A 288358-nucleotide genomic window follows, 5' to 3' on the forward strand; every position below is an offset into this window, starting at 1 on the left:
CTGCAAATGGCAGCCGTCGTAGCGGCCGCCATTTGCGTCCTAGCAGTAAGCCGTGATAGGCTACGTAAATACTTACGTAGCTTATTACGGCAAAGACCAGGGGTGCAAATGGCGGCCGCTACACCATTTGTGTCCTTGCAGTAAGCCGTGCTAGGCTATGTAAGTATTTATGTAACCAATCACGGCAAAAGGCAGCCACGCAAATGGCGTAGCAGCTGCCATTTGCGTGGCTGCCTTTTGCCGTGATAGGCTATGTAAATACTTATGTAGCCTAGCATGGCTTACTGCAAGGATGCAAATGGCGGCCGCTACAGCGGCCACCATTTGCAGCTGCAGCAGCCCGGCAGTGGCCGGAACTCTGGCTGCGGACGGCCCTGGCCAGCGGCTCAGTGGAGCCGGCTGGGGAGGATTCCAGGGGGAGGGATGGAACACCTCCCCCCCCCCCCCGCGGATTGACCAGCATGGAGCCAGATAGGGATTTTGTACATCCCTACTCCCATTACAACTTCTGGGATTGTTTAGCTTACATATAAAGTGAGTGAAGGGTGATATGACAGAGGTCTACAAAATTATGCATGGTGATATAATTATATAATTATAATTATAATACAAAATTATACATTTTTCTCCCTCTCTCAAAATACTAGAATCTGGGATCATCCCATGAAGCTGATTGGTGGGAGATTCAGGACAAATAAAAGGAAGTACTTCTTCACACAGCACATAGTTAAATTATGGACTTCGCTACCACAACATGTAGTGATGGCCACCAATTTAGATGGCTTTAAAGGGGGGCTAGTTAAATTCTTGGAGAAGGCTATAAATGGCTACTAGTCCTGACAGCTGTATGCTCCAGTATCAGAGGCAGTATGCCTATCTACAACAGTTGCTGGGGAACATGGGTCAGTGGGTGCTGTTGAATTCATGTCCTGCTTGTGGCTTTCCTGTGGGCAGCTGGTTGTCCACGGTGTGAAGAGAATGCTTTACTAGATGGACCTTTGTCTGATGAGTGAACTCTTATGAGTAAACACGGGAGTAACTTACTTATTATTGTTTTTAATATTTTGAAAGACTGCCTTTCATCATAAAAGATAAGAAGGCAATTTACAAAATAAAACTGATACACTACAACTAAGATAAAACAGATATCTACAGATAACTACAATTCAATTATTCAATAGGCCAGTACTAAAAATCAGTTTCTGGGAATGCTCATATGAATAGATACGTTTTTTATTAGCTGGTAGAACACCTGCATTGTAGGTGCCCATTGGGCTTCAGAGGTCATGGGGACGACCCACGGAGAAGGCCGTCCTTCAGGTCGCCACAAGATACATCACCGCTAAGTGAGGCCTGAGAAGGATAGCCTCCAATGACGACTTCGTTGAACTGGCTCAGCTATATGGGAGGAGGCATTTGTAAATGGCTTTGAAAAAAAGAATTTCCCGTGTGGAATAATAGCGATACTAGCAAACACCAAGTAAAATCAAAACACAGCAAGCTTAACTGCAAACTAATATTTTTCTGTGGTGGCACATAACATCTGTTTGGGATTCATAGGTAAGAGTGAAGTGGAACTAAAAATCATGAGACAAATTCTTGAAAGAATAAATGGCTTTTACCTAGGGTAGCTAGGGCATATATCTCCTAGCCAATCATGTTTCTAAGCAGATGGAAGTGATCAGTTAGAAACAGAATGCTCTCTAAGGCTTCTGTGCCTTTACAAATGGCCTTTAAAGCATCTGGTGCTGGCTGCCCTTTATCAATGACATGGGAGGAAATCGGATGAGATACTGTTCTTCAAGTAGTACTGTTCTCACTTCTCTATTCTTCACTTTTGGGTCTCAGGCATCCAATAAAATATGCGGTCGCCATTAGGTGAATGTGATGTCGCAGGTATCACACACCTGTCAGTAATTACTGGTCATCCTGGAAAAGATCTCCTGGTCCTTCCGATGCCTTCTTCCATCTTGTGGAAGCCTTAACTGACACCCGCTCTTCAGATGGTTATCTTTATCACAGTCGCAACTGAAGAGAGTAGTACCACAAAATGCAGCACAGCCAAAAATAGATGAATGGATACAGGAAGTAGATTTTATTTTATTCTATTTGTATATTGCATAATATCCTAAAATCTGTAATAAAATGTTGTAGTATCATAATCTGTCAAGAGGCATTTAAAGCTCTTCCCAGTTTCTGTATCTCAAACAATGCATGGGAAGGTACTCTAGATGGTGGGTGCTACTACTGAGAAGGCCCCATGAAGGTTTGAGGCCTATGGAGACAAGTATAAGAAAAAAGTCAAGCTTAGAGGCCTGGGATTTTTTGTTGGGAGGGGTATCCCTGAGAAGAGTAATTTCATTTCCCTGTTTAGGTTTCAGTTTCATTTCCCCAGTTAAGTTTCATTTCTTCAGGTTTGAAACAGTACTTTCAGTTTTGAGGGAGGAGGGTATATAAAGAGAGCGAGAGAGCCAGTTTGTCAGAGTTGGGGAGACCACAGCCTGAAAAGGGAGCAGGAAGAAGCAGCCTGGTGAAGTCTAAGTACAGCTAGGGTAAAGGAACTTGTGCTTTGCAACTTTTATTTTCTCTTAATGCCTTTTGTGTCACTCAGCTCTATTGTGTAAATATCTTTAATTGTGATTTGCTTGCTTTAATTTACCAGTAAACTTGTGGTTAAACCCTGTGACTAGAGTGCCAGTCACTCCACGCCTACAGCCTAAATCTCACATTAGGAAAGGGGAAGGTAAAAGAAGGAAGGTGGGACTCTTAAGGAGGCAAGAGATCCTTAAGGACTTGTTTAGGGGGTCTAGGTCAATGGTGGAACCCTGACAGGCCCACTTATGTGCTGTTACCTGGCAAGACACTATTGGCCGCATAATGACCAATAAGGCAAATAAATGTAAATCTTAGTTCAAATCTTAGTAGCCCTTTATTAAATGGGCAATCATTTGAATAATCTGCTTTCTTTGCTGCCTACACTTCTTTAAAAGTATATGGCATCACATTAACAGAGCAGCAACCTACTACCATGTTGCAAAAAGTAATCATGATGTCTGTGAACTCTTCCTTTGTCTCGACAATGAAAATAATATACATCCTTTTCAAACAGCTAGGGACTGGCTACTTGAAAGGCCATTTCCTCCCCTGTTAGCCTGCATGTCCTTTAAGGTCAGCTGTAGTGTCCCTTTTGTCTGTTCCATTGCCTTCAGAGGCAGAATGGATGGCAATGCACTAGAGGGCTTTCTTGGTGGCAATATCCTGGATGTGGAACTTCCAGCAGCCAAAGTTTAAGTCATCTTACTCTGGTGTTCCACCAGCAAGTGAAGCCATTTGATGCTGCCGTTCCTTAATTGTATTGATTGTTAGGTGTGTGTGTGTGTGTGTGTGTTGCTGCTGCTTTCAGCTTATTAATGTTTTAATTATTAGCAGTTCTTTTTATTTTTTTATATTTTCTAAACCACTTTGAGTGACTCCTTTGGATGGGAAAAGTATGATAATTTAATAAATAATAATGTGGCTTGTCCTATTTCTTGCTCACTCTTTGTTTCATCAGACTGTGTGAGATTCTGTTTCTGTTGATAGAAATAGGGATTTGTCACTGGCATTGGTACTTCATGTTTATATTTGTCATTGATATTTGCCCAAGTTTGATTTAATATTTTTCTACACTTACACAGTGTTTATAACCCAACTTCCTCTTTTAATACTGTATTTACATGAGCTGCAGAGGAAACCACAATGCCAGCCCAATCTCTGGCCACTCTTTGTATAGTATCTTTTCCTCCATAATGTCAAAGAAATGGCATCACCTGGGGTGCTAAGGGACATGCGCATGAGTGCACACGCACACACACAAATTTGAGGGCATTTAACCCTGGTAACTTCTATGACAGTGCATGCATTACTGTCAAAGAGCCACCAGATGGGCACAGAAGGATGTGCACAAAGCAAATATAATTAATAGTGGCAGAGGATAATTTAGTATTGCTTTTACTCATCTATGAAAATATGGCATAGGACAATTAATACTCATAATGCCCTTCTTTTGCCAGAGGTGTTAGCTGACACAGTTCTGTCTCATAAAACATCTGCACAATATATTGGTCAATTACTTAAAATCTTCCTATAGTGATAAAGTAATTATAATCATAACATATAGCTATTTGGGATATAATTAAATATCCTTTTTTATACCGTGCCAAATCAAGGTGACTTAAGCAGTGCCTTGATCACAGCGACAAGTCTTGACACAAATGTTATGCGCACTCTATTGATGCTCCATTTATATCTGTGGATGGAACTGGCTTGACCAGACATACAAATGGCTGTCCATACCTTGGAATCAATGAGAAAGCCATTCTCTATCCCCTGCTCAGAAGAAGTCACTGGGTAGGGGAAACAGGTGGTAGTTGTCAGGGCTTTGTAGGTTATAGCCAGGATTTGATTAGAAGTAGCCTGGAAGGGCTTGGGCCTATTCAGCCTCTGGAATGTCAGAATCTGTGTGAACTTATCTCTGTCGGTGTTCTCAGAGCAGAGCCAGGGGGAGTCACCCAACTCCCTGCCCACCTGCTGGTCTGGCCTTCGCAGGCAGGAAGGCTGAAAGCTGTCCGTGAGAACCTGACAGAGGTGGGGAGGGGTTTGCAGAAGGGTCGCCCAGGTTGAAGCGTCACTGCTGGAGGGCTGAGCAGTGACGCCCTGTTCAGACAGGGGTTTGTTCAAAGGCTAAAGGCCCTTGTCTGTCAAGGGATCTGGAGGGGGTGTCCTACAGTCCCGCCTTCCCTTTTAAGCTGATGCAAAGGCGAAGAGCCTTTGCTAGGAACATCTTGTCTTCATTGCCTGAAGCCTTCTCTGTTTGGATCCATCATCATCTGGGGGTTTGGAGGCACTCTGCACATGGACTGGAACCTTGGATTGCTAAGGACTTGCCATGAAAAGTACCGTGAGGCTTTTCATAGACTTGAACTCTCATTTGCTGTGGATTGTGTGTTTGTGTTTGTAGTCAGCTCAGTGTACTGCATGCTGGGTTTGATCTATGACCTTTGGACTTCCCTCTGCCAGAACTCCTGCAGTGTGGAGTTGCCAGTGCGAAAGTGGTGGCTCGGAACTCCTTGTTTGTGTGGGTGTGCCCTTCCCTTGATCTTGATAGGCCTCGACCATGCAGCCTGGAGTTATCAACAAAAGATATCAAGTTGGTCTAACTCTCTATGTATGTGGTTTTGTTTTGGCCTTTTCAAGAAGTTTTCCTTTGATTACCTGATGGGTTCATTCCAGGAATCATTCCCTTTCCATGTTCGGGGTTGGAACCCCGTGTAAGGTTTGCCTGGGTTAGGTATACAAGGAATCCAGAGTCCCTTCCCTTGTGTTCAGAACCATGGAGAATGACAATGGGGAAACCACGTTGATGAGGATCTCAGTCACAGTAGTAGTGTTTAGCTTTGGACTGTTCTGGAATTACATAGAGCCTATAGGTACTGGCCATCAGCTATATGATTTCTGAAGAGTGTAACCATTAAGCTTTTACTGTACGATTTCCTGCAATAAAGAAATCTCACTGATTTGGGTGTCCAGTGTCAGATTGCCTGAGCGTGTGCACTGGGGGGATCGGGAAGCCTGACAGTAGTTGAGGGTGTTGTGCAGCTTTGCAACTCAGTCATCAAAAGTGACAAAACCACCTGTGATGATGATGTTCCAGTTTATAATATCTTCCACACCTGGTCACCTAGCAGTAGGTGCTCTTGGTTTTTGAGGGCCCTTGGGCAAGACCCCCTCAATGGCCCCCTTCCTTCAGAGAGTCCAGTAGGCAGTGGCATCTACCGCTCTGCCTTCTCACCACCAGCATTCTCTGGGCCAGAGCAAGAGGCACATGAACAAGCAGGGTGCAATGGGGAAGAGAAGGGGTGACACCAAGGGGTCTTGTCAGTGGGCCCCTGCTGGGGTGTGGTCACTCAACAGGTGCCCAACCATGCCTACCCTTGACATTGGCTCTGACTTAGAGGCTATTCTTGCTCCCTAAAGATATCTTTGTTCATGGTTGAACCATGAATCACTTTTATCAGCCCTGAAAACAATCATGAACCAAGACATCTATAGGGAGCAAGAATGGACTCTCTAGGTGACATGGTTGTGCACCTGTGTCTCACCCTATCTTCTCGCACTCATTCTCTGATCCAAATCACTTCTCTTCTGCCCAGAGTCAGCATAAGGCATTTTCTGCCAGAGGCAAAACAGTAAATGGTACATCAATTCACCCATCAAGGTGCATTGTACTTAAGGCTGGCCAAGTTATTGTGGCACCTGAGCCAAAAAATCCCACAAGCGCCTCTCCCTGGGAGTAAATATATAATAGTAATAAATTAAATAACAATTTGTTGCCCTTCTGTGACATCCCTAACCAGCTGCCTGAGGGAGCTGCCTCATTCTGCTTAATGGTAGGGCTGGCCATGCCTCTGCCCCTGAAGCTGCTAGAAACTCCCAAGGGGTGAGTGTGGGGAAAACCGACAGAACACAGAAAAAGAGTGGAAATTCTCTTGACCAGCTATTTAGAGGTCACATGTCTACAAACAGAGCAGAAAACTATCCAAAGCTTGTAATATATTACCTAAACATAATAATGTATTAAATCATGATACAATCACAAGTAATTTAAAAAGCAACATACAGATACATTACTGGGGACTTGTTTGCAAACACATGTATTGCTTATGGTAGGTCAACCGACATGCACAGTAGTACAATAAACATCGAAAGTGAGAGCTAAAATGTCAATTGGCGGCACTCCACAGGTCCCCTTCACCACTTAAAGACAGTAAATAGTTTTGCCCTTCCAGCTGCATAGTCTTCTCCTGTAATGAATTCAACCACATTGCTAATTCAGGAAACAAAATACAGCTCCTCAGACAACTAGCCTTCTGCTTATTTGATCTATTTATTTATATTTATTTAAAAGTTCTTATAGGTTGTCTATAGGACTATGGGGCCTGCTCAAGGCAGCTTACAAAATTCATAAAAGATCAATAATACACAATTAAAAAACAAGTAACTATTTAATAAGTAACAAAAACCAAACAATAAGACTAAGACCCAATACAAACATTAAAATCAATCCCACTGAAACAATTTCCATCAAGCAGCTTCGTAAAACCCCTAGGAGACAGCCACTGAGAATAAATTCAGCTTTAGAGCTCTTCTAAAGGCCTGCAAAGACAGGGCCTGATATAACCCAGCTGATAATAAGTTCCCCAGGTCTGGTGCTGCCACCAAAAAGGCCCTATCCCTTGTCCTTGCCAGTCTGATTTCTTTTGAAGGCAGGCATACAAGAAGGGCTTTGATCGATGACCTCTGCTTGGTAGGGGCATGGGGGTGATTCTTCAAATAACTTTGCCCCAAACCATTGAAGGTTTTAAAGGTTAACACCAGCCTTTTAAATTGGGTTCAGAAACATACCCGCCACCAATGCGGCTGGTGCATCATAGGTGTCACATGATCTGACTGCTTTGCAAACCCATTTGCACTCAGGCAGCCACATTCTGCACCAGCTGAAGTTTCTGAGGCAGTGCCACAGAGAGTGCTTTGCTGTAATCCAGCCCGTATGTCACTAGACCATAGATCACCAAAGTAAGGTCCATCCTCTCCAGATAGGACTGCAGCTGGTGTACCAGCCCCTAAGCTAGTAAAAAGGACTCCTGGCCATTGCTGCCACCTGAGGCAGCACTGCCTGCCACCAATTAGCACCCAAACTCCCGAACTGCGCACTTGATCCTTTAGGGTCTCTACTCTCCATACCTGAATAAATATGGGTTTAGGTTAATAATAAAACACAATGCAGACTTGAACGATTACCAGCTAGTGTTTACTGCCTAGACTTCTACCTTCGCTATGTTGTGATAAGACACCAGGCACTATTACTTAGTACAAAGTATTCAGTACTTTTTGGAATTTAGCTCTTGATGTTAATGTTCTTCAGTACCATGTAGTTCTAACATGAACATCATATGCATCTGCAAATGATATGGCTAATATCATATTAAAATATGTTGTGATTATTTCTGGGTTCGTTGTGTGTGTGTGTGTGTGTGTGTGTGTGTGTGTAATACAGGTACACATTTAGCTTGATTTCTACCAGTTGGAGAAGAAGTTTGGTCTCATTTTAGTGTTCAAGCTGCACACTGAATTCCTGCTGGTGTCAGCCAAGATTTTCAAGGGCAGTTTATTTGTATGTCCCATGATATTTCAGCCAAGAGCAAATGAAAAGAACGATAATGAATTATTAGTGTATCTATAGTGGTGCAATATATGTAAGACACAGCTGAACCAAATTGCCTCTAAATTATAAAGCAGCATGGACTTTTTTTTTTGGTTTGAATGATTTGAAAGCAGGGTTCCAGCTGATAACTACACTAGTCAAAACAAATAGGGCTGTCTGGTATAAATAACTGCTGTTCTCTTGATGGACATTAATAACAATTTAAACTGAGAATATGTGAAATTCTAAGCCAGCAAATCTATCAGAAGGCAGCAGTCCACACAGTTTTCAATGACAGTGGACTTCTTAAGGTAGAATGAGACATTTTAAAGAACACGGACCTGCCACCAAGATGCTCTACCCACAAGGTGATTTAAAAGTGAAACATCCCTTACAGTGCTGGTTCCAGCATTTTGGGGCCCATTGGGCATGGTATACTCAGTAGGGTGGCCATATACAAATTGCCAAAAAGAGAGGACAAAAGACATCTATTTGCATATAATCTGCATATGCCAATTTATATGTATATATCCAAATTTAGAAAGAATTATTATAATTGAAATAGAAATACAGTACATGTCACCATACGACAGAACCCAATGGGGCACTTACACCCCTGCCGATTCCTTTCCATGCTGCTGATTTCCTTCTGCATGTGGTGGTCCCCTAATTCTGTTGTGCAAGTGGACCCCACTGCTTGTGCAAGGGGGATTTAGCGCTTCCTAGGGGAAGCCCCCAAAATGAGTGGAAATGCTTGTTTCTGTAAGGGGGCAGGTTCGCGGAAGTTTCTTATGCGAGCACTGCCAACCTGCCTCCTTCCGGAAACGAGCATTTCTGCTTGTTTTGGGTTGCTCCAGAAGCACTAAATCCCTGTTGGGGGCTGCTTGGGCAACAGAATTGGTGGTGTGTGAGAGAATTGACAGGGGTGTAAGCTTCCTGTTGGTTATGCCCATAGTGTGGAAAATGGTGACCAGGTGACCTGTGTGCTTTGCCCCAGGTGCAACTTCAAGGCCCAGATGGGCAACTTCAAGGCCCAGCGCTTCCTTCTGATGGTTCTTTACCTTTAAACTGGACTCGGGCCAGGCAGCCCTTCAGCCAGAGGACACTTTCAAATTAGAGGACAGTCCTCTGGAAGCTCTTCAAATACAGGATTGTCCTCTGTAAAAGAGGATACATGGTCACCCTAGCCCTAACCTGGAAGAGGCAGGATATGTAGTCTGAGGATTGTCTTTGGCTGCACCTGACTTTCTTGGACACTCTGTGCAAACTGGAAACAACAGCATTGTTAGGGTGGTGGGCCCTCTCCTGGTCTGGGGGCCTTGGCAAATGCCCAACCGTGCCACCCTCTGGAGCCAGCCCCTGACCACTTATCTGCATTTTTCAATTAAAGTGACACCATTTATTAAGTGCCAAGTGTCTACATCCTTGCCAGTCGACTCATTCTGATGCCTTTGCACTGATTAGCCAGAACTGGAATGCTAGCAATTGGGAACAGGATGTCTTCTTGCTGAGTAATGGGGCAGAGGAGTGCCAGCACATTTCTCCCTGTGTGTAAAAGGTGTAGAGATTACTTAAAAAATGGAAACTGAACATTCAGGAAAAGAGCTGTGGTGAGTGGGCCCTTGCAGATCCCCCTCCTCATAGCAGCCACCCCTGCCCACTGCTTTCCTTCAGAGACTTTGGCTGGAAATGGAATGCTGGATGAGATGGAATTTAGGACTCCCTTAGGGGTAGCAGCTATATCCTGTTTTCCACTTTTACTCCAAATTAGGTGCAGGGCCCTGGATCTAGATCAGGAACTGTGTGTGTACAGGGTGGCCTTTAAGATCTGGATTGGGACCCCTATGCCTACTCTAGAGTAAAAAAATCAAGACTACATAGCTGCTAGACACACATTTCAAGTAATGCCTGTTTTGTCCCTCATTCTGATCCAGCAAGATGATTTGTCTGTTTTTATATGGTTCTCATTTACAGCTCCCTGCCTTTTTCTTGCTTTTGTGCTGTGGTGTGGTTTAATTCACTTGTTTGGAGGTTGAATCCTCGTGAGCGACATTGCTTTTGCAGGCAGCTTTCTGGAGCACACCTGCTCTCTTCTTGTGGTATACTGTAGTCTGGATTGCATATACTGTTCTGAGGGGTGAATGGCCTTGCTTGTGGGGAAGGGTTGTACAAGGACCTTTCGATTCCTTCGACTCATTATACAGCAGCCTCATTTTGCTATACAGTTCACAGAACCCAGTGGAGACACCTTGGATAGCTCCTATAGAGCTCTGACTGGTTCTGACTGAAACCCAGAGCAGATTCACTGCCCCGGTGACATCGGCACCACCAGCCTCCACTGATAGAATTATACATTGGTTGTCATCTTCTGTACTCTTATTCAGTATTGCTTTTATCATGTTTTTTTTTGCTGGTCGTACGGGTTTTGGTTGATTGTACATTAGCTTATGCACATTATGGGTGGAAGGTCAGTTAATAAACTTGATATTTCCCACTGAACTCTGTGGAACTTTTCTGAGCAAACCTGCTTAGTCTCATGCAGTACACAGTGTTGCTTCCCATGTGATGCTGTCCTCTCATTGTGTGGCTCTGTGTGTTTGCTTTTATTTTTAACTTTAATGTTTTAAACTGAATTTTATTGTATACTGTAACCTGAAATATCGGGCCGGTCTACATTGCGCCCGCCATCGCAATGAATTCGGTGTCCCGTCGGGTTAAACGCTCTCATATTAAAACGTGATTATTCACACTCATCCATTTTCCCCATTGCAGTGCTTCATCGAATGCGCGAGCTCGGTTCACACTCTAGCGCTGTGCTGTTTTCCTGCTGTTTTCCTGCGCGCGCTTGTCTGATCTCAGAAGCTAAGCAGGGTTGGACCCGGTCATTAGTTGGATGGGTGACTGCCTGGGAATCAGGCTTCCTGCATTGAGCACAGGGTTGTTGTATCCCTTCAAATGAGACTAAGTTTTACCCCCTCCTATCCCCCGCTCCTGTTTTTTTTTTAAAAAAAAAATCAAGGCGTTATCCTTGCAGAATTGGGGCTTCTCCGCAATGTTTTTTTTTCTAATTCAGGCATGATCTTCAAAGATTCGAAGTTGTGAAGCTTCACAACTTCGAATCTTCGAAGATCATGCCTGAATTAGAAAAAAAAAAAAATCTGCGAGGATAACACCTTGATTTTTTAAAAAACACAGGAGCGGGGGATAGGAGGGGGTAAAGCTTAATCTCATTTGAAGGGATAGAATAACCCCCTGCTCAGTGCAGGAAGCCTGATTCTCAGGCGGTCGCCCATCCAACTACTGACCAGGGCTGACCCCGCTTAGCTTCCGAGATCAGACAAGCGCACGCACATCCAGCCCTTTGCTTGTTGCTGAGGAAACGGGGGCTGCTGAGGAAGCTATGTGATCAGTAGCCGGAAGAAGATATGGGGCCGTCGAGAGCTGTGACTGGACAGGAGGGAAATACAAACATCGCCGTATATGGACAGGTGTGGGAGGGGACTACAACCGTATACGGTAGCAAAGGCGGAAAATCAGAGCACATTAAGGGGGAATACCAGGCTATTAGGGTATTGAAAGCGGGAGCATGGAAGTGGGAAATTCCGGTTCCAATTTGAGGCGGGTACTGCGTAGTGTGAAAGGTGGGTGGTGAAACCTCATTGGAAGCAAAAAAAAGTGGTAAGTGTAGATCCAGCCATTGTAAGCCACTTGGCTTTGTGAACTTGTCATAAAAAAAATGGGATATACATTTGTCAAAGCAATATGGAAAGATTGTAAACCAACTGGGAAATGTAGATGATGTGAGAGTCCCTTTAGGCTGCAATCCTAGGTACACTTGCATGGGAGTAAGTTCCATTGAAGGAAATGGCACTTATTTCCTGTAGGCTTGGGCTGCATGAGACAGTTGCTATGATTAGGGTGACGGGGGATCTAAAAACAACCAGCTGGAAAAGCTGAGTTAAACACTCTCTCATAATAGCACAGTAGTGACATGCTGTCTTTGCATTGCAGTTAATTCTACATTAAGGATGTAATCTGACACTCATTTCCCTGGGAGTAAACCCCATTGAAGTCAATGGGACTGGCCTCTGAATTGACATGTATAGGATTGCAGTATAAATGAATTCTGTATACTGCAATACTAGTTAAGCAATCACTTTCTGAGAACTCTGATGATAGCTTTTGTGTCCCTTTGGTGTTTCCAGAGTTTTCTTGGGTCTCGTGGTTCATATTTACAGAATAAAGGAGGCAGTTAATTGATTTTGAACCTTCACTTGGGAGGAAAAGCTCTCATATCTCATCTTACCGTTGAACACCTGTTTGGTTCTCTCTGAGGCAAGCAGAGAGTTACATGCATCTTTTTCAACCTTGCTGTTGCAGTTTCTGCTCTTTATTTTTAATGCACAGTGCAAAGCAAACCCCATCAGTTGGAACTCTCTCAGGAGTTAAACTACAGCCGGGTACCTCTGCTTTGTAACCAAAGAGTACAATGAACCACAAACTTCCTTTTTTCTTTCTTTCTGAGCAACATACAGCAAAAGGAATAAACCTAACATTAACTAGATACTAATATTTGAGGATGAAGACATGGAGAACACGGTAATGGCCTCACATTACTTTATTGTTTATTTATAGCAGGGGTGGGGAAACTTCAGGAGGTTTGGGGGTCATTTTTGCCTTCTTGGACCCCCCCCCCCACAGGCTGCACCCCTTTTGCCACTACAATGCCAAATTAGGCAGCGGAGGCAAAAAAATAAGTGGGTTGCCACTGAAATTCAGTGGTAAACTGCTATGGAGCAGTAAGTAGGACAAATGTAGCTTGTTCTCAGCCAAATTTGACCATTTTAAGTAAAAACAAAACAAAACAACCAAACAAATTTTATGTTGCCTGCCCCTGATTTATAGCATTTTAATCCTGTCCTTTAGCCAAAAAGGCTCCTAATACGGATTACAAAGACAGTGGTCTGAGACATACTTTGTGGTTGTTTCCCCCCTTGAAATATCATACATTTTATGGAAACATGCCATTATCCCAATCTGAGTAGATTCAAAAGAATTACTTAAACAACAATGTAGTATTTTTCTTTAATATAAAAGGCCTACCTTTTCTCATTTAAATACAACTTTCCTTCAATGTTTCATTAATTTTTGCTAATTAATTTGGATCTATCCTTATTAAGTCTAGCATCTTTTCCACTGCTGATGGTACATAATACACTAATCAGTCACTATTTGGCTTCGTTCTCATACCACTCTATTAATCTGAAGAAGAATAGTTTTAAGATGTCAGAAGGAAAACTCTATCCTGCTGTGGGATAGGCCTTGGCATGCACACAATGATGCTGACTTGTGATGCCAGACCTGGAATTTGTATTTGGTGCAGAAGCTAGCAGTCTTAGAAAACGTATGGGCAACACGTAGACAACCATCAGAAATTAGAGGGCTGGTTGATAAGAATTAGGGATGCTGGAGCAACTCAAGACAGACTAAAATGAGCTTGGATTTCTAAGAATCCAACCTGTGGAATCTGCTGTGGAGCGACCCCCTCAGGCCACGCAGTGTCTGTGGACTTTCGGATGATTTTTTTACTTTCCCGAAATGTACGCATATAAATTTGTAAGAAAATACGTACGTTTCTGCTGAGGAAACGTCGAATGGAATGGGGGACAATACGCTAGATGTTATGTACTAAGGTAAATTATGAAAATACTTAGTAAATACTTACGTAATTATTTACGTATTTTTCTGCACGACCCCCCCCCCAAAGTTCGCATCCACCAGTGAGTGGACGATGGAACAAAAGGCACCTGACAATCTGTGAAACACGGACAGAGTGGATTTTACACAGTCCATACATCCCTAATTAGAATGTCATTAGTCAGTACCTACGCTGCTTTGTTGCCTTACATCTCCTTGCTTCATTAAAATACATTAAAATGGGTTAGGCAAAGTGGTGGCATTCAGATATGTGAGCTCTAGAGCAGATTGTCCTTTTTGCAGACTCCACTGGTTCAACTGCAGTATCGTTGTGTGTACGTATTTATTTATTTTATCTATGGAATGGAATGCATGTGCTGCTTATCAGCACTGTGCTTCTAAAGCAGTGTACAGTTAAAACAATAGTATATAAAGCAATTAAAATCAACATTTAAATTTTTAAAAGCCAAGAAACCAATTTACAAATACCAGCAGAAGTATGTAAGAACAACTGAAAATCTCAACAAGAACAAAGTTCTTTGTTCCCTCCCCCCAAAGGCAGAAATGCGACAGAATGGCCTTCACTTGTTCACCAAAAATGACATTTAGGTCCAATTCTAAAGTCGCTGTTGGATGTGGTGTAAGTGCCACCCTCCTGGTGGAGAGGGTGGCCCACGGCTGGGGTGGCACTTATGCTGCAGCATTCCCAGTATGCTTGCAAAAAATTCGGTGGTGGTGGTGAGGAAATGGGGTGTGTTGGGAGTGGCCAAAGATCCACAGCATCCCATGCCTCCTTGTTCCACCAATATGCCCTCAACAGGGGCCCTCAGCTACAGTAGTCCTGGGGCTGGCATAGTTAATTCTCTCACATTTACTGCAATGGTTATGAAAAAGAAAGGAAAAATGTGGAGTGGCATCGTCATCATTATCATCATCATACTTTTTTAAAAAAGTAAGACCCCCCACCCCAAAGATAGCATGTCACAAGAAAGTTTCTAAGTTTCTTAGACAGTTGTGGTAGCTCTGCCACAGAATCTCTCCCCTGCCCCCACCTCCGTGCTCTCTTAGAGAGGGAAGTAATCTAACAATCCATGGAATGACATTTCAGAATTCTGGGGCTACATTAAAAAAGGCTCTGCTTGTTGTAGAGGCCAATCTTGCTTTTAGAGAAGTTGGCACTTGAAGCACAGGTTCCCAGGGTGACCTTAAACTTTGGGGACATTCCTATGGGAAGAGACACTCCCTGAGATAGGCTTGTCATTATATTTCTACATGCTGTTGTAATATCTCCAACCATCTCTCAACACATTTAGGATACAAGAAAAATATGGTTGCATTCCCCTGCTCCCTTACCAAGGTGTCTGTGTCTTAAATAGCAGCAGAATAGATAGAAACTTAGCAGGTCAACATTTCTCCAGCACGCAGGTAAAGTGATTAGGAAAAATGTCACTGTGTAAATTTTTACTTATTATGCAGTTGTTAGAGGCATGGGAGTCGTGCCAAAAGAACTTGGCGACCCTAAGGGATACCTTTAATTTCTAACATTAAAATGCCCAGCATGAATGCCCTAATAGTGGTTTTGTATAAGCATTATTTTGAGAATTGTTGGCCAATCTATACATTGAGATCACCAAAGAAGGCTAGATAGAGTTGAAAGCACATCCTTCAAGCAAAGGCTCCTGAATATATTTGGCAGTATTTGCTCATTGCTAGTGCTATCTCACCTCTGAGAGCCAGTGTAGTGTAGTGGTTAGAGTGTTGGACTGGGACTCAGGAGAACCAGGTTCTAGTCCTGACTTGACCATAAAACTCACTGGGTGACTTTGGCCCAGTCACTGATCCTCAGCCTAATCTACCTCACAGGGTTGTTGTGAGGATAAAATGGAGAGGACTATGTAAGCTGCTTTGGGTTCCTTGCAAAAGGAAAAAGGTGGGATATAAATGTAATAATAAATAAATAATCATTTTAAAGTAGAAGGATAACACACTGTTCCTTTAACAGCATACTGCCTGAATTAAACGTCTGTGTACACTTTATCATAATGTACACTAGAAAATGCTGGGAGACATTGTCTTCAGAAATAGATACATATGGTGTGCTTTTCAGGGAGACTATTTGCTGATGCAGCAATTCATGTCCAATACCTCTGATCAGAGCTATAAGTCATGCAAATCCTTTGTGTGTTCCTGGTGGAATCCATACCCACAGAGTCTGATGCAATGGTAATATTTTGTGGCAGCCAGGGGCTGCCAACTTAACAATGACAGCAACTACAACTAATTAACACTTTACCCAGACAGAGTTGGATTATGAACAGAAGTTTCAAGCTGTAATGAATGCAGAATCATTCCCTGGTGCTAATGAGAACAGATGCCTGAAGTGATAGTAAATTAACGCGCCCCCTCCCCGCCCGCCCTGCAAGAAAGAAAATCCAGAAAGCAACTTTAGAGTACATCTTATTTATCTGTCCTTATACCTTGGTTATATTTATTTGTTTGCATGTGAATGGCTTTGTGCTATTCAAATTAATATCCCAAAAATACTCATATATAACACATGTTCTTCTATTCTAAACCTGTTCCACTGAGATTTTATTCAAAGAAAAGAACCGGTGGCTGATGCTTCTAAACTTTGGTAGAACCAGCAACAGTGACAGATGGAATGCTCAGCAGTAAATTAAAAAAAAAACAAAACAGATCTCAAAGAAACAGCAAGTCTCATAAGAGAAACAAATAACAGAAGGGCTACACAAATGACAATGAAGATATTCTGAGAAATGAGAAAATGCAGCATTTCTTTGCATCTTGGAAGAGATAAGAGAAACGTAAAACATACTTAGAGCCATGACTTCATAGATAATTCTAGCAGATGCAGTGTTGCATAATTTGGTTGTGAGAGAAAGGAACCATAAATATATTGACACATATGGATTGAACATCCTCAGGTCCTTGTGCACCAAAGTCTATATGGGCACCCATGTTTTCCGTGGCCTTCTCAACAGCTTGTAAGTGAGTTGGCACACTTCAGATACAGCTTAAAAAACTGATACATTTCTAAAAGAAGTCCTAGAGAGGTCAATGCAAAGGATTTCTATCAGAAGAATAGTCCTGTTCAGGTGTTATGAGCAGAGAGTGTATGTAAACATCACCCCAACATCCCCAGCCCAGCCCCGCCCTCCCTCTTTCTTTTTTTTATATGACGGCTCTGGGTCAGGTTTGTTGGTCAAGAGGCAGGATACTTATTTTCAGTGTGAGTGGGCCTGGGTTCGAACCCCAGACATGTGAGTGGGGAGAAGAGGGCTGTATCTTTGGGGAAGGGCCAGAGCACATCTGTAGCTTGCAGACAGACCCAGGTGCAGTCCTGGGCTTCTCCATTTAAAAGGGACAGGTAGCAGGTGATAGGAACCATGGAGAGATAATCCAGCCTACCCGGGGTCCCAATCTGGCCCTCCAGGTTTTGCTAGATGGCCACACAACCCTTTTCCCCAACCACCAATCATTTGGTTGTTTCCCAACTTTTGCAGTCTCCCCCCCCCCAATTCTAAAAGATTGAAATGCTTTAAATTAAGAGCTTTAAGATAAAATATGCTGACATTTTTAGTCTTTTTTCCCCACCCTTTGCTTTTGGCCATGCCCACCACTGGAATGTGCCCCCCAAGCTTCTCCAAAATGGAATTTGGCACTCATGCTGAAAGTGGTTCAGCATCCCTGGTGTGCAATACTACACTAGATAGACAAGTTGACTGATGTGGTATTAGGCAGCTTCCCATGTTCCTGGAGTTCTTCACATGGAGCTTTTATCCTGCGATTGAGATTGGTTCCTCATGGAAGTTTGCGGGCTCTTTACATGATGCCGTGACCCTCCAAGGCATCTCCTGCACTAAATGCCCTTTGTTCCATTTTTAAATATATCGCGGATAATGAGCAATCAAATTACCCCATTGTGTTCCACTTCAGTTTCCTCCGTGAAAAGAGGAAAAGTGGCAAGAAAAGGAGTGAACTCAGTGAAAGATAATGGAAGACTCAGATACGGGGAGAAGGGGGGCAGGGGAGGGGGGAAAGGGAGCACGTGTAAAGGGAGTCAATTGTGATCCTGCATTTAAAATGGAAGCAGAAAGCCCTGTTTTAAATGCAGGACTTTAGGCTGATGCAGAGATGCCACCTATATCTATGTAGGGCAAATTCTCTACAGTTTACTGCATGAAAACTCAATGCGCACAATCCAGCCAAACTTATTTGTTACCAGTTATCCAAAGCTCCAGTCATTTGTGGAAGCCTTTTATCGCCATAGGGTCCTGGTATTTCTTTCTAAATGAACTTGAGTATTCTGTCGCACCTCTGTGTGGCACACATTTCTCAAGCACTTACAAAGGTCTGAAGGAAGCCCAAGTCACACACTCTACCGCAAACAGTTCTGTGGCCAATATGGTTTTATTTCACTAATCATGGGTGGCGAAGAGTACGATATTGCATATGGTACTGTGACTCAGATAACTGGAAGCTCTGTAGAAACAGCTTCGCTTTAGGCTGGCATGTTTCCAGCCACTGTTCAACTGGTTATATGCCCGTTGCAAGTGGCAGTAAAGAGAGAATGTTGTTGTTGTTGTTTTAAAATTCAAATGTAATATTGGTGTGGCCTTTCAGCATGTGAATGCATTGGGAATGTGATGGCTTCACTGTTCCCATCTTGATCTGAATATACGCGCCCAGGAGAGATAATTGTCAAGGATGTAGCACAAAGTACTTAATGACCTGGTTCGCACAATCACCACAGCTTAAACAAGCCATGGGACCTTGTTTAAGCTATGGTGCATGCTGGCCATGATTTGAATAACCATGCCTGGGCACAGCTTGATGTGTTGTCTGAATCTGGGTGGCATGGCTTGTTGGAGGGGGAAACAACCCTCAAATAACCCAACAACAGCCCATGAGTTATTTGAAGGTTGTTTCTCCCTCCAGCAATCCGTGCTGCCCAGGTTTGGATGACACAACAACCTGAACCTGGGCAGCGAAGTAGGTGAATGGCACCTGGCATGTGCTGGCATGTGCCATGGCTTAAACAAGCCCCCGTGGCTTATTAAAGCCATGCTGATTGTGCGAACTGGGCCACTGTATTGACAAATAAAGCTGTATCATATTGGGTCAAAGAAAGCATGTTCAAATAACAGGGAATGGAGGTTCTGATCATTTTTCTTTGGGATTGGTTGGAGTGTATACTAAAATAACACTGGTTGTGATTTGAGAATATTAAAAGGATACTAAACCATGAGACTGTAGATATTAGGCCATTTGTGAAGTGTGGTTGTTATCGGGTTGTGAATTGACTAGTGGTATCCAGCAAAGTGCAATGCAAAATGTGTGCAGATAGAACTAAACTTCATTGCAGCAAATGCATTTTTCCAAACCTGCATTCTCTGAGCACATGAATCTGAGAGCAGAAGGGCAATTGCAGGAATTGTAGAGAAAGCAGGAGGGAGGGGTGCTAATCAGCTTTAATCAAAGTTCTCTGAAGTTACTTAACTATGTTCTCAGGTAGTTCTCAAATAGAATTGGAAGTGACAACTGCATTACCTTTTCTGCTTTCTGACTCTAGAGAAAGTTGTAATAGTTGTTTGAATCATGAAGGGTCTGAAAAGTGACTAATGTGTTTACTCCACATTAGTCACAATCAGAAAGCTGTTTGTGACTTTGAAAGAAGAAAAGAGCAAGATGACATCACTGCATGGTGACATCAAACACAGCCTGTTGGCTGGGCAGACAGACTAGCTGCAAGCTTATATTTTCCTGAGTGAGGCTTAGGTTTAAACAAACAAGAGAAAGTGTACAGTTGGGTCATGAATAAGATCAGAACTACAGACTTGATTCCCAGGAGGAAGCGGCCGAAAGAGATTCGAGCTTCAGCTCCTCTGAGCAGCTACCAAATACAGTTCAATGACATCATCATTTTTATTGTGGAAAGGAAAATGGGAGTGACCAGGAGAATGTTCCTGATGGATCTAGCAAGAAGAAAAGGCTTCAGGGTAGAAAATGAGCTAAGGTATGAAAAAGAAACAATCGTGCTTTAGATTTTTTGTGTGCAGAATTGGAGCTTAAAAACGTACGTAGTCCTGTGCATGTCTACTCAGAAGTATGGCCAGGTAAGTATGTATAGGGTCACAGCTTTAGAGTGCTAGAATGTGTCAACAGATATTCTCTAGCTGTCCTCTAAATATTTTCTACACCTCAAAAAGTTGGAAACGTGTTAGGAAAATAACCAAGTAGTGAGATTTAATTTGAATAATAACCCTGGCCTAGAAATAAGTGGGCTGTTTGGCAACATTTGCTGGTGTGAAACTCCAGTTAGCGTTCTAGTTGCATAGTATTAACTAAGCCTATATATCTTCAAGGAGATTAATATTCAGTTTGAATATTCTGTTCAATCTTAGTTAAATGGAGATGCATTCTGCATATATGTTTACGTTACTATTCTGGTCTGCTGCAAGGAAACATAGCGCCTGCGCCTCATCTTACAGTCCTCTTTGGCAAATCAAGTGGGTTTCTAGTTTTCAGCGTAATGGCATCCCTATGAATTTTGCAGTATCCCTGGTTTCCGTGCTACAGTTCAAAGCTCTATGGGTATTCTCAAGTTAACATTGGAGGTCCTCTGTGAGTGAGCTGACCTAATTACTTCAGAGGAGAAGGCAGCCCCACAAGTGCAAAGGGATGCATGTATGGAACTGCCCATAAAGGGGCTCAATGTGATGTGACACCATTCACACAATTAACAATTTCACGAACAGTTTTTTTTAAAATTAAACAATGACTGGGTTCCCACAACATGGTAACCCACACTCAGTGGTTGAGTGTGGGTTGTTGTGGAACTGTGGGCTGTTTGTTGAACCCCTGGTTAGCATGTTGTCTGAACTCAGGACATTTTCTGCAGGGTGGCTTGTTAACCATGCCTTGTGGCTTATTTTTCTCAAAAAAGCCACCTTGAGAAACCATGGTTTGTTGCTAGGTGTTCAGGATGGTTAACAAGCCGCACTGTATGATTAATAAGCCACAGTTCAACAACAACCCACACTCAACCACTGTGTGGGTGAGCGTGTTGTGTGAACAGCCCCAATATGTTTATTTATTGAAAGTATTTTTATCCAGTTCCTCAGCCCCAAAGGGTCCCAGAGCAGATTATAGATATTCAGTAAAACAAGACAGTCCCCACCTGCAGGCTTACAATCTAAACAGACATGACACACAAGGAAAAAGGAATGGTGAGGGAAAGGAAAAAACAATCAAGTCTTTCAGCATGGCTGGTGGAATAGCTTCGCTTCTCACTCTCATCTCCCTCAGTACAGCCTAAATAATAGCTTGGCAGGGTAGGAAGAACCAATCCAGATTGGGATCCTAATGGGGGAAAGACTTCAACCGTTTTGGATTAGGCCCCCAGCACCTGAAGAATCATGGAGCTGGAAGGCTCTCAGAGGTCACCTGGTCCATCTGCCCATGCAGGAAATCTACTACTAAAGCACCCCTGATAGGTGGCCAGTACTTACAAACTTCTAATGAAGGAAAGCCCACCATTCTTTGAGGCAGTCTGTTCCACTGTTGAACAGCTTGTGCCATCAGGAAGTTTATCCTGACATTTAGTCAAAATCCCCTTTCTTATAACTTGAACCTGTTGGCTTGGGTCCTAGCATCTGGAGCAATGGCAGAAAAAATGGCTCCATCATCTATGTGATGACCCTTCAAATATTTGCAGATGGCTATCGTATCACCTCTTAGTTGTCACTTCTCCAGACTAAACATACCCAACTCTTTCAACCTCTCCTCACAGGACCTGGTCTCTAGGCCTCTCACAATCTTTGTCAACACCCCCCCCCCCCGACTTGTTCCAGTTTCTCAATATCCTTCTTAAACTGCAGTGCCCATGGAGGATAAAGCACCAATGGCTACTAGTCATGATGGCTATATATTACCTTTAGTATTGGAGGCAGTAGGCCCCTCAGTACCAGTTGCTGAGGAACACAGGTGGTGGTGGGGCGCTATTTCCCTCATGTCCTGTTTGTTGGCAATGGTCCTGCCAGGTACGTAGGGCCCTTGGGCAAGATACCTTTTCAGGGGGTTCACCATCCTGGCTGTTTGCTGCCCTGGTATTTCTGCTATTTGGGGCAGGTCTCTCACCACTCCAGTCACCACTCCTCACTGGCTGCACACCCTCAAAAGTAGCAAGCTGTATGGTTCAACTTGCTCCTACTTTCATACTTGGGAAAATACTGTGATTTAAAATGGCTGCAGCCTGGCCTGGCCGAAGCAGGGCTTTTTTTTTTTTTTACTGTGTACCAAACCTTGCCCTGCTGCTATTGCTGCCTGTCTGTGGAGTCATTTGGGGCCCCTCTTGGAGCACAGGGCCATGGCCCTATGCCCTGCAGTCCAACCCTGGTGGCGTCCCTGCTGTGGGCTTCCCATGGGTATTCTGTTCAGCCACCGTGGGAACAGAATGCTGGACTAAACAGGCCTTTGGTCTGACTCAGAATGGCTCTTCTCGTGTTCTTAACTTGCTATTTGCATTGGAAGGAAAGCTCCATCCATGCCAATGGAAGCTTTCCTTCCAATGCAAAAAGGAGGTGCGAGAGGCCTAATCTGTATCAGGAAAAGCCCTCTGCCACTGCTCTGAATCAGGCACGAAGCCCCCTGATCCATATTCAGCCCCCACACACCTGCTATCCACCTTTTTAAAAAAGCACCATTCATGCTATTGCTAATTGTGTAAATGGTGAAAAGCCTAGTTTGGTTAAAGAGCACACTGGATTAGCAATGGGGTAGTCCTTATATGCACAAAAGCCCTGGAGTGCCCACTTATTCCTCACTAAAACCTGTTAATTTCAACTCAATGGCCAATGCTGAAAAAGCAAAATGATGGAGGTTGGAGGAAAATATATAGCTGTGCATAATATATTGTTCCTGCAAATAAACCTTCTTAATTTGGGGAGTCTCAATAAAAAAAGTGTTGAAAGAGCACTCCCACATCTTAATATAGCAATGCTGCTGTGTGTTACAGAAGCATTTAAACTGCAACTCAAGGATCACTGCTTCTGCCAGCCTTATATGAGGGAGCTTTCAGAACATGCCCTATTGAACCTGTTAAAGAAAATTAAATCACCGACTAAGCTTGAGACAGAATGTTTTGAAACTAAGTTTGAAATAGAGCAAGGATATTTCAGGACTGGACCTGTCCATGTAAATAAATACCCGTGAACACCTTTCCTGGAGATGTGCATGAGATATTAGACACTTTTTTCCCTCAGGTGTCAGTGCACCTAGCAAAAAGCCTCTTGAAAAACCTTATCTGAATGACAGCCTTCACCTGTATGAGTTTCCCCCAACCCGGAGATTAGCTTCAGAGACCCTGTTCGTGTGCCCTCCTATAAGATTGATCAGAGCGGCAGGCACAAGAGACAGAGGCCCTGTTTGCACAATCGCAGCTGGGGAAATAAGCCATGGTGGCTTATTTCCCCCTTCACATGTGCTGGTTGTACATGTGCTGGTTGTACCGGGGGATTAACATAACTACCTTTGGCAGCACAGCTTGTCATGCCATGCGAATCCAGCCAGGGTGGCTTGTTGCTGTGGTTAACAAGCCACCCCACAACCCTGCAACAGCCCATGGGTTCTTGGTGGCTTCTTAATAATGGCAGCAAGGCACCCTGCCCAGGTCCACATGACATGACAAGCTGAGCTGTTGAGGGTAATTGTGCTATTCTCACTGGCACATGACTAGCACATGCAGGGTGGTTAACAAGCCACCATAGCTTATTAACCATGCTGTGATCATGCGAACCAGGTTAAATTTTTATTGTGAGAACCAGGTCAAAGTGCTGGCCCCATGGTTAAGAAATTCTCTTCCAACATCAGCATGGCCCAATCAGTACAGGCATTTAAAAGGGCTCTGAAGATGCATTTATTTCAGGCTGACTTATCTTAAAGGATTTCTACCCCTGATGATTAGACACTTTCAGTTATTTTAGTCCATTTTCTAATGTTGTGTTGCTGGCCTGTGAATTGCTTGGGACTACTTTTTTAATTGGCTGTTTTTACTGAAATATATTACATTTTATAGTTGTTTTTAATGTAAGCCACCTTGTGAGGGCTTAGCCCTAAAATGCAGCCTAGAAATATTTCAGTAAAAATTAAATTAATAATATCCACAGCCCCAATAGACTTTGGCACCAGTTGTTTTTCTTTTCTTGTTAACTAAGTGCCAATTCCCTCAGTCAAAATTAGCTTCATTTGCCCCCATTAAATGTTAAGGATGTGGGGAGGGTTGGGGAACATTTCAGCCCCCAAAGCCCACCTTTGTGCCAAAAAGGTTTCTGGTAGAGCATTAATCACTCAGCCCTGATTCTAAGATGGTGGTGGTGGTGAAGCCTCCCTATGGCACTTTTTCGTTGAGCTGGTGAGATATCTTATAATCTTCATAGGCAATCTCTGTGGGAAATAAGAACTCAATTTGGCTGGGTTTACATCCTTACACTGGCTTTGTAAGACAGCAAGAACTGTGGAAGTGAGGCTGAGATAGAAGATATCCAAAGAGGTAGGGAAACTACCGACCCATGGTTCGCATGACATGACGACCCATGGTGTGTTGTCACCCTTGTTTATTTCAGGGTGGCTTGTCGTGACATCTGAAACCAGTGCAGTTATTTCAGTGTGGTTTGCTAACCACACACAAGCCACTGTGAGAACCCTTGATTGGGGTGGCCATGCTAAGCTACAGTGGGTTGTTATTGTGGGTGACCGCAGAATGGCTTAGTGTGATGTCTGAACCCGGATTGGTTTTCCCATCATGGGTAGTTTTATGCAAACAAGCCACCCTGAGAACCCATGGCTTGTAGTGGGGTTGTCTCACAGTGGCTTAGCATGACATTTGAAATTGGCAGAGAAATTTTTGGTTGTCAGGAATGGCTAGAGAACTGGCTGGCAAGAACAGTGATAAGCCCTGCCACTCCTTGTGATCTTGCTAATAGCGCTGTCGTTCTCCCTCATCCCTTCTCAGCCTCAGGTTTTGTTTTTGGTTTCGTCTAAATATTGAAGAAAGGACACTGGAGAGTGTCCTGAATGTCTTCGCAATTTATTTTAAAAATTCACTCCTGCACAAGTGCACAGGAGCAAATCACCACGGCAAGGAATTTTGCACAAATTTCCCCTCTGTTCTACTGCTCTGCCGTGAATATTGCATAATTTCGCCTTCCGTTCTACTGTTCTGCCATGAAATTTGCACAATTTCCCCCTCCGTTTCACTGCCCTGCCATGCATAAATTTTGCATATTTTTTGCGATTCTGCTCACTTCTCTGTACCCCTCATGTACATCTGACAGCTAGCAGCGGAGACCAGTGGAAAGGAAATGACAAAAGCAGCTGGTGGCTGCAGGAAAGAAGGTGCTCTCTCTGTGTGTGTGCTTACTTCAGTGTAACATGGAGCAAATTTTAAAAATAAAAGGTGTTTGCTAGGAAAGGAAGCTAGCTCCCTTTCTGCAATTGGTCTGCTGGGGTTGCTGTCTGAGGAGAGAAACTTCCCCTGCTCCACATGGAAATAATTTTCCAATCCCTTATGAATGAGGGAAGGCGTTCCCAAGCATTCCCCCCCCCCCAAGCGTCTTCACGATAGTGATCTGATGTGGTGGAGGGGGGAGTTTCCCTCATCAGCCGGCAACCTGGGGGACCAGTTGCAGAAAAGGTGTTGACATATGGAATGAGGAAATGAGGATTTCTGCCACAAAGGACCCTGGGATGTGTTCTGGCAGCAGCCTGGAGGACTGAGGGAGAAACAAGTCATGGGAAGCCGCCGAGTGGGCAATAGTCTGTTGGGAGTCAGGGACAAGCCACTCACCCACCATGACCTCTTCTCAGGGTGGCTTAGCGTGATGTGCAAACATAACCTATGCCTTGTTTTTGGGCTGTTCAGGGTGGCGTATTTTCAAGGTAGCTTGTTGTGATGTCTGAACCTGACAGAGTGGATTATGTATGTTTTGTTGGAAAGGAGTAAAGAGCCACCTGGCAAGAGTGGCAAAACCCGGTCTGCTTCTCACAGTCCCCTCCACCCTTCCTCCTCCACCTCACTTCTTCTCTAGCGTGGTGCTTCATTTGACAGCAACTGGCTTTATTCCCTTGTGAGCTGAGTTAGCACAGCTATGCATGTGTGTGTGATTGACTTACCTCTGGGTAAGCATGTGTGCCCCCAATTTGGGACTATGGCAATTCAAGGGGAAGGGATTTCCCCCCTCTTTCCCCCCTCCTGTTTTCATGCTGAAATCCCTCACCCACACACACACATGGGGGGGGGGGATGTTAAAAAAAGGAAAAAAATGCAATTCCCTCCCCCTTTTTTAACCATTCCCTGGGGGGGGGTAGCGTTAAAACGGGAAAGCTTAAATCCCCCTCCCAAATCACCATGGTCCGAAATTGGGGTTGGGCATACTTACCCAGAGATAAGTCAATCACACATACACACATAGATGGGCTAGGAAGAGGAATGTTGCTTGTCCCTGGCTGTGAGGAGGAGCCAAGGAGGCTTTTGATAAAAAGTATTAAAGAAAGAAAATAAATAAAACCCTCAGCCACCTTGTCCTAAAAAGAAAGATAAGCCCCCTACTCCATTCCAAAGATATGGCATATATATGTCAATGCAGATGCTTCGTAAGGCAAGAAAGGAGGGGGGAGACTCTCATCACAGCAGGAGTATAGAGGAGTTGTGCCGCAAAGGCCCCTGGGATATACTCAGTGAATGGGTGGGAGGATGAAGGGGAAAACAAACCATGGCAAGCTGGCGAGCGCCTGATCGTCTGTCAGCAGCATTGCGGCATAGTGAGTGATTAACCAGCCCACTGTGCCTTGTTTTCAGTGTGGCTTATCATGATGTGTGAATCAGGCCATTGTTTATTTGTTTGTTTGTTTATTTATTTATTTATTTATTTATTGCATTTATATCCCGCTTTTTTTCCTCTTGCAAGGAACGCAAGGCAGCTTACATGATCCTCCTCCTCTCCCTTTTATCCTCGCAACAACAACCCTGTGAGGTAGGTTGGGCTGAGAGTCTGTGACTGGCCCAAAGTCACCCAGTGAGCTTCCATGGCTGAGTGGGGACTAGAACCCGGATCTCCCAGCTCCCAGTCCAACACTCTAGCCACTATGCCACACTGGCTCTATGTGTAGGTAATCAGGAGGTAGGATGGGAAAGTGAACAGATTGCAATAAGCAGAATCTTAACATAAATGGAGAATACAGAGGTCTGAGTTAAAATGTATTTATCTAATTGATTGATTGATTGATTGATATCTTGCTTTTCCACCCCAAGTGGCACTCAAGGTGGTTAACAATAACAAAATACAGATTAAAAACAAAATCTTAATTAAAACATAACATAAAAACAGATCCATTAAAACGCACCAATAAACATACAAGTAGGTGTTGGAGTCTGAGGGGGGTATGTGGAGTCGGGCGGACTCCCTCTTGCTCAGCCTCCTGGACCAGCTGGTTGAGCTGCTGTGCTTACTGGACCCACTGGTCAAGAAGCTGTGCAGTCCATAAGTGCCCAGCGGCCACCTGTTCCGTGTCAAAAAATGGCAGCTCGCTGAGGGGATGGGCGGCTGCTGGGTGCTTGACAGGCACCCACGGACTGCGCGGTGGTTTACATGGCAAGCAGGGCCAGCTGGCCAGTGGGGATGCAGCAGACAGGCGGTGGTGCGGATGGAGGTGAGTCCGTCCTTCCCTACACACAACAATTAAAAGAAAAGAAATAGCACTAAAAAAAATAAATAAAAGAAACAGACTGTACCCATATAAAATAAATGGAGACTTGAGGAAAGGAGAGGCCTAAAAGCGTGTTTGTCTTGTTAAAAAGAAGTTCAAACAGGGCCTAGGAAGTTGTTTAATATTGATGGGGACGAGGGTAGCAGACAAAACAAGAATGCTGGCCAAATGGTAGTTGCTGAAGACAGCAGGATCTGTTGGCAATGTGAAGAAGCAATGGCTGGTGGAGGTGTGGAGTTGGAAAAAGGAGGGACCAAGGAAAGGTTAGGGTAATGGGGAAAGTCTTGGGCCTGGGATCAGGAGGGGCTGTGAACTGTGCAGGAATGGAGTGGACACGCAAGGATATAGAGGACTGCAGTTCTGTTAGCTGGAAGGGCTCATGTACCTTCACAAGTTTCCTAGAAATTATCATTCTCCTGGGTGTAGCTTCTCCACCTCGGTAACTCTATTATTTCAAAAAGCAGCCCCTGAGTCAAATATCTGATCTGGATCTGTATTAACATCACAGAGTCTTGGAGCTGGAAACTGTAAAGGGCAGAGAGGCCCAAGTTGTTTCAAAGTTGGTGGATTGTGTCCCCACAGAACCAAACAGACTCTGCTTGATAAAGAAACCTCCAAGTTTTATTTAAACAAGAAGCTTTTCTGCAGAGTTCTCCCAGGCTGTGGCCTCTTTCTCCTCAAGCCAGAAGCAGAGGGTGTTGCCATCAACTACTTCCTGGCTCCTCCCAGGAAGCACAAGGGAGAGAGGAGTTGTACATGCTGATTTGAAGTTGTGGTCCAAATCCATTATGGAGAGAGAAAAGCGAGGCAAGCCTTGAGTTAAGCCAGAGCCGAGTCACTCCAGGAAGACTTCCATTGTGGGCTATGAATGAAGCACCAGGCTTCAGTTTGCCTGCCTGCCTTTGTGGCAATGACGGCTCTGATCTTTGCTAGGCGAAGGTATCATTGCTGCTGAAGAAGCTTGACAAGCCCAGACCAGTCTCACCTTGTCTCCTTCCTTCCTTCTTGGCTGTAGCCCATAGATGGGTCCCAAAGGAAGCCTTAGGCCTCTCACATACTAAGACCTAGTTCGCATGGGTCACAAGTCTGGGTTGTTCTTCCCCTAACCCATAATTTCACATTTGGACCTCACGGATAACAAGCCAGTGACAGAACCTTCCTAGGTTGTTTAGCTCAGTGGGAGCGGGTGGTGGGAACCGGAAAGCTTGCTCACTCCCACTCCTTTGTGGCTACCCAGAGTTTAAACAAACCTCGGGTAACTGTGACGTGCGAAACAGGCTGTAGTAAAATTAAGCCAAATGGCAAATTTGGGAGTTACAGGGATGGTGATGTAGATCTTTTCATTTTCTCTCCACTTTTTTTTCTGAACTTAGATATGGAAATCTTCAGGGAACAGTTATCAAAACAGTTTCAAATGAACAAGATTCCCTGATTTCACGCTACTGTTCTTGGAAGATTGTACAAAAATTTCGTTATTTTAATGATTACAGGAATGAATTGGTTTCTGAACAATTTTGAGATCTACAGCCTGAGTTTTATCTCCATTTGCTTATGTACCTACATATCCCTTGCCCTTCAAAACCCTTCACCTAAATGTATTTGTAGAGTTCACTCATACAATCTTTTAGCTTTCCGTTTGCTAGACTGAATAGGTGGCCCTTTAAAATTCACCTTTGAAGAGGCTGATGTGCTTTGGACTGATTTTCATTCAGTAATTTTTGAACTTTTGGGACCCAGGCTAAATTGAACAGAGTAATGCAAATTAGGTCTTTTCCTGTGTATTGAGTAAAACAGAAAACAAGAACCAAAAAACAAAACAGAACAGAAAAACACTTCCCTTTCTCTTGTGGTAGCACCAAGCTTAATAACTTCCTCAAAAAACTGTGCATTCTTTGCTGCCATGTGACTAGTGGCTAAACATTTTGTGTCCACCAAGACGCCCAGTTGTCTGACCTCTGAATGTTCCCATGAATTAGGTCACCATCAGGTAGCAACATTTATTATTGTGCATTCAACATCTAATACTTCCAAATAGAATCTCTCCAACAGAATCTTATGGGAGCATCCAGTTCATTCTGCAATGACTTTTGGAACTCCTTCTGAGAGAGAAAATTATGAAAAAAGTTAGTGTTTGCATTAATACATCGCTAATAAGCCTCCCGTATGTACGTATAAAGCCATCACACTCTAGCATAACCAAGAAACAGAACTCAAGGCAAGACTATTCTAATAGGACTGGGGTTTCCAATGTGTTGCCTCTCTTTGTGCCTGCCAGGCTTCTAGTCCCTCCTGATTTTTATTTCATTTATTAAGGTTAACCCCCCTTTTTTTTAAACTGGGAGGATGGCATGCTGCAAAGCAAAGAGCTGTCTTCCAACATCATCTTTATCCGAGTTCAAAACAGTGGTTTGTGTTTTGGAGCTCTGGTCGCACCTGTGGTTCTTAGGTTCTTTGTCTGACCAATTCACCTTCTCAGAAATAAATGTTTTGTGACTCGTCATGCCCGCTATGGTAACCATTTTATGAATGGGCAAACTTGCCCCATGGCAGCCATTTTGTGCAAGTGCCCACAAACTTCTGTCTCAAAATTCAAAATGTGCTCACTAGCCCAATTTTTTTTGGCATGGTGGCTCCCATTGAATTTTTTTGGGCAAAGTAAAATGGAGAGGCTGTAGCTCAGTGACAGAACCTGTGCTTTGTATGCAAAAGGTCCCAGGTTCATTCTCTGGCATCTCCAGAATTAGGATTTGAAAAGACTTCTATCTGGAACCCTGGAGAGCTGCTCCAGCCAGTGTAGATAATATTGGACTGGGTGGACCAATAGTCTAACTCAGTAGGCATGGAAACTTGGTTCCTACTACAGGCATGCTGATCGAGGTAATGGACAGTTTTAGTAGGAGTCTTCCTAAGATGCATACTATTTCTCCACTCATACCCCTTCCATAATTGTGATGGCTATTTCACTAGTATCAAATAAAACAACTCTCAAGTAAGCCCACTCCTGTCTGTCCATTCTGCAGATGTCTGTCATTCAGCCTAGTGCTTTGCTTCTGGGTGTGTATCTATGTATAACTTGTTTTTCATTTTATAAAATGTCCAGCCAACTTCATATACATGAAAATCATGAATATAAAGGGTTCCCAATATTCACAATCATTATCAATTTGGTCTTTGCTTCTGTGAATCTCTGAAAGAGAAACATCAGATTTTTAAAAACTTTATGCACAATACAATGGTTACTCACTGAAATGACATGGCCAGACTCTGAATAGAATCAGTGCTAGCTCCAGCAGAACATAGCAGACAGTGACCCTCCAAAAGATGTTAATCTATACAGTTTCAGGGTATGTGTGTGTGATAGCTTAGAACAGGGTAAATAGGGAGAAGAGATGTCCTGCCAATATGTTTCAGATTTTTAGTTTTGTTTTCCGGCATCCGTTTTGAATTCACTTCAGCCAGGACCATTTAACTGTCAATTTTTTAAGAATTGTCAACAATATCTGTGGAAATCCTGCATTTCTTACATTTGCTGCCAAGAATATGATGCAGCTGTAAAAGTATCACAGGAAACTGGGGGCATGTTGGCTAAACTGCTGTTGTGAGTGCCGACATGGCAGAGTTCCCAGATCTTCAGCATTATACAAATACATTAAATATGCGCATTTTATATAAAGGGATATAAACCACAGGAAGCAGAAGTTAAACATCTCTAACTGAATTTTTTTTAAAAAAAGACAACAAGGCAGAGCACAGCAGTTTAATTAAAGGGGAACCTAGCAGTGTGTTGATCAGATAAATTATGTGTAGTGAATCCAATAATTTAGATATTTAGGCTTTAATTCTGTACACACTTATCTGGTAGTAAGTGTAATTGACTCCATTGCTCACTTACTTTTGAGTACACACACACAGGATTGTGTTTCCACCTTTCCACTATAAATAGTGCTCAAGGCATCTAACAACATCAAAGGGAAAGAAATACAACAAAGCAATCAATAATTAAAATCTTAAAATCCCCTCTGCCAAAAAAGAGAGAGACAACATGGCAATATAACGTTCTTCTGATGCTCCCTACTGCAATATGCTTTGACTACTGGAATTTCAAAACTAGTATTTCAAACTCTATTATTTTGGTTATCCACTGGTAGGGTTGATATGTAGCCTAATAACCCCCTGTTGTTTTACCCTAAACACATGCAAGGTTAGTTGATTCAGTAAAGCAGAAGTTTTTCCAGCAAGGAATGAGACAACATAAGAGTGTGGTAAGTGTAATACCAGAAAAGTACACTTAAGAAGGAATATCTATATGTATAGATGATCCAAACATTGGCCTAATTCATATTTCCTGTACTGCTGGGTCAGTGTTCTTGGAATTTTGTCAAGATGGTTTTACCATGATCTGGTATTCTGTGCCTTCAATTTCTGAATGCATTTTGACAAGATTGAACAAGGGACTGAAGCAATAACTCTGAACAAATGACTCTGAAGGCTGCCTAGCAATTCTTAGATACTGGCTCTCCAGATCAGCTGGTCAGCTGTAATACCCCCTCTGGACATTATTTGGGTGGCACTGCAGTAAAGCAAATAGCAGGCTCACTGCTCCTTTTACATCAGAGCTGCCCCTTTGGAGCAGGGCACCAGGCACGGAATTCTTGCAACCAAAGCCTCTGGTTCAAGTTGCTTGAGCTGAACTCCATGCTATGCAGGAAATCTATGACTGGCTGGACTTCCCAACATTTTTATTTAGACTTAAAAACTGCTATGGAGCGATGCTGGGGGGAGAGATTAGATCAGAGCAGCAGAGCTGAAAGGTGAGGTGTTTAACCATTTTCCCCTGCGCCAATTTCCTGATCTAAATCCCACCCCTCCGCCATTTGCAGGTGCTATTAGCCCTGCAGCAGAAAAGCCCTCCATAGCAACTTTGAAATAAAATGGTAAAAACATCTAAAGATCTGATCACAGATTTGCATAGCTCTATTCAGGTGTTTGGAATCTAGGTACGCTAAATGCCTGACGAGTGCGAGCACACTAGCTCCACACCTGTCATTAGAACATAAGAACATAAATACATAAGAAGAGCCCTGCTGGATCAGACCAAGGGTCATGAATCATGTAATCATAGAACAGTAGGGTTGGAAGGGGCCTACAAGGCCATCGAGTCCAACCCCCTGCTCAATGCAGGAATCCAAGTCAGAGCATCCCTGACAGATGGCTGTCCAGCCTCGTCTTGAATGCCTCCAGTGTGGGAGAGCCCACCACCTCCCTAGGGAATTGGTTCCATTGTCGTATTGCTCTAACAGCCAGGAAGTTTTTCCTGATGTTCAGCCAGAATCTGGCTTCCTGTAACTTGAGCCCATTATTCCATGTCCTGCACTCTGGGATGATGGAGAAGAGATCCTGGCCTTCCTCTCTATGACAATCTTTCAAGTACTTGAAGAGCGCTATCATATCTCCCCTCAGCCTTCTCTTCTCAAGGCTAAACATGCCCAGTTCTTTCAGTCCCTCTTCATAGGGCTTTGTTTCCAGTCCCCTGATCATCTTTGTTGCCCTCCTCTGAACCCTCTCCAGTTTGTCTGCATCCTTCTTAAAGTGTAGTGCCCACAACTGGACATAGTACTCCAGATGAAGCCTAACCAGTGCTGAGTAGAGGGGAACTAGTAGTTCCCGGGATTTGGAAGCTATGCTTCTATTAATGCAGCCCAAAATAGCATTGGCCTTTTTTGCAGCCACATCACATTGTTGGTTCATATTCAGCTTGTGATCGACAACAATTTCAAGATCCTTCTTGCTTGTAGTGTTGTTGAGCCAGGTATCCCCCATCTTGCAACTGTGCATTTGGTTTCTTTTTCCTAGGTGCAGAACTTGGCATTTATCCCTATTAAATGTCATTCTGTTGTTTCCTGCCCAGCGCTCCAGTCTATCAAGATCACTTTGAATTTTGTTTCTGTCTTCCAAAGTATTAGCTATCCTGCCCAATTTTGTGTCATCTGCAAATTGATTAGCATTCCCTGCACCTCCTCCTCCAAGTCATTAATAAAAATGTTGAAGAGCACTGGGCCCAGGACTGAGCCGTGTGGTACCCCACTCGTTACCTCTCCCCAGTTTGAGAAGATCCCATTGATAAGCACTCTTTGAGTCCAATTCTGTAGCCAACTGTGGATCCACCAGATCGTTGTTTCATCTAGCCCACTTTGAGCTAGTTTGCTCATCAGGATATCATGGGGCACTGTCAAAAGCTTTGCTGAAGTCGAGGTATATTATGTCTACAGCATTCCCATGGTCCACAAAGGAGGTTACTTGATCAAAAAATTAGATCAGATTCGTCTGGCAGGACTTGTTCTTGACAAATCCATGTTGGCTTTGAGTAATCACTGCATTGTTTTCAAGGTGCTTACAGATGGATTGCTTTATCATCTGCTCCAGAATTTTCCCAGGGATTGATGTCAGACTGACTGGTCTGTAGTTCCCAGGTTCCTCCTTTTTACCCTTTTTGAAGACAGGGACAACATTAGCCCTCCTCCAGTCATCTGGCACTTCCCCCATCCTCCATGATTTCTCAAAGAGAATAGACAGTGGTTCTGAGAGTTCTTCTGCCAGTTCCTTTATTACTCTAGGATGCAGTTCATCTGGCGCTGGAGATTTGAACCTATTCAAAGTAATTAGGTGTTCCTTGACCATATGCCTATTGATCTCAAGCTGCAATCCTGCCCCTTCAGCCTGTACTTCGCCTTTGCCAGGGGGTCATAGACCCTCTTTTGGGAGAAGACTGAGCCAAAGTAGGAATTGAGCACCTCTGCCTTTTCTTTGTCATCTGTTATCATTTTGCCATCCTTATTTAATAGCTGAACAACCATTTCTTTCCTCTGTCTTTTACTATGCACGTAGCTGAAGAAAGCCTTTTTGTTGCTTTTAGCATCCCTCGTTAACCTCAGCTCGTTCTCAGCTTTAGCCTTCCTGACGCCATCCCTGCAATTCTGTGCTACCTGCCTGTACTCTTCCTTTGTTGCTTGGCCTTCTTTCCACTTCCTATATGTGTCCTTTTTTGTTTTCAGGTTATCTCTAAGCTTTTTGTGAAGCCACATTGGCTTCTGTTGTCTTCCACCTTTTCTTCTTGTTGGAATTGTTTGTAATTGTGCCTTGAGAATTTCCTTTTTTAAAAGCTCCCACCCATCTTGGACTCCTTTTCTCATTAGAGTCGCTTGCCATGGGACTTTACTGATCATTGTTCTGAGTTTATTAAAATCAGCTTTCCTAAAATCCAGGGTACGCGTTTGACTACACTCAGCTTTTGCTTCCCTTAGAACCAAGAACTCAAATACAACATGGTCGCTTTCCCACAGAGTTCTGATAACTGCTACTTTATCCACTAAGTCATCTCTGTTGGTTAGGATCAAGTCAAGAATAGCCGATCTTCTAGTTCCTTCCTCTACTTTCTGTAGGAGGAAGTTATCCGCCACACAAGTCAGGAATTTCCTGGAGGGGCCATGTTTTGCAGAATTTGTCTCCCAACAAATATCAGGGAAATTGAAGTCCCCCATTACTACTACATCATGCTTCCTTAAAACATTGGCTATTTGCTTTTCAAAAGTTTCATCCTCGTCTTCTCCTTGATTGGGTGGCCGGTCATAGACTCCGACCACCAGGTTCCTTTTATTCTTTGCTCCATTTATTTTGATCCAGATGCTCTCGATGGGGCTACTAAGCTCATCCTCCTGTATTTCTGTGCAGAGATATGTATTTTTCACATACAGTGCAACCCCACCTCCCTTTCTGTTCCTCCTGTTCTTTTTGAACAAGTTATATCCTTCATTTGCTGTATTCCAGTCATGAGAGTCATCCCACCAAGTCTCAGTTACACCTATCAAGTCATAATTTCCCTCTTTTATGAAGAGTTCAAGTTTGTTCTGTTTGTTTCCCATACGCTGGGCATTAGTATATAGACATCGAAGACCATGTGCTTCATAGGACTTTCTTCCTACATGTGTCTGAAGACTATTATTGGGCGCTATTAGAACTGTTCTCTCCGTTGCAGTGCATGTGCCTATGTCCATTGTTACCCCCAACTTTACATCTCCCTTCCCCGTAGGATTCAGTTTAAAGCCCTCCTGATGAAGTTCTTCATGCTGTGGCCAAATACATTCTTCCCATCCTTTGTGAGGTGCAACCCGTCCCTTGCCAACAGCCCATCTTCCAGGAAGTATAGCCCGTGGTCCCAGAATCCAAATCTCTCTTGTCAGCACCACCTTCGTAGCCAGTCATTCACCCGGAGTATTTTTCGTTCCCTTTCTATCCCTCTTCTAACTACTGGAAGGATGGATGAGAAAGCTATCTGGGCCCCAAAGTTCTTGAGTTTCCTTCCCAAAGCTTCAGTCTGACGTGATTTCTTCATAGCTCCGCTTGGCGGTATCATTTGTTCCCACATGGATGAGAAGAAAGGGATACCTGTCAGTGGGCTTTATGAGTGCAGGCATGAGTATTTTTCTTTCCCTTTCTAGCCCTCTTCTAACTACTGGAAGGATGGATGAATCTAGTCCAGCATTCTGTTCACACAGTGGCCAACCAGCTGACAATCAGGAACCCACAACCAGGGCATGAGCACAACAGCTCCCTCCTACCCAAGTTTCCCAGCAACTGGTGTACATAGGCTCAGTGCCTCTGATACTGGAGGTAGTACATATCCATCAGGACTAGTAGCCATTGATAGCCTTCTCCTCCAGGAATTTATCTAGCCCCCCTTTAAAGCCATCTAAATTAGTGGTGATCGCTAGCTACATGTTGTGGTAGCTAATTCCATAGTTTAAGTATGCACTTTGTGAAGAAATCCTTCCTTTGATCTGTCCTGAATCTCCAACCAATCAGCTTCATGGAATGACCCTGGGTTCTAGTATTATGAGAGAGGGAGAAAAATGTATCCCTATCCACATTCTCCACACCATACATAATTTTGTAGACTTCGATCATGCCTCCCCTTACCCTGCTTTTTTCAAAGCTAAACAATCCCAGCTGTTCTAACCTTCCCTCATAGGGTGATGCTCCAGCCCCTATGATTATTTTAGTTGCCCTTTTCTGCACTTTTTCCAGCTCTACAATATCTTTTTTTAGGTGTGTACACAGCATTCTGAGTGTGGTTGCACCATAGATTTGTATAAGGGCAGCATGATATTGACAGTTTTATTCTCAGTTCCATTTCTAATTATGCCTAACATGGAGTCTGCCTTTTTTACAGCAGCCGAACACTGGGTTGACATCTTCATTGAGCTGTCCACCACAACCCCAAGTTCTCTTTCCTCGTCAGTCACTGCTAGCTCAGATCCCATCAGGCTATACTTGAAGTTGGGATTTTTTGCCCCAGCATGCATCACTTTACACTTGCTTACATTGAACCACATTTGCCATTTAGATGCCCATTCTCCCAGTTTGGAGAGATAATTTTGGAGCTCTTCACAATTCCTTTTTGTTTTAACCACCCTACATAATTTGCTGTCATTGGCAAACCTGGCCACTTCACTGCTCACTCCTAATTCCAGATCATTTATGAACAGATTGAAAAGCATTGGTCCTAATACAGATCCCTGTGGGACCCCACTATTTACTTCCCTCCATTGGGAGAATGTACCATTTATTCCTATTGTCTGCTTTCTGTTCTTTAACCAGTTACTGATCCATAAGAGGACCTGTCCTCTTATTCCATGACTACCACATTTGCTCAGGAGTCTTTGGTGAGGGACTTTGTCAAAAGCCTTTTTGAAGTCCAAGTAAACAATGTCTACACCCTGTCTACATGTGTATTGACATTCTCAAAGAACTCTAAAAGGTTAAGGAGACAGGACTTACCTTTGCAGGAGCCATGTTGATTCTTTTTCAGCATAGCTTGTCCTTCTATATGCTTGCTAATTTTATCTTTAATAAAGGTTTCAACCAATTTACCTGGAATAAATGTTACGCTAACTGGCCTGTAATTTCCTGGATCCCCTTGGATCCCTTTTAAAAAGTTGGTGTTACATTGGCCATTTTCCAGTCCTCTGGTAAAGAGGCTGATCTTAGGGACATGTTGCATATTTTGGTTCAAAGATCAGCATTTTCATATTTGAATTCGATGAGTGTGCCATTGTTTTAATTGCCCTCTACATGCAGAGGACAACTTTCTGCAGGGAGAACTTACTGTCTCTGTGGAGGCTCTCTCTGTGATTTAGAGCCCTGGCATTTGATGAGGAGAACCTCCACAGCTGAAGGAGGACTCCCCTTTGCCCTTGCTCCTCCTCCTCTTCACATGTTTATTTTCACATTCTGAATGCCTGAATAGGGCTCATCTCAGGTATAGTTTGGCCATAACTGCTTCCTCCTTATGGGAATATGGCCACTGTTCATGGTCTTGTAATAAAAGAATTGGCACTGCTGTGAAGCGACAAGGAGTTTCAAAGAACAGCTACAGTGTTTGCATTTGAAAACTTCCCAGTTTGGCTGTGGGCCTCCTGTGTACAACATGGGGAACAAATGCCGTGTTTCTCCCCATAATGTTTCCACCTTTGCTATTAGGATTTTTGAAATAATAGAGATAAGAATGGGTTCATCTGACTGCATGGTGCTAGACAGGTTCAAGTTAGTGTACATGTAGTAGGACTGGTAGTTTTACAGACAGTGGTACTCAATTGAGATTAGAATGGTGCATCAGCTTGCTTTTATGAGGTGGGCTGTGTGCAGGTAGTTTATGGTGGAGAGGGTAGTCTGCAAAATAGTTTGTTTCTGCCAAATATGTCACTGTGAGGTTTTAAGAAAAGCTCTTTTACCCAAAAGCTGTTGTTAAGGTCATCCATCTTGCTTGTGTGGCATTGTGTCATTCTTTCTGGCCCATGGGAGCCACTGAGGGTAGCCCAAATTTGTACTAGGCTGCCCTTTGCAGTAGCAATGGCAACTATTCCACACTGCAACATATTCCAGTATTCACTAGGCATTGGATGGATATCAGCTGCAGTGGCAAGTCACCGCTTGTGCCACTCCGCTAAAGGTGATCTATGGGATCTTGCCACTATCTTGTGTTTTGTGGGTGAATAGTATACTTCATTACATACTTCCCTTATGGCAAGCAAGGATCCGTTAAAAGGGCTTCTGTGCTATCACATTTGAGTAGGAATTTAAACACAGCTCTAGTAGGTGTCTTAAGTAGCCCAGTCAGTTTCATGGGGACCTGAACCAGAATATCAATGTTGGACACAATGCATAATTTAAAGGGGTTATTTCATGTACATTTTTTTTCAACTGCTATATACAAAGAACTGATTGTTGTGTTCAGAAGGTTTATTGGAAAATATTAGCAGTGGCATTGCTTTAAAAAGTTTAATTCAACAGATTCCTGACTATTATGAAGCTCTCAGTCAATGACAGGCACACTTTTTATTCCCAAGGCTGTCAGGTAATATTAAGGAGGCTCTTCATTACAGTAGCATGTGGGCAAGCCAAATGTTTTCCGTGCTTCAGGCAGTGGCACAAAAGAACAAGTGTCTCAAAGATATTAATTGATGCTGACCCTGAGTGTTGGAGAACGGTGCAGATGCATTTTGAAAATGTCTTTGAAGGCATTGGGATATCAAATCACCTTCCCCTTTCATGGTATGTATAGTGATTTTCAAGTTTGCCACTACAAACTCCTACCCAGGAGGGAGGTAAACTCATGTCTTTGTGTTTGTTTCTCTAGTGATTCTGTAACCCACATCGTGGCTGAGAATAATTCTTGCACTGAAGTCTTGAAATGGCTGCAAATACAACAGGTGGAAGATGCTTCAAGGTTCAGGCTCCTTGATGTTGCGTGGCTGTCAGCTTGCATGGAGGTGGGAAGGCCGGTGGATTCGGATAAATATCAGCTTCTTGTAAGTCAAATGCACCCAATGTGAAACCAATAGGTTGGGCAACGTGTTGGAAAAGTCATACCATGATTAATGAATGGTTAGGCCAGAGTGCTTATGTTTATACTGATTGGGTTGGAGCCAGATTTAGTCATATTTAGAGACCCATTGTGTTCATGGCCATAAAGGTGGGAACAATTCCTGCCATCATAGCAGCTCTGTAATTGCCACCATCATTGTGGGTGGTACTTCAATCTGTTTAGCTGTGAAGGTGTATGCTCCATGAGACTGTGGGTATGAGCAAGCCTGAGGAGAATAACATGGAAAAGAACAGGAAGTGCACTGTATGTGTGAACCAGCTCTTCATAAGTGGGTGCTTCCAGATGAGGCTTTTATCGTGCAATTGTCCTGTCTTAATCACAGAATTTTACAGAGGGTTCCAGACATCATCATCTTTGGTTTGTAAGTCTCCCATGTTTTCCCACAGCTTCTTCTGTCTTTTTTCTTACCAGAAATAAATCAGTTAGTGACAGAATAGATGCGCAATGGCCCTGTTTCGATGTAATGGTGGTGTCTGGTGGCAAATAGTGGGTTAATTAACCCATGAATTGTGGGTATGCATGCTGCACCTGAAACAATTCCTGTTTCCATTAACAACCCTCCAATGCTGCATTCAGCAGTTGTTTCCATGCCATCTGAACAGGGCGACTTGGAATTGTTTGTGGGTTAAACAACCCCAAGTGAACCCATGGCTTGTTCTTGGGCATTCAAGGGTTGTTAATGGAATGCGGCAGTCGAGGGTTGTTAATGGAGACAGGAAGCAGCTCATCCCTGCAATTCATAGGTTAATTAATCCACAATTTGCTGTCAGATGCCACCGTTATATCTGAACAGGATCAATGTCTTTTGTTTGGTAGTGCTAGGAGCCTTCTGACTGGAAGCACGCATTGTTATCAGTATAGACTTTTTGTTCACATAGTATGAACGGATAAAAGGTGGAGATATTAGGAGGTGTAGTGTTCCTAATGAGTTAACTTTCATGAGTGCAGAACCAGGGAATGACAATTGGTCTAGAGTAATATCTGTTATCACTAATAATTTAAAAGCCATGCTGAGATCTCAGTTTCTATAATCTGCACTGATAAAAATATAATGTTATCTCCAAATGTCTTCAATATACTATGATCATATTGTTCAGTGCAGGTGTTGCACACACAGGATAACTTACCAACACTTATTAAAGTTTATTAAGGGGTAATTAATCCATTTTGGGTGATCCTGAACAGGTATACAAAATAATAATCTAAACCGTGGGTGGCCAGACTTCAGGCATGTCTCTACTACTTTGTTTGCTTCTACTTGAACCCCAAGATCCACCAACTAGAGCCATGTGCAAAAGGTGTACACTTAGAATTAGGTAACAGGGTGCCTCTGAACACATTTTGAGGCTAGGAAGTTGACTTCAGTAACAGAGTTGAATCACTTTACACAAAAGTCTGTTCCTGGTTACCCCAAGCTTTCTTCATTTTAAGTGCCTAGTTTAGGTGGGATAAATCATTTGTTGTTGTCATTCTGTTAAACAATTGGAAGTAAAAAGTATTTGCTGATCTACTGCAGATCACCCAGAGATATACCAATAGATCCTGATCTACTTTCTGCCTACCCCAGATCTAAACCAAAGGGATAGTGCTTTTTTTTCTTTTTCAAGGAAATATTGCCATTGCATTTGAGGAAAAGATCTAAACAATAGATTATTTGTAATAATATTTGTAACCCTGCAAAGCAATATGGTTAGGCTTGTCAATGCTTTGACTAAAGTATGTTCATTTGAATACATTTGATCATATGCATGTCTATGTTCAATACTAGTCATTACCTAACATAGGGGTTATGCTAAAAGATTATAAACTAAGGTAGCAACCTCAAAGATGGATCATGTAATGAAGGAAACAGCTAACAAACTGTGTATTATTATGGAGAATATTGTCATATTAATTAAGTAATGTTGTATGTATTAACCTACTTGTTCAGATTAAAGTTCACAGTCTCTTTCAACAGCTTAAGATACATACAAAACTATAGGCTGGAAGTCAAAGGTTTGGTTCATTATTTTGATTCAGCTCTATCTTCAGTTCTTGACCATATGTACCATTTCTTTCTGGCTGTTCTCTCTCTCTCTCCCCCCATGACATGACTCCCATCATATTCTTTTCCCCATGTCTCTTGCTTCTTTCACGATTCCTTGCCTAGGTCCCTCTGCCTCTTCTCTCTCTCTCTCCCTCTCTCAGACAGTCTCTCATGGCGCAATCCTATGGAGATAGGCAGCTGCCTCCGAACTTGGAGGTGACTGCCTATCCAATGCAGGGCAGGAGAAGCATGGAAGGGATTGTCCCCTCTGCACTTTAGCCACCCTGCATCTGCAGCTAGACAGCCGATTTTGGCTGTCTAGCCGTGGAAAGGAGGAGCAGGGGAAGCGGCTGCCTGGCGACACATAGGATGTGTCGTACTGGCATTTTCGCCTTCTGCACCCTGGAATGCCCCCCAGAATGCCCTGTTTTTGCCGCTCCACGCTCCTCTTCCGAGCACGGAGCATGGGGCTGTTCCGAGCTGCCTGTGAGGCAGCACGGGAGGCGGGGAAGGTCAGTTCTCCAGGAACCAACCTTGGAGCGTGGGCTCCAAGGTTGGTTCCCAGTAAATGACCTATTGTATGGCTGTCTAGCCGCTGCCTAGCAACCATAGGATTGCTCCCTCCATGAGTATCAAACACAAGGCCTTCTGATTACCATGCCTCTATGTGACATCATGGTACCATAGCAAATCACTGCCTGAGACCTCATCAACACTACAACAAAACCCTACCTGCAGCATTATAATATGGATTTTTAAAAAAATATTGGAATACGTTGCAGCTAACAGTCTGTGATCCCGCCCTTTTGTCTTCCTTGTAAATATATTTGCTTTAAGAAGTTTAGATTCAGGACCCATTGGGGCTAGAAAGAGGAGCCCTCAGCTTTGTGTGCAACTGCCCCCATGTGGTGGTCCACCAGAGCTGAAGTTTGGAGCATCTTCCAGGGCAGTGAAGTATTTTCAGGCTTTCATGGAGGGTCAGGATATTAGTCATGATGGCTGTATATTATCTCCAGCAGCAGAGGCAGGATGCCTCTGAATACCAGTTGCTTTGCTAGAGATCGTGAGTGGGAGGGTGCTGTTGCGCTCATGTCCTGCTTGTGGGCTTCCCACAGGCAACTGGTTGGCCACTGTGGGAAAAGAATGCTGTACTAGATTGGCCTTTGGCAGCAAAACAACTGGGTTGGGCTGACTGGTGCGCATACACACACACACACACACACACACACACACACTGCAAAATCTAATGATAAGTTTTTTGATCAGTATAGTTTTAAAAGCATACATCAAAACAATAAGAGAGAATACAATGTTGTCGTGCTGTAAAAGCCTAACCATACCAACGGTAACTAATACCAAGTAAACCAAACATGTTTCGACATAAAGTCTTCTTCAGTGGTGTAGTACAAAGGTCTAGTGTATAAAAGGTATGACAAAAAATAAACATATGTATAACATATGTATAACACATTCTGCACAATCACCAACAAAGGGCTCTGCAGTATTTAGACCACTGTATAGGTCTTGCCACACCTCATCTGATACATGTATCAGCCCAGATAACTACATGTTCTGATAGTAAATAAACTGCAAGGAGGCCAAAGGCTCCACTATAAGCAACTATTTATGAGGATGGCAAGGAACTGTAGTAGTCATACAAATGGTTGACCGATAAGATAACAGGATAGCTCTGAATGCTGGCCGAGCAGGGGCCTTCAAGCTATCTACTCAGCCTGAGACTGTCTGAGCAATAATGGTCTTCCGGGCTCTGAATCCTGACTTTTTCTTCACTCTTGTATATTTTGGTGTGTCCCTCAACTCTGACTCCTGACTGCATTCCTTGACTCTTCAATCCTCTCTGATAGCTCCCTATGGTTCAGCTATGGCCGGCAGCAATATTATTTCCTTGATTTGTGATAAACAGATATTTCCTAAGGAATGTAAGTAGTACCACAATAAACTGTCCTGTAACTTAATCCTTTTCTTTATGGCTCAAGGTGTAAATACTTCATGATATAAATGCCTAGTGTAAAAAAGCACACTAGCTAGTGCTATACAAGTAGGCTAATTAGCATCCATCTCAAACGAATTTTGTATGATCAAGACACATATCAAAGCAAAAAGAATTTTAATGAAATAAAACCACTGAGATAGTAGATAGGGCAGAAAAGACCTTACTTTTAGCATGTTTAAACCAGCCCATGATGTTTTGCTACCAGAAAGGTCTGTGCAGATTTTCTGCTGCCTCTAGGAATAAGAAAGAGTTGAAATAAAGGTTAATTGGTTTTTAAGGGTTTTCAAATTAATTTTGTTGTAATTTAATTGGAGCAACATGAAGTAGAAATTTGTTTTACCATGATCAGCTAATTTTAGACAAAGGACAGTGACAAAATAACGGACTCTGGTAGGGTGTGGACTCTCCCACAGCAGGGAATCTAGTGAGATGAAGAAAGGCCAGGCTTACCCAGGAGGTGAGAGAAAACGGCAGTGTGCTGATGGTACAATTAGGCAGGATGAGGCTGTTATCTCAGGTGGCACAATTTACACACCATCAAACAACTACAAATTACTAATTAAAAGACATATATATCATTGTATTTAGATTGTCTACATTCAGCACCAAAATATCTTGGGCCATGAGTGATAGCAGAATGGACATAAATAAATGGGGAAGGTAAAATTTCACAGAGAAAGAACTACACAATCTTAAAAGTTGATTGATACAATCATATTTTTCTTTTCTTTATAGGCCACCTTGCCGGGTAAAAACCTTCTCAAAATGGCTTACAATAATAATAATAATAATAATAATAATAATAATAATAATACCCCAACAAAACACAACACTAAAACCAGAATTGACAACTAATACCCCCAAACTGGCAAAAAACATTAAGATCAATAACAAACAGCAGCTCAGTTAAACTTTTTCGAAAAGCCACTGAGAATAAAGAATGCAATGATCCTGCAAGGATGAAACCATTGGTTAAAAATTCCATAGGCTTAAGACCACTGGGGAGAAAAGCCCACAGTCTTGTGCTCATCAATCTAATTGTTCACGAAGGCGGGCATGTAAGTAGGGCTTTGGCCAATCAATGATTTGATCAAAGTGCAGGCAGGCTGATATGGTGAAGGTGGTCTAGGTAACTTGGTCCCAAACATTTAAGGCTTTAAGGAGAGGTGAGCAAATTAAGGCCCTCCAGATGTTTTGGCCTACAACTCTGATCTATTGTAGCTGGCATAGTCAAGGGTGAGGGCTGATGGGAACTGTAGGCCAAAGCGCCTGGAGGGTCACAAGTTGCCCACCCCTGCTTTAAATGTTAAAACCAACACTTTTATTTGGGCTTGGAAACACACCGGCAACCGGTGCAGCTGGTGCAGTGTAGGAGTCACATGGTCTGACTGCCTTGCACCCTCTAATACTCTGGCAGCCACATTCTGCACCAGCGGAAGCTTCCAAGCCATCTTTAAAACAGTCCTGCATAGAGTGCATTACAGCAGTCTAATCTGGACCGCACGAATGCATGGACCACTGTAGGGCCACAGGTGGCGTCCCAGCCTAATATGGTAAAAAGCACTACTGGCCACTGCCACCATCAGTTAGTGATGAGTCCAGGAGAACTCCCAAACTGCACACCCAGTCCTTCAGGGGGAGTGCAAACCTGTCTAAAACCAACTGTAAATCCCCACCAGTATATGATGGGCATCCATGCAATTTTGACTTGATTTCAGCAAGGCTAATGCAAAGGTGACCATGTTCTGGTTAACTTCTGGGGTACAACTTAAACACAGACAATCAGTTTTATGCAAAGTAGACTAAAACCTCTAGCCCTTCAGTGGCTCAGGAAGGAATAAAGTTTAGCCCAGAAAAGAATCTGTTCTTTATATTTTCTGCTATTGGATAGCAAAACAAATAATATTTATATCCCATGCCTTCTACCATATTGGATTCTAAGGACAACTTACAGTCAAAATCAACGCATTGCAATAGAAGTGACCGGAGCTTGTGTAACTTTCCCTGTTCCACACAGTGCTCCTGATCGTATCGTATGTAATATTAAACACCTTCTGTCTCAAACGGTTGATGGCATTAGCTGAAATCTCAAGAGAGGATAAGTTTCCTTCAAAGGGAACTTGTTTAGATGATTAAATTATTTTCTAGGCCATGTTGATACTTAATCATGTTATCCCAGGGATTCAGTTATCCTAACCGAATCCATAGATGATAAATCACACTGAACAGGCACTTTCTTCAGCCTGTTCTTGCATAAAATTATTGAAACCGGAGTTCTAACGAGTCATAACTTTACCAAGTTATGGGATAACTTCTGATAATTTCCATTCCGTGCTGAGGCCTTCTGAAGCTTTTAGCTGGCCTTGTGCCTGTAGCATCACATTTAGCTGTAATATAATGTGGGCAGTTTAAAAATCACCATTAAAGTATAATTCACAGATTATATTATTATCAATTCTAAATCATTTTGTTGCAACCTACTGAATCCCTTTGGACTAGTTGTCAGGGGAGGCTCAAATGCTCACACAGTAATTTTCTTCCTTTCAAAATGCACAGTGAACATTTCCAGACAACTGTGCTTGCTACTGCTATTATAAATTATCCTGACACAAGTACCATCGAATAAGTAAATGAATTTTTAATCTCCACTGGATCATATATAACAGCCATTTTTATATGAAATAGTATTATCATAAGAGCTTGTCTCATGTAGCAAAATTCTTTTGTCCTAGATATTACAGTCATGTCTGTGTTGTAGTCAGGATAGAAAGCTTCTCACTCTTTAAATGGTTCCTCCATGATGTGTCAATACAGAACCAATCCATGATTGTTAGTGCTACACTAACAATGGACACTACGTCGGATACTCTAGACCTGGATAGTGTCCTGTATTTGGAACAGAAAATCATTACATTTTTCTTATTTGGGTATTGTCCTTTAAAAAAACATGGACATGGAGAACATTTAACACTGGTCAGAACAAGTGTTGCAGTAGAACCCAGGGCCGATCTACACTTACTGGGTTTTTTGCTTCCAATGAGGTTTCACCGCCCATCTTTCACACTACCCAGTACCCACCTCAAATTGGAACCGGAATTTCCCGCCTCCATGCTACCGCTTTCAATACCCTGATATCCTGGTATTTCCCCTTAACATGCTCTGATTTTCCACCTTTGCTACTGTATCTGGTTGTAGTCCCCTCCCCTGCCTGTCCATATACGGTGGTGTTTGTATTTCCCTCTTGTGCAATCACAGCTCTTGATAGCCCCATGTCATCTTCCGGCTACTGATCACATAGCTTCCTCAGCACTCAATATTTCCTCAGCAACAAGCAAAGGGCTGGATGTGCGTGCGCTTGTCTGATCTCGGAAGCTAAGCAGGGTCGGTCCCAGTCAGTAGTTGGATGGCGACTGCCTGGGAATCAGGCTTCCTGTCGGTCCCAGGGGGTTGTTCTATCCCTTCAAATAAGACTGTTTTACCCCCTTCTATCCCCCGCTTTGGCTTTTTTTTTTTTTTAATTAAGGCGTTATCTTCGAAGAATCGTGGCTTCTCTGTAGGGATGTACGAAAGTCACTTACCTTTCGGGGATTATGCTAATGGTTGGGGGGGAGGTGTTCCGCCCCTCCCCCCGGAATCCTCGCCGGGGGGGGAGGCGCTCCGTTCCTCCCCCCCCGGAATCCTGGCCACCGGCTCCGCTCCGCAGGGATTCTGCGGAGCCACCAGCTGGCTCCGCCAGCGGCCGGACATCCGGCTGCTGGCTAGTAGGGACGCAAATAGTGGTGGCCGTAGCCGCCGCCGTTTGCATCCCTGCAGTCAGCCGTCATAGGCTACTTGAATGTTTACGTAGCCTATCACGGCTGATTTAAAAGAAAAAAAACCCCCGCACGTACGCAAATGGCAGTGCCAATGGGCGCCACCATTTGCGTTCCCCTTATTTTCACCATCTTAGTCTACGTAAACATTTACGTAGACTAAGACGGCGAAAATAAGGGGAACGCAAATAGCGTAGCATCTACGCTATTTGTGTTCCCCTTATTTTCGCTGTCTTAGTCTATGTAAATGTTTACATAGACTAAGACGTGTTAAAATAAGGAACGCAAATGGTGGCGCCCATGGGCACTGCCATTTGCGTACGCGCGTTTTTTTTCCCTTTTAAATCAGCCATGATAGGCTATGTAAACATTTACGTAGCCTATCATGGTGTTTTTAAAAAATCTAGCCGTGATAGGCTATGTAAATCTTTACGTAGCCTATCACATTTTTTTGTTGTTGTTGTTTTGTTTTTTTTACTGGAAATGGCAGCGGCGGCAGCCTGTCAGAAGACCGGCTGCTGCTGAGTCGCCGCCGGAGCTGCCGCCGCCAGGAAGATCCGCCCCAGGTAAGTCCCATCCCGGGGTGGGGGGGCAGACTGTTCCACCACCGATTTCAGGGGGCCGAATGCGCTGGCATTCAGCCTCCCCGAGATCCGTGGCGGAATTCTCTGACATCCCTACTTCTCTGCGATGTTTTTTTTTTCTAATTCAGGCATGATCTTTGAAGATTTGAAGATGTGAAGCTTCACATCTTCGAATCTTTGAATCTTCAAAGATCATGCCTAAATTAGGGGGGAAAAAATTGCGGAGAAGCCATGATTCTTCAAAGATAACGCCTTATTTTTTTTTTAAAAGCCGAAGTGGGGGATAGAAGTGTGTAAAACCTAGTCTCATTTGAAGGGATAGAACAACCCCCTGCTCAACGCAGGAAGCCTGATTCCCAGGCGGTTGCCCATCCAACTACTGACTGGGCTGATGTGAAGCTTCGAGTCTTCGAAGATGCCAGCAGCTCCCCCCCCAATGCGAGCACTTGGTGTTGCCGCCACTGCCCCTTTTTCTCACACCAGCTGTCAAGGGCTGGCGCGGGGAAAAGAGCATGGCAGACACCCCCAAGCTGCTTGTCCTGGCCTCCAACAGGTGGGGGTGGAGAAGAGGATAGGTGCTTCCTTCTTCCCTCCACCCCCACCTGCTATAGCAGTGGCGGCAAGGGACAAGCTGCTCGTTTTCCCCAAGGCCAGGAAAACATGCAGAAAACGACAAGCCTCTCCTGCACCACTGCTGCGTGGTGGGCGTGGAATCAGCAGAAACAGGAAGAGTTTCTGATCTTCCAATGACAGCCGCCATCTTTAAGAGCAGGAAAACAGCACAGCGCTCGAATGTGAACCGAGCCCACACATTTGATGAAGCACCGCAATGGGGAAAATGGCTGAGTGTGGATAATCACGTTTTAATGCGAGAGCGTTTAACCCGACAGGACACCGAATTCATTGAGATGGCGGGCGCAATGTAGATTGGCCCCCAGTCATGTTTTTGAAGAATCTGTATTTTATGGCCATTCAGTCATCACAGGGAAGCTTTCCCAGCAACTTCCCCAGATGTAAAGCATGTTCCTTCCCCTATGTGGGAAGGGCCATAGCTTGGTGGTAAAGCATGTGCTTTGCATGTAAAAGGTCCCAAGTTCAATCCCTCACATCTCCAGTTAGGGCTGGGAAAGACCCCTGCCTGAAACTGTGGAGTGCTGCTGCCAGTCAGTGTCAACAACACTGAGCTAGATGAACCATCTGCCTGCCTTGGTATAAGGCAGCTCCCTGTGTTCCCTTGATAGTCAACACTTGAATGTGTGAACCAGTGGAGGCCTGGGGGCTCCGATTTTGATGGGGCTGCAAGTCCTTTCTGGGTTTCAGTCAGAATGAGCCAGAACTCTAAAGGAGCTATCCAAATGTTGAACCCACTTTGGGGATAGGGTTTAGCACTTTGGATAGATCTGTTAGAGTTCTGGCTGGTTCTGACTAAAACCTAGAATGGATTCTCGCCCCACTGAAATTGGAGCCGCCAACCTCTACTGGTGTACTAATTTCCTTGAAAAGCATTATGTTTAGAAATGACGTGATGTAAATTCCTTTGCTGGTGGCCTTTAAGCAGATGATGGAGAGCCATCTGTCAGGGATGTTGTAACTGCATCCTGAGCTCTGGATCCTGAATTAACCAGGGGGTTGGCTAGATAAACTCGAAGACACCTTCCCATTCTCTAATTTCATGATTCCAAAATATGAACATTCTATCCATGGTGTTTGTTCCATTACATACCCTTAGGAGACACACATTATCATGTGATGTTACAGTAACTGGTGCACTTGTGGAATTCCATCTGCCACAGCAGGCACTAAGAGTTGTATGTGGCATGTGTTGGCTCCTGACTGCAGCATTCATGTTCTGTATTGGGAGCTTCACAGCTTGCATGTCCTGTTGCTAGAAGAAACCCACATAAGAGAAGGATGGTGTGAGAATGTATCTGTTTTTGTTCAGAAACATATTGTCTTCATGAGAGTAGTGCAAGTACTTGTATGTAGATCAGGCTGTTTTCTTTAAATGTTTGCCGCATGGAGAGAAAAGGACTGAAGGTACTCTAGAGATGCAGAAATTCAGTAATCAGCTTTTGAATTCTGAAGTTTGGAGGTAACTGTTGGGTTGACAAACGGCTCATTCTCTCTCTCTGTCTGTCTGTCTGTCTGTCTAGGCAAGCGAAGAGCATTCTGCTAGTTCCTGCATGCATCCAGGGGACACTTCAGCTCTTGGAATAGATACTGTCTCCCAATATGCATGTCAAAGGAGGACAACTTTAAATAATTACAACAAAACGTTCACGGTAATGCACACAATTCTATTCTCAAGCTAGATTTTTACACTAAACTACAGATACTTTCAGATACAAGTTAGAGGCCATAGGTATATTGTTCCTATAGCTGCCAGGAAGCAGCAACATCTATTGAGGAGAATAAATAAATTATCAGCCACCCTCTGCATATTTGTTCAAAAGTAAATCCTGCTGATTTCAATATTTCTGGTTAAGTATGCACAACGTTTTGGCTTAATTCTAGTTAATTAAAGTATTAGGCTTTTAAAGGCATGTGTTATTTTAGAATGAATGGATGGCCCCCTTACCTCATGCAACCAGAGACGCTGGAACCCACATTGGAGGAGATTGCGTATGAGTTAAATAACTGCATGGGTAGGGCCCTCCCCAACTGATCAGCATCCTGCTGGGGAAGAATGTGCTGATTAGAGGGAAAGATCCATGCAATTAGCCTTTTTGATATGGATTACTTAGTTCACACATATAATCCTAGCATCATGGAGTCACACCATGTAGGAAAATGAGTCCTACACTGTGCTTTCGCTCTGTCTCTGGGCTTTTCTACATGAGGCTTTTTACCCGCAACTTTATCGAGGCTTCTGCTCCCTGATTCTTTGTGGTATTAAGATCAGCTCCTTTATACATGTTTTTTTTCTAGGGTTTTTCTTACTCTGCCTTCTATATATTCTATTATACAACCACTAGGTGGCTCTCTGGTATAGCAGAATTGCACAGATACACTAGGGTTTCATGCTGCCATTCACAGAAATACCAGACTTTCCTTAATAGGAAAAACACATACACTCAAATGGTTGCAAAGAACCGGAGAGACCCTGGAGGATGATAATGTCGTGTAAAGCACCGCAAACTACCATGAGTGAGGAATCACACGGGCACAATAAATGCCTCATATAGAAAGGCTCTCTCTGTGTGTGTGAGAGAGTGAGAGCGAGACAGAGAGCAATAGAGTGCTTAACTCAGTTTCTCTGCCAAATAAAATAGACTTTTACATTGCATCAGGAATTGCTGTAATAACATTTTATGCCTCTACATATCTGAAGGCTGATGAATGCAATCATATTGATAACCATGGGGTTGTAGAGTCCTAGAGCTCAAGGGGGCCATGTAGGTCATTTAGTCCAACCCCCTGTTTGATACAGGAAATCCAGCATTAGAGCATCCTCAACAGATGGCTGTCCATTCTCTGCTTGAAGACCTCCAGTGAGTGAGAGCGAGAGCAAGAGAAAGCGAGAGCGCTCATTTCTCCTCTAGGACTAAGTAATAACAAGTTTCTTCTACAGGGGCTAGAACTCTGATTGTTCCAATGTGTGCCCAGTTGGCATTTTAAATCTGTGTTTTCTATGCTGTCAATGCCATTAACAATTCACTTTGGCGAATTTCGCTGCTTTATAGTGAACAGAGGTTGAGCTTTGAGTTTGGCACACACTGAAGTAATCAGGTGTCTTGTTTCAGTGCACGGGCAGTTGCAATGTGGTTCTCGGACTCAGGAGCTCAGCATATGTGACCCATCCTGATTTGGAAGTCTGAAACTACGAATGTTGAGATCAGAATCTAGTCATACCGAAGTCAGTGAAACTGTTATCAATTTTAAATGGACTGTAGTTTCAGCCACATCTCTTGTGGGGATAATGTTACATTATTTTGAGAATGTGTGTGTGTGTGTGTGTGTGTGTGCATGCATTTTTATATAAAAAATCTGGCTCTTATAAAACACAGCCCAATTCAAAACTTTGTTGTTGTTCAGTCGTGTCCGACTCTTCGCGATCCCATGGACCATAGCACGCCAGGCCTTCCTGTCCTGCGCTCTCTCCCTGAGTGTGCTCAAGTTCATATTCATTGCATCAGTGATGCTATCTAGCTATCTCATCCTCTGTCGTCCCCTTCTCCTTTTGCCTTCAGTCTTTCCCAGCATCAGGGTCTTTTCCAGAGAGTTTTCTCTTCACATTAGGTGGCCAAAATATTTCAGCTTCAGCTTCAGTATCTGTCCTTCCAATGAGCACTCAGGGTTGATTTCCTTTAGGATTGACTGATTTGACCTCCTTGCAGTCCAGGGGACTCGTAAGAGTCTTCTCCAGCACCACAGTTCAAAAGCATCAATTCTTCGGCACTCAGCCTTCCTTATAGTCCAGCTCTCACAGCCATACATTACTACTGGGAAAACCATAGCTTTGATTAGACGGACCTTTGTCGGCAAGGTGATGTCTCTGCTTCTTACTATGCTGTCTAGGTTTGCCATAGCTTTCCTCCCAAGGAGCAAGCGTCTTTTAATTTCATGGCTACAGTCACCGTCTGCGGTGATCTTGGAGCCCAAGAAAGTAAAATCTGTCACTGCTTCCATTTCTTCCCCTTCTATATGCCAGGAAGTGATGGGGCCAGATGCCATGATCTTCGATTTTTTAATGTTGAGTTTCAAACCAGCTTTTGCACTCTCCTCCTTCACCCTCAACAAGAGGCTCTTTAGATCCTCTTCGCTTTCTGCCATTAGGGTGGTATCGTCTGCATATCGGAGGTTGTTGATAATTCTCCCGGCAATCTTAATTCCAACCTGTGATTCATCCAACCCGGCGTTTCTCATGATGTACTCTGCATATAAGTTAAATAAGCAGGGTGACAATATGCAGCCTTGTCGTACTCCTTTCCCAATTTTGAACCACTCGGTTGTTCCATGTCTGGTTCTTACTGTTGCTTCTTGACCCTCGTACAGGTTTCTCAGGAGACAGGTAAGGTGGTCTGGTACCCCCATCACTTTAAGAATTTGCCACAGTTTGTTGTGATCCACACAATCAAAGGCTTTCGCATAGTCAATGAAGCAGAAATAGACGTTTTTCTGGAATTCTCTTGCTTTCTCCATGATCCAGCTGGCGATTTGATCTCTAGTTCCTCTGCCTCTTCGAAACCCAGCTTATACTTCTGGTAGTTCTCGGTTCGCATACTGCTGAAGCCTAGCTTGTAGGATTTTGAGCATCACCTTGCTGTCATGTGAAATGAGCGCAATTGTGCGGTAGTCTGAACACTCTTTGGTGTTGCCCTTCTTTGGAACTGCAATGTAAACTGACCTTTTCCAGTCTTGTGGCCATTGTTGAGTGTTCCAAATTTGTTGGCATATTGAATGCAGCACTTTAACAGCATCATCTTTTAGGATTTTAAATAGCTCAGCTGGAATATGCTCTAATGTGTGCAATGAGTTCCTGGCAAATATCTGCTTCAGGTTTGCGGTGTTGGAAGCAGTTCCTTCCAATGGGATGTCAGCATGGAGCCACCCCCTGTATTGCAATAAATGAGGAAGCCCTTGGAGATCACATGCAGGAGCTCAGTGTGCATATCTCACCTTAGACATCACCTCCCTCGTTGCTAAATCAAGCCACTGTCTTTCAGCCAGAGCGCCCCCTCCCCCCGCAGCCTGTAATATTTTGTGGTGGGTTGTTAAATAGTTGGCTACCAGGTAGTTGTACAGGTTACAGGGAACTTTGTACAGTTCTTTGAGCATTTGAAAAATGCTATGTAAATATGAAGTATCTTGTTTTTAATTATTCTTCCCCCAGCAATATTAATAGCTGGGGAATGGGCTTTTAAATAGATAGACTCTTCTTTCTGTTTTCTGTCTAGTCAATCTGAGTGTCCCGTAGGCCCAAAATGAGGAACAGATGGACTATGATGGGCCACAGACTGTAACTGAGTCCTAGTGAATGTTGTTTTATGGAGCCACTCGTAATTCAGAGGCTGTTGAAACTGCAGTATTGTCCCCCTCAGTTATGACATTTCCTCCAGTCATTGGCTGATTTTTTTCATAACTATGTCAGATATGTCTAAAAATTAACATATATTCCTCTGCTTTGGCTGCTTAAAAGTTAGCTCTTTTTCATTCTCCCCCTAGTCAACTGACATCTCGAAACACAGGGATTATTATACAATTTATATGCCTGCTTCATGCCGCATCTGAACTCTTTTCCAAAATATGCTGTTCTCTCATGCGCAGCAATAGAATAGAAGCTATGATCTTTTTGTGTGTTTTTCGATTAATACTATAGCATATTAGTGAACCATGTACAAGCCTCACCATGTATAGAGGTAAGCCACAGCTTAAAGATACACAAGTATCTCCTGTCTGTTCCAGAAGTCACTTTGTTCAGTAAGTCGTTAAGTGGGAATGAAAATAAGAGCAGGTGGCAGGTGTATGAAAACACATACACTCTCCTTTTGGAGTTAGGGAGTGTGGCATCCTTTCCATCCCCAACAAAAGAGTCCTTTTGAACTTTTGAACAGCAGAGAATCTAAGGACAGATGAAGATACACAATGTGTCAACTGTCAGATTTAATGGCGGGGTACGAGGCTGTCTCTGCACTGTCTGTGGATTATGGTCCATGTGAGATGATGCTTTTTCAATATATCAAACAACAATCCATATTTGTTTGAATCCTACCAATGGCAATTAGTAATTTTTAAAAAATGAGTGGCTAACTTGGTGGTCTCAAGAATTCATACTAAGGGGGTAATGTTTACACAGATGTGCCTTCTACACAATGTAGAGCACAGATAGGCAACCTGGTGCCCTCCAGATGTTTGGGACAACAACTCCCATAACCCTTGACCATTGATCATGCTGGCTTGGACAGGAGTTGTAGTCCAAAACATCCAGAGGGCACCAAGTTGCCTGCCCTTGGTGTAGAGTAATCAAGCTTATCAATTACTCTGAAGACAAGCTATGAGTGTTGTTAGGTTTGACCTCTACTCTTATATGGATAACCACAGTTTTCAAACCTTTGGTTTTTAGTCAGGCCTGCTGTTCCTGTATTATTTCTTGATATTATTTATTATTTAGATGTATATCCTGCCCTTCAAATCCATTATCAGGGCAGCTTACAATAAAATATTAAAAACATAATAAAACTACTAATACATAAAAATAAGTTAAAAACAGCAACTGTATAAAACCAGCATCCCAGTGATATGGATCAACAAAAGTTAAAAAGCCTGGGAAAATAAAAAAAGGTTTTGCTTGGTACCAGCAGGACATCCGATTGGATGCCAGGATAGTACTTTTACAGAGGACAGTCTTTTGTTTGAAGGGCTGCCCTGTCTAATTCCAGTTTAAACCATCAGAACTGTTGCCCATCCACAGTTAGCACCTGAAAGCAGACCGAACAGGCAGGCACAAGCACAGGTCACAGGTTTACAATTTCCATACAATAGTGAGATGTACTGTATTTCTATTTAAATTATTATAATTATTTCTAGATTTGCATCTATACATATAAATTAGCACATGCAAATTTTATGCAAATCCCTGTCCTCTTTTGTCCTGTTTTTTGGTGATTCATAAGTCACCACCCTAAGTCTATCCAGAGAGAGGGCATTCCAAAGCCAGGGTACCACCATGAATAGGCCTCTCCAGTAGCCACTTGCCATACCTCAGATGGTGGGGGTACCTGGAGAGGGGCCTCTGATGTAAAGTCCGCCATTTAGAATGGGCTCAATCCTTGTGTTTCAATTTTAATGTCAAGTGACATGTTTTTATTTATTCTATGATTCCCAATAGGCCACATTCGTTCACCTAGTTCTTGCTTTCCGATGGCCTCATCTTGTTGCTTAACCTTTCCGTATCTCTTCCTGCCAGACACTAGACCCACATTCTGACAGCTGCATAGGCTTTCATGGTAAAGAGTAAGTTGCACGACAGACAGTAGGGAAGGTTCTACCAAACAGAAATGTTCATAAAGGCTGAAATGGGCCTTGAGTTTAGTGGAGCAGCCAATCAAAATAGGCAGCCTGAACATTCTAATGATATTTGTTCAGAGACTTACGTTATAAATATTAACAATAGGGACCTGCAACAGTGTCGCTGTGCAGATTGCTCGTGTTTACTATTCCAGTCAGCCAGCCATGTACTGTTCCAGGATGCTCCATTCTATTCCTCCCCCACCCCCTGTCCTGTTTTTTCCCTGCAGTCAGCCAAAGTTCTGTGGTCGCTGAGCACACCCAGTCCTCACTGGGCTGTTTTGAGGGCTTTCTCCTCATTAGGGTTTTACTTACTAAAGATTGTCTGTAATTCTGCAAACCTTGGGGTTCTTCTGAGCCTGCTGTTACCTCCCTCATGTGTATGGATGTTGCTGTTTTGGCATTCATACCTGAACATGAGAAACAGAAGGAATGATTCCCAGTAAATAACAAAATTGCAAGGCAATTCTGGGAAGGGTGTGCCCAGTTAATCCATTGTGGCTGTACATGCTTACAATTATGTTTTTCTTCTTGTTTCATAATATAGTTCGGCTGGCTCTCAAATCTATCACTCTAAAGGTCACCAAAATTAAATTCTGAAAGGCTGAAGGATGGCAGTTTTAAATAATGGATCGCTTTGCTACAGAGGGTCATTCTGTAGTGCCTGTATAAATTAGGGGTTTGAGTTTCTCAATGTGTGTGTGATTATTATTATTATATTATTATTTCTATTCATTTCAAAAGAGCTTGTTGACGCATAATATAGGCAAGTAATACAATTGCATTCTAAAGCATATTGATGTTTCTACGTGCCCCTGGAAATCACCCGAGCCTTTTCTAGTATAAGGATTCTTAAAATCTGTGAAGGGAGAAGCCCCTTTTCATGGCAGGTTGCAGCCCTTCTATTTCCAAGAAGTTCCAGTTGTGCTTAACGTTTCTAAGGAAGTTCACCTAGAGGACTTTGCCACCAGCCTTTTCTCATTTGTGAGGAAAAAGCCAGTGGTGAAGTCCTAATTAGGGATTTTGTGTCTTAGGCTGCAACAGGCTGGCTCCAGGTTTGAAGGGCTCAGGAAAAAGTGCCTTTGGAGGCAGGGTAGGGGTAGGGGGGAGCTCAGTGGCCCTGCCACTATTGGACCTAGCAGGCAATAAAGCACAACTGAAGAACAAGTCCGTTCAGAGTAGACAGATACAATGTTACTGAAACATTTTAGGGCTCCTGTGCCTTTGAATTAAAAGATGGGTAGCTGTGTTAGGCATGCATCTGATGAAGTGGACTCTAGTCTTCGAAAGCGTTAGCCATAATAAGTGTGTTAGTCATTAACTTGTTCTTTTTAATTAAAAGTTTCATTTTAAATAAAGCCTCCCCCTCCCAGTAATTAAAGCCTGCCCCTGCAGAAACAGAAACTGATCCTGGGGCAATTAAGGGAGCGATCCTATCTAGATAGGTGGCTGCCTCCAAACTCAGAGGCGACCACCTATCCAAAGCAGGGCAGGAGAAGCACGGAGGGGATCGTTCCCGCCGTGCTTCTTTTGCTCTGCTTTGTTTGGCTAGACAGCCAATTGAGGCTGTCTAGCTGCAGGAAGACGGAGCGGGGACTGAGGCTGCTGAACGACACATAGGAGGTGTCGTACAGGTAGTTACGATCCCTCTGCCCTGGAACACCCCCAGCCACGCCCCTTTCCAGCTGCTGCACGCTCCTCTCGCGAGTGTGGAGGATGGGGCTGTTCTGCGCTGCTCTGAGGCAGTGTGGGAGGTCACTTCCCGGAGAAACAACTTCGGAGCATGGGCTCCAAGGTCAGATCCTGGAAAACACCATATCCTATGGATGTTTAGCCATAGGATTGCTCCCTAAGAGAGGCTATTCAACAGGCAATTAAGAGGAGATATATATATATATATATATATATATATATATATACACACACACACACACACATACATACATACATATATATATACACACACACACACAATCTTAATTCCTCTACCCTGTAGGGGTGTACATCTCTACACATGGGGCTCGGTTCAGTTGTTCTAATGAATGAGCATAGGTCAGGGCCTGCCACCGTGCTGCTCCCGCCATTCACGCTATCAAACCTGCACAGTAGCATCTGTAAAGGGCTTGTGTCTATATTACAAATGGGTCTTCCACTTTCCAGAGCACCATGGAGGCTGTAGTTCTGTGAGGGAGGCTAGGGATCACTAATAGGTTCTTACCACTCTTGCAATAATGATTTCCACAGTTCTTTTAGAGAAACCATAACAAAAATTGGTATAGAAACAAAATCGGTTTGCAGAGTAGATATATGCCCTAAAATGACCAGTAAATTGCAGCGAGGCCACCAGAGCTCTTGCGGCAAAGAAAAATGCAAGAATTGTATTTATGAAGATGATATTCAACATACTGAATATGCTTTTAAAAGTTAGATCTTCTGTCCTGCTGTTTTTATCTGCTGCCTGTACTGCGGCTGTAATTCATATGCTCAGAAAAAAAGATGTTCCAAAAGATTATTTTCTGTGGAAATATGGAACTGCAATGAGGCATCAGTATAATTTACTTATACAAGCTGTGGGCAACCAACCATTAAATGACGCATTGTCTCTGGCTGAATGCCATGTAGCCTGCAAATTAGGTCCAAACCATCTTGAATTATGTGTTGGTGATAGCATCTTGTTAGAACCACTTTATGTTAAGATATAAATATATTGTCTTTTCTTTCCCTTTGTAACTTGATGATAGCTTTTTCTTGCTGTTACTATTTTTAGCTTTTTATGTTAGAGCTGGAGTCTGTGTTTGGTTGTGCAGTCTTTGATAAATACAGGGATTTTTCACTTAGAGGTGATCCATGGGACTCTGAAACCCCCTATTTGAGCTCCCTTATAGAAAAGGAGCTGCTTTATAAAGGCAATTAAATGTGACATTTTCCATACTGTCGATTCAAGCAAGAAAACAGGTGCTTTGTTAACATGGCAGCCGCTCTGGTGTAATGAGACTTAAGAAGTCTTCTTTTCTTACAAGTCATGGTTTTTGGTATCTACTTCCACTAGTTTACATCCTAGATTGTAACCAACATATGCTTTTCAGTTGACATTTGAATGGATCTTTAATTGCAGCAAAGCCCTTTTTAGACACATTGTTTGGGATCAGGTTACTTTACTTTGGGCCTCCGCTTGGACAGATCCATGAGAGCTGGTTGTACTCTGATATCATCCATATGTTGAATCACTCTACATTATGATATGATTGTTGTATTAAGGACTGTGCTGTGTTGGAAAGAGTATTGATGCAGGGTAGGGCTGTACTGAATTGACTAGGATAATTCCTCAGCTGCTTCACCCACCTTGAATCTGGCAGGGTTTTTTTGTCTATACTCCAGGTGTGAGGCAAAATTTTCTTTGTAAGAGAATCAGAGCAGCTGCCATTTTGTTTTCCCCAGAAAGTCCTGTTCCAAGGTGTTTCTTGAATTCTGGAAAATTTTACATTTCCTGCATTTGGGGAAATTTAAAATGACTATAGCCATAAGCTGCTGCCTTTGCCACATATCAGGGCCACCCTTATAGTGGACAGCAGTTGAATATCTATAGAAAAAACATACTTTTACAAAGTGGGCAGACCATTCCTTTAGTATCTCATTTTATTTGAGAGGTGTAGTTTTAAATTACCCTCCAAAGAAAAGGCAGTGACTGAAGCAGGGTGGTTAAGAAATCTAACGTCACAGTGTGCCATTCCATGCAGCCCTATTATTAAATGTGAACTACTAGGAGAAAACCCCATTTTTAAATGTTTGGTTTTCTCTTTCAGAGGTTTAAAAGGTTTAAAAGACATACTATGATGTTTTGAGGGGGTGTGGAGGAAGGCATTAGAGCTTCACGTTGCAAACCAATGCACGTTGAATAGAAGTAAGCCCCATGGAGTTCAGTGGGGCTTACTCCCAAACAAACCTGCTCAAGGATCAGCAAAATGATTCAGAGAAACAAAGTTGGGGGATTTTATGAAACATTTTTCTTGAATTACTGGGTCAATTTCACATTTTTTGGGGTGGTGGTGCAAATCACTATTTATCCTGTACCCTAACACAAGTTGTTGTATGTGACATCATTCTGAAGGTCAAACTACACACAATGTAAGAGATTTACGACTGGTTTTCTGGATGTTTATATTTTTACTTTGAAGCAGCCATGGAGCCTCTGAATTGGATCAAAGTAGCTGTGCTGGATGCTTTACAAACAAAAATAAAACACCTTTCCCCAATGCCATTTTCCCAGTCTAAATCACCTCCTGGAAACTGTAGTGGAAAATATACAGTTATCTGCATTTTTCCCATTTTGGGTCAAACAGCAGGCCCTTTTCCAGCACTGCTGCTCTGATGCAATACATAGTGTCCCCCCTGGCTTCTTTTAAGTAAAATGAAAATATTTTAGTTCAGCCCTGATTGGGGTGTCAATGGACCAGAAAAATTCTGGCCTGGCTGTGGGTTTGGGTTAGTCCCTCTCTCCTCCAAGAAGTTGCCTGTCTATCTAGGTCACCTTGTAGAGATATACATGTGTGTAACTGTGCCATACCATGTGCATGGTGAGTGGGTTTGGCCAGACCTGTTGGCCCATGGAGTGTATAGCATTTCCAGGTTGCCAGTCATGTGAGCCAGTTGTCTTACATATTACTCTTTTAAAAAATGAAACTGATTTTGTAACCTGTAGACAATTTGACCGCAGCCCATGTGTTTCCTTGTGTGACAATGGATAAATAAATGTCCAAGACAGTAAAATCGTATGACAATTTTATCTACAGGTAGTTTAACATTTTTCTTTACTTCTATAATGAAATATTAATATGGTCAGTGACTATTCTATAATGGCAAATGATTCTTCTTGAATTAATGCACCAAGAGCATGTTGCATTTCCGTATCCTCCCATAAGGCACAGTTCAAGCTTGCAGTGTGATTTTTATGAGGTAAAATAAACACTGTCATTCTCCCCCCTCCCCTGCCCCCAAGAGGGTTGTCTGGCTTAGAATATTAATATTGAAGCGCAATAAAACTTAGAAGGACATTTTTCTTATAGACAAATACAATTTAATTCTGAGAGGAAAAACTAGTTAAGTCAGAAGCAAAGGGTGGTGTGATCCTGAGGCTCATTACAAATGCTTTTGAATTGTACTGGCCTCAGGCTATTACTCATGATAATAAGAAAGCAAATGTTTGAATATAGGCAGAATACCTGTTGTCTTGCTATACCCAAGGAGGGTGATTGGGGGATGCGTTGTTTTGTATTTACTATTCATTTTGTTCTTTAAAAAAAGTGAGCTATATCATTGACTTTGGTAAACAAATAAATTATTGTTAATGTAGTTTAAATCAGATAACCTGACACCTTCACTTTGCTTTACTTTACAATCAAATTTGGGTTCTTGCAGGTAGCGAAATATGGAAGTGGATATATCTTCTAAACAACATATTCTTTGTACTGCTGAAAGTCTTTAGGGAAATGAAATTCACAAATTGGTGTGTCAAAACAGTGAAATAAAAATATATTCTTTGTAAACCTTATCACCATGTAGAGGTTACCTGTTCTGGACAAGGGATCTATTTATTTAGGGCACAATCCACCAAGGAAGTGACCTATGTAAGAAATAAATGAAAAGGTCCTGAGGTATATTTCTGCCCAACTCCTATTAATTTCAAGAGAATATATATATATATATATATATATATATATATATATACACACACACACAATTTCTAACCCACCTTCCACCTGCAGTGGAGATGCTCACAGTGGCTAGCAAAACATAATAAAGCAAAACACAAAATAGCACTGAAATCTCCTCTTGGAGTTGGATCACCACCATGTGCCGGAGCACCTTACACCAATTTGGAATATTTGACTTGTTAAGCCCAGTGGGCTCCAAAGGTGGATTAGATCAGGAGTCAGCAGTGTGGCACCAATGGTCACTGATGTGGCCTCAGATGCCTTTCTTGGCATCCACCAAGGTGCCCTACCCCTTTCAGTTATTTATTTTTTTAATTAGCACAGTAAACTGGTTTGCATGATTACTGTAGCCCACTGTGGCTCAAATAAGCAGCACGCATGCCAGATTGCCAATTCAAGCCTCCACTGCATCTTCTCATGTAATCTGAATGAGGTGAGGGTGGTTTGTGGGGTGGTTAACAAAACACCATTCAACACTACAACAGGGCATGGACTCTGGGTTGTTTGTTACCCAACCCAACAAACCACCCTCACTGTGTTCAGATCGATGACATAAGGAGCTGTGCCCAGCAAGAGTAATTAGGAAAATGAACAGGCACGTGACCAGCATGTCCTTGGTGGTTAACAAGCTACCGTGGCTTACTTACCACCCTTGTGTCATGAGAACCGGCCCATTTTCTTACTGGTAGCTGGGATTGCTGTGAAATATGTTTTTATTGGTGCTGAAAACTGTGGGTTCAAAGGAGTTGTTAATATGTTTTGGCTCAGACGCCACCTCTGCTTTGAACTCAGGCTACTTGTCTTTTGGCATGCCTCCCATGGCAGCCATTTTGTGGTGGTGCTCAGGAATGTTTCTCAAATTGCCAAATTTTCCCAAAAAGGTTGCCTACCCTGACTTAGATGGTTTGAACAGGGGTCTCTCCAGAAAAGATGGGAGGTGGTACAGGCAGCCAAAAGTAGGATGGAGAATCAACAAAATGTGTCCCCTTCCCCATTCCGCTGACAGAAGCCTTCAGTTGGTGGAGGGAAACTAGTTGGATTGCGCTTTGTAGCTTTAGCACATGGTTTGAAAAAATGTTTCTTAAATAGCAGATCTTATATCCAGTGTCTCTCTATTCCTATGTGCAATACTGCAAATTCACATAACAGCGTTCCGTGCACCTCAGTGTTCAGTCATGCCGGCCACATGACCACGGAAGCGTCTTCAGACAGCGCTGGCTTTTCAGCTTAGAAACGGGGATAAGCACTGCACCCTAGAGTCGGACACGACTGGTTGGGGACACCTTTACCTTTACCTTTTTTATTTCATTAGACTTCAATTGGTGGGTTGTAACTCACAATGTTGGTTGCACCGGTAGCGCCATTGCTATTTTTTTCTTTCATTAGTTAAAAGATTTAGAAAGAGAAGGAAAAGGGGGAAAGAGAGAGGGAGAGAGCAAGAGAGAGGGAGAGACAATTAAAGTGGGTGTCAGGTGTGAAAATTTGAGACTACTGGAGGGAAATACAAGAGATTATGCATGGGATTTCAGTTTATTGTGGTTGGCACGGAAAAGTGAAAGAGTACTCTGCTTCATGACACGATGTTGCTAAAAGAAAGTATGGAGAAGAAACCAGCCTTGATGAATAATAACTAGGGATGTACGAAGATGTACAGCTGCCATTTGCATCCTTGCAGCTGTGATAGGCTACGTAAGTATTTACTTAGCCTATCACGGCAAGCCAAAAAACCCCAAAACAGCATAAGCAAATGGCGGCAGCTACAGCGGCCGCCATTTGCGTTCCCTATTTTTCGCCGTTTTAGCCTACGTAAATATTTATGTAGGCTATTACGGCAAAAAAAGGGGGAACACAAATAGCGTAGTGGGTGCCATTTGCGTTCCTTTTTTCCCACCGTTTTAGCCTACGTAAATATTTACGTAAGCCATTACGGCGGGGGGAAAAAGGAACACAAATAGCGCCCACTACACTATTTGCGTTCCCCTTTTTTTCGTCGTAATAGCCTATGTAAATATTTACGTAGGATAACACGGCAAAAAATAGGGAACGCAAATGGCGGCCACCGTAGCCGCCACAATTTGCATATGCTGTTTTTTTTTTTTGGCCTACCATGATAGGCTACGTAAATACTTACGTAGCCTATCATGGTAGCCTGGCTGGATGCAAATGGCAGCCGCTATGGCCACCATTTGCATCCACAGCAGCCCGACAGCCCTGGCCGGCTGCTCCGCGGTGCTGCCGTGGAGCAGAGCCAGCCGGGCAGGATTCCGGGGAGGAGGACCGGATTGCCTCCCCCCCGTTGAGGATTCCGGGGGGAGGGATGGAGCACCTCCCCCCCACCGCGAATCACATCTGCGAAAAGGTACATCCCTAGTTACTCACTCACTGGAATCCGTGGCGGAATTCTCTGCCATCCCTAATAATAACTATTTTCAGCCCTCACTCTTGGTAAAAGTCAAAAATCAACTAGCAGAATTGTGAACGTGGGAAGATGTAACTTTGTAGATGTAATTATGCCCATTTAGTGAATTGTTTCGTTTTATACAGGATACTTTTCTAGAACTCTGGAACTAGCAGGGGTTAGGGAATATTGCAGGCTTGCAAATATCTACTTCCTTGTGACCAGAAAGAATCACCTCCGGATGACCAGGCAGAGAAGTTGTACAACAACTGGTTGTTTTTAAATTTTAGAATACAAACAACTAATATTTGTGGGCAGGCAGGCGACGTTTTTTTGCGGGCTGGTAATTTTGGAGAGTCTGCATGGCTAGTTGGTTGCTCCTAATGATTTGCAGTTTTTGTCCTTCTGGTGTTGCCATTTACAAATCATGCAGTCACGTAACGTTCATAACCCAGCAGTTACGAATCATGCAAACAATGTGTGTGCAGTTTTGCTTCTGGTGACAGAAATTGCAATCTTTCTTGTTGCACATCTCTTGGTGAATATCCTGGAGGTGACAAATGTACCAAAAGAATATCAGATCCTTAGAATGCAATCCTAATTGGTGTGTGTGGGGAGAGTAAAGTGGCAGATTGCCCACCACTTCCTAGGCCCCATGGGGAAGGGGTGGGATGTATGGCTTTACTAGGCTTTTCTGCCCAGTATATCTTATTTCACTTGAATTCTCCCCCCCCCCCAGAGGAACTTTGGATACAGTGGATCTAAAGCAGGCTCCAGCCCTCAAACACCCCATTTTGGGGCCTACCTCCAGCAGGATCACTGCCAGACACTTCTGCAGTGTAACTAGTGGCTCTAAATGGACATGCCCATCCTCTCTGTCAGGGATGGGCATCTCTACCCTATCCTAACCCCTCTTGGATTGTCATCCAAGGGAATTGTCTCTTTGTAATTTGCTTCTTCCTCTCTACTGAACTAGATAAATGTAAACAAACAGTTCTGCTATGTTCCTTTTTTAATACATTATGTGGAAGAAGTTATCTCTTTTATTAGGATGTTTACAGCGGGCTGACAGACAACTCTCAGTACCATATCCTACTAGGATGCAAACCTCATAATATTAAACATTTGTTAAATCTGTTTACAGTACTTATTCCTTTTTCCTTGAGTAGTCAATTCAGATTACACCGTAGTGAACAGTGATAGAGGTGGTGAAGTAGAAATTATTTTTTAATCTTGAGCAAATAAATCAAAACATGCCAAAATGTGCCTTATAAGAAAGGCAGCTCTATAATTTATTTCAGCATTTGCTGGCAGTGTTTCGTTGAGGGAGGAATACATATTCAGTGTTCATCTAATTGTTTATTTAAAATGTCTTAATGAGCTCTGGGTAATCTGAGAAAACACTGAGTAATGAAAACACCATTTGAAATGAAGGCTTTGATGACATCTTTCAGCTGACTGTCAACAATATTTGACTAGACATGGCATTTTAGTTTTCTTCTCAATTTAAGGCTCTAACACATTTTTCCCCAAGACCTGTCCACCCACTAGCAGAAAGCAATGGGTACCCTACCTAAAATAGCAATGGTATTACGTTTTATATCATTTATCTTGATAGCATATGCAAGCTCAATGTGACTGCTTGATGACTGTTCTCTCTTTTATAAAATAGGATTGCCTTTTCTTTAAAAACAGCAAAAAGTCTTATGACACCTTAAAGACTAACAAATCTATTCTGGCATAAGTTTTCATGGACACTGTCTACTTCATTAGATGCATGAAGTGTTAAGCCCAAATTGTCCCATCTATACACACATCTTTGTGGGTGGGTGGGATGGATAGGTAAGCTGTGTTGTGAGAGGGAAATGAAATGCAAACAAGTACAGACAGTGATAATTATCCTGCCATTCCCAAAATGCTGTTGGGTGATAACACAGACAATTTCATGTGCCTATCTGTCTTTGAAATTCCTTTGTTCAAGAATGGCCACATTGAGGTCATTCACACAGAGTGTCCTTAGGGACTGAAATGTTCCCCCAGTGGTTTCTGAACATTGCCATCCCTTATATCAGATTTGAGTCCATTTCTTTTTTTGCATAGAGACTGGCCCACTTGTCCTATGTAGAATGCAGAGTAGGGTAGTGCTGCCAAATTATGGCATATGTCACATTGGAAGATGCAGGTGTTGTCAGGGTTGGATCTGAGCCCATAGAATCCCAAAGTAGCTCAGATTCTGAGGAGGAGATAGAGTTCGTGGGAGAGGAACCCCCTCAGGTTTCAGAGACGCAGCTGGAGGGGGAGCCCCGCCGCTCACATTCCTGGGAGCGATACTGACCCTGGCATGGAAAGGGAGGGACAACTTGAGCTTATAGATGCGAGGTGCAGGTGCAGGCATAAGCGAGAGGTTGTGGGAGCCGAGCTGAGGTGCTCAGCCCATTTGGCTCAACGCTAGCAGCTATGCCCCGAGACCCCATGGGAAAGGGGGAGAATTTCCCCTCCTATAGGGATGTACGAATTATGTACCTTCCATGCCGCTTGACTTCCGCAGTTTGCGGCCGGTGCTCCGTACCGTCGTTTGCAAGCCCCCAGAATTCTCTTTTTTTTCCGCTCCAAGAATTACAAAGATAAATCCGTACCGACAGCCGTAATTCCGGTGCTCAGCCATCTCCATGAGTCTGCATAACTTCTGTAAGAAAGGCTATTTTTCGTAGATATTTACGTATTTTTTCCCCTGCCCTGAGACATGCAGTAATTACTTTCAGCCAAAACACTTCCCCCTCCTAGGGGCTTCCCAAAACAAGACTGTCCTGGGTGTGCCTGAGCGATGCACTCTTTGTTTAAAGCAACGCTGTTTGAAAGAAAGAAAAAACCTTTTAAAATGACCATGCCGGTCTGGAGCCCTGCATGAGGTATTATTCCCCCTGCTAGGCTTTCTATTTCCACATCCAGCGTTGTTCTTGATGTTGTGAGGCTAAAATGGAGAGGAGAACCAATTCTGTGCATGTCTACTCAGAAGTAAGTCTTATTGAGTTCAATGCGACTTACTCCTACACATGTCAGCACCCTACTTGCCCCCAGCTCAGCTTTGTATTTCCACATCCAGCTCATTATCAAACCTGTTAGTTATCTCACTGGGTGACTTTGGGCTGGACTCTAGCCACTACATCATACTTCTGTTATATGAAACTCATGAAGAAAAAGAGACAGTATAATGGAAAGTTCTTTCTGAAGCAGTCACATTTGTACAAATACAGCATGAAGCGAAAGATCAGCAACCTTCTCTTTGTTTGAATAAAAAGCATACTCTGCACATGCTCAGGGAATGGACAAAATGAGGAATAAGCATACCAGGGAATATGAAGAACTATATTCTTCTAGTATGTGTGTGTGTGTGTGTGTGTGTAATGATGGAATCTCCCTCAATCCAGCTGTTCCCTGGAACCCCCCCCCTTCACCCAAGGGTCTTCTGAGATAACTAACAGGAGGTTTGATAATGAGCTGGATGTGGAAATACAAAGCTGAGATGGGGGCAAGTGGGGTGCTGACATGTGTAGGAGTAAGTCGCATTGAACTCAGTAAGACTTACTTCTGAGTAGACATGCACAGAGTTGGTTCTTCTCTCCATTTTAGCCTCACAACGTAAACAACAACACTGGATGTGGAAACAGAAAGCTTAGCAGGAAGCATAATACCTCGTGCAGGGCTCCAGACTGGCATGGTCATTTTAAAAGGTTTTTTCTTTCTTTCAACCAGCATTGCTTTAAACAAAGAATGCATCACTCGGGCACACCTAGGGCAGCCTTGGTTTGGGAAGCCCCAAGGAGGAGGAAGTGTTTTGGCTGAGAGTAAACGGAGACGGAGGATTTAAATTGAAAAAGAACACCCACAAACAAGGCAGTGAGAACAATTCATTAAAAAAATGTAAGTATTTATTATCAGAATATACTACCTTGTGTTTTTATTTACAAAAATTTCACGACTCTGTGCGGATGACAAAAAAAAAAGCCGCATGACTGCTGGCTCCACAGGACCACCATTTTGTGGTGCCGTTCCGCAGAGGATTCCGTGGCACGGACTGAAGGGAATTCGATCCCATTTCAGTCCGTGGCGGAATTCTTTGACATCCCTACCCTCCTGCTCCTTAAGTTTAGAGAGTTGCCGTGCTTTTCTCCAAATGGAGACCAACTGATGTCCTAACCCTTAGAAACCCCTGGTAGGCTGTTCCTTTGTCTTTCCTCTGAGTCTCAGGCAATTAGAATCTGTAAGCCTCATTAGGTTGAATGGAAATAAAGCTTTGGAAAGCAGCTCTTTTGTCTGACTGTTGATTCTGGCTATTGGAGGGCTGAGAAGACTACAGGGACATTCCTGACAGATGTATGAACCCCTGATATTGTGGATAGCATTATTAGGTCCTGTAATTGTGGTCCCAGAATAAATGTAGGGACAGAGTTGGCACCTGGCTCCTGTGTCTATCTCCCTTGCAAGGTCTATTGCTGTTGGTGAGTATCCTTTTTAGGTTGCTGTCTGTAAACAAGTATGGGCTTACCACACATTGTCCAGGATGGGTTGTAGATCACTAATGATACATCTGGGTGGTCTTAAACTGGGAACTACAGGTGACAAGAAGTCATGTTTTGTTGTTTTCTCTTCTGGGCCTATCTTAATCTCAGGAGAGAGTAAAGTTGCATTCTCCTCTCATTGCCTTAAAAGAACTTATATGGAGGGTGGGAAGGGAAGGGATAATTTACCCATTTGCTCAAGGGAAGGAACCAGAGCTGGTGGAAGGTGAGTCAGTAGCAACAGCAGCTGGGAACCTCATGTTGCCAAGAGCATCTGGCAAGGTGAAATAAGAATGAATGTGCTTGGAGACATTTTCCAGTCACTGCTGCTTGTATTGGCACCTGGAGGGATATATCTGCTCCTTTCTTCTAGTAGCTAATACAGGCAGAATGAGGCTTTATTACATACATTTTCTTATTAAGAGGGTGCAAAAAAAAGGGGGGGGGGAGATAAAAGGGGGCATGCCAGTAGTACATTCCTCAAAGATACATGGCTGAGGTTCAAGACACCACACAGAGAGAGATTAGTTACAAATAGAGGTATTTGGGTCTACATGTAGTACATTCTAGGCTGACTGAAAGCACAATAAACGAGAGGAAAGCAAATGAAGCATCCTAAAACATAATGTAGTCTCTGAGCGAAACATCTGCCACATTTTTCTATGATGGAAGGAGGACAGGTGTTGCATGAGTAGGGGAGAGCCAATCATTTCTAATAGGGCTGTGCACTGCTTCCGCACGAATCCTGAATAACGAGGTGAAGCGGGCTGCTTTGGAGGTGCCTTGGCATGATCCAAAGCTGATCAGAACAGCACCGAGGTGCACTGAAGCGAAGTGGGTTGTTGCCGAAGCGCCTTGGTCTGCCTTGGAGATTTGTAGCTCTTCTGATGCCTTCTGAGCAACCCAGACAGGCTGGCTCCAAATTTAGGGATGGGGGGAATTTCTCCCCGAAACTTCGGGGGGCCGAGTGCCAATGCATTCGGCCCCCCGAAATCGGCAGTGAAATTCTCCGCCCCCCGCCCACCCCTGGGATGGGACTTACCTTTCACGAATGTTGCTCCCGGCGGCAGGTCCTGGCGGCGGTTTGTCAGGTCTTTGTCAGGGGCGGGGGCGGCAGCCGGTCTTCCAACCGGCTGCCGCCGCCGCCACCATTACAAGGAAAGTAAAAAAAAAAACAAAAAAACCCGTGATAGGCTACGTAACGATTAACGTAGCCTATCATGGCTAGATCTCCAAAGTCTCTTTGGAGACTTAACATTATTAAATGTTAAGAATGTTAAATGAATGTTAATCATTTGAATGTTTAACATGAATGAATGTTAATGTTAGCCTATCACGGGTGAAAATAAGGGCAACGCAAATAGCGTTCCCTTATTTTCGCCGTAGTCTACGTAAATCTTTACGTAGACTACAGGGACCAAATAAGGAACGCAAATGGCGGCTCCCTATGGGGGCCGCCATTTGCGTACGCACTTTTTTTTTTTCCAAAGTACCCGTGATAGGCTACGTGACGATTTACGTAGCCTATCACGGCTGACTTTGCAAATCTAGCCGTGATAGGCTACGTTAATCGTCACGTAGCCTATCATGGGGGTAGTTTTTTTTTTTTTTGTGGCCTGGTAGACGGGGCGCTTCTACCCGGCCTGATTTTCGCCAGCGAGGGATGGGGCGCCTCCCGCCCGGCCTGAATTTCAGCCGGGCGAGGTGGGAAGCCTCCCCCCCCTCGCCTGAACTTCGGGGGGAGAAGCGAAGTGCCTCCCCCCCACCGCGAAAAAAGCTGCAGGACAAGGTAAGTCCCTTTCGTACATCCCTAAAATGTATTAACTAGGGATGTCAGAGAATTTCGCCATGAATCCCGGGGAGGCCGAATGCCAGCACATTCGGCACCCCAAAATCGGTGGCGAAACGGTCTGCCGCCCCGCCCCCCCGGGACGGGACTTACCTTGGGCGACTCCTCCTGGCGGCTCTGGCAGTGGTTTGGCGGCGGTTCGGCGGCAGCGGCCGGTCTTCCGACCGGTTGCTGCCGCCGTCATTTCCAAGTTTTAAAAACAAACAAACAAAAAAAGTGATAGGCTACGTAAACATTTACGTAACCTCTCACGGCTAAATTTTAAAAAACACCATGATAGGCTACGTAAATCTTTACGTAGCCTATCACGGCTGAGTAAAAAAAAAACCGCGCGTACGCAAATGGCCGTGCCCATGGGCGCCACCATTTGCATTCCTTATTTTGGCACATGTAGTCTATGTAAACATTTACATAGACTACGGCAAAAATAAGGGGAACGCAAATAGCGTAGCGTCTACGCTATTAGCATTCCCCTTATTTTCGCTGTAGTCTGTGTAAATGTTTATGTAGACTACACGTGCCAAAATAAGGAACGCAAATGGTGGCGCCCATGGGCGCCGCCATTTGCATACACGCGGTTTTTTTTTTTACTCAGCCGTGATAGGCTACATAAACATTTACGTAGCCTATCATGGCTGACTGCAGGGACGCAAATGGCGGCGGCTATGGCCGCCGCCATTCGTGCACCTGGCCAGCCAGGATTCGGGGGGGAGGGACGGAGCGCCTCCCCCCCCCGGCCAGAATTTCTGGGGGGGGAGGGACGGAGCGCCTCCCCCCCGGCCAGAATTTCGGGGGGAGGGACGGACCGCCTCCCCCCCACCGCGAATCAATTTTGTGAGAAGTTAAGTCACTTTCGTACATCCCTAGTTAACTTGAGAAAGATAAGGATGTGGAGAAGAGGAGAAGGGAGGGGGGAAGAGAGGAAGAGGGAGGGACCTTTGGCAAATGGCAACTGTAGTTGTCAAATTAGGGCTGCCTGGAACCCAGCAGTCTCCAATAAGTGACAATGGTGGAGGAAGGGGGGGAATACTGGAGTGGAGAGATCAGCTTGCATATGTTCATTGCGAGAGAGAGAGAGCGCACTGGTTAGGTGGTGGCTGGTTTTGTTTCTTGTTAGAGAGAGTTCTCGTGTGTGTGTGCAGCTTTGTGTTTCTTCTTTATTAATTCAACTCTTTCTTTCTTTTGTAGATTCTTATTGAAAATCCCAAACATTTAGTACTTCATTTGAGTTTCCTCCCTGGTTCTTTTTCTCCCTCCACCTGATCCTTCTCTAATATGTTTTACCTTTCATTCTTCTTGTTTTTTCTTTTAAAAAACCAGAAATTTTTACTTTAGTTGCCTTGCCTCATTCTTTTGCTTCCCCCCTTCTCTCTCTCTCTCTCTCTCTCACGCATACACTTTCCTGTCCTTGTTCTTGGCTCCCCTCCTCCCCCTTCTCAATTCTTGTATTCCTTCCCTTCCCATTTTTGATATGTTTTCCCTAATAAATAAAGAAATACAAAAAACAAATAAAACCCTTTTCTCATCTGTTAGGATTATAGATAGTCCCCCTGCCCTTTGCTTGTAGGTAATTCAGTGTTTGCTTTCCTTTTGCCTGTGTGTGTGTGTGTGTGTGCGTGTGCGCACGCACGTGCGCTTGTGTTGTGGACAAGCAAAGTGTGTATGGCAAAACACTACACAGTCCACATTTAAAAAAACAGTGGGCGGAGCACTACACACACATTAACACCTATTATTTAAAGAATATAATACTACACTGTGTGGCAAAGCCCGCCCGCCCAATATGAGGCATCTTCGGGGTCTTGTTGGTAGGGGCAGAAGTGGGCGAGGTGCTGCTGCGACTAGCAGCACGGGTAGGCAAGCTGGCTCTCACCCAGTCTGGATAGTGTGTCCTGGTGTAGCCGGGCAGCAGAGTGCGGAGGCAAGTCGCAGTGCCTGGAGGTCACTGTTTGAGGAGGCTGGTGCAGACCAAAGGAGCACCATCTCCTTATATAGTGGAAGAGGGGAGACCGCTGATGGATGTTACGTCAAAGTGTCTGATGTCCTCAGCGTGGTGGAAGGTCAAGAGGAGGAGATCCTCCAGAGTGTGGTGGAGGATGAGCAGCAAGCAGAGGCTCCAGCACCCTACCCCTTTTCCATTGTTCCCCCTGCTCATGTGGTGACCCCCGAGACTCAAGGCAGGCAGTCTCTGTCTCCACAGAAATGTCAGGGCAGCATCATGGCTGGGCAGCTTTAGATGTCCTTGGAGGAAACTGATTATCTGGACTCATTTCAGTCTGGTTTCAGGCCAGGGTACGGCACTGAAACAGCCTTGGTTGCTCTGACTGATGACCTACTCTGGGTGAAGGACAGGGGGGGTGCTACCCTGTTGATCTTCCTGGATCTCTCAGCGGCTTTTGACACAGTTGATCATGGTGTCTTACTGGATTAGCTCTGCAGGATGGGAGTTGGGGCCACTGTGCTACAGTGGTTCCACTCCTACCTGCAGAGCCGATTCCAGAGAGTGGTATTGGGGGATTCCTGTTCTACCCCATGGCTATTAAGCTGTGGGGTGCCACAGGGTTCTATTCTATCCCTCATGCTGTTCAACATCTATATGATGCCATTGGGAGTGGTCATTAGGAGTTTGGGTGGGGTGTCACCAATATGCTGATGATACTCAGCTCTATTTCTCCTTGTCGTTGGAGTCGGCTGAGGTGGTGAAGGTGCTGGACCACTGCCTGGAAGCTATAATGGGCTGGATGAGGGCCAATAAACTGAAGCTAAATCCTGACAAGACAGAAGCTTTGTGGACTGGTGGTTCCCGAGTCTGAGAATTGGGTAAGGGACCTGTCCTGGACGGTGTTGCACTCCCCCTGAAGGAGCAGGTGCGTAGCTTGGGAGTACTCCTAGATCCATCCCTATTACTGGAGCTCCAGGTGGACTCTGTGGCCCAGAGTACTTGGGGCCAGCTTCGGCTGATCTGTCAGCTACAGCCTTTTCTGGACAGGGATAACCTAGCCACAGTAGTACATGTGCTGGTAACTTCCCGATTAGACTTCTGCAATGCACATTATGTGGGGCTGCCCTTGAAGACAACTCGGAAGTTGGAGCTAGTGTAAAATGCAGCCGCTAGACTGCTGACTGGAACACCTCATAAAAAACATATAACACCAGTTGTAAAGGAATTGCACTGGCTGCCAATATGCTTCCAGTTGGAATTCCAGGTGCTACTGATGACATTTAAAGCACTAAGTGGCTTGGGACCTCTATATTTGAGGGAGTGCCTCTCCCTATATCTGCCTGCCTGAGAACTGGGATCTGTTGGAGGGGTCCTCCTCTGCATCCCACCAGTATGAGATACACACTAGCGAGGGACGTGGGAGAGGGACTTCTCTGCTGTGGCACCCTGGTTGTGGAATGCCCTCCCCCTAGGGATGGGGGAGAATTTCTCCCCGAAACTTCGGGGGGCCGAGTGCCAACGCATTCGGTCCTCCGAAGGTTGTTCGGGGAGAAATTCTCTGCCCCCTGCCCCCCCCGGGATGGGACTTATCTTTCACGAATGTCCCTCCCGGCGGCGGGTCCCGGCAGCGGTTCGGCAGGTCTTCGTCAGGGGCGGGGGCGGCAGCCGGTCTTTTGACCGGCTGCCGCCGCCGCCATTACAAGAAAAGTAAAAAAACCAAACAAAACGCCCCTGTGATAGGCTACGTAACGATTAACGTAGCCTATCACGGCTAGATTTGCAAAGTCAGCTGTGATAGGCTACGTTAATCGTCACGTAGCCTATCACGGGTGACTTAAAAAAAAAAAAAAAGCGCGTACGGCTAATGGCGGCCCCCATAGGGTCTACGCTATTTGCGTTCCCCTTATTTTCGCCATCTTAGTCTACGTAAATGTTTACGTAGACTAAGACGTGCCAAAATAATGAATGCAAATGGTGGCGCCCATGGGTGCCGCCATTTGCGTACGCGCGTTTTGTTTTTGTTTTAAATCAGCCGTGATAGGCTACGTAAACATTTACGTAGCGTATCACAGTGTTTTTTTAAAATTTAGCCGTGATAGGCTACGTAAATCTTTACGTAGCCTATCACATTTTATTTTGTTTTGTTTTAAACCTGGAAATGGTGTAGGCGGTAGCCGGTCGGAAGACCGGCCGCCACAGCCGCCATCGCCGAGCCGCCGCCGGAGCCGCCGCCGCCAGGAAGATCTGCCCCAGGTAAGTCCTGTCCCGGGGGGGATGGCGGGGGGGTGGCAGGCCGTTCCGCCACCAATTTCAGGGGGCCGAATGCGCTGGCATTCGGCCTCCCCGAGATCCGTGGCAGAACTTTCGTACATCCCTAGCTAAAACTAGCACATCAGCACAAAAACTACTACAGCCCCAGGTAATGTATATTCCAAATTCAGCCAAAGAGAGCCTGAGGTGATCCACTGTGAAGCTGAATGGGAAAAGGAAGAGGGGTATTGCACTTCAAAGAAATCTACAGCAGAGATTATGCATAGTGACCTCCTAATCACTGCTTCAACACCTAATTTCTCTGATTATCCCTTTATGACCTTTGGTTTGAGTTTCTGAGAACAGCACATTTTACCTGTGCATAGTACAAAACCTATTGGGGCAAACCGTCTGAAATTGGGCAGGTGGGATTCCCTCCATGGGATTGGAGAGGTCTCCAAATTCCATGCACCTCTGTACAACCAGTGAAAAGTTATAACTATTTGCTTTGAGAGTTTTTGTTGAAAAAAATAAATTTTAACTCCACCTAGCACAAAAACCACTGAGCCAAATTGTCTGAAATTTGGTAGGTGGAATTCTCTCTATGGGGGCTGACAGATCCCTGAATTACATGGATTTATCTTGACAGTTGAAAAACTTATGGCCATTTCTATTTTCCAATGCAAGTCAATGGGAAAACGTCATATCAGAATGATTCAGATGTCTGAATTTTGCTTCTGATCCCAATCCAAAGTGAAGTAGATGGGGTGTGAAGTGGTCTGAAGTGAAGCAGAGCTGCTTCAGAAAGTTCAAAGTGACATCAGAATCAAAGCAGGGGGTCTGTGCACAGCCCTGATTTCCAAGTATGTGAAAAAGACAGAAACATTTTATTTTCAAAGTGTTCTATAATCCTGGTTTAGTTCTTATTTTATTTTATTATTCTTATTTATTATGTTTCTATACTGCCCCATAGCCAAAGCTCTTTGGGCGGTTTACAAGGATGATGTTGCAACTTGCATAAGTTGTATTTTATCAAAGTAACCAGAATTGTTTGGAGAAATAGAATATTAGAATCATGGGGGATTAGTCATGCTTTGCACATCACGATAACCCACCATGGGTTAGTTCCCCATGCGGGGCTCTGAGATGTGCACCGGCCACCATTTTGAATATGCAAACCACACTGGGGGTGTGCCATGGCTTGTCGTGTCATGCGAAACCCAGTGTTGTGGGTTATTTGAGGGTTAAACAACCCGAGGAAAACACTAAAACAGCCCATGGGTTCTGATGACATAACAAGCCATGGCATGCCCCTGCTGTGGCTTATGTTTTCAAAATGGCAGCTGAGCCTTGTCTTGGAGCACCATGGGTGAATTAACCCACAGTGGGTTACTGTGACATGCAAACCAGGTCACTGAAATCAGTAAGACTTAGGTTAATCATGTTTATTTTCACCTACTGAATTCAGTGGGTGTACTCTAAGCATGACTAAGTGTAAATCCAATCCGTGGAAAATAGATCATACTTAGGTAAACTTCTATAGTTATAAAGGCGTGCATACCAATTTTTAAGGACACATACAAATGTAGATAACATACTGAAATGTTAAAGTGGCCACTTTAACATTTCCATATGTTATCTAAATTTGCCAGATGTCATAGTTTGCCCTAGACATTTTTGGTTTGTGCTGTTGTTTCCCTACTGGGCCTAAGATTCTTGTCATGTTTTGTCTAATAACATCTGACAAGCCTAATGCTATATAGGTTGTTTCTTTACAGCTAAAACAAGACTCAAAATAGGTCACTGTGCAAAACAGAGAATTTTACAGCCATTGTTCTCAATGGGCAACATAATGGGCTGCCTTAGTCTAGTAAACTTTAACAGGAAAACATTTGACATTTGTGACCTTTCTTTGCATTTTGGTGACCCAAACTAGATTCCCAAATTAGTTTGATCTGACAGGAACAAGATATTATCTCAGCAGATATATTTCCCCAAACATGCATTTGCCCAAGGTAACAAGTTTACTGGACTGAGACAGCACATTGTACTGTCCATTGAGAACAATGGCTGATAAATGCTCTCTTCTATACAGAACTCTGTTTTGAGTGTTCTTACTTTAATTGTAAAACATGACCATTAGGCTTGTCAGATGTTATTAAATAAAATATCACAAAGCTCTTAGGTCCAGTGGAGGGAAAATTAACCCAAATCCTAGAGCAGAACCCTATCTAGAGCAAGGTTGCAGAATCTCAGGCTGGGGGCAAAATCTGGCCTTCTTTGGGTCCCAGTATGGCCCTCTGGGTTCCCCAGAAGGCCATGCGCCCTTCCCCTGATGCTTTGCCCTCTCACCAACCACCAATTTTTGGGTGATTTTCCAGCTTTTGTGCAGTTTTCCCCCATTGTAAAAGGCTGAAATGTCGTCTAAGGCTTAGGGAGCAATCCTATGGCTCCTAGACGGTATCGGACTGGCCATAGGGTATTTCGGATTCCCCAATCCGAGGTTTGAAACAGCACTCTGACCTCAGAGGGGGTGATCAAGGCCTCAACCCCCCTCCCCTTCCCAGCTGGCACAGAAAAAAAATGCACAGGCTGCACTCCGAGGTCAGGAACTCAACCTTGGAGAAGGGGAGAAGGGGCGTTACAGTGAGTGGGGAAGGGAGGAGACAAGAGAGGCCAGGGTAGGAGCTATCCTGAGGCTTCTTCAGCTCCCTTCCCTCCTGCTCCAAAGCACCCCAGCTAGAAGGGCAAAAAAGCCCATCTAGTGACAAATGCAGGGCGGGAGAATGGGGAGGTGAAGTTTGCCTCTGCCACTCCTCCTGCCCCGCATTGGATGACTGTGAGGCTCCAATTTTAGGGGCTTATGCTCGTCAAGGGTGCAACCCATAGGACTGCACCCTTAGTTACTGGCAGTTTTAAGCTAAAATTTGGAATTTTGGCCTTGCCCCTTTTGCCTTTGTCCCTATCCACCGCTGGAATGCAGCCCCCGAAAGCTTCTCCGAAAAGGAATTCAGCCCTCAGTTCTGCACCCCTGGTCTCGAGCAGAGCATGGCACCTGGCATATTTAGGTAGCATACTGAAATGTTCAAGCGGCAGATGCTGTACTAGTGTGGAGAAATTTTGGAGGGCACCCATCAATTCTTGCACCTACCATCTCTGCTCTGGAATTGCCCCTCGCCTCAACTGTTTTTGCCTCAGCCATGCTTACTTCAGGTTTTGGAACCTAGCCCTGCCATAAGCTGTTTGTTTGATTGTTTCAAAGAAAGAAAGAAAGATAGTGTGCCATAACATGTGTGACAAAGTGGATGTGGGCAGATTTCTCAACATTGCAGGAGCTATTTCACCATCTCAGGCTCTGGAGATTTGCCCAAACTGTAAGTCAAAAAGCCATATAGTGGTTTACTGAAAAGTTCTTTGTTAAGCATACCTATGAGCAAAATGCCACAGCAGGTTGGCAGCTGTTGTTTTATATTTATCACAGTGTAAAGAAGTCAGTGCAGCTGCTTGCAAGTTTTAAACTTTCTTGGTGGCATACTGAATGCATCAGTTTTTACTCATCTCTGTCCCTCTCCCCCACCCCCACCTAGGATGCTTTTGAAATACTGGCTGAAAACTATGAGTTCAGGGAAAACGAAGGGGCTTGCCTGACATTTAGGAGAGCTGCTTCTGTGTTGAAGTGTCTTCCGTTTACTGTCATTCGAGTAAAGGATGTTGAAGCACTGCCCTGGATGGGAGAACAGGTCAAAGGAGTCATTGAGGTAAGATGCAGAAAGTGATATGCAGGATAGTGTCTTCAAGAAACAAATAAAGGCTTTTATCTCAAGGTAGTCCTACTTAGGGTAGACCCATTGAAATGAATGGGACTTAAATTGGACTAACATTGGATGCAACCCACTCACAACACAAACATGCATAGGATCATGTGTGGGATCTGGCAGTGGCCATGAATGGGTCAAGAAGGAATTGAGGTAAAGGGTCAAGGCAGCCAGAACAGTGGCATCAAGGAGAGATCCACCCAGCTGTGGGGCGCTAAGAAAGTTGTGAAGTCTGTGTGGGAGGAAAATGCTGCTGATAATTTGACTTGAGTACGAGTGGGAATCGTTTTTCTGAGTCCTCCACTCTTTTATAGAGCAGAGGGGATTTCTGTTGAGATATGCTGGGAGGAGAGGGAGCGGAAAGGCAATCACATCAGTGGCATCCATTGCAATGAGGGAGGGAAGTGAGGAGGGAAATCAGGGTCAATCTAAATGGTAACTTTTAATCCATAGCATGAAGCTATGACTATTCTTTTTCATTGAGCTTTTCTACATGAGGATTTTTTAGCGCAGGGAAAATGGTGTATTATTTGTGAAAGCGAAAGAAAATGTAGTTTCCTACTGTAATTGCATTGTTCTGCTATAGCAGAGCACCACCTAGACGTTATGTAATGAAAAAGCAGGAAAGGAAATGCTCTTTGTGTAGCGCTAGGATCTCAATTCTGCAACAAAACTGAAAGTAGATAGAGTGGATTAACAGCCTCATGTAGAAAAACTCTTATGCAAAAGTAAGAGCAGGGGGCCAAATCCAGGTCAGGGACCTCATGTGAAGGGCAGTGGAGCTTGTCCACTGCTGTAGTTTCTGTGTGGAATGCCATGCCCCCCGCTGTGCACCTGCAATTTGCATTGGAAAAAAGCCTCCACTGAAGCAACTGGAGGCTGTTTTTTCTATACACATTGCAGTTGCCCTCCCCCAGAACTAGATTGGGACCACAGTGAGTGGCCCTATGCACCATGCTAGGGTCCTGATCTGGATCTGGTCCCCCATGCTTACTTCTGAGTAAGACAAAAGAACAGACATAGTTGCATGCTACATGCTGAAAGTGATGTGTGATTAGGCTCTCAGTCAGCGTCAGGGGAGAACCCCTGTCCCCAAGGAGGAGTATGAGGAAAACCTGCATGCATAATGCTGCTTCCTGCTTAGTGTGAGCTACAGGAGATCCCCCCGCCCCCCGTTCCACAGGTGCAAAATAATTCCATTGTACATTTCTTTTGAAGGCACTATTTCATTCATTCATTCATTCATTCATTCATTCATTCATTCCATTTCTATACTGACCAGTAGCTGAAGTTCTCTGGGTGGTTCACTGCAGTAGAACTGTGCTCCTAACAATTAAATAAAAATAAAAATAATTTGGCAAGTAATCCCTCCTTCCCTCCTGCTGCTGATTCTTTTCAGCAGCAGGCATAGGGTAAAATCCAACATAAGTCCTACTTAGAGTGAACCCACTGAAATGAGTAGGACATAAGTTAGTCACAACTAATTTAAATCTCAGTCATTTCAGTGGGTCTGCTCTAAGCAGGACTTATGTTGGGTTGTGGACACATTCTTACAGTGCAATCCTATGCCTGTCTACTCAAAGTTAAGCCCTATTGAGCTCAATGGGAATTACGCCCAGGTAAGATTACAGCCTGAATCTCAAAACAGAATTGCTAAGCATTTAAAAGCTGAGGATGGTAAGTCAATGGGCTATTGCCTTATAAACACATCCTACAAAAAGCTTATCTGCAATAGAAATCTGTTTAAATCTGTGTAAATAGGTATGTCTCTTATATATACAGGATATACTAGAAGAAGGGGAGAGTTCTAGAGTGAATGATGTGCTAAACAATGAAAACTACAGATTAACTAAAGTAAGTCTCTTTTGCTCTTTTCCTTTTTGCTGTTGCCAAAAACCTTGTATGATATGTATTGCCTTGCACCATACCCACTGTCCCTAGAAGTCTGGTTACAGTGTTGGTTGGATCAGGTGAGAAAATGGTTGCATGATGCTGCAATCCTATACATCATGGATGGAGAATTTGGTCTGCCAGGCCAGCCCATCCAGCCTGTGGGGCCTCGGGTGAGGCCCTTGGTCTCCCCAAAGCCCTACCCCCTCAGAATGGACAGCAGGTGGGAGAATGCCTGAGCTGTGTCTCAGTTGCTTTGCTCCTCCATAGCCCTCCCTCCCCATGTAGGGAACGCAATGGAGGAGCAAGAATGCAAAGGAGGAAAGAAGCCAGGACCTTGGTGGGCTTTGTTCCACCTGGGCTGCCCCTATCTGGTGAAAGCCCATGAGGAGCAAAACAGCTCCTCATCTGAGGCACCACCTTGAGGAGCTGTGGTTGGTGCTTTGGCCAGGGACCCAATGGCATCATGGGTGGGCCCCACTCCTGATGTCATCTGGCCCATGGGAGGGGCATGGGGGGCAATCCAGCTCCTGGCCCCCAAAAGGTTCCCAACCTCCGCTATACAAGCTTACCCGGAAGTGAGTACCATGGACTTAGCATCATTGCCAGGACATTGTATGGAAAATGGGCTGAACATGGGGGCAGCCATCTCCCCCCCCCCCATACAGCAACAGTACATCATGATATGGCTTCATTCTCATTGGGCATCTGTTTAGCAATGATGGATGCCACTGGAACAGCCCTACCATGGCTTGAAGCCACAAGAAAGTTGGGATTTAATATTTTTTATCCCCAAAAGGAGAAATTCACCCTCTGCTGCCTCATCAGAAAAGTAACCCCCCAAATATGGGGAATGTTTTTCCCTCATGCGCCCCACCCCCTATCCTGAGAGGTTGTTTTTATCCAGCCCCCACCTGTGCAAAATTGCGGAAAAGTAGAAGCAAGTAATCCTTATTTGCAGGTAACTTTAGTTGGCTCATTTGGGGCTGATTTCCAAGTAAATTTGTTTAGGCTTGGTATAAGTGCACATAAAGTGATTTAGGATGCATTCCTATATACATTTACCTGGGAGTAGACCCCATTGAACTTGGTGAGGCTTACTTCTGAGTAACACGTATAGGATTGCACTAAGATTGGTGAATCTAACTTTACTGACAGTTGTAAAAAAAGAAAAGTAGAGGTGGGAAAGTTTAATTTTGTTTTTTACTGCCATTGATAGTCCATACTTTTAAAAAAATACTGTTCTAATCTTTATGACAGAACTAATAAAACTTCTGTGAATCCTCCTGATCCTATTAAAAGACCACTAAGCCAACAAAGTAATAAAAATTAATAGATAAAGATCTAAATAACTTTTGAAAAATGAGATTACAAAATATAATCACTCTTCCTCACAAACAGCAAGCTTTCCACAAAGAGTAGGTAATTTCACTTGTTATATCTAAAATGTAGAGTAATATGTATTTTAATTGTCCAGGATTTTCATCCTTTTCTTTATCGTAATTGCTTCAAAAAATAACAATAATCTCATTAGAAGAAAAAGATAAAATTAGCATAGCCCACATTCAAAGACTGGAAATTCACCAGAAAGAGAAAATTATAATGGGACTCTACTGCCAGTTCTCAAATCCTATGAATGGCAGTGAAATGTTTGAGAGACAAAGCATTGACAAAATGCATATGAATAATAAGAGCATTGTTCCTCTGGGATATCAATTCACACCTGAAAAACTTTGCTTTCCTTCATTTTCCCTATTATGTTCCTTTAGCAACTGTCCCCTGGTTAAGAACAACAAAATCCTTGGGAACAATCCACCAGGATCTCCTGCAAAAGCCCCAGTGAAGCTGCTAGCTACTTGCCCTGGGAGGAAGCAGCCATTGGCACCAGTAGCTGCTTCCTTCACCATAACCATGGCACTGAGGGGAAGTTAAAAAAACAAATGCCCCCCCCCCATGCTGCATTCCTGATGAGTGGGAGGGATGTGGTGATGTGGATGGTGTCAGACAGCTGGTGCTGGGCTGCACTACGTGCCAAGTGTTCCCACTCCTGATCACCCCTCACAGCTATTTACTGATTTATTGTTATTTGTTGTTTATTGAAATGCTTGCTAGATTTTTACAATAAAAGAATTTCCCCTTCCCCTCCTAATTATTGTTGGGGTTGTATCCAATGGATGGTATTCAGTGTCAGTCTAACTTAAGTCCCATTCCTTTCAATGGGCCTACTCTAAGTAGGACTAATGTTGGATACAACTCATTGTGATATAGGACATTTATCAATAAGTCTCTATTTCCCGTTGTTCTCTCACCCACTTCATCTCTCCCACCCGTTCTTCCTTTCGGCTAACTGACATACGTTAAGTTTTGTGTATTTAAAGTTACATCCTAAACTAAATTTAAAGTAAAACCCTGACACGTTGAATTCATACATGCATTTAATGTATTGTCTAATTTGACCTCTTTTAAGAGTGGAACTCATAGGGTAAATGGTAGAATTGAGAAAATAAGCAAGTCTAGGGATACGTAATATGCACATATTTTGGACACATATTCCCTTCTATGCTATCTCCTGCTCATATCCACTATTTCTCTACACTGGAATATGTGTAAACTAGCATGTAAATAGACTATGCCAAAATAACTAGAAAATAACCATTACCACTTGCTCTGGCCATCTTGCTTTAATTATGGGCGGTGATAGTAGGGACTTTGGTCCCACAGAAGAAAAATGTGCATTTCCTTTTGTAAAGCTGCAAATAATGTGGTTTCATACATTTCATTAAAAGAAGTTGTCAGTTGGCATAAAGGTACTGTGTTATTTTCATATTTCACAGGATACAGTAAAAGCAACAGTGGGGGGTTAAGGCTCTTGCCTTTGTGATACAATCAAAAAGAGGCAAGGGAACATGAAAAGTTGTTGAACAAAGCTAGCCCTAGCGTCCACAGTTGGTTAAATTTAATATGTTCCCACTCTACATAGCTCTTTACTTCTGTTTTTGGAGTGGGACTGAAGACATCTGAAAAGTGGTACAGGATGGGTTTACGGACTCTGGAAGAAGTAAAATGTCATGCGAACCTGCAACTGACAAGGATGCAAAGAGCAGGTAACACCCCCCCCCATTAACACAAGACTTTAGGTTGAGGCTTGAAAACAGCATTAATTAGAATAGTATGCTTATTGATGAACATACAAATATCGTCTGTTCAATCAATGTGTGTCCTACACATTTACTGGCTGTTCATAGACTATGCAGTGAAGTTTTTTTGTTTTGTTTTGCCCTAAATTTTTTGAAGACCACTCTTTCCCATAACCCCTTCATGGATCACTGCCTTGTTGTGGCGAAGGGGCTTGCATAACTCAGTGAAGCCATAAGCTATGCCGTGCAGGGCCACCCAAGACGGACAGGTCATGGCAGAGAGTTCTGACAAAATGTGGTCCACTGGAGAAGGAAATGGCAACCCACTCCAGTATTCTTGCCAAGAAAACCCCATGGAACGTATCACAAGGCTAAAAGATATGACGCCGGAAGATGAGCCCCTCAGGTCGGAAGGTGTCCAATATACTACTGGGGAAGAGCAGAGGGTATTTCCAAGTAGCGCCAGAAAGAGTGAAGCGGCTGGGCCAAAGCCGAAAGGACACTCACCTGTGGATGTGTCTGGTGGTGAAAAGAAAATCCGATGCTGTAAAGAACAATATTGTTTAGGAACCTGGAATGTCAGATCAATGAATCAAGGTAAGCTGGAGGTGGTCAAACATGAGATGGCAAGATTGAACATCGACATCTTGGGAATCAGCGAACTAAAATGGACAAGCATGGGCGAATTTAATTCAGGTGACCATCATACCTACTACTGTGGGCAAGAATCCCTTAGAAGAAACGGAGTAGCACTCATAGTCAACAATAGGGTGGGAAAAGCAGTACTGGGGTACAATCTTAAAAACGATAGAATGAACTCAGTACGAATCCAAGGCAAACCATTCAACATCACAGTAATTCAAGTCTATGCCCCAACCACTGATGTCGAAGAAGCTGAGGTTGATCGGTTCTATGAAGACCTACAACACCTTCTAGAACTAACACCAAAAAAAGATGTCCTCTTCATCATAGGGGATTGGAATGCTAAAGTAAGAAGTCAAGAAATCACCGAGATAACAGGCAAGCATGACCTTGGTGTATAAAATGAAGCAGGACAAAGGCTAATCGAGTTTTGCCACGAGAACACGCTGATCATAGCAAACACTGTTTTCCAACAGCACAAGAAATGACTCTACACATGGACATCACCAGATGGTCAATATCAAAATCAGATTGATTATGTCCTTTGCAGCCAAAGATGGAGAAGCTCGATACAGTCAGTCAAAACAAGACCTGGAGCTGACTGTGGCTCAGATCATGAGCTGCTTCTTGCAAAATTTCAGCTTAAATTGAAGAATGTAGGGAAAACCACTAAACCATTCAGGTATGACCTAAATCATATCCCTTATGAATATACAGTGGAGATGACGAATAGATTTAAGGGATTAGACCTGATAGACAGAATGCCTGAGGAACTATGGACAGAGGTCTGTAACATTGTTCAGGAGGCAGCAACTAAATTCATCCCAAAGGAAAAGAAATGCAAGAAAGCAAAGTGGCTGTCTGATGAGGCTTTACAAGTAGCTGAAGAAAGAAGGGAAGTGAAAAGCAAGGGAGAAAGGGGAAGATATATCCAACTGAATGCAGAGTTCCAGAGAATAGCAAGGAGAGACAAGAAGGCCTTTTTAAATGAACAATGCAAACAAATCAAAGAAAACAACAGAATGGGAAAGACTAGAGATCTCTTCAAGAAAATTGGAGATATCAAGGGAACGTTTTGTGCAAAGACAGGCATGATAAAGGACAAAGAAGGCAGGGACCTAACAGAAGCAGATGAGATTAAGAAGAGGTGGAAAGAATACACAGAAGAACTATACAGGAAAGATCTGAATGTCCCTGGTAGCCATGATAGTGCGGTCACTGAACTTGAGCCGGACATCCTAGAGAGTGAAGTCAAGTGGGCCTTAGGAAGCATTACTAACAACAAAGCTAGCAGAGATGACAGTATTCCAGCTGAGCTGCCTATTTAAAATCCTAAAAGCTGATGCTGTTAAAGTGCTGCACTCAATATGCCAACAAATTTGGAACACTCAACAGTGGCCACAAGACTGGAAAAGGTCAGTTTACATTCCAGTTCCAAAGAAGGGCAATGCCAAAGAGTGTTCAAACTACCGTACAATTGCACTCATTTCACATGCCAGCAAGGTGATGCTCAAAATCCTACAAGCTAGGCTTCAGCAGTATGCGAACCGAGAACTACCGGAAGTACAAACTGGGTTTCAAAGAGGCAGAGGAACTAGAGATCAAATCTCCAACTTTCACTGGATCATGGAGAAAGCAAGAGAATTCCAGAAAAACGTCTATTTCTGCTTCATTGACTACGCTAAAGCCTTTGATTGTGTGGATCACAACAAACTCTGGCAAATTCTGAAAGAGATGGGGGTACCAGACCACCTTACCTGTCTTCTGAGAAACCTGTACGAGGGTCAAGAAGCAACAGTAAGAACCAGACATGGAACAACCGAGTGGTTCAAAATTGGGAAAGGAGTACGACAAGGCTGCATATTGTCACCCTGCTTATTTAACTTATATGCAAAGTACATCATGAGAAACGCCGGGCTGGATGAATCACAGGTCGGAATTAAGATTGCCGGGAGAATTATCAACAACCTCAGATATGCAGATGATACCACCCTAATGGCAGAAAGCGAAGAGGATCTAAAGAGCCTCTTGTTGAGGGTGAAGGAGGAGAGTGCAAAAGCTGGTTTGAAACTCAACATTAAAAAAACGAAGATTATGGCATCTGGCCCCATCACTTCCTGGCATATGGAAGGGGAAGAAATGGAAGCAGTGACAGATTTTATTTGCTTGGGCTCCAAGATCACCGCAGATGGTGACTGTAGCCATGAAATTAAAATACGCTTGCTCCTTGGGAGGAAAGCTATGGCAAACCTAGAGAGCATAGTGAGAAGCAGAGACATCACCTTGCCGACAAAGGTCCGTCCAATCAAAGCTATGGTTTTCCCAGTAGTAATGTATGGCTGTGAGAGCTGGACTATAAGGAAGGCTGAGCGCCGAAGAACTGATGCTTTCGAACTGTGGTGCTGGAGAAGACTCTTACAAGTCCCCTGGGCTGCAAGGAGGTCAAATCAGTCCATCCTAAAGGAAATCAACCCTGAGTGCTCATTGGAAGGACAGATACTGAAGCTGAAGCTGAAATATTTTGGCCACCTAATGCGAAGAGAAAACTCTCTGGAAAAGACCCTGATGCTGGGAAAGACTGAAGACAAAAGGAGAAAGGGACAGCAGAGGATGAGATGGCTAGATAGCATCACTGATGCAATGAATATGGACTTGAGCAGCACGCTCCGGGAGAGAGCGCAGGACAGGAAGGCCTGGCGTGCTAGCCTATGGTCCATGGGGTCACGAAGAGTCGGACATGACTGAACGACTGAACAACAACTTTCCCATAATGTATTACAAGGCCAGTTATTGTATGTAATACAAGCATAAAAAAAAACAAAACCTCTCACATTTGTTTTAAGCTGAAAATGAGATGCATTATATTTTATCTAAATAAATAATTATTTTGGATGCGAAAGATTCTCTTCTTAAAATGATATAAATTAGTGACCCTGATGTTGTTCTACATACATCACAAAACAACTTCACGAGTATGACATTTACATAAAATGGATCTTTACATTATGAATAGGTCAAATTCTGTTTCTTTGCTAGTTAGGAACATAGGAAGGTGCCTTATATATGTTAAACTGTAATTTATGCTAAAAATAAATTTTAATTTATGCTAAAAGTGTAGCCTCTGGAATTTTACAATATCTGTTAGTTTGGTTTTCAGGAAGAATTTTAAATGAAGCTGCATACTCTGGTTAGGCCATCCAAGTAGGTTACCTTTCCTTTTACATAAGATACAACAGTCCTGCTGGAAGTCTTCTGTTTCTTCTCTAGCTCCATAAAGAAACCTTCTTTGAGCAAGTGAATTTATTCTGTATCAAAACTAATACTTGAACATGCATCTATAATTCAAAATGTTTAAAAATTATTCTTGCCCAGATCATATAGGAAATAATTTTTAAGTTGAATCTGTAGATGTAGCAGTAAAGCCCTCCCATAGGCCACTTCATTGGTTCTCAGAATGGAGGAGAGGAAGGTCCACTTTTAACACTCACTATCCTCCTCATCCTTTCAACAGTCCCTTACCAGGATGTCCAGGGATAGACTAATATGGGATACAACCCTCTATCAAAACATCTAGCATTTAGTTGAAAAGTGCCATTCTTTTAACATAACCAAGGATCAAACTCGCTAAGGTCTGTGTCACTTAGGACAAATTTCTTACAAGGATATTGCTTCGTGGTAGGAAATTGCAGGTAGCCCATCTGCACACCACCACGTTTGACAAATGCCAATATTTTGGGAAGGCCCAATTTGTGATAGATTGGCCAGCTCTAGTTACATAATTGTGAATAAAACTTAATACAAGTTATTTATTAGTCTTAATACATTTCTGTAGTATCTTATGATCACTATTCCCTGTTGAGGTAGTTAAGGGCCAATACGGACATTAGTTTAAATCTGTAACTAGCAGCTGTGGCTGTGTTCCTTCATTTTTACTCTAGAGTAGGCACAGGGCCCCTGATTTGGGTCAGGACCTTAGTATGGGGGGTGTGGTGTCAGGGGGCTTTTAAGATCCAGTCTGGACTGACTATGCCTACTCTAGAGTAAACATAAAAAAGACATAGCTGCTAGATACAGATTTGAAAGTAAGGTCTTGTTTTGGCCCTAATTTTTTACTAGATGGACAAAAAAGACTGACAATGAGTTGAGCAACATCCAATTAATTCATCCTTCAGGTAGAACCTGAACTTAGGTCTCCTAGGTGTTTAAGCTTTATATATTGTCCACTAGGCTTCTTCATTATACCAAAAGTCTAATATAAAATCACTTTTCAGGGTTACTGCACTATGAAGACCTTGTTAGCTATGTATCTAAGGCAGAAGCGGATGCAACAAGCCTGATCGTTAAGGATACTGTGTGGAAATTTTTCCCCAGTGCTTTAGTAACTTTGACTGGTGGTTTCAGAAGGTAAGTACACTTTGACATACACTGTGTTGTCGATCACAAGCTGAATATGAGCCAACAATGTGATGTGGCTGCAAAAAAGGCAAATGCTATTTTGGGCTGCATTCATAGAAGCATCGCTTCCAAATCCCGGGAAGTACTAGTTCCCCTCTACTCAGCACTGGTTAGGCCTCATCTGGAGTACTGTGTCCAGTTCTGGACACCACACTTTAAGAAGGATGCAGACAAACTGGAGAGGGTTCAGAGGAGGGCAACAAAGATGATCAGGGGACTGGAAACAAAGCCCTATGAAGAGAGACTGAAAGAACTGGGCATGTTTAGCCTTGAGAAGAGAAGACTGAGGGGAGATATGATAGCACTCTTCAAGTACTTGAAAGGTTGTCACAGAGAAGAAGGCCAGGATCTCTTCTTGATCATCCCAGAGTGCAGGACATGGAATAATGGGCTCAAGTTACAGGAAGCCAGATTCTGGCTGAACATCAGGAAAAACTTCCTGACTGTAAGAGCAATACGACAATGGAACCAATTACCCGGGGAGGTGGTGGGCTCTCCCACACTGGAGGCGTTCAAGACGAGGCTGGACAGCCATTTGTCAGGGATGCTCTGACTTGGATTCCTGCACTGAGCAGGGGGTTGGACTCGATGGCCTTGTAGGCCCCTTCCAACCCTACTATTCTATGATTCTAAGTATAACAAACTATGGGCCACTTGGCAATTTTTGATCTGTGGGACATCATGTTCCAGTTTATTGGTAAAGTATGCCACATTTAGTCCTCTAAAGGAACACAATGACCTCCCCCCCCCCCTTTGGATTAGGTTTGTTAATGTTTTAAATCTGTTGGAATGCCAGAGTTTTGCTCACAGCTGGAAAAGTAATTAGCAGACAAGAACATACAGAACGGAGTTATTACATTTTCACACAGTATGGCATATCAACAGATTGGCTGGACTTGATCCTAATACTGTAGAATAATAGAATGTTTGCTGGCTTCTCTGTTCTTTAGAGAATGTATTTGTTGGAGATAGCACAGACATACACTTAGAAAAATCAGGCAGGCCTTTGGCATATAAGCTGGTCTGCTGCTAAAGAGGTTTTTAATTGGTTGGGTGCCACTTATTTCTGTTATTGTGTGTTCTTGATCTATTTTTTATCTTACATTTCTAATCTGCATTTATTGTTTTGTTTTTAATCTGTATTTCATTGTTAGCCACATTGTATGCCAGTGTTTGGTGGAAAAGCAGCGGATATAAATAAAATAAACAGGAAGTACAGAAGTCAGCACTACATAAATGTATTCAAGCCACTTCCCACTTCCAGATATAATGAACTAGATCCAAAGGTGGTGTGAGTGGAAAGTCACTCATGCAAGGACCTTTCCTGTCACCTCCTCTCCCTTCCCTGCTGCCCCTAAAAAGCCCTTTGTTCAACAGGATGTCCCTGAACAGTGTGGTCTGCAGAGTGTGTGTGTGTGTGTGAGAGAGACAGAGAGAGAGAAAGAGAATCACCCAAAAGTGTATAGCTGCAGCACATACATAAGTCTCAGAGGCAAGACACATTGAGGGCAACACTCTCGAAGCAGCTCTGAAGTCAGGAGTGACCTGTCTGAGATAGATATGTCTATTGCTTCAATGTTATACTTTCTCTAGACATTCGTGTAATTCGTAGGCAAGGCTCACATCAAGGGTAGGCATGGTTGGGCACCTGCTGAAGGCCCACACCCCAGCAGGGGTCCACTGAGAGTAGCACCCTGGAATTGCTCCTCCTATTTACCACTCCGATATCTGCTTGTTCTCCTGCCTCTCATTTTGGCCCAGATAACAGTGGTGGTGAGGAGGAGGAGCAGTAGATTGCATTGCTGACTTGCTGACTGGCTCTCTGCCTGACAAACAATCAAGTGGTAGCAATGATGAGAAAAAGGATGAGGAGAAATAGTAGCTAGTGACAATGGAGGAGAGAAGGTTGATTCACTGAGGCAGGGGCCCCATAGAAGTGTCCATTGATGTGCCTTGCCCAAGGGCTATAAAAAATCTGGTGCTGGCAGTGTTCCTAGGATTGCTTCTCTGTTGTCCCACATCGCTTTCTTCACATTAAGGGGATCTAGATATTACTTTGTGGCCTAATAATCTCATGATTACAGGCCACAGGACAATTGTCCAAGACAGTTCTTTTTTAGTCATTACAATAATGCACATGTGTGGATCATTGTTTGCTAGTTGTATTAAAAAGAGGGATGCATTTTCTGTAAGTCTGCTCTCTTATTAGTACAATGAAGTTGTAATTGCTCTTGATTCTCTCTTATGTACATTTTGAAATACATCACTCCTCTAACTTTGTTCTCCAGGAACTTTGTTCTTACACATGCCCCATCAACAAAATGTGACAGCAGAAGCTAAGAGTTCTCAGCAACCTGTTCAGCCCATGGATTGCATTTGTATATATCTTGAGATCTATCCCTTTGATTTGAAAGAACTGAGATGCAACTAAATGTTTGCTAGGCGTGGATGAATTGACCCTGTGTCTTTTTGTTGGGTACAGCTCATTCTCTCATTCTAAGATTCTCAAACTGCCAACTTCCAGGTTCCCAAGGTTTCGCTTACATGAATGCTCACACACCTAGGCAGGGACTTCAGGTGATATGATAAAACTAGGTTAATTCTTCAATCAGAGGACCGCTCCCTGAAAAAGGAGAAATGGGTCCTTCACAGTAATATGACACAGCTTTTTATACCTTTTCACATGAGTCAGCTTTCAGGTCTCACTGTTAAGTTCAGAAGAATAGAACTTTCCACTGGAAGCAGTTTCTAACAGAACCAGTTATTTTACTTTCTTACATACCTACCTTCAAGTCAAAGTGGTTTTAATTAACCTGAAGTAAAATGTGGGTTATGTGAACCTAGAGGTTATATCAGCAATAGGCCAGCTGTTATTATAACAAATAAAATATGGCAAGTGGATATTAAACACAGATCCATCCATGAATGGTAAATGACACCAAAACAGGTTTACATCTAAATATTCTGTCTTACATTGTTTATACATTGTAGCCTGAGGCAGGAACAGAAGGTAAAGAGGTTCAGTCAATTTAAATCTAGAAATATGTGGTACAGTTTTCTGAGAATTGCAACACTTCAGAATTCTGCAGGTGTTTCAGCTGAGCTCAGTGGGACTTACTTCCTGATGGACATGTTTAGGATTGTAGCCTGAGACTACAATCTTAAACTCTTACCTGGGAGTAAACCCCACTGGAGTCAGTAGGGCTTTCTTCTGAGTAAATACACTTAAGTTCAGTCTGTGTGGAATTTGTGCTCTTGTGTATGTAAAATGAGACAAAACCCCCAACTGAATTTCAAATGTTCCTTTTTTTATTCTCTGATTTGTGACTTTTAGCTTTTGCATGTCTGATGCACCAGCTTGGGAGATGATAAAAACGCCTTTCAGCAATCACACTTGTATCTGGGTGACTTTTGAAAAACAACTTGCAGAGCAGAAAGTCTTGTGTAAATTTAGAACAGCTGTGATAAAATACTAAATATATCTCCTCTTTTCCACCCACACTGTCAATGGGAATGCATCTTATTGTTTACTTAGTAAGGCTGTTGACTGAACTCCACATGAAGCAGATCAGAAAATATGTTGCCATAAAGGTGTTAAGTATTAGCATACGATATTATGACTTATCAGTGTGGACTATCGCTTATTATGTAGTGCTGAAATACTATAGGTATCATCTTACCCCCAAACAGAATCAAAATATTTTGCAGAGTCCATTTGCAAGGAGCACTTAGCTACCTTTTATTTTTTAAAGACTACACCTAACTTTGGATTTTTCTGAAACTAGAACTGCTCTGAATATTCTCTGATTTTCATATCTGGGTAGAGACTAGTACTTTTAGTAGGATAGAAATTTTACTTACACTGTACAAATTGTCCTGTATCATGGTTTTCACTGATTACTGTTGTTTCTGTACAATTCCTTCTCTCTTGGTTTCTTTTTCCTCCATCTTCCAGGATTAGTCACATTGATGATCCCACCCAATCAGGGCTCACACAGTAAACAAAGTGATATCACAAAAATCAGATTTGGCTATGTAATTATGCAATTGAAAGTGAGGGCAATTCACAGTTATGGCAAGTGAAGGCAATGTGTAATGAATAAGTGAACATTTTCACATGTTATATCTAGAAGTCCCTGGTCTCTAGAGGTTCCTGGGTCCCTAGAGGTCACTGGGTAAGTACTGGGCCTAGACTTTCCCTAATACTCCCCAAAATAACCAGCTGCCACCACCTACTGATTTGCAGAGAGAAGTCGGACTCTCCTTTTTATATCCTTGGCTGTGTACTTCAAAGCCAGCATATGGGGTGAGATATATTAACCTTGGAATCTACTCAGACCAGAAGACAGATAGTTAAAACACTGAACATATATTTATATATGGAACATATCAACATCTAGAACAAGTAGTCTTCTGATAAAGAGTAATAAATAATGGTTCTAATAACCTAACCCAACATCTCTGCTCCCAATGACTCCTTTCCCTGTCTTCTAACCCACACCCTGTCTCTGATCCTACTCACTAAACAACCTTCTCAACGGACACTAGCTCCATCTATCTTTCCCTTTTGTCCCCTCTTAATTGGTACCAGTCAATCATTTCTCCACTTATTCTTCTGCCCTCTTTCAAAGAAACATCCGAATATGTCCAATGACAAGAAACAGTGAACAATTATATTAAGTAATAATGCTACCTATTTTCAGACACTTTAAACTTAAAAAACATAACTTCAGGACAGAGCATTAGCTCTATTTTTTTTTCACTTTTTCACACATATAATATCAAAATCATAATCCTTCCTGCAAAGAAGCTTGCTGTTTGTTCCTTTTTTGATCTGCAACCAACAGAAAGGTGAGTAATCAGTAAATCAACTGATTTTTCTTCCCCACAAATAGGGTGTCAACTTCCCTAGGGCCTAAATTACTGCCAAACATTCCTTTTCAATAATGGAAAAATCTCTCTCTCTCTCTCTCTAGGCAGTAGCTTCTTAAGAATACCACTGGATGTAACTGTTCATCAGTCCCCATTTGCTGCATGGTGCCCCTATCCCAACATCGGAGGCATTTCTATTTACCATAAATGATCTATCCAGATTAAGTTTGGCAATCAGTTGAGCCTTGAAACTTTTAAAAGCCTTTTGACATATTTCCATCCACTTAAATTTATTAGGAATTCATTTCTGGTACAGATCAGTGAGGGGTCCTGCTATATGAATAAAATGTTTTAAAATGTCCTGTAATACCTCACAAGTCTAAGGAAAGCCTATATTGGCCTCTTTGTTGTGGGAACTGGCCAGTTTGAAATAGCATATATCTTAAAGTCTTCTGGTTTAATCTGTCCCCCACCTACGTTGTGGCCCAAATACACAACTTTACCCATGGCAACTTGACATTTCAGTACCTTCATAGTTAGCTGTGCCCTCTATATGATTTCGTCCTTATTCCACATATTGGAAGTGCTCATCCCAAGTTAAGTTAAAAATGACAAAATCATCAATATATATAAACCATAGCAAAGCTTTGAAAGGTATTTGAAGCATTGTCAAGTCCAAAGGGTAGAACAATAAATTTGAACAGCCCCATTGGTATACTGAAAACAGTTTTGTTTTTGGCTTCCACTTCCAAGAAAACTCGCCAGTAATCTTTTAAAAATATCCAAATATGGTACTAACAAGTATGGTAGTAATGATGAGAAAGAGAATGAGGAGCAATAGCAGCTGATGACAATGGCAGTGAGAAGGCAGATTCACTGAGAGAGAGAGGGGAGCTATTGAGGATGTCTTGTCCAAGAGTCCTGAAAAACCTGGAGCCAGCACTATCAGTATCTGAAGTGGCACTCTGATTTCTCTCAGATGGAGGCCATTGTCCTATTCATTCCTAATTCTTGTTACGTATAATTTCACAGCTCCAAAGATCTGAGCAAATAGGATTCCAGAATATTAGCTTTTTCACTATGCTACTTAGACATGAGTATCCAGTCCTTTCTGTTTGACATTTTTTTAAGCATATTTTCTTCTGATGTCCTTAGTCTTCAGCATTTGGAAATTTGTTCTTTCTTTATTCCCATCCACCAATATGATGGTCTAAAAATTGTTTCCAGGGAGTGCTTAACATTGGGCTTTGGTATATCTACTGGAAGGGAATTTCGAAGAAGGGAAGCAGGCACAGGTAATATCTGTATGCATTCTTGTAATTTTATCATGTATCAAGAGGGTATGCAGTACCCACAGGGAAGGAATAAGTGTTTTTGTAGGGTTCAAGCCCCTGAGAATGCTATTGCTGAAAGACTACACATTGAAATGCATTTAGAAGCCAATTGCATACCTTGGTGTAATGTGCTGTAGCACATTACAGCCATGTTCTAAATCAGGGGTGGGCAACTTATGGCCCTCCAGATGTTTTGGTGTATAGCTTCCATCATCCCTTACCACTGGCTATGCTGGCTAGAATGGATAGGGATTGTAGGCTAAAACATCTGGAGGGCTACAAGTTTCCCAACCCTTGTTCTAAATGAACTGTAATCTCCACATCAATTTTCAGAGGCAATGGCACAGACAGTGCATTACTACAATCAGTTCTTTGGTAAGGGAGCACAAATGATGGTCGCATATGTCTTGCCAGATAGTCTTGCTGATAACTTTTCCTGGTCATCTGTATGATCTCGAGATCCAAGTGCAGTGAGTAGTGAAAGACTGTAAGCCTGAGTAATGAAGGAAGATTGAATTTTAGCAACAGATGGTGAATTTGTGCCTTCTAGGTCACACAACTGTAGTTGGTTACCAAGACTACAGAGGGTCTGTATCTGAATCACAGGTAAGATTGCATGTAGTGTCCAAAGTGCAACCAATAGTGCAAAACAATATTGAGGATTAATCTATCTGTCAAAGGGATTCTGGAATTAAGGCAAAACTAGAAAGGTCTCTAAAGATTAGAGAAGTACAGCCTGCCATATATCAGCAAGCCAGAGTGGCAAATATTAGCATTGGTAACCTTTTTGGTTCATGGGCACATTGGTAAATTTGAGAAACTGTCCTGGGCACCACCACAAAATGGCTGCCATGGGAGGCATGGCAAAGGACTAGCAACCTGTCCAAAAGACTAAGTACAAGACAGAGGTGGGGTCTGAGCCACAACTTTAAGGTAGTGCTGTGGTAACACTAAACAACTCCTTTAAACACACAGTTTTCAGCACCAACGGAAACCTATTTCACATCAATCCCAGCTACTGGTAAGAAATTGTGTTAATTTTTTTTTTTTAAGTGGGAGGGATAGGAGACTCTGGTGGGTGCCAAGAAAGGTGTCCAGGGGTTCATTGGTGTTCGTAGGCAACACATTGCCTACCCCTGCGTTAGCACTTTAGATCTGCAATGATATGGCAAAACATGCTCTTAGTGTAGTCAGGGAGCTGAGATTCCTTACAGTACTTGGATGTTAGCATTGTAAAATACGTTAGTCTCTTGATTGTACCTTAGATGCTATCATTTGCTTTATGTCTTTTTTGTCCAAAACATTAGCTGCAATAACGGAAGAAAGAACTTATTATTGCTCAAGTTACTCCAAATTACTGTAATTTTTGCATATTTCTTCACTGTGCAGTTCTAAGGAAGACAACTGCGTCATCAAGCTGTTATTTCACATTTTTGAGGGAGCAAATCTGCTTTAAGGGAAAATTGCTGTGGTAATTTTGCTCAGTGAACACTTGAAACAATCAAATGGCTTGCACATTCTCTAACGTAAACAAATCCTAGTAGAATTAGACAGTTCTGTCAAGGACAGAGGCTACGAAGAGCCTTTGGACATGTTCCATGCCCTCAGTTCTGCCTCTGGTAAAGCACTCCACTGCAGATCAGGCTTTTCTCCAGGGGCAAACTGATCCATTCCATCATATAGCCCACTGAAAATAGTTCCAATCTACAGGACTCTTTTCAGATGTATTTAGCAGAAGTTACTGCTCTGGAGTTTCTTAAAAACTTTACTGCAAGAGAAATTAATGACGTTATGTAACTAGCTATGTGACCAGCATAAGACTAACTCTGAATTTTAAGAAAATCTCATAGGGCATCTGTACAAAAGTCAAGACATAATGTATGCACTCATTTGTGTTTCCAAATCACCCAAGCCACATCCATCCCACCTGTGTCTTGAGCACTTGAGCCACTGCCTGTTTGCAGAACAGTCAGAGTTAATATCATAGACCTAGTACAAACTCTGCTATGCAAATACGCCACTGTGTAGCAAAATCACTTATGTTGCTTTCAATGTGGTGCAGAAGTGCTGCTCTAGCACATTTTTTTTTAGGGGATAGGGAAAGTCTATCCGAGCACCAGTGTCAGTTTGAGATTTTGGAAGGCTCTTGGGCAAGATGCTTTCAGTGGACCCCTCTCCCTGAGTGGTCTCTTCTCCTTCCCACTGTCACTACTGCCCATTCACTTATTCTCTCCCTCTCCCTCTGGGAAGAATCCACACCATTGTCCAGAATGAAAAGGCAAGGCATAGGGAGGCTTCTGCTCCTTCTCCTTTCTCTTATTACTGCTTTCAGTATGTGGAGAGGACCGATGACAGCAGCAAGGAGGAGGAGGAGCAGGGCCAGGGGACACTGGACCCATTGGTGAGGTGTTGGTCTTGGTAGGTATCCAACCATGCTCGTCCACACAGCTGCTAAGCACTCCTGTATGCTCCTGGTTTCCTGTATGTGCAACTAAAGAATGATAATTCCTGTAAGAAAAATATATGTGTCATAGAGCATGCATTTACAGTCTGCTAATACGTTTTATTTGATCACTCGATTACTTCCACTTTGCATTTGACACACTATACCATAAACTATGTCAGGAGTTATACCTTGTGCTATGCCCGTTTTGAAGTATCCAAGTAAGTCTACACCAAGTACTGCCAGCCTATATGTTCAATGGCCAGGGTGGCTAGGGATGATTGGAGGTGTAGTCCAACACATCTGGAGGACACCAGATTGGGGATCACTGCTCCAGGGTCAAATTTCTGCATCTATTTACTCTTGTGTCTTTTCCCATAGGGGAGAGAGAGGAAGGGGGAATGGGGATGACCATCCAGCATATCATGTTTTCTTTTGGATATTTTTAAAGTGCATTCTAAATAGCATTAAAGTGAAGATTTAGTCTGTAGGCAGTTAGTACGGGATTGAGTGAGCTTTACTCCACTTCATGCTGAAGTGGCCACGATCCCTTGTCTAGTAACATCACTCACTAGCATTCTTTAATTTTCTTCATCATGGGCAAGCTGATAAATTATTACTCCATAGTAATCCTAAAATATTCTACAAGGACGGGCTGCTGATTAACTTGATTCTTATAAGCTAGACACGTGCTTGTCGGCAATTATCTCAGCTGTGTAACTGCCCATCTACATGGTCTCCTGTGGTGTCTCAAAGAATATTGGTGATGATATGCAAACAAGGATCACAAAGCAATATCTGGAAAAGGATTAAAGCAAAGCAAGCCAGTATAAAAAAGAAAGGCCTGTTTGTGAGCAGTTAGTTGCTCTTATGAATGCATTCATGTCCACACTGCATAAGAGCAGGCTGTCAGATACTCATGGGAGCCAATGAAGTTATCACCTTTGATTCTTTCTATAATTTTTCTTTAAGGTCACACATCATCATTTTTCCTACATGAGGGCTATCCACTTGACAACTCTGGGCTTCTAAATTATACGGGCATATTTTTAGAAAGCCTGCCATAGCATAAAACCAAAATGTTAATGGCATTGCTATGTCAAATTAAATTTTAATGGCCCTGGTTTAATTTTTCTTTTAGCCTGTTCACATCCTTTAAATAGCATTTAATGTGATTCAGTCGACTTTACTACCGGCAGCTGACCTGAATAGCCTTTTCAATTAGCCTTTTTAGGTGAAGCAAATCTGATACATTTTAAATAAATAAAGATAGTTTTTATTATTGGTTAAATGCCAATATTCATGGCTCATTTAATCCATTTATTAAGATGCAATGTCAAAAGAATATCCACATTTCTTGTGTAGTGTGGATATTCCTGTTTAAGTGAATGAACTCTGTCTTAAGAAAACCAAAAAACAAATATGAGCATTGAGTATGTAAAGGAAACAGCCTGTTAAATAATATTAAAAGAAAATAACTTGTTAAGTTAAAAACACTTGACGCATGTAAATGAGAAATAAGCTAACCATGCAGAGTTCTGTGATTAGCTTTTTTTTAATATACCTTGCATATGGCATAATCTCAAAACAAGGTTAGATCTTCCCCTGTGGCCTCTAAATCCATTTATTCTATGTTCATGTAATATGATTTAATTGAATATTTTCATGGCCCCTTTAAGCACTGTAAAGACTTATAGGCTTATAAATAAGAGAATGATGATGATACTTTGAAAAAGCAACTGTATCCCTTTGGTGTGTTCAGCACCATGTTTCATGTGTCCACAATAATGTCATTTCAGCTTTATTTCAATTTCCCTATGACAGGCTCTCAAAACTGTCTTTACAAAGTGGAGACCCCTACTGAGATAAAACCTTCTTTGTTCTTAGAACTGGGGATACTGAAAGAAATAAAAGCTTGAATATCAAGCAGAAATAGATGCAGAAATTTGAATATCAACAAACATATTCTGAACTGGAGTCACACACACCTCTACCCCACTGGAATCATGCTGGAAATAGAATGGTTTGCTACATAAGAGCATGAGTTCTGGTCACTTTTGCATAACTGTGCTTTTGTCATAAAAACAAAAGAAGAGCCCTGCTAGATCAGACCAAAGACCTATCTAGTGCAGCATTATGTTCACACAGGCCAACCAGCTGCCTGTGAGAAGCCCAGAAGTAGGACATGAATACAACAGCACCCTCCCGCCCGTATTGCTCAGAGAAGCATACTGCCTCTGATACTGGAGGTATCAGAGGCATCATGACTAGTAGCCATTGATAGCCTTATCCTCTATGAAAAGATTTGACTTAAGTTTACTAAATTTACTCACAGTAGGCACTTTTACCATTGGTTCATCTGTTGGTCATCTCTTGGTTCACTTTTGGGTCTTTTCTTCTCTTTGCTTGCAACATACTATTGTTATCATTAGCCAGCCAAGCAATTCATGCTATTATTTTCTTTTGTTAAGCAGGTTACTGGGCCAAGACTTAGGATGGTTGGTAGAGGTTTCTTTATTTAGAAGTAGTTGGAAGTGGAGAGAGAATGCTGACAGCTCTGGAAGCAACATGGGGTATAGGTACCTATCTCTGTGCATCTGATGTGGGGCAGTATCTCTATACCCTGGTAGTGTTATGTTGTTTGCCTCCCAGCCAGGGGCATTGTTAGGTTCTTAAAAGATCTGGGGCACAGGCCCATAACACAAATTTACACACACACACACAAACACACACACACGAGTCTAAGCGCACGTCTAATATATATATATATATATGTGTGTGTGTGTGTGTGGTGTATGCATGCGGTGTGCTTGCATGTGTGTATAGATTACATACATACATAAGAAGTGTGCACTGATGCCCCACCCCACTTCAACTCAGACCCGATTCAGCATTGGAAAACATCCCGCTTCTCCTCTGGCCAATTTGTAGTTGGACCACTTCAGCTCAGCACCAAACCTGAGTCAATGTTTGGAAAACTGAAGCATATGCTTCCTGTTGACTACTATGGGAAATTAGAAAAAAAAAAAAACCTGTAACTTTTTTCTCTTGGTCAGAACTGGATGATAATTTCAGGCATTAGTAGCCCCCTAGGAGGGGACTGTTGTTGTTGTTGTTCAGTCGTTAAGTCGTGTCCGACTCTTCGTGACCCCATGGACCATAGCATGCCAGGCCTTCCTGTCCTCCGCTCTCTCCCGGAACGTGCTCAAGTTCATATTCATTGCATCGGTGATGCTATCTAGCCATCTCATCCTCTGCTGTCCCCTTCTCCTTTTGCCTTCAATCTTTCCCAGCATCAGGGTCTTTTCCTGTGACTTTTCTCTTTGCATTAGGTGGCCAAAATATTTCAGCTTCAGCAACTGTCCTTCCAATGAGCACTCAGGGTTGATTTCCTTTAGGATTGACTGATTTGACCTCCTTGCAGTCCAGGGGACTCGTAAGAGTCTTCTCCAGCACCACAGTTCGAAAGCATCAATCCTTCGGCGCTCAGCCTTCCTTACAGTCCAGCTCTCACAGCCATACATTACTACTGGGAAAACCATAGCTTTGATTAGACGGACCTTTGTCGGCAAGGTGATGTCTCTGCTTCTTACTATGCTGTCTAGGTTTGCCATAGCTTTCCTCCCAAGGAGCAAGTGTCTTTTAATTTCATGGTTACAGTCACTGTCTGCGGTGATCCTGGAGCCCAAGAAAATAAAATCTGTCACTGCTTCCATTTCTTCCCCTTCCATATGCCAGGAAGTGATGGGGCCAGATGCCATGATCTTCGTTTTTTTAATGTTGAGTTTCAAACCAGCTTTTGCACTCTCCTCTTTCACCCACAACAAGAGGCTCTTTAGATCCTCTTCGCTTTCTGCCATTAGGGTGGTATCGTCTGCGTATCTGAGGTTGTTGATAATTCTCCCGGCAATCTTAATTCTGACCTGTGATTCATCCAGCCCGGCGTTTCTCATGATGTACTCTGCATATAAGTTAAATAAGCAGGGCAACAATATGCAGCCTTGTTGTACTCCTTTCCCAATTTTGAACCAATCGGTCGTTCCATGTCTGGTTCTTACTGTTGCTTCTTGACCCTTGTACAGGTTTCTCAGGAGACAGGTAAGGTGGTCTGGTACTCCCATCTCTTTCAGAATTTGCCAGCGTTTGTTGTGATCCACACAATCAAAGGCTTTAGCGTAGTCAGGAAGGGGATTACACCTGCCTAGGGATGTACGAATCCCTTACCTGGCTCTGCGCAGGGGCATCCATGGTGGGGGGGAGGCACTCTATCCCTCCCCCCGGAATCCTGCCCAGCCCGCTCCACGGCCAAGCCGCGGAGCCACCAGCCGGCGCTGGCCGCCCGCAGCCAGACATCCAGCTGCTGGGCAGCCCTGCAGGGACGCAAATGGCGGCTGTCGTAGCTGCCGCCATTTGCATCCCTGTATTGAGCCATGATAGGCTACGTAAATACTTACGTAGCCTATCACGGCCTCCGCAGGGATGCAAATGGCATCCCTGCGTTAGCCGTGATAGGCTATGTAAGTATTTACGTAGCCTATCATGGCTATGAAGAGGAGGAAGTGAATGGCGGCCACAGGACGGCCGCCATTCGCAAAGCAGCGCAGACGGGAGCAGGTAAGTGCTCCGTTTCGCACGCCTTTCGTGGGGTGGGGGCGGCGGGGACTTCGTCCCGCATGCCTTTTGTGGGTTGGGGGGGCGGGGGCTTCGTTCCGCGATGGATTTCGGGGGGCCGAATGCACTGGCATTCAGCCTCACTGAGATCTGTCGTGGAATTCTCTGACATCCCTACACCTGCCCAATGTCAGAAAAATAGGTGCAGGGTTTATATTTTGAGTTTCTTTTAAAGGGAACTGCCAATAACTTTTTAATTCCTTGGAAAAATTGGATAAAAATTTCAGGACTCATTGCTCTATCAGAGAAGATCATGTCTGTCAAATTTCAGAATGATAGCCGCAAGGGTTTTTGTGCAAGGGTGGCCTTGACATTCATTTTGAGGCCTCCAAAAGAGGACATCCTTATCTCCCTATGTTCCTTGTGGACCATTGTTCTGAAAATTACAGAGAGCTTAGAGGTGTCCCTAAGTAAGAAGCCAGCAAAGATTCAGAAGGATAGGTGCAGCAGTTCATGTGGAAGGGGAGTTCTCCAATTTTGGGGAGGGAGTAATTTGCTTTCCCTTCCATTCACCTCTTCCCCAATAGTTTTTGGGTAAATTTGTATGAAAATGCACAGGTCATTAGAGGTGTCCTCCAGGCAAGAAACCTGCAAAGTTTCTGAAGGATATGCATGCATGCAAATGTAGAATGACTAGAATTTATTTACATCAAAGTTAGCAACAGGGGAACATGGGTGGGAAGGTTATACAGCACTCATGTCCTGCTTGTGGGTTTTCCTGGGGGTATCTGGTTGGCCACTGTGTGAACAGAATGCTGGACTAGATGGGCCTTGGCCTGATGCAGCATGGCTCTTCTTATGTTCTTAAATATAGAGTGCCTCTGTGCTTGTGCAGAATGTTTTTCTTTCACCACTAGGCACTTAGATTCTCCTCCTACCAATTCTATTCCCCTCCATGCAGCCATCTCTCCTCATCCTACCACCCTCCAGCAACTCTTCATAAAAACAGATGTCTTGTTTCGTGCAACTCCTCTCTACCTCCTCCTTGTTATGCACAAGCTCTCATTGTATCTTCCTCCCCATAACTGCATTTGTGCCAAGACTTTACCAGGATTCATCCAATGAGTCTGTTTTCAAAACTAGGGTTAAGTTATAGAGAAACTCTGAGCATGTACAAGTGCCTTTTCCTCACCAATGAAGCTAGAGTTCATGCAAAAAAACTCCAAAGCCACAAATGACAAAACATGCATAGGACTGAGCTGAAAGGACAGTCAATTCATTAGATGGAATTGGGTAGGCACTGTATTAAGCCTGCAGTACCATGCTCACAACTCAAGACTTATTTCTGAGTAAACATGCAGAACATCAGGGTGCAAACCTCCCTGCAAAAGTAACTTGTGCTAGAATCCTATGCACATTTTCCTGAAGGTAATCCTCATTAAACATAATGGGACTTCTCAGTAGGCATACATAGGATTGCATAAATTAGCAATATTTATCTCCCCTCCACTAAAAAAACAAACCAAAAACTCCTATTTTTTAATTAAAACTTTCTGTTCATAGGAACATAGGAAGCTGTCTTATAATGAGTCAGACCCTGGGCCCATCTAGCGCAGAACTGTTGACACTGACTGGCAGCAGCGGCTCTCCAAAGTTTCAGGCAGGATTCTTTCCTAGCCCTACCTGGAGATGCTGGGGATTGAACCCGGGACCTTCTGCATGCCAAGTGTGTGCTCTACCACTGAGCTACAGCCCTTCCTATTGCTGGATAATGGCAACTGACAAACAAGACAGCCCCAGGCTTATTTCTCTGCAACCATGAACCCACTCTTCTCAAAGACTTGCGTGAGAAGGAGAAAAACCAACCCTCTTGTCTGTTTGTATAAAGTCAAATTCAGTTCAGAACTTCTCTTGCCCACTGAAGAGAAGTTTCTTTAAGAATTCCCCAAGATATGCTCTGGGTGGAATAAAGAAGAGAAAGAAAGAAAGAAAGAAAGAAAGAAGGGGGGGGGAGAAGAAAAGAAGAATGGTGATTGGAAATGTGTGTGGGGTTGGGGGGTAGAGAGAATTCCCTAAGCCAAGTGGCTCCTTTCAGAGAAGTGGTACTTCAGAGGAATTTAGGAGGCTGTGGAGGGTTTGTAAGGATTGCACATATGTAAATGAACTTTATGAGGCGAGGTGGCTGAGGTTTTTTTCTAGCTTTTTTAAAACTGTAGAACCTGTTTAAAAGCCCCAGCAGTTTCTCGATCATGACGCCACATAGTCCTAACCCTCCCTTTGGGATTATTTGTCCTACAGCTATTTAGGAGAAATTAAAGTGGAGAGGGAGAAAGAAGTTTGTGGAGGCTGATTGGATCCTTTGCTGTACTGAAGCTACTAAACTTCTGCAGAATCCAAAGGTCCCAGCTTGGGGCAGTAAAATCAGATGCTGTGTGAAATACCAGTATTTCACATGGAGTTCTTTCTTCCCTTCCTTCTCCCTCTTCAAAATTTCATTACAGGCGAGCTCCCAACAGTGGGCATGTAAGAGTAGAAAAGTAGGGGGAGAGAGGTTTTTTGCACCTCAAAAAAACCTACACCAGAGATTAGGGATAGTGACTTCCTAATGGTCACCTTAAACAACTTCTGATTAGGATCCTTAATCCCCTGGGTGGCTTGACAGTTTTTACTTTTTGTTTTAGACTTTGAGAAAAGGAAATGTTATGCATGGCTAGCGCAACAGCCACTCGACCTAACTGTCTGAAATTTGGCAGGCTCAGTCATCTCTATAGGGGCTCCCAGGTCCCCAAATTCCATGCATGTTTGTGGAAACACACAAAAAATAGCTCTTTGCTTTGACACATTTTCTTGAAAATAGCAAACTTTACCTGTGACTAGCACAAAAGCCACTGGACCTAACTGCCTGAAATTTGGTGTATTCAATCACCCATGGGGGCTACCATGCCTCCAAATTTCATGAATTTGTCGTGCACACTAAAAAAGTTATGGCCTTTTTTGTTTTCCAATGCAAGTCTATGGGAAAATGCAAAAAGAAAAAGAAAAAAAGAGGCAATTAGGACAACTCAAAAGATCTGGGGCACAGCTAAAAAAACATCTGTGCCCGTGCCCGGGTGTGCCCTTCTCTAACACCCCTGCTCCCAGCTATGCTCTACTTGTATATTTGTAAATATTACTAAATTGTAAGTCACCATCAGTCCTTCAAGACAAAGCACATCCCAGGTGTTAGTGTTATCCTTGGAACTTCTGAACACTTGAGGAGAGTGGGGCATCAGAAATATTACAGATATGTTTGGCTTGATCATAGACTATGTCTATGATAAGGGCCTTTTCTGTGCTGGCCCCCACTCTGTGGAACTCCCTCCCTAGGGAACTCCGCCATGCCCCCTCTTTAATGAGCTCCCATCGTGCATTAAAAACGTGGTTGTTCAGGCAGGCATTTGGGGTGGTTAGGGTATTTTAGAAAATGTTTTTATTGTAGAATTTTATTGTTTTAAACTGTTTTATTATACACTGTACATTGCCCAGAGTGGCTGGGTGACCAGCCAGATGGGCGATTAATACATTTAATAATAAAATAATAAATAAAATAAATATGTTCAGCAGTTACACCGTTTAATCAATTTGTCACATTTGGGGTATGGTATGAATCCTGCCTCCAAACTAAGAGTAGGGCTAAAAGTCTTTCCAGTACTATGGTTTCATGCTCTTAATTATAATAGAAATTTAGGATTGTGGAGATGACATGAACCAGAAGGCAGTCCATTTATTTGGATTTTAATTTGCCACAACTAGGTGCCCCAGCATTGGTTACATTGTATGCAACACACAGCATGCATTTGTTCAATGGCTTCAGCTGCATCCTGCTTCTCCAGAATATGTAATACCCTGGTCAGCAATTACTTGCGGAAAGTCAACTGAGAATGAGGTAAGGGCCAAATGGGTAAAATCCTGAATCCCTCTAATACAGCTGCTATTCCTTTCACTCTCCTCTTTTACCTCTGGGTTGGAAAGTAGAGAAGGGACAATAAGTAACATTCTTCTTAGGGGTTGATTTGACCAAGGACTTACTAGGTGCTGGTCCCTGTTGTAAATGAGCCCCTATATCACCCAGATGACAGGTACTGAAGCTGAAGCTCAAATATTTTGGCCACCTAATGTGAAGAGAAAACTCTCTGGAAAAGACCCTGATGCTGGGAAAGATTGAAGGCAAAAGGAGAAGGGGACGGCAGAGGATGAGATGGCTAGATAGCATCACCGATGCAATGAATATGAACTTGAGCGCACTCCGGGAGAGAGTGGAGGACAGGAAGTCCTGGTGTGCTATGGTCCATGGGGTCATGAGGAGTCGGACACGACTTAACGACTGAACAACAACAACAACAAAATTACCCAGATTAGTTTGCCATACGCCAGGGTCATGTGAATTTTGTTCTTTCTGCTAATTTTTAATGATGGCGGGCAATGGTGGCAACAACAGTCAGTGAGAAGAATGCAATTTTCAGAGGTGCAGCCATGTTAGTCTAATACAGCAAAAACAACAAGGAGTCTAGTGGCACTTAAAGGCTAACAAATGCAGTTTCATTAAACCTCTCATTTCAGTGGGAGGAGAAGTGGAGTGTTCAGCAGGAAAGAAGAAACCCATCAACCATGCTCATTCTATTTAAGACATATATCCTCTTGGATGTTGTTACACTCATCTCCTCCTGCTGAAATTCACTTGCCCTCAGGTGCTATTAGAATGTGTAATGTGCTACACTGGTAATTTGGTGGTTCTGCAACCACAGTACATGCTAACTGCACTAAAATTGAGTTATCGAGATGATTTTAGGTACTAGAATTCGAAATTCAAATACGAGTGCTGAGCTTTTGATCTTTATGTGTTCTGATAATTTATGACCAGGCACCATCAAGGCAGATGTTGTGAGAATATCATGCATATATAGAAACATGGTTGCTATTAAAGAGAAATCACAGAAGTAATTGCTGCCTGACGTTAATATGGAAGAAAGTGCATTTCGAATAAAGTACATTTCCAAAATCTGTAGGAGGAATGTCAAGTTGTTCTTTACAAGTAAACCTCAGGCAAGATCAATGATAAGATTAGCAATATTTTGTAGCAGAATCATTATCAAGTGGTTTTCTAGTAATTTTGGTTAGTTCAGTCTTTTGTTGAAACTCTTCCATCCTTGTAGCCTCAGCTGAATTATACTGTAGAAAAACCAGACTGTAGGGAATGACTGAAAAGTGTCCAAAATGAATACATACGTCCATAGCCTTTTAGTTTCCCAGGACATGGATTTCCAGGACTAAAACAGAACCTAAAGATCACTAAGGCTGCAGTCCCATACCTGGGAGTAAGCCCCATTGCATGCAGTGTCTCTTCTGAGTAGACAAGTATAGGATTGTGCTATAAAATCCATTTAAGCAATAGCTTTACCATACTAAACAGGGCCCAAACAGTGGTGCAGCTAGGTAATTTTAGACCCTGGACTTAGTGGTCTCATGGGGTCCTCCTTCAGACGACCTTGTGTATTACTTCAGTTGTGAAGCACACAGGTAACATTTCTCTTTCATCCTACAACTACCACTCCATGCTTCACAGCTGGTTCTACATTCCTTATATGTTAAAATGTTTTCCAACCCTGATTTAAAAAAGCAATATTCTGAGCATTCTAAAGAATCCGGCCCCACTGGAGTCCGTGGCAGAATTCTCCAACATTCCTACTTAAATCTCTCTCTCTCTCTCTCTCTCCCTCCCTCCTACAAGGCCTAGTTTAACTGCCCAAGCACACCTTCTCTAGCAACTCTGTTCAGAATGTTGCTTGGTCTGCTCTAGCACTAATTAATCTTTTCTATAGATACAGGGAAATAAGTTTCTGTAACTATCTTCAAGCATCATCTACAATTTAGTCTCAGGTTTTCCTCTGGGGTTGCAGCTCGGGTGCCCTCCCCACACTGGCTCACAAACCTGGAGGTGTTAGTCTATACAGTGATGATGATGGGGCTTCAGAGAGTCCTCATCAAAAATCTGTTTGGAAAGTAAAGCAGTCTTAGTTGACTAGGTGATGACATTGTGAAAGGATAGCAAAGCATATGCCTTCAAGACACTGTAATGGAGAGTACTCATTACTGAGATTCACTAAGCAGTGTTACCAAGCTCTGTGCTTTTTGTCTGACTGTCATATACCACAAAAGGGCATGTACAGTGATATGGCAGAATTTACAGATAGAATGAATGTAAATAACATTTGTATAACAGCTATGGAAGACTGCCAAGACTTTGAGAGCTTATCTGTACTACAGACTTAAACTGGTTAAGCAGTCCTTCCTGCCTCTCTCAAGGAGCCTTAGGAACTGCAGTGATGTTTTTCTTTTAGTAGTTTCACCCACATGGAATGTTATTTTGAAATAAAGTTTAAAATAGAGGCAATAAAAAAGAACAGGCATAAAAATGTGAGATCACAAAATAAAGAAACTCACTTATGATATTTCTTAGTTTTTCACAGATGTGCTTATGGAACAGCTATAGTAAGGAGAAACTCACAGTTTAATGACATAATGGATATGCAAGTTATAGAGGATATATAAGTGCTGGGTGTGTGTTTGTGTGTGTATGTGTGTGTGTAATAAAAATATAGGTATCTGTACTTGATGGGAATTTGATCAGAACTTTGAAGGTTTCCATATAATAACATAAGAGGATGTGTGTCTGTCTCTCAGCACCATAGCTCCAAGACCATGAAACGTAGACATCTGAAACTTGAAAAGCTTACCAAGAGGACTCTAAGGGTGTGCCTCTCCAAGTTATTTAGTTTTTAAATTGTACAATTAATTTAAATTAATTTAAATGAGTTAGTGACCCTGTTCAGATGTCATGCTAAGCCATGATGGTTAGGAGTTTTGAACATTATGAAGAAGCATTGCTTTAGGAGGTACCTGTGGTCTAATGTGAAGAAATGAGCAACCATGATCTAAAACTTCTGCAAAGTTGAACATTCCCACGAACGTATGGGCCAATCTGACCATGTACCTTCCAACAATACTGCAGTTCTGTGAGAGGTACCATAGGCCTCTCATGGAACTCTATGTACTCTGAAGCCCTATTGAGGCATTTTGCCTGAATAGGATATGCTAACACATCTAAGAGGGAAGGGGCCATGCACACTAGCCCAACACCCATGACTACCCCATGTTGAGTGGGGCGGTCTGCAAGGGGCTTTTATTTGGGTTCGCTTGAATGCTTGAATGTTAAGTATTAGCCTCCATGCGGCTGGGAACCTTGCTTTATCAGTAGCAAGTACTTTATCAGTTCAAGTAAACAAGAGTAGAAGACCTCTGAAGACCCCCCTGTTCAACATGGTTAGGGACTTAAAGGGTGGGGCTGCATTTGCAAGGACGTTGGGTGTGGCCCAGCACATGCAACCTCATACTTACTATGTGTGACATGTACCCAGTTCAGGCATAATGCCACAGTTTCCTGGATTCTTTGGGGAGAGGTGTGAAGGATTGCTGGGCCTAGACCCAACAACCCTGCAAGGTAGGACAGACCAAACTTGGCCACAAATTCCCACCATAACCTAGTAGCCTTCCACCCTGGAAGTAGCCCTGAGTTGGGAAAAGTTTATTAAGGGAAAGGAACAACGCGGGAGGGAAAGGGAGAGGTGGTAAGTTGTAAAGAAAAGTACAAGCAAGGTTGCAAATACAAAATACTCAAGAATGATGAGAGCCTTTATACACCCCCCCCCCAAGAATAAAACAATAAAGCTAGCTAGTCTATCCCATGTATACCAAAGTATGGGCCTTCCAGGATAGCCTCCAGACTACAACACACCCCAAAACTATCAGGGCAAAAGAAGACAGCCTGCCTCTTAGCTCCCCCTATTTAAGGCCCAGCCCTCGCAACCCAAGGCAGAATTCAGATGACCAATCAGAACGCAGCCCCAGGGCACACGACTCTCACCCGAGAAGGGGCAGGAGCTTCCCACCAAACCCAGCTGTTATCTCTTTTCCAATTAACATGGACTGAGCCTAGCCTTGAGCTGCAGAGCTGAGAAACCGTCAGATTACACTCAACTCCAGGTGGCTAATTCAGATATGACAGGCCGGCCTATTCTCATGGCAGAAAGCAGGCCTTCATTCTTGACAAAAGGCATGACCAACTTGCGTAGAATGGATATTTTAGGGCCAAAACGGACATATCTTTAAATGTGTTTCTAGCAGCTATGTCTCCCCCTCCCCGCATTTATACTCTGGAGCAGGGGGTGGGGCAGGCTTCGAAGATCTGGATTGAACCCCTGCACCTACTCTAGAGTAGAAATGAAAAAAGACGTAGTTGCTAGATACACATTTAAACTAATGTCTGTTCTGGCCCATAATCAGGGCCAGTGTCAAGGGCAGGCATGGCTGAGCACCTGCCAAGGGCCCACACCCCAGCAGGGGCACTGATAAGAACCCCCTGGAGCTGCTTCTCCTTTTCACTGTTGCAAGCTACTTGTGAACCTGCATCTCACTCTGGCCCAGACAGCAGTAGGGGTGAGAAGGAGGAGCAGTAGTTGCCACTGGCTACTTGTTCATTGGCTTTTTGCCTGTCAAGTAAGCAAGTGGTAGCAATGATGAGAAAGAGAATGAAGAGCAAGAGCAGCCAGTGATGATGGCATGAGAAAGTAGGCTTACTGAGGGGGCTCATTAAGGGTGTGTTGCCCAAGGGCCCTCAAAAACCTGATGCAAATAGGTAGATATATCCATAGCGGGATCCTATACAACCGTGAGAAGAGAGAACACAGTGGAAGAAGAAAATCAGAATTTTCGAAGTGCTAAATGATGCACGTTGATAAAATCAATCAAAATAGGTTTATACATCTTTGGGTTCTGGATCTGGCTATTGATGACCAAGATGCTTAAATTACTATGCTTCTATTCCTGTTCTCTCTCTCCTCTTCTCTGTTCTTATGCTTTCAGTAGTGATAAAGGCTGCACAAGTTGCTGTGATTCTCAGGTCTGTCCTAGTAATGTAGAGGTGTTCAGCTGGGGCTGGAAAATCACCACAATGGATATTCCCTCAGTCCCAGCCAATGGATTCAGAACCCCATTAGCAGTAGCAGCCCAAGCTTTTAGTAGCAAACTCAACATCCTTAACATTGTTCTTATTCACTAGGACTGATTGAAAGAACTAATTGTCAAGAAAGGGCAAATATAATGTCTCAGTTCTCTGATCAAAAATGCCAGCAAGCTGCCGTCTCTTGTTCTTTTCTGTTCCACCTATCCATTTACACTTTACAAACCCACTCATCTTTAAATAGCATTGTTTATTCCTTCCCCTCAGCAATGCAAGTAAAAGCTTGACATGTTCTTGCTATTCTAGTGCTGTTTTGTTTCTCCCCCATCTTATGTATAAATACATTTCTTCTTCAGTGTCAATATTTTATTTCTGTAGTCTTGTGGAGCTTTGCAAGGAAAATATCTTGTGTGAGGAATTAGCTTTTCCCCATCAAGCCCCCAAGCATGTATTAGTGAATACGTTTACCAGTCTCAAGGGTCAGGTTGTCAGTTTTGCTGCTGGGTTAGATTCAGATAGGGCCGCCCCTACCATTAGGCAGAGTTATGTGGTCAGGGAGCAGCAGCAAGGTGTTGGAAGACAGAACTGTGTTGGTCACAAACATGGCTTATCCTTCATCCCCGAAGCTGGCATGCTGCCCTCAGGTGCAGTGGAGGATGAGGTCCTATAACCAGTATTGAGGTAAAATTCAACTGCCCATCTGATTCTGATCAGCTTCTGTGTATGGAATAGGGGTGGGAATGACATCTTGTTCTTTGCCTCAGGTAGCAAAAGGTCTTGGGCTGGCTCTGTGTTCAGACTTTCACATTCAGGGTAACACAGAAACCCTGAATTTTAGAATCAAGTTATCTGCATTCAACATAGGGACTGTTTCAACTTACTGATAATATTTTAAAGAAGTACGTGTGTACCTGAAAAAAAAGTAATGCCAGCTTATTTATTTATTTATTTATTTATTTATTTATATTATTTCTAGACCACCTTTCAGGGCAGGAGCCCTCCCAAAGCAACTTACAACAATACAACAAACTGATACAATTTCATAGAAAAAAACAATAAACATACATACACATAATCAGGGGAAGGCTAGAGTAAACAAGTAGGTTTTCAGAGCCTTCGTGAAAGCCTGCAATGTTGGGGCCTGATGGATCCTCGATGGCATCCCATTCCAGAGGTGTGTGGGGCCACTGCAGAAAAGTCCGCCTCTCCCATACTTGCCTACCTAACTGTCCTCGAAGGTCAGCAAGTGAGAAGGGCCTCTGTTGCTGCTCTGAAAGTGCAGGCAGGCTGGTATGGGTGGAGGTGGTCCTTCAAGTAATTTGGTCTCAAACAGTTTAAGGCAATAAAGGTCAAAACCAGGGCTGTATTTCCATGACAATGGAAGGAGAAGCTAATGGAGGAATACCGTATTTTTTTTAAAAGAACGAATCAGCTTTGTTGCAATTTGGTCCATGCAGGGCTCCATGAGGGAGTGCTCCAGAAAATTGCTTCACAGAACATACTTCCATCCTGGCGGGGGTTGGAGTGAATGCCATCTGACCGGCAGGGGCTGCTCAACCAATAAGATTGGCTTCGCCCCCTCCCCTCCTTTCCCCTGAAAGTCCAGATGCACCTGCATTTCAGGAGGAAGCCTCATTGAGCACAATGGGAGTTACTTCCAAGTAGACACGCATATGGTTGTGCTGGGAAAGAGTGGTGGTGGTGGGGAGTACATAAAGATGGGAAACCAGCCCGCATTTTGACTGGCAGGATCTCTATACCAAAGGGTCGAACTAGTTTCTTCCTAAGGCAATAAACCAAACAAAGGAGAATTGGAGCCTCAAGATCCCGCTGTACCGCACTTAGGGAATTGGGCTTTAAACTGTGCCATGTCAATTGAGGAGGATCTCTGTAAGTTCTGTGGGCATTCAGAGGACAAGCCTCATTCAGCACAATGGGAGTTACTTTTGAGGAAACACTAATTGGTTTGTGCAGGGACACAACACCCACAGGAAACACCCCTTGAGTGTGAAAGGCACACCCCCGGGCAGGGTCACACAGCAACTATACCATGGAGAATCAGACTTAAGGAAAAGAATTAGACTTTAAGCAGTCTCAGAAAATCCATTTTTTCCCTGATAAGCTGCGGGGCAGGTGCTGGATGGCCATGACATCATCTATCCCTAACGACCTCAACACGCAGCCGGCTCGGAGTAAATCGCTGGTGGAAGCAGGCCCCTGCACTTTAAACTGGGCTCAGAAATGCACTGGTAAGCAGTGCTGCTGGCAGTATAGGCGAGAAATAATGTGACAGCTTTGCCCCTACCAACACTCGGATGGCCGCATTCTGCACTAGCTGAAGTTTCCAAGCTATCTTCAAAGAGCCAGTGTGGTGTAGTGGCTAGAGTGTTGGACAGGGGGTTGGGCGATCTGGGTTCTAGTCCCTACTTGGCCATGGAAGCTCACTGGATGACTATGGGCCAGTCAAAGACTCTTGACCCAAGCCACCTCACAGGGTTGTTGTTGAGATGATAAAATGGAGAGAAGGGGGATTATGTATGCCGCCTTGGGTTTCTTAAGGAGGAACCAAGGCAGAATAAATGGAATGAATGAATGAATGAATGAATGAATTGAATTGAATGAATGGTAGCCCCACAAACAGTGCATTACAGTAGTCTGTCCTGGATGTCACCAGTGCACGGATAACTGAGGCAAGATCTGTCTATCCAGACAGGGCCATAGCTGGCATACTAGCCTAAGCTGGTAAAACACACTCCTGGACATCGTAGCCACCTGAGCTTCCCCAGTTAGTGCAGAGTCCAGGGGATTCCCAGACTGGGTACTTGGTCTTTTAGGGGGAGTAAAACCCCATCTAAGACTAGTTATATACTTCCATCCAGAGTAGTTGGTTTCCCAGCCCACAGTACTTCCGTCTTGCCTGATTAAGTTTCAGTTTGTTTACCCTCATCCACCCCAAAGCAACCTCCAGGCAACTGGTTCAAGAGTTTGACAGCCTCTTTGTGATGAATAGATGGAAATGAGAAGTAGAGCTGAATATCATCCACATACTGATGACACTTGAGTCCAAACCTCCTTATGACTTCGCCCAGTGGTTTTGTGTAGATGTTAAAAAGCATAGGGGACAGGATAGAACCCTGTGGCACCCCACAGGACAATGGTCATGGGGTGGAACAAAAGTCCTCCAGCACTACCTTCTGGGACTGTGCCTCCAGGAGATGCAATGATGGCAGAGAAGTAAGGTTTCTTAGCTGCCATCACTGCCACAGAATAAGATTGCAAATGTATTCTTACCTGTGTTCAATTATATTTATTATGAGTCTTATGCCATTTGTGTCATTTCACCACGCTCAACTCCTCAGAGTACCAAGGAGCTGACACAGTTCTATGATTGGGCCAAGAAAGTTCAGGACCAACCATATCAATAGCCTGGGTCATCCCCTCATGTCAAATGGAGAGCAGGGCTTCTGTATACTTCCAGAAATTTGATGTAATTCCAGGAATCTGGAATATGACAGAACATAGCAAATTACACACACACACACACACACACACACACCCCTTAATTGTGAAGGAAACTATAAAAAGTTTACACAACTTATAACTATACAACTTAACTTTTTGACATGAGTCCCTTTTATGTCTTGTTGACTTCAGCAGATGTGTAAACAGCTGTGCACTCATTGCTGCTATTCCTGTGCCAGTTCATGGAGAAAAGGAATGCAATTCCCATTTTATGCTGAAGGGACTGTCCAATGGGTGTGATTTTCTTCATTTGGGTGAATTTAAGTCATCTGTTTTTCACTCGAGAGCATTTTAACGGAAAAGCTGTCATGTTTACATAACTTCTACTACAATTGAGCTGGAAGCCAATAGCAACCATTCTGCTTATGGTTGGCTGATTCTGTGGGCAGGTCATCTTCAGCTGAACATGGGAGTGAGATTGTACTTCGGATGTTTTGCTGGGTCTTTTTTTTTAGCTTTCAATATATATGCTGCTGGATTTGTACACCTAAGAGTTCCCACATTCATTCAAAAGAGACAGGTGGCATGATGTGAATCTACACAGAGCTTCCCTCTCCATTGAAATGAATAGGAGAACCCTGTAACACCAGAGATCCCTGGATGCATTGGAGCACTATCGACTGGCAGCATGATCTTTTGAAGGATTAAGCCCAACAACACTGTTTTGATGGTTGACATGCTAAAATAGATATGCATTCAAAAACCACATGGTAGAAGTTTCAGGGGTAAATAGGACAATGAAATAATTCATTTAAAACCATCAAAGGAGATGGAGAGAGTCATAACTGAATGCACGCTCCACCTGGCCCACCAGAATGCATTATCCCAGCCAGCACTGCTGCCATTAAGTAATTTGTTACTTTTATTAGAGTTTCTATAAAGCAAAATGTCTTTCTCCTACTTCCTTCACAATACAATATAATAGTTCAGACTTATTAGTTTATATATATTAATGAGTTTCTGAGTAAGGAGAATAGAAATATAATTCCAAAAGCAAACAACCCTCTTTTGGATAATAAAAACCTGAACTAGTAAATGGAAATTCCCTTGCTTCAAAACCCTTCTGAAAACCCTGCTTTTCCACCAGTTGTTAAAAAGGGGAAGTGCAACAAATAGCTTCATAAAATCATTTTTTTTAAGAATACAGAGCTTTCATAATTAATAACCTCAAACATTGTCCACTTATTTCAGTAAATAATTTTTATGCAGCTGACCTTTCTCTTTTCCACTGCTACATTATTAATGAAACTGAAGCAATCACTCAGTTATTGTTTGAGCAAATCTGTCACTGGCTTGGGCTTCCCACTAATGCATTTTATACTTTAGTAATTCTGGCTACCAGATTATGCGCTGATAGGGGAACTCAAAAATTGAAATATTTGATATTTGATGAAATATGTGATTTTTTAGATAAAAAAGTATATTGTCTGATAATGAAACTCTTGATAATGAAAGTATTGACAGTGATAAAAATGACATCACTAGATGTTCCATTGTTTGAAAACAAATGAGGCCCACACAAAATAAGGTGTGTGTGTTTTACATAAGGTGTTTTTACATATTTGGGGGACTCTGTAGGTATGCACAAGTATATTAGTTTGTGAATTAAAATAAATTATGTTTTTCAGTCTCCAAAATGGCCTGACAAGGACCTGTGAGCTTCCAGAACATACAGTATTGATGTAGTTGAGCTTTTAAAGATAAGATATTCTAGAGTAGTTCACACCCCCATAGTCAGGAGACAAAACATTGGTACTGGCATTTGAAGACCAGTTATTTAAATTTTAAAATTCCACAGGTTGACAATTAAAAAAAACACCGGAGAATGGAGAACGGGGTAGGGGTGGGGAATTAGCTTTGAAAAGCTGTGTTTTTAAAAGGTACAGCTTCTCTTATCCTCTGGGCAGCGGCTGGATCAGGATTTGAACTAGTGACCATGAAGGGATGGGTGAAATACAACTGCGACTGCTCTAATTGCACAACCAGCTATGTCTTCTTTTCATTTTACTCTAAAGTAGGCACAGCCTCCCCACCCCTCCAGATCTTAAAATCCCATCTACCCCACATGCTAGGGTCATATCATTCATACCAGGGCCCCTGCATCTACTCAAGAGTAAAAATGAAAAAAAGATATAGCTTCTAGACACACATTTAAAGTGTTTTGCCTTAATACTATGGTGATTCCAGGCATTTTTCAAAACCATATTCTGTTGTGAAGAAGCTGTGATTGCCTGGTAATATTCTAACATTACATTTTTTTGTTTTGAGTATCAAAAAGTCATAATTCTGGATTGCCCGATCTGCTTTATCATGTTGCACCAGGTATTGCACCAGTTAGAAAATTTGCTGCAGAGTGTGGTAAAATATGCGAACTGAGATAGATGTTTTAAGACTAAAGAATTGCCCACTGTATGCTCTTAACATTTCAGCTGAGTACAGCTGGCCCCAAATCTGCATCAATATTCACTGGGTTGTATATCCTTAAAAAAAACAAGTAGAATGTTCCCCCCACCCCTTTAGCATTGATTGGCACTTACAAAAATTTATGCATGCAGGAAGTTGCCATGATGTCATTTGAAATGCTTGATTGGAAAGGAGTGCAATTTACAAGATCTGCCAAGACAGCAAAAGGAAAACTCTAGCCATGTATTTTATGACTTCATATAAAACAGTGACAGATTGGTATGTTACATTTCATAAGCTTTAAAAGCTTGAGATGCTATGGATGGCTTCCAGGTACAGTTGTATTATTTACGTGAACCTGAGACTGGGCTGCCAGGGAGTCAAAGCTTAAACACAGTGTTGGTTTTGGATGGTAAAATATTGGATTGATTCCAGGGATAGAAATCAACCAGTCTGGAGCTTTTAGTACTTAAACTTGATCTTGAACTGAAGCCAAAACAGGAGCAGTCTTCAGCATTGGTTTATAGTTACAGACTACAACACTTCCATGCCTGAAATATACACATTTTGGTGAACAGTCTCCTTACTCAGGAACCATCTCACTGACTTTAATATGACTACGCTTAGGTAAATGAGTTTTGGCTTGCAGCCTGGAGGCACAATCCTATGTAAGGAGTATGTCCCTTTATATTTAATCAGGCTTACTCCCAGATAATTGTGCATAGAATTGCAGCTTACGAATCTGATAATATTTGCCTATTAAGGAGAGCGTGTTAATTTTCTTCACCTTCTCACTGCTTGGGTTATAAACACTGTAGCTTTAATATAGTGGGATTAATCTCAGCCAAATGCTTTGCAATTATTTTTCACTGAAAGGCAAATAATATAGAATGTGGACATTTTAAAAACAAATCTAAAGTATTTTTTATGCAGAATTTGTTTTTGATGGTAAGTTATCGTCTTTTATCACAAATTGTAAGAGTTTTTTTTTTTTTACAGTAGCCCAGTGGCAGTAATGTATTTTGTTATTTAGTTGTTAAATTTTAAGTTGTAAATAAGGAATCAAAAGAAACTGCTGCTTTTGTCTCTATTTTCTTCAGCTTTTAAATCAAGATAGAAGGCTCCTTCACATGGAGCTTTTATCCTGCTATTGAGATGGCTCAATCACAGACGTTTGTGGGATCTTTAGATGACTCCGCTGCGTCTCCTGCACTAAATGCCCTTCCTTCCATTTTTAAATAGATCGCAGATAATGAGCTATCCAATTACCCTGTTGTGTTCCGCTTGAGTTTCCCTAGTGAAAAGAGTAAAAGCGGCAAGCGTCAGGAGCGAGATCAATGAAAGATATGGAAGATTCAGCTATGGGGAGAAGGAGTGGGAAAGGGGAGGGGGAAAAGGAAGCACGTGAAAAAGGGAGTCATTGTGATCCTGTGCGTCAGGAGCGAGATCAATGAAAGATATGGAAGATTCAGCTATGGGGAGAAGGAGTGGGAAAGGGGAGGGGGAAAAGGAAGCACGTGAAAAAGGGAGTCATTGTGATCCTGTGTTTAAAACAGAAGCAGGAAGGTCCGTTTTAAATGCAGGATTTTAGGCTGGTGTAGAGATGCTCAGAATGTACCAGTTTTATTACCAAACTTTACAGAGCCACTTTTAGACATTTTGGCACCCTAAATATGTGTACACTTAAATGTGACTGTTCTATTCCAGCCACACACACGCACACCCTCCACTAGATCTTACAGCTCCTAGTTTGGGGGGATTCCATCTGACCCTAACGCTTGTCTGGCCCCAGTGAAGTCACAGACACATGTGCACAGATGTGGTGGTGCTGGTCACTGGTGCATGAAAAGTATTGCACATGCCTCAAGCAGACCTTTTGCACAAGCTGCATTTTTAAAAAAGTGATTCAGATTTTGTTTTTTAATTAAAGTTTTGAGCAAGCTTTATAAAAAAGATATGAAAAAATGGGCAGAGACCAAAATGATGTGCTCCATCTGTCAAGCTATTATGTGGTAAACTGCTATGCTGGTGTTGGTTCACTCAGCTAAGTAAGCATTCATGTGCATATACTGGCCAATATGCATAGTCATATGCATATTCTCCCAAAGCCTGAATTTCTGTCTAAAGTGTGTGTGAATCAGATTGGAGCAGTGGCCCGGGGGAGGGTTTTAACTCTTTCACCCTGCACCAGAGAAAGCAGAGGCACAGGGCAGCTGGCACCATGTGAGGACTTATGGCAGAAGGCAGTATTGTTGCAACTAGTGGCAGAATAAATTAAGTAGCGAAACAGAGGGAAGAAAGGGCTGGAAGGCTCAGGGGTGCTCTAATGGTGGTTGGAGTAAAACACTATGACCCATAGTTATGCAGAGATAGGAAGATAGAAACATGTAAGCTGTCTTCTACTGAGTCACCCTTAGTCCATCTGGCCCAGTATTGTTGGTAGTGACTGGCAGCGGTTCTCCAGGGTTCCAGACAGGAGTTTTTCCAGCCCTACCTGGAGATGTCAAGAATTGAACCTGGGACCTTCTGCATGCAAAGCAGGGGCTCTACCACGGAGCGATGGGTCCTTCCAAATAGTAGGGTAACTAGAACTATTGGCCTCTAATGTATAACTGAAACAGGAATGGAGTCTGAGATAATTTGGGAAATTGGGTGTCCATGAAATTAATTATTTGAAGGGAAATGAAAATATAAGTGAAAATAATTGTGGATAAACACCAAATGCCCAAATAATGATCAGATACCTATATTATCAAAAATAACCACATTCCAGAAAAATATACACACACATATTATTCACACCAATACAGTGCTAGAACTGTTGGACTGTTTCGTCTTGCTTTCAGAGGATCTGCTAAGACAAACAAGTTGGATTGAAAGTTAGGAGATGATGGATAAGAACGGGTTTTGTCCCGAGAGAGGTCTAGGCAGTGAGCCAATCCTGAAGTAGAGCACTCAAGTGATGGCAATGCCAACTTGCCCACCTGTAGACTTCAGATCTGAGCCTTCAGCAATGAATAAAGATGTACCAACTATGTTTCTTTGAGTAAGACAATTTGATTCCATTGAAATACTAAACAGAGGTTTTATTTTTCACCTGTTATGCCTACATAGCATCATCCAGCTGGAATGGCACTTCCATTTTTCTTTGATCTAGGTACATCCTGGCATTGTGGGAAATCTACGTGTATGAAAATCTAGGCAAAAGGATATTGAATACTAGGCTAAGAAAATCCAGGGAGGTAAGTGGGATTTAATGGTGCACAAGCCTTGGGACAGCCCTATTTACTGGAGTGATTTTTCACATTCATGGAGCATTTCTTTAATCCGGTGGCATCAGTTTGTTCAGAGCTGACATCAATCAATGATCTTTTGGCTACAGTATTATGCCCAGCAACAACTGCTGCTCCATATCTCCCCATGGTCTGGGCACATAAAACTAACTCTGAATTACATGTCTCTTCCCAAGCCTATCACAAAGATTATATATATATATATATATATATATATATATATATATATATATATATAGTGTGTGTGTGTGTGTGTGTGTATGTGTATGTATATGTGTGTATATATATATTTTGCAGGTTTGAGTCTATAATGAATTATTTGAGACACAACCGTAGTGATGTCTTGTCATCCTGTTTTGGTATACCATACTCTCATGATTCTCTGTAGCTTCTGACCATACATCATGATGAATTATAAAATGAAATCTTGTCTCTGGCTTTGTCATCAGTCTTGCATCTTTGTCCCCAGTTGGCAGATAAAGGAATAAGGATCATGTAGCAAATGCTCAGGTGAGCTTGATACAGAGCTTATATGATCAAATGCCTGGGATTTCATCTTGCACAGTTCTCTCTCCTTCTGCTTCTCTTTTCCTTTATAAACTGAAAGTGTAAGTTGAACCTGGCAAAGAATAGTAACTTTTTGCATTTTGTTCTCTCCCGTGTGTACTCCACATCAGTGTTGTTTGGATTGATAACTTTGGTTCAGCTAGTTTTGCAGTTCAGTGAGCCTTTATTTTCCAACTCTAAAAGTATGTGAGTGGCCATTTCACTGAGAGTATGAATCTAAATGCCCTTTTGAAAAGCTGACTCAAATGCACATCTGACCCGCCACATCCACATTTCACCTTGCACTTCAGCACATATTGGATTATGGGATTTTTACTTAGTATATTTTTTTTTCAACTTTCCCTTGCCAGATTCAGCCTTTACAATTCCTAAATGAAGAAAAAATATCTGGGAACTTGCATTTTTCTGGTAAAATAACTAAACATTCTCAAATGTTAACAAGTACAATGAGGTTCAATATATTCTAGTTCTAAAAAGTAAAGATATAATTTGAAAAGTTATTAGACAAAGAGATTACTGTGTTTCAGTAAGACTTCAGTTACAAAGTAAGTCTTCAGTTACAAAGAGTTACAGAGGAAATAATATTAAAATAAAGAAATTAAGCTTTAAATAAATTCTAATAAAATCTCTTTTGTAAACAGGTTTCTTTTATTAGAAAATCACATCCTGCCCTTCAGTGTTCTTCTCCCAGCATGGCTTACAGGGTTTTTAAACTGTGATCATTGTGGAGGTTCAGTGCATATATATAGCCCAGTATTCTTTTTGAATTTTGACATGTAAAGATGGGTGTTAAGAATATAGGTGCTCAAATGGGAGGAAGCAGCTAATGAGAAGGGGCAGAAGCAAAGTATGGGGGCATCTCTACACCAGCCTAAAATCTTGCATTTAAAACGGGGCTTTCTGCTTCCGTTTTAAATGCAGGATCACAACTGACTCCTTTACACGTGCTTCCTTTCCCCCTCCCCTTCCCCCTCCTTCTCCCCATAGCAGAGTCTTCCATTATCTTTCGTTGATCTCGCTCCTCTTCTTGCCACTTTTCCTCTTTTCATGGAGGAAATTGAAGTGGAACACAATGGGGTAATTTGATAGCTCATTATCTGTGATCTATTTAAAAATCGAACAAAGGACATTTAGTGCAGGAGACGCCTTGAATGAGCGTGGCTGTCATGTAAAGAGCCCATAAACCTCTGTGAAGGAGCTATCTCAGTCGCAGGATAAAAGCTCAGTGTGAAGGAGCTCTCAAACAGCTAATTCTGGCTGTCACAAGGAGGTTGGTGGCAGTGGATCATGACATGAGAAAGACCATGAGAAAAGAAGAGGAAAGGAAGGGTGGGAAAGAACAAGAGAGTGAAAGCCACTCAGTAGGAATTTGAAAAAGCTTCAAGAGAAAAGAAAGAGAGAGCCAGTAGATTAGGGCCAGGGATTAAAAGTGAGAAGTGGCAGTAAGGATTAAACAAGCCACAGAAGTTAATGCAGAATAGAGAGATTAAAGACTAGATGTAGGAAGACTGAGGAAAGAATTGCAATCTGTGTGAAAGATGCCAATTTATTTATTTTATTTTTAATCCACCCAATAGCAAACATTCTCTGGGTGGATTATATAAAACCAAAAAAAAAAAAAAATGCAATTCAAAAAACAAGAAACAGCACAGGAAAAAATGTATAAAAACATCCATAAAATCTAAAAGGCCTGAAAGAACAGAAAGGTGTTCACCTGATGGCAAAAAGAGAACAGTGTAGGCACCAGGTGAGCCTCCTTGGGGAAGGCATTCCATGAACAGGATGCTACAACTGAGACAGACTGCTCTCTTGTAGCTACAGACCATTGGTCCCTCTAGCTCAGTAATCTACCCTGACTGACAGTGGCTCTCCAGGTTTTCAGACTGGACTCTAGGCCAACCTGATGATGTCAGGAACTAAGGCTGGGACTTTTTGCATGCAAGGCATGTGCTCTACATTTTAGCAACATTTGTTCAGCATTCTTGAAATATTTCTAGAAATAGTTTAAATAAAAAAAACAAATCCAGGGAAAAATTAAAAGAAAGCAGAAAGAAAGAAAAATTAACACAAATATTCCATGCTGGAGTGGAGATGAGTAAGAAACATTGAAGTGATCAAACAGCAGAACAGAAAGAGAGATGGAAGAAGACCCAGGGAAAACAAAATGTTGTGATTGACAGACTCTCATGCCTTTCTCTGTAATCCTTGCACATAATGACTGTATCTTTTCTTACAAGATCAGTGTCATGGGACCTACATGGTGTCATGTGTGGTGAATAATAGTGCAACAAAACAATAACAGGTGATGGACAGATATGGGCAATTGCACTATTGTCGCATAGTGATGCACAATGTTTCAGTCTATGCTCATCCAAATGGCCAACGAAGACTGATATGGGCAATGCAGTCTGAGTGTTCTAGGAGTAAAGCACTTGCCTTTCCCCAGGATACTTTTTGTGCTCTTGATGGTGAGGTACAGTGGCACCCAGCTAGAAGCGTAGAGAGGCACTGTCTCAATAATACCTTAGACCACATGTGCATAAGCTAGTATTTCTTTTGTTGTTCAGTCGTTCAGTCGTGTCTGACTCTTCGTGACCCCATGGACCATAGCACGCCAGGCCTTCCTGTCCTGCGCTCTCTCCCGGAGCATGCTCAAGTTCATATTCATTGCATCGGTGATGCTATCTAGACATCTCATCCTCTGCCGTCCCCTTCTCCTTTTGCCTTCAGTCTTTCCCAGCATCAGGGTCTATTCCAGAGAGTTTTCTCTTCGCATTAGGTGGCCAAAATATTTCAGCTTCAGCTTCAGTATCTGTCCTTCCAGTGAGCAGTCAGGGTTGATTTCCTTTAGGATTGACTGACTGGACCTCCTTGCAGTCCAGGGGACTCGTAAGAGTCTTCTCCAGCACCACAGTTCGAAAGCATCAATTCTTCGGCGCTCAACCTTCCTTATAGTCCAGCTCTCACAGCCATACATTACTACTGGGAAAACCATAGCTTTGATTAGACGGACCTTTGTCGGCAAGGAGATGTCTCTGCTTCTCACTATGCTGTCTAGGTTTGCCATAGCTTTCCTCCCAAGGAGCAAGCGTCTTTTAATTTCATGGCTACAGTCACCGTCTGCGGTGATCTTGGAGCCCAAGAAAGTAAAATCTGTCACTGCTTCCATTTCTTCCCCTTCTATATGCCAGGAAGTGATGGGGCCAGATGCCATGATCTTAGTTTTTTTAATGTTGAGTTTCAAACCAGCTTTTGTACTCTCCTCTTTCACCCTCAACAAGAGGCTCTTTAGATCCTCTTCGCTTTCTGCCATTAGGGTGGTATCGTCTGCATATCGGAGGTTGTTGATAATTCTCCCGGCAATCTTAATTCCGACCTCTGATTCATCCAACCCGGCATTTCTCATGATGTACTCTGCATATAAGTTAAATAAGCAGGGCGACAATATGCAGCCTTGTCGTACTCCTTTCCCAGTTTTGAACCAATCGGTTGTCCCATGTCCGGTTCTTACTGTTGCTTCTTGACCCTCGTACAGGTTTCTCAGGAGACAGGTAAGGTGGTCTGGTACTCCCATCACTTTAAGAATTTGCCACAGTTTGTTGTGATCCACACAATCAAAGTCTTTAGCGTAGTCAATGAAGCAGAAATAGACGTTTTTCTGGAATTCTCTTGCTTTCTCCATGATCCAGCGAATGTTGGCGATTTGATCTCTAGTTCCTCTGCCTCTTCGAAACCCAGCTTGTACTTCTGGTAGTTCTTGGTTCGCATACTGCTGAAGCCTAGCTTGTAGGATTTTGAGCATCACCTTGCTGGCATGTGAAATGAGCACAATTGTGCGGTAGTTTGAACACTCTTTGGCATTGCCCTTCTTTGGAATTGGAATGTAAACTGACCTTTTCCAGTCTTGCGGCCATTGTTGAGTGTTCCAAATTTGTTGGCGTATTGAATGCAGCACTTTAACAGCATCATCTTTTAGGATTTTCAATAGCTCAGCTGGAATACTGTCATCTCCGCTAGCTTTGTTGTTACTAATGCTTCCTAAGGCCCACTTGACTTCACTCTCGAGGATGTCCGGCTCAAGTTCAGTGACTGCACTATCATGGCTATCAGGGACATTCAGATCTTTCCTGTATAGTTCTTCTGTGTATTCTTTCCACCTCTTCTTAATCTCATCTGCTTCTTTTAGGTCCCTGCCTTCTTTGTCCTTTATCATGCCCGTCTTTGCACAAAACGTTCCCTTGAGATCTCCAATTTTCTTGAAGAGATCTCTAGTCTTTCCCATTCTGTTGTTTTCCGCGATTTCTTTGCATTGTTCATTTAAGAAGGCCTTCTTGTCTCTCCTTGCTATTCTCTGGAACTCTGCATTCAGTTGGATATATCTTCCCCTTTCTCCCTTGCTTTTCGCTTCCCTTCTTTCCTCAGCTACTTGTAAAGCCTCATCAGACAGCCACTTGGCTTTCTTGCATTTCTTTTCCTTTGGGATGGATTGAGTTGCTGCCTCCTGAACAATGTTACGGACCTCCGTCCATAGTTCCTCAGGCACTCTGTCTATCAGGTCTAATCCCTTAAATCTATTTCTCACCTCCACTGTATATTCATAAGGGATATGATTGAGGTCATACCTGAATGGTTTAGTGGTTTTTCCTACGTTCTTCAATTTAAGCTGAAATTTTGCAACAAGAAGCTCATGATCTGAGCCACAGTCAGCTCCAGGTCTTGTTTTGACTGACTGTATCGAGCTTCTCCATCTTTGGCTGCAAAGGACATAATCAATCTGATTTCGATATTGACCATCTGGTGATGTCCATGTGTAGAGTCGTCTCTTGTGCTGTTGGAAAAGAGTGTTTGCTATGATCAGCATGTTCTCTTGGCAAAACTCTATCAGCTTTTGTCCTGCTTCATTTTGTACACCAAGGCCATGCCTGCCTGTTATCCCAGTGATTTCTTGACTTCCTACTTTAGCATTCCAATCCCCTATGATGAAGAGGACATCTTTTTTTGGTGTTAGTTCTAGAAGGTGTTGTAGGTCTTCATAGAACCAATCAACCTCAGCTTCTTTGGCATCAGTGGTTGGGGCATAGACTTGAATTACTGTGATGTTGAATGGTTTGCCTTGGATTCGTACTGAGATCATTCTATCATTTTTAAGATTGTACCCCAGTACTGCTTTTCCCACCCTTTTGTTGACTATGAGTGCTACTCCATTTCTTCTAAGGGATTCTTGCCTACAATAGTAGATATGATGCTCACCTGAATTAAATTTGCCCATGCCTGTCCATTTTAGTTCGCTGATTCCCAAGATGTCGATGTTCAATCTTGCCATCTCATGTTTGACCACCTCCAGCTTACCTTGATTCATTGATCTGACATTCCGAGTTCCTAAACAATATTGTTCTTTACAGCATCGGATTTTCTTTTCACCACCAGACACATCCGCAGTTGAGTGTCCTTTCGGCTTTGGCCCAGCCACTTCACTCTTTCTGGCGCTACTTGGAAATACCCTCTGCTCTTCCCCAGTAGTATATTGGACACCTTCCGACCTGAGGGCTCATCTTCGGCGTCATATCATTTAGTCTTGTGATACGTTCCATGGGGTTTTCTTGGCAAGAATACTAGAGTGGATTGCCATTTCCTTCTCCAGTGGACCACATTTTGTCAGAACTCTCTGCCATGACCTGTCCGTCTTGGGTGGTCCTGCACGGCATAGCTTATGGCTTCACTGAGTTACGCAAGCCCCTTCGCCACAACAAGGCGGTGATCCATGAAGGGATATTTCTAGTATTTCTAGTATTTAATAGTATTTCTAGTAACCCTTATATTCATTATTTGTTCTCATCATCTGAACTACATATATGACCATGCCCCACAACAATAATTAGCGCCATCATATTATTTGTATTTGCAACTTCCCATCACAATTCAGTATGGTGATACACAGTGTGCAACGGTGGCTCCGATATCAGTGGGGTTGTAAATCTGCTCTGGGTTTCAGTCAGAACCAGTCAGAACTCTAAAGGAGCTATCCAAGGTGCTTTGTATCTTGGATAGCTCCTTTAGAGTTCTGACTGGTTCTGACTGAAACCCAGAGCAGATTCATTACCCCGCTGACATTGGATCTACTAGCCTAGTCTACACTGGTTCATAGAAGGAAATACTCTCTTCTGCTTCTCCCTCCTGCAGTCACCTGCACCCCCTGAAAGTCTCTCTGGAGTGTCAGGGGATCCTCCTTAACAATGTGGGATGGGTAAGAAGTGCTGTTAAGGGAAGGTGTTATCACAAAAAATTAGATACTTAACAGGACAATCCTATGCATATCTACTCAGAAGTAAGTCAACATCAACTACAGTGGGACTTACTCCTAGGTAAGCATGTATAGGATTGCAGCTTAAAAACAAATCCTCACATAAAGTGCAGCATAAATAACCCAGGCTATTTTAGGAGTAAAGTACACGATCATGGATTTTAGTATAGTTTGGAGAAAATATCATGTAGTGCATCAGCAATAGCAGTAAAATATTTTATGAGGTGGTATTCTCATATTTCAGTCGCTGTATGGACTGTCTTCTGATCACTGAACTCATAAAATATTTTCATATTGCAAGATATGATCCCATGTGTTCATGAATAGCTTTGGATGCATTTGAAATGCTGTTTTTTAGAATTGAGCATTTTTAATAGGACACAACATCTAAACATCAGGATATCCATCTTGGATATCACATCCAACTGAAGTCTATAATTTAAGTAGGATGCATTCTATGTCATACTGAATATTTACAGTGGTTGAAACTGCAAAGGTTCATCAGTTGGGAAATAAAAACTATAAATACTGAATAATAATAAGAATAAAATTGCCAAATGAATTTGGAGGTACAAAATAAGTATTTGTCCATCTTTTCTTATTTTTTATAGCAAAGGCACTGATACTTTTTAAATCAAACTTGAACTTGGAATGCATAATCTGGTATAATACTATCTTTGGTTATTAAAAGGGATTATAATAATTCCAGAACATCTAACCTTCCAGGAATGGAAAGGTCTTACTGTCATACGGAGACAAATTATACGTTAAAACTTTCCAAAGCGCTATGAATTTATTCTGCAGAAGTAAATTCTTCATACTGCACTTGATTTTACCTTCTGTTTATGTTTTCTTGTCACATATCTGGTTAATGTAAGCATTTAGTCTTTTAGGCATGTGATTTGCTGTTACTTCTTTTTCTTACACTTCAAGGGGTTGGAGGGTTACAACAAACGGATACTTTACCTGGAGGCAAGAACAGAAATGGAAGTCCAGTGTTCTCCCCTGTAAGCACTTGAGCTCTATATGAGCGTGAAAATTACTGAATAGTTTGCAAGGTTTTGACAGATTGTCATGCTCCACAAAAAGAGGGTTTGAGTCTTTCCATTAGTTAAGTTTTTATATTATGCTAGGGGAGAGAAAAATGAGAAAACGAGTTCTTCAAACTCCAGCTAAATATGGTAGGAGTCCTTTCTATTCTTTGAGCTGCATCAAAAGAGATAATTACTTCAGTTTCCTTTTTCATCTGATATTGTCACAACGATGCCTTAAGAAAATGACTTTGTATATTGCAGTGATGCCTACACTCCTGAAACTATCACAGAGCTAATAAAAATACTTAGCATTTATATCGTACATTTCAAGTGTTGAAAGTACTTCATATACATTTTACTATATTCAGGCACACTGCATTAATGGTATACCGCCCCCTTAACTACAACCTAAACTCCAGACTCTGTTAGCACTCTCATCCTTCAGACTGGGAAAAACCCAGTGCAAACCTTTGTTAGGAACAATGCCAGAGAGTGGTATACAGCCATGTTAATAAACTAGTTACGTGGCCAGTGTGGAGCTTAAATTCAGTAGTCAAAATTCTGCAGACAACAAATACATTATCTCAGTGATCTTGTCAGCTGCCCTGTAAGGCAGGCTAATATTATGTATGAGGGGAGATTGTAGTAAGGGAAACATATATTGTATGTGGTGTTACTTAGCACTAACCAACCTGGTGTTAGAGCAGGGGGACACAACCCACGGGCCGCAACAATTCTTATGGTTCTTTATCTTTAAACTGGAATTGAACATGGCAGCCTTTCAAAAAGAGGATGCCTTCAAATAGAGGACTGTCCTCTGTAAAAGAGGACACATGGCCACCCTATCAGATATCCTGTCCATAACATGTAGTGTAAAATAAACACTGGTTATCACCTATTTTTGTATTTTTTTCTCTTTTTAAAATAATTATTTTAAAAGAGAGCCAGTGTGGTGTAGTGGTTAGAGTGTTGGACTGGGACTCCAGAGATCTGGGTTCTAGTCCCTGCTCAGCCATGAAGCTCACTGGGTAGCTTTGGGACAGTCACTGACTCAGCCTAATCTACCTCACAGGGATGTTGTGAGGATAAAATGGAGAGGAGGAGGACCACGTAAGCCACCTTGGAGGGGACAAGAGGAAGAAAGGCAGGATATCAATGTAATAAATACATAAATACAAAAATAAATACATTAATAAGTAAATGACATCAGTTTTGTGTTCACATAGCATAGTGATGATTAGAACCAAATGATTATTTCTTTAAAGAAAGTAGGAGAGGCAACAGAATCTGGATGAAAGAGGGTTATCTTGGTAAGGGGTGTACAATCCTATACATGTCTACTCAGAAGTAAGCCACACTGAGTTCAAGGGGACTTCCAGGTCAGTGTGCATAGGACTGCAGTCTTAGTCACTGTAGGACAATTTACAGGAAATTGAAAGCCTTTTTTGATGATCAGCATAGTTGGATTTTCGTATACAAAACAGTGATATTTACCTCTTGCTGCTGTTTCTGCTGAGTTTTATTGTGCTGCTCCAAACAGAAAACAGCTGCTAAATTACTTCATAAGTTGAAAAACACAATGGATTTTAAACAACCAGTTTGGATTAGTGATTAACCTTTACTTATGTGTGCAAGTTTCTCACCATTTTCAGATTTTCTAAATGCATGCAAAGCATTTGTACTAATCTCAGCTATGCTCCCACTTCTAACAGAATAATTGTTTATTTAAAGAACTTACTTTTCCAAAATCATCCATTTTGTATCTATCGTTGGCCCTGCATCAAAGTGTAAAACTATATAGGCAAGCAATCCTTGAATGTGAAAATGTCATCCCTTTGCAGAGAGGAGAGATCTTGGTAACCATTTGAGTTGGTGCAATCCACATATCCCGAAAAGTGTGGTCAGTGTTGTGAAATTTCCACATACTGTGTTGTTTCTCCTTTTGTGGGGTCTGTCTTGATTTTAGCTCTCAAAGCTTTCAAAGTCAAAACAGGAATACAGTTGCCTTCTTCTTCAGCACATTCTCCCTCTCCCTCTCCTTCTTGCATCACAGAACAAGCCGATCTACACTGTAACCAGAACAATAATTTCTCTAAGGCTTTCCCCAAGCAACCATACTTAGTAATTATAATGGGTGCTTGAGGTACAGAGAGCCTGATCTGGAAGAAAGCATGGCAGTTTGAGAAATATCCTTCCCCATGACATGGTCCTAGGTTAAATCTAAAGCCAAGCTGAAAATACACTCCTTGTGAATGACAGTGCCGGCACTTTCACACAGGTTGACATGTGCTGCAATAGAGACCTAGGGCTTCTTCACATGGAGGTTTTATCCTGCTATTGAGATTGCTCACTCACGGACGTTTGCGGGTCCTTTTCATGATGTTGTCAACCTCCAGGGCACATCCAGAGGTATTTCCTGGTTAGTCCATGTTAAATAGATCTGGAAATAATGAAGTATTAAAATATGTCAGATTGTTTCATTGAGTTCTATGGAACCTTGAAAATTAAAAGCTTCCCCTCACAGCAATCATGTGGCCACTGTCTGGGAGCCCACTGTAAATGCAGAAAGGCGTCACAACAGTAGGACTGTGGGTTTTTTCTTTAATGTAAAGGCAGCCATAGGGTTGTATCCAATGTTAGTCTAACCCAAGTCCCATTTATTTCAATGGATCTACTCTACAACCATATTAGTTACTGTTCTTAGCTCAGATGATTTCATTTGCCTTAAACCTTGCTCAGTTCTTCTGGCATCATTTTGGGGACGTGTCAGTTTAAGAACTCAATTTCTTAGTCCTCCCAATAGATGTAAAATATATGCAGGATGATGAATCAGGGACTGACTATCTTCTTTCAATTGCATGACCTCTAGTTTTGTTTTGTTTTGCTCCTGTTGGTTCAGGGCAAACATATTGTTGGAGGGCTGAAACTATATGTTCTTTTAAGATTCAAGCCCAGAGTGTGGATGATACACAGAACCTAGGGAGCAGGGCCACATGGCTAGAGATTAGAAGGCCCATCCAGGGGCCAAGTTGATTGCAAGCCAAGGTCTTGAGTGACTAGTGTGTATTAAGAAAGGCTGGACCAGGGATGCAGAGGAGAGGCAGGCAGAGTGGGAGGGGAGTTGGCAGAGGACAATGCAGTGCAATAGCACTCATAAATCTATGACAGCCAAAGTAGCACAGCTGGGCGAGCGTTAAACTGAAGATTTACTTGTCCCTGGTTCAATCCCAGGCTTTAGAAAAAACTGCCTGCCTGTCATGGCAGGTGGTCCCCTTTGTGCCCTTCAACAGCTCAGCTGGTAGAGCAGAGGACTGTAAATCCTTAGCCCGCAGTTTCATCTCTGGTTTGAAGCAACTTTCCCCTGTGGAAGGGCCATAATTAAATCCTCAGCATTTGTATGTAGGGCTGGGAAAAACCCATCTCTGAAACCCTGAAAAACAGGTTCTAGTAAGCATAGACCAGGAGGGTGTCTCCATGAGCGATTTACTCCTACCTGGCTATGTTTGGAGGTCGTAAGGGATACATGACATCATGGCCATCCAGCAGCCACCCCGGAGCTTATCAGGGGAAAAAACAGATTTCCTGAGACTGCTTAAAGTCCGATTCTTTTCCTGAAGTCGGGTTCTCCTCGGTATAGTTGTTGTATGCCCCAACCCCTGCATTTACCTCGGGTATGCTGGCCCTGCCCAGGGGTGTGCCTATCACCATGACCCTGGTCAAGGGGTGTTTCCTGTGTGTTTCCCGTCCCTGCACAAACCAATTAGTGTCTATTCAGAAGTAACTCCCATTGTGGTCAATGAGGCTTCTGCCCTGAATGCCCACAGTAGAACTCACAGAGATCACAATTGAAATGGCACAGTTTAAAGCCCAAATTCCCTAAGTGCTGTAAAGTGTGATCTCGAGGCTCCGATTATCTGTTGTTTGGTCTATTGCCTTAGGGAGTAACTAATTCATAGCTTCAATCATCCCGATTCTGTGCAGTATCAGGTTAGAAAGGGGGCTGGTTTCCCATCCCTTGGTTTCCCCTCCCTGTCACTCCCAGCACAAACATAGGTGTGTCTACTTGGGAGTAACTCCCATTGTGGTCAATGAGGCTTGTCCCTGAACTGTGCACTGCCAAGATTCCCATGAATTGAAATAACACATTTAGAGAGGCTCAGAACTTTGAAGCTTCAATTGATCACAGCAGGACAGCGATAACACTGTGTTCCTATAATGATTGTCAGGGGCAGGTGGGTGGGGCGGGGGAGAAAGAGAGTGATTTCTCCAGATACAGGAGAGGAAACCTCCCAGGGTTTTATCAAAGGAGAAAGGGGGGAGAGCCTGGAGTGGGGGAGCCTCTCTTATTGATGATGACAGTCAGATGACATTCACTCCAACATCCTCCCCACGTGGAAGTCTGTTCTGTGAAGTGACTGTGATACACTCACTCGTGGAGCCCTGCGCAGACCAAAGCCAGCTCCTTGAAAAATCTGGGTAAGCCACGATTGGCTTCTCCTTCCATCTCCTGTTGTTTTGGAGAAACCCCTCAGGGGAGGAGAACCTCAGGCCCGGGGCCAAATCTGGCTCTCCTGGGGTCCCCATATGGCCATGCCCCCCTTTCCCCTGGCCACCCCCCCTTCCCGAATGACCTCTTGTTTGGTGGTTTCCCAGCTTTTGGGCAATATTTGTACCCATTCTAAAAGGCTGAAGTGTCTCTCCTAAGCCTTAGTTATTGGCAGCAACATGCTAGTATTATTGTACTGTTGGCCTCATCCTTTGCCTTTGGCCCACCCACCACTGGAATGCAGCGCCTGAGTGCTTCTCCAAAACTGAATTCACTCCTTGGGCTGAAAGGGGTTCCCCACACCTGGTTGTAGACAATACTGAACTATTGCTACAGTTTTGGCAGCTTCCTATGTCCCTAAGAAGGCTTTTACCAAATCACCTTGTAATTTAGTACTGTGAATTCTTGCTGGTACCTCTCAGAGTTTTACACAAGACAAGTCTTACCAAGCCCATCTAGGTTGGTGTGGTTTGGTGGGGCTGGGGGAGGAAAACTTCCTGCTGAGCACAATCCTTTGCTACGTTAACCTTATTGACTTTCAGTAAAATGTATCTTGGCTTATATTTTCAAAAAAGGGTTTTCAAGAGATGATTTCCCATCACAACCGTTTGGGAGGTGGCAAATTTGCACCATAGTTGATGATTGGTCCTCTCTCTCTCTCTCTCTCTCTCCCTCTCAATAACTAAATAAATAAATAAATAAAGTTAACTAATCCAAAGTTGAGTGGTGCCAAGAGAAGTTGAATGTACTGAAAGGCAAGAGAAAGCCTATATTTTTTTTAAACCCTCAGAATGGAATGTACCATTTCAAATGGGTGGAACTGACTAGATGATGCTTATTCCAGATGGTTAATACCCATCATGACCTCAATATTAAACAGCCAAGTGTAAGTCATAGGGTGTGGTATCTGCTTGAAGATTATTTAGGGAGATGGGATGTGTTGATTCATCAAATCCAGTGCCATGGTTTACACACTAGTGCTCTGGCCAAGTTGGCCTCTCTCCACTGGCCCTCATTCAGCAGCTGCTGGGAATGACAACGGACCTAGGAGGAGTTTTGGAATTTATTAAAAAAAAACAGTGACATGTTTAGAGTAAGCCTTCTTGTCCATTTCATGGTTAAAATCAGGAGTTAGGGTATGTGTGAATATCCTGTTGACAGGATTAAGATGGCTCTGAGAAATAGGTTTAGTACAGTGTAGTGTCTTCTATGGATGGTCCACTGGTTAAGTTCCAAACATCCCATCCATGCCTTTGCCAATCCTATGCTCTACCAGTTACATCCTTTCAAGTGTTCCCACTTATAGCTGGCTTCTACCCCTTTACATCCCCTTGTCAGCTGACATTTAGTGCTGGCTAGGGCTTGTGGGCTGTGGGAATAGGGAGAAGGGCCACTGGGCGAAAGAGCACCCTTCTTCCCTCTGCAGAGATGTGTGTCAATGTATGTGTTTCATCATTGTTCCTTCGGCCAGTAGCAGGTGGAAATCTGTTCTTGGCTGCTGACAGCGATATAAAAAATGCGCTTAGAATTTTCATTCCATTCGAGATGTTCCATTGAAGCTATTGTTCAACCTGAAACCCCAAACACCTTCATTATTCATTATCATTGTACATGGAAAGAAATACCTGAATTGCAAGCATTTTCATGTTTTTAGAAAAGAGAGAGAATAAAAATATCTGCAAGTAGACACTTTTTTTTTTGGTAATTAAAATGTCCATCAAAATTTAAGCCAGAATGTTACATGGTGACAAGACTGCCACGTTTATCAGAAGTTACTGCCTTGAATTAATAAAACACATCCAGATCTGTATCTCGATGATGATTTCCTTCACAGAAGATGACTGCCTTGTTTTCCAGGATTAACAAAAGAAGGAACATCACATGTTACCAGAAAAATCTGTATTATCTAGTTTGAATAAGAGATGAAATACATCAAGCACTTTAAATTATAGCTTAACAAAGAACACTGACAGACCTTGTAAAAGAAATAGAATATTTCATTTCGATTCTGTTTTAAGAAACATTGCTATCATTTTATCTGGCAAGCTGTTGTTATATAATGCCAGGAAAAAATATCTTTGGACGTAGAACTTAAAACTCAGTGGAAGTTATATGGTTCTTTTCTGCCTTCCTTGTTTTTTATCGACAGGGCCAAGAAGACTGGACATGATGTTGACTTTTTGATTACTGTTCCAGGATCAAGGCAGGAAGACGAGCTGTTACACTTAGTGATTGACTTTTGGAAAAAGCAGGTAGGACAAATTGTTGTAAGATCACTATGTTCAGCACTCTCAACTTGATGATATTGAAGACTTTGTCTGCTCCAATCAACATCCCAGAAGTTATTTTTCAATCACACTTATTGGCTTGTGTTAATTTGTGAGGGGTACTAAATAGAAAGGGGTGATAATTGCATTCTGTTGCCTCTGTTTGCTATTCCCTGGCCATAGACACTTAATTGCTCTTTTGCTTGCTAGAATGACCAGGGGACTCTCCTCTGCAGGTTGATACATGACTCTTCTGGCTCTGGGATTTTGCTGTTTTTTCTAAGCAAAATCCAATTGTATAACACTATGCTGCTGACTCCGATTGCTATGACTTCACTCACTGTGCCTCAGGTCACTGAATGAGGAAACCGGGAAACTGCTTATCATCTAAAACTCAGCGACATATCTCTAATAAAATAACAAGGATGAATGAGTGGAAATATAAGATAGGGAGAGGCTATGCTGAAATCAAGCAATAGTGGTACCTGAGGGAGATGGGATAAGCACAGGTATGAATGATGCTGTAGTGGCATACATTCTCTGACTAATATGCCTTGGGTCGCTAATGGGTGTCAGGGGATGGTCTGAAGGCACATGTTGCAGCAAAGTTTGCTGAAGCTAAGTAGGAAGGAGTCTGGTCAGTGCCTGGATGGGAGACTAGCTGAGAACTGTCTGTAACACTGCCTTGAGTTCTATCATGGAAGCAGATGGCCACTGCTTAAAATATGGCACTCCTAGAGGTTGCTTGAAACTGTCTTCACAGGGCAGCTGCCCTTTTGTGCAGAGAAGCCATCTTATGTGCACCAGGTCACCACAGAGGCTGAGTTCCTACCTACCACATGGTTTGTCTTCCTTCAGCATCCTAGGGGGCATATGTTTTTACTTTTAATTTTTTCAATGCATGAATTTAAATTTTATTTTAAGAATTTCTAAGCTGCTCCTTCATCAGCAAAAAATCCCAGGACAGTGTAGATAAAAAACAAATACAATATATCAACAATAAAATTATATCAATAAGAAGCATAAAAACAGCAAAAAAGTAAACAGTCAATCTAAAATCAATTTGGACTGAATTTAAAATGTATTTTAATTTTTTTAAAGGCCTGGGCAAACAGAAATATTTTAATTTGGCACGAAAAAACATACAGAGTTGGTTTGTATCTCCCTTAGGACGACATATTACAATTCAGATATTACAGTTCCAGGCAAAGTACAATTTATATATTATAATTCCAGGTAAAGACTTATAGATAGATATGGTTGATAGATAGATAGATAGATAGATAGATAGATAGATAGGTCTCAAGTTGTACAAATAAATAGATGAAACATTACAATAATATTGCAATAAAATATGAAAATATTGTTATTCATAACATTAAACTCATGTAGAATGTTTCAGAATAACTGTGTATCATACACAACAAATCTCATTGCTTTACTGTTCAACAATTATTTTCCCTCACCCTATCTTCATTTGCTTAAATAAATAAATGCATATTGATCTGCATTTAAGGTGTTTATCCATCTATCTTTCCCTAGACTCTGCATAGCATATAAGTGACATCCAAGTTAATAAAACATCTGATATATTTGCTAGGGCCCAATGAATCTACATGGCCGATTTAGTGTGGAGTGACAGCGCATCAGGGTCGTTCATGACAGATGATACTGTTGCCAATCCACAGCAACCCCTCAGTTTCCCTCTGGAAAAGGTGCATTTTCGGAAAGTCCTTTTAGTCTGTCTTTAGTACTCCTTAAACACAGCTCCAGTGCAGTTCTGCTGCAGTGTGCTCTGTCCCCCTGCACTACATCCTGGGCATGCCTCTGTGACCTGGCAGTGACATGGCCAAGGGGTGCCCCCCCATTCACAGTAGGGCATTTTTAGACACGAGCTTTGTCTCATGGTGGTGTACATAGTTCTTTGGAAGTAAGTGCTTTACACAGGGCTGGCACAATACATTTTGCTGCCTGAGGCAGAATGGCAAATGGCTCCCCCTCTCCACAAGTGGTGCCCCTCAAGGGTCATAGTACTCAAGGTTGGTCATGGCAGAAAATGCCACAAGTGTCTCCCCCTGTTATTTAATAAATTAAATAATTAACAATTTGCTGCCCTTTCATTACATCCAAAATCAATTTCCTCAGATAGCTGCCTCACTCTGCCTAATAGTAGGACTGTCCCTACCAGATGTTTGAAAAGTGTGTTGGCTGAACATATGGAGAGGAGTGTAGGGTCATTTCTAGGGATGTACGAAAGTCCCTTACCTGAACCCGAAACTTGGGTTTCAAGGCGCCCCATCCCTCCCCGCCGAAATTCTGGCCGGGGGGGAGGCGCCCCGTCCCTCCGGACGCGAATCCTGTTCTGCCAGGACGCAAATGGTGGCGGCCGTAGCCGCCACCGTTTGCATCCCTGCAGTCAGCCGTGATAGCCTACGTAAATATTTACGTAGCCTATCACGGCTGAGTGGGGAAAAGAAACAATCCACACATACGCAAATGGCGGCGCCCATGGGCACCGCCATTTGTGTTCCTTATTTTGGCACGTGTAGTCTACGGAAACATTTACATAGACTACGGCGAAAATAAGGGGAATGCTATTTGCGTTCCCCTTATTTTTGCCGTAGTCTACGTAAATGTTTACGTAGACTACACGTGCCAAAATAAGAAATGCAAATGGCGGCACCCATGGGTGCCACCATTTGCATACGTGCATTTTCACCCCCACTCAGTCGTGATAGGCTACATAAACATTTACATAGCCTATCACGGTGTTTTTTAAAAATCTAGCCATGATAGGCTACATAAATCTTTACGTAGCCTATCACGTTTTTTTTTTTTTTAGCTTGGAAATGGCGGCGGCGGCAGCCGGTCAGAAGACCGGCCGCTGCAGCTGAACTGCTGCTGAACCGCCGCCGGAGCCGCCGCCGCCGCCAGGGACATTCGCACAAGGTAAGTCCCGTCCCGGGGGGGTGGCGGACTGTTTCTCCACCAATTTCGGGGGGCTGAATGCGCTGGCATTCGGCCTCCCCGAGATTCGTGGAGAAATTCTCTGACATCCCTAGCTGCTGCCCCTGCCCTCATGCATAGATCATCTTTATGTGAAGATGTTTACATATCTCAAGTTACAATGATCAGTTGGAGAGAGACAGAAGGCTGCAGGGTTTACAACTTTGAATGGCTGGTTCTTTGTGAAACATGGCTAAAACTCTGGATTGAGCCTTAGTTTAGAACTTACACATGCATAGGCTCTACATGTGTGATCAGGGCTCCTGATTTGCTGCAACATACATTAATGTAATGTATTATCCCAAACCCACAGTAGTTAATTTCATTCCCCTGTCTTATGCTTGATGGAAGTGCATCTTCTTCTCATACAGGATTGATTTCTGGACTGCTGTAAACATGGGTTTTCTCTATGAGGCAACTATTTTTTGCTATGAGGCCATTCTTTGCTATTGTTTCTTGAAAGCCTTTCAATTTTTCTTCATCTTTGTCTCCCATTCCCTATTAAATGATTGTTTATCTGATATAATAATGGGATTTTTGGACCCTTCAGGTTGCAAACACAATGCAAAACCACTTTGAATTCATCGAAGAAAAGCAGTGTGTGTGTGTGTGTGTGTGTGTGTGTATATATATATATATATATATATATTTCAAACAAAGGAAGAAATCAAGTTCATTCAAAAATTTCAGACCCTCTTTAATGGCTAACAGTATATGTATTGTTTTGGCAGCTGGTGAGCCATTCCTGCAGTTCCTTTTGTCAGGCAGATTACATGTTAATGGACCAAAATTGAAAGGGTTCCACCCTTAAAGGAGGCCTAGAAATGATTTTCGATAGATAAATAGATAGATTGGCTGGTGAATGTTTCCTTAATGGGAGATAATGGGGGAGTTCAGATGATCAGCAGGGAAAACAACACAGTGTTGGTTGTTTCTCCCACCCTGTGCGTGCTGGTCATGAGACTGGGATTACCCTAATTACCCATGCTGCATCGTGGGTTGCCATGTCATCTGAACCTGGCATGTGGAGTGGCCGTGGTGTCTTTTCATCCACCCTACAACCCCTACTACAAGCCATGGGTTGTAGGGTAGGTGAAAAGTCACCAAAACCACACTGTGTGCCAGGTTCAGACAACATGGCAACCTGCGACACAGCACGGCTAATTAGGGTAATCCCGGTCACATGACTGACGTGCACAGGGGTGGGTGAAACAATGAACACTGTGTTGTTTCCCCCATTGATCATCCAAACCTGGTCATACTTTAGGAGATATACGCAGATCATTCTGCAGTGTTTGGAAGTAAAAGCCTATCAGAGCTAAGTGTTAGGTACCATTGACACCATAGGACTGGTGTAAATAGAGTATAGATCTGGATCTTCTGGTAAATCTCTGGGAGATTTGCAGTAGGTTGGCGAGGATTTCTGTCTCCCAATTTTTTTAAAATAGCATCAGTACAATGATTATCTCTCCCTAAATTATGCTGCTGAAATGAAGAACACTTGGTGTAACAGTGAGTAGATTTTTGAGTGGAAGGAGCAGGAGTGCAGTTCAGGTCTGGTCCTCAACACAAATTCCTGGGATCAGAATTCCCCAATTCTAAGGGAATATCTTTTTCACCAGACTCCAGTTGGATCTCAGGGTTCAAGTAAAAAAACAAAACAAAGCAGATCCCACAAGCTGAAAGTCTGCCCATCCCTGCCATAAGGTATCGATGTGTGTGCAGAAACTAGGGATGTCAGAGAATTTTGCCACGAATCTTGGGGAGGCTGAATGCCAGCGCATTTGGCCCCCCGAAATCAGTGGTGGAACAGTCTGCCACCCCCCACCCCCCCCGGGATGGGACTTACCTGGGGCGGATCTTCCTGGAGGCGGCTCCGGCGGTGGCTCCGCGGCGGCCAGTTTTCCGACCAGCTGCCGCCGCTGCCACCATTTCCAGTTAAAAAACAACAACAAAAAAAGTGATAGGCTACGTAAAGATTTACGTAGCCTATCACGGCTAGATTTTTAAAAAAAACTGTGATAGGCTACGTAAATGTTTACGTAGCCTATCACGGCTGATTTAAAAGAAAAAAAAAGTGCGTATGCAAATATAGCGTAGATGCTACGCTATTTGCGTTCCCCTTATTTTCGCCATCTTAGTCTACGTAAATGTTTACGTAGACTAAGACATGCCAAAATAAGGAACGCAAATGGTGGCGCCCATGGGCACCGCCATTTGCGTACGTGCGTTTTTTTTCTTTTAAATCAGCCGTGATAGGCTATGTAAACATTTACGTAGCCTATCACAGCTGACTGCAGGGACGCAAATGGCGGCGGCTACGGCCGCTGCCATTTGCGTCCCTGCTAGCCAGCGGCCGGATGTCTGGCTGCTGGCGGAGCTGGCCGGCGGCTCTGCAGAATCCCTGTGGAGCGCAGCTGGCCGGCCAAAATTTCGGGCGGAGGGACGGAGTGCCTCCCCCCCGGCCAGAATTTCAGGGGGAGGGACGGAGCGCCTCCCCCCCCTCGAATCAATTTCACTAAAAGGTAAGTGACTTTCATACATCCCTAGCAGAAACAGCATATTTTTCTGGACTGTGGGGAGAGAGAGAGCTGTGGGCCAAAGAGTGGAGTGCAGCAGTCTGGCTTCTCTGGAGAGCTGATATGACACAGCAGATTTGCTGCCTGGCAGGGTGCACACATGTAGGGATGGCAGAGAATTCCACCATGGATCTTGGTGAGGCCGCCGCCATTTGCGTACGCTGTTTGGTTTTTTTTGGCTTGCCGTGATAGGCTACGTAAATACTTACGTAGCCTATCATGGCAGCTTCGCAGGACACAAATGGCGGCCGCTACGGTGGCTGCCATTTGCGTCTGCAGCAGCCTGTCTGTGGCCGGAACTCCGGCTGCGGACGGCCCAGGGGGAAGGACCGGATCACCTCCCCCCCGTCGAGTATTCTGGGGGGAGGAAAAGATCACCTCCCCTCCCCCCCAGCGGATGCCCCGACCGGAACCAGGTAAGGGATTCGTACATCCCTACACACATGCTGCTTGCATCCACTTTTGCTCTATTTGTATATCTGTCGATAAACCCAATATTACAAAGAACCCTTAAAGCTCCAGTGCTCGCTCCTCCAATGGAAGGTAGTGCTGCTCCTGGCACTTCTCACTCAGAAGTGTGCAGTGTGTAATAGTATTATTGTTCTTGTCAACAATTAATTTGAAAGAGAAACCCCAATGATATTTGAAGCACTGATTTCCAAATGTCTGAGTCACAGTTTTAAGTGCTTGTTGTTTGGAGAGCATGGCTAAAGGGGACAGCCTCAAAGGCAATTACCTTTAACATTTTTATATTGGAGACACTCTTCTCTCCTTGCCTTTTGTAACCCTGCATATCTCAGTGGGGTGTTCATACATTTTACTCTTGTATCTCTTGGATGGCTTACCGATGAGACTCCTCGTCGGTTAGCTATTTTGTATTCATTATGAATAGCCAAGAGAGGGATCTCCTCTATATCTATTATGTCTCCTAACCAGGAGTGAATGAATATCAATAATATTACATTCTCAGTTCCTGTTTGGTAATTTGTAAGTCAGTCCTCAGAGCTGCTATATCTTTTCTTACCAGCACTGACATTATTTGAATCATTACCTCCTCTTTCACCCGAGCCTTCAGCCATCTCAAATAGGGATAGATAAATCTGTCATTTTCACTTTCTCCCACATCCACATTTTTTAAAGTCTCAAGTTCTTTCTGCCCTGTTTATGAAGAAACTTGCAAATTTTGCTAAGTTCTTATGAAAAAAAATAACTGAACAATATTCCATCCTGTTTATGAAGAAATTTGCAAATGTTGGTATGTTCTTAGGAAAAAACCAAACTAAATGGAATTCTCACCCATCCCCAATTCTCAACAGATTTCTCAGCTTTTCTCTCTGTTGAGCACTCCACTCACCATTTCTGTATTGAGACTGAGCACCAAAGCATGCTTCTAAGATTTTATTATTTACTAGCATGTTTTGTGTTTCCTAACTTCAGAGATCCACAATTTATTTTGAATCAAGCTCTTTGCTTTGGGCTTTTTGCATTTTTTGCATCTTATTTATTCGTCTTCTCTGGTCTCTGAATGGAGGTGTGGGTTCAAATTCCACTGCTGACACCATGTCAGGTTATTTCAGAGATGAAGCAAGACCACAGTAGATGCCTCACAGCACAACAACTTTTTACTCGTAATGGTCTAGAACAGCAGCATAGCTGACTGCCTCAGTTTGGACACAGTGCCACCTATAGTTAGAATGCAATATAACAGTTAAGCTTTCCATCACAACTATCTATAAACTTCTTTTCAAACACTTTTGCTCCTCGGAAGAAAGTGTCTTTAGGTGTACCTGCTCCAGGCTCTTTTTCGTCTCAGGAACTTTGTGTCCCTTGCTCTAGTCATCCTGTGCCCCCACAATTTAAGAACTACTACATTAAATATAAACATTCGAACTGGGCATGTTTCGAAAACATTCGAACTGGGCATGTTTAGCCTTGAGAAGAGAAGACTGAGGGGAGATATGATAGCACTCTTCAAGTACTTGAAAGGTTGTCACAGAAAAGAAGGCCAGGATCTCTTCTTGATCATCCCAGAGTGCAGGACACGGAATAATGGGCTCAAGTTACAGGAAGCCAGATTCCGGCTGAACATCAGGAAAAACTTCCTGAGTGTCAGAGCAATACGACAATGGAACCAATTACCTGGGGAGGTGGTGGGCTCTCCCACACTGGAGGCCTTCAAGATGAGGCTGGACAGCCATTTGTCAGGGATGCTCTGACTTGGATTCCTTCATTGAGCAGGGGGTTGGACTCGATGGCCTTGTAGGCCCCTTCCAACCCTACTATTCTATGATTCTATGAAATATTGTTTGTACTTTCCAATACTGGCCAAAGAGAGAGAGGCAGGGCATTAGCCTAGCTGAGCCATTAAACTGACACCCAGTAAAACAATTCTCATTTATTTAAACTTCTAGATCAGGGGTAGGCAACTCTGGGAGATCTGGGGTCATTTTTTCTCCCCACAGCTCCCCCCGGGGGGGGCTGCACCTCTTCCCCCCGCGTGGCATCCCTCCCAAAAAGGCATCTGGAGCAGCTATGGAGCAACATCTGGTGTGACTTGTTTACAAGCTAATTTTGACCCTTTTGGTGCCCTGTAGTAGCTACAGAGCACTGAAAGGGCCAAAAAGGTTCAAAATATCCATTCCAAATACCATTAAATATATATTGCGGGGGGGACTGTAACAGACAGCTTTGGCTATTGGGTAGTATAGAAATGTAATAAATATACACACTTTTGGGGGGGATTAAATATCCACAATTTGGGGGGATGGTGGGGGCAGTGGGGGCTGCAGCATGGGCCACATGTGGCCTGCAGGCTGCATGTGACCCACCCCCTGTTCTAGACTATCCAATACTAAATATTCAAAGCTAAGGGATATATAACATATCAATTAAAATCAAATTAAAGGAAACCGATAAACTCTTACCTCTGACTGGCCGATCTCAGTCACCAAAAGCCATTCCTGCTCAAAGGTAGGGGTGGCTGCAGTGCATGCATATGTATGTGCTGCTTATATGACCAGGTGGGGCATTTTCTGTCAAGTTTTAGAACAAGATGTGTTCAGTGCATCAGAAATGTAAGGCCCAAGTAGAGATGTATGAGAAACTTGTTTCAGCTTGTTTTTGATCAGGATTTATCCAATTTGCACATGGACTCGGATGCAATCTGCAGTCAAATCTGTACGTTTCTGAGCTTGTAATGTGATTCACGGGAAAAACACCCCCCCCCCCAATGTATTTGACAGCATGCGTATATTGGAAAAATCTGCATGGAAAAAATACGTACTTTTGAAAAATGCACACAGGTACACTTTAATCAATGGGAGAAGAATGCATACATTTCAAAGATGTGCACAACTGGTGTGTACATTTGGAAACATATGCACAAAAATACACACAGCTTTTCATGTGAAAAGAAAAAAACAAAGCTCACAATCTGATACAGACTCAAGCCGGAATGAGATTTGAGATGGAATTTGGAGAACTTTGGCGAGCTCGAGTTTTGCTTATTCGCACATCCCTAGACCTAAGGCAACAAGGCTTCTGTAGGCCCCAGAGTCACTTTTGATCAGTTCATGGGAGATTTGTGTAGATACACAAGTACTGACATAAGGTGCTCTCAGCAAACCACTTCTAAAACCATTATGATTTTAGAGATGCATAGGTGAAGAGCTGAGCCTGGGATTAAAAAATATCCAAGGGCAGAAAGACAGACCATGCCATAACAAAATGATTTACATCTAGGAAAAGTTGAAGCCAATTCTTTTATTCCTGTACTATGATGATTTGTAATGCATAAGCCTGCTTCCCCACCTGATTTCAGTGCTGCGTCAGTTCTTATAGCCCCTTTTCCAACCATCAGGGCTAAAGACATTGGCTGTCAACAAAATCAAAAAGCAAAAAATGAAGAAAAGAATTATACTCTTCCTGCCTTTTCTAAAAAATAAAATGAAAACACCTTTGATTTCTATACAAATTGAAAGACCTTTTATACTTGTGACAGCAAGCCTGTCGCTGTATTAACTCCTTTCCTGCTTTTGTGCAGCTGCTTCAAAGCATAAAATGCATCAACGAATGTCGCTAAGGTCACAGTCTTGACTTTCTTTCAGCTGCTTTTTAGGAGAAAGTATTCTGCAATATTTAACTTGCGAACTATGGATAAACCTAACCCCTTCCAGAAGCTCAGTAGTTTGGAAGGATGCCTTTTTCTCAGTTGAAAGTTTAATATTGCCAAATCCTCCTAAAAGCTGTTGAAAACAAATGGGGTAAGTCAACACAGTGATGCTTTTTGATGTGGCATCATTGGGGATAAGCACGTCTAGGAACAGACACACACACGCAAAAGACACAAAGAAAGAGTCTTTTCACAACTTAAAAGGGAACCATAAAACAGAAGCTGCATTGCCATCAATATATTATCTTTTTATGATCATTATTTTAAACATGCTTCATGGGCCTTATAGAATGACTTCACTGAGAGCTGCACTTTAGAATGCTGTAGATTAGCCATTTGTATATATTGATGTACACTGAAACAACTGTAAGAAATCCTGTAATATTTCAATGCACCAATTAGGATAGTACAGAGATAGCATGTCTCAGGGAGTTGGTATCACAACCAAATACTCCTGCAGTGCAGTGGGAGTCTTGAAGTGGGAGAAATAAATATCTTAAATATAGTCAGTGGCTGTCAGGAGCTGCCCTGACCTGTGGACAGCTGCCCTGTGTGGTGATCTACTGAAGTGCAGGTAGAAACTTCTCTGTGAAGTACCCTAAGGCCCCTGCTAGACTCTCTCTACCCACCCAGGCTGGTCGTTGGATTCTCCCGGACAGGAAGGAGTATAACAAGACTTCCTGTTCCACCTGAGCCTTCTTTAAACAACAAGGTCTTCCTGAGTGTGTGCTCCTCTGTCCTTGGTTGTTCTTTGGTTCTTACTACTAACCTGCCCTATGGGTTGTATCCAATGTTAGTCCTACTTAGAGTAAACCCATTGAAATGAATGGGACTTAAGTTAGATTAATATTGGATATGACCCACTGGATACAACTCCATGGCTCCCAGCTCCTGGCCCAGTTCTCAGAGTGTTGCCCACAACCCAGTCCTGACAGCGGCATAGGTAAAGAGTAATCTAAGAGATCTGGACTGAACTATTGCTGCTGGAACTGGAGATATACCCAACACTCTGCTCCAGGATTTAGACTGAGGACTGTGGTTCTGTCACTTTCGAATTCTCAGACAAAAGTTTTGGGGTCTATTGAACCATTCACTAGGCTAGGGCTGGTAACTTGTGGCTCTTCAGATGTTTTGGCATACTTACATCAATGAGGTGTATGCATTCTAATGATATCTGCATTCTCGCGGTATTTCAGACTTCATGACCCAAAATATCTTCTTGTTCCATATTTACAAAATATAATTGTCATCATCATCGTTATCATCATCACATTTCCTCCTCACCCAAGAACTCCTAAGTGGGTTACAGTGATTTAAACATTAATAATGCAACAATCAAAGCAATTGATGAATGTAAATACTAATTTTAATTTCCCATTGTCAAACCATCTGAATTCCTGCTATATTTAAACTATTTTGCCCAAACCATCTGCGTTCTTAGACAGACTCATAAAAACATGGTTTTTCTGTGGTAAAGTGTATGCAACAGTACTGTGAGGATGAAGAAGTAATATTTCTAGGAGGAAGGAAAGAGAAGAACCCCTTGTTGTTGGTTGCTACTGTTAAAATGCCTGATTATAGTTAGGGGCTCTAGGCCTCAGTTGTGCTATATACTAAAATAAATAGATCAAGTTAATTCCAAAGAATCTGTGTCTGTTCCTTGTGTCCAGAGAACACAACTGACTCTCCCTTACCACATTATCAACAGCTATCAGACATGCTGACTTAGCGCGCAATCCTATCGGGATAGTTGGCCACCTTTGAACGTGGAGGTGGCTGACTATCCAATGCAGGGTGGGTGGAGGGGATCTTCTCCTCTGCATTCCAGCCACCCAGCCTTTGTGGCTAGATGGCTGATTTTGGCTGCCTAGCCAGGGTACATCAGGGCGGCGGGGCAGGGAGACCAGGCAGTGCATAGGAAGCATTGAAACGGTGCTTACGCAGTCCCCGCTCTGCCCCCGGAAACGCCTCTCTTTGGCTGCTGCATGCTGCTCTTCCGAGTGTGGAGCTGGGGATGAACCGCACTGCCTACGAGGTGGCAGGGACAGGGAGTCGGGTTCCTGGGAACTGAGTTTGGAGTGCTGGCTCCAAGCTCAGTTCCCAGAAACCACAAAATCCTATGGCCATCTAGACGCTGTCTAGAGCCCACAGCATTGGGGCCTAAATAGAACCTTTATGTTCAAGAGACAGTGCACTCTTGATATGGATGCTGTGGACAAACAATAGGTCATGGCCATTATTTTCATGGCCTGCTGATAGTTGGCCACTTGCAGAGATGGACTGTGGTCAAGACCGGGGTCTGCTCTTCTCTATTGTCCTGCTTTTTTTGATATATACTACTATACAGTTATTCCTGGACCTGGTTTTCCAGGCTCCGTCCCTTGAAGGAGATACTGATTTGCCTTTTTCTGCTGTATGTAACATGCTCGCTCTGAACGGAAATATGGTGCATAATATCAAAAGTAATGGCCATTGAAAGTCAATGGCAGTTTCACATCTGGATAATGTCTTTGGTTTTGTAAGCTTAGTCCTTGAGCTCTAAATCAATACCTTGAGTCCTATTGAAAATCTATAGGCTTTTAGCTATTGTCTTCAAAGTACTCTGAAAACAATGTCAGCTAAATGTGTGTCCATGGAACTCTTGAGATCTCTGAGCTTCAACCTTATATGTTTCTGTATATTAAAACTATGGTTTAATCTTCTAAAATAATTCATGCACAGCACAGGTGTGATTTTTATAGCACTAGTGTAATATCACCAGGGCTACCTGCATTCTGTGCTAAAATAATATCAGCAACAAGGAAAGCTGAATTCTGCAACCGTATCATTCATAAACAGAGTAATTTTTATAATTTCCCTTATTTTACAAACCTGGGAATTTTATACTTTGCATAATTGGTTCTAGCTTGGCTATTTGTGGTAGTGGCAGCTACACAGGGGACTGAAGCTCTGTCCCCAGAAAATGTCTTCAGCCGCCCCTGAGATTTCAGCAGGCACTGCCCACACAAGTCAAGCATATCTTCACAGCAATGAGGCCTACAAATTTTTATTTTTATTTTTAAGTTCTAGTCCTCAGGAAGATGAATTATTTACCACATTCTGTACTATTTCTGTGCTCTTGCAGAACTGTGGTGCGCCAGTGATATGATGATATCACCCCATTACACATGGCTCTTAATCCCCACCCCCCGTTATGACTGCACAAAGGAGTCAGACCATTAAAAATTGGGTTCAGTTCTGGTTTGGATTTGCCAATATTTTCAAACTCTTGAGTTTCATTCCATTTTAAACATTCACTGGAAAAATGGCTTTTTCCTTGGCCCATATCTGTGGAAGAACTGTGTGCTCGGGACAAAGTAAATGCAGGATATAGAAGTGTCAATTCCAGAAAGGTTTTTCCTGTTCCTTCCCCTCCATCTGTCATCCTTCTTTTGTTAAGACTGATGTTATGGGAAATTCTTCTACCTAGAAGTAATACATATATGCATGATAGTCATGCTCTACAACTCTTTCCACATTGAATAGAGCACTCTTCCCAAACCTGGTATCCTTCAGATGGGTTGGATTATAATCCCCAGCATCCCCAGCCAGCGTGGCCTAGCCAGGTTTAGTCTAGCACATGTGGAGGGCACCAGGTTGGGAAGGCTTGAACAGAGTGCATTTCATTTATTCATTTATTACATTTCTATACCGCCCCATAGCCGAAGCTCTCTGGGCAGTTCACAATTCACAAAAATTAAAAACCATTAAAATACATTATATAAAATATAAAACTATTCATGTAATAAGATAGAACAAATAGCAAACACAACAACAACGTATATCTAAAACAAAAACAATCAGCCAGAGACAAGAGACTCATTATATGTTGCCAAATGCCTGAGAGAAGAGGGCAATTTTAACCTGGTGCCAAAAAGATGACAATGTTGGCACCAAGTGGGCCTTGTCAGGGAGATTATTTTATAAATGGGGAGACACCACTAAAAAGGCCCTCTCCTTTGTTGCCACCCTCCGAGAAGGAGGGCCTTAGATGCAGAGCATAATGTATGGGTACTAGGTTCATGCTGGGAGAGGTGTTATGTCGGGTACTGTGGTCCCGAGCCATGTAGGACTTTATAGGTCAATACCAGCACTTTGAATTGGTCTTGGAAGCATATAGGCAGCCAGTGCAAGCGGGCCAGAATTGGTCTTATATGTTCAGACCTTCTGGTCCCTGTTATCAGCCTGGCTGCTGCAGTTTGCATAAGCTGCAGCTTCAGAACTGTCTTCAAAGGCAGCCCCACGTACAGCGTATTGCAGTAATTTAACTTGGAGGTTACCAGAGCATAGACAACTGAAGCCAGGTTATCCCTGTCCAGATAGGGGCGTAGTTGGGCCTGCAACTGAAGTTGGTGCCATTGAAGCTACTTGAGCTTCAAGTGACAAAGATGGCTCCAGGAGAGCCCCCAAGCTATAAACCTGCTCCTTCAGGGGGAGTGCAACCCCATCCAAGTAATGCCTGCAATGCATTTGTTTTTGCTTTATTGATGTGTACTATGCATAGCTTACACAGGCACGTGAGAAAACACATTTGATGTCACAGGCTCCCACACTTGGGTAGGGTCCAAGCAAAACTGGCCATGCAATATAAAATAATTTACTGTATTGGAACTGTGTTGAAATTTACCATCTCAGTTTTACATTCACCATAGTCCTAATTTAACTTTTTTAAAAAGCTGTGTTCCCCGCTTGCCTGGGAGCCAAGAGTTGTGGGGGCATGCAGGTCTGGCGGCGAGGAAGGCGGGAAGCTTGCAAGGATATGACTTCTCAGCTGCAGCGTCCAGCAGGTTACAGTGGGGGCAGAGACCTGCTGACCCAATCAGGGTTCTGCTGGGCTTGACAGGGGCCAGGGCCAAAAGAGACAGACCAGAGTGATAACTTTTCCCTTCATTCTCACCCTGGTCCGCCTCAGGCCTGTAAGGAGGCCTCTGATGCAGCTTTGGCATTGCCACTACCGACTTCCCCCACCCCCCATTTCTGGTGGCAGTATGTCTTATAGTGGACAGAGATTAAAGGTAAAAACGTAAAGGTGTCCCCAGCCAGTCGTGTCTGACTCTAGGGTGCGGTGCTCATCCCCGTTTCTAAGCCGAAGAGCCAGCGCTGTCCGAAGACACTTCCGTGGTCATGTGGCCGGCATGACTGAACACTGAGGTGCACGGAACGCTGTTACCTTTCCCGCCGAGGCGGTAACTATTTATCTACTTGCAATTTCTTGCTTTCGAACTGCTAGGTTGGCAGGAGCTGGGACTGAAGACGGGAGCTCACTCCGTCACGCAACACTCGGGTCTCGAACTGCTGACCTTCCAGTCTGTGGTTCAGCGTCTTAACCACTAAGCCACCACGGTCCCAGAGATTACTTGCTGGTTAACAGGACTGGGAAGGAATTTTTACCTGCATAAAAATTTGGCAAAATTGTGCAGGGTTTTTGCTTTCCTCATTGCAAGACTATCTTGGTTGTAAGTAAGTTGCTCTGTACTGTCTGTACTTTCTCGAGGCAGTAGAGTGTGGGAGGCCCAAGCTGTGGCCTCTTGAAGTAGCTGAGGAGTGGACTGGAGGGAAAACTGGTCCCTCCAGGTCGCCCCTTCAGCCCCACCCCCCAAGCCCAGCCAGTGCTTCTGACTGGGCTTTGGGAGGCGCAGCCATAAGCAGCTGGCTGCAGCCCCAGACCCCCTCCTTCGGAGCCTTCTTGGCTTACCACCCACATCACAGCGCAAACTGGGACCTCTGGTCAGTAGGGGACCTGAACTTCTTGCAGTTGCTTCAGTAGTTAATGTTTATCTTGCAGCTATTTAGGTGTGATAGGTACTAGACTAGGTCCTCTGTGTGTGGGGGGGGGGATTGTGCTCCCACTCCCCCATGGTAGCAATTCCAGTAAGGGATTGTGGGGATGTGGTGCCAAAACTGACCCAGTACGGGGGCGGCGAGTTGGCCACATCCTGGGTAGTGGAAAAGGGCTTTGCATTAGCAGTCTGTGTTGTAGTGAGCCCCAGGCCCTGCCATGTATCACCTATGCTCCTGGCATGCAAGCCAGAAAGGGGGAACTGGACAGCAGGTGGGCTGCCCGATGACAGGATCCACACTCTATGCCTCCGCCAAACCTCTTTCAATAAAGCTATGGCCAATTTATTATCCCACATAAGACTGAGTGTATAATTTGTCCCCCCGCCCCCTTGTCTGCCTGGACCCTATTAGGTGCTCCACCACACAATCCCTGTGCTGATAAAGAAAAGGACAAGTAAATTGCCCGGTCTTAAATTAGAACAGATTTTCTTAATTCCTAACCTCCTTGGAGTGAATGGTGGGAGGTGACAGGGCTTCGTGCCTGACTGAATGACTGGCCTGAACATCCAATGGCAGCAAAAGGCCTATCTTTTTTGATTATCTTAATAGCTTTGCTATTGAAAACCATATTTTTCCCCTGCCCACTCTCAAAATAGGATAGCAGCACAGTCAATTTTGGGTAAGGCTTGGTCACTGAATAAGAACACTTACATGACAGTTTAAGCTTTGCATATTATGTGGACGTAAAATTACGCCGTTTGTAATTTTTCCAGGCTAATAATTTTCTCCTGCTCCTGATGCTAGAACAGTGGTTTCCTGCTACGAGAAACAATTACAGTCTCACTCATGCCGACTGATTTAGCAGCTGTCTAAAGATGGATACATTTGTGCTTGTCAAGCTACGCTAGAAGGAGATTCTAGGTCAGATCTTCAGCTGGTCGAGATTGGCACAACATCTGTGGGAGTCACTGGAATGTTGCCATCTTACACTGGCTGAGGCACTGGCATGATCTAGGATGCTACTAATGATAAACGATGCCTCACTAGACTTTTAAAATTTTTTTTACAAATGCAAAATTCAGTTGGTGAGGACTTATCTAACATGATCTGAAGTATATATCAGCCGTTAATTATTTATCACATCTTGGATGGTTAATATGCCCATGTTTACTGCAGCAGTTGAAATGAAGAGCCGAACTCAAGGCTCGGAATGGGGAGGCCAGGACTTTATTGAATATGATTGGAAGATCCAAGCCATAGTGACCAGTGCAGAGGGGCGTCTAGCTTACCCCCAGCTAGGCCATTAAGTTTCTAACCCAGGCTAAGCAAGTGCAGTCTGCCCCTTAATCTTAGCATTCATATTACATCCTATTTATTCACCCTCCATTATACGAGACATGGGGAGCCTCTGTTCCGACCCACAGGGGTTACCCATCTAGCCTGCCAGCTTCTTCCTGAGGTCCCACCTCCTCTCCCAGGAGGGAACATTTCTTGTCTCTGATTAGCAGCTCCCTTTCTCAGTGCTCAGCTGCTGATCAGAGATAAGAGTTTTTTTCCCCTACTAGAGAGAGGGGGTGGGGCCAGAGGAAGAACTGCTACGTGAGTCAGTTGCTTTTGAGGCTTGTCCTGCTTACTTCTGAGTAGATGTGCAGAGGACTTTGATGCTTACTTCTGAGTAGTATTAAAATGGGTAAGAATAACATTTTGCCCATGCCCATTCTGCCTTTGGCCCCACCCACAGATGGAATGTGCCCCCTGAGGGCTGATTGGAATTCTGCCCTTGGACCGAAAAAGTTTTTCCTACCCCTGCCTTATACGACGGAGGTGTGTGTGGGGGGTATGCAGTAAGATCTCCTTAGGGCCACCAACAGACCTAAGGGGTTCCTGCTTCAAACACACTCCTCTTGTTGTGACAGAATGTCTAATAAATGAAATGTTGGTTATTCGCCCAGGTCTCACTACCAAAGATGGCTGCAAACTTGGAGCTGTGCCAGCACTGAGAGACTCCTGCCATTCCCCTTCACCTAAAATATGATATTCAGGCTCCTCTCTTACACTTGGTATTTTCCTTCTCTGCTTTGGCCCTCCAGCTAAACAGGAAGAGAGCAGCCTAGCTTGACTTTCCACCAGCAACATCACAAATTGCTCCAGGCCCACTGAGATGGTCTTCCAGTAAATACCACACCTTCCCTTAGAGAGATGAACTAAATTCTCCTCATGCAAGTGATTCTCCTGGAAGGAAATTCCCATCTGTTTTATTATACCCTGACCTTACTACAGAATTATCCTCCCCTCAACCCTATTCACCTTGTGCCTTGGTGGAAGGAAGTACTTCTTCAAACAGCACATAGTTAAACTATGGAATTCGCTACCACAGGATGTGGTATCTGTTTGATAAAAGCTAACCCCAAGAACTTAATTAATTCCAGACCCCAAATGGCACCCAGGCCTCCCCCCACCCACCAGGTGAATGACTCTTGCCTAGGGGCTTTATTTCCTCTGGCTTCTTTTAGGAAGCTGCAGAAACAATTGGTCCCTGATGTGCCTTGGGTTGGATGTCAAGCCACTACAGTGAAGAAGCTGGAGCAGGAAAAAAATGCTGCTTGAAACAGCTCATTTCACTACCAAACGTGCCACACTATGCTCTGCAATTCAGAGCTCTGCGTTGACTCTTCACAGACACCCATTTGCACAGCCTGTCCTCTCTCAACTGGGCCTCAGATCAGTCCAGTTGCTGCCTCTTGTCCAAGATCTTGTGAAATCTCAGAATGTAAAGCTCTGAAGTCTTGCGAGACTTTGGAGCCAATGACCTGTGTGGCACTGCAAATCCTTCCCTCCCCTACAGATTCCCAAAGCTTGTCTTTGTTGCTTGGATAGCATGCCTAGATGTCCCTCATTCAGTCATTCCTCACCCGCTGGTGCAGGGGACCATGGATTCTGTATTGTTAATGTTCTACCGTACACCAGCAGTGATGACAAGTGTTGTGTGCGCGCGCGCACATGCGCGCATATACATATTTGACAGTACAGAAAATAAGAAGAGGCAATATCTTAGCCATGCTTGAGACAAGGAGTGGGTCATTGGATTGTGAGCCCCTTCTCACAGATCCTCTCCTCCTCTCTTGTATGAATCCCACCTCCCCCACCCCAGCGCTGATAGTAACCATAGTTAATGCTCACCAGGTTCCATCTTAACCAAAGTGGGCTTAAAAAAAAACTTGCTTCGACCGCTGATTTCAAATCCTGGTTAAGAGGAAACCTTGTTGGTATTAACATCAGTGCAAATGTAACACTTAATTGTGGTTAAGGATGTGGGAGGAAGTGGCACAGGTGAGGAGCAGGGGGACGAAATATACAGTTTTGTGGCTAACTCCCAGTAGCTTAACCATGGGTAAGAAAATCAATGCTTGTTATGTCTGCAGCAGCCCATAGTGCAATTATTGCTGGTTGCCGGTGGCTGCAATGTCACGATCTGATGGCTGCTTATCCTGCTGCTCTGGCTACTTTCCATTAAACCTCATACATTTGCATACAGGGATGTCAAGGCACGACTGCCATATATATATATATATATATATATATATATATATATATGGCCTTTTGAACATCTGTTTAGTAGGCATCAGCTAAAAAGCATGACAGCAGGAGCAAAAGATCAGGTGGCTGCTCTGAAAGTAGCCATGGCCACTGGCAGTAGCAAGGACAGATGTGACGTATGAGTACAGGGGAGTCATGTTGGCTAATCGCATTTCTATGCTAGCAGAATATCTCAGATGGTCTCTGTGAAGCTGTGCTCTCAGACAGGCTAAGTGGGGAAACCAGAGCAAATTTAGAAAGGGATGGAATAATTAAATTTAAATAGGAGCCAGCAGGGCCTTGGGCAAACACTGTCCTGCTGTGGCTAGACTCTGACATCCCAGAGAAGTGAGCAATGGTTGTGGTTCCTCTTAAGCATGTGACATAATGGAAGGTGTGGTAGAGGCACATTAATCAAGCTCAGGTTCTGGTAGGTAAAGTGAAGGTAAGCTTAGACAAAGGGAAGTCTCAGTTAGCAGGGTCTTGTCTGGTAGAGCAAAATTGTGCTAGGACTAGGTCAGGGGGGCAGAACCTCAGCCCCAGGGGTCCAGGGATCTCTAGAAAGCCGTGCCCCTTTCTCTGGACCCACACCATTTCCTCCAGCTGCTGATCATTGGGTGTTTTCCCAGTTTTTGTGCAGTTTTTCCCCATTCTAAAAGCTGGAAATGCCTCTCCTTGTCTTAGTTACTGGCTGTAAGAACTTTAAGACCACCTACCACTGGAATGCAGCCCCCAAGAGCTTCTCTAAAATGGAATTTGGCACTCAGGCTAAAAGAGGTTCTGCGCCCCTGGACTAGGTAGAGCTGATCAAGACCTCGAGCAAAGTACTGGCTGAAGGCTTCATACCTTCTCACTAAAAGGGGGTGGTGGGCTGTTGCTTCAGCAGGGTGCAAAGGCCTTTGGAGACCTTATAAAGGCTGGCCGGCCTGTTAGTGCTGTTGACCTCACCCTGTTATCATTCAGTGGTCTCTGACTCTTACGACAAGGGAGTAATGCAGACTGCATCAGGAGAGAGTCCTCTGAATCAGATAAGTCGGGCAAAACCTTGTCTTCTGATCTGGAAGGTGGGTGTAGATGCTCCATCCAGGACATCCTCTGAGCTTGGGCGGGTGGGGGTGGAGGTTGTCATGTTCAACATTTTGAAGCTGCTGAGCATGACAAACCCAAAAGTAAGGGATTAACAAAGATTTCAGGGAAGATCCTTCAAGCACTTCAAGTACATTAAGGATCTTACAGTTACATTTTTGGGAATTGGAACTGAGAAACAGAACAATAGACATTGCTGTATGCCTGGGAAGAACCGTAAATTAAGTTGGCGGATTTGTTGTTGTTGTTGTTGTTCAGTCGTTCAGTCGTGTCCGACTCTTCGTGACCCCATGGACCATAGCACGCCAGGCCTTCCTGTCCTGTGCTCTCTCCCGGAGTGTGCTCAAGTTAATATTCATTGCATCCGTGATGCTATCTAGCCATCTCATCCTCTGCCGTCCCCTTCTCCTTTTGCCTTCAGTCTTTCCCAGCATCAGGGTCTTTTCCAGGGAGTTTTCTCTTCGCATTAGGTGGCCAAAATATTGGAGCTTCAGCTTCATTATCTGTCCTTCCAATGAGCAGTCAGGGTTGATTTCCTTTAGGATGGACTGATTTGACCTCCTTGCAGTCTAGGGGACTCGTAAGAGTCTTCTCCAGCACCACAGTTCGAAAGCATCAATTCTTCGGCGCTCAGCCTTCCTTATAGTCCAGCTCTCACAGCCATACATTACTACTGGGAAAACCATAGCTTTGATTAGACGGACCTTTGTCGGCAAGGTGATGTCTCTGCTTCTTACTATGCTGTCTAGGTTTGCCATAGCTTTCCTCTTGGCAAGAATACTGGAGTGGGTTGCCATTTCCTTCTCCAGTGGACCACATTTTGTCAGAACTCTCTGCCATGACCTGTCCGTCTTGGGTGGCCCTGCACGGCATAGCTTATGGCTTCACTGAGTTACGCAAGCCCCTTCGCCACAACAAGGCAGTGATCCATGAAGGGGAAGTTGGCGGATGCCACAGTCCAAACCCACCAACTGCTTAAACGCTTCCTGCATTCTTTTCAGGCCTTAACCCTACTCAGAAATTATCCTCCATGTGTTCAAAGGCTGCCCAGAAGCGGGAGAAGGGCCACGTGTGCTCTCCCTGCCCCAGCTTCTTGTCCTTGCTGCATCTACCCCTGACCTTTGTGCATTGGAAGAAGGTCCTAAGCGGAAACCTAGACGCATTCAGTTCTACTATGCAACCGGAAAGCCAGCTGGATGTGCACAGGTTCCTCCTTCAGTCCTTTTATCCAATATGTGAAAGTTTGGAGTGGAGCTGGCAGGGATCTTGCTGGCAGGGCCATCATATAGCCCTGAACCTCCCACCCCCCATTCATGCATTTGCTGGACCCATGAAGGCTAACTTCTAAATTGGGCTCCTATATTGTTTTGTTCTACCAATGTAGGTTGAGTAGCACAAGCCAATCCAGAATGCAGGCTGTGAGATAGGGGCCTGATCCATATCTTAAAAGCTCCCCCCACACACACTAGGGTCCCATTCTGGATTGGGGGGGCTGCACCTACTCTAGATTAATTTTTTTTTAAGAGTAGGGCTGTGCAGGGACCCCCTGATCCTGCTCGGAAGCTGCTTCGTGGCTTCGGAGGCGGGCCCAATTTGGCTCAGGCTGATTTGGAGCTCCCCAACCCGACTCAGCCCCAAACCTGAAGCAGGATTTGGGCATCCGAATCCCGCTTTGGACCCCCTGATGCCCCCAAGCAACCCCCCAAGTCCTTACCTGGGCCACCGCCACTGCCTTCTCCTCCGCCAACTCCTCCCCCTCTGCTGCTGTCGCCGCCTCTACCGCCTCTGCTGTCACCACCACCACCATCTTCGTCACCTGCCGCTGCCAGCTCCTGAGCACTGGATATGCGCCGGCTCGTGTTGCAGGGAGTTGCCATTTTAAAAATGGCAACTCCTGTCAGAAAGAGCTGACGTGCGTCCAGGGCTCAGGAGCTGGCAGCGGCGGGTGGTGATGATGGCAGTGGCAGCAGCAGCAATAGCAGCAGTGGTGTTAGCAGTGATGGTGGCGACGGTGGCAGCAGCAGTGACTCCTGTGAGTCACCTCAGATAAGGAGCTGGAGGCACCAGCGTGGCTGGGCTAGGGAAGTACGAAAGGTACTTACCTTTCCACGGATTATGCTGATGCTGGGGGGGAGGCGTTCCGTCACTCCCCCCGGAATCCTGGCTGTGGGGGGAGGCGCTCCGTTCCTCTCCCCCGGAATCCTGTCCGGCCGGCTCCGCTCCGCAGGGATTCTGCGGAGCCGCCGGCCGGCTCCACCAGCAGCCGGACATCCGGTCGCTGGCTAGCAGGGACGCAAATGGCGGCGGCCGTAGCAGCCGCCGTTTGCGTCCCTGCAGTCAGCCGTGATAGGCTACGTAAATGTTTACGTAGCCTATCACGGCTGATTTAAAAAAAAAAACCCACGCGTACACAAATCGCGGCGCCCATGGGCACCGCCATTTGCATTCCTTATTTTGGCACGTCTTAGTCTACGTAATTTACGTAGACTAAGATGGCGAAAACAAGGGGAACACAAATAGCATAGATGCTACGCTATTTGCGTTCCCCTTATTTTCGCCGTCTTACTCTACGTAAATGTTTACGTAGACTAAGACGTGCCAAAATAAGGAACGCAAATGGTGGCGCCCATGGGCGCCGCCATTTGCGTACGCGCGTTTTTTGTTTTTTAAAAAAAATCAGCCGTGATAGGCTACGTAAACATTTACGTAGCCTATCATGGTGTTTTTCAAAAATCTATCCGTGATAGGCTACGTAAATCTTTACGTAGCCTATCATGTTTTTTTTTTTTAACCTGGAAATGGCGGCGGCGGCAGCTGGTCGGAAAACCGGCCGCCGCTGCCGCTGAACCGCTGCTGCTAGGAAGATCCGCCTAAGGTAAGTCCCGTCCCGGGAGGGGCGGGGGGCCGTTCCGCCACCGATTTCAGGGGGCCGAATGCGCTGGCATTCGGCCTCCCCGAGATCCGTGGCGGAACTTTCGTACATCCCTAGGCTGGGCTGGGGTGCTGAAGCTCTGAAGTGCACCAAGCACTTTGGAGAGCCCCCAGCCTGCTTCGGGTCGCTTCGTGCCCCTTCTGCTTCACCTCGGAAGGGGCCTGAAACGGCCCAAATTGGCCCACTTCGACTCGGGGTTTGGGCCTCGGGATGAAGCGGTGCACAGCCCTAAAAAAGAGACATAGCTGCTACATATAGATGTAAAGTAATGTCTGTTTTGGCCCAGATATGCTTGCAGAATTGACATGGAGTGCAGTTTACTTAATGTTTTTTTAAAAATCAGCCGTGATAGGCTACGTAAACATTTACGTAGCCTATCACGGTGTTTTTTAAAAATCTAGCCGTGATAGGCTACGTAAATCTTTACGTAGCCTATCACGTTTTTTTTGTTTTTTTTTAACCTGGAAATGGCGGCGGCAGCCGGTTGGAAGACCGGCCGCCACTGCCGCTGAACTACCGCTGCTGAACCGCCGCCGGTAGGAAGATCCGCCTAAGGTAAGTCCCGTCCTGGGGGGGGGCGGGGGGCCGTTCCGCCACCGATTTCAGGGGGCTGAATGCGCTGGCATTCGGCCTCCCCGAGATCCGTGGCGGAACTTTCGTACATCCCTAGGCTGGGCTGGGGTGCTGAAGCTCTGAAGTGCACCAAGCACTTTGGAGAGCCCCCAGCCTGCTTCGGGTCGCTTCGTGCCCCTTCTGCTTCACCTCGGAAGGGGCCTGAAACGGCCCAAATTGGCCCACTTCGACTCGGGGTTTGGGCCTCGGGATGAAGCGGTGCACAGCCCTAAAAAAGAGACATAGCTGCTACATATAGATGTAAAGTAATGTCTGTTTTGGCCCAGATATGCTTGCAGAATTGACATGGAGTGCAGTTTACTTAATGTTTTTTTAAAAATCAGCCGTGATAGGCTACGTAAACATTTACGTAGCCTATCATGGTGTTTTTTAAAAATCTAGCCGTGATAGGCTACGTAAATCTTTACGTAGCCTATCACGTTTTTTTTGTTTTTTTTTAACCTGGAAATGGCGGTGGCAGCCGGTTGGAAGACCGGCCGCCACTGCCGCTGAACTACCGCTGCTGAACCGCCGCCGGTAGGAAGATCCGCCTAAGGTAAGTCCCGTCCTGGGGGGGGGCGGGGGGCCGTTCCGCCACCGATTTCAGGGGGCTGAATGCGCTGGCATTCGGCCTCCCCGAGATCCGTGGCGGAACTTTCGTACATCCCTAGGCTGGGCTGGGGTGCTGAAGCTCTGAAGTGCACCAAGCACTTTGGAGAGCCCCTGGCCTGCTTCGGGTCGCTTCGTGCCCCTTCTGCTTCACCTCAGAAGGGGCCTGAAACGGCCCAAATTGGCCCACTTCGACTCGGGGTTTGGGCCTCGGGATGAAGCGGTGCACAGCCTTAAAAAAGAGACATAGCTGCTACATATAGATGTAAAGTAATGTCTGTTTTGGCCCAGATATGCTTGCAGAATTGACATGGAGTGCAGTTTACTTAATGTTCTCTAGCCTATAATATTCAGATTAGGGCATTTTAAGATTTTCACTGTTAACTGCCTTTGCTAAAAAGCCCTGTTTGCAACCTAGAGAAATGCTGTTTCAGCAGCATTATGTGAAACAAGGGTATTGTCCGGTGCCTCATCAAATCAGGTTAATCAGAAATGTTGTCCCAATGGATATACTCTTAGGCCTTGATTATTATTTTAAAGTGGCATTCTGAATCTGAGTCAGATTTCAATTGCTTGCTGAAGTCAGCACCTGTATAACTGTTGCTTAATTGCATTTAAAAAACCAACAACAACATTGATATGGTTATTTGCAGGTTGATCGTCTTTATATGTTCTTCCTACTTACCTTTACAAATTGCTAAGCCTCTTACTGATGGGAAGGCAATAAAGAATAACTTAGAAGCATTTATTCCTGAAATGCCCTTCTCATTGTATTTGCTACCTAGCACCAATGGCAAATTCTGAAACTGTATCCACTTGAATTTATATTATTCAATCAACAAGGGGAAAAGAATGTTTCATAGCTGAGCTTTATTGCTAACTTATTTAATGGGCTTATAATTACCTGGAATAAACCAAAGGGAGTACGGTGTTCTGTCGATGGGTCCAAACCACAAAACTAGAAGCAAAGGTTTCTGTAATGAATAAATCGTCTCACTTTGTTGTATACCTATGATATGGCAGGTAGTTAAAAGTAAAGCAAGAAAGATGAGATGCTATCCCTACGGGCATCCACATAATGCCATCTGTAGTAGAAATTAAATTCAGAAAATAAAATTCTGAGGTAAAACAAATATCCAGCAAACAATGCAACAGATGAAAAAAAAGTAGGGAGCAAATAGTCTCAAGGTGAGATGGTCAAGGTCAGCTTGAAATCCCTATGTGTTGAATCCAGACTTAATCATACTTGGAGTAGACCCACTGAAATCAATGGGATTTATGTCAGTCTTGACTAACTTAAGTCCCATTGCTTTCAGTGAGTCTACTCTAAGTATGACTAGGTCTGGATCCAACCCTATAATTAACATCAATTGCATACCACCTCTAGAATAATAGTGGTTGCCAATCTGCAGACGGTTGACATGGTTGCACCTTTTCCTCTTCCAAACACAGATACGAGGAACCGTGAGAGAAACTTTGGGCCAGCCACTCAAACAAATGGGACATGGATCTCAAAGTTGTGCTATCTGGAAGTACTACAAATTTGAGGGTTCTTAAAAAATTGTTACTGTGCATGTTGCTGGACTTACATGGTTCTTTTCAATAGCTGTTATCGAAATGGTGTGGGATCCAGCTACACCAAAAGACCCCACACACAACATAAACCAGACCTAAGCCTAGCTGTAATGCCTAGACAAATTATTACTCGCTCCACGTTTGTAGTGTTCTAATTTTGGCTCCTGAACGACTGTGCTTCATCTGCTCTACTAGTGAGTTATATGTATTGGATTTTTAACAAATTAAAATAATGAACTGTGAACTATGTGCTCTTTCTAGGGATTGCTCTTATACTATGATCTTATTGAATCAACATTTGAAAAGACAAAACGGCCCAGCAGAAACGTTGATGCTTTAGATCATTTTCAGAAATGCTTTGCGATTTTAAAATTACACAAGGAAAGAGTGGGCCATGGCAGTTCCATTATGTCAGTTGCTTCTGCTGAGGAAGAAATGAAAGACTGGAAAGCAATTCGTGTAGATCTCGTTGTAAGCCCCTTTGAACAATATGCATTTGCTCTGTTAGGATGGAGTGGCTCTAGGGTAAGTAACCTGATTTCCTTCTCTTTGGAATGCTATCTAAATTTTGATATCGCGGTACAGTGTGCAGTTCCATTCATCTGAATGTATTTCCTTTTCTGGTGGTCTTCCTCTGTCCACAAGGTTTTTTTAAAATTTCTCATTCTTCTTCCAAAGAGTTCAGAGTGCTGCTTTATCTCCCAAGTAGGCTGAGAAATAGTTAGCTGACTAAGGCTACCCAGTGAGCTTCATAAGCTCATCAGGGATTCGAACACAGATCTCCTCAGTCCAGGTTCAATGCTATATCCATTATACCATTATGTTTCTAGTACTAGGTTGTGCTGTGTGTTAAAAATATTTAAGAAATTGTTACAAAATCCAGTTGTTAAGAAGTTTAACCCACACATATGGGAAATCCCAATTTTAAAATAAATTATATATCTTTGGAACACTGGAATTTTGTAGAATTTGACATTTTTTTTTTGCAAATGAAGGACCAGTAAGAACCATGCACTATACATTTTCCTTTCCTGAGATTGTGGGAAACACTACTTGAACATTTTCATATTTTTCCATACAACCATGAAAACTAGAAACATACTTCATACAAAACGTATGACAGCTGAGTTTATTATAAAGGTTTTAAGAGAAGAGGTGCTTGAGAATCCAATTTCCTTGTCCTTTTAAAAATGCATTCTTAGTTTCTAAGGTCCCTTAATAAAAGCATCACAAGCATACTTGTAAAATGAAATATGAATGAGTTATCATTAATTTTTTGTATGATTCAGTACTTGCAATTTTTGTAAAAACTTTCATTTGGAAAATAAAAATTAAAAAAGCATCAAAAGTAAACCTGAAATACATAAATAAAATTTAAATAAATAAAAAGTCTCAAAGTTATTTTTTATGTTATGGTTGTCTATTCATGATGTTCAGGTTATTGCTTGATTGTATTTTATGGTTTTGCATATGTTCTACACCACCCTGAAATCTTATTAGACAGAAAGGGCTATAAAATGATTTGATTAAATAAATAAAAAAGAGATCACCTTGAATGTGTCCCCACCCCATTTTATCCAGAAATGGTGTAGCTTTTAAGTCCCTTTAAGACTCCTTTTCAGATAGTATGTCAGGAGTATTCGACCTTTTGGGGCCTGTATGCACGTTTTGAGTTTTGAGAAAGTGTTATGGGCAGCTTCACAAAATGGCTGCTGTGTGGCATGGCAAGTTACGGGGGTATGGCCAATCACAAATGTACTACTGCAACAGACCTCTTTTTCCACAGAAAGGTAAGCTGGTAAGACTAAAAGACAACAAACTTTCCCAGCTATCTGAGTATAAGGCAGAGCTGTGGATCTGAGCCTCAAAACACAACATCCCCCTTAAGATGAGCTGCCCACCCACCTCTCTCTCTCTCTCTCTCTCTCTCTCTCTCAGAAATAGCCAGTGTGGTCCCCCAGTCCAAATGAAGACTATAGGGGGCTGTAACGCTTTTCTGCTACAGTCACAATCCATATCAGGGTGTGTATGTGTGCACCTGCATTTTGCATAAAAAGAGGTCCTATTTGTTCCAATCGGACATTGTTTTCCAATACAAACTGCCGGTGTGGGGCCTCTGATCTGGATCAGGACTCTAGCATGGCGGGGTAGGGGAGCTTTAATTCTACCTCACCCCCCACCCTGATGCTGGCCTAATTCAGATCAGGACCACACACCTGTTTGCATTGCAAAAAGACGTCCCATTCGTTTCATTGGGACCTCTTTTTGCAATGCAAACTGTCCGCATGCCCTTCTCATTCTGGTTTGGGACCACAGCAGGAGGCAAAGGCTTATATCCCCCTATCCCCCCCCATGATGGGGTCCTGATCCGGATCAGGCAGCCCACAATGGCAATTAAACCACTTTTACACACACACATTCCTCCCTCCTCCTTTCCTCCCCTGCCCTGCCCTGCCCTCCTGTCACTCAGCTCCATTGCCCTTGTCACTCCCCAGGACCCTTGGCATACCTTTCCCTTCTTTTGGGGGGCAGCTGAGCATGCTTCAAAGCGAAGCAGTGGCTGGCAGCCACCCTCCGTTTTTCCTTTGATACAAATGTCTCTGGGGCCCAGAGGCATTATGGGGAAATTAAAATGGTGCTGGAGGTCAGCACTTAGATTTGCAGCAGGCCTAGCTTCTGTTGATTTCTTTAATTATTAAAAAAGTTTTAAAATATTGGGAGGGGGGCTTGGTGGGCACCAAAGGGGTAGTCTGTGGGCACTGTGGAACCAGAATGTGTTGTGCTGGAGCCCCCAGGTAGTGTAAATGAATGCTGCAATTCTATACACTTATCTGGGAGTAAGCCCCACTGAACTTAACAGGATTTACTTCTGAATAGATTCCTGTAGGATTGCCCTGTAAGCTTGAACACAACGCTGTGCACAGTGTGTTCTTTCTTTTTAGATGCCTTTAGGCAAGCTTCCACCAAGCACTTCACAGACTTCTGTGCTCACTGGAAAAGTGCAAACACCTAAGCTTTTTGACTCAGACAAATTGTGTGAGTCACAAGCAAATGGAGTCCAGCATGTGTTTAAATTAAACCATCTCTTCTTATAAAACTATAACAATCAGCAAGGCAGTTAGCAGCAGACAAAGCTAATGTGATGTAGTATCGCATGTCAAAAAACAGTCCCTCTGGGTGAGCATCCATTATGAAACTCGCATGAACTGCAGGCTACATTCATTACAGAGAAGAGAGTAATGTATGATTGCAATTTCATATTTCTTAGTGTTATCTGTACAGTAAGAGGGACCTGACAGACTTCCTTGTAAATGGTGACTCTGCCTTAATGCCAGCTTTAAGGGATCATTCTTGCTCCAGTATTTTAAAGCAGTTGCAATTGGTGCAGATCTGTGGCATGCATCTATTTCTAGCCAGAGAAGTGTGTTTCAACACCAGTCTTTAGTAAATCCAATGCTACAAATACTTTTTAATACTTAAAATTGAAAACACTATAATTTCTTAAAGGGTGTCCTTTTAGCCTGTTAGAATTTAGATAATCGTTTTGGTTTGTTATCGTAACATTGAGACTTTTATGTGTGTGCAGCAATTTGAACGTGACCTGCGGAGATATGCCACCCATGAAAAGAAAATGATGTTGGATAACCACGCTTTATATGATAAAACTAAGGTACTGTTCTTTTCTCCTCAAATGTCATTGCTGGAATCATCAAACTTCCTTTATGCTGTGTGCTGTCTGTTTTGGCTTCAGTTTGTCAGTCATATCAAACAATAGTTTCCAATCCTTTCTGCAGAAAATGTACCGCTTGAAAACTCTAGCCTCAGCAAACAGACCTCTTCTTGCTATGTTAACTGAAGGTCAATTAGCAATTACCTTGAGATATTTCACAAAAGCAGCACTTTATACAAAAAGTACAAATGAGCAGTAATTGTTATTTATGTTTGTAGATGGACAGCAGATCTTGGTTTTCCTGCCCGCTTCTAGAACATCTATTTGGTTTGTTGTTGTTGTGAAGCGAAGTCTCTTGTCAAGAAACAATGATAATTTATTGTTGTCACCAGTAGGAATGTTCTTTACAATAAGGAAGGGTGTGCGCATGTAGGTGCAAGGTAGATTCAGATCTTGAATGTGAGTCATGACGTTTCCTCTGTGCATAATTCCCTGCTATCCAGTGCTCCTTGCTCCTTTGTCTTTATTTTATTTATTTTCTTTTTATTTATTTCTATGCCACCATTTTTTTCCATTGCTGGAAACATATGGCCCAGGTATGTACATTTTAAGTGATCGCTATCATGGCAGCTTAGAAACAAAGGAATAATGGAGGATAGCATATAGGGTGATGGCAGGACCTGGGGAGGGAGAGAGATCAGGGTTAGGTTTGGTAAGTGAGGTAGAAGCAGAAACAACATCCCTAACACAACCCTAAAAGCCTGCTAGTTCCACACAGTTTAACTACCTGATAGTAAAGAAATCTGGGATCCGCTCTGCAGTTTATTAGTAGGCTTCATAGTCACTCCTGTTAATGAACATTTTTTTTCCACTGTAAAAAAACAGCAACACACCAGCTTCCTCTAACAGTGTTCAAATCATTGCTTTGAACATTCACCTTTCAGGAAGCATGCCCTCCTCGGAATTGACTTTGTTTGCAAATAATGGGCAGTATCCATGGTAGTCCTACATAAACTAGGCCCATTGACTTCAGTGGGTCTACCATTGGATACTGCCCATTGTCAGCACATTGCTGAATTTTATTCGCTACATAGTTTTGTAATGTCACCCTTTATTAGCTACTATCTCCCCATATAACTAATCTAGAAACCATTGTGCTCACTCTGAGTTAATTTTGTTCTGTGTAATATCAGCACATAGCCAAATGTAATTGGCACTGTAGGATCATGATGTCATCACATTCACTATCTGATCCTTGATGTACGCTGATCACCTATGTGAGCAATGCAGGAGGGAAAGAGAAGCTCTGACCCAGGGGAAAATAGTAATTGAAGCAGCTGCTGCTAAGGGAAACAATGGTGACTAGTTCCTCAAAATGTTTTGGGGAACAATTTCTTACCCCACCCCATAAGTAACTTCTAAATGGTAGAATATCTGATGCAGTCCTATTTACTGGCTTCTTAAAGAAATATCTGGGTACAGGATGCTCCTTAGTGTGTGTCCTATTAGCCATGCAGCTTAACCTTAAAGGACCACGGCGAGCAGTGGTGCAATTTGGGTTGCTGCTGGCTTCTGCCAAGTCAGCCTGTCAAGGCCACCAAAGGGCACTTTGCTCAGGGCCTCTCAGACCTGGAGGTGGCCATGTTGTTAACAGCCATTTGTACTTTCATAGTACTTCTTTTTTTCTCGAGGAATCTGAGTAACTGGAGCACATTTTATGAAACTACAGAAAGTAATTTTTGCTGAACACCTGGGTACCCTTCTAGCAGATTAAGTTTCTGCAGCGTTATGTGTCACCTTATAAAGTACCGTTCAATGTATAACTGGAAGAGTATTCAGTCACAAGGCATAATCTAATAATATCTTCATTCAAGCTAGCATTTTAGACCAGTTTTTAGTAAAAGCAGGTCTGTAATTGCTCCACTTAAAATGCTAATATTCAAATATAACCCACTCTGTTTTGGCTTTTTAGCACTGACACTTTTTCTGCTATTCCTTTATTTTGATTTTTTGAAGAATTTTGCCTTGGGTCGATGTAACACATGTGTAGCAAAGAAACTCATGATGAATACAAACCATGGTTTCCTTGTAATCCAAAAACATTCATTTATTTATAAATATTTATAAATATTAATTTATAAGCATGCTTTCAAGTGGAAACCATAGTTTCGCAAACCATAGTTTTAAAGGAACCTGGTTTGTGTTAACAATGGTTTATATCTGGGCACATATAATGCCAAACTAGGGATGTACGAAACAACTTACCTGTTTTGTTTTGTGACATCCGTGGTGGGGGGTAGTTGCTCCATCCCTCCCCCTGAAATCCTCGCTGGCTGGCTCCGCTCCGCGGCGACTCCACGGAGCCGCCGGCCAGGGCCGCCTGCAGCAACATCTGGCCGCTACTGGGCTGCGCAGGGACGCAAATGGTGTCCCTGCGTTAGCTGTGATAGGCTACGTTAAGTATTTACATAACCTATCACGGGAAAAATCGTGAAGCGAATGGTGGCTGCAGATATGGCCGCCATTTGCAAAGCAGCGCGAATGGCACCAGGTAGGTGCTCCGTTTCGCACACCTTCTGCGGGGTGGTGGGGCGGGGGGCTTCGTTCCGCCACAGATTTTGGGGGGCCGAATCTCACTGAGATCTGTGGCGGAATTCTCCGCCATCCCTATGCCAAACCATGTTTTAATGCTGGATAGGGAGAGGTGAAATCAGTCCAGAATACAAGGCATCATAGAGCCTGATGTTATGTATTCCCTTGTTATTAGGGTAAAGTGAATTGAAAATTATTTGAAAAATCTCAGATGATCGGTGCTTATGCCACAGTGTGTTAATCTGTTAAATTAAGGCTGCAACTCTTTATAGACTTACCTGGGAGTAAGTCCTATTGAAGTGAGGGAGCATAAGAAGAGCCATACTAAATCAGGCCAAGGGTCCATCTAGTCTAGCATTCTGTTCACACAGTGGCCAACCAGGTGCCTGTGGGAAGCAAGTAGGATATGAGTGCAATAGCACCATCCCGCTCATGTTCCCCAGCAACTGGTATACAGAGGCATACTGCCTCTGAATATGGAGGTAGTATATAGTCACCATGGCTAGTAGCCATTGATAGCCTTATCCTCCATGAATTTGTCTTATCCCCTTTCAAAGCCATCCAAGTTGGTGGCCATTACTGTGGAGGGATTTAGTTCTGAGTAAACACATGTAAGATTGTGCTGTAGGTCAAGTGTATGTTTATGTATGGATGTATGGATAGAAGCAAGCCACCACTTATTGTGCTGATTCCATTTAAAAATACCCCATATGATTATTCAAACCATTTGGGTAACCAGTTATATCTAAACCAGGGGTGGGCAACATGTGGCACGTGGGCTGCAAGTGGTCCCCATCACCCACTGGTGAGGCCTCTGTCCCCTCCACCCCGCAAGCCAACAAAACTCATGGCAGGAGAAAACCCTGGCAGCAAACCACTAAGCAAACCTGTTTTCAAGCAAGATTCATTCATTTTAAGCTTCTGCTATGGAAGCCTAAAACAGCCAAATCTTGCCTGGAAACTAGTGAGATTTGGCCGCTTTAGGCTTCCTTAGTGGTTTGCCACTGAAAATTAACTGGTACCCTGCCCCCTCCTGGCACCTCTGGTGGCAACTATGGAAAGATTGAGACGTGCATGGTGCCCAGTCCACTGTGAGGCTGGACCTACAGATGACTGGCTCCTCTTCTAGTTGGAGTAGCCACGCCATGGCAGGGATGCAAGGGATCACTTAGGTGCTTTCAAGTGCTTCTTTCTGACTTTGGCTCCTCACACAGTTCAAGAGGCAACTTTCCAATTCCTTCCATATTTTCTGTATTGGTTTTCAGGCAAGGCAGAGGCTGCATCTGGGGGACAGAAACTGGGATGTCCTACTTCATATGTAGTAGCTATCCAGATGGCTCTTTGTGTCCTGGTCTTTGTGCAGGGCCAGTATCAAGGGTAGGCATGGCCAGGGATGTATGGATTGTATAAAATTTGTCCCATCTGTGTTTCACCGATTGTCAGGTGCCTTCTGTTTCATTGTCTGCCCATTGACAGAATCGGATTTTTTTGTTCCTTAATTATCGCAAATGCAGATTTGTGCAAATGTGCATTTGCGCAAATTTGCATGTGCGGAAATCCCCCCAAATGCGCATTTTCACTCAGGCTATGAGTGAAATGTACATTTTTGGCTGTTTAAATTTTTTTTCCGTGTTTTTCTATGACGAAATTTGAGCAAAATTCAGGAAAGTTAGAAAAATGGACTTGTGCCTCCTCTTCATAATTTCAACCTGCTTGTTCACCTGCCTCTTGTTCTGACAAAGGTGGTGGTGAGAAGGAGCAGCAATAGATGCCGCGGCCTGCTTCTCTCCAAGCAAGCAAGTGGTAGCAGTGATGAGAAAAAGGACGAGGAGCAATAGCTGGTGACAAAGGCGGTGAGAAGGTGGACTCCCAGAGGGAGGGGACCAACTGAGAGTGTCTTGCCCAAGGGCCCTCAAAAGCTTGGAGGCAGCACTGCCTTTGTGTATCCTGCTTATCTAGACTGCTAATAAAGCACTCCGGTTTTCCAAGGCTGTTGTTTTTACAGCAGCAACTGCAAACATTTTGTTTCATCTTTGTTTTTATTAGAAAGAAATTCTAGAAGTGGCTTTCCTTGCCAACTAAAGAGGGACTTTTAATGGTTCTTTACAAAACTGGATGCTATAGTCTAAAGTTTGGCAGATGCTCTGCTAAAATTATGTGGTGATAACGGAGAGGCAGTCAGTCTTGAGAGAACATCTTGATGAATTAAACATGGTACAGCTGCAGCGTTTGCTTTAGATGTCTGCAGTAATGACTGGATTAGCCATAAAGTAAACATAAAGATTCCAAGTTTATAATATTGATTTCCAATGTGATCGGTGTTGTTCACATAGTCATTACTACAATTAAACACTGAGTCATTGTAAACAGATGCACATTCTTTCACTTACTAAGTGCTTCCCCAGCACTAATCTCTTTGGGCAGAAGAGCAATTACACATTCAACTCTGGGAATTTGTTCTTCTCTGCACCTGGCCAGCTTTAGAAATCAAGTGTTAAAATAATCTCATCTCTTCTTCCATCATAATAAAGAATGACCATTCATTGTTGCCCGCATTAAAGCTTTCTACACAGCAGTCCAGTTGGCAACTTTAATTGCTGGAGATCCATAATTCATGAGGTCACTTTTACATGGCTGATGTGTAAATCCACTTAAAGCTGAGATGAATTAAATTGCCATGTGCATAACATTCTTACAGGTTTTGCTTCTGCTTAAAATAAATGTCTAGAAACCACATGTTCAGCACAAGAAGTAGTGGTAGAAGCACATGCAATATTGTGATAATGACAGCCGTACAAATCTAACATTCTACCAGTTGGTTGACAGTCTGCCAATGTGGTGGGCTGTGCCGTTGGACTTCCTATAACATCCTCTGCCTCTATTCTTTATGTTTACCCTCCCTATCTTCCTTGTACTCTAGCCAAGCAATTCTTTATAAAGGCAACAAAACCTAGTCATTTCACTTGGGGCTTGCAACCAGGCCTTCTGATGTCATAGTTAGCCTTATTACCCATATAATGAGTCAGCTATGGCTACCATTGGCACAAATACTTGATGTTTGTGGTTTGAACCATGGGACCCACAAGAGGTTGTATTGGGGCAATTGATCCTCTACTCTGAGGTCCATGAGCAGCTTCTGCATAATTGAAGCACATTACAGTGTATTTATGCCAAGGGCGTTCTGAGTTCGATTGGTTTAAACAATCTCAGAGCCTTTTGCTATGAAGGAACAGACTTCTCAAAGCTGCTTATAAGGTAACATAACTAACTAAAATACTATATCAAAGTTTTAAAAAATCTCTCTCATATGAATGCTGTATCTGAAAATATTTTAACTATGCTTTGCGTTATTTACATGCTGTGAAGCATAATGGTGCTAATATTCTTGGCATGTCTTAGCCATTTCTTGGTAATTTATTTGAAATGGAAATACATCTGAAAAGTTGTAAGATAATTTAATCATAATCATTAAGATTGTGGCCACAATCCAGTGTGGTATTTTGCATATGGATGTACCATTGAGTTCAGTTGGTGTTCCCATAAGTATGCATGTGCCATATACGATAATCACATTGTCATTGGTTTGGGGAAAGACAGAAGACTTGTATAACTGTTATCTCTGCCCTGTGTTTTATTGAATTTTTTGTGCTTTGTAGTAGGGATGGCAGAGAATTCTGCCACGGATCTTGGTGAGGCCGAATGCCAGTACATTCGGCCCCCCGAACTCCGTGGCGGAATGGCCTGCCCCCCCCACGGATCCCCCCCGGGACGAGACTTACCTGGGGCGGACCTTCCGGGAGGTGGCAGCTCCAGTGGCTGCTTTGGCGGCGGCAGCAGCTGGTCTTCCGACCGGCCGCCGCCGCCGCCATTTGCAGTCTTGTGTAAAAAAACCCCCACACACGACGTGATAGGCTACGTAAAGATTTACATAGCCTATCATGGCTGGGTTTAAAAAAAACAACAACCCACGTACGCAAATGGTGGCAGCTACGGCCGCCACCATTTGCGTTCCTTATGTTTGGCCGTCTTAGTCTATGTAAATATGTACGTAGACTATGATGGCGAAAATAAAGGGGAACGCAAATAGCATAGCGGGCGCTATTTGCGTCCCTTTTTGATTCGCCGTTTTAGCCTACATAAATATTTACATAGGCTAAAACCGTGAATCAAAAAGGGACGCAAATAGCGCCCGCTATGCTATTTGCGTTCCCCTTGATTTTCGCCGTCATAGTCTACGTAAATATTTACATAGATTAAGATGGCCAAAAATAAGGAACGCAAATGGCGGCGGCCGTAGCTGCCGCCATTTGCGTACGCGGTCCCCCCCCCCAGAGCCCTCTGCGGCCGGAAATCTGGCTGCGGACGGCTCTGGCCTGGCTGGACCTGGCCGGCTGCTCCGCGGAGCTGCTGCAGAGCACAGCCGGCTGTGGAGGATTCCGGGGGGGAGGAACGGATCGCCTCCCCCCCCGTCGAGGATTCCGAGGGGAGGGACAGAATGCCTCCCCCCCATCAACATAATCTGCGGAAAGGTAAGTGACTTTCGTACATCCCTACTTTGTACACCCCCCTGAAATCTAGTATAATGAAGGGCAATCTATAAATGTTTTAAATAGATAAATAGATTTTGAATTGTAATTATTATTTGTAAAACAAGCTTATATATGAAATGAATTGATTTTACCCCTGGGCTTCACCTTTTAGATACAGCTGAAACCCTGCCTATCAAGTCTGGTCCACAATGCTGTGGCAGACTGTTGATGGGGGCCAGTTACAGGGAGCATGTAACTCCCTTGTTAAAGCAGCTTCACTGACTACCAGCCTGTTTCCAGGCAGAATTCAAAGTGCTTTGTTGTTGTTGTTCAGTCGTTCAGTCGTGTCCGACTCTTCGTGACCCCAATTCAAAGTGCTAGTTATGGCTTATAAAGCCCTATACGGCTTGGGACCAGGCCACCTGAAAGATCACCTTCTCCCATATAAGCCTGCTGCCCGGTCTTAAGATCTTCTGGAGAGGCCCTTGTTTCAAGACCGCTGCTTTCAAAGGTGTGTTTGGTGGCAACCCAAGAGGGGGTCTTTTTGGTGGCTGCTCCCAGGCTGTGGAACTTCCTGCGGAGAGAGACTTTGCTACCTCTCCGTTGTCTTTCTGTTGGAAGGCAAAGACTGCTTTATTCAAGAAGGCCTTTGGCCTGTAAGTGGGTCTGTTGGGTTGGATGCTGTTTTATTCTGTAATTGTTATTGTGATGTAACCCTCCCTCAGGTCTATCTGCCTGTGCTTTGGGACAGCTGTCCTCACTGTCCCACAAACTTCAGTCCCTAAATTCACCAGGTAAAAGAGACATCCAATATGCCAAATTGGTTCCCTTTACCCAACCAGAAGTACCCAGGAAGTATGAACACTCGAACACTATTAGTAGCACAGAAAGATGAACAAGATGTAGGATGTTATAATTTAAAACCAAACAAATTAATGTTTAATACAAAAGATGTTATATCTTATAATTAATCACTCAGTTCTCGATCTTACCCTGCCTACTCTATCACTTCTGACTCCTATTCTCATAACCCCACTGTCTAGATGTAGCTTCATCAAACCCTAAGGCCTTATGTGTCCTATCTCCAAACCCTATCTCCTATCTCACCTACTAACTGTCTGTTCTTGCCTTTTATGAACTCAGTCTCTTCACACGCACAAGCTCATCCCATCTTTCACTCACTTTCTGCCAAACATTTAATCCCAACTTACCTGGGTTCTTCTATTTAACACAGCAAACACATATAAACATTAATATAGACTACACATGGCAAGCATTGCAATTTTGTCACAGTTATGTTTTTATTGTATTTAATGTGTTGTTTTGTTGTTTTAATCAATTTTAATTGCATAAGCCACCTTGAGTGCCATTTTTGGGTAGACTGGTGGGGTACAAATAAAATAAAATACATGTCCAGATGTTTGGTGGAGAAGGGAGGGCAGGAGGGGTATGCTTTCCATAACAAATAGCCAGACAGAGGACTTTCAGTTTTGTTTTTAAAAAGTTGTGATGCACAGCCCTGGAACTGCATGTGCGGCATTTATTTACATGAACACTCCTGTAGGGATCACTGTGTGCAAACCTGCTTGTGCATGCATTTGGACCCTAACTGAACTGGGTAATGGGTTTTACACATGAGTTGTCCTTCCTTACAAGCACTAAATATGAAAACGTGACTCTCATCAGTCTCATAAGTTTCTCATAACAGCTGTTGCACTGCATGTGCAGAGTGGGAGGAGCACAGAGTTTTGTTGAATTCTATGGGAATTCCTCTGAACATGAATACCGCATCCTCGCACAGGGAAAGATCATGCCCATGGCAGTTATATAATATAAATATCATGAGAACTAGGCATGGAACTGGAGGAGAATAAACCTGATGGGTTTGTAGAATTTTTTTGTTAAGAATTTCAGGATGCTAAGTAATTTGTAAATAACATGTGCTGTGTTTTAACATCTGCAAGATAATCTGTTTTATCTAATAAGATCACTTAGGATGACTTTTTAAAGATGAGATATCATTAAAAAAAAAACTTTTCCTTTTAGAAATATATGCAGTTGCATTTATTTCAGATTCCGAAACTTGTCCAATAGTAAAATTAAAATAGGGTATATAATTCTGGTTCATATTAGCTGCAAAATGTATTCATGCTTAGAATTATTAGAATAAATTCCATTGCATATTTTAATACCATTTCTCATGATTTTTCTCAAGGGCTCAGAGTCAACGGCTTATGCTGGGAAAACTCCTTGTTCAATCAGACTTTGTTATAATGTCATTTCAAAGAGTGATGGTTTTCCATCTAACTTATTTGTCATTATATTTGTAGCTGGATTAGGGATAGATTAGATCTTTAAAGCAGGCGCTGTAATGTGAATATTTCTACAACAAAATGCCAGTTAAATGCAAAATTTACATTCTTTGTATAATATAATGCCTGAGGCATATCAAATTGTTTACCCCTGGAGACTGTTGCTCTATCAAAGAGAAACTACATAAATATCTTATATACAATACAGTGCAAAATTGCCTCCTATCTTTTTCCACCCAACACAAATTTCATGTTGTAATCCCATTTGCCTTTCAGCTTTTATCTTTTACTACATCTGGAATAGTTCCAGTACTGCATTTGCCCTTGCTTCTCTTGCTCCCCTCTGTGATTTTCACCTAAGCAAGCGGTTCTTTTTTTGTTGGGAAGTCACTTCTAAACTTTCAGATTCCAGTGCCAATTGGCCATCTACAAATTTGCTGCCAGACAAAATTACTGTAGGTTTTGCCATGTTGTGTTTACGTGACTTTTATTGTCATATATGGTTTTATTATTTTTATTTTGCTGGTTTAAATCATTTTTGACAAATGGGGTGCCACAGGATTCTGTCCTGGACCCAGTGTGGTTCAACATCTTTACGATTGACTCAGATGAAGGAGTGCCCCTTCATCAAATTTGCAGATAACACCAAACTATGAGAGGTAGCTAATATCTCAGAAGACAGAAGCAGGATTGGAAATGATCTTGATGGGATGGAGAACTGGGCTAAAACTAACAAAATGAATTTTAACAAGGATAATGTAAAGTCTTTTGTTTAAGTATGAAAAATCAGCTGCACAAATATAGGATGTGTCACACATGGCTTGACCACAGTATATGTGAAAAGGATCTAGGGGTTATAGACCACAAGTTAAACACATCAGCAGCGTGAAGCAGAGGCTAAAAGGCTAATGCAAGTATAGGCTGCATCAACAGAAGTATAGTGTCCTGATCACAAGAAATAATGATACCACTCTATTCTGCTTTGCTTAGATCTCACTGGGAGTACTGTGTTTAGTTCTGGGCACCACGGTTTAAGATGTTTATTGACAAACTGGAATGTGCCCAGAAGAGGGCAGCTATCCTGTTTTGCAAAGGCCCAAGGCTCACAGGGAGCAAGGGTGGACTTACTTTGGGGACTGCTTATTAGGTAAATTCTTGCTAAGCAAGGTCCAGTCAGGCAAAGCACAGCAGCAGGATCTTGTCCAATACAGTCACAGCTGGCAAAGTCAAATCTTGTAAAGTCACGGTAAGTAGAATCACATCAGATAAGATCAGCTGAGTAGAGTCATGGCTGATAAGTTCACAGTAGATAGAGTCACATCAGGTAATGGTCAGGTTCAGACAGACTGGATCAGAAACCCAAACAGCTCCCAGGCTGCCTTTATATTAAATAACAAATCTGCAGTACTACCATTGTGGAACCTTTCTGTGTTTACAGCAGGCTCCCAGACGGCGACCACATGATTGCTGAGAGGTGAAATTTTAATTTTCAAGGTTCCATAGAACTCAGTGAAACAGCACCATCTAGTGGCTATTTTAATAGCACAGCAATCCGACATATTTTAATACTTCATTATTTCCGGATCTATTTAACATGGAATAACCAGGAAATACCTCTGGATGTGCCCTAGAGGTTAACAACATAATGAAAAGGACCCACAAACTTCTGTGAGTGAGCAATCTCAATAGCAGGATAAAACCTCTGTGTGAAGAAGCCCCCAGTGAGCTTGGACTGGCTTGAGCTCCCCCCCCCCATTGAAGTGTTAGAGAGATACTGCCTCAGCATAGGGTTGAAGCTATCCGAAGCCTGATAAAGACAGGAATGGCCTGTTTGGCATTAAGTCTCCTTGAAGGAGCCAGCTGAGTTTCTTTAAGGGCCCTGGCTTGTTTTTCTATCCTTTGGCTTCTGTGAGGTTGAGGAAATGGAAATCCTGCTGGGGTATTTTCCTCTGAAGATGGTGGTAGGGCCATGTCCTCTGGCTGGGAGGCCATGGGAGAAGGTACCAAAGGCTGTCCCCCAGGGAAAGCAGCCTGAGTCTTATCGTCATCTGAGTCTTCCTCAGAGCCCTGTGGGACCCTAGGTTCAGAGGCCATGACAGTGAAAGATGTTGAGGGGCTTATAGACCAAGTCCTTTGGGGAAAGATGGAAGGAATACTTATCAAGCAGTGCCAAGAAGCACTTATGAGTGCTTATCAATGGGACCTTCTCAAACTGGGGAGAGGTAACGAGTGGGGTACCACAGGGCTCAGTCCTGGGCCCAGTGCTCTTCAACATTTTTATTAATGACTTGGAGGAGGAGGTGCAGGGAATGCTGATCAAATTTGCAGATGACACAAAATTGGGCGGGATAGCTAATACTTTGGAAGATAGAAACAAAATTCAAAGTGATCTGGATAGACTGGAGCACTGGGCAGAAAACAACAGAATGACATGTAATAGGGATAAATGCCAAGTTCTGCACCTAGGAAAAAGAAACCAAATGCACAGTTACACAGTGGGGGATACGTGGCTCAACAACACTACAAGCGAGAAAGATCTTGGAATTGTTGTCGATCACAAGCTGAATATGAGCCAACAATATGATGTGGCTGCAAAAAAGGCAAATGCTCTTTTGGGCGGCACTAATAGAAGCATAGCTTCCAAATCCCGGGAAGTACTAGTTCCCCTCTACTCAGCACTGGTTAGGCCTCATCTGGAGTACTGTGTCCAGTTCTGGGCACCACACTTTAAGAAGGATGCAGACAAACTGGAGAGGGTTCAGAGGAGGGCAACAAAGATGATCAGAGGACTGGAAACAAAGCCCTATGAGGAGAGACTGAAAGAATTGTGCATGTTTAGTTTTGAGAAGAGAAGACTGAGGGGAGATATGATAGCACTCTTCAAGTACTTGAAAGATTGTCACAGAGAAGAAGGCCAGGATCTCTTCTTGATCATCCCAGAGTGCAGGACATGGAATAATGGGCTCAAGTTACAGGAAGCCAGATTCCGGCTGAACATTAGGAAAAACTTCCTGACTGTTAGAGCAATACGACAATGGAACCAATTACCTAGAGAGGTGGTGAGCTCTCCCACACTGGAGGCATTCAAGATGAGGCTGGACAGCCATCTGTCAGGGATGCTCTGACTTGGATTCCTGCATTGAGCAGGGGGTTGGACTCGATGGCCTTGTAGGCCCCTTCCAACCCGACTATTCTTTGACTCTATGGAATTGGGATATTTTAGCCTGAAGAAGACCATTAAGAGGCAACATGATAACCATCTTCAAATTGCCACATAGATGATGGAGCACATTTGTTTTCTGTTGTGGCAGGGGGTAGACCCCAAACCAATATGTTCAAATGACAAGAAAGGAGATTTTGACTAAACATTTGGAAGAACTTCTGATGGTACATGCTGTTCATCAGTGGAATAGCCTGCCTTGAAAAATGGTGGACTGTCCTTTCTTAGAGGTTTTTAAGCAGAGTTTAGATAGCCACTTATTAGGGATGCTGAAGTAGTGGATTTTCAGCTCTGGCAGGGAGTGGACTAGATGACCTTTGAAGTACCTTCCAACTCTTTGATTCTATGGTTCTACTAGGGCATAGGTATTATATAGGTGAACCTAGGTCTTCAAAACAGGGAGCTGTCTTTTACTTTTTTCATTAATATTTTATTCATTTTGATATCCTTTGATAAATGATAAGTATCATAAAGATGAATGTGATCAGGTAACAGACTGTAAGACCTCTGGGCAAGGACCTGTCCCTGTTTTCAATGTAAAGCACCAGGCATATTGATGTTACATCGTCATCATCATCATTATTCAGTGTTCTTTCTGAAATATTAGCATTACTGCTAGTATTGTAGAAGTTGGATAGAGTTTTCTGCAACCTGATTTGTAAAGATACATACATAACATTCAGCATTACATACACGGATTCACATCAAACATATTAATGCCTTGTGGTTTGATTTTTTTTATTATTAAAAAAAGTGCTAAACAGACTGCTGAAGGGGATTTGGTTAAACGTGAGGGATTTGGTTCAAAACCCGACTCTGTATTATTTGTGGTATTTGGGCATAACTTCAGTCACAGTAATATCTGTTTCTTGAAATGGTTTGCTAATTTGAAGGGCATGAAACAAATGGTACAAGAGATGAGAAGGCTTTTCAGATATGATATGTAAAGCAAGCAAGGGACAGAGGTGGGAGAAGATAAGAGGTAAGTGCCATAATAGCTGGCAATGAAACGGTAGCTCTGGGCAGTAGCGAGGACTAGTATATATGATACATGGACCTAATGAAATTCTATTCCTATGCAGTTTTATGGACAACTGAACAAAAGCATGCAATCCATTTTACTTGATGCTATAAATACTTAATCTGTGTTGTGTCTTTGTAACAGTTGGAGATGTCAGTGGTTGTGCCCAATATTTTATCTGAAGACTCAATATTATTTACAGAAGCTTTATTGTCCTTAATAGTTTTGTAATGGAATATTTGAGCAAAACAGTTACATCTTGCTGCCATGTTGTTGCTGTTGTTGGAGGAACATATTTTTGAGCTCTTGTCTAATTTATTATCATTCACTATGTTGCCTTCTCTACTGAAGTTTCCCCCCAGGCTTGTCAGTCACCACTAGGGATGTACGAACTGTTCCATTCCTCTTGACTTCCGCGGTTTGCGTCCAGTGCTCCATTCCACTGTTCACAAGCCCCCGGAATTCTCCTCTTTTTTTTTTCTGCTCCGAGAATTACGTAGATAAATACGTAACAACAAACGTAATTCCTGTACCCAGCTGTCTTTGTGAGTCTGCATAACTTCCATAAGAATCACTAGTTTTCGTAAAAGTTTACGTATTTTACCCCTGCCATGCAGTAATTACTATCAGCAAAAAGACTTCCACTGCTGACATGTGTAGGAGTAAGTTCCATTGAACTCAATAAGACTTACTTCTGAGTAGGGATGTCAGAGAATTCCGCCACGGACTGAAATGGGATCGAATTCCCTTCAGTCCGTGCCACGGAATCCCCTACGGAACAGCACCACGAGGTCCTGTGGAGACAGCAGTCATGTGGCTTTTTTTTTGTCATCCGCAAAGAATTGCGAAATTTTTGTAAATAAAAACGCAGTGTTGTATATTCCAATAATAAATACGTAAGGTTTTTTTTTTTTTTTAATGAATTGTGGAGTGGTCCTGGAATGGCATGGTCATTTTAAAAGGTTTTTTTCTTTCTTTAAAACAGTGTTGCTGTAAACAAATAATTTAACGCTCAGGCACACCTAAGACAGCCTTCTTTTGGGAAGCCCCTAGGAAGAGGAAGAGTTTTGGCTGAAAGTAAATGGAGACGGAGGATTTCAATAAAAAAAAGTAAATATTTGGAATATTTAGTAAATATCATGGAAGTTATGCAGACTCACGGAGACGGCTGGGCACCAGAATTATGGTTGTCGGTACAGATTTATCTTTGTAATTTTCGGAGCGGAAAAAAAAGAGAAGAATTCTGGGGGCTTGTGAATGGCGGAACGGAGCACTGGCTGCAAACTGCGGAAGTCAAGTGGCACAGAAGGTACACAATTTGTACATCCCTACTTCTGAGTAGACAAGCACAAAGTTGGTTCTCCTCTCCATTTTAGCCTCGCAATGTCAACAACACTGGATGTGGAAATATAAAGCTTAGCAGGGAGAATAATACATGGTGCAGGGCTCCAGGACCGGCATGGTCATTTTAAAAGTTTTTTTCTTTCTTTAAAACAGCGTTGCTTTAAACAAATAGTTTATCTCTCAGACACACCTAAGACAGCCTTCTTTTGGGAAGCCCCTACAAGGAAGAGGAAGTATTTTGGCTGAAAGTAAACTCCCCAGCGGAGAAGGAGGATTTCAATTTAAAAAGAACATACACAAGGCAGTAGGCACAATTCATTAAAAAAAAAAAAAACTTACAGATTTATTTACGTACATTTTGCAACTCTTTGCGAATGACAACAAAAAAGCCGCATGACTGCTGGCTCCGCAGGACCTCGTGGTGACACTTCGCAGAGAATTCCCGTGCCATGGACTAAAGGGAATTCGATCCCATTTCAGTCTGTCGTGGAATTCTCTGACATCCCTAGTCACCACAGTAGGTTCTCCATTTTTGTGCTTTTGTTTAGGATTATTCATTCTTGAGTGCTTTAGAAAAGATGCTGCCAAGTTTTGCAGACTCAAGGGGCTGAGGTAAGCATAATTGAAATCAATAGAGAACAAAAGAATAATCACTTCAAAGTGCTATTTTCAGACTTGTGAATGTCAATAAGAGGAACATCCAAATATTTGTGCTGTGGTGTTTGTTTTGTTAACATTTGATCACTCAGTCTATTCAAACTCATTTCTGATTGACCCAAGTTTCTGGAAAAAAGGGGAAAGAGTATGAACTGAACGTATGTCTTATGATTAATTCCTAACCCTCTTAGGTTTCCCTGTGCAGCAACGCATGCCTACATTAGGGATGGGTGAGAAATCCATTCCGTCGAGATCTTTTTTACGCATTTCCCCAATCCTCACCTCCTGGAACGGAATATGGAAACAGATGCAATTTGCGGTTGGAAATCTGTACATTTCCAGACTTGCAATGCATTCTGTGAAAGAAAAAAAATTGCATTCCACAACACTGGCACGTTTGAAAAATGCTCAAAAAACAAACACACAAACACACTTTAGTCAATGGGGACATGTGGCCATTAATGCATCCATTAAACAGTACACATAAAAACATGTACAGATTTTTTTTTCCATTAAAAAATCCACACAGAACCAGTACAGAAGGGACTTGGAGGTGGGAAAAGGTGGGAGTCTGTGGAAACAGACGTCACAGTTTCTGAAATCCCTCCATTTTAAGGCTGAGAAGAGGCTTTAAGATTGTTTTGTGTTGGGAGATGGTCCTGCCTGCCTTTGCTGTTGCTGTAATCTGTTCATCCTCACTCCTGCCTGCTGTAATGTGGAACTAAATCTCCCTGTGATGGACAACGTGGATGACAGGCAGGTGGGTAAAAGTCAGACCTGCCTCTAAGGATACAAAACCTCTCCTTCTTATTAAAGAACCTAAGAGCCTTGTTCCAGGCTGAGATAGAATAATCTTTCCCAGTTGCCAGGATGTAACAGCCTTACTTGGAATATTGTCCATTTGAATTTGAGGGAACACTGTGTATCTCAGAGATTATTATTACTGTCACCTATAGTTTCAATCTTGGCTTGCAAGCCAAATGGACACATTTGGGACTGTAATGCAGAACAGGGCCTTCAGAACAGCAGCAGCTAGCTTGCTTATCATTGTGAAGGCTCATTTGCCAAGGTTCGCCAAGAGACCATACAGTTCACAGGAGTTTAATGAAAAACTGCTATCACATTTAGTTTTCACACTGAATTTTTAAAATTCTTTAAGAGGGATACATCCAAGGTGATAGTGAAACATCTGAACTTTCCTTTTTTGCCAAATGTTCAGAACATAGCAAAATCATGAGCCCGTGGAATTAGACCCCAACGTCGTGTGTGTGTGTGTGTGTGTGTGTGCGCGTGTGTGCGCGCGTGTGTGGTGTTTTTTTTTTTTTAAATGGTTTATTTCTAGGTAAATGTTTCTGATGTTACACAAAGTGATGAACTTTCCAACTTTCCAATTCCTTTGTCATTTCTCAGGATATGACTGGTATTATTATGTAAGTTCAGATTAGGGTGTCCATGTGTAGAGAAATGTCCTGTATGTAACTGTTATGTAATGCTTACTTTGTGTGGCCTCTGTGAATTTACAATGCATCACAGTAGGCCTGATGCCTCGTTTTGTTACTGTCAAAGGCCTGTGTAGTAGTTGCTGAGTGACATTCTGAAGGGCGAGAGAGAGACAATCACTTTGAATATTGTTAGATGGGGCCTGGAGCAGGTAAATTCAATTCTGATTGGCTGGGGTTTCCAGCTAGATAGAAAAGACTAGTTGGGAATGGACAGTTAGGGAGCGGATAGTTGACAGGAGTTAGCTTGTCTGTGGTAGTCTGACAGGGAGAAGGTCTGCTGGTTGTTGCGTAGCGCTAATAAAAGGACTAGGAGAAAGCTGAGGAGAAAGTGAATAGCTAAGGCCTGAATGTTAAGCTATTCCTTCTCTGTGGGATAACATTTCTCCACACCATGCGTCCTATTTGACAGAGGACAGGCCCCTTGTGAAGGTTTTAGGCCTACAGAGGCAAAGGCAAAAAGGTCAGGCTTAGCAGCCTGGAGTTTTCTGTTGGGAGGGGGTGACCCTGAGAGGAATCATTTCATTTCTCTGGTTAAGTGTCAGTTTCATTTCTCCCCTCAAGTTTCATTTCTTCAGGTTTGAAACAGTACTTTCAGTTTTGAGGGAAGAGGGTATATAAAGAGAGTGACAGAGCCAGTAAGAGTCACAAAGACCAGGCTTCAGCCAGAGCAAGAGCAGAGAGACAGCCAGAGCCTGAAGTGAGAGCAGAGTAGGGATGGGCAGAACGCTTACCTGCTGTTCCAGGGGGTGGGTGGGGTCCGCAGGGGGGAAGGCGATCCGTTCCTTCCCCCCAGAATCCTCTTCGGCCGGCTCCGCTCCGCGGCAATTCTGCGGAGCTGCCAGCCAGCTCTGAAGTGCCAACTATACAGCCGCCATGCCGTATCGCTGGTTGAAGGGGACTACTGCCTGCGGATGCAAATGGCATCCGGGATGCCATTTGCGGCCGTAAAGGCCTTAGTTTAAGGTAAATGCAGCCATTTACGGTTGCATTTACCTTAAACTAAGGCCTTTACGGCTGCAAATGGCGTCCCAGATGCCATTTGCATCCTCAGTCAATCCGCCCAGCCAGCGATACGGCAATGGTGGCCGTATCGCTGGTGCTCCGGAGCTGGCTGGCGAGGATTCCTCCTGGAGGCGCAGGTAGGAGATCCAGTCCTCCACGGATTTTGGGGGGCTGGATTCAATAGAATCCGGCCTCATTGGGGTCCGTGGAGGATTTCTCCAACATCTCTAGAGCAGAGTCTGAAGCATGAGCAGGAAGAAGCAGCCTAGAAAAAATCTAAGGAGAGCTAGGGTAAAGGATCTTGTGTTTTGTAAATTTTATCTTCTTTTAATGCCTTTTGTATCACTCAGCTCTATTGCGTAAATACCTTTAGTTGTAATTTGTATGCTTTAAATCTACTAGTAAACTGTTGCAGTTAAACCCTGTGTCTAGAGTGTCAGTCACCCCACATCTGCAGCCCAAACCCTACGTTATTGGTAAGGGGAAGGTAAAAGAAGGATGGTGGGACTCTTACGGAGGCAAGAGATCCTTAAGGAGTTGTTCAAGGGGTCCAGGTCATAAGGGGAACCTTGACACCTCTATTTGAAGGCCTGCCAGAAGACCCTCCTCTATTTGAAAGGCTGTCCTGTCCAAGTCTGGCTTAAAGATAAAGAACCTTAAGAAGGAAGAGCCCAGGGGCCTTGAAGTTGCCCACTAACAGTGAGCATCTTGATAGCAGACTGAAAAGTCAGCCACTCAGGTCAACTGAAAAGAGTCTTCCCATTATGAAATTGTACTTTTTAAAATTATAATAATATCATATTTGCATATATGTACACAAGTAAATCAGCATATGCAGTTTTCATGCAAATTGGTGTCCTCGTTTTGGTGCTGCATTTCCTCTTTGTTGAGGATGCATCAGTGGCTACTCTTGTTCAGATGCATAAAATAATTCTTATCCAATTTCCCACCTGGCATTAGCCAGACTTTTGCTTGGTTTCTGTGCTGACTGAGACAACAGTGTTGTTATGACTAGGGAATCATACAGATGTATGAGAAATTAGTTTCCGTTCGTTTTTGATCACGATTTTACTCACTTCACACCTTCCGGACCAAACACAGACTTGGACGCAATCTGCGATTCAAGTCTGTACGTTTCTGAGCTTGCAATGTGATTTGCAGACCAAAAAAAAGCATCCAATAGCAGGGGTACATTTCAAAAATTAGTACATTTCAAAATGAGCGTGCTGCCCTCAGGTGTAGGGATGTATGAAAGTCACTTACCTGTTCGCGGATTATGTTGATGGTGGGGGGGGAGGCGTTCCATCCCTCCCCCCGGAATCCTCGCCGGGGGACGAGGCGCTCCGTTCCTCCCCCCTGGAATCCTCCGCAGCCCGCTACGCTATTTGCGTTCCTTTTTATTTTCGCCGTCATAGTCTACATAAATATTTATGTAGATTAAGAGGGCAAAAATAAGGAACGCAAATGGCGGCGGCTGTAGCCGCCGCCATTTGCGTACGCGGTTTGTTTTTTTTAACCCACCCACCCATGATAGGCTATGTAAAGATTTACATAGCTTATCACATTGTTTTTTGGGTTTTTTTAAACCTAGTCATGATAGGCTACGTAAATCTTTACGTAGCCTATCACGTCTTTCTTTTTTTTTTTACAAGAGTGGAAATGGCGGCAGCAGCCACCTGGAAGATCCGCCCCAGGTGAGTCTCATCCCAGGGGGATCCGGGGGGGGGCAGGCCGTTCCGCCACGGAGTTTGGGGGGCCGAATGCGCTGGCATTCGGCCTCACTGTGATCCGTGGTGGAATTCTCTGCCATCCCTCCTCAGGTGCAATGAAGGAAGCTGTCCTGCTGCCAGTGTTGAGGTAGGATTCAACGGCCAATCCTGCTGACTTCTGTACCAGTCCTGATGCCACCTTGTCCTTCACCTCAGGTAGCATATTGTCTTGGGCTGGTCCTGCTGCTAAATATTTGTAGGTCCCCAAAACGTAAGTGTGTACATGTTGAATAAAGACGGAAGGCACTTTCTGAGTCTCAGGGGAAAAAAGAATGTTGTAACTTCACATTAAAGATACCATTTCAGAGGAAAATCCTAGGAGTAAGATCCTGCCATCATTAGCATGTTTAATTTCAATGGATTTCAATGTTTTGACTCTCACCTATTGCAGAGCTAAATATACTTAATATTGGTTGGATCATGTTTCTACCTTAATTATTTTACTCTCTTTCCATTATCTCAGATTCATTAAAATATTAATTAAAATATGACATATATATTTATTCTCATTAGTATGCTATCATTAATGTCTATAGAAACTGAAATTATGATGCATATATATTTAAGTCTGGTAAAAGGTGGTAGAGTTGTGTGTGATGATAAAATTCCCTATGTAGAGTTGATCTGTGGCTACAGATCCATAGAAGAAGTAATTAATTTACAAGCTAACAGCATGGCAATAGCTATTCCTTGTTGCCTCTCCCCAGCACCAAGTATTCAGAGGCAGACTGCCTCTGAATTTGGAGGTTCCATTCAGTTATAACTAATAGCCGTTGATAGATCTGTCCTCCATTCCAGACTTGCCCAATCTGTTGCCCTCCAGATGTGTTGAACTACAATTCTCATCATCTCCCAGGCAGCTGTGTTGGCTGAGGGATGATTAGAGTTGACATCCAACACATCTGGAAGGCACCAGGTTGGGGAAGGCTGCTCCATTCATTTGTCTATTCCTCTTTCTTTCTTTCTTTCTTTCTTTCTTTCTTTCTTTTAACCCTTCTAAGCTAGCAGCCATCATTACATCTTGTTGTGTGTCTGTCAGAAGAATAGGATTTAGCGTCAACCTACTGGTAAAAACAGCCTTTGGCTTAGCTTAAGTTAGCTGAAAGTTTTTACACTGGGCTGCTGCAACTGCTGTATGCTCACTTCTCAGAAGAGCCCCGTTCATTGGGCTAGTTGCCCTCCTCATCTTCATACTTCCTTCCTTTTGTTTGTTTCAAAATTTCACCCACCCTGCTGCAGCTGTTGCACAGCTAAGGTGATTATTCAGCGTTCCTGGGCTAATTTCCACCAACACTGGATGCTTGCCTTATTTGCTTTCTGGATTCAAACCATTTTGACTGATAACATGTGCTGATAATTAGCATGTGTTACATCCAGCTTGTCTCCTAAGCCTAGTTCTGATGTAACATTGGGTGTGGGATCCTTCTGTTTTGTGAAAATGTGAACAGCTATGGCACGAGGATGCATTCCCACATGAAATTGGGAATGGGTCCATATTTTTGCATCGGAATGACTGGAAATGAATGAATCCAAAGCTTGAATAAAATGCATCCAAATACGCAGATGGACTAGGGTTGACATTACAATCCATGCCACCAATTTTCATGAAGATAGAAGTTGAAAAAGCTCTGTTGAGAGTGTGTCTCATTAACATGCACTTCATTTAAATGGAACCAAGTTCCTATCCAGGATAGCAATGAACTGATCAGGATAATTGCAGTTATAACTTGAGAAATGTGTAGTTTGAATATCGACTTTAAGACAAATGCATGATGGTTTGTAGCCTGAGAAATATTTGTGACAAAATGTGGGTAATAAACTGCAACACCCAACAGCACATAGGATCTCAAAAGAAAAATATTTTATATTGAAAAGGACAAGAGGGCAGGTTAACTGTGGTATGTGCAACTTTTAATCAGTCTTTGTTGAAGATTCTTTTACTGTTCCCCTCCGTTCTGATTGTACCCTTTATCTCAGTGGTGAGTTTTTAGAGTTGTATGTGTAAGCTCTGAGCTGGGTCTATTTGAAATAGTGATAAATGAAAAAGGACCCAAGTTGAACCTTGGGAAGAGTGTTTTGTTCCTTAAGCCTTTGTGAGCTAGGAAAAAATTGCTTTCAGTTAATGCCATGAATTTCATGTAATAACTGGAGGTCTATCAAGCACAACCTCTGTGAATGGTGGTAATGTTTCTGGAAATTCAGGGCTCCTTCACACCGGGCTTTTATCCTGCAGTTGAGATTGCTCCTTCATGGAGGTTTGTGAGCTCTTTACATGACGCAGTGACCCTCCTGCACTAAATGCCCTTTGTTTCGGTTTTAAATAGATCGCAGATAATAACCTATCCAAATTACCCCGTTGTGTTCCACTTTAGTTTCCTCCATCAAAAAGAGTTAAAGCGGGAAGAAGAGGAGCGAGATCATTGAAAGATAATGGAAGACTCAGATATGGGGAGAAGGAGCGGGGAGGGGGAAAGGGAGTGTGTGTAAAGGGAGTCAGTTGTGACCCTGCATTTAAAACGGAAGCAGAAAGCCCAGTTTTAAATGCAGGACTTTAGGCTGGTGTAGAAATGCCCTCAGTGCTTAAGAGCCAAACTACAGGTTACTTGCATAGCAGGTAGCTCAGGCTGATCTTTTTATTTACTCTAGTATAAGCATACATGTACCTGATTAAGATCAGGACCACTGCACTCCAGGAGAGGAGAATTAAACCTTCCCCCCATTTGCTTCCCGAAAAAAAGTATCTATTGGCATAAATGGAAGCTTTTTTCCTTTTGTTAATCCCCCCATCCCTGGGTGGGGGGAGGCGGGGAAGCAAACAGTGAGGGAGAGAAGGTTTAATCCTCCTGTCCTGGAGGGTGGTGTTCCTAGTCTGGATTGGGTCCACACATGCTTACACTAGAATAAATAAAAAGAGCAGCCTCAGCTATGGGATTAGCATAACGTGTAGTTTGGCTCTAAGCGAACTGATAAATAAAATAAATACCAGTGACCGTTTGACTTTATAGCACCATGCGAGTTCTGTTATAGCAGTCCAATGACTGATGTAAAATATTATTTCATGCCTGCCTTGTGATGACAGTGCCGCTGTGTACTTTAAAACAAAAACAAACGAAAAATAAATTATGGCTGCTATGTATTTCAGAGTAAATATTGTAAACTGGTAAATACGTGTGACTTCAGCCAAATCCCTTTGATGGAGACAACAACCACATTGCTGTGTGGCTGTGACGTATTCTTTATATTCATTGATATGATTGACGGGGCAGGGGTGGGGGATGGAGAATTCTGCTATGAACTGCTGAGGCCAAAAGAAGGAGAAAGGTGAAGCTTGGTTCTTAAAGGCAAGAACTGGAGCTTGGGTCCCTGTGGGGGACAAATCAAAATATATTCGGGTGCTTCACATCCATAGATGCATTGCCTTTCCCTGTGAGGGCCCTTTTAGTGTGACCTGTGCTCAGCTTTGAGATAGAGAAATGTCCTCCCCTTTCTAGAACAGCCTGTCCCTTCACTGCTGTCTTACTTTTGGAAAGGTAAGCTCACTGTGATGAGAGATAATGGCTGAAGTCATCTGTGTGGAGAAGGGACCATTCTTTCCCCAGTGTGGCCTAGCATGTCTCTTCTTCATGCTTGATTTGCCTTCAGGGAGGAAAACCAGGGGGTGATGTTCCTTTTTTGAGTGGAGGAGGCAACATACCCTTGTGTTTTGTACAAGCGGAACACCTTTTTACATGACCTTCTGAACCACTCACGGCTGTTGCCTTAGACCTTGCTCTCTGAGCATGATTGGCAGATGAAGACCACTTTGTTCCCCAGTCTTGCCTTCATTGTGCTTGACCCCCTGCATCGATCTTGAAATGCTTTTGAGAAGAAACGGTGACATTTACTTTTCAATTGGGCTGTGGATGGGCAAAATTTGGGTACATGTTTGTGAGGTTTGGTCTGGGAAGGGCCTCAATGTTCCAACCTTTGCTCCAGCCCTGCCCCAGAGCACCCATTCTCAGTCCAGTTCCTGGTACCATCTCCTATCATTTGCTACATTTAAAATAGCAACAGTTAACACAATAATAAGTGCTGAGCACTAGGGTGAGAAAGCAGGGAGGATACTAGGGAAAGACAGTGGAGGCAACAGCTGTGTGTGTGTGTAAACTTGGACTGAACATTCACATAGCTCCATTTCAGTCTTACGTAAAGCTGTGTGCACTGAGCCAAACTTTTATTTATTTATTTATTTCATTTAATTTCTATACCACCCAATAGCCAAAGCTCTCTGGGCGGTTCACAAAAATTAAAACCAAACAGCACACAATAAAACAATTTAAAATATATAGAACATTAAAACCACAATATAACAATACAACCACAATAAAACCTAGCAGCAGTGCAGGAATTTACAATACAGATTTAAAACAGCAAAGCTAAAAGTCTAGAAAGCTAAAATGCTAAAATGCCTGGGAGAATAAAAAGGTCTTCATCTGGCACCGAAAGGAATACAATGTAGGTGCCAGGCGAACCTCACTAGGGAGCCCATTCCACAGCCGGGGTGCCACAGCAGAAAAAGCCCTCCTCCTAGTAGCCACCCGCCTCACTTCCTTTGGCAGGGGCTCATGGAGGAGTGCCGCTGAGGATGATCTTACGGTCTGGGCAGGCACATATGGGAGGAGGCGATCCTTCAGATAACCTGGCCCCAAGCTGTTTAGGGCTCTGAATGTTAATACTAGCACTTTGAATCGGGCCTGGAAATGGACTGGCAGTCAGTGCAGCTGAAGAAGTACTTGCGTAATATGAGCTTACTGGCCAGTCCCTGTTAACAATCTTGCTGCCCCATTTTGGACCAGCTGAAGTTTCTGGACTGTTTTCAAAGGCCGCCCCACGTATAATGCATTGCAGTAATCCAAACGAGAAGTTATCAGAGCATGGATAACTGTAGCTAGGCTATCTCTGTCCAGATAAGGGTGTAATTGGTATAGCAGCCTAAGCTGATAAAAAGTGCTCCATGCCACTGAGTTCACCTGTGCCTCAAGTGACAGTTCTGGATCCAAGAGCATCCCCAAACTATGAATGTGATCCTTTAGGGGGAGTGCAACCCCCTCCAGAACAGGTTGAATATCACCTAGCTGGGCAGATGAACCACCCACTAACAGTACCTCTGTCTTGTCTGGATTGAGTTTCAGTTTATTGGCCCTCATCCTGTCCATTACTGTGCCCAGGCACTGATTCAGAACAGCCACTGCCTCACCTGGGTTTGATGAGAAAGAGAGGTAGCACTGGGTGTCATCTGCATATTGATGGCACCTCAGCCCACACCTCTGGATAACCTTCCCCAGCCGTTTCATGTAGATGTTAAACAGCATGGGGAATGAAACAGAACCCTGTGGAACCCCATGGCACAATTGCCATGGCACAGAGTAATAATCCCCCAGCACCACCTTCTGGAATCAGCCATCCAAGTAGGAGCAGAACCACTGCAGTGCAGTGCCTCCAACTCCCAACCCAAACAACCTATCCAGAAGGAAACCATGGTCGATGGTATCGAAAGCCGCTGAGAGGTCCAGGAGAATCAACAGGGCCGCACTCCCCCTGTCCCTCTCCCGGCAGAGGTCATCCCACAGGGCGACCAAGGCAGTTTCCGTTCCAAAACCAGGCCTGAAGCCCGATTGAAATGGATCTAGATAATCCATTTCATTCAACAGTGCCTGGAGCTGTCCTGCAACCACCCACTCAAGCACCTTGCCCGGGAAGGGGATGTTGGCCACTGGCCTATAATTGTTAACATCCTCTGGGTCCAGGTTAGGCTTTTTTAGGAGTGATCTGATTACTGCCTCTTTTACAGTGGCTGGCACCACTCCCTCTCTCAAGGAGGAATATACAACCTCTTGGACCCAGCCGGACATCCCCTCCTTGTTTGATTTAATAAGCCATGAAGGGCAAGGGTCAAGCACACAAGTGGTCGATTGGACTTGGCCAAGCACCTTGTCCGCATCCTCAGGCCTCAATAACTGAAACTCATCCAATAAAACTGGATCAGACGGTGCTCTGAACGCCTCTACCAATGGAATTGCATTAATCATGGTGTCCAATTCATGATGAATCTGAGCGACTTTATCTTCAAAGTGCCTTGCAAATTCATCACAGTGTGCCACCGAGAGTTCCACTGTCTCTCTCCCTGGCCCAGAATGTAACAGGCTGCGAACCACTCAGAAACTCTCTGCTGGACAATGCAATGAAAATGCAATGCTGGTGGAAAAGAACGGTCTCTTTGCCACTCTCACCGCCACAAAGTAGGCTCGATAGTGAGTTCTTACCTGTGTTCGGTCAGACTCAGCATGAGTTTTCCTCCACCTGCATTCTAGCCGTCTCGTCTCCCCTCTTGCTTCATTGCCCTCAGCTCAGGTGTATACCAAGGAGCTGGCCGGGCTCTGCTCAGAGGGAGAGGGTGCTTGGGTGTGATTGTGTCAACTGCCCGAGTCATCTCTGCATTCCACAGAGCAACCTGGGCTTCGACAGGAGCACCAGCCATACCAGCAGCAAACTTTTAACTTATGGTGCTAGGTTTTTATTGGTGCTTGAAGTTTATCAAACAGTTCTAAGAGCCATTGCCAAGAAGCTCCGGTACTTATTTACAGATGCAGAACTGAATGTCCCTCAAGCCATTTTATATCCCATGGTGAAGTGATGGCACAAGGTTAACAGAGCAATACATATACCTGGATGTATGTTCCGTGAGACATCAAGGAGATGAACATTTTCATCAGGTTACCCATGGCTTTAGGGTACCAGGATGCAACACAGAGGCACACTTTTTGCCTTTAAAGCTTCTGCTTAATTGTGAGATGAGGCAGAGATAGGTTCTCCTGACCATGCTTTCCCACCCTAGTCCTGTCATCTACTCTCCTTCCCTGGTTGCTGTATAACATACCCAAAGGCCTACTTATTGTAGTGCATGGAGATATGGGTATGAGAAGCTTTAAAGGCAGAATTACCAGTTGCAACCCTACACCACTGGGGATAAAATATAGGCAAGCTTACAGTTCTGGGTTATTGATTTTATTTCATTTAACACACTAAAGCATCTCTTTCCATCCAACCTTTGGTTCACAATCTGGCTAACAAAAGATACTCTCTCTCCATTCTAGAAAACTGCTTGGCAAAGTTATTAGTGAATCTAATTTTAAGTTCAGGATTCTCTGGCATGTCAATAATTTTTGAAAAGCTACATTTGCAATATGAATGACATGAATTTAAAAACAAGCGATGAGTTAAAAATGGTTAGAAATTTGATCTTGTTGCACTAACAAAGATGCATTGATTAAAATGTTAACTAAGACTGTTCACGCTTCACATACCTTATTGATTACTGAAATCAAAATGAGAAATACAAGGCTGCAATTCATAGACAGCAGTCATTTGCAAAACAGCCATTTTGTATTTAGTGTAGTTAACAGTCAGGTTAGCAGCCATAAATGTAATATTTATGTTCACTGATGTAACCGCTTAGTTGACATAAGCTGAGATAAAGCGAGACTTTTAACAAAAAACAATTGATGCTTAATTGCAAATATATCATGACATGTTTAAAGAAGAGTGAATATAGAAGTGTGTATATATCTTTTACTGCATAAATACACCATGCAAAGTAAGGACATTTATCTATCCTGAAAAAGATGGTTCTTCATTTAGAATATGATGGTGAGTTTTCTGGATTTTTCTGACAAGATCAAGACATCTCCAAAAAAATGCTAAGAAGATTTACTCTGGTAAGGTGTTTTTATTTTTAAAGTTACCTCACCTGACTTATACTGATCTTTTTTATCCTTACAGAAAATGTTCCTGAATGCTGCAAGTGAGGAAGAAATTTTTGCACACCTTGGCTTGGATTACATTGAACCTTGGGAAAGAAATGCATAGAGAGACTTGCTAATATGATTTTATGAACTCACAGCTTTTAAAAGCCTAGAGTTTTAAAAACTCTCTCATTACAGAGTAACATTTACCTGAAAAGCCTAGCTTCATTATTTAGGAAGACAAATATTAAATACGCATAGATATTCACTGCAGGCATAATTTCCTCTGAATTGTTCAGGAAAGAAGATTCATTTAGTGTGTCTGCATGTAAGCTTCAACAGGATCCAATGGGGTCGCTGTGCTTATGCAATTGACAGAGTGCAAGCATAAGTGACCTCTAGCACGATGCCAGTAGTGTAAGCTGGCATGACGGGTTTCCCTGGAAAACCCATCATGCCAGCTTATGTTATTAGTGTTGCGCTAGAGGTCCCTTAAGGTAGCACTGCGTCAGTTGCTTAAGTGCCGCAGTCCCATTAGATACTGCCCATAAAATTTGCAATCAAGATTTTCAAAACTGTTCAACGCCAATAGTACAGGGTTTTGAAGTAAATGTATGGGAGTCATGGTGACACAACTAAATCAGGCAGGTGACACACAGATGAAATGAAATACTGTCCATTTGATGACTATAGCATTTAAGTATTAAATAATTAAAAATAAATACAAATAATGTATTCGTATTTGAATTAAAAATAAATACAAATAAAATACATGTTCCTTACAGTTCTCTGTGCAATTAGGAAGAAAAAGACACATCTGCCAAATATGTTGAGACTTTTGTGGCTAATCTTGCTGGCCCTACAACATCCTCAGCTTGTTCATAGTAAGCAAGTCTCACAATGTTACCAGAAGAAAGAATACTTGAATGAAAGTTACTGCAAATACTGAGAATGCCCTGGATCACTCTAGGATACTGTATGACTCCTTTTACGATAGGGTTAATTTGATAACTGAAAGTGGCCTTATTCAAAACTACGGCTGTGCACAAACTTTTGAGAATAATAAGGCCCAAATCTGTCTGGATGATACAAGACATAATCCAGGTTCAGACATTCTCTGACATTGACCCTGGACTTCCATTCCTACCACTGTCTTCTCCCGGCACGCTTGTTACAGTGAGCACTGCTACTTGCTTTCATTTTTTCTTTTACTTGCATTCATATACAAGGCATCGCTAGGCAGGTGAATATAGCAGGCAGCAATTTTCACCAGACCCCAAACCCAACCCAATACCTGCTCTATGCACAACTCTATGCAGACCAACAGAAGTTGTGGTGTAGTCCTACTCTTAAGATTTACACAAGTCTTTTCTCTGAATACTGATATATAATTGTATCTGTTCTGACTCAATGAATTTTTGTCAATCTGACTGAAATAAAGTACTGTAGCTATGAGTAAAGAGTGTGTTTAACTTGATGCTAACAGCTCTCGTCTATATGTTCTGCTGGATCAAAGGTTGAAATATTGGCATAGGGTTGTTATATGGCACTGAATGTTTTTAATAATGAGGCCAGTTGTTAGAAAGTTGAAGTCCAAAGATGTAGGCAGTATGAGTAACTGCGGTGATAATTATTAGGGTTGTAGATAACACTTTTATTCTTTTTTTGGAACAAAGGCATTTATTCCTCTGGAGTATAAGGTTACATAGTGATTGCTAAAGTGCCACAATAAAATGATGGTGAATAGATGGGACTGGCCAAGTATTTTCTCTCTATTTGCATATTTCCTTATTGTCTAGAGACTAGTTTCTTCTGGTTGTACAGTAAGAATGAAAAGACTTTAGGGATCCTGTCCATCAATTTATCCCAAACATTAATAATATTCCATATTTAAATATTCCATGGCAACACTAGACTTTAAAAGGTTTCACATATGCAAAAATAAAATGGAACTAATGGAAGGATGATTTGAAGTGTGGCTCTGAAAGGTAATTAATATCTCAAACTTTTTTGAAAAGTTGCTCTAGAGAAGTAGTGCTGTGTTAGTAAACATGACTGTCAAAACAATCCTTACAGTACATATTTCATTATGCCAACATTTGACTCCGTTTTTAAAAAATAGATAATGCATTGTGCAGTTCTGTGAAGTGTGAAATAAATGAATAAAATATTCCAAAGATCTTTTGTAAGAATGAGAATCTTGGTACTGTTATAATATGGCAGGTATAAAGCCAGCTCTGTCCTGTAACGTTCGCTTAGGAGAAAAGTAGCCAATTAATTTAATGGACATACTCATGAAATCAAAGATGTGTGGGCAATGAAGGACAGCTGTGATAAAATAGGTTATTGCACAAACAAGACAACTAGCAGCAGTTTGTGTGGACACCACTGGCACATTCAAATTCACCTAAATTATTCGGAACCAAGACCTAAAGAAACATATGAATTCAATTCTGGCAGTGTGTTAAGCCAAGTCTAATCTCCCTGTACTATGGTGTCCCATTTTGAATGTGGACTGGAAACATAATCATGGCCAGTTGAATTAAATTGATTAGAGTTGAGTATCAAAATAACACTTTTGATTGTGAGCATCTATCCATAATTAATTTACGTAAATGTAATTAAGCTAAAATTCTGAAAGCTGTTTACTCATGAGAAGACTGATAGCTTTCCTTGTCTGTGAATTGTCTTGGGTTTACTTCAATACACAGGCTATGAAATAACTAGGCTTTTGAGAAAACACGTGAATATGAAAACCACAGAGAAACGTTCAATTTTTACCCATGTATCAACACCAGACCACATTTAGCGAGGTGTTATTTTATTTTGTTAACTCGTGCATTATCTGGATAATGCAGGTGGGCTGTGGCTCAGTAGTAGAGCACATGTTTTGCATGCAGAAAATTCCAGGTTCTGTTCCTGGCATCTCCAGGTAGGGCTGGAAATATTCCTGCCTGAAAACCCAGAGAGCCACTACCTGTCAGTGTCGACAATACTATGTAGATCCTATGTAGAGCTGTATTGTAAAACATCTCTTCGCACAGGCCAGAGATGTGGACCAAGGAGTGGCAGGCATTTGCAAAGACAGCTTCTCCTCCAGTAACTGAAGCCCCAAGCTCAGGAAAGCTTCTGCTGGACTTAGGCCTTGGAGGAAGAGAAAGCTGTCTATCCAAGTGCCTGTCTATTTCTACAGTACCTGCCCGCTGCTGCCTCTTCCAGATCCACAAACAGGTCTGGTCTGAGCAAGGGTAGAAGGGGGAAATAGGCCAAATTATTCAATTAAGCAGTAAGAATAACTGGAAACGTTTTTGAAGTTGGTCAAATCAGTCAATCCTAAAGGAAATCAACCCTGACTGCTCACTGGAAGGACAGATACTGAAGCTGAAGCTGAAATATTTTGGCCACCTAATGCGAAGAGAAAACTCACTGGAAAAGACCCTGATGCTGGGAAAGATTGAAGGCAAAAGGAGAAGGGGACGGCAGAGGATGAGGTGGCTAGATAGCATCACCGATGCAATGAATATGGACTTGAGCACGCTCCGGGAGAGAGTGCAGGACAGGAAGGCCTGGCGTGCTATGGTCCATGGGTCACAAAGAGTCGGACACGACTGAACAACTGAACAACAACATGCCTAATATTAGGGCACATTCACTAATAGGTTTGACTTAATTTATAGTAACTATTATTTTCATGGTTATGATTGATATCTGGCTGTAATTATTTCAAAGTGTGGATATACTAATTCAAACTTGTTAGCACATCGCTTCCAGGGTTATAAATGATGGTGAATGAACAGCCTAAACTGAGTCTGGCTTCATTCAAAACCCCACTTCCCTCTTCTTACTTTGAACATTGCATTGGAGTTTACGACCTTTTTTTGGTGCACTATTGATACCAAACACTTACTAGTGAAATGTTTTGTCATGCTGGATGGGAAGAGCTCTTGGGTCTCAGGAAGGAGATGCAGTGTGACACTCTGTGTGCACACACAGACTTATTTTACCCTCCTTCGGGGATATATGTGAATGCCAGGCTGTAAAGTAGGGTTGTGGGAATAAAATGGAGAGGAGGAGGACCATGTAAGCCACCTTGGGTTCCTTGCAAGAGGAAAAAGGTGGGATATAAATGTAGTAAGCTTTGGCTATTGGGCAGTAATAGAAATATAAATAAATAAATAAATAAATAAATAGCACCAGGCAGGAGTATTCCAACCTGTGACTCCCCTCACCCTCCAGTTCCTCTACCATCAGAGGGTGATCACTTACACATTGTCAAAAAAGAGGGAATGCATCATCAAAAAGAAGACAAAAGAGAACGTGGATTTGCATAAACTTTGCAGATGTTAATTTATATGTAAACATGCACATTTATAAATAATAGGTATAATTTAAATGGAAATACAATACCTCTCACTGTAGTAGGGAAGACTGTGCCCAGGTGACCTGTGTGCCTTGCTCGGTCTGCTGTCCAGGAGCTAACTGTTGATGGGCAACTTCAAAGCCCAGCTCTTCCTTCTTATGGCTCTTTATCTTTAGCCTGGACTTGGACTGGATAGCCTTTCAAACAGAGGATACTTTCAAGCAGAGGACTGTCTTTCGACAGCCTTTCAAATAGAAGACTATCCTCTGCAAAGTAGGACACACCATGGACATCCTACCCTCATAACCTTAACTTTCTTCCATAAGGGCCATTGTTTCTGTGGAAGAAAATAGGGAGCATATTGCCAGGCCTTGCCAATACTCATACTACGCAGTAAGCACAGTACATTCCAGTTCCCCTCTAGACCCTGAGCACACACTGCCCATGCCAGTTCATTGGACCATGTCCCAGCCTACAGTGGGATGTTTTTAGTCCAAAGGTGTTGAACATCAGGCACGAGGGCCAAATACGGCTCACCTGGGCATGAGGGCCAAATACGGCCCACCCAGAAGGCCCCTTTCCCCTGACCCCACCCCTTTCCCCCACCAGCTGAATGGTTGGTGCTTTCCCATCTTTTGCACATTCCTCTCCCCCACACTCTAAAAGGCCAAAATGCCTCTCCTAAAGCTTGCTTAGTGGCAATAAGAGCTTTAAACTGAAATATGTTGGGGTTTTTTTTGGTGTTCTGCCCCCGCCCCTTTGCCTTTGGCCCTACTCCCATTTGCCTTCGTCTTCTCCAAAACGTAATTTGGCTCTCAGGCTAAAAGAGGTTCAGCACCCTTCTTTTTGTCTAAGGTTTAGTGTCTCTGGAGAGCATGAGCTTTCTTCTCGTTTTCTTCATCCCTCAGGTAAAGTACAGAGTTCAGCACATAGGTACATGTGGTAGGGAAGATGCTTTCTATTCCTGGCACCGCTTTGCTTTCCCAAAATAAGGATGCGAGGATGGCATCATCACTGACAGAGGTTAAAAAGTCTGAAAGTCAATGGGAGAGCCATCTCAGCACTAGTGCTCCAGTTGTGGAATTCTCTCCTCCCACCACCGAGTGTGGGCTCCTACATGATATACCTTTCGGTGCCAACTGAAGGATTTACTTTTTTAGCCCACTTTTGGCTAATGTGTTGTGTGATGCATCTGTTTTTTGGTTTTATTTCATTTCATTTATTATATTTCTATACTGCCCCATAGCTGAAGCCTTCTGGGCAGTTCACAAAAAATTAAAAACCATTATTTAAAATACATTATATAAAATATAAAACCATTCACATAATAACATAGAACAAATAACACACAACAACAACAACATATATCTAAAACAAAAACAATCAGCCAGAGACAATCAAGAGACTCATTATACGCTGCTAAATTCCTGAGAGAAGAGAGCAGTTTTAACCTGGAGCTGTAAAGATGGCAATGTTGGTGCCAGGCAAGCCTCATCAGGGTGATTATTCCATAAATGGGGAGCCACCACCGAGAAGACCTCCCCCTTGTTGCCACCCTCTGAGCCTCTCTTGGAGGAGGCTCCTGGAGGAGAGCCTTAGATGCAGAGTGTAGTGTGCAGGTCGGGTCATGCTGAGAGGCGTTCTGTCAGGTACTGTGGGCCATGTGGGGCTTTATAGGTCAAAACCTATACTTTGATTGAGCTCGGAAGCATGTAGGCAGCCAGTGCAAGCAGGGCAGAATCAGTCTTATATGTTCAGACCTTCTGGTCCCTGTTATCAGTCTGGCTGCCACATTTTGCACAAGCTGCAGCTTCCGAACAGTTTTTGATTATTGGGATCTGCCCTGAGAACACATGTGATATGGGGTAGGATATAAATTAAGTAAATATAATGAATAAAGCAAGTGGAGGCTGAGCTGTAACAAAGGAAAGAGATGCTGCGCCAAACAACAGGAGCTGAAAGTTTGGATAACCAATCATGTCTCTCCACATCATGGTACTCTTCTCTTTCCATTTGCATAGCTCCACCCTTCTTCTTAGTCTTTCTTGCCAAATGTGACCAAGCCACTTTAGATTTTGATGCATCTGAGGGCCAGCAAAAGTACAGACAAAACAGTGTTTTTTAATTAGTTCCTCTGATCTACACTATTGATCAAACTTGGATTAGAAACTGAAAACAGTCCATAGGAGCCAAGTACCGTTACTCAAATGGAACAAGGACAAGTAAAGGTTCAGTGAGACATCAGTGCTACAACTGAGCAATAGCATCACAAATTGATAGTATGTAGAAACAGTTTGCAATTCACTGTGCTCAGCATTTTTATATGCAGTCACTTTATAGGGAAGTGAATAAAGAAGTTTACATCAGCTTCTTCAAGCACAGCATGTGCAAGGTTTGGATTTCTCCTATTGCTACTTAGCATTCCTGTTGAGGGACACACTGCGCCCCCCATCTTCCTACAATAGTTTTAAAGGAAATTGAACTTTAATTAGCATGTGTCTGTGTTGCAGGAGTGGTCTGGATCAGACCACAGACACAGAATAGCCCTTGACTAGACAAGTTCACAGTGCATAAAGACATTTTTCTCCATTCAACTTTTCTGCACCTGTGCTTTACCATGACAGAGAGGTTGCATGCTCAGGTTTGACCTTCCTATCTACAAGGGAAAAAAAGCTCACACTGTAAGCTGAACTTTGCAGCTGTGAAAGTCATTATGCACAGAATCATTTGCAAGGACCTTCGATAGTGCAGATGATGATCACATCTGATTATTAACATACCACAGCTTAACTTCTCTAAATGACCCAAAGAGCACATTCAAAGCATTTGTATAATCTGTGTATGTATGTATGCTGATGGCAAGATAGACAGACAGACAGATAGTGCTATTAATGTATGTGACAGAATGACATATGTAGGAAAGACAGGTCCCTGCCCTGGGTAGCTTAAAATTGAAATTAACAATAGCAGAGATGGCAAAGTGATGAATGGAAAGAGAGACTGGTAACAAAAAGAATGAGGAAGGAGAAATAGGAGGCATGGGTAATGGGAACTGAATGTGAGGAAATACATTTACTTATACTTGGCTGCAAGTAAATACTTAGTAGTTTGGCTAGTGAAATGCTTTTTTCCTGGGAAACATTATACTAAATGAACTTGGATGGCAAGCAGGGCTGTGTATACTCTGCCCCCAGAAGAAATCAATTTCTGTGCCCAGGTACTCCAAAGTCTGTCCTAAACAATATTCTGTGCCATAGTCTATGGTTTGAATGAATTATAAATATTGAGAAAATATTCACAGCTTTGATTATTTATAGTGTTTGGCAAAGTCTCCTTGATTTGGTTTGGAAGCAGCTTATGATTTACATGTTTTCTCAGAAAAAGCTCATCTGTTTTGCAAGCATTTTCTCCTGGCTTGTCATGTTGGTGGCTGTGTGATGGTGGTTGGTGTGCTTATGTGGATGACCTTATTTTTTCCCCAGGAATTGTACTTTGGTTTTACTTGTCCTGCACCCAAAATAAGTAGAAGCTGGGGGCTCTGATTTTGGTGGGGCTATGAATGCATTCCTGGTTTCAGTCAGACCTAGCCAGAAATCTAAAGGAGCTATCCAGGGTGCTGAACCAACTTTGAGGATAGGGTTCAGCACTTTGAATAGCTCCTTTAGAGTTCTGGCTCATTCTGACTGAAACTCGGAATGGAGTCACAGCCCCACTGAAATCGGAGCCACCAGCTTCCCCTGCCCCCAAAATATTCAAAGCAGGAGAGCTGCTTGGAAACTCAACCCGCACCCTATACAAACATATTGCAGAACAAAAGAGAGTTTTAAATCTCAAACGACAACCTCATAAAACATTTGCACAAAAAAGGCTACTTAGTTGGGTGGCCCGGTTGCATAATTCACAAGACTGAACAAAAGTTTAATTGAGAGTAAAGAGTTAATATTATAGAACTCTTGCAGCTATAAGGCAGCTGGTTTTGGACACCTGGACTGCTGAGTGCTGACTGCACAAATGAAGAATCTTGTTCAACATTCTAAGGTAGAGAAGAACTGCTGGAGGAAATGGCACCCAATTTGTAATACAGTCAAGCGTTAAGAGCTGGGTAACTGAATATCCCAAACCTGGTAAATGCAAATGTTGGCAAAACCATTATTTGGAGGAGATATGGTAGAGGAATGTGGAATGGATCAACCACAGTACTGTGTATGAGTGGAGTGAGTAATTAAATATGGGCTAGTAACTGAGAATATCTTCATTAGTAGAATCATAGTATCATAGAATAGTAGGGTTGGAAGGGGTCTACAAGACCATCGAGTCCAACTCCCTGCTCAGTGCAGGCATCCAAGTCAGAGCATCCCTGACAGATGGCTGTCCAGCCTCGTCTTGAATGCCTCCAGTGTGGGAGAGCCCACCACCTCCCTAGGGAATTGGTTCCATTGTCGTATTGCTCTAACAGTCAGGAAGTTTTTCCTGATGTTCAGCCGGAATCTGGCTTCCTGTAACTTCAGCCCATTATTCCATGTCCTGCACTCTGGGATAATCGAGAAGAGATCCTGGCCTTCCTCTCTGTGACAACCTCTCAAGTACTTGAAGAGCACTATCATATCTCCCCTCAACCTTCTCTTCTCAAGGCTAAACATGCCCAGTTCTTTCAGTCTCTCTTCACAGGGCTTTGTTTCCAGTTCCCTGAACATCTTTGTTGCCCTCCTCTGAACCCTCCCAGTTTGTCTGCATCCTTCCTAAAGTGTGGTGCCCAGAACTGGACACAGTACTCCAGATGAGGCCTAACCAGTGCTGAGTAGAAGGGAACTAGTACTTCCTGGGATTTGGAAGCTCTGCTTCTATTAATGCAGCCCAAAATAGCATTTTTCTTTTTTGCAGCCACATCACATTGTTGGTTCATATTCAGCTTGTGATCGACAACAATTCCAAGATCCTTCTCACTTGTAGTGTTGTTGAGCCAGGTATAGGGATGGACGAAAGTCCCTTACCTGTTCTCAAAGCTTCCTTTGCGGTGGGGGGGAGGCACTTCGGTTCTCCCCCCGAAGTTCAGGCGAGGGGGGGGAGGCACCCTGCCTCGCCCAGCCGAAATTCAGGCCGGGGGGGAGGCGCCCCATCCCTCGCTGGCGAAATTCAGGCCGGGTAGGAGCGCCCCGTCTACCCGGCCGCGAAAAAAAAAGTAAAAAAAACAAAACAAAAACACACACCCGTGATAGGCTATGTAACGATTTACATAGACTATCACGGCTAGATTTCCAAAGTCAGCCATGATAGGCTATGTAAATCATCGCGTAGCCTATCACGGGTGACTTTGGAAAAAAAAAAAGCGCGTACGCAAATGGCGGCTCCCATGGGGACTGCCATTTCCGTTCCTTATTTTGACACGTCTAGTCTACATAAAGATTTACGTAGACTACAGCGAAAATAAGGGCAACGCAAATAGCGTTCCCTTATTTTCGCTGTAGTCTACGTAAATGTTTAAGCAGACTAGACGTGCCAAAATAAGGAACGCAAATGGCGGCGCCCATGGGCCACTGCCATTTGCGTACGCACTTTTTTTTTTCTTTCAAAGTCACCTGTGATAGGCTACGTGACGATTTACATAGCCTATCATGGCTGACTTTGGAAATCTAGCCGTGATAGGCTACGTAAATCGTTACGTAGCCTATCACGGGTGTGTGTTTTTTTTTACTTTACTTTTTTTTTTTTTGCAATGGCGGCAGTGGCAGCTGGTCGGGAGACTGGCCGCTGCCCCCGCCGAACCACCGCCGAACTGCCGCCGGGACCCGCCACCGAGAGGGACATTCAGCCACGGTAAGTCCCATCCCGGGGGGGGCGGGGGGCCGGCGGAGAATTTCCCCACCAATTTCGGGGGGCCGAATGCGTTGGCATTCGGCCTCCCGAAGATTCGTGGAGAAATTCTCCACCATCCCTAGCCAGGTATCCCCCATCTTGTAACTGTGCATTTGGTTTCTTTTTTCCTAGGTGCAGAACTTGGCATTTATCCCTATTAAATGTCATTTTGTTGTTTTCACAGTAGAGTGAGGAAGGAATCAAGTGAGTGGGCAGAAAGTAGCTCTCTGGTGATTTGCAGTAGATAAGCAAGGGCTTCTGGCTCCTAATGGTTTAACAATAGCAACAACAGAATAACTTCTCCCACCTAAATTAAGCCACTGAGATGGCTTAAGGGTAATCAGGAATGAACATTAGCTCAGGGTAACCAGGAGTGGACATTTATGTGACAGGGCTGTGAGTTGAGTTCGGGTCTAGTATTGAAGACACATTTCTAGGCTCAGAATGTGCTCAAAGGTGTCTTGTTCTTTAATTCTAAGTTATTTCTTTTGCACTTGGCTCTCTCTGGTGGATCTTGGGGTTCTAGTAAAAATGAAGTAGATCCGACACACCTGAAGTCTGCTCCCCATCCTGTTCTAGGCAACCTCCCCTCCAACTTATGTAAGTGAATGCACAATGTGATTTAAAGTAGTGCAGACCCTACCTTAACCATACTGTGAAATTTAGACCTGATACGAGTTGCCAGGGTTTACAAGTTCTGAATAGTAAATATAGACTGCTTAGATTTTAGAATGACTAAATGGAAAAGATCATCAGGACAAGATCCAAATCAATGCAAGTATTCTGTGTTCAAATATCACCAATGCCAGAAATAGATATAGCATTTGCTCGAAAAGTGACAACTTAGTACCGTGCTGTCAGATATCATTGTAGTTATGTGAGTATAGGCTGCAGAAACAAATTAGCATCACAGTTTTCTGTAAAGCAGTTGGAAAAAAAAGGTTTCTGTAAGCTCTTTCTGGACCATCTCCAACTTATTAAACAGAAAAAGAATTGTTGTTCAGTCGTTCAGTCGTGTCCGACTCATCGTGACCCCATGGACCATAGCACACCAGGCCTTCCTGTCCTGCGCTCTCTCCTGGAGTGTGCTCAAGTTCATATTCATTGCATCGGTGATGCTATCTAGCCATCTCATCCTCTGCCGTCCCCTTCTCCTTTTGCCTTCAATCTTTCCCAGCATCAGGGTCTTTTCCAGGGAGTTTTCTCTTCTCATTAGGTGGCCAAAATATTTCAGCTTCAGCTTCAGTATCTGTCCTTCCAATGAGCACTCAGGGTTGATTTCCTTTAGGATGGACTGATCTGACCTCATTGCAGTCCAGGGGACTCGGAAGAGTCTTCTCCAGCACCACAGTTTAAAAGCATCAATTCTTCAGCGCTCAGCCTTCCTTATATAGTCTAGGGATGGACGAAAGGGACTTACCTGGTCCCGCAGCTTGCTTCGCAGTGGGGGGGAGGCGCTTCGCTTCTCCCCCCGAAGTTCAGGCGAGGGGGGGGAGGCGCCCCGCCTCGCCCGGCCAAAATTCAGGCCGGGGGGGAGGCGCCCCATCCCTCGCCGCTGAAATTCAGGCCGGGGAGGAGCGCCCCGTCTACCCAGCCGCGAAAAAAAAAAGGAAAGTAAAAAACAAACAAACACACACCCGTGATAGGCTACGTAACGATTTACGTAGTCTATCACGGCTAGATTTCCAAAGTCAGCCATGATAGGCTATGTAAATCGTCATGTAGCCTATCACGGGTGACTTTGAAAAAAAAAAAAAAGCGCGTACGCAAATGGCGGTGCCCATGGGGCGCCGCCATTTGCATTCCTTTGTTTGGCACGTCTAGTCTACGTAAAGAGTTACGTAGACTATGGCGAAAATAAGGGCACGCTATTTGCGTATCTGAGGTTGTGGATTATTCTCCCGGCAATCTTAATTCCGACCTGTGATTCATCCAACCCGGCGTTTCTCATGATGTACTCTGCATATAAGTTAAATAAGCAGGGCGACAATATGCAGCCTTGTCGTACTCCTTTCCCAGTTTTGAACCACTCGGTTGTTCCATGTCTGGTTCTTACTGTTGCTTCTTGACCCTCGTACAGGTTTCTCAGGAGACAGGTAAGGTGGTCTGATACCCCCATCTCTTTCAGAATTTGCCACAGTTTGTTGTGATCCACACAATCAAAGGCTTTAGCGTAGTCAATGAAGCAGAACTAGACAGTTTTCTGGAATTCTCTTGCTTTCTCCATGATCCAGCGAATGTTGACCACTTAACAGATGTGAACAGCAACAGTAGTTTACCTAGAGCAGATAAGCGGGCAAATGAATAAATATGTTATTTTATTACAAACAGTGTGGAGAATACTATTCTTACCGACATGACTTGGAGCAGAAGTCAGCTTTACTGATGATTGCACTAACAAACTAATAGATTTCGGGAAGATGAAAGAAGTGCTGTGGCTACTAAAAATATCTGAGCTCAACACAAAAAAGCAGTTTCCTCAAACACATTAGCATTTGTGACTGATAATGCAAATGTGAATTATGTCACGGTTCACTCAACGTACCATCTGCTCCAAGAAAGAAAAACAGCTGTTGGTAAATGTAAGTTGCAGAGTTGACGTGGTATGCAATATGCTCAAATACTGTATGGCATAAATCAGTCGGATGTTGACGATACATTGTGTTAAAAATTATTCATCTACTTTTTTTTAAAGTTTGCAAAAAGGAAGCACTCGGCTGCAAACAGTTTTGAGATAGCAGAGGAAATCGCAGTGCAACATCCTGACCAGATGGCTTTTTCTCCAGCCAGTCATTGACAGGCTACTTGCTGCATCTGCAGTTACATCCCCTGAGCACTTTTGCAATTAATTGGGAGGTGAGTTGCGTAGTGTGGTAGTATTATGGGTCTGTTGGTGAACCCACGCCAGGGTGTCAGAGCTGGAACCAAAGCTCAGGCAGCAAGTTAGTTGAACATGGCTGCAAAAAGTTAGGCAAGGTAAGAAATAAAAAGGTACAGGCCAGCTCTGGTTGGGTCTTGCAAAAGTCTGTCGTTGGTATGCTCGGCCTCTAAAGAGCAACTTGGATGGAACCATGTATGTGATTTAATTATTGTTTTAATATTTTGTGCCTATCAGATACTTGATGGGCCAAGGAAGATACAGAGAGGTAGTCAGTGCACCAAAACAATTTATTGAAACAATCCGTGTGGGAGTGCAAATATAGAGTGCAGCCTATCAATGTCTTTTATAGATTCCTGGGCTAGAACTGCTATAGATTCTGGCTTGCTGAGAGTGTAACTACATGTTATATGGGACATGGAGATGCCATTAAAAGTGTCACCTCCATGTTACATCCTTGGCTTCTCCCTTGGAACATGTAGAACAGAGGTGCTGAAATTCAGGCCCACCAGCTGAATCTGACTGGCCCAGGGTCCTAATCTGGCCCTCTGGGGCTCACTGGATGGCCACACCCCTTTCCCCCGGCCCCACCCCCTTTCAGCTGCCCACTGGCAGTTTGGAGAGTTCCTGGTTTTTGCACAAATCCCCCCATTTTAACATCTTGAAATGTCTCTCCTTAGTAGGGATGGACTCACCTCCATCTGGGGTGTGGGGGACTTCGACGAGCCACCACCACCCCACTCGTGCAGCCCAGACCCACTCTGCAAGCCTCCCTGCTCGCCCTGCACCTGCCTGCCGAGCCGTGCAAGCTGCCCCTGCTCTGTCTGCTGAGGACTCCACCGGTCAAGCCCTTGTGTTTTATGCACGCAAGGGCATGACTGCCAGAGTCCTCAGCACTGCGTGAGTCCCAAGCACTCTAGCCATCTCTTTGTTGTGAGGAGGAGATGGCTAGAGTGCTTGGGGCACTGAGGCCTCATCCTGCCCCTGCTGGCTGTTAAGGGCTTGCTTGACAGCCAGTGGAGACAGGAAGAGTCCTTGGCGCCGCGCACATCCCAAGTGCTCTAGCCATCTCCTCCTCACAAGAAGGAGACAGCGAGAGTGGGGCGTGCGCAGCAATGACAACTTTGGGCTGCTCACAGCCACTCGCCAAACTCTGGGGTGCCTGGTGGCCAGGTCTGTCAGTGCCCCACAGCTGGGCAAGCAGGGGCTAGGGGGTTGGGCATGGGGGAGTCCACCAGCCTCCTGGACCAACCTGAGTGATCTCGACATCCCTACTCCTAAGGCTTCATTACTGGCAGCAAGCAGGTATTTTTGGTATATCATTTGTTTTGGCCCTGCCCCTTTTGCCTTTGCACTCACCCATTACTGGAATGCAACTCCCCGAGAGCATCTCTGAAATTGAATTCAGGCCTCGGGCTGACAGAGGTCCAACACCCCTGACGTGGGATAAATTACCCCAGGCTGTAACATCATTACATCACCTCACTTCATTGCCTGCTCCTGGTAGGGGCAAGGAAACACACGAGTTGATTGCTGTTGCAAAATGGAGTAAGTAAGCTCAAATGATACATGTGGTAGGAGGGAAGTACAAGAAGAGGATGACATTTCCAGCAGCATCTCCAACCCAACTCACACACTAGCATATAATTCTGCTCTAAAGCTAATGCAAAGAAGAGAACTAGGACCCCTAAACATTCCATCCATTAGAATCCATGGGCCACATCAAGTTCCTGAATCATAGAAGTGCCAGCCTGAAAAACAAGCCTGCTCGTGTCCGAAGCTGCTCCATTTCTGTTGTGCAGCCTTCCCCAACCCAGTGCCCTTGAGATATTTTGGACTTTAACTCCCATCATCCCTGGCCACTGGCCAAGTAGGCTGTAGTCCAAAAAATCTGGAGGTCATCAGGTTGATTTGTGCCACAGGGGCAGGATTTCATACATTATTTCAAAGACAATGGGCAGGATCCCTGTGGCTTTGGGTGTGTGTTTCCCGAAGAGCAGTCTCCTCCTCTGCCATACGTCACAGCAAACAGCTTTTGTAAGTGCACAGATTTTCAAAACCGGTGTGCAATATGGTCTGGTGCATGCGTGCGCAGTTCAGAGAAGGGGGCAAAGTAAAAAAAAAAATTCTGTCGGTGCATGTGCCCGTCCTTGGGTTCACCCAGAGCAGCTGCTGGCTACTTATCAGAGTTCTATGTTGAAACAGAAATTATCTAAAAACAATGGTTGCTGAATGGCATTAGCTGTGTATTTCTGAACTCTGATTGCCTTACTATACTGGAGAAAATGTCTTTTCTGCTAGAGCTGTATCCCATCTGTGGTGGATAACAGGGCTCAGAAGGAGTTTTGATAATGCAGCATTTTTGGCTACCTTGCATTAATAAATATGACTGAGGAAGACATAATGGCTTCCTTTAAGTTCACTTGGAGAAATGATCCTGCTGGCAGAAAGCGTTATAGTTCCTCAAGGGGTGACTGCTGATATGTGTGCCTGCCCTCTGGGGCCTAAGGGGAAGATTTACTATTGGCATAAAGGGGACAACAAATTGCAGTATTGTGTTTTTAAGTTTGCTGAAGAAAGAAGAGAACAAATGGCTTGCAGCTCTACTATGCTGGCAGGGCAAGCTGCACTGAAATGAGTGGGAGAGTTGGAAGTGCTCTTGTATAGCTCCAGTTACATTCGGTGGGGCTGGCATGGGGAAATTTCCCCCTGGATTGTGTCGGAAGAGGACCTGCCAACGTTGGTGATGATGGGAGCAACCGTGTTGCCCTACAGAGGGAGATGGGAGGGGGAGCAGGGTCATTCCCCCAGCCCTGTTGAAAGACCACTTCGTTTTTTCTTCTTCCCTCCCCATCCCCTTTTCCTTGTGCGTCATGTCTTTAGGTTGTAAGCCCGTGGATAGGGCCTGTCTTGTTTTAGTGACTGCATGTAAGCAGCTCCGGGAGCCTTTTTGGCTGAGGAGCAGGATAAAAATACTTTGAATAAATAAGTAAATAAATAAATAAATGTTAATCGATTAATCACTGTATAGAAAATATTGCTAAAATGTGTGATTCATACCTTCCAACATTTCACAGCGGCAACTAGGGAAGCTCCTGTGTATGTACGTCACTATGCTTATGCTGGAGATCACTGACTGAATACCCATGCCTTGTTCCTCAAACGTTGCTGAAGGTTCTTCTATAATCCCGCTCTGTGCTACATTCTCGTCCTCTGCAGTTGCTTGTCCTGTATTGGCTTCTGAATAGGGATAGGGGAGAAACTCATGTGAATGCCAACTTACCTAATTTTGCACTTTCAAACAAACCAGTATGTGAGCCGAAACTCAGTTATCCTTCGAAATTCACACTTTCCCAGATTTTGCAGTGGAATTCCCCAATTAAAAAATGCATATAAAATACATATATTAGGGGAAAATGCATGCACAGATGCATATATTAGTGAAAGCAATGTTTCAAATGCATTTTATTTGGAAAATTGGTTGCAAAAAATGTGTACGTTGGGTAACATCGTGTTCACAAATGGATGTATTAGGAGAAATGCACACAAAAGGGTTTAATTTTTGTGAACCGCCCAGAGAGCTTCTGCTAATAGTTGTATAGAATTGAAATAAATAAATAAATAAATAAATAAATAAAATGGTGTACAAAATTTCATGTGAACGTTTAAAAATAAAATCTCAATGTTAGGGATGAACCAAATTTAAGATCGGAAAAATGAGAAATTGAGAGAAACCAAAACTAACGGATTCATCCATCCTTGCCTCTGAAGCACAGGTGTGTTTGTCAGTAAACTGACCATAAGCATGTTAGTTTTGTTCTCTTAAGAATGATTAATCTGACAATGGATCTGGCTGTGCTTACTATAGTAAAGCTTAGGATGCAATCCTATGCATGCTTAGAAAGAAAAAAGGTCCTACAACCCTCAGCATCTCCCAGCCAGCTATGCCCCAAAAGCTGTGGGACTTTTGTCTGTCTAAGCATGCATAGGATTGCGCCCTTAACAATATTTACTACCTGGGTAAATGGTTATGGGGTGGTAGTGGAAGGGAAACGAGAACATTGTTTGTGTAATCGCATGTAGACAAGTACATTATTCAAAAGGCATCTCCAAAATATTTCCAAGTAGCAAAAAAGGGGACGGAATTGGCCCAGTTATTTACAAGGGATGGGTGCTCCCAAATAAAGACTGTCTCTGGGAAACAGGGACAGGTGGAGTGTATGATGGCTGGGATACTCAGAAATATTCCAAGTAAGGAACATTTTAAGGTGCAGCATTTTTGATATATCCAAACAGCTTTGCGATGAGTTAGTAATAATGCCATCAATTGGATTAACCTGAGCTAACAGGTGCTCGTACATTTCCCCCAGGTACTGTGTCTCAGTGGTCTGGGCCTAGTACTCTCAGGAGGTTTCTCCCTCTAAGGTTGGATGTTCCTCTCCAGCAGCCCTCTTGGCCAAGGTGGATCAAGGAGCTAAGATCCTGCATACAAAAAATGTGGCTCGATAAGCAAATAAGGAGTTTCTGCATTACAGTTTCTGTGCAGAAAGACATGTGTACAGGAAACAGATATATCTTTTGCACTACAAAAAAGAATCCAAGGAAACAGATGTAGTAGGAAAGACAGCATTTCCCTCTGCTGAAGCAAAGGAAGATGAGATGGACAGCAGGGCCATTGCACCAGCCCCACTGAATTCCATTTGCTTTTTTCCCCTCATCCCTTCCCATCCCCTTTTCCTTTTGTGTCATATCACTTTAGATTGTAAGTCTGTGGGCAGGGATGATCTTGTTTTTATTGATTGTATGTAAGCCACCCCCGGAGTCTTTTTGGCTGAGGACCCAGATAAAAATGCTTAAACTAAATAAATTCTCTTCTTGAGACCCTGGGGAGTTGCTTCCAGGTAGAATAGACAATACTGGGATAAATGAACCAGTGGTTTGTGTTAGTATAAGGCAGCTTCCTATGTGGTATTCAGATATATCAGTCCAGTTTTTCTGATTTTTTTTTAGTTTGGTCACCAAAGGGATATGAGCCTGCAGCTATCATTCTCTATTTTCCTCATTTCAAAAACTCTCAATTTCCCCACATTTTAACTGAATGAAGGCTAGCAATGTTCATGCAGTGTGGCATTAATAAAAACAGTTGGGGTGACAGAGGTTTGTTTTCCCGGCTTCCCCCTTTCTCAAAATTAGATGCAAAATATCGCAACCCATCTAGTAGAAGTGATCAGATGAACCATGTGGTATCACCAGGTCAATGCCTGAGGGATGGAAGCTGTTCAAGAAAGATATAGCAGAGTATCAGCATCCATGTGGGATGTACAATTGCTGTACAATTCCAGCAAATTAGGCCTCGGAGTGCCAGCACAAAAATTAGAAAAAAATGCTGGGCCCAGAAAGGAACCCTCTGGGGACCATCAGACCTAAGCTTAATGCTTAGTGAACAGAAGGAAAAATAGCCCAAGGTCGCAAAATTTTTGCCTCAAATTAAAATGAAACAAGGCTAGTGTAACATCACTGCCAGGCAATAGCTCTACTAACCTGCTCAGAGTGGAGCTCACTGCTCAAAAGCATCAGTGCTCTGCAGTAGAGCTGGAAGACACAGAGACTCCAAAGATGTTTTCACATATTGGCCTCAGTATTACTCTGGGGATTGCTTGAAGTCTGATTTCCTGCATTGTGTATCTGCTAATCCTGGAGCAAGCATACACCAAGCAAAGGGAGGTGGCTGTGCAAAAGGCTCTGCTCATCCATAGATGAGCAAAAGGCTCTGCTCATCCATAATCCACCTATTCTACACTAAGATCCATTCACCTTAGGTCCAATTTATCTAAGAGATTTTCTCCCCCTCCCCATTATGCTGCATTTGCAATAAGACTAGCGCGTGTGGCACAATATGGCCCAGTTCCCGCTGTGCCATAAACTTCACTATACTTCCCTCCCTTCCTTGTGTCCTGTTGCTGGGCTGGGCAGAAAGTAGATCTCCAGATCTTCTGGGCTTCACCTCCCAGCATTTCTGACTATTGGACATGCTGGCAGGTGTTTCTGGGAGTTGAAGTCCAAAACATTTGGAAATATACCCTCTGCCCACGTCTGATTTATTGCATTCAATAAGCTCTGTGCAACCATCATCTTAGCAACAGCATCCATGCACCACATTCAGACATTAAGGGCATATAGTGTAGTGTTCTGAATAAAAAGGTAAAGGTGTCCCCAACCAGTCATGTCTGACTCTAGGGTGTGGTGCTCATCTCCATTTCTAAGCCGAAGAGCCAGCGCTGTCCGAAGACGCTTCCGTGGTCATGTGGCCGGCATGACTGAACACCGAGGTGCACGGAACGCTGTTACCTTTCCCGCCGAGGTGGTACCTATTTATCTACTTGCAATTTCTTGCTTTCGAACTGCTAGGTTGGCAGAAGCTGGGACTGAAGACGGGAGCTCACTCCGTCACGCAGCACTCGGGTCTCGAACTGCTGTCCTTCTGGTCTGCAGTTCAGCGTCTTAACCACTAAGCCACCGCGGCCTAGTGTTCTGAATAGCTGTCCGCAACTGTGGTGGAACTCTTTGCTTTGGAGACTCACCACAACCTAAGCGTATTTTGGAAGCAAAGCTAGATGTTATGGGAGACTTAGAACTTCCAGTAAAAAAATCCTCTCTTTCCCTGGGACTTGTAGAATTGCTTTTCCCATTGTGTAATGCCGTGATGTCCTGTATGTCCTTCCTCCCAATCCACATCATTAATGACTATTGGCAGAAGTGGGGAAACGTGCAATGGCATGATCTCATAACATGGAGAAAATGGTAGTATAGTTAATAGAGGAGGACAACATGGAGAAAATGGTAGTATAGTTAATAGAGGAGGACAACTTGCTGTGGGGATGCTATTTTCAGTGGCAATCCCGAGTCTCTTGTAATGTCTATTTCTTCTCTGCTCAGGGTTATACTAGTAAAGGACTGCTGGTGTTGTTGTGTGTGACAAAGGTATTCTCTTTTAGAAACTTAAGGTGCAATCCTATTGAGAAAGACAGTTGCCTCCGACTTCCTCTGAAGTCAGAGGCGACTGCCTATCCAATGCAGGGCAGCTGAAGCACGGAGGAGAGGATTCCTTCCATGCTCTGGCTGCCCTGCAGTTTTCCTTAGATGCCTGATTTCGGGCGTCTAAGCGTGGGTTCAGGGAGGGGGCAGGAACGGGGCTGGAGACTGCATAGGAAACTGTCTTAAACAGCTTCTGCGGTCTCCTCCCCCCCCCTCCTCCCCAGGAAGGCCCCCTTTTCACCCTGTCTGTGTTACGAGGACAGACAGACGCAGGGGGGCAGCTGCCATGGTTCTCTCCGCCCCGGCCACAAGGGCGAGGGGGAAGGGTGAACGGTTTCCTGGCCACAAGCTCCTGGCACTGTCAACGAGCCTGGAGCTGGGAAACCGGAAAATCCTATCTCCCTCAGACACTGTCTAGGGGACATAGGATTGCTCTCTTATTTGTGTACATATATTTTTATTTGTATGTGATGGGACATTTTACATGCATTTTAAATGCATGGCTTGCTATCATCCCTTTTAAAAAAGCTATACATTCAAATACGTCATCTATTTATTATGACAAGCGTTTGCCACATGGATGGTTAGTGAATCTAGTCATGATCATTTGAGCCATGGCAACTCTTTGAAAAGATTACTTCTGCCCACAATAGCCCAGGACAAGGCAGTTGTGCACAATTGCCCAAGGCAAGGCATTAGTGGCTACTATGGGCTGAGATGGTTGTGACAATAGGCTCTTACAGTAACTTCATTGCTGGACTGATTTGGGGGTGATTTCTAGCTGTGTCAAATATGATATGCTTTTAACTGCTGTTTCGTCTGTTGTGTTGCAGGCTGTTTCTGTTTGGTTGTGTTGTTATGCTTCTTTTTATTTTTAAAGAATGTACTGACTGTGTAAACTTGCAACTCATTCCATGGCCCAAGTAAACTTGTGTTTCATGATTAGCAGCCCCACATGCTACCCCCTTTTTGAAACTGAGAAGACTTTCAAAAGCAGCTTGTGTGTATTTTTGTGTGTGTGTGTGTTTAATAGAAAAGAGTAAAAAAGAAAAACATCCCACTCAGCAATCGCATGCCTTTGAACAAATCTAACATAACTCTTGGGATCCTGGCCAATGAAATTAAGCTCTTGTCATCGAATAAAGTTACTCCTCTGCACAAGTGCAAAGCTGTCAGCAATCTCTCCTCTGAACCAACTTCGAAAATCAGGTTCCTTTTACAAGATTTTCAGAATCAGACACTGGTCTTGCGAATAAGCCAGTCAAATACTTATTGAATCAACTACTTTAATCTTTTCTAGATTAAACAATGCACTTTCCTGCAAGTGCATTGTTTTGGAATGTTCAGGTTTTATCCCATTCAAATGCTTTCTCTGTATCATTTTAAAATTCTCCATATTTGCTTATACCATTTCAAGACGTTTCTTGTCTTTGTCACTTTCTCCTTTCTCTGTCTATTTCTCATGAGGCATTTATGGTTACTTTGCACTATTTTATACTAATCCCCCCCCAAAGTGTTTAAATAAAGTGTAAAAAAATAACGTTAGTCTTACATTTTTGGTGCCAAGCCACGTACTAAAATAGTGCATGATGTAATTTCAGAAACAGTTTAAAAGTTTGCCTGTGTCAGTAGCCCTGGAAGGATTTCTAGCTGGTGGAGGGAATAGGTCACTGCAACGGAGCTGTAAAACAGAGCAGTTTCACTCTAAATTTTGAAAAATCTGTTACAAATCTTGTCTGACGGCCCTTAGGATATAAGGCAATGATACTTGAGAAGCCAGGCAAGGAAATAGAATTTGAGAAGTTAGACAGAGTTGGAGAGAGAGAGAGAGAGAGAGAGAGGGAGAGAGGGAGAGAGAGAGAAATCGAATGTATGAAGAGAAGAGCTCGCTTCTCCTGGGAGACTGCAGAGGGGATGGCGGTTGACAGACCGAGAGAGTCAGAGAGAAGAGCATGACTTGCATGCCTGAGGGCAGTAGAACCAAAGAACTTAAAAAGGCTAGAGGAACATGGGTCTGCAAAATAGCATTTTGGGAAAGAGAGAAGTTGGTACAAAGTTAAACAAACTATATATAAAACAGGAGCTGTGGACATAAATGAAAGGCACATCAATTTTAACAACCACCATAGCAGCCATTTTCTAATCTGTAGGGAATTGTGAAAGCAAAGAGGCATTGCCAGAACAAGCTTCCATGACAACATAAGCCTATTTTATTTATTTATTAATTACATTGCTATACTGCCCAATAGCCAAAACTCTCTGGGTGGTTCACCACAATGAAAGCCATAAAATACAACACTGAGTTTGAATAAAAATAAAAACAAAATAAATCCTAGCAGCAGTGCAAAGATTTAAAATACAACAACAAATTTAAATCAAGAGACACTGAAAGACTAAAATGCCTGGGAAAATAAAAAGGTCTTCACCTGGCACCGGAAAGAGCACCATGTAGGCGCAGGTGAGCCTCTCTGAGAAGCTCATTCCACAACCTAATAGCCTAGTCTCCCACTCCCAAGTATAATAAGCGGCAACCCTATACACACATACCTGGGAGTAAGTTCCACTGAACTCAATGGGACTTACATCTGAGTAGGCATATGCAGACAGTCAGTGATGGACTGCCACTGACAGAAGGGTGTAAGCCCCAAAGAAATCCCCCTGTTGTTCTGGCCCACCCATTTTGTAGGGATTTGACCTGAGATTTTTCAGGATATGGATTTTGATTTGAGTGAAAGAAAGAAAGAAAGAAAGAAAGAAGCAACAGGAAGTCATAAGGATCTGAGGAATTTTTTAAAAAATATAATATAACATTCTTTTCATAGAGTGGCTAAGAGAAGAAAGTATTTAGCACTCTAGGTTGCAGGTTGCCAAGCAATTAAATGATATGCATTACCTTTTGGTGTCCTGTGAGCATGTGTGTGTGCGTGTGATGTCGAGCTTTTTCTGACTGGAGTAATTTTTCCCCCTGAAGAGTTCTTGCAAAATAGACATTTTCAAAAGTAGATGCTACAATTTTTTTTTTTAGTATTTTTTTTTGCTTACTAGGGATGTCAGAGAATTCCACTATGGATCTCAGTGAGGCTGAATGCCAGTGCATTTGGCCCCCCAAAATCCATTGCGGGACGAAGTCCCCGCCGCCCCCACCCCACGAAAGGCGCGCGAAACGGAGCACTTACCTGCTCCCGTCTGTGCTGCTTTGCGAATGGCGGCTGTCCTGCAGCCACCATTCACTTCCTCTTCTTCTCAGCCGTGATAGGCTACGTAAATACTTTTTACATTTGCGTCCCTGCGGAGGCCGTGATATGCTACGTAAGCATTTATGTAGCCTATCATGGCGGGGGGGGGGGAGAAACCCCAGCGTACGCAAATGGCGGTGACTACTGCCATTTGCGTACGCTGGGTTCCCCCCCCCCCCGCCGTGATAGGCTACGTAAGTATTTATGTAGCCTATCACGGCAGGGGGAAAAAAAACCCAGTGTACGCAAATGGCGGTGGCTACCGTCATTTGTGTACGCTGGGTTTTTTCCCCCTGCCATGATAGGCTATGTAAATATTTACATAGCCTATCATGGCTCAATACAGGGATGCAAATGGCGGCAGCTACGACAGCCGCCATTTGCATCCCTGCAGGGCTGCCCAGCGGCTGGATGTCCGGCTGCGGGCGGCCGGAGCCGGCCGGCAGCTCCACGGCTTGGCCGTGGAGCGGAGCAGAGCCGGCCGGGCAGGATTCCGGAGGGAGGGACGGAGCACCTCCCCCCCGTCGAGGATTCCGGGGGGAGGGATGGAGCACCTCCCCCCCACCGCGGATGCCCCTGTGCGGAGCCAGGTAAGGGATTTGTACATCCCTACTGCTTACTCTAAAGATGTGTGGAAGAAAATTGATAGCTGATTTTTCTCTGCAAGGATAATTCATCATTGGCAACAACAGACTAAAGAGGAAATAATCAAACAGGCTCACAGGTATGTGAAACATTCTTTATCATAGCCTCCTAACTGAATGATTCCACAGCACACATAATGGAGAGTAATTATCCTTTATTCTATGGGAAGTGATGTCCTTGATGGATTCATTGTTCTTTGCACTCATGTTCTTTCACACCCCTTTTGTGCTGTTTGTGAGCAACACTCAGAAAAGACTCCAAATTGCAGTTAAAATGCAAGCTATTTTGTTGGACGTTTTGTACTTGCAGAGATTGCTCAATTTGAAGAACAAGCCACATTTCACAGGGTTTGTTTTTCACATCTAACGATGAAATTGGGGATGGGTTGCTACAGCTGCTTGAAGGGGGGCAATCCAACATTACCTACAGAGCCCAACTCATCCATTCTCACTTTTCAACAGAAAGGCAGAGATTGTGCGGCACCTAGAAACCTGTAGGTGGCCTCCTTTAAAGTGGCAACGGTCACGCTGAAGGAGCAAAGGGGTTCTCTCCCCTATTTGATTGCCCCCCAAAAGAGCACCAAAATGGGGGTGCCACTCTTCACAGGGGTGACAATTTAGTGGAAAGGGAGGCCTACTTAGCACTGATCTACTTAATATGGATTCACTTTGCGGGAGGAATCAGAACTAGTTTAGATCCATCACCAACAATGGGGTCAGCAAGCTCAGTTTTGGTCCTGGAAAACCTCATTTATTTCAATGCAGCCGGCCAAGGGAAGGCGAGAGCTAGGGGAGTTTCATTCCTTCTTGGGAAAAGCAACAGAAAACTCTGCCGGGGACTGACATGTAATTAGCTCAGGTACATAGGGGTACGTCATCACACATTTTGAAGGGAACAGTGGGTTCAGGGAATCTTTCTTACAACCGTGTGATGCAGTCCCTGAGCAGAAAACCGCTGTGCTGCTACTTTGATGCCATGACTGTGTATGTAAAGGACGCATAGATGTAACACATAAACACTGAGCACTGTGTCCTACTTTACAGACGGCAGCCCTCTAATTGATGGGCTAATAGAGGACATCCTCTATTTGGAGGCATCTTCTGTTTGAAGGACTATCTGGTCCAGGTCCAGTTTAAAGAGGACAGACCATAAGGAGGGAGAGGAGGGGCCTTGAAGTGGCCCACCAACAGGGAGCACCTGGACAGCAGGCTGAGCAGGCCCACAGGTCACCTGGTCACAGTTTTCCCCACTGCAGAGGGATGTATTGTATTTCTAGCTCAATAGTAAGACATTATTTCTACATTTGCATCTACACATGCTTATACAGTGCATAGTTAAGCTATGGAATTTGCTACCACAAGATGTGGTGATGGCCACCAATTTGGATGGCTTTAAAGGGGGGTTAGACATATTCCTGGAGGAGAAGGCTATCAATGCTACTAGTCCTGATGGCTCTATGCTACCTCCAGTATCAGAGGCAGTATGCTTATGTACACCAGTTGGTGGGGAACATGGGGTGGGGGGAGGGTGCTGTTGCTGTCATGCCCTGCTTGTGGGTTCCTGGTCGACAGCTGGTTGGCCACTGTGTGAACAGAATGCTGGACTAGATGGACCCCTGGTCTGGTCCAGCATGGCTTTTCTTATGTTCTTATACATATCAATCAGTAAATGCAAATTTTATGCAGATCTGTGCACTCTTTTCTCCCCTTTTTCGGCAATGCAGATCTGTGCCCTCTCTTGTCCCCTTTTTGGGCAGTGCATGAGCACTCCTGACTGGAATGGCCCAGTTCTGAAGACTGGACTGATAGCATATGAAAATCCTAGCTGTCAGAATCTATTTTTGGATCTCTATGCGATGAAAGTCTGTTCAGTGATGGTGGAGGCCTCATTGCCTGCATCTCTCAACTTGGGTGGTTCACACAGAACAATTTCCTCCCAACTGCTCCTTTTATGTCTTTGTGCTCCTTAGATCTTCGTTGCTGGAAACACATACTGCAAAATATTCAGAAGAAAGCTATCAAGAGGAAGGTCTCAGGACACAAATCCAAGGAGGCTCGGCTGAAGGAACTGCAAATAGACAGGCATACTGAAAAGGCACACTTTTAAATTCTTGAAAATAGTCTCAAATAGGGGATTGTTCATTCTGTCCTCCAAAGACTGGACGATACACAGTGATCATGAACTGCAGTTGAGGTCACAGTCAGAACTTCCTGGATGAAGTTATAAACTAAAGTTTAAACATTAGAAAGAACTCCCTAACAATAAGAGCAGTGTAGCATTGTTGGAACAAAATATTCACAGAGCGCATAGGATTTCCTTCCTGAGAGGTTTCTAAGCTGTAGCTAGACAGAGATGCTTTAAATGGAAGGGATCCTGCTTCAGAACAGTGGATTGTGTAGGTGTGTCTCTACATACCTCTTCACCCCCAATAACCTCAAGTTCCAAGGATTCAAATTCAATATGCATTTCTGCAAAAACAAGCAATCTGCATTTATTAATTTGTTTGTTTATCTGTTTGCTTATTAAATTTGTAACAGTTCCACCTCCCCCCCTGCCAAGATTAGCTCCCAAAGCAGCTTCTAATTAAATTCAACAGAAAGGCACAATGTAATTAGGGATATGTTGTGTGGGGGTCAGTCTCTGCTGATCCCTTGGTGATATAGTCCAAGTTCCAGACTCTTATCTCTAGAAGCAAAAGCTGCAGATACTCCAGGACTGGATGATGGTAAAATAGTAGCTGTTTTGATTTTGAGACCCCTGACTCACTTCTGCATCTCTCCCACCCCCACCACCTCTGCCATAGACCATATCTCAGTTCCTCCTCAGCTCAGAGTAACTGCACAATGCAGGTTCTTGTTAAGGTCCACTAACATCTCCTCTCAGGGTGTATTTCTGAACCCCGTCTACTCAGGATCCATTGAATCCCTTCCTGTGGATGCTAATGATCTCATAGAGACAGGCTGACTTCTAGAAGTAAACAGAAGTATTCTGAGACAGAGGTGGTCTCAGACTTGTTGGTGCAGCCTAGGCCACTTTCTGGTCAGCTTTGCTGGACTTGTCAATGGCATGAGTTTCCCTTCAACTCTCCTGAACTATGGCTATACACCTTCCTCTGCAGGTCTCACCAGTGGTATGCTTCCCAAACATCTCAGTTTGCTTGGCTCCAGGCCTGTGCCCATGTCACAGTTCCAGTGAGGAGGACAGTTCCATGCTCTTTGCATGTCTCCAGGCCTGTGGGTGAGTTATTTAGGTGTGGTTTACTACTAAGGGGTAGTTGTAGTAGAAAGAATATTTTAAAATATTTCTGTAGTGCCACCAGTGTGTTAAAACAACAGAGAGCCTTACAGCACCTTAAAGACTACCAAGTTCATTGTGTCATAAGCTTTTATGGGCTAAAGCCCACTTGGTCAGCTGCATAGTTACCAGCCATTGGTGATGGTGAGCAGAAGGGTGTCAAGAGGGATGAACCAGAGGAAAGTGTGTTCAAAATGAAATGCCCTCTGTCTTCCATTCCTATTCCATATTCCTATGCAGTCTGCCCTATTAAAATGCATCATCTGAGAGTAATATTTTTAAAGCCTCATTACTGCCCAGTGTATTAGAGTGAAGACACAACACAGCTTAATGAGAGAGAGAGAGAGAAAGAGAGAGAGAGAGAGTTCGAAGGGGGGTGGGATTTGTGCGGAGAGAACCTCTAGCTCAGTTGAATGATCACTTGGCAGCAGAGGTTATTTTAATAGATGCATCACTTTCAGCTAAGCTTTCACCATCTGTTCTGTGGCTCCTAACTATAAATGCAAAAGGAACATAATTCACCAGTGTACCATAAAAGAGGGAAATATAATTGATTAAATGATCTCCCTGTGTATGTGTGCTTTGGTTATTTGATGTAGCTATTTTCTTTCTCTTTTCTTTCTTTCTTTTTAATTTGACACATAAATCTGGGTACTGTATGGTAATGTTTTTCATAACAAAGTATGCACAGCTGTATTTCTGGATCTAGATAGCATCACGGATGCAATGAATATGAACTTGAGCACGCTCCGGGAGAGAGCGCAGGACAGGAGGGCCTGGCGTGCTATGGTCCATGGGGTCACGAAGAGTCGGACACGACTGAACGACTGAACAACAACAACAATTTCTGGATGCTGATGCTGGGATAGACTCCTTTTAATCACAAATGTAATGCGAACCGTTTTGCAGAAAGGACCTGTATCAATAACCATACCTGGATGGCCGTGCTTATGTGAATCTTGCTGTTAGGAAGACATTATGGGACAGCATCCAAGGAAGGACCCAACCCCATTTAGTTATGCTGTAACATCCAATCATCTGCTAGCAGTTCAGAGAAGGTCCAAAACAATCCCTGCATTTCTCCATTGTTTTAATTTGACTTTTGCCACTTGTCATGTGGCTGTTCTTTGGTTGTTGTTTCTTTTTAATAGTATATTGGGCATAATCAACCACATAAAAATACTTTCAAGTCTCATTGATTTAAACAAGAGAATTAAGCATATGCTTAATTGCCCAATTGAGTGGGACTGAAAAGTGCTTAACTTCAGTTGACTTGTACCTATTGTTATTAGGGATGGGCAAATCTGTCAAAGCTGATTTCACTCAGATTCTCATTTTTCCAATGCTAAATTTGTTCTCTCCTGATTCTGCATCAGACTGCAATTTTGGAATCATAGAATCATAGAATAGTAGGGTTGGAAGGGACCCACAAGACCATCGAGTCCAACCCCCTGCTCAGTGCAGGAAGGTTTTATTTTTATTTTATTTTTAGTCTGTGCAAAAATGTGTACACATTTGCCTGTGCATTCTTGTATGCATTTCTTCCAAATGTGCACATATTTGTATTCACTTTTGCAAATGTATGCATTTTTTTCTCCATTAACTAACACATTTTTTTTTCAGATATATGCATTTTTGTGTGCATTTTTTGAAATATACATTGTTTTTGTATGGTTTTTTTTTTTTTGCAAAATGTATCACACATTTTGGAAATCATAGAATCATAGAATAGTAGGGTTGGAAGGGGCCTTTAAAACCATTGAGTCCAACCCCCTGCTCAATGCAGGAAGTCAGAGCATCCCTGACAGATGGCTGTCCAGCCTTGTCTTGAATGCCTCCAGTGTGGGAGAGCCTGCTACCTCCCTCCCTAGGTAATTGGTTCCATGTACAGATTTGGGTGGCAAACTGCATTCCAGTTCACATTTAGGTTCGGGAAGTACAAATTTGGTAATCTCGCATTAAAATGTGAACCAAACAAATTTCCCAGCCATCCCTAATTATTATTGATGTTATCTGCTCTTAGTCTTAGGAGAGATAACAGGGTTACATATGCAAAGCAATATATAAAGACTTCTGCATTTTTGTTTTTTTAAAGGAGCAATTGTATTCTGCACATGTGTGCCATTCACAACACTCGCGTTCAGAACTATGCTCACCCACATTTTCCTGACAAGGTACATGTGAAGATAGGCCAGAGTTCTGTTGTGTTCTGCTTTCAAGAGAGGAAGTAGTAATTCTTTCTGAAATAGACAGAGGCACCCTGGGAGGAGATGAAGAGGGACAGACTAGATTCTTGTGGACGAGTAGTTCACAGCAGTGCATACTTTTAGTGTTTTGGGAAGGGACCATAGGTCAGTTGTAGAGCATGCAACATTTTTCTCCCTCTGTCATAATACTAGAACCCAGGGTCATCCCATGAAGCTGATTAGTGGGAGATTCAGGACAAATAAAGGAAGGACTTCTTCACATAGTGCATAGTTAAACTATGGGATTCACTACCAGGATGTAGTGATGGCCACCAACTTGGATAGCTTTAAAAGGGGGCTCAACAAATTCCTGGAAGAGAAGGCCATCAATGGCTACTAGTCCTGATGGCGATATGCTACCTCCAGTACGCAAGGCACTATGCCTGTGTACACCGGTTGCTGGGGACTTGGGCGGGAGGGTGCTGTTGCGCTCATGTCCTCTTGTGGGTTTCTCGTGGGCAGATGGTTGACCATTGTGTGAACAGAATGCTGGACTGGATGGACCCTTGGTCTGGTCCAGCAGGGGTCTTCTTATGTTCTTATGTTCATGTGCTCTGCAGGCAGAAGGTCCTAAATTCAATCCCTGGCAACTCCAGGTAGGAGGATGGAGTAGCAAGTGATAGGAAAGACTCTGCCTGAGACCCTAGAGAGCCGCTCCCAGTTAAAACAGGCAATCCTGGACAAGAAGGAGAAATGGTCTGACCTAGTATATGGATTAGGAATTTACATACTTGAAATTAGTTTACTAGCTATCCCAAATTATTTTGAAGAAGCAGATTTCAACTTTTCTAGCCATTACCACAGTCTTGTAAATATCCCCCCAAATGTTAGTAGCCTTCAATTGTGTGTGTTTTTTTTACTAGCCAGAGGGGGCTGGCAGAGGAGGGATGGAGAGTTGCATTTGCTAAGCACTGATGAGGCTCCAACAGCCCTCCATTACCCTGCTCACTTCCCTGCATGCAATTCCATGAACTTGCCTGTGTGCAGTTCCTGGTCACCTAAGGCTACCAGGCTAGTGCTTAAATAAAAGTCTGATTTGCCACCATCCATAAAATACACTTGCAGTATAGCACCTTGCAATTTTTTAAGCATTTCTGGCTTGCTGATTCTCAAGTGTGGATAATCTCTAATACCCACTGTTTTTCTAGTCACAAGAATGTAAGGAGTATATACGGTGACACCAATATTCATACTCATTATTCAGTTTACAAAGATGGGAGATATATAGATTGTATCACCAATATTTATTTCATCCAGATAATAGATATGTTTGCTGTTTGGCCTCAGTCTTCTACCAAGTGCTGCACTACGCTCCCATTGTGTCCTGTCACATCATGTCTTTGGGCTTTTGCTGTAACATCTTCCTTCCTCCCTTTTGACAGGTAATTTAGAAAGCTTGCCACATACAACTGTCTTGAAAGTTGAAACTGACTCTGTGAGGTGTGAAGGGAATGTGTGAGATAATGCAGTTGGAACAAAACAATGTTTAGTTTTCCCACTGTCTGTGAACTATTAAATAAACACTCAGTTTTCATAAGGAATTCATGTGCAATAGAGAGAGGGAAACACAATCTGCTTAACGGAAATGAAAATTGTAATTTTTTTATTTTCAACTTTTCCTGAATATTTGGAGCTCATTAAAGATATTATTGTAATTTGGTAGTAACTGCCACTGTATTTTTAAAACCAAGGCTGTCACGGTTGAAGGCTTTAGGTCGGACGCACGCGCAGAACTTTACATGAGTGGGAGCTGCTCTGTTAACTTCAGCAATGAGAAAAGCTCTGGGTGTATCCTTGTTGTATGTGTGCAGCTTTTCTTGAAATGAATGAGATGGCCTTTGCTTACACACACCTCTTCATGGGGCTGGATGTGCCTGATCTCCCCTGATCTCGGAAGCTAAGCAGGGTCAGCCCTGGTTAGTACTTGGGTGGGAGACTGCCAGGGAATCAGGCTTCCTGCACTGAGCAGGGGGTTGGACTCGATGGCCTTGTAGGCCCCTTCCAACCCTATGATTCAATGAGTATCAAAGCTTCCACTCATATATTAAAGTGTACAAACCTAACTTCTGCTCCTAGCCTGCTAGACAGGGTTAAAATTGGATAGGATGTCTCTCAGCTGGCCTCTGCCAGCAGAGAAAAGCTCTTTGACACAATCCCAGTCTGTCTGCCTGAGGAAAGTTCCACAGGCAGAAAACTATTGCTGTGGGTGCTCCTGCCATCAGTAGGTGGAGGATGGGCCTGAAATGGGGCGTATTGGTAGCACGGTGCCCACACAATCTGCCCTTGCAGGTGCGAGCCACCAGGGCTTGGGATTTGGCAGTGCAACCCCATCTAAGACCAGTTGTAAACCTCCATCATTCTGAAGTAGTTGGTTTCCCAACCCACAGAGTACCTCTGTCTTGCCCGGATTAAGTTTCAGCTTGTTCACAACATCTCATTGTACTGTGGAAGACTGACCAGGTGACAGGTGTGCCTGCCTGTGCTCACTGTTGATGAGCAACAGCTCTGATGGTTCTTTATCTTCAAACTGGAATTGGACACAACAGCTCTTCAAACAGAGGATTGTCCTCTGTAGAAGGGGTCACATGGCCACGTTTATCCCACTCTGCAATACACAATAAAATCCCCCCCCCTGCACACACACAGTTGCTATTGGGCACAGCAGGGAAGCTCTTATTGGCACCCAGCCACTTTCTTTATCCTTTCCTGGTATGGAAAGAGTAGGTTGGGAATTTGGGGAAGGATCAGTTTGGGAATTTCTTCCCCTTTTCAATTATATACTAAATATCAACCTGGCTCTTTACTGTCTTCCATATATTAGCTGCAGTGAGGCTAAATTATTTATTGATGTAGTATTTTACTGATCTGTAGACCGCTTTTCAACAAACATTCCTGAAGTGGTTAACAATAAAATTGACAGTAAGTAAAACAATACATAAAAAAAGACTTCAACGCAATGAAAACAGCAAAATTGGAACAAAAAATACAATTAACTGATGGCAGAGTGGCAAGAGCAACTAAAAAAAAAGTATGATCCAAATAGTAGCTAACTGGTTACATGAGCTTAAATGTTACATGAGCTTAGGGCACAATCCTATGAGGATAGTCAGCCGCCTCCAAATTCCGAGGCCACGGACTGTCCAATGCAGGGTGGGCGGAGCGCAGAGGGGATCTTCTCCTCTGTACTCTGGCCTCCCTGCATTTGCAGTTAGATGGCCAATTTTGGCTGCCTAACCGGGGCACCTCGGCGTGTGGGGGGGGGGAGTGGCCGGACAGCACATAGGAAGCATTGTAATGGCATTTCCTCCATCCCCTCCCCTTCTTGCCCCCAGAAAAACACCCCCTTTTCCCTTGCTCCATGCTGCTCTTATGAGCACAGACCTGGGGATGAACTGCACTGCCTCCGAGGCGGCAGGGGAGGGAGCGGGGAGCGGTTTTCTGGGAACCAGCCTCAGAGCACTGGCTCCAAGCTCGGTTCCCAGAAAATGAAAAATCCTATGGCCATCTAGCCACTGTCTAGTGTTCATGGGACTACGCCCTTAAACATTTATTGTTCCACCTTTTCTGAACCCAGCATCCAAAGGCAATGTCTTACATTCATTGTCATGTGGTTCCTGTATATCATGGTCAACATCACCAACCCAGCTGTTTTGCCAGTCATCTTTTGCTGTAGGACTTACCTCATAGACTCCCTGGAGGTGAGGTGGGAAATATCTGAGGCACAAGGCATATGTGTATGGTATAACTGGGATCATAATATGGTACGTGATTCAAGTTCTCAGATAGCCATGCAACTAGCTGGTGAGTATGATAATATAGGAATTATCATTTTAAACCAATTACCCTTGTAAATTTCCCCTTGTAAATCATATACAGAACCTCATGGGGTTTCCTTCAAACATTTGTACACATGACAAAAGGTTAATTGTTTTGTGAAAGGCATGAGAAAGGGTACCCTGATGACTCGATATAGAAAAATGAAGAAAGCAATTAAAACCTTCTATGGAAATTCACCTCTCTCTCTCTCTCTCTCTCTCTCTATATATATATATATATATATATATATATATACATACACATACACACATACACCCCCACAAAGAGAGAGAGAGAGAGATGAGCTATAGTTGTATGCATGAAAAATGGCATAGATGTTTTGATTTAATCAGAATAATTACATTTTCTGCAATAGTTGCCATATTTGCTATTGAGTAAATTTTGACAGAATTGACACTGGACAGGTTGCCATATAATATGCATATATTCTGCTTTGTGTAGGTATCCTTACACACCTTAGTGAAGTAATATGTTCACATATAAAGGGAAGTACATATTTATGGGACTTTTCCTTTCAAATATTCACACACCGAGTACCCACATTGTTTCTTAAAACATTTTTGGGAGTGTGGTGGTGGAGGGCCTCCTGCTGGTGTCTTACCTTCTATTAAAGGGCCTTCTTCGTGGTGGCACCCTAGTTGTGTAAAGCACTCCTCAATGAGGTTCACTTGGCACCTACCTTATTGCCCTTTTCATTACCAAACACCTTTTCATTTTCCTGAGCTTTCTAGATACAGTTGTAATCATGCTGATTGTTTTATGCTGCTTTTACAACATTGTGGCTTTTGGATACACACACACACACACACACACACACACTTTAATTGTTGTTCTTTTTGTAAACTTCCATGGGAATATAACCAGTGAGTGAGATAAAGTACTTATAATAAATACAAAGAACACAAATGGGAGCCTCTGAAAGAGAAACTGACCGAAAACTAGACAGACAAATAGGCCATTCGCAGACTTTCTATTCTATTCCATCCATAAAAATAAAGTCCATTGGGTGACTGTGGCCTCCTCATGCCTTGACTCTAAACACATCGGCTGATTCAAATCCACACAGTGGCTCTGAAGCATACACAAATATTATTTTCACCTACTATTGCCCACTGAAAAATAATACTGTTATTATGACTAGCAGTTAGCAGTAGTGTAATAACACAAGCAGAAATAACCTGCCCCAAAGTCTCTTAATGGAAATGTTTATAGTGACCTTCTCAAAAGATTGAAAATGGTTCAAACTGAACATAGCTCATGTTCACAGAGGTATTTGTTTTGTCGAAAAATTCTGGAAAGGAACTGAAGCTTTCGGAGACACCACTGTCAGGATCAGGCCTGAGGCCATGGCTGACTGCATTGCACCCAGTTCTAGAATTTCTGGAACAGTTCTAATAAACAGGAAAAAGCCAGGCTTCGAGGGCCAAAAGAGTAGGGATGTCAGAGAATTCCGCCACGGATCTCAGTGAGGTCGAATGCCAGTGCATTCAGCCCCCCGAACTCCGTGGCGGAACGGCCTGCCCCCCACCCCCCCGCGGATCCCCCCCAGGACGAGACTCACCTGGGGCAGATCTTCTGGGCAGCGGCGGCTCTGGCGGCGGCTCCGGCGGCGGCCGGTCTTCTGACTGGCTGCCGCCGCCACCATTTCCAGGCTTGTGTAAAAAAAAAAAGACGTGATAGGCTACGTAAAGATTTACGTAGCCTATCATGGTTGCGTGGGTTTAAAAAAAACCCCCGCGTATGCAAATGGCGGCGGCTACGGCTGCCGCCATTTGCGTTCCTTCTTTTTACTGTCTTAATCTACGTAAATATTTACGTAGACTATGACGGCGAAAATCAAGGGGAACGCAAATAGCGTAGCAGGCGCTATTTGCGTCTCTTTTTCATTCACCGTTTTAGCCTACGTAAATCTTTTTTTGTTTTTGTTTTTATCCAGAGCCCTCCGCGGCTGGAAATCCGGCTGCGGATGGCTCTGACCTGGCCAGGCCTGGTCGGCTGCTCCATGGAGCTGCCGTGGAGCACAGCCGGCTGTTCAAGGATTCCAGGGGGAGGAACGTTGCACCTCCCCCCCAGCCAGGATTCCGGGGGGAGGGATGGAATGCCTCCCCCCCATCAACATAATCCATGAAAGGTAAGTCACTTTCATACATCCCTATAAAAGAGAGACTACTTTAAATCTGTGTCCAGCTTCTATGTCTTTTTCCATGTTACCTCTAGAGTGGGTGCAGGGGCCCAATCCAGATCTTAAAAGCCCCCTATCCACCACACTAGGACCCCCCTGCACCTACTCTAAAGTAAAAAAAAAGACATAGCCACTAGATATAGATTCAAAGTAATATCTCGTTTGGCTCCTAGTAACCAAGTTTGAGCAAATCAGAGAACAATCTTATGGCCCTGAGACAGGGTCTGGGGGTCATAAGATACTTCAGATTCCTGGATCCAAGGTCAGAGACAGCTCCGACCTCGGACCCAGGAATCCGAGTCCCCCCCCCCTCCTCACAGCAGGCATGGAGAGAACTGCACCAGCTGCTTCCCCAAGGTTGCAAAGGTGACCTCGGAGAAGACAGAAAGGAGAGTGTGCCGGAGGGGACTGGGGAAGTGGGGATATGAGCTGTCCCCAGCCTCCTTCCCTCCCCCTCCCAGACACCTCAGCTAGATGGGTGAAAAAGCCCATCTAGCTAAAATGCAGAGTGCAGGGAGCGCAGAGGTGAAGATCACCTCTGTGCTCCTCCCACTCTGCATAGGATCCCCATCACCCTCTGAGTTTGGATGCTGATGGGAATCCCAGTAGGATTGTGCCCTCGGAGACTTTATACCACCTGCCAGTCACAGGGGCCAATTTTTAGGGAGTGCAACTCATCCTGCCACCATCTCATTGCTCCATTTGTTTTTGTTATAAAGACCCCCATTTGTTTTATTTATTTCTATGAAGTGCATTCCTTTGGTTATCCATTTGTTTAAAAGTCATTCATTTCTATTTACAGTAGTGTTCTAACCTGTTGTTAGTCAGGCAAACAGGTTTCCCTTTTATTTTTCCAGATGCCGCAAATGTTGTATCGCTCTGGGGAATGGTGGAGGTGGAGAATGATAGCTACCACAAGAAAATGGCAGCCCTCACTGGTGCCCTTCACTCTCCCTGCCCTGGCGAATGCCACAGAATGGGGCCTTCTGAAAACAAAAGAATTGCAGCCACCTGGAAATGACACAGAAATAAGCCCCATTATTTATGCTGCAGAGGGGTAAGCTTCCACCCCTGCCCTAAATGGCATGAATAGGAGTTATTCTGGGCATTCATTTCAGAACGAATGAAAATTGAACTACAGTCAGGGCCAGAAATATTGGAACGAGGATAACTGTTTTGGCAGTTGGCCTCTGTACACCACCACATTGAAGTTGAAAGGAAGCACACCCAGATAAGAGCGAAGTCAGGACTTGCAGCTGTAATTCAAGGGGCTTGACAAAAGTGGGGCACTAACCATTCAGGAAGTACAGCCAGTGGCATACACACACACCCATCGTTGGTGGCTCATAAGTGATGGAATGAATGGCTGACAAGTAGGGATGTACGAAAGTTCCGCCACGGATCTCGGAGAGGCCGAATGCCAGCGCATTCGGCCCCCCAAAATAGGTGGCAGAACGCCCCCCCCGGGACAAGACTTACCTTGGACAGATCTTCCTGGCGGCGGCAGCTCTGGCGGCGGTTCGGCAGCGGCGGCGGTTTGGCAGCGGCGGCAGTTCGGCAGCAGCAGCGGTTTGGCAGCGGCGGCAGCCGGTCTTCCGACCGGCCGCCACCATTTCCAGTTTAAAAAAACAAAAACAAAAACATGATAGGCTACGTAAAGATTTACGTAGCCTATCAGGGCTAGGTTTTTTAAAAAAAAAACGTGATAGGCTACGTAAATCTTACGTACATCCGGCCGCTGGCTAGCAGGGACGCAAATGGCGGCAGCCATAGCCACCGCCGTTTGCATCCCTGCAGTCAGCCGTGATAGGCTACATAAATGTTTAAGTAGCCTATCACGGCTGACTTAAACAAAAAACAAAAAACGCGCGTACGCAAATGGTGGTGGCCATGTCCGCCGCCATTTGCGTTCCTTATTTTGGCACGTCTTAGTCTATGTAAACATTTACATAGACTAAGACGGCGAAAATAAGGGGAACGCAAATAGTGTAGACGCTACGTTATTTGCGTTCCCCTTATTTTCGCTGCCTTAGTCTACGTAAATGTATACGTAGACTAAGACGTGCCTAAATAAGGAACTCAAATGGCGGTGGCCATGGCTGCCGCCATTTGCGTACACGCGTTTTTTTGTTTTTTGTTTAAGTCAGCCGTGATAGGCTACTTAAACATTTATGTAGCCTATCACGGCTGACTGCAGGGATGCAAATGGCGGTGGCTATGGCTGCCGCCATTTGTGTCCCTGCTAGCCAGCGGCCGGATGTCCGGCTGCTGGAGGAGCCGGCCAGCGGCTCCGCAGAATCGCTGTGGAGCACAGCCGGCTGGCCAGGATTCGGGGGGGGGGGGAGGAACGGAGCGCCTCCCCCCCATCCAAGATTCCGGGGGGAGGGACAGAGCGCCTCCCCCCCCACCATCAGCATAATTCGCGAAAGCTAAGTGATTTTCGTACATCCCTACTGACAAGCAGCTGCATGGCCAGGTGTGGCCTGTTTCCTGGGTGCCCCATGACCAATCAAGCAGATAAAAAAACTGGAGGTGGTTCTGAGTGTGACATTTGCATTTGGTAGCTGTTCACTGGAGCTCCCAACATGAGGCCCAAAGAGGTGTCCATGTGAGTGAAGGAGGCCGTCATTAGGCTGAGGAAACAAAATAAGCCCATCAGAGAGATAGCAAAAATAGTGGGAGTGGCCAATACAACAGTTTGGAACATCCTGGAAAAGAAGGAATTAACTGGCAAGCTCAGCAACAGCAAAAGGCCTGGACGACCACAGAAGACAACTACAGTGGATGACTGCAGAATTCTGCTCAGGGTGAAGAGGAACCCTTTCACAACATCTAGCCAGGTCAAGAATGCTCTTGCGGAAGGAGGCATGTCATTGTCAACATCTACAGTCAAGAGACGGCTTTATGAATGTAAATACAGAGGCTTCACAACAAGTTGCAAACCATGGTAATGCTCAAGAACAGAAAGGCCAGATTAGCCTTTGCCAGCAAACACCTAAAAAAGCCTGCCCAGTTCTAGAATAAGATTCTTTGGACTGCTGAAACCAAGATTAACTTGTACCAGAATGATGGGAAGAGAAAAGTATGGAGAAGGAAAGGAACAGCTCATGATGCAAAGCATACCACATCATCTGTCAAACATGGTGGAGGCAGTGTTGTGGCATGGGCATGTATGGCTGCCAATGGAACCGGGTCACTGGTGTTTATTGATGACCTGACTGCAGACAAAAGCAGCAGGATGAATTCTGAAGTGTATAGGGCTATACATTCTGCTCAGATTCAACCGAATGCTGCCAAACTGATAGGACGCCACTTTATATTGCAGATGGATAATGACCCAAAACATATAGCAAAAGCTACCCAAGAGTTTCTGAAGGCAAAGAAGTCAGATGTTCTTCAATGGCCAAGTCAGTCACCTGATCTCAACCCAATAGAGCATGCTTTTCACTTACTGAAGACAAGACTGAATAGGGATGTCAGAGAATTCCGCCACGGATCTCGGTGAGGCTGAATGCCAGTGCATTCGGCCCCCTGAAATCTGTGGTAGAACGGCCTGCCCCCCCGCCCCCCCACGGATCCCCCCCGGGACGAGACTTACCTGGGGCGGATCTTCCAGGTGGCGGCGGCTCCGGCGGCGGCTGCGGTGGTGGCTGCGGCGGCGGCAGCGGGCAGTCTTCCGACCGGCTGCCGCTGCTGCCATTTCCAGGCTTGGGGGGGGGAAGACATGATAGGCTACGTAAAGATTTACGTAGCCTATCATGGCTAGGTTTTAAAAAAAAAGACAAAAAAGACGTGATAGGCTACATAAATATTTACATAGCCTATCATGGTTGGGGGTGGGTTTAAAAAAAAAAAAGCATACGCAACTGGTGGCGGCTACAGACGCCGCCATTTGCATTCCTTCTTTTTACCTAGGGTGGACGAAAGTCACTTACCTGTCGTCGAAGGCCGTTCGCGGTGGGGGGGAGGCGCTTCGCTGGTCCCCCCGCGAAGTTCAGGCCGGGGGGGGAGGCTTCCCGCCTCGGCCCGGCCGAAATTCAGGCCGGGGGGGAGGGTTCCCACCTTGCCCGGCCGAAATTCAGGCCGGGAAGGAGGCTTCCCGCCTCGCCTGGCCGCGAATGCGAAAGTAAAAACAAAAAAACAAAAACCGCCCCCTGATAGGCTACGTGACGATTCACGTAGCCTATCACGGCTAGATCTGCAAAGTCAGCCGTGATAGGCTACGTCAATCGTCACGTAGCCTATCACGGGTGACTTTAAAAAAAAAAAAGCGCGTACGCGAATGGCGGCCCCCATAGGGAGCCGCCATTCGCGTTCCTTATTTAGTCGCTGTAGTCTACGTAAATGTTTACGTAGACTACGGCGAAAATAAGGGCAACGCAAATAGCGTTGCCCTTATTTTCACCGTAGTCTACGTAAACATTTACGTAGACTACAGCGACCAAATAAGGAACGGGAATGGCGGCTCCCTATGGGGGCCGCCATTATCCGTACACTTTTTTTTTTTAAGTCACCCGTGATAGGCTACGTGACGATTGACGTAGCCTATCACAGCTGACTTTGCAAATCTAGCCGTGATAGGCTACGTGAATCGTCACGTAGCCTATCAGGGGGCGTTTCTTTTTTTCTTTCATTGCAATGGCGGTGGCGGCAGCCGGTCGAAAGACCGGCTGCCGCTCCCGCCTCGCTCGAACACCCGCCGAACCGCCGGCCGGACCAGCCACCGGGAGGGACATTCGGTGAAGGTAAGTCCCGTCCCGGGTGTGTGTGTGGGGGGTGCGGGGGGGGTGCGGAGGATTTCTCCCCGAAACATTTTGGGGAGCTGAACACGTTGGCGCTCGGCCCCCTGAAGTTTCGGGGAGAAATTCTCCGCCATCCCTATTTTTACCATCTTAATCTACATAAATATTTACGTAGACTATGATGGCGAAAATCAAGGGGAACGCAAATAGCGTAGCGGGCGCTATTTGCATCCCCTTTTGATTCGCCATTTTAGCCTACGTAAGGATTTACGTAAGCTAAAACGGTGAATGAAAAAGGGATGCAAATAGCGCCCGCTATGCTATTTGCGTTCCCCTTGATTTTCGCCATCATAGTCTACGTAAATATTTATGTAGATTAAGATGGCCAAAAAGAAGGAACGCAAATGGCGGCAGCCATAGCCGCCGCCATTTGCATACACGGTTGGTTTTTTTGTTTTTTGTTTTACCCAGAGCCCTCCGGGGTCAGAAATCCGGCTGCGGGCAGCTCTGGCCTGGCCGGCTGCTCCGTGGAGCTGCCGTGGAGCACAGCCGGCCGTTCGAGGATTCCGGGGGGAGGAACGGAGCGCCTCCCCCCTCGGCCAGTATTCCAGGGGGAGGGACGGAACACCTCCCCCCCCACCATCAACATAATCCGCGAAAGGTAAGTCACTTTCGTACATTCCTAAGACTGAAGGCAGAAAGACCCACAAACAAGCAGCAGCTGAAGGCAGGTGCAGTAAAGGCCTGGCAAAGCATCTCAAGGGAGGGGACTCAGCATTTGGTCATGTCCATGGGTTCCAGACTTCAGGCAGTCATTGACTGCAAAGGATCTTCATCCAGGTTTTAAAGGTGATCCTTAAGTTTGAAACGATGTTGGTTCGTTCCATTACTTATGAGCCACCAACGATGGGGGTGTGTGTATGCCACTGGCTGTCCTTCCTGAATGGTTAGTGTCCCACTTTTGTCCAACCCCTTGAATTACAGCTGAAAGTCCTGACTTCGCTCTCATCTGGGTGTGTTTCCTTTCAACTTCAATGTGGTGGTGTACAGAGGCCAAATGCCAAAACATTTATCCTTGTTCCAATATTTCTGGCCCTGACTGTAAATAAGCCAGTTTGGTCCAGTAATTGCTTCTCTTTCTAACATTCCAGCTGTGCTGTTACGTAGCCAGTATGGCACCACCCATGCAGAGAGGGAGGTATCAAGTGGCTTAAGGGAACCCTAAAGTTTGCAAAAGTACAAAAAAATCCATAGGGGGAAAAACTTAAGGAGTGGGACACCGCCCCCCCCCCACAGTCCAGTGTGGACTGAGAATGCTCAGTAGCTATGGAATGCTGATGGACATCTGGAGGCGGAGAAAACTGGGAGGGGGAATGGATGGAGTGGCTGTATTCCTGAATGGAGAGTACACCGCACTGCAACTTTTTGTTGCAGTCCCAGTTGCTTTTTTTAATTAATTCCAAAATGAATGCACACTTCTACTATACACGCCTGAGGGCTTTGGGATCTAAACACAGCCAACCTATGTGAGCTCAAGCCTCATATTCTGAGGTTCTCAGTACAAATTTCAGTGTCTTGGACAAGAACTGAGCTCCCCTTCCTTTCAACAGGGTTGTGCAGGAGAACGTCCAAGTGGACTCGGACCATACTTGTTAAGGTATTTTAAGGAGAAAACGGCCGGTCTTCGTCCGCAAAAGGTGTTGGGCATAGCCTATCACGTTAAAGATTTATGTAGCCTATCATGTTAAAGAGCAGGGATGCAAATGACGTAACAGACGCAGTCTGACTATACGGCCATGGTGGCCGTATTGTTGGGTCTTTGGAGCTGGCAGCAGGGAGGATCCGCTGGTGAGGACTTCGCGCTGGAAGACAAGGTAGGAGAGCTGATCCTCCACGGACTTCGGGGGACCAGATTCAATAGAGTCCTGCCTCATTGGGGTCCATGGAGGATTTCTCCAACATCCCTATTAATTTCAAAGGCATTTCATAGCTCCATTCTACTGCCTGTCTTTTCCTTTTGCTAAATGAAGGTTAATGTATTTGAGCTGCTCTGAAATCTTTATCTTGGCATATGGACAAAATAAAATATTATCAGAACTGAAAGGTTGATATAGACGTTGCTAGTGAAGGAAAAAAAGCTTGATCTTGGTAAAAGTGGAAAAACTCCACAGACATCAGCAGGGTTTCTAATTGCTCATAGATAGCCAGGGTCGGCTAATTCCACCAGTGACAAATCAGTGTGGGAAAAATACCCTTGGCAGATTAACACAATTACGTCCAAAGAAACTGACAAAATGCATATGACTGTAACACACCGTTCTGTATTTGCCTAACTGCTAGTATCTGTCAAAACTATTTTCTTCACTTAGGCTGGAGGGAAATTAAAATCTGCTGGGGGGGAGGAGGAAAGAAAGTGCATTAAAATAAGAACTCTGTGGAGACATGTTCAACAGACTTCAGTATTTATATCTCATTATGTTAATTTAGATACATTTTAGCTTTGATGGAATGTTGATGATGCTATTTTTGTGAAAAGGGAGGAAAGAAGGGCTATTTCTTAGAGCTGAAGACTCTTTCAGAAATGAAGGTTGACTGCAGTATGATTCTGACCACTGGTCAACACTTCCAAGGACGTTGTACTCCATGTTCCACCACCGTCTGAGGTGAGCTTGGCAGGTTCGCAGGACAGGACCTTCTCAGTGGTGAGCCCTAGGCTCCGGAATTCCCTCTCTCAGAAAGTCCACACAATATTTTCCTTTTCTGAGGTGTTCAGTGATTGATTAGTTTCCCCTGCAGGTTATGTTGTGAAGGATTATGTTCGTCATATGCTTTTTTTAATTGATTACTTGGGGTCTTGATTACAAGAAGCAAAGAAAGTAATCAATTACTGTCTTTAGGGGAAAAAACCCTTAAGGAGGGGACCCCCCACCCCCAACTCCACAGGACTGAGCATGCTTAGTGAGCAGACTGTTGTGGGGACACACATTTTGTTGCAGGTCCCACTGGTATATAAGTACTGGAAAACTTTGGTATGATCCAGCCAAAACAAAAAAATCTTGTGTGGAGATGCTAGACTGTTGCTGGACCATAGATGGCATTTAACTCTATTAAAGCTTTAGACTCCAGTATATTGTTTGTTTGTTTGTTTGTTTAATATCATTGGTATTTCTATGCCATCTCATCACTGGGGTTCTTTGGGTCCAGTAACCATTTTTTAAATGGTTAAAAATTCAATGCAAACAATAAAAGTACAATTACCATATAAAATGCATCACAGCAGAGATAAATCAATACAGTGGGTACAGACTGATCTTACTACCACCCCCTTGGTGCTCATGTCCTAAGGTCAGACGAAATCCTTAAAAAAGGGGGTGCAGAACCTCAAAATGTGAGCATATTTTAGCTTAAAGCTCTTATTGCCAATAACTCAGCTTTAGAAGAGGCATTTCAGTCTTTCCGAAAGGGGAAACCAGGAGCCAAATCCAGCCCCCTGGAAGTTCCAATCCATCCCAAATTTAGTCCCCTGGAAGTTCCAATCCATCGCTCCACTCCCCACCCCACCCAACATTTTTCACTGGCGTTTTAAAGAGACACACATTTTCTTCTAGGCCTTTCTCTGCACCTTATAACCCCACTGATTTAATTAAGTGTATTAAACAGGTTTTTGCAGACAGACATCATGAAGTGTAATTCTGTGTTCTCAAAATCTCCCTTTTGTGAACGTGATAAACTTGCTCGGTTTTCTTCAGCCCAAACTCTACTGAAGCGTCTGCTTCTAACTGTGCTTTATATATAACACATAGTGCATTATAGGCCAGATCTGAAATGGTAGTGAAGGCAGTTAAATGATGTCACCATTGCGGCTAATGAGGTCATAATACCTGGCCATATTTAAATAAATGGCCCTGCACTCAATGTGTTACATTGACCCTTCTTTCAAGTAACCCCCTTGTAGGAAAGGAAGGATTAAACTGGGGATGAGCAAATCAGCAAACCTTGAGCTTGCTGAAGTTCTCCAAATTTCATCTCGAAGCTCATTTCGACTCAACTCTTCATCAGATTGGGAGCTTCAGGTTTTTATTTCTTTTCACATGAAAATCCGTCTGTATTTCTATGGGTATTTTTCCAAATGTACATATCAGCTGTGCACTTCTTTGAAATGTATATATTGTTTTCCTATTGATTAAAGTGTATTTGTGCACATTTTTGGAAAGTACGCATTTTTCAGACACATTTTTCAAATGTACACATGCTGCCAAATGTATGTTTTTGGTCTGCGAATCACACTGCAAGTTTGGAAATGTATGGACTTCAACCACAGATTGTGTCTGAGTCCGTGTTTGATCCAGAAGGTGCAAACTGGTTAATTTCTGATGATAAAAAAATGAATCGAAACAAATTTCTCGTACATGCCTAGATTAAAGCTCTCGACTTTAAAGTACTATTTCCTTCATTTTAAATACGAATAGTCTTCTTCTTGCATCTTTTGCTTTTGCTGGTGAGGTTGGCAAAGTTAGGAAGAATGAATGGGCCCCTTGACAGGACTTCAGTGCTTGGCAAGCAAACACCAGCCGCACACTCATTTTCTTTCTCTCTGCAAACAGGTCTGACTAGGAAAGCATTATCCAGCCAGATGCACATGGTTCACCTACTGCTGGAACTATTTGTGTGAAAGGCAGTAAATGTAAGTACTGGGGACATATAACTCCAGTGGATAATGCACTGGTTTGATTGCTGGCACCCTAAGTAAATACAGGCCAGAAACGAGCTTTATAAAAAAAAGCCCATGAGGACTATAGAGATTAAAATGAGTTGGACTTTATATAGGAAGGGGTAGGAGTCATACCTCGAGAAATCAGGAGAAAGAACAAGAATTACTACATAAATGTTTGCAGCACAAAAATATATACAGTTTCAGTAGTACTAGGAATTTTGGAAACCTGGGATACAAATATATCTCGATTTGTGTATTGTTGTCCTCCTTGTAAAGGGTATTTTTGTCTCAGAACTGGTGAGGTCTATCAAGGCGGTCCACATGTACTCTGACCTACCTAAACAGAGCTGAGATTATCTATTTCTAGATGTTTGGCCTGGCAGGACCTTGTGAACCTGCTAGCTTTGTACTCTGTTGAGACAAAGCACCTAGAACTGCTGGGGAGCAGCCAGGGAACGCTTCCCCTTCCATGTTTCCTACTTTTTAATCAAAGAAACCATTGCAGTGAAAACTGCACACAATCTTGGTCATAACTACAATCACTGCATAAAAATTAGGTTTGTGCATTCCTTTGATGATGGGAAAACATATTTCTTATCTTGGCTGTGTTTTGGCCCCCCGAGGAGTTAATGGGAATGTGTCTGCTCTGAACCGATGCAAACCTTCAAGTCAATTGCGCTTTAGTTTTCTTACTTTTTGAAACTTCGCCATTTGAACTGCTGTCTTCCAAGGGTCAGTTGTGCATCATTTGTACATCAGTGCGCAAAAGCAAGGCATGGAATCTGAACAGCAAATCAAGGCAATGGCCGTGCTAACATTTTCATTGAACCAAGAGAACATGTGATCCTATCCACACATCAGTATCCTCCTCTGCCAAGAGATACAAGAAATGCCTTGGGATCTGTCATTTGCTTCCTGCCATATTTGAAAAGCAGGGACACTTCCAGAACTGGGTGATTTAACAACACCCCATCATTGCTGTTCTGCTTCTCACTGCAAGCAGAATAGCAGCTTTGCTTTGCTTCCACTTTGTAGCCAAGACTGCACTCAGACTCTCCCAGCCCCAAAAGTTGGAGGACAGGTTCCTTTCAGACCATGGTGTGTGTGTGTGTGGGGGGGGGGGGCAAGGGTTAAATGCTCCCTCCCCACTTGCTGGAGTCCAGATCATGAATACAACTCCCTCCATGCAACTGCAATTTGAGGTGAGTAAGGAAACGGATGTAAAGGCAATGCCCTTTGGAAGATCCAGGATAAAGTGATAGCGGAAATAGCCAGGGCAATCTATACAGGCCATAGCAGATCAAAACAACTATCCAACCACTGTTCAATGGATCATCTACAGCTGGGGAGATTGTGCAACTGTTTCATGGTTTTTTTTAATTCAGATGTTCTGAGCTGTGCAAAAAAAAAGGAAGCTGGATGGAGAAAACACGGGGAGAGGATGTTTTGGGAATGATATCATGTAGATGCCCCATAAAAGGGGAGTGAACGAAGTGTGGCTATTCCACTGTCAATGCCCAGTGTCAAAGCAGCCGAGAAGTAGCCAGTAATATGTAAGAACAGCGTAGAACAAGAACAAAAATATTCTCACCTTGTAACAGCTGAGAATGTTTCAGTGTCTGTAAATGTCTCCTCCTTTCATAGGATGCAGGGCCACCAGAGCTAAAAAGTCAGTTGGGGATGATTGGAGAAGGAGGAGCTGATGAGAGAGTAGACTGAGAGAAGAGAAGGAGGAGAGAAGAAAGCAGAAAGGGAGCTTTTCTACATGCATTTATTGTGCACTCATCATTCCTTATTCATATGATGTTGTGACGCTCCAGTTTCGCTTCTGTTTTGTAAGAGCAGTTTTGCAGGGAGGGTTTAGAGCAGGGGAAATGGAGTATCATTTGAGAAAGTGAAAGGAAACATATTTTCCTGTTTTTGTCATTGCATTATTTCACTATAGCACAGCATATATGTAGTGTAAAAAGCAGGAAACGAAAAGCTATTTGTGTAGAGCATGGATCTCAATTCTGCAACAAAACCGAAAGTGCATACAGCGGATTAACAGTTTCTTGTAAAAAAGCTCAGGATATAAAAAAGAATTAGAAGAGCAAGAGGTAACAGGAATTAATAGATTGAAAGGAACTGCTTCTGACAAAGACTTATTGCTACCCAGCTAGCGATGGATAACTGACATTGTTGTCACTAGGGTTGTCAGAGAATTCCACCACGGATCTCGGTGAGGCCGAATGCCAGTGCATTCGGCCCCCCAAATCCGTGGTGGAATGAAGCCCCTCGCCCCCCCACCCCGCGAAAGGCGCGCGAAATGGAGCACTTACCTGCTGCCGTTCGCTTCTTCATTATAGCCGTGATAGGCTACGCAAATACTTACGTAGCCTATCATGGCTAATGCAGGAACGCCATTTGCGGAGGCCATGATAGGCTACTTAAGTATTTACGTAGCCTATCATGGCAAAAGAAAAAGGGAACGCAAATGGCGGCCGCCGTAGCTGCCGCCATTTGCGTTCCCTTTTTTTGTTTTTTTTGCCGTGATAGGCTACATAAATATTTACGTAGCCTATCACTGCAAAATACAGGGACGCAAATGGCGGCGGCTACGGCGGCCGCCATTTGCGTCCCTGTGCAGGCTGCCCAGTGGCTGGATGGCCGAATGAATTTTGGGGGGAGGGATGGAGCACCTCCCCCCCACTGCGAATGTCACCCTTCGAAAAGGTAATTGACTCTCGTACATCCCTAGTTGTAACATAAGCAAAAGTGGTTTGGGCTCAGTCGTATTTATGTTTCCTCATTATTTTTATGTTTATTAACTGTTTGTGTTAAAGAAACGTTTTCAAGCACTCATCAGACTCAAGATTGATTGCCAGACTGCTTCTTCACAGCTGTCATTGAGTACTGTGAGCTGAGGCGGAATAGTGCAGTAGAATCTCTATTGGGATTTATGTGTCACTGTACATGAAAGAGAAGATAGTTCATGGTTCACATTTCTAATCAACCAAAGTGTTTCTACTTGTGAAGGAACAGGGCTCTCATTTTTGTGTTTGGCTGGTTTGAGGATATGATGGGGTCAAATCTTGTGTGTGTGTGTACTAGTCATTTTAGCCAAAACCTTAATTGTTTAGAGGTCAAACGTTTAGTTAGAATGTAGAGGTCAGGAGGTTTGCTCAGGAAACCAAGAGATTAAAAGGTTCAGCAGAAGGTCAGAGGAAGACAGAGAGAAATAGAAACTTAGCTGGGAGAAATGAACAAGAAACTACTCTCCTGATTGTTTGGCATTGGGGAGAGAGAAAAACAACAACTAATTTTAAGATATAAAAATCTAATCTAGGGGTGGGCAACTTTGAGAGTTCCGGGGGCCATTTTCGCTCCCAGGATTTCCCCCTGCCCGCAGCACTTTTTTTTTTTTAAATGGTTTCGGAGTAGCTATGGCATACTAAAAATGAAAAACAGCTTCAAAATGTCCACGCTGGACAAGTGTGTGTGTGTGTGTATATATATATATATATTTGTTTGGGCGGGGGTGGGGGCTCCATGCAGCCTACAGGCCACACATAGCCCACCCCTGGTCTAATGCAAAAAGGCAGAGGGGCAGAAAAGCAGAAAGGAGAGAGAGAGAGAGAGAGAGAGAGAGAGAGGGGTAAGAAGGAAAGAAAGAAAGACCAGAGTCCTAGAGGAAGGAAAGTGTTTGAGCATTGATCGAGAGAGTTGGATCAAATGATGGTAAATATTACTTGGAAAAGACTTGGATAAAGCAGGCATACAGTCTAGTTAGGTTAGCTGGGTGTGTTTATCCCTGTTGCTTTATTAGTCTATTGCTGCTATTTGTTGTATATGTATGTATCCATTCAGATTTTTAAAAATTTCCACTGACATTTTTCTTCACTAAAATTTAAGCTTTGTTATTTGAAACCATGTGGTCTCACTTCATGGGTTTTTACTTACCCATGTCTAACAGCCAACCCCCACGCTACCTACAGTAGATACCTGGGACCCAGAGAGCTATAGGCCTGGTTTGGTGAAGGTAGCCAGAGGGAATTTTTTCCCCATCTGTGTGCAATGGAAAAGGCCACAAGAAAGGAAGAAAAAAAAAAGGAGTGTGGGACGCTGTTTTGCCTCTTTCCCTTTCCACTCACAGAACTGGTCCCTTGCTGGTCCATGACACCATGTAAATTGTAATCACATAATTATAAAAGAGCTGTATATCAAATTAGAGGTGTGTTTCATATGCCAGTTAGAGATAGAGATGTAGATATAAATATAGATATAGAGAAATAGGTGTCTGAACTTTTATGTAGTAGACCTTTGAGCTATTAATAGACATAGACATTGAAGTACTGAAATAACAGGCATGACAAAATCTCCACAGCACACCTGCGAGTATAACAAATCCCACTCCCCCCCCCCCGAATATCCTGTAACTTTGGGGTGGGGAGAGGAAGATGACTTTTTAGCTAGAAGAGATTTATCAAACTGTTCTAACCTGTTCCATGAGAGAAATATCCATTTTCTATTTTTCAAAACCATTTGAAAACATCCTTTAGTGAGCAATCCTATGGCCCCTATGTCTGAGGGGCAGGGGCCATAGGCTATTTGGATTCCCCCTCTGAGGTCCGAGACAGCCCTCCAACCTCAGAGGGGGAATTGGAGATCTGCCCACCTCCCCCCTTGCAGCTGGTGTGGAAAGAGCCACACCAGCTGCTCTCTGATGTTGGGTTCCCGACCTCAGAGAAGGGGGAAAGGGGATGTTTCAGTGGGTGGGGAGGGAGGAGGCTGGAGAGTTCAGGATACGAGCCCATCTAGCAAAAAATGCAGGGCTGGAGGAAGATTGCCTCCGCCACTCCTCCCGCCCTGCATTGGATGCTTGGAAGCCTTCGAGTTTGTGGGCTTACGATAATGGAGGACGCAACCCATAGAACTGTACCTTTAAGTAGCATAGTCTTTTAGCATTCTCAGTGTATGACTTGTTTTAATACTAAGGCTATATTCGTGATGGTGCATCATAAACTAACATTTGGATCCTAAAAGCTTTCAGATGGAAATAAGTCCATTGGCTTTGAGGTAACTTCCAAGTGGACATGCTGAGTACCGTGCCTTTTTGCTACCTAAATATAGAGACATATTTGAAACTGTACATTTGGGCGAGTTCTATACATTGTATCGTATCATTACGATCCCATCATGGTAACGCTGTATCCCTCTTGTGCATTTATACCTCGTAGGGCACACAATTACATTTGTTGTGGTATATTGGATAATGTGGAATAAAAAGCAGGGAAATGCCCTACCCCCACATCTGGCTTGCCTGGCCATGGGGGTGGTGGTGTTGCAGGCAGGCAGGGGAGAGGATGATGCGGGCTGCCATTGGGCCAAAGAAAGGGGAGGGGCCAGAGGAGTCTTTTCCATGATCCGTGCCCCTCCCAGGCAGTTCCTCGCTGGCGCAGCTCCCTCCTGCCCTCCCGTAAGCAGTGTGGGTCCCAACCAGTTGCCCTTTTGGGGACCAAGTAGGAATTTTTGGCTCGTAGTCCGATTGGCTGGGACTGCGTGCCTTTTCACCTACTTCACATTGCTAATGGGGTTGGGTGTGTCAAGCAGGTAATTTTGGTCTAATTATTCCTCAGTTCTGGTTGCATTTCAGTTGGCAGCTAGGATGGGCAAAGGAGAACGAGCTTAGGGATGGTGAGCATTCAGAGGCACCTTATGGTGACAGGTGACGCCTGAGGCCTCCCGAACGGGTTTTGTGGCTCAGCGGAGGGATAAGGGTTGCCTGGGAGACTGACTCACCCCATTCACCCAGGAGCTGTGCAGCCCCGGGAGGGGGTGACACGGGAAGGTCTACCTCCCCCATAAGGGGCAGTCCGGAGGGGCGGCGATGCTGACACACCACCCCTCAGGCTGGGTTTGTTTTCGCCCACAAATGTGCCAGCTAAGTGCTGGTACAGTCAGGGCCCGTCCTAGGTTTCCTCTTTGCAGATATTTCAATAAAAGTGGCTCAATTTCAATCCAAGCTTTGTTGTCCATCCCATTCATTCCTCTATGCATTTGTCATCAGATTCCCCCCGCCCCCATGGACTCTTGCGACATCCCTAGATAATATTGACTTGGGTTTGAGTGCCAGTGACAATTTCTGCACACAATCCTCCTGTAACTTATCATTGGGATGGATAGACAGCAAGTGGCACATGCCACACTCAGTGAAAGGTTTAGTTTTCTTGTGGGTAGGTCTATGACAGGTGAAGAAGCCTCTAGAGCAAAGGCATTAATAGGCACCTATCCATCAGATCTTGAACATGCATTCACAGGCGAATTTCTATTGTTCTCATGTATGTATATGGACAGGAAATCTGTGGCAGAAATGATCATTGCCCAAATAATGCACGAGTTAGTGACAAGTTTTCTAAATGTCAACCTTACTTTTATAATATAGCTTGCCATTTTTGGAACATGTTGTGAAGGGGAGCCCCTTTTTTCAAAGTAGAAACATTAACATATAAAGAACTCTCTTAGGTCAGTTGGGACGAAAATGACTATCTTCACTTGCACTACTCTCAACTGAGAATGAGCTTTTGCAAAAAAAAAGAAAACAGAAAACTGAAAATGTAACCTGTGATTCTGGTAACAAAAAGAGTCTCAAAGTGAATGCTTAATTTACATTTACTTAAGACATATACCCCCTTCATGGATCACTGCCTTGTTGTGGCGAAGGGTCTTGCATAACTCAGTGAAGCCATAAGCTATGCTGTGCAGGGCCACCCAAGACGGACAGGTCATGGCAGAGAGTTCTGACAAAATGTGGTCCACTGGAGAAGGAAATGGCAACCCACTCCAGTATTCTTGCCAAGAAAACCCCATGGAACGTATCACAAGGCTAAAAGATATGACGCTGGAAGATGAGCCCCTCAGGTCGGAAGGTGTCCAATATACCACTGGGGAAGAGCAGAGGGTATTTCCAAGTAGCGCCAGAAAGAGTGAAGTGGCTGGGCCAAAGCTGAAAGGACACTCAGCTGTGGATGTGTCTGGTGGTGAAAAGAAAATCCGATGCTGTAAAGAACAATATTGTGAGAGCGCAGGACAGGAAGGCCTGGCGTGCTATGGTCCATGGGGTCACGAAGAGTCGGACACGACTGAACGACTGAACAACAACAACAAAAGACATATACTGCTAAACCAAACAATAATTTGCTTTAATTGAATTGAATCTTTTTGTAGGCCTCAATGTTTTTTAGAACCCTTTGAGAGTTTCATATATCCTATGCAACCTTGCCCTGAATAATCCCACCCTGCCCTGCACTCAAGGCTGGAACTACACAGAAAGGGTAATGGGTAGTTTGGATCTTCAAGCAGTATCCAATGGTGCCTGTGTGCCAGCAGGACCCACAACTGGCACAACAGGAAGCCACAGCTTCCTAAAACAACTGGAAATGAGCTGAAAAGGGAGTTCTGCTGACCTGTCCCATTCTGGAAATGAGCTTTTTGGATCATTTCCAGGGTTGTGTTGCGAAGTGCTAACTTCCTATTGCACCAGCGGTGGGTCCCACTGGTGCAACATAACCAGTGGAGGCACAGGGGCAGTGTTGGATGCTGCCCTTTCTCTCTGTACCACCATAGTAACTTGCTAGGGAGACTGTATGTCAACACACCATGACTGCATGTGACTAGTGGGGGGTATTGCAGCTATCAAACCAGTAGAGATCAGGTGACCCAGGGAGGCAGCTAGTCCTATAAAGCTGCTGGCTGTGACCTGGCTCCTCAAATTTAGCCCAGACTGGGCTGCCTGGCTGAACACTGCATTTGGTTTCATCAATCATACTCAAATTCCAAAGACGCCTCCTTAGACCATTTTGAATATTGCTCTTACTTTCTTCCTTCTTTTTTCTGACCCTGTTCTCCAAATACAGCTATGCTATCAGCAATGAGTCTTATGGCAGTGAATTTGTTAGGTCAATTGTATGCTATTAGGTCAATTGCATGTGAGAAATAAGCCCTTCCCTTTGATGAAGTGTGCCATTCCTTAATTCTGGTGGGTGACCTTGAATTCTTTAATATAGGAAAGCGTCAAAAATGGTTCCTTATTCCTATTTCACAGGGTTGATTAAGTCTGTTTGATCATGTTGATTAAACAGATGTAATGGTAATGCTGATGGGCCTGCTCATGGTTATAGAGCTATAAACCATGGGGGGAGGGGGAAATGGCTTTACTTGGAAGGGGGGCTTTAATATGAAGATTTTCTGTCAGTCATTTCATTATGAGCACAATATCCTAGGGTATGTTTTATTCTCCATCAATACAGGTGATATTATTAATCTCCTTTCAGACCAAATCTTTATTCTAGCTACAGAACATGAAGTGGAAGAGACTTCTGAGTTAAGTGTTACCTACTTATTAATTGTGAAAACAGACCAATTTTTCCTGGACTCACTGGGAAAATTATGGCTTTGGAAATGGACGATGTGAGAGCAAACTGTTTGCTACAATAACTTTCAGCGACGACGTTTGTGGCTTCTGTGGCTCCCTTGATGCTTTTATTACCTGCCAGCAATGCCCTTCAGCCGTTTACAGCAGCCTGACAGGAAGACAGCCCTTACATAAAGGAAGAACAAAAGCAACTTAGGCCTTCTGTATAGGAACCCACAGAAATCAATGAGTGGATCATTCAGTTACACCCCTCCTAAACTTACTAGATCATCTATACCAGTCTTTCCATTATCCTCAGCCAATATGGCCTTTGGCTATATCAGTCCAAGCACAGGAACACTCTGAAATACAAGGAATGGCACGGGCCCTGCAACAAAACCTTGCAGTGTAGAGTCTCAACTCAGTGTAGAGTTCAAGGTCTCAGCCACTCCATTCCATTCCCCCTCCTGCTGGATTTCCTCAGTCCATCAGCATTCTGTGCCTGCTGAGTATGCTTAGTCCTTATTGGGCTGTTTTGGTTTTGGGGTGTGTGTATGTGTGTGGACATACTTGTGTTCAGTCCCAGCTACGTTACAATCTTAGATTTCTCCATTGATTTTTACGGGCAGCTCTCACTTCCATCTCTGGTGACTTTTAAAAATAGCTTCTCAGTGAAAACCAGGAAACGTCATATCCAAACAATAATATCATTCTCTCTACCCTTTTGATATCTGTGTGTCTCTTCCTCTGTTCTGTGTTTCCAGCCACTCCATCCCATTCCTACCCCACTTCTCAGTCAGTTAGCATTCCATGGCCATTGAGTCCTTGCTGTAGAGGGTGAAAACTTCAATCTCAACAGAAACTGATCTGATGATGGCAAGAGAATAATTAAGGGCTGGTGCTTGTACATTTCCTTCCTGGGCTGCAAATCCAACCCCTACCCCCACTGGTGGCATAGGGGGGGAATTTGCAGGGGGGCATCTGGAAGCTTGGGCACATGTGGAAGGCCACACTCATGGCCTCAGAGAGCTGTAGCTTGCCCAGGTGTGCAATAAATCAATAAACTGAATGGGTGAAAAATAAACCCGAACACTACTGAATTCCCGATTCTGATTCCATAACGTGAATGTTACATTTTGAGATCAAATTTAAAAATCAAAGAGCAAATTATAACGTTTGAACCATCTCAGCAATTGTTTCCTAGAGATGGAGCACCACATTTGAATCCTAATATAATCTTTTAAAAATGGACTGCATGCACACATCTGACCATACGTTTCACCACATAATGCGGAAACTGCACCTTTTAAGTGCAGGTTGTCATATAAATCAACGTCATCTTCTGTGAAACCCGCTTGGATCTAAAGGCATGGTGTATGAGGTGCTGCATATTCCTGAATCCTAGGCTGGTATCCACCACATCCCCTCAAGTTATTACTACTAAATACTAATAAATACACACACACACACACACACACTACTTTTTGGGTCACCTATATCATTTAGTTCTAAGAACTAAAACAAATCTCAATTCATGTGTAAGAGATGTTTTAATGGCAACCCAGGGGACATTTTAGGTAATGTACTTATGAATGTGAATGTACTTTTTAAAATAGAGATCAATTTTTGAATGATCACTTTGTGAATAACTGCAAAGAGAAAATGTTTTCTGTACTCATAGGTTTGAGATACACACACACACACGCACACACACACACACACACGGCTGGGTGTTTACTTATAATTGCTTTGTTGATTCATCTGCTATCACCTCAAACTAGTCAATGTTCTACTGGAGCAATTATGACAATGTAATTCCTCTTGGTTTCCTGCCAGTTTGGTAATTTAGCAATTCCAGTGGTCAATCAAAAGTTGCATTTCTTCCCAAAGCTTCAATTAGAAAAGTGCCAGCTTATTTGTGGGAGTGATTTAGACTTTAAGAAGGAAGGTAATGGTATAATGGAATACTTAGCTGTTGTCACTATTATGCAGAAAGGAGTGGGAGAATAATCAAATAGAGTACTTGGGTCATTTCTAAAGCTGAAATATATCTCAGGCTTCACATCTGAAGACAAGCAAAAATGTAACACCACGGCTATAGTGCCTGCATGTATCTCTGGAAGGAAAAACATGCAATATAATCTGGAAGCAAGTTGACAGACCATGCATCCTTTCTTTGAGGTATCTACATGTTAAAATTCTGGTGTAAATTTCAATTTCAGTAACTGAAGTGGGAGTCACTGATGCATTTACAAGTAGGATTTGGCAAAGAACTGCACATGGGAGGACGGAGAAAGACGTTTTTGTAATTCTTTTCTCCTTGTGTCCCATAGCAACGGATTGATGGGGAAGGAGGACAGGCTCAGAGAAAGGTGCCATCTCTTTAAGCTCACCCCCACCCCAAAGAAGCTAGAATAAAACCACCAAAGGGCACACCTCTTATGAGGCCCAATCCTGACAGCTGGTCCAGGGACTGAGACCTCCTGAATGTGCTCAGCTGTCCTAGGCTTTTGAATGGGTCATCTAAGAGCTTGGGGTAGGTATAGGACAGAGCTTCATAACCTCAGGCCTGGGGTCCAAATGTGGCACCTCTGGGGTTCCCTAGAAGGCCTTTCCCCTAACTCCGCCCATTCCCTAACCACTGGTCATTTGCTCATTTCCCGGCTTTTGTGCAGTGTTTTCTCCATTCTAAAGGGCTGAAATGCTTCTCCTAAGGCTTAATTATGGGCAGTGAGACAGGGGTGGGCAACTGGTGGCCCTCCAGATGTTTTGGCCTGTAACTCCCATCAGCCCTACCTAGCATAGGCAATGGTGAGGGATGATGGGAGCTGTAGGCCAAAACATTCGGGCAGCCATAAGTTGCCCACCACTACAGTAAGAATGTTAAGGTAAAATTGGCTGGTATTTTTGCTATTTTTAGCCCTCTCTTTTGCCTTTGGCCCTCCTCACCACTGGAAAGTGGCCCCCGAGAGCTTCTCCAAAATGGAATTCAGCCCTTGGGCTGAAAGAGGTTCTCTCCGGTGTAGGGGAAGCAAATGGCAAACCCGCTTCTCTTTCCTGGCAGAAGAAGACTAGTACCCATATGCTGCTTTCTGCTGCCAGGGAAGTTCCCTCGTGACACGAAAACCATCTACATCCACAACCTCAGTTTGCTGTGGTTTTGCAGATTTTAGGGAAGGTGTGGAGGGTCATTGTGATACCACCATATCAAAAATGGCATATTCTTCTACAAAAGTAGGCGTCTGGGCTAAGGCTGGGCCGAAACAGCGGCCATGTTTTTTTCTGGAACACATTTTCCCCTATAAAAGTCACCCTTTCTCCATTTGGGCAGGCATGCTAACAGGGTCAGAAGTGCCCACCTTCTGTTAAAGTGGCTGCAGCAACCCCAATGCTATTTGCACTGCAATCCCCCCTCCCCCTTGATAAGCAAAAAAACACCGTGGCTTGCTGCACTGCTAATTTTTTATACTGGTCCCCCCTCTCCCCATGCTGCTTTGTGTTGATATTATTGTGATTTTATATTGATTTTTAAAGTTATTTCCTTGTGTGACTGACACCCTGATAGTTTTACTGAAGGGCTAAAAACAAATAATGCTGTCGATTGCCACCATTAGGCTTCAGTCCCATCCCATGTACATTTACCTGGGGGGTAAGTTATAATAACACAGTGATACTTGCTTCTCAGTAAACATGCATAAAATTGCACGGTTAGAACAGCTGCTGAAACCACTTTAAACTAGGCAATTTGGCAATTTTTGGGAAAAAAATTTGGGAAATTTTTTTCCCACTTTTGGGAAAAATGTCATGCCTTACCCAGTGTCACCCTTCAGATGAACCCAATGAAAATTTGGCACCACCCTAGTCTCTACCCTTAGAAGAGACCCTCGTTTGCCCTGCCTCCCTGTTCCCTATCTTTCAACTCTCAGTGCACACACATATCTACAGATTTAAGCTGCAGTCTTAGCCACAATTACTTGGGAGTAAGTTTCACTGAATTCAGTGGGACTTACTTTTGAGTAAACACACATAGGATTGCACCAAATGCAATTTTATTCTACTTTATTCTGTTAAAATGTGGCTTACAAATGAAACAATATACAACAGCACTAAAGAAACTATGAACACAAACAATCAGAGGTTTTAAAAGGAACTAAGGATTTTGATCATCCGTCTTATTACTTCTTTAACTTTCCGACCACCAAGACAACCTTTTATACAAAATCTTTTTACTAGGGATGCTGGAGAAATTTGAGATGGATTAAAATGAGCTGGGATTTCTAAGAATCCAACCTGCAGAATCCTCTGCGGAGCAACCTCCTCAGGCCCTGAGGAGTCCATGGACTTTTGGATGATTTTTTTACTTTCCCGAAATGTACGCATATAAATCTGTAGAAAAATATGTAAGTTTCTGCTGAGGAAACGAAGAATAGGGGACAATACACTAAATGTTACGTACTGGGGTAAATTATGTAAACATTTACGTAAACGCTTACATAAACACTTACATAAATATTTACGTAATTATTTCCATATTTTTCCACATGATGAAAAAAAAATATTCGCAACTGTCTGTGGGTGGATGATGGAATGAAAGGCACCTGACAATCCACAAAACACAGACGGAGCGGATTTTACACAGTCCGTACATCCCTACTTTTTACTGATGTGTATCAGTTCATATAATGTAAACTGAGGCTTGCACATCACAACCCTATGCATGTTTACTCAAAACTAAGGCCCTTTGAGTTCAATGGAACTTACTTCTAAGGAAAAACAATCCAATTTTTTTAAAGGAACCAAGCAGCAATTAGGAGAAGCCATCGTTCAGTGGGTGGAACAGATGCTTTGCATGCAGAAGGCCCCAATTTCAGTCCCTGGCATCTCCAGGTAGCACTAAGAAAGAATCCTGCCTGAAAACCTGGAAGGCCACTGCCGGTCAATGCTGACAATACTGGGCTAGAGAGGGGCCTGTGGTCTGACTCAGTGTAAGGCAGTTTCCTGTGTTACTCTGGCATATTCAAAAGCACCCCTACCCCAAAGCTTGGTTAGATAAGATAGCTTTCCTTCACCTTTGGACAAATGCCAAGGATGAAATCTGAAAGCCTCTCCCAGGAGGGAGTGATGTGATCTCCAATAATGGAAGTGCAATGACCAATTATTTATCTGTCCATCTATTTAAAATATTTCCATCCTGCTCCTCAACCAAAAAAGGCGCTTGGAGCGGCTCACATATAATCAGTAAAACAAGGCAGTCCCTGCCTGCAGATTTACAATCTAAAAAGACACGACACACAAGGAAAAAGGAATGGGGAGGGAAGAGGAAACAAAAATTAGTCTTTCAGCAAGGCTGCTGGAATGGCCCTGCTTCCCACTCCCCCCACCCCACATTCATTCATTCATTCATTCATTCATTCATTCTCATCTCCCTCAGTTCAGCCTGCTGGAATGGCTGCTGCTGGTGATAGCTGAGTGAGGAGGAGCCTTCATGGGGGTGGTCTTCTCCTCTCATCTCCCTTAGTACAGGCCCTAGCAGTTGAGGCACCTCAATAAGGTGGGACCCGTTGAGCCCGTGGCAAGGCATTCACATCAGATGTTACAAGTAAAGGAGCTTCATCTTGGAGGAGGTCATCCTGAAGGGGCAGTGAGCTCCATCTACTCAAAGAGCACAACGCTGGCTTTTAAACCTACTTGCCCCTGTCCAAAAAGGGTAATGGGGTGTACATACACTGGCTTCCGCCTGCTGGACTTAGAAGCACTTGCACAAAAGGAACACTTGACTGAGAGAGACGAACATTGAGGGGCTGAGCACGTCCACCTGTCTCACCTCACCCCACTACCTTGGAGCCTGACAGAGCCGGCTGCCTTGGCCCAAGTGTGGGGACAGGTGCTGGGTGGAGAGAGACTGAGCAATATCCAGACTGTGGGCACATGCAGTGCTTGAAGGACTGGCGATGTTTTCCTCTGCCGGCGAGAGATCAGGAAGGGACTGAGAGAGCAGACCCAGGAGGGAGCTGGGAGGAAGACTGCCATGAGTGAGGTGTGTGTGGTTGCCAGCCAGTGCTTGCAGATTCATTGTGGAGAGCCCTATGTTGTCGTTGTAGAAGGAAGATCTGCTTGGCCTTGTAGGTAGCATATTTTCATTTCTGGGTTCATTTTAATCCTCTCCTGATTAGTTCTAAGCTGTTGGATTACGGCTATTTATTTGTACGGTTTTATCCAACATTAGTTATGTATCTACTTATTGACCTTATGGCCATTTGCGATTGTTCCTATTGTGTTTCCTTTGAATAGTTATATTTCTTGCTGTTCATTCGATACGTTACTCATATTTGTGTGGGTGTGTTTGTGCTTGCTCGCACTGCTCTCATTTGTCTCTGGACCGGAGCCAAAGGTCTGGGCAGCTCCAGCTTTAGCTGCTCCAACCAAACCAGCAGTGCTGCTGGACAATTTTAGACCCCGGACTTCATGGCCCTAAGGAAGCCCCCTTTAGATAGCCATGTGTATTACTTCAGTTGTGAAGCACACAACCAACATTTCTCTTTTCCCCCATCCTCCATTCCTCGCTTTACAACTGCTTCTACATTCCTGAGATGTTCCAACAACAACAACAACAACAACAACAACAACAACAACAAGCTTTTGGCTATGGGATGGTAGAGAAATGTAATAAATAAATAGTTTGCTGGGTCTTTACTTTTTTATTAAATACTCTGAACATGTATGTGCAGTTTTGCATTTTAAACTCGCTTAAATCATGGCACCATCATGGATACAGGAATAAAATGGAGTTTGCTCCTGCCGCCCTCATCAACTGCCACTCTCTGGGTGGTCATTTTTGGGGCCTCCTGGGTTGCAGGATCCCCTGGACTTTGGCCCCACGGTTCAGCCCTACCTGCATCACTGAACCAAACTACATCTTGTGAGAAAGCAGAGGGGGCAGAGGCTTGATTTGCTTAATCTGCTTTGCTCAGGTTTGGGGAAATGTGAATTTTCTTCCTATACTGGTATATCATTAATTCCCCTAACCCTTTGCATGGAAATGAAGGATGAATCACTCCTGCTCCGCTCTTGCAGTTTTTGCACAATGCATGACCCGGCCCAAAGAGATCAAGAAAAAGGAACAACAATGTACCGTAAAACTTTCTATCTGGTTACAAGGCTAATGCTTGAAAGACTAACCTGGTAGTTTTGCATGATTAGAAAAATGACGTTCATGTTGATCTTGTTTCACATTTCCAGCATCGGTGCGATTCCTGTCACACCATGCATGCCGTTTATCTCATAAAACTACTCAGTGCATCTTACCTTTCATTCTCCATTCGTCTGCAGACTCTGTATGCTGAGCGATCGTTATGACAAGCTGACACATATCAGAATCAGGCATTAGCTATTTTTTCCACACTAGCGAACCTCTATAAAGACCCCTGTAGAAAGAGGAAGAAGGGTTTATAAGCCCAACACAAAAAAAGAGATTTTTTTTTTAAAAAAATCTCGTTTCATATTTGAACAAAAGAGCAAACACCTTGTTACTGACAAAGGATACTTTTTACACCCGTGAATGAGCCATTTCATTCCAAACCTCCAATTGCATATAACTATGAGCCACGTATTGTAGTTGCACACACACTAGGGTCTATTTGTTACATTTGTTGTTGATCGCTGCACTTTGGCAACCTGCTGTGGAGTAGATACTTTCCAATAATCTCTAGGCATGGTTTGAGGGTCCACAATGCAGTTACTTCACTGAAGCTAAGCAGGGCTGGTTGGGTCAGTGTGTGGATGGGGGCCTATCTGGGAACCCCCCAGTATGCTATCTTGAGTTCCATGATGGAAAAAAGGCTGAGTCGACTCAAAATGTATTAAGACTTTTGGTCTATTTCTGATGTTCAGGATATGAGCGCTGTTGCTTTTGTAGCTTTTACACAAGAGGGAGGTATCAGAAGACTTGTGGGAACTCCAAGGTTCGTGGAAGTGCACAATTTTAAAACAACAACAACAAAACCTAAGGGGGTGGGGAAACACACAACAAAAACCACCCAATGAGGGTTGAGCATGCTCAGTAGACATGGAATGCTGACTGACCATTGGGGCAGAAGGGAAACTGAAAATGGGGTGGGGGTAAGTGAGAAAATGGAACGGAGTGTTCAGAATCCTAAACAGAAGCACTCCATACTGCAACATTTTGTTGCAGGTCCCAGTTGTAATAATACAGTGCGGAGTATTAAAGTCTGAGACTATTCACATACCCAGCTGAAGATCCTCTCCTCCCCCCCATTCTCTCCACCACATATCTAGTGCAACTCATAATTCATGATGCGGATGTTCCACACGGAGGCCTGAATGTTCAAGGTGCTGATTTGTATTATTCTCCTCAGAAAAGGGTGGTCTCTGTCAGTTTACTTGAACACATACTTGTGAGGTCGAAAAGACAGGCTGCCACATGCATGTGTCAGTGTTGTGGCTGGAAAGACAAGTCCATTTTGGAAGATCAAGAACAGGCAGGATAAGACAGATAATCTGGTAGATCAGGGGTGCAGAACTTCAGGCCTTTGGTCCCAATCTGGCCCCCTGGAGTTCCTACAGCCTTTCTCCCAATCACAGATCATTGGTGGTTTCCAAGCTTATATGCAGTTTTTTCCCCCCCCCTTTCTAAAGGGAAAAGGTTTCTAAAAGGTTGAAATGGCTCTCCTAAGGCTGAGTTACTGACAGTAAGTGCTTTAAGCTAAAATATGATGGTATTTTTGGCTCCTTTTGCCTTCTGCTTTGCCCACCACTGGAATCTGGCTCCTGAGAGCTTCTCCAAAATGGAATTTGGCCCTCAAGCTGAGAGAGGTTCAACACTCCTGTGTTAGCTAATTGTGGGAGAATTTTGGAAATGAGGCATTTCCTATCATTGCTAACTAATCCAAGGTCCAGGGTGGGGGGTTATTGCATTTTTGAATGCACAAAAAATTGCACCCCCACACACACATACACACACACATAAAGATACAGCTTAGGGAGAAGGCTAGGTTGAACCTTTCTTGCTTCACGTTGTATTAAGGAAGTTTTTAACCCACTCCTCTGGGAGTTCACCACTGTTCAGTCAGGGCTACTGCTAGTAAACAATCTTTTAAAAACACAGTGGAGGGTGAAGCCCCCCCCTTCTTTGATGTGGAAAGAAAGTATTAATTTATTCACTGCATGGCTTGCTCTGGATCTGATTTCTACACATATACCCCCCCCCCCAAGACTGCCAATTTAGCAGTAATCCGCTAAACTCAGCTCGAGAAATTAAGGGAAAAAGTTTGGAGTTCTGGAGGCCACAAAGGACCATAGTCAATAGATGACATTTATAGTAATGGGATGAACCCTGGGAAGGAATTAGTCTTCCAAAGAATGAAAACTTTCATATTTGAAGTCTTAAATATATTTGTCTTAAGTCTTTTCTCATGTTCCATACCCTTGATGTTTTGTAGCCCTTTTGACAGGTTGAAACATATCAAAACATTGTTTTGCCTTTCTCTCTCTGCATCACTTAAAAAGCTTTAAAAGGAAAAGAGATTTAAAGACATGGAATTGGACAGAGGTGTCTAGAGTTTTGTAACTTATTAACAGAGCAGTCCTGCACACCAGTTACACTGGCAGAGCAGCTGGGAAACACCAGTGGAACTGCTAGGGATGTACGAATCCCTTACCTGGCTCTACGCAGGGACATTCGCGGGGGGGGGGGGAGCCGCTCCGTCCCTCCCCCCGGAATCCTCCCTAGCCGGCTACACTCTGCGGCAGCTCCGTGGAGCCGCCGGCCGGGGCCATCCGTAGCTGGAGTTCCGGCCGCAGCCGGGCTGCTGCGGCCGCAAATGGCAGCTGTCATAGTGGCTGCCATTTGCATCCTTGCAAGCAGCCGTGATAGCATACGTAAGTATTTACGTAGCCTATCATGGCAAAAAGCAGGGACGCAAATGGCAGCCTATCATGGATATGATAACCTATCATGGCAAAGATCAGGTGCACAAATGGCGTAGCGGCCACCATTTGCGTCCCTGCTCTTTGCCGTGATAGGCTACGTAAATACTTATGTAGCCTATCACAGCTGCAAGGACGCAAATGGTGGCCACAGCAGCCTGGCCGCAGCCAGCCGGGAGACCAGCCGCCGCCGCCGGAGCTGCTGCTGCCGCCACATCCACCCCAGGTAAGTTCCGTTGCAGGGGGATTTCACAGGGTGGGAGGCTGTTCCGCCACGGATTCCGGGGGGCCGGATTCTAATGAATCTGGCCTCACTGGAATCCGTGGCTGAATTATCTGACATCCCTAGGAACTGCTGCCACATTCTGTAAGTGCATAGCCTAGGAGGGAATTAGAAAAACCACAACATACAAAGATGGCATGAAAATGGCAGGCGTGCCCCCAACAACCCTTGAAACAAATCAGGGACTGTGCTGACAATGACACCTATACACAGAAGGAGCCAATTAAATCCCACTGATGGTAGCATACGCCCCTGCATCACATAGGGATGTCAGAGAATTCCACCATGGATCTCAGTGAGGTCGAATGCCAGTGCATTCGGCCCCCTGAAATCCGTGGCGGAAGAAATCACCCCCGCCCCCCCACCCCGCAAAATGGGCCTGGAACAGAGCACCTACCTGCTGCCGTCCGAGCTGACTTGCGAATGGCGGCTGCATCTGCGGCCGCCATTCGCTTCTTCCATGTAGCCGTGATAGGCTACGTAAATACTTACGTAGCCTATCATGGCTAACGCAGGGACGCCATTTGTGTCCCTGCAGAAGCCGTGATAGGCTACGTAAGTATTTACGTAACCTATCACAGCTTAACTAAGGGAACGCAAATGGCGGCGCCTACGGCGGCCGCCATTTGCATTCCCTTTTTTTTTTTTGCTGTTTTATCCTATGTAAATATTTACATAGGCTATTACAGCAAAAAAAAAAAAATGGGAATGCAAATGGCAGCCACTACGCCATTTGCATTCCTTTTTTTTGTTTTAGCCGTAATTTGTTGTTGTTGTTGTTGTTCAGTCGTTCAGTCGTGTCCGACTCTTCGTGACCCCATGGACCATAGCACGCCAGGCCTTCCTGTCCTGCGCTCTCTCCCAGAGCGTGCTCAAGTTCATATTCATTGCATCCGTGATGCTATCTAGCCATCTCATCCTCTGCCGTCCCCTTCTCCTTTTGCCTTCAGTCTTTCCCAGCATCAGGGTCTTTTCCAGGGAGTTTTCTCTTCGCATTAGGTGGCCAAAATATTGGAGCTTCAGCTTCATTATCTGTCCTTCCAATGAGTACTCAGGGTTGATTTCCTTTAGGATGGACTGATTTGACCTCCTTGCAGTCCAGGGGACTCGTAAGAGTCTTCTCCAGCACCACAGTTCGAAAGCATCAATTCTTCGGTGCTCAGCCTTCCTTATAGTCCAGCTCTCACACCCATACATTACTACTGGGAAAACCATAGCTTTGATTAGACGGACCTTTGTCGGCAAGGTGATGTCTCTGCTTCTTACTATGCTGTCTAGGTTGGCCACAGCTTTCCTCCCCAGGAGCAAGCGTCTTTTAATTTCATGGCTACAGTCACCGTCTGCGGTGATCTTGGAGCCCAAGAAAGTAAAATCTGTCACTGTTTCCATTTCTTCCCCTTCTATATGCCAGGAAGTGATGGGGCCAGATGCCATGATCTTCGTTTTTTTAATGTTGAGTTTCAAACCAGCTTTTGCACTCTCCTCTTTCACCCTCAACAAGAGGCTCTTGAGATCCTCTTCGCTTTCTGCCATTAGGGTGGTATCGTCTGCATATCGGAGGTTGTTGATAATTCTCCCAGCAATCTTAATTCCGACCTCTGATTCATCCAACCCGGCATTTCTCATGATGTACTCTGCATATAAGTTAAATAAGCAGGGTGACAATATGCAGCCTTGTCGTACTCCTTTCCCAATTTTGAACCAATCGGTTGTTCCATGTCTGGTTCTTACTGTTGCTTCTTGACCCTCGTACAGGTTTCTCAGGAGACAGGTAACGTGGTCTGGTACTCCCATCACTTTAAGAATTTGCCACAGTTTGTTGTGATCCACACAATCAAAGGCTTTAGCGTAGTCAATGAAGCAGAAATAGACGTTTTTCTGGAATTCTCTCGCTTTCTCCATGATGCAGCGAATGTTGGCGATTTGATCTCTAGTTCCTCTGCCTCTTCGAAACCCAGCTTGTACTTCCGGTAGTTCTCGGTTCGCGTACTGCTGAAGCCTAGCTTGTAGGATTTTGAGCATCACCTTGCTGGCATGTGAAATGAGCGCAATTGTGCGGTAGTTTGAACACTCTTTGGCGTTGCCCTTCTTTGGAATTGGAATGTAAACTGACCTTTTCCAGTCTTGTGGCCACTGTTGAGTGTTCCAGATTTGCTGACATATTGAATGCAGCACTTTAACAGCATCATCTTTTAGGATTTTAAATAGTTCGGCTGGAATACTGTCATCTCCGCTAGCTTTGTTGTTACTAATGCTTCCTAAGGCCCACTTGACTTCACTCTCTAGGATGTCCGGCTCAAGTTCAATGACCGCACTATCATGGCTATCAGGGACATTCAGATCTTTCCTGTATAGTTCTTCTGTGTATTCTTGCCACCTCTTCTTAATCTCATCTGCTTCTGTTAGGTCCCTGCCTTCTTTGTCCTTTATCATGCCCGTCTTTGCACAAAACGTTCCCTTGAGATCTCCAATTTTCTTGAAGAGATCTCTAGTCTTTCCCATTCTGTTGTTTTCCTCGATTTCTTTGCATTGTTCATTTAAGAAGGCCTTCTTGTCTCTCCTTGCTATTCTCTGGAAGTCTGCGTTCAGTTGGGTATATCTTCCCCTTTCTCCCTTGCTTTTCGCTTCCCTTCTTTCGTGAGCTACTTGTAAAGCCTCATCAGACAGCCACTTTGCTTTCTTGCATTTCTTTTTCTTTGGGATGGATTTCGTTGCTGCCTCCTGAACAATGTTACGGACCTCCATCCATAGTTCCTCAGGCACTCTGTCTATCAGGTCTAATCCCTTAAATCTATTCCTCACCTCCACTGTATATTCATCAGGGATATGATTTAGGTCATACCTGAACGATTTAGTGGTTTTCCTGACGTTCTTCAATTTAAGACGAAATTTTGCAAGAAGGAGCTCATGATCTGAGCCACAGTCAGCTCCAGGTCTTGTTTTTACTGACTGTATGGAGCTTCTCCATCTTTGGCTGCAAAGGACATAATCAATCTGATTTCGATATTGACCATCTGGTGACGTCCATGTGTAGAGTCGCCTCTTGTGCTGTTGGAAAAGAGTGTTTGCTATGATCAGCGTGTTCTCTTGGCAAAACTCTATTAGCTTTTGTCCTGCTTCATTTTGTACACCAAGGCCATGCTTGCCTGTTATCCCGGTGATTTCTTGATTTCCTACTTTAGCATTCCAATCCCCTATGATGAAGAGGACATCTTTTTTTGGTGTTAGTTCTAGAAGGTGTTGTAGGTCTTCATAGAACCGATCAACCTCAGCTTCTTCGGCCTCAGTGGTTGGGGCATAGACTTGAATTACTGTGATGTTGAATGGTTTGCCTTGGATTCGTACTGAGATCATTCTATCATTTTTAAGATTGTACCCCAGTACTGCTTTTCCCACCCTTTTGTTGACTATGAGTGCTACTCCATTTCTTCTAAGGGATTCTTGCCCACAATAGTAGATATGATGGTCACCTGAATTAAATTCGCCCATGCCTGTCCATTTGAGTTCGCTGATTCCCAAGATGTCAATGTTCAATCTTGCCATCTCATGTTTGACCACCTCCAGCTTACCTTGATTCATTGATCTGACATTCCAGGTTCCTAAACAATATTGTTCTTTACAGCATCGGATTTTCTTTTCACCACCAGACACATCCACAGCTGAGTGTCCTTTCGGGTTTGGCCCAGCCGCTTCACTCTTTCTGGCGCTACTTGGAAATACCCTCTGCTCTTCCCCAGTAGCATATTGGACACCTTCCGACCTGAGGGGCTCATCTTCCGGCGTCATATCTTTTAGCCTTGTGATACGTTCCATGGGGTTTTCTTGGCAAGAATACTGGAGTGGGTTGCCATTTCCTTCTCCAGTGGACCACATTTTGTCAGAACTCTCTGCCATGACCTGTCCGTCTTGGGTGGCCCTGCACGGCATAGCTTATGGCTTCACTGAGTTACGCAAGCCCCTTCGCCACAACAAGGCAGTGATCCATGAAGGGGTTTTGCCGTAATAGCCTACGTAAATATTTACATAGGCTAAAATGGCAAAAAACAGGGAACACAAATGGTGGCCGCTGTCATTTGCATCCGCTGTTTTTTGTGTCTTTTTTGCTGTGATAGGCTACGTAAATATAAATACGTAAATATGGCAAAATACAGGGACGCAAATGGCGGCGGCTACAGCAGCCGCCATTTGTGTCCCTGCAGGCTGCCCACTGGCCGGATGTCTGGTTGTGGGTGGCCCCGGCCGGCGGCTCCACGGAATCTCCATGGAGCGGAGCCAGCCGGAGAGAATTTCAAGGGGAGGGACAGAGCGCCTCCCCCCCACCGCGAATGTCACCCTTCAAAAAGGTCAGTGACTTTCGTACATCCCTAGCATCACCCCCCCAAACAACACCACAGTACCCACCCCACCATCCCAGTGGCTCAGTTGGCAATGTGAGAAATAGGTTCTCAAGATGCAAAAATAAATTTATTGTAGGCTTCCTACAATAAATTTATTTTTGTATCATGAGAACCTGTTTCTCTTTGTGATCTACTTTGGATGCTCACCTCCTTCCATTTTCTCGATTGGCAATGACCCTCCCCAGGTCTTTCTAGGGGGCGGTTTGCATTCTCTCTCTCTCTCTCTCTCTGTCTCTCTCTCTCACACACACACACACACACTGCCCCCCCTCCTATCCTGATCCAGATCTCTGGGAGGAAGGAGAGGCTTTAACCTTGTCCTCCTCCCAGTGATGTTGAGCAGGATCACTGGGATGCGGCTGAAATTAAAGCCCGCCCCCACATCCCAGCAATCCTGCTCATAATCACAGGGTTGAGAGAGAGAGAGAGGCTTTAGCGTCACTCTCCTCCTAGCAGTCCTGATGGGGAAGAAGGCATGCAGGGATTACTCTCCTCACGTGTCCTGTTTCCCCGCAAAATTAGTATTTTGGGGAAACAGGGCTCATGAGAAGAGTCATTCTCATGAACCCTGTTTCCCAGCAGAATTGAGCTCCCACCAGCAGGTGGCGGGTGCCCAATTCTGCTGGGAAACAGGGCATGCAGAAATGGTTCTCTTCATGTGCTCTGTGTGGCAGCAGCAGCAGGGGAGGGGGGGGGGTATGGCACACCCAGTATACCACACAGGCAGCCTCTGGGGGCCAGATGCAGCCTGTAGGCCATGGGCTGCCTCCCCCTGCTTTCAAACAAGGTAGTACATGTGGGATAAACAAAGACCAGCCCTGTTTGAAAGCTCACAATGTAAAGACATTCTATATTTTCTGCATTGAGGTCTTCATGATTCTGGAGCATTTGAGCAATGCACATTGATGAATGCAAAAGTGTATGTAATTTCAGTTAGGAGTTTGAGATCTAGGTTTTCAGCTGTTTGCCTGAATTAAAAATTTGGCCCAATGTAGCTTCCCCATATATATTCTCAATATATTTGTCAGGGTGGAAACTGAGCCCACAGAGCCCCAGAGCAGTTCTGATTCTGAGGAGGAACAGCAATTAGGGATGGCGGAGAATTTCTCCCCGAAACTTCGGGGGGCCGAGCGCCAACGTGTTCGGCCCCCCGAACAAGTTTCGGGGAGAAATCCTCCGCCCCCCCGCCCCCCCCCCGGGACGGGACTTACCTTCCCTGAATGTCCCTCCTGGCGGCGGGTCCGGCTGGCGGTTCGTCCGGTGTTCGAGCGGGGCGGGAGCGGCAGCCGGTCTTTCGACCGGCTGCCGCCCCCGCCATTGCAATGAAAGAAAAAAAAAAAAAACGTCCCCTGATAGGCTACGTGACAATTCACGTAGCCTATCACGGCAAGATTTGCAAAGTCAGCCGTGATAGGCTACGTGAATCGTCACGTAGCCTATCACGGGTGACTTTAAAAAAAAAAAAGAAAAAGTGTGTACGGATAATGACGGCCCCCATAGGGAGCCGCCATTCCCCTTCCTTATTTGGTCGCTGTAGTTTACGTCAATGTTTACATAGACTACGGCAAAAATAAGGGCAACGCTATTTGCGTTGCCCTTATTTTCGCCGTAGTCTACGTAAACATTGACGTAGACTACAGCAACTAAATAAGGAACGCGAATGGCGGCTCCCTATGGGGGCCGCCATTCGCGTACGCGCTTTTTTTTTTTTTAAGTCACCTGTGATAGGCTACGTGACGATTCACGTAGCCAATCATGGCTGACTTTCCAGATCTAGCCGTGATAGGCTACGTGAATCGTCACGTAGCCTATCAGGGGACTTTTTTTTTTTTTTTTTTTTACTTTCGTGTTCGCGGCCAGGCGAGGCGGGAAGCCTCCTCTCCGGCCTGAATTTCGGCCGGGCGAGGCGGGAAGCCTCCCCCCCCGGCCTGAATTTCGGCCGGGCGAGGCGGGAAGCCTCCCCCTCCGGCCTGAACTTCGCGGGGGGAGCAGCGAAGCGCTCCCCCCCACCGCAAAAAAGCTGCGAGAAAAGGTAAGTGACTTTCGTTCACCCCTAACAGCAATCTGTGGGAAAGGAGCCAGCTCATCTCTCACAGGCACAGCAGCTGGCAGAGATTCCTCCTGCCAGCATTCCTGAGATAGATAGTGATCCTAGCAGAGAGAAAGTGTAGGAGGGGGGCTTGCTAGATGCTTGACGCAGATGCAGAGATCGATGAGCGATGGAGGTCGTGGAAAGGAGGCGTAGTGCCCGTTTGGCGCGCAAGCAATGGCTGCCTCCCATGGACCCAAGGGAAAGAGGGAGGATCTCTCCCTAGCCCATAAGTTTTGGGTCTTCAAGAGACTCTCTTTCAAACAGGGATCAACTGCCTATTCGAAGCTTAGGCCACTCTGCTGTTCCTTGCTTTAGTCGCAGGTGATTAGCATCTGAAAGAGTCATTAAGGATTAAAGCTTTGAAAAGAATCCTTTCATCTGTGTCTTGAGTTGGCTATTGGAGTCTACAGAAAGAGGCCGCCAGGGTGCTCCTGACAATATTCTCAAATGTGTATCTTCGGGGTAATGTTTGGAAGGGGTAATTGCACTTGGCATGAATTCTGCCACTGGCACTCAGAATTAAGCTCCCAGTCAGTGAAGACTGATATTGCTCAACAATTAACCAGACACACAAGACTGAAGGTGAGCATGCCCATTCCAGAGGTTATGGCTGGAAAACAGAAAAAGAAAACATGAAAACACAGAATTAGAAGATATACCCTATGTGATGATTTTCAGAGGTGGAATAATCTCAGCCACAAATATTTTTATTTGCTTTAATTACTCATGCCTGGACATGTTAGTTAAGATCAGGAGATTGCTGTACAGCTAGGTTGTATGACTTGGTTCTTCCCAAACTGAGAAGCATAATATATGTTGCCACTACTCACTATGAAAAAGATGAATTATTTACATGAGCTACATGGAATTTTATTTAACCTCACTGTACTTCATTAATTCTTGTTTGTTTGCTACTTTCCCTCCCTTTGCTGTGCAGTTTTGCAATGATTGATAATAGTTACTTTGCATTATTGGTAAGTTATTAAAAGTTTCCTTTTGATTTCTTTTGATACCAATTTATATATATCTCTCTATTTTAAAAAAAAACTGTCACCTTTTTTTGGTTTCTGAAGAACGTTCTTGTCGGGCTCTTTTTCTTTAATCTTCTTTTGCTTTATCTCTATCCCACCCACCCACTAACTATTTTCTCATGCATAGCATTTATTTAAGTCTTTCTATCCTGCCTTTCCACTAAAAATAGTGTTCAAGGTGGCTAACAATAAAAATACAAATAAAATACAATTAGAACATACAACACTTCAATTAGAACACATCAATAAGAAAGAAATAAGCAGCACCCTTCAGATAAAACCTATATCAGGAAGCAAGCCAGCTTAAACGCCAAAAGCCTGTCTGAATAAAATGCATGCTGGCAGAAGGACAGCACAGAAGGAGCTTACCTGGCCACCCTTGGTATGAAGTTCAAGAGCTTGGGAGCAGCCACTGAGAAGGCACTCTCTCATGTACCTGTCAAGCATGCTTCTCATGGTGGTGGGACAGAGAGAAGGGCCTCTCCCAAAGATCATATGGGAGAATGCAGTCCTTCAAATAGCTTGATCCCAAGTCACTTAGGGCTTTATAGGTCAGAACCACGACTTTTAATTGTGGTTGTAAATGGACCACTAGCCAGTGAAGTTGTTGCAAAAAGGGAGTCACATGCTCCCTATAACTGGCCCTGGTCAATGGTCTGAATGCAGCATTCTGGACCAGCTGAAGTTTCTGAACACTTTCCAAAGGCAGCCAAAGCAAACCCAGTAACCAGAGAATCATGTAGCTGGGGATTATACCTGTTGTTCCTATGCTATTGACTGAAGGGTTTGCCTAAATAAAGCCTGCTTTTGTAGAAGGCACACCTGTTGACTCATGACACAGATGTTCCTTCTCTTGGGTCTGTTATGCCATTATGACCTCACTAACCATAAATGGTGGTATGGTGTGCCACCCACATTGGTCCTCTGACTCATAGGTGGGTTCCCTTTGATTTCTAAATCATTAGAAGCTAGCTCACATATGTACATACATCCACTTCAATTGAGATTGCATCTTTGCCAGTCAGGATAGGTTGAAACAGTAGAACATGTTTTCTTGGAATGTAAAATGTAGTTTTTATAGGGATATTAAGGTCCACTTTCTAACTCCATTACGTATTTTGCTGCTGGGAAGGACAGCTGTATTTTATGTTTCATATCTGTTGGCCGGCATAAATAAGTTGAAACTGATCAAACAGGCAAATATTTTACTGTGGCTATTAAGATAAGATCAGAGAACAAGTGCTGCTTCACCACTGCAATGCCCAGCTGCTGCTGCCACAACCCCCGCCCCCGCCCTGCGAGCCCCCAGCTACTATGATCCCCCAGCCACTGCCCACCCTCTGACTCATTCTGAGTGCCCCTTGGTTTGAGGCAGAGGATGGGTTCTCTGGAGAGCATCCTTGGCAGGAGAAAGCAGCTGATGCGGCTCTTCAGAGAGCTGCCCAGTCCCAAATTCCTGGCTCTGAGGGGTCCTTCCATGAGACTGCTTGGGGAGATGTCCTAGGAGATCTCCTGTGCTGCAGCAATCTCCCAGAACATTTCTCCTTCAGAGTGACCGCCTATCCTCCATTAGCTCTAGCTAAATAGGGCGGCTACTCCAAAGGATGGGCAGCTGCTCCAGAGGACAGGTGTCCTGGGAGATCAGCTGTAGTACCCCTATCCAGTCGGATATCTCTCCAGTCAGGCAATGCCTTCAAAGGGTCTCTTCAAGGCCAGGGATGTGAGTCTGGGTTGTTCTCTGAAGTGAACCTGCCCACCTTTTGGCTCACTCTGAGAGGGTTTGTGGAGCAAGCCAGAGGGCAGGCAGCTCCTCCAGAGCAGCTTCCCACCCTCTGTCTTGCTCTGAGGATCCCCTCAGAGTGAAACAGAGGCTGAGCAGTCGCTCCGGGGAGTCTGCCCTCTGTTGTATTCTGAGTGGGTTTCCAGAGCAAAACAGATGGCGGGAAGCTGCTCCGGAGAGCCACACGAGCTGTTCTTCTGCTGCAGCATTTGCTACAGTGGGTGCTCTGGAGCACCTGCTAGTGCCACAGCCTCACTCCAGTGATGCGACGGTGGGAGCTCACCTGGCGGGAGGGGGGAGTGTGCAATTTGTTGCTTTTCCCACCCTGCTGCCTGAGGCAGGGGATTCACCCCACCTCGTAGGAGGGCCAGCCATGGGTACAGCCATTTGTCAGGAGCCCCCATTTGTTTCCTAGTTTTCACCAGTTCCACAGAAACTCACCAGAACAGGAGTGTGCCAAGATCCAAGATTTTGGCCTGTCACAGGGACCAAGCAACTCTGTTTCACTCTGATGTAGGAATGGATGACTCTATCTATTTCTAGTCCATGTCTTTTTTTTTGCGTGTTTTTACCTATCATTATGTTCTGTTTCTACATTAAACTGCACTTTTAAAAAAATCCTCTCAAAGTACATGTGTAATTAATATGTATATGTGTATTTTCTCTCAAAATAGTATTGAAATTATATTTTGATAAAATGCTAATAATGGCATCACAACATTCAGAGAAATACAAAGTCCAGTGGACAGCTAACTTTCTATCTGGATATTAGTCTGTGTGAATCAGGCTATTTTGAACAGTAATCCACAAAGATTGAATTCCTCAACCCATAGGTGGCAACAGACGAGGACAGAGGAAACGTGCCTCGCCCCCAGGCAATTAATTCATACCCCCATCTGCTTCCTCCACTGTTGGACCCTGTGATTCCTTGAAGGAAAGTCATTTTTCACATCTTCACCCCCTCAGAAAGGTACTTTGCCCCTTCTGTGCCCTTCCCGACATTTTTTCCTCATGCCACTGCTGCTCTTTGTTGTTCAGTCGTTCAGTCGTGTCCGACTCTTCGTGACCCCATGGACCACAGCACGCCAGGCCTTCCTGTCCTGCGCTCTCTCCCAGAGTGTGCTCAAGTCCATATTCATTGCATCAGTGATGCTATCTAGCCATCTCATCCTCTGCCGTCCCCTTCTCCTTTTGCCTTCAGTCTTTCCCAGCATCAGGGTCTTTACTGCTGCTCTAGTCATATGTAAATAGGTCATGTCTCAGAACTAGGGATGGGGGAGAAATTTGTTCGGTTCAAATTTCAGTGTGAACTTAACAAATCCACACATCCTGAACCTAAAAGGAACTGATTTGCTAAGGAAATCCATATGTTTCCAAAGTCTGTGACGTAGTCTTCAAGTGTGCATTTGAAACGGTGTACACAAAAATGCATATATTTGAAAACAAAATGCCCAGAAAAATGCACTCATTTGAGAAGTGTTGTTTACAGAAATGCATTAAAAAAACAAAAAACAAATGTGCATAAAAATATGTACAAATGTTCTTGCGGAATAAAAAAAATCTCAGACCGATATAGAAGCAGGATGGAATGTAGCTGGATTGGAAAAATGGAAACCTGAGCAAAATCAAATCTGACAGATTCTCCCATCCTATCCCAACTCAGAACACAGTTCAAGTGACTGTGGCTATTATGGCCAGGAATGGAGTAATGTTGCTTAAGACCATCAGTTAGGGCTGATATTCATATTCTTGCATGGGAGGCTGGTAGCAGCTGCACATGAAGGCTGTGTAATGCTTGTAAGTTGCTTATCCTGTGGTTTAACCTGATGACATGGAGAATTTCCACACACTAGCCTTGCACCTTTTTGGCAGCCACATAGCCTGGCATAGAGACACTCCATATGACTGGGCCAGTCCTTGTGGTAAGTGAAGTGCAAATCTGAGTGGCCCTGAGTGGCACTGATGCATGCTCTACAGGACTCTTTTTTCCCTGGCAGCCAGCCACATGGGGTAGGCAGTGCATTGAGATTTCAGGCAACATGGACATTTTGTTAGGACAGGACACACTTGTCTTCCTGTTTTTGCACTGAATTCTTTCCCCATTCTCTGACCTCTTCCTCTTCCTCTTCCTCTTCTTCATGGAAGTCCACAAGATTGGCAAACTTGGACAAAAAGACCTGGTTCTGCAAGGCTGAGCTTTGCTATCAGTTTATCTGTGTTTAGAACATAATCCTATCATCCTTGAGTAGCCAGACAGAGCTGAGGATTCAGGGGGAAAGCCTTGTATTCACTTCTCCATCTTTTGAAAAATGATAATTTTACAGTTGTTAGAATCCTTCTCCCTTCAAAGATATAATGACATGTTTTCCTCTTATCTGTCCTTAAGACATTAAATCTTTGATATGAATTGCTTGACAGGTTGTTGGGGTTTTCTGGGGGGAAGGATAACCTTTTCAACATCATAAAATAAATGGAGGTGATGGATTTAGATTCTGAATGCTCTACCAGTGCACTAATAATTTGATGAGCACCTCTATCATTTTTCTAAAATGGCACTAGATTAAATCTTACTCTTCCAGCAAATTCCTTTGAAAAGGCTCACCTTTATGGGTTGATTCAACTAAACAGCCTTGGAATGTAATTGTGACTGCTGAAACGTCCTCCATTGCAAAGTCCATTTTCTTGGCGCTGCGTTTTGAGTATTTTGTATGTCTTTCACTGGATGCGTTTTATGATTTAAAATATGTTTACGAGGGCATTGTGCTGCTTTTCTTGCCACAGTTCACCGTAGTGCCTTGGAAACTTTAGCACTTGGGGCTGTTTGCTGTTCCCCACTCCCCATACCCGCACTACACATTCATGTCAGCAACACGAAGTCATGATGTGATAGGAAATTGCTTCCAGCCCCTCTAAAATTGCTTGCTTGGCTTGAATTAATCTTAATCGAATTTCTGTCTGAGATGTTTAAAAACCTTACAGAATCTCATCGTTGGAGCACAGCTCTGCTAATTTGATTCCATATAAAACATTCTAAAAAGTGACGACACCTTTTGTGACACAGCAGGTCTTCTGTTGCTGATAATGTTTCGGTGCAGGTGGCAGAACTTGCTATACATTTATATGACATACCTTTATATTTATATTGAATGTCCACCTAGCAGCTGCGGATGCAAATTCATTGTCTTCTTAACTGACTGCACAGCTTTGGTAGCTGAAGATCCAACAACACGTGGAACCCTCGAGAAGGATACCTTTGGAGGAGGTGAAGTATCTTTTATTTTGAATCAGGAAACAAAGTGCTTAATTATTTTCTTCTTGAATGTGACTTGGTTTTTGTCATGGCAGAAAGGGGGAAATAAATGCCAAGGTCAGCAAAGAGGTAGAAGAGGTTATCAGTAAATGACTGAAAAATGAATTTCAGTTTTATAATTTAAAATGAGGCGAACTGCTGAGTTCCTTTTCATATGAAGAATAGAATCACAATTTTGCAATTACATTGCAGTGTGCAATCTGTTTTTCCACACAGCAAAACTGCATTTTAAGCTAATGCAAACCTGCATTTAAAGCTGCATTTTAATCCTATGGGCACAATCCTATGCATATTTAGACTGAAAAAAGTCCTACAGCTCCCAGCATTCCCCAGCCAGCCATGCTAGCTGGGAAATGCTGGGAGCTGTAGGCCTTTTTTTTCTGGCTGTAAGCCTATATCTACTTCCCCGAGAGGAAGTCCCACTGAGCTCAGTGGGGCTTACTTCTGTGGAGACATGTACAGGATTGCATTGCACACGTCATTTCCATGGTGAGCTATTCACTGGAGTCCCTTCTGATATCACCACATTTTTATTAACTGCTAGTGTGTGTGTGTGTGTGTGTGTGAATTTATTGTTTTTTTAGGTCATTTTTCAAACGATAACAAAAATGCCCCTCCCTCCTTCGCAAGTATACAGTTGATGGTACAAAACATTTAAAAATAAGAATGACTACCTTTTAAAGCTACCCATTTTCCCTCAAGCATAAGGACTAGCTTATCATACTTGTATTCAAAATTATTTTGATTGATACAGACTCTTTCTAAATTAGACCAACCAAGTTTTTTTAAAAAAATATGTCAAAGTAAAACAAAATGTTTTTGTCTTCTGCTCTGCTCCTGTGATGAAACAAGCACACAGCAGAAAATCCCATTATGATATGTTGCTTTCTATCCAATAATAAGCAGATAGGAATGTGCGGATAGTGCTGGCTCCTTGGTAGCTGAAATGCTGTCAAGGGGCGTATAGCAGTCATCCTTTCCCCATCAACCTTTTCATTGGCCAATTTTTCACTACACAGTCATTTGAGGTAGTGCCACATCTGATTATGACAGCCATTGCTAACATAACAGCTCTGATCAGTCCTATAATCTCCTGTAATAGAAGACCACAAGTTCTGGTGTTGTACTGGTGGTAAATCTGTGCTCTACCTTTACCCATACTGCTTTTTTTTTTTTTTTTTTTGCCAGTGCAGGTGTTTCACAAAATTATTAGCATAGTATACGTATATCCCAAGAAAAAAATGGAGGAAATTATAGCTCAATGGTAGAACTCATACTTTGCATGCAGAACTACCTCTAATGATCTCCAACCCTGAAGCCTCACAGATTGTGGAAGAAGACTCAGACAAGGATGAGGTTTGGAGGGTTGTCCCTGAGAAGAACCCTTCAGGAATCCCCTTTGTGCCCTCCCAGCTGGAAAATGTAGCCTTATCCACATTCTCAGACTTGAAAGACAAGTCCCCAACCACACAGCCTTCTCCTCAGCTCACAGAAGCTGAAGAAGACAAAATCCAGCTCTTTCCAGAGGGTGGGGCTTACAGCAGAACAGGCCTTGTCTGCCTTCATATGGCCCCAGATGGTTCCAGCTCCTCAACATGGCAATATCCCCCCATGTTGTCGAATGAAGGAAGAAAGCCCACCCAGTCCAGACTCACTTAGAGCTCTCCAGGATGCTGATCTGACTTGTAAGCTCTGTGTCTCTGCCAGATATGATTTTGACTACCATGACTATACTAGATGTGATTGTACTTGTCTAAAAGCTACTGACAGTCAGCGTAGACCAACCTTCCCCAGCCTGGTGCCTTTCAGATGTGTTAGAATACAATTCCCATTGGCCTCAGATCACACAGACAGTGGTCAAGGATGATGGGAGTTGTTGTGCACCAAGTTGTTGTGCACATCTGGATGGCACCAAGTTTGGGAAGCCTGGTGTAGATAATACTGAGCTAAATGGACCAATGGTCTGACGTGGTATACAGCAGCTTCCTAGATTCCATTGGAGCCAGTGACCATCTAAGGAGTTTAATAGTTGAAGTAATCCTAACATTTAGTCACCACTTTAAATGAGTGGCCCTATCTGGAGAGGACAGAGCTTGCCTCACTTATCCATGCACTAGTGATGTCCAGGCTGGGCTACTTAAATGCACTGTGCATGGGGCTGCCTTTGAAGATAGTCCAGAAACTTCAGTTGGTGCAGAATACGGCTGCCTGAGTGTTGGTAAGGGAGAGGCAATTTGATCATATTATGCCTATACTGCACCAGCTGCAATGGATAACAGTGTGTTTCCGAGCCCGATTTAAAGTTCTGGCTTTGACCTTTAAAGTCTTAAACGGTTTGGGTCCAAATTACTTGAAAGATCGCTTTCACCCATATCAGCCTGCTTGCACTTTAAGATCAGCGAGAGAGGTCATTTTCATTTGCCTACCTGTAAGAGCAGTTAGGTGGGTGACCACACATGAGAGGGCCTTCTCTGCAGTGGCCCCACACCTTTGGAACAAGTTGCCATCATGAGTTCACCAGGGCCCATCATTGCAGCCTTTTAAGAAGGCCTTGAAAACATACTACTTTACTTTAGCCTTCCCCTGATTATGTTTTATGGAGTGGGTTGTGGCTGCAGTTGAGTTTTATTTTATGCTGGTGTTTGTTGTTGTTGTTTTAAAATGTTTGCTGCTGTTGCTGTTTTTGTTGTGTGTTTACTGTTTTTAATACCACATTGGCTTTTATTATGTGTTTTATTGTTGTATGCTGCCTTAGGAGGGCTCCTGCCCTGAAAGGTGGCCAAGAAATGTTTTAAATAAATACATTAAATTTACACTGAAACTTCTAACAGTAAAAGTTGAGGTATCCAGGAGCAACAGTGATTACTATTCAAAGAGCGACATATGTGGCTTACACATTCATTTTGTGAAGCAGTTCTCTGATAGCTGTAATATCTAATCTTGAGTCAAAGTTGCATGATAGAAACAAGCGCTGCATTTTTCCTGGCTCTGCTTCCCATTGTTTGTCACTTATGTCACATATTGGATGTTAACATGATGTACTGTAAAGGATTGAATGCATCCAGAGAAGTTAAAAATGAGGTGATGGTTTTGGACATATTCAGTACATCGTAAACTCTAAATGGTACTTGGTGAACTAAAACCTGGCATTTCACTCCATCCTCTGCAAATTGTATAAAATAACTCTGTCTCTTCAGTCATTAACTAAGATCATTGCATGTCATTTGTAGTATACTTGGTCTGAAGGAGATCAGAGATAATTCGATTGAACCTCCTTCATGAAGGCAGGATCCTAGAGACCCAAGCTTCTCTAACAGACTGATATAAATCCAATTCATGCTGTAGACCTACCAGCCAAAATATGCCAAATCAAAGGTGTGCACAATAGTGAATCTCGTAAGGCTGACGAAAGCTTGCTACGTGCAAGTGCCAAACAAACTGTCTTTCCCTCCAAACAAGGCCAGCTGCTGATGTTGCTGAACCTATTTTATTTTCCGTGGGTTCTCATCAAACCTGTCTTGAAAGCTCAGGTCATTAAAAAAACAAATCAGCTAAAAATACTGCAAAAGCAACATCAAAAAAAGGAAATAAAAAGATCTATAAAACACCACAGTAGCCCCAAGTCCATCTTTTAAACTATTATCAGCCACTATTTTGAGTAACCTTTCAGTATATGGGAATGATGTGGGTTCTGATAGTCACATGGATAAGGAGAAGGGCTTACATTGGCAGGGCTTCTGAGCTGGGCCAGGGACTGGGGAATTTTAGAGCAGTTTAGGGCACAAAGTACACTCACAGGGGAGTTTTCTTAAGTTAAGGGAAGGCTATCTAGCAGGGACTGCACAAGTCCTGAAAGGCTATGCAGAGTCTTTCAGTGTGTTCCTTCAAGCCTTATTTGAGACTCAACAGCTTCTCAGCCGAGCTTTTAGAATTTGCCTGGGAGTGCCATGGATCCCAGGCTGGGAAGGTTTAAGAAACATTTGAGAACATTGTTGTTTCACATTGGTTGCCCACTCTGTGTGCCTATGTGTGTGTGCAAAAGGTTGCTTAAAGGGAAGCTTTCGGTTTGAAAATTGGAACAGACAGATGTTCAGCTTAGCCTCAGAAGAAAATGATTGGAGAACTACAGATGAGCTACATTGGCATAGTAAATCACAGATAATTGACCTGGGAAATAGTTAAATGGTTGTCCATGGAGTATATGGAGCAGGATTAATATCATCTTGCAATATTAATTAAATACCAAACTTGGCATAATTGAAAAGAATAGCATAACCGAAAACTGAGGGCTCCAGCCAACTGAGCCTGGTGGAGAAAAAGAACTCTGAATATCTGCTTTTCAAAGATGAAACTCTTCACTTAATACTGTGTCACAGGAATATGCAAAATCTTCAGTTAATCATGTTTCATGCACACAATCCTATGTAACACAGGCCTCCTGGAAGACTGGTTCCTCTAGGTGACAGGAGAGATATCTTTTCAAGCAGAACAAGACCCCTTGAGACATATGAACTGAGACACACGCACGTGTTGACGTGTGCTGTGCACAGCAGCAGCACGGTCAGGGTGTAAGTATGAATAGTTTGGGAACTGTTCCAAAGTTGTTCCGAATTCACTGGGAGCGCCCCTCTAATTTGAACCTTTGGCTCTTCCTGAGGGTGTCAGCACTCTGATGAACTCTTCTGACCCTATGAATCACCAGACTACACTTACAGACTCCTTGTCCCCACCTACACGGAGACGTTTTCCAGTGCAATTCTGTTTAAAGCCATGTTTTCATTAAATCGGATTTTCTGTAAATAGTGAGGCTAACAAAGTTGTGAGAATTTTGCAAAGAAACCTGCATATTCTAGAATGGCATCTCTGATATATTGTGCACAAATGTGGTTTATTTAATTGCAAGCTTGTAAATCTGTTATTTTCAGCAGCTGCATAATGTTAGATTTTTTTCACCAAATATAGCTGCAGCAAGTTTCTCTTTGAAATGGTATCCGCTTGTTTGCTATGTGCTCTCTGGGAAATGTTCTTAATTTTGAGGAGTTCATTATATGGTATTATACTCCTTTGTAGAACACATTACTGAGCTAGTGGTTTCTCTCAACAGTCCTGTGAGTTGCTACATACATGTAAGCCCTGTTGCTAATATATTAGGCAGGCTGTCAACTAATTACAAGATTTTTGGTTGCTTGATCATCAATAATTTAAACTGATTTGCATATTGCAAAAAATCTCAGTATAGGTGTCTTTGCTACTATTCATAAGGAAATGGCAACTTTAATATCATCACACTCAGTTTTATTTATCTAGAAAAAAAGATGAGTGTGCCCTTAACGGCCAAACTAGACATGATGAAGTCAAAACATTACTGCATGGAATGTGCAGATGATGATGGTGATGATGAAATTGAAAAAGCCAATGGATTTGAATCATGCCAGGTAGAGAGGGTGAGTTTAACCCGTTCCCCCTTCACAATTCCAGCGAGATGTGCCCCCCTCCACAACACTGCTGTTTGCACTGGGAGGGAATCTCCCATTGGTGCCAAAGGGAAATGTCCTTTTAATCTAATAGTACATGGGGGAGTGACTTTCACTGGGATCATGGCAGGGGGAGGGCTAAACTGACCCACCCTCTGCACGGCAATCCTGATACTGTTTGGGCCCCTCCTCTGGCAGCAATTTCCATTTAAAAAATAAATAAATACACACTTAATGACACTTCCAGCCCAGTCGATTCCTGCTTGTCCGCTCAAAGTGCTACTCATTAATCCACTGAGTCAGCATTGCTGGCAGTTCTGTTAGCCACACAGCTGCTTGCGTGGGCTTCTTCACTGCAGCCAACCAGGCTGTGTGGGCACAAGGAGGTAGGGCCAGGCAGGGTGCCTGCCTGATGCTGGGGGTGGGGCCAGGAGCATGGCCCCATTCTCTGCTCATCACTTTTGTGCCATTCATTTCTAGGGGGGAAAGGCAATTCTAGGCTTTTCTATCAAGGTACCTTGGTCTACATTTGTACCCAATTTCATCTCTCAGTTGTGTGGAAGTCACTATTTTGAGGGACACTCGATCCCTGTCCAGGTACTCCAGTTCAGGTTGAGGTCAGGGCTGTAGAACCTCAGGTCCAAATTGTCAGGGGTGCCTCTGAGCATAGGCAGAGTAGCTCAGATTCCAAAGAGGAACCACAAAATGTGGGGGAGGAACTTTACCAGACTCTTCCAGACAGGGAGAGACAGACTCCTCAGGTTTCAATAGTCCCGCTGGACAGAGAGGGCTTCTCTTCACACACCCTGTGAGACATAGCGAACAGGGAGAGGTGGGGCTTGGAGAGCCTGAATTCTGAGACGCCAGGAACAGATGCAGAGCCAAGAGAGAGATGGCGGGGGCGAAGCTTGGCGATCTGCCCGATTGGCCTGGTGGGAACAGCTACACGTAGAGGCCTCATGAGATAGAGGGAGATCCTCCCCCCAATCCCTTAAGTTAGGATAGCCTGCACACCTTTTCTCAAACAGTGGGCAACTTTCAATCTTGGTAGCTTCCCCTTGAACTCCCTGAAGACTTTTCCTCTGTAGACTGTGAGTTACTGACAATTTGCATCTGTATGACCCATTGAAGTAAAGGATTAAAGAGCCATGGATAGAAGCCTCTTGTCTGTGTTTTGATTTGGCTTTTGAAGTTCAGCAGGGACAAAAGGGAATCCTGACACAAATCTGCCCCCCCCCAGTCCCAATCTGTCCTTCCGGGGTTCTCCAGATGGCCACATCCCTCCTCTGGCTCCTCCCCTTTCCCCTCAACTACCAGTTGTTTGGTGGTTTCCTGACTTTGTGCAGTTTCCCCCCCTATTGTAACAGGTTGAAATGCCTTGCCTAAGGCCAAGTTATTGGCAGGAAGAGCTTTTTTGGTATGGCCACCACTGGGACGTGGCCTCCGAGAGCTTCTCCGAAATGCAATTTGGCCCTCAGGCTGAAAAACCTAGTTTAAGTGAACATGTCAGCAGGGCTATGCTGCTTCATTGTGTGCCTGAACCTGCATGCATCACATACCCCCTTCCCTGGGCATTCACACATACAGTGCGAATGTCTGCAGGGAGGGGTCCTTTGGGTTTGTACCTTGCACTATCGGGGTTTCAGCTCATGTGGAGGCCTCTGCCTGTAAAGCTGTACATGCGGGGGGGACCTCTCCGCAGACGTTTCTACTGTATATGTGGATTCCAGCTCATGTGTTCACCTAAATAGAACACGGAATAGGGCCTCTGCATCCTTTGTTTTTTCAGGAAAGGTGTACAATTGTCCCATTTTTAGTTTTTTTAGTAATAAGGTTATCTTGCAGAATATATACACCAAACTTCAAGTCATGTAAAAATAATCCTTCATTTCAATACCACCACATCAATCAATCAATCAATCAATCAATCTGGCTTGAACGAAAGATCACAAAAACTAATTATGAATTTAGCGGGATAAAGAATTGATTTAAAGATCTGTGGTTAGTACTGAGAACTTCAAAATAAAATGGGGAGCTCCACTGGAGTCAATGGAGGCTCCCCCCCTTTAACCCCCGCTGCAGAGGGTGGAATTTCAGGGGAGAACAAGTGGTGGGGAACGTTTAATCCTCACCTTCCAGAACACTTTGGTCCCAGTCCAAATTGGGACCGCCTGCAGTCATACTAAGGTAAAACAAAACACAGGTCTCAGCTACATGCTGTGCAATTAGGGTATCATGTAGTTATCTCTCAGACTATACTATTTATTTATTTATTTGTTAAATTTATATCCTGCCTTTTTTCCTCCTTAAGGAACCCAGGCAGCATAGATAATCCCCCTCCTCTCCATTTTATCCTCACAACAACCCTGTGAGGTCGGTCGGGCTGAGAGTGACTGGCCCAAAGTCACCCAGTGAGCTTCCATGGCCGAGTGGGGCCTAGAACCCAAATCTCCCGGCTCCCAGACCAACACTCTCACCACCACACTATACTAGACAGACAGGCTAAGACACCCTAGCTGGCTCTAAGAGCAACATGAAGAAGACCATGTCCACCCAAAGAGGAAGGGGAGGGGCAGTTACAGTCCAGGCAATCCTGTTTTAAAGAGACAAGTCATACACACTGCACTAACCAGGGCATGAATGGTGGCAGGTGTCCAGTGTGACCCCTGACACCAGCCCTGGTGGGAGCACAGGGTTTCTGGCATGCACATTAGAACATTCTCCACAGTTCTGTATACATCTCTCTGTCACTGCTTGGTGTATTTCCAGGAATAGAGGAGGGCTTATGATTATTATGATTGTTTAGAGCTGTATTTGAAATTACTGTTAAGTCATCCTAGAGAAGTCATTTGGCCTTAACAGAGCAGCACAAAGCTATCCTTCCTTATTAGTAATCCCCCCGCTGTGCTTGGTAGCAGTGACAAAGTAATTTCACACTTTGCTAACATAAGAAATATCTCTTCTAAGTCAGAAAAAAAAACCAATGGGCAAAGCAATACATCATGAAGCCCTGATGCCTGGAGGAGTCGCTTGTTCCCACATCTGACCTGCTTTCTTTCAGTAATAAGGGTGCCCAGACACTTGAAACACGCCTATGATTTGCTTGAATTTGGTGGCATTCCATGCCACATCCACAGTGCTAAGAAAAGCCTAGAATGGCCTGTAGCCCTCACTTCCAGTTTCCAGTTGAAAGCCACCATTTGGTGGACAGCCAGGACTATCACACAGATTGGGAAGAGGTCCTACCCTTGCATCTCTGTGGAGAAGACCTCATTTGCCTGGCATTGGTCGCCAGTGGCCATGTTCAACAGAAAGTGCCGATCATATTTCATAAGAGCCTGGGGACCTTTACAACAGTGCTGTTGGGCTAGCTGTCCTCCAGGATCAGAGTTCCTTATGAGAACTTAACATTTAAGTTGTTTCTTGGAGAAAGCACAATCCCGTTAAACAAATTATTTTTTGGCAGCGCTGTAAAACTTTACGTACACATCTATGCTCTGAAGAATGCATTGGAGTTTGTTAAAGCAAATGCTTTAGGATTAGCCTTTAGAATGTGCAAAGTGTACAGCCAGCCCAACTACAGAACAATCCAGGCTTGGGATGGCGATATTTTAGAAGGCCATTGCCTGGAGTAACTTCAGTACCTCCATTTTCATTTAGGAAAAACATGACCAGGAATGAAAGCTGCAATGAAAAGGCTTTTATAGGTATGTTGTGCAGTTCAGTGTCTGTCAAAGGGTCCTCCACTCTTCTTTTGTTAGATTCTTTTCTATGGCCCCTCTATGTTTCCCCCTAGAATGGAGGCTCATCCTAGGTAGTCCACTCAGGACATTGTTGAAACAATCAATCAATCACATAGAAGAGCCTGGATTTTTCTCAGACTGTGATGCCAGGTATGGAATGCTCTAGTAGACCAGCTTTTCCCAACCTGGTGACCTCCCAATGTCTTGGGTCCAATTCCCTTTTATTCCCAGCCATTGGGAATGATGGGACTTGTTGTCCAACGCATCTGGAGGGATCAGGTTGGAGAAGGCTAGGTTGGACTACATTTCTAGCATAGCAGAGAGTCTGGAAAATTTAGAGAGCAGATTACTGCTCCATCTATGCTCCTCCCCAAACATAAAATCAAAGATCTTATAGGAGAAATATATAAGAAATGTGGAATAATGCCAAACAGAGCTAAACATAAAGCATGGAGCACCTTTCTTGCAATAATGGTGAGTTTATTCTTTTCTCATGGTTGCAAGAAATCATTTTTGAGACTTGTATTATTAAACTAACAGAGTCATTATACATCTGAATTCTGCAGCCTTGGTAATTATCTAATTGGTTTCACAGGTGTTTTACAAGCCACCTGATTACTACCAAAGCCTCCTTATAATAATGATTCTTATTACACCTGCTTATTAGAAAAACTTGGCATTTCTACGGAGCCATCAATATTTACAGCACTTTACTCAGCAGAGAAAGAAAGAAAGAAAGAAAGAAAGAGAGAAAGAGAGAGAGAAATGTCTGTTTGCGAGAGAGTGCAAGAGGGACAACAATGGGAAACAGAGAGGTGAGAGGTTGCATATCGAGACTGGGATCAAATGAAGCTCTATACACCCCTCACATGGGGGACCATGGTAGAAACACCATTGTGTGTAGATCTTAAATGTAGTAGCTCTAGGTTAGGGCCACACTGGCTTCTCCAAAAGAAAGGCCAGACTGGCCACTCTGCTTGTGCCTGGTGAGGAGAGCTGGAGTCAGAATTGGGGGGAGAGGGCTGTCTTCTGCTGCTTTTAAGAACTCTGCTGCCTTAACAACCTGCTCTGCAGATGAACTGCCCACCTCCTCCTCCAGTAATCTTTGCTGGTACTGACTGGGAACACCTGCTGGGAAGCCTCGCCTCCTCTCCAAGGCAGGACTGTCTCTCAGCCATTGGACATTCCCAGGCCCCTCAGAGAGATAAAGGCAGCCCCGCTTTGGGGCAGTGGGCTGCCACCGGTGGGCTGCCTCAGCAGGGGCATCCCCGAAGGGAGTGACACCAAAGGAGGCACGCCCCTTTGGTCTGCCCCTTTGGGATGCTGTGAGGGCGGGGGAGCCCCACTTTGTTTTTTAGTTGTTCCTTACCTCTCTGTCCTCTTGTGCCATCTAATTAGGGGTGGGCAGATTCCCTACCTGCTGCTCTGGATGGAACCTGCCCGGGGGGCGGAAGCGATCTGTCCTCCCCCTGGAATCCTGGCCGGCCGGTTCCGCTCTGCGGTGATTCCATAGAGCCGCCAGCTGGCTCCGAAGTGCCGGTGATATGGCCACCATTGCCATATCGCTGGCTAAGGGGGACTGTCCCCAGACGCAAATGGCGTCTACTACGCCATTTGTGGCCATAAAGGTCTTAGTTTAAGGTAAATGCAGCCGCAAATATTTGCATAGCCTATCGCGTGAAAAAATAGGGATGTAAGAGTCGGACACGACTGAACGACTGAACAACAACAAAATGGAGTAGTGGACGCCCTCAGGGTGAGACAGGGTGGAGAAGTGACTGTAACACTCCAGGTGAGAGATGGAGTGCGCATGAGCCTGCAGAAGTACCTCTGAATGACTGGGAAACAGTTTGCTGGTGGGTTGGCAAGCCTGATGTCCTTTATGTGACCAGTGGCTGGTTATTTCCACCAACTATTATTTGTGACTGTGTTAGGTTGGCTGTGGGTGACTGATTGGATGAATGGAGTATGCGAGCTTTGAATGATTGTGGGTATGCTTGAGTTGAGAGTGGGTGTTAAGAGGGTGTGGGAAGCTCTATTGTGACAAGGATGCACTTAGAGAATACAGGGATCCTGGAGATGGTGCCTCTATCCCAGTGACTTGGGACAGAAGGAGTTATGGTAGGAGGAGGGGGTTGGGACATCAGAGTAGAATGGGTCTCAGATGTTTATACACTGTTCCCGTTCTACCCCCCTCCTCTAGGTGTCATGTACCTGGTAGCTCATCCACTGTGCCCTCCTGTCTTGTGGTGCTGCCATTTAACACCAGGTCAGTCTGCAATAAGACCGCACTCATCCATGACCTAATCGTGGACGAGAAGGCTGAACTTGTGTATATTACTGAGACCTGGGTGGATGAGCTGGGTGGGATTGACATGACTCAGCTCTGCCCACCTGGGTACTCAGTCAGGGGGGGATAACCATGGTTCATAGAACCTCCATCTCTACCACCAGGAAGCCACTTCATCTTGGAGCAGGCCTTGAGGGGTTGCACCTGGTGTTGGGCCATAGAAACAGATTGGGGATGCTGCTGGTGTACTGCCCATCCTGCTACCCAGCAGCCTCCCTGACTGAGCTGGTGGAGGTGGTCTCAAGTGTGGTGTTGAAGGAGCCCAGAACGGTGGTTCTGGGTGACTTCAACTTCCATGCTGAGGCTGACGCTGTCTCTGGAGCTCCAGCTCGGGATTTTATGGCCTCCATGACCACCATGGGGTTGTCTCAATTTGTCATCGTCCCAATTCATGAAACAGGGCATACCCTTGATTTGATTTTGCTCCAAGCTGTGAGATGAGTAATCTGAAAATGGTGTGTGTGGGGGGGTGTTTCCAAGTAACCCTATTGTCATGGTCAGATAATTTCCTGGTCAGATACTTCCCTCATGCAGGGTTGGGGGACCAATTCGGATGGTCCGCCCCAGGAGACTGATGGAATCTGATGGATTTCTGAATGCTCTTGGGAATTTCCTAGGGATGTACGAAAGTTCCGCCACGGATCTCAGGGAGGCCGAATGCCAGTGCATTCGGCCCCCCGAAATCGCTGGTGGAACGCCCCCCCCCCCCCGGGATGAGACTTACCTTGGGCGGATCTTCCTGGCGGCGGTGGCTCCGGCAGTGGCTCCGGCGGTGGTTCAGCGGCGGTGGCTGCGGCGGCTGGTCTTCCGAGCGGCTGCCACCGCCGCCATTTCCAGTTTAAAAAAAAACAAAAAACGTGATAGGCTACATAAATGTTTACGTAGCCTATCATGGCTGACTTAAAAAAACCCCAAACAAACGCGCGTACGCAAATGGCGGCGGCCATGGCCGCCGCCATTTGCGTTCCTTATTTTGGCACGTCTTAGGCTACGTAAACATTTACGTAGACTAAGACGGTGAAAATAAGGGGAACGCAAATAGCGTAGCATCTACGCTATTTGCATTCCCCTTATTTTCGCCGTCTTAGTCTACATAAATGTTTACGTAGACTAAGACGTGCCAAAATAAGGAACACAAATGGCGGCGGCCATGGCCGCCGCCATTTGCGTATGCGCGTTTTTTTGTTTTTTGTTTAAGTCAGCCGTGATAAGCTATGTAAACATTTACGTAGCCTATCACGGCTGACTGCAGGGATGCAAACGGCGGTGGCTACAGCCGCCGCCATTTGCGTCCCTGCTAGCCAGTGCCCGGATGTCCGGCTGCTGGCGGAGCCGGCTAGCGGCTCCGCAGAATTGCTGCAGAGCACAGCCAGGATTCCAGGGGGGGGGGGGGACGGAGCGCCTCCCCCCCCCCACCATCAGCATAATCCGCGAAAGGTAAGTGATTTTCGTACATCCCTAGAATTTCCCAGTGGAGAAAGCTGGTAATCCAGCCTAGGCCCTAGCCTCATTATGGAATAGTGAGATGTGGAGGGCCATTGACTCGGTTACACCTGAGTGCCCTCTGTGGTGCTGTGGAACCTGTTCTGGTCCTGGGTATACTGGGGAGCTACGGGCAATGAAGGCTGGATGTCAGCTAGAGCACAAATGGCACAAGTCTCAAAGCGAAGATGACCAAGCACGCTCTAGAGCACATAACTTTGCCTATTTTGTGGCAGTGCGGGCAGCAAAGAAGGCTCAAGTTGCTGCCTCCATTGCTTCCTCAAGTAGCCCAGTAGAGTTCTTTTGGGTGGTCCAGGGGCTGTTAACACTCTCACCAGCGAATGGGACCCTCCTTTCTCAAGGACCTGCTGTGACCTTTTTGCATCACACTTTGAGGATCATTTGTCTCCGTAGCGATCTTAATGCTGTAGTTAGCGCAGTTCCAGCTGAGGTGTCTGATGCCACCATCTGCCCAATTTTGTGGGATCAGTTTCAGTTGTTACAGCCTGATGATGTGGGCAAGGTGCTTTCAGCAATGTGACTGGCCACATGCCATCTCAATCCTTGCCCCTCCTGGCTAATAAAAGCTAGCTGATGGGGTATGACTGGGTGAGTCCAAGGTGTGGCGAATGCTTCTCCCTGGGAAGGGCTGATCCCTGCTGTCCTTAAGAAGGCAGTAGTGTGACCACTCCTGAAGAAGCCCACTCTGGACCCAATGGTATTAGACAACTATCACCCAGTAGTAAATACCCCTTTCTAAGGGAAAGTTCTGGAGCGGGTAGTGGCGGAACAACTGCAGGCACTCTTGGAGGATACTGATTATCTCGACCCATTCCAGGCTGGGTTTTGCCTGATTACGGGACTGAATCAGCCTTGGTGACCCTGATGGATGACCTTTATCGAGAGAGGGACAGGGGGAGTGCAGCCCTGTTAATTCTGCTTGATCCCTTATTGGCTTTTGATACCATTGACCATGGTATACTCCTGGATTGAGTCTTTGGGATGGGAATCGGAGGCACTGTGTTACAGTGGTTTCGGTCTTACCTGCAGGGCCAATTTCAGAGAGTAACATGGCATGACCATTCCTCAGCCCTTTGGCAATTGAGCTATGGGGTTCCACAGAGTAAGGTCTTGTCCCCAATGTTATTTAACATCTATATGAAGCTGCTGGGAGTGGTCATTAGGGGATTTGGAACCAAGTACCATTAGTATGCTGATGACACACAGCTCTACCTCCCTGTGACCCTGAATCAGGAGAGGCTGTGCAAGTCCTGAACCAGTAGGGATGGCAGAGAAATCCTCTGCAGACTCCAAAGCAGACTCCAATTCTCATTGGAATCCAGCCTTCGGAATCCACGGTGGAGTGGCTCCACTTACCTCCACCTCCAGAGGATTTCGTGCGGAGTGGCTCCCTGGCTCCCTAGACCAGGCGATAAGCTAATGGTGGCTGCCATTAGCCTATCGCTGGGAGAAATACAGACGTAAATAGCATATTGGACGCTACTTGTGGCCATAAAGCCCTGACTTTGACCTAATTGCAGCCGTTTAGGGCTGTATTTAGGTCAAACATGGTGCTTTACAGCCTCAAGTGGCATACAATACGCCATTTGCATCTGTATTTCTCCCAGCGATAGGCTAATGGCAGCTGTCATTAGCGTATTTCCTGGTCTAGGGAACAGTGCTCCCTAGACCAGGCAAGAGCGCTGGGGGATGGCTGCACTGAGGCCCCTCTTCCCCATGCTGGCCTTTGCCAGCCGGGGTGTGGAAGAGGGACGGTGACAGCACCCCTCCCCAGCGCTCTCACCCAGAGAAGGACAGGGTGAGAGCACGGGGGGGGGCTGCGCCGAGGCCTCTCTTCCCTGTGCTGGCCTTTGCCAGCCAGCGCGCAGAAGAGAGCCAGCAATAGGGTAATGGCAGCTGCCATTACCCTACTGCCTGGTATAGGGAGCCGGAGTGCCACTCCACTGAATCCTCCTGGAACGGAGCTGCTCTGGAGGATTCCAGGGGGGAGGAACAGATTTCCTCCCCGCCGGGTGGATTCCCCACCGGATCGGAAGGTGGGGAATCCGTACATCCCTATGAACCAGTGCCGGAACTCAGTAATGGGCTGGATGAGGGCCAATAAACTGAAACCTGGCAAGATGGAAGCCCTGTGGATGACTGGTTCCCAAGTCTGGGAGATAGGCTCATTGCCTATTGTGGAACGGGTTGCAGTCCCTCTGAAAGATCAAGTCTGTAGTTTGGGGGTACTCCTAGATCCATCACTGTTGGTGGAGGCCCAAGTGGCCATGGTGGCTCAGAGTGCCTTTTACCAGCTTTGGCTGGTTCACCAACTATGGCCTGTCCTGGACAGGGATAGCTTGGCCACAGTGGTACAGGCATTAGTAACCTCAAGACTGGATTACTGCAACACGCTTCTTGTGGGGCTGCCCTTAAGGCTGGCATTCTGTTTTTTTTTTTTAAAGCATAATTTTAATATGGTGTTTTAATCTTTTTATTCTTTTACTGTTTCATCTTCACTGCTCCGAAATCTGTTATAGATATGGAGCAGTATACAGACATTGTAAATAAATAAATAAGAAAGGATCTCTGTCTGGGCCTTATTTCTGCATTGCAGCCAGTTGGGCCTAGAAGGTGATCAATGCTGCTTTATGAGAGGGGCTGGTCCTAGGCCACCTGAAAGGGGTGGTGGTGAGACCACTCCTGAAGAAACCCTCCCTGGACCCAAAAAATCTTAACAACTTTAGGCTGGTGGCAAATGTTCTTTTCCTGGGCAAGGTCCTTGAGTGGGTGGTGGCCAACCAGCTCCAGATGCTCTTGGATGAGACCAATTATCAGGATCCATTTCAGTTGGGGTTCAGGTCAGGTTTTGGCATGGAAACAGCCTCAGTTGCCCTGTATAATCACATATGCCAGGAGAGAGAGAGACAGAGAGAGAGAGAGAGAGACAGAGACAGAGAGAATATGACCTTGTTGATTCTCCTTGATCTCTTGGTGGCTTTCAGTACCACTGACCATCGTATCTTTCTGGGGCGACTCTCTAAGCTGGGAGTGGGGGGTACTTCATTGCAGTGGTTCTGCTCCTACTTGGATGGCCAGCTCCAGAAGGTGATCCTTGAGGAATATTGCTCAGACCCATGGATTTTCTAGCATGGGGTTCCTCAGGGGTCAGTTTTGTCCCCCATGCTATTTAACATCTACATGAAAGCATTGAGTGGAATCATCTGCAGTTTTGGAGTTCTTGTCATCAGTATACTCATCGTCAGTATACCATACACAGTTCTATTTCTCCTTTTCATCTTCATCAGGTGAGGCTGTGGATGTGCTAGATCTGTGCCTGCTTGAGACAATGGACTGGGTGAGGGCTAATGAACTGAAGCTTCATCCAGGCAAGGCCAAGATGCTGTTAGTGGGTGGTCCTTCTGACTGGATGAAGGGTGCTCAACCTTTTCTGGATGGGGTTGTACTCGCCTTCAAGGAGCAGGTTTGTAGCTTGGAGGTTCTCCTGGAGCCATTTTTGTCACTTGAAGCTCAGGTGGCCTCAGTGGCATGGAATGCCTTCTACAGACTTCAGTTGGTGGTTGTCCTGCTCTACATCGAGTCTTGACTGTTTGCAAGCAAGGACAGGGAGCGATGCAGTAGAGGAGTCAAGTTGGCAAGCAAATGATCAAGCACACAGGTTGCAGTCCGAGGAGGTTTAAGCTAAGGCAGGAGTGGTCAAAATCCAGGCAGAGGTCAGAACACCGGCAGGCAGGCATAGGGATGTACGAATCCCTTACCTTCGGGTCTGGCGGGGGGGGGTCTGCAGTGAGGGGAGGCGATCCGCCCCTCCCCCTGGAATCCATCCAGGCCGGCTCCACTCTGTGGCAATCCTGCAGAGCCGGCCACCGGCTCCGCTCCACTGGTGATACAGCCAGCTGCCATTGCCGTGCCGTATCGCTGGGGTAGGGTAAGTGAGTCTCTGGACGCAAATGGCGTAGTGGGCGCCATTTGCGGCCTTGAAGCTGGTAGATTAGCCTAAATGCAGGCTAATCTACCAGCTTTACGGCGGCAAATGGCATCCACTACGCCATTTGCGTCCCTGTTTCCCCCCACGATAGGCGTAGTGGATGCCATTTGTGTCCCTGTTCACATGATGGGCTACTAGGGATGGACGAAAGGGACTTACCTTGTCCCGCAGCTTGCTTCGCGGTGGGGGGGAGGCGCTGTGGTTCTCCCCCCGAAGTTCAGGTGAGGGGGGGAGGCGCCCCGCCTCGCCCAGCCGAAATTCAGGCCGGGGGGGGAGGCGCCCCATCCCTCGCTGGCGAAATTCAGGCCAGGGAGGAGCGCCCCGTCTCCCCAGCCGCGGAAAAAAAAAGTAAAAAAAACAGACACACACACACATCCGTGATAGCCTACGTAACGATTTGCGTAGCCTATCATGGCTAGATTTCCAAAGTCAGCCGTGATAGGCTATGTAAATCATCACGTAGCCTATCACGGGTGACTTTGGGGAAAAAAAAAAGCGTGTACGCAAATGGCGGCGCCCCATGGGCGCCGCCATTTGCGTTCCTTATTTTGGCACGTCTAGTCTACGTAAAGATTTACATAGACTATGGCGAAAATAAGGGCAACGCAAATAGCGTAGACTACCCCTGTCCAAATTTATGTAGACTACCCCTGTCCAAATAAGGAACGCAAATGGCGGCGCCCATGGGGCGCTGCCATTTGCATACGCGCTTTTTTTTTTTCCAAAGTCACCCGTGATAGGCTACGTGACGATTTACGTAGCCTATCATGGCTGACTTTGGAAATCTAGCCGTGATAGGCTACGTAAATCGTCACATAGCCTATCACGTGTGTGTGTGTGTGTGTGTGTGTTTTACTGTACTTTTTTGTTTTGTAATGGTGGAGGTGGCAGCCGGTCGGGAGACCGGCCGCCGCCCCCGCTGAACCGCCGCCGGGACCTGCCGCTGAGAGGGACATTCGCCAAAAGTAAGTCCCATCCCGGGGGGGGGCGGGGGGCCGGCGGAGAATTTCCCCAACACTTTCGGGGGGCCGAATGCGTCGGCACTCGGCCACCCGAAGATTCGTGGAGAAATTCTCCGCCATCCCTATAGGCTACGCAAATATTCTCCTGAGGAGACCTCTTCTGCAGGCGAGCACTCCTTCACACAGGAGCCCTGCTAGCCTGTCTCTTGCGGTGACGATGCTCCTGGGGATCAGGGGGTGGCTCAGCCTCTGCCTCAGAGGCAGAGTCCCCTCTCCTGACAGGGATGGCCCTGCAGCCACTTCCCCCGAGGGTTCAGGCTCCTGTGGGCCCAGTGGCAGTCCCTGGCCTGGGGTACCTTGGGCTTCTGGGGCCTCCAGCTCCTCCTCTGAGGAGGAGTCCTCCAGTCAGGGCTGGACAGTGGCCCAGCTACACCAGTATCTGGACAGGGATAACCTGGCTTCAGTTCTCTATGCTCTGGTCACCTCTAAGTTACTGCAATGCACCCTAGATGGGGCTGCCTTTGAAGACAATTCAGAAGCTGCAAGTGCAACTTGTGCAAAATGCAGCAGCCAGATTGATAACAGGGTTAGGAAGGTTCAAACACATAACACCAATTTTGGCCTGCTTGCATTGGGTGCCTGTATATTTCTGAGCCAGTTCAAGATGCTTACATGGTTTGGGACTGCAATACCTGATGGAGGGGGCCTCTTCTGGCATGAACCTGCCTGTATAGTAGGCTCATGGTGTAAGACCCTCCTCAAGGAATCAGTGAAGGCTAGGGCTTCTCAGTGGTGGCCCTGATTATGGAACAATCTCCCCAGCGAGTCTAGACTGGTGCGAATATTATTATCTTTTTGGTGCCAGATTAAGACCTTCCTCTACTCTCAGGCATTTGGAAGCATGTGAGAAGGATTTTAATTAGGATCCTGGGTCTGTTATTGTTGATTGTTAAAATTGTTTAGTGTGTGTGTGTGTGTGTGTGTGTGCGCGCGCATTTGCACTGTTTGTTTTTATATCATGTACAATATTGTATTTTTAAAGGTTTTTAATCTTTGTCAACCACCCAGAGAACCTTGGCTATTGGGTGGTAGAAAAATGTAATGAAGGAACGAAGGAATCACATGTCCATTAAAGAGATAGCTTCTAATAGACCTGTTCACTCATTTGGTAGTGGGGAGATTCCAGGTACCCACTCCCCAAAAGGTAATAATCAGTTTCCTGCAGCTTCATACATAGATCTTCTGGTGCCTCCTGTGTCCTCCATAGCTAGTTCACAAGTTATATCTCAACTTCAAGGTTCATGTCCAAGAAATCAAATCCCCAACCATCTCGTCTGAACTTCAGACCTCCAAATCCGTTGACCCCGAGTTGCATTTCTGACTGGATAACTTGCTTCAGAGCAGCCTGATACTATTTTGCTCTCAAGTTTTTGGCTTTAAAACTGCTTCGTGGGACATGCAAGCAATTCTTAAGATAGGTATTCCATGACCCTGCTCCACCTTCTCAGTCAGCAAAGAGGAAATAAATCCCTGAAGACAAAGCCGTCATCTTCTTCTCACTATGTTTTCTGCATTATCTTTTTTCATCTCAAGAAGCTTTCAGCAAAAAAAATGATTTTGTACAAGGGGGAAAAACCAAATCTCTTGTGTGAACTGTGTGACTGTATTTTGCCCCAGAGGTAAGGATAATACTTCAGTATTTCATGTACAGCAGTGG

At 44.0% G+C, this 288358-nt stretch overlaps 1 protein-coding gene across 1 annotated transcript; it reads left to right on the plus strand.

The window, feature by feature from the left end:
• The first annotated feature begins 19773 nt into the window (after positions 1 to 19773).
• DNTT (DNA nucleotidylexotransferase) lies at positions 19774 to 194555 on the plus strand. The gene is made up of 11 exons (XM_084841922.1): positions 19774 to 19976; positions 39417 to 39588; positions 50255 to 50383; positions 78405 to 78575; positions 80415 to 80486; positions 83503 to 83626; positions 88573 to 88705; positions 134887 to 134989; positions 161232 to 161495; positions 164557 to 164640; positions 192407 to 194555. The coding sequence occupies exons 1-11, from the start codon at positions 19774 to 19776 to the stop codon at positions 192491 to 192493; spliced, it is 1542 nt and encodes a 513-aa protein (XP_084698048.1). The 3' UTR covers positions 192494 to 194555.
• The last annotated feature ends 93803 nt before the right edge of the window (positions 194556 to 288358 follow it).

The sequence above is a fragment of the Heloderma suspectum genome, chromosome 3 (genome assembly GCF_057233095.1).
Source record: "Heloderma suspectum isolate Gila_16-S chromosome 3, 16-S_ref, whole genome shotgun sequence".
Classification (NCBI taxonomy): domain Eukaryota; kingdom Metazoa; phylum Chordata; class Lepidosauria; order Squamata; family Helodermatidae; genus Heloderma; species Heloderma suspectum.

Coding starts and splice junctions, on each gene's coding strand:
- DNTT (XM_084841922.1), top strand. CDS start 19,774: ATGAATAAGATCAGAACTACAGACTTGATTCCCAGGAGGAAGCGGCCG. Junction 78,576..80,414: donor AGGTCAAAGGAGTCATTGAG/GTAAGATGCAGA, acceptor TTATATATACAG/GATATACTAGAAGAAGGGGA. Junction 161,496..164,556: donor TAGGATGGAGTGGCTCTAGG/GTAAGTAACCTG, acceptor ATGTGTGTGCAG/CAATTTGAACGTGACCTGCG.